Genomic DNA, 265106 nt, shown 5'->3' with positions numbered 1-265106 from the left:
AAATTGGTGACTAGACTGAGACAGGAGGATGACAAATTTGTTCCCCCAAAGTAGGGGAGGGAGTGCTGGAGATGTGCCTCAATGTGAAGGCCCCAGCACTGGGGGAAAACAGAGATCAATGAAGGATGAACACCAAGAGATGGGAGAATCCCAGAAGGCAGTGGAAGAAGTTTGCAAGTGGGAGATCGACTATATCAATATCACACGGGGGCAGTATATAGAGGCCAGGAGCCACCGACCTCAGCAAGAGAAGCCACCGATGACCCTGAGGATGAGGGTGCTTGTGGGGTGGCAAATGAAACCACATGAAGCAGTTTAAAGATAAAAAATGAAAGAACGCTATTAATTTTGGGGGGAGGGGGTCTATTCAAGACAGGGTTTCATTTTACTGCTCAGGCTGGCCTTAAAAACTTTGTAGCCATATTGACCTTAAACTCCCAGTGATCCTCCTGCCTCAGCCTCCTGAGTGCTGGGATTATACGGGTGCACCACCAAGCCTGGCTGATTATTCTTTTACAATGTTTCCCACACAGGACAGCAGAGAAGCAAGTGCTATCTGACAAGGGAAGTGGGTCAAAGGAGGGGTTTACTTTTAAGGTGAGAAAGATCCAGTAGAGGGAGAAATTCCTGTAGAGGGGGATGGCATTAGCCAGGGGCATGGATAGGACATCTGTAGTAACCAAGAAGGCAGGGCACATGGTGCAGCCGGTAGATAGGGGCAGGCAGTGGAATGGGTCTGTGGAGATTCTGCTTCTCAGTGAAGAGGGCATCAGCTGAGAGCGCGGGAGATCTGGTCCTCACAGACAGGGCACGGTGACGATGGAGAAGAGCTGAAGCTGCCGACCTTGTGGCTGGGGTGATGGGGTACAATGCTGGGAAAGGCAAGGAGCAGATTCCCCAGTGGAGCATCCCTAGTGGGGTGTGGCTCCACTGATATTTTGACCAGAGCCCTGGGCTATTGAGTTAGGACTTTTGGCGTCTAGAACCATGACAGAATAATTTCTGTGTTAAGCAGTTCAGTTTGCAAGTTGTTACAGCAGCCACAGGAAACAAATTGGTGACTATAGGAGGAAGAACAGAGCAGCAGAAGACTCTTTGCCCTATTGGATACCATGCACTTAGCACCCAGCCCAGTCTGCCATTGATTAATATTGAGCCCAATCTGTATTTGTGGAATGAGTGACCCAGCAGGAAGCTGGGCCTGGACTGCCCACTCCATGGATCCCTCCCCCCCCAGTCTGCACTCGAGCCTTCTCCACTCCCAGGCCAGGCAGCCTGAGAAGCATACCCAGCTTCCAGGTTTGTATTTCAGCTACAGTCATCCAAAGGAGTGCCAAGAGAGGGACTTGAGTTCTATTCCCTAAGTTTCTCAATTTGGCAAGTTCCTCCCGGGACAATGAACAAAGAAATGAAATCACAATGCTGTTGATGGGTTTCCATGACGAGCAACGGCAGAAAGATAACCCAACGGGAACCTGTCCAAAGAGTACCACTTCTGGGCTCCTTGCCATGTGCTCCTACATTTAGTGTTAGTCTGCAAACCACCTAGGACATGGGTACCACTGTTCCTTTCAGACAGGGAAGCTGAAGACTAGAGCAGGTCATTTGTTCTAAGGCACACAAAGGTCAGTGGCACAGCCAGCCCCCAGATCTGCCCGGAATGAAGGTGCTGTGCTTCTGAACACTGCACCAATCCGCCTTCATCCTCTGCCCTCACGGGAAGAGGGGATGTTCTGGGCCACACACTGACAACAACTGCAACATTCTCAGCCAAACTTTAAGAATATTTGAGTAAGAGGTCATAAGAGTGGTGTTTCTCTATTTCTTTATTAATGGGTCATGATACACAAAGACTTAATAAAAAGTTACATAAAAGGCTCAAGCATTATTGAGATGTTCAGGCATCACTCTCATTTCACAACGGCCACCTGTTAACACTGTAACAGAAAAGCTGGGCGCTCAAAGGCGCTCGATAATTCAAGTATCTTTCATTCTAAGTAAACCTCACATGGAATTTCCAACCCAATGCGTGCCAACGGGGAAGGCATACCTGTGGCTCTGTGTTTACCATAACACCTCTCAGGGGGCTCTGGAGGAAGGGGTCCCAGGTGTGAGTGGGCCACATCTCCTGGCTAAATGAGACAGGCCACACCAGGCCACATACTCTCCACAGCAGGCACCATGAGGTGGTGGGCAAAGTCCTCAGAGAAAATGTCCAGGTGTCCTCTGTGTGGCACAGGGCATGGGTGGTGGCGACAGCCCCAGTTGTGGAGCTCAGGATGGCTAGGATTACCTCTGAAGAGAAAAGGAGCCCTTTACGGAGGGTGTGAGAACAGTGGGAGTGGATCTGGGTGCTCACAATGGCAAATGGCGTGGGGCGAGGGGATTTCAGGAACAGTGCGCTCAGGGGATGGGAAGGGAATGTGGATGACAACACAGCCACAAGTCTCAGTGGACTCTCCAGTCAGGGAGTAGCGTGGCCAACCAGGTTTCCCAGACTGACCCTGCCAGGTGATGGACATCGGGTACACTACTCCAACCTGTCTGGATGCTTCCTCTGTGACATGAATCCATTTCTAAAAATGAGGTATTATCTACCCATTTTATCTATGAGGAACGGGAAGTCACAGAGGATGAAAGTTTACCATCAGCCCCAGTCAGAGGCTGCAGAAGACCCACGCTTACACAGTCTCTCCGTCAGGCACTGTGGAGTTAAGTGGTGGGCTGAATTCAGGAAAGATGGCCTGGTAGATGGGGCCAGATTTTCTGGCAGGGGGTGCGGGAGGCCAGGAGTGGGGGAACCCTTTTCTGGTTACCTTTATGGCTCAGGGCTTCATTCTAGGTCAGCTGATCTGCTTCCAGCAAGGCTTCCCCCACGCAGTGCTGCTGGCGTGGGCAGGAGACGTGTGTGTCCACAGTGGACAGAGGTGTGCCGCTGGCGGGCGGTGCCTGCTTGCCTTCTGGCAGTGGCCGCTGCCTTCTTTGCAGGGCAAAGCAAACCTAGTCCTCACAATTTCCTGCCTGGCCTCCTCCTTCATTTCCAGTCTTCTGCTGCCACTGAACTGCATGAGTGCCTGCTCTGGGCATGGCTCAGAAGAGCCTAACGATTGGGAAAAGCCTCATCCTTCTAGTGTTTAAAATACCCATTAATATTTATTACAGGATACTGGGAAACATCTGAAGTGCCTCATCTGAAATGCTCTCTTTTTTCCTTCCTTTTAGGAACAGAAAAAAGGGCTATTTTGACAAATAGTAAGTTTGACTAAGAGAAGTCCGAAGTTTCCTTCTGGAGCTCCTCGGTGGGGCCCTCCAACTGGTGATGCTGCAGGGTGAGGTGCCCAGAACTCTCTGAACTGGAGAAGGATCCGCGTGTCCTGGAATCCTGCCAGAGCCTCACTTTCCATGGGTTTCTCTGCATCAGTTTCTTTCTCCAGGCAGGATCCAGGCCACCTGCTGGGAATGTTCATTTACAGATACACATCTGGAAAGCAAGGTCCCTAGCCGTGCAACCTTGTCTACGACTCTCAAGTGCACCCTCCTGCTGTCCCCAAGCTCCCACCCTGGCTGGAAAAATTGTCTTTGTTTCCACCGGTAGCACCAGAGAGGGAGGTGCATTGTCAGGCAGCTGCAGGGGACTGTCCCTTGCAGAAACAGGGGTATGGGAGCAACATCACCAGCCCACCTTTGCTTTTTCCTCTGCTATTGTCAGGATCTTACCTTGGGGCTGGGGATTTAGCTCAGCGGCATAAGCACCTGCCTTGCAAGCAGGTGGTCGTGAGTTCAATCCCCAGTACCGGAAGAAAAAAAAAAGAAAAAAAACCAAAAGATCCAGGAGAGTGAGTGAGAAAAGTGTGTGCCAAAAGGCAACTAAGTCTGCAACACTGGAAGGCTTTGCTCGTTTCCTGGGCCATAGAGGTGGAGGTCAGCTGACTCAGAGAAATGGCTTTAGTCCTGGTGGTATTTTAGTGATAACAGGATGGAATCCTTTGGGGTACGATTCAGCATGAACTAAGCTTTCTGGATAGTGTCCACCTTAGCTTCCTCTGATGAGTCCCGTGTTTAATCAGAGGGGCACCAGGCAGCACCGGTGAAGGGGTGAAGCAGGAAAGGACAGATCTGAGACACTAGGAACTTACACAGCTGGGAAGACAGAACTGAACACTGAGAAATAAGTGGACGTTTTGCAAAGCCCATCTACTTACTTTAGCTTGTACACTTGAAGGTAATGAAAGCCTCTTTTAGAACTGACATACTCATGCCAGCCTTTCACTTCAGCAAATTAAAATTCTGTTTTCCAATATCTGCATCTTTAACCATAGCAACGCCTTGCACTTCTCTCTGGTTTCTAGGCGCGAGTAGGGCCTGTTTCTCTCCCACATCTGACCCACGGCCCAAAGCCTCCACCTACAGTCCCCACTAACTTCTGTTCTCTCAGTCTCTCTACTTCTAGTATTGGGTTGAGTTTGGCACTGCTGGAAAAACTCAGTCAAAAAGACAACAGCACGATTTCAGACATGTCATCAGAGAGGTCTGCCGAAGAGCTGGGACTTCACCAGGCAGTAGGCACAGAGCCCTTTAATAAAATAATCATCACTAAAATAATTTAAAAGTCTACAAAAGACATCTGAACCCAGACACTGTAGAATGGGTCACGGGGAGGAAGCTTGCTCATGGCTTGTTTGGTGCTCTGAACGTGGGTTAGCACTTCCACATCAAACCAACACTATGTAGTTAGAAGAAACAACACAGCCACCAAGAGGGGGAACTGGAGTGAATCAACACTTGAGGAGCCTGATGCTGCTTCTGTGTACAGGTGGCTTCCTTGTCTCTCTTAGGAGATACGGAAAAGCCAGTGCCCTCCCACAAAGCCAGACCCTGTCTGCTCCCTGCTCTCCCTCCCTCTCCCCTTTCCTGTGCCAAGTCCTCTGGCCAAGGGTCGTGGTTAGAAATGGTTTTCAGTGTAGTTAGGCAGTGGAGAGTTCCAAGGGCTGGTCGTGATCGCTGTGCTGGGGCCTCGGCTGTCACAGTATCGCACACTGGAGTTTGTGGGTGCCAGTGGCACGGTCTCCTCGCCATTTGGTTTTCTTCTTCTTCTTTTGGCTTTTTTCTGGAATCTGTTGCCTTTTAAACAACGAAGAGCAGAAAGACAAAGTTAGATTGGGCTTTGCTGTTCCTCCACCCCGTCCCCCTTAATCTGGGTGGCAGGTAGAGGGGACCAGAGTGGGAGCCTAGGGAATCTACTCTCCTAGCCACTGCAGGAAGGCCTGGAAGGACAGCACCTCAAGAGGGCAACCCTGCAGAGGGAGAGGAGGGGAAATCTAAATCACCCTACTGATGGGAATTTCTGAGGCTGTGTCTGTATTTACTAAATCATAAACTCATCAGAGTGTTGGCCTCTGTTTTTGTGTTTCATAGTTTAAGTAAAATGACAGACCAGGTGCAAAAGCTTCTTTTTACATTGTTCTTGTTAACTTTTCCTATATCAAAACCTGACCTTGGAACTACAGGTCCGTAACCAAGACATTCGCATATGGGAATGAATCCTAATGCAGGCAAAGGCCCAGAAGCAAATCATTTCGAGCATGCAGAATACCAGCACAACCACGGTGGAGGCTGCAATATTTCCGTGACACTGAAGAATAATGAGCAAATGAGGTGTGGAGCACATGTGTGGGGGGACTGAGATGGCAAAGGGGAAAACACTGTTCAAGTCCTGGGTTTGTCACTGGCACAGGGATAGTGTGCTCAAGGCATAGCATTTGAGAACCATGGGTTCTGCGGCTCATGTGCTGAAAAGCTGGGGAATAGGATAAAAAGGGTGGCAGGGAGGCTGTTTCCATCACCAGAATATGAGGTGGGCAGAGTCTGACCCGTGACTCTGCCAGGGCTCTTCGTCAGAGCTGCTGATGCCTGGCTCTGGGGTCAGTGTTGGTGCTTCAGGGAAACACCCTAGAGTGCTCTGAGCACAGGGCAGAGAGGAGGAGAGGGGCCTACTCTTTCCATGTTACAAGCACCGAAAGCTTCACAAGAGGAAAATCCTGAGGTGGGCAAGTTTTCCACCACCTTGTGCCCCTCTGGCGCTGCCCTGGGCAGAAATCATGTCTATTTATCCGGAGGGGTGTCTCCACTTAGGGGCCCAGCAACCTCACCCACAAACCCACACATGGCTAGGGTAGCTGCAAGGAGATGGAAAGTGCAGGGGAAAGAAATGGAAGGAAGTGTAATAAATGGTGAAAGAGGACTTGACCAGCTCAGGATGACAGCTGCACCCCTGCAGCCCTCCAGCCGCAGCCTGGCTGAGCCACTCTGTGGAGCCCTGTGCCAGGAGGGTGCAGTGCTCACCTGATGACTCTAACGAGGTCGTGGAAGGCCTTGTCCACGTTGAGAGGCGGGTCCTTGGCACTGGTTTCTATGTAAGGAATCTGGAAGGCAAAGCTCAGCTCTGTCAGAGTGGCACCGAGCTCCACGAAGCCCTGTTCCACCCCCACGGCCATGAGCTCTAGATACTCTGAGGAACCTACATGGTTTCACAGCCCCTGGCCCCCAGGAACCTCAAACCTCCTTTGGTGGCTTCTTTCTGCTCTTTAAGATTGGAAAGTTTTACTAATGGGTTTTTCAAATTCTCTCTTGTCCTCTAGTCACAGAGATATTTAACAGCTACCTAAAAATAGAATAAAATGATCTTTTTATATATCCAGAGACTAAAGATTGTTACTGAGATACACTTTGATTCATTTTTCTTGCCGAGGTCCATTTTTCTTATCCTCTTTCTGCCCCCTCTGGAGTAGACACACAGGGAAAGGTTTAGAGAGGCTGGACTGTGAGCATTCTGACCTGGGGTGACCCTGTCCAGTCTATGCCAGCCCCACCCATGATGCGCATGCCAGGGTCAGCTTTGGCTTGGCCTGTATGTGAGCTGGGAGCCCAGCCAGGTTTATACAAGAATAATGCTGAGGAATCACTGCATGGTCGGGGGGGGGGGGAGTTCATGTGGGCACTGTGGTTGACGTGACCCCCCAGGCCACATCCCATCCTGACTCTTTGGCTGCACTGGAGAAGGGTGACCAAGTTGTCATTTTAGAGGTGTGTACAGTACTAGAAAGCACTGTCCAGCACGTATAGTCAGTGATCCCTGGGGGAAGTAAGTCAGATTGTTCACACTGGTGTGGCTTCAAGCCCGGGGCTGATGGAGCTGACAGACACAAAGGGCACAGCTCCGGCCTTTGACATCTTCAGTGGACCAGCATTTGAGGTTCCAATAACCCTGAGAGGGAAATGCCTGGGGCTGCAGGCTGTGCCACTGTGGGCTACTTGGCTGCTTGGGCCTCAGCCACCCTGCCTAGCTGCAGCCTCATGTTAACCTGCAAGGTGAGAGCACATCCCTGTTCTGCAGTGGGGAGCCAGAGCTCTGCGACACACCAGCAGGGCCTCTGTGTCTAGTGTCTTAAACAGGTACAAGTTCCAGTGCCCAGCCTGGCTTCCCACGGACAGCCAGGGTTGTGGAGCTCAGCTCTGGGGCCTCTTCCAGCTGGGGACCGTGCCTAGAGCAGTAGGTATCTGTGTGGATCAAGACAATGTGCCACCCTGTGCACACCAGGGACCAGTAGGAAAGCACCTATAGTGTACCTGCAACCTGCATGGAGCCATCTGTGTCCTGTACTCCTGCCAGCTCGGTAAGCTCTGCTTCCAGCAGTCTCAGGCTACTGCTGCCTGTGTTTCCACCCCATGGCTCAGAAGGAGATGAGCTGTGTTATTGCCCAGGTACCCAGACACCGTCTACCTTTTTTTCTGGGGTTTCTGCTTCCACTAGTGAAGAAAAACTGATGTGCACTATCTTGGAACTTCTGCAGTTTATAAGCAACAGGACCTCACCTAAGGGAAACTCTAAATAGCACCACTAAACTCCACCAAAGGACCAGGAAATATCATCTTCTGCATTAGGCGGGAGGACGTATGTTGGATCGCTGAAGAGGAATGTATGTTGGAACGCCTCATGAGCAATAGCTAGATGTCACTGATAGCAGCATGCCAGATCACTTGGTCAAACAACAAATGAGGTGGCAGCATTTTATGTGGAGAGAACAGTATCAGGTAGAGTGATTAGAGACCTTTGCCCTGGTGAGGAGGTAGCACTTGCCAGCCATGAGTCCCCAGAGGCTCCTGTGTCTCTTTCCTTTTGATCTGCTGTCAGAGCAGTTCCTTACCCACCCAGAGCTTCTGAGATGGAAAACCCTCTGCACGCCCAAGGAGAAGCACTTAGCAAACCCTCCTCAGGTCTGAGGAGGGACCAGCTGTGATAAAGGAGCCCAAGAATGAAATGCAAATGGCACCTCAGACCCACCTCTGTTCAGGACAGCAGGTGCCCTGCACATTCCCACCACACCCGTTTCTGATCCCAACCTCTGAGGTCAGCTCCTGGATTGGCCCTGCCTTACTTGACTCATCCCTGCTGTGGGAGGGAGGCATTGTCTTCCCTCAGCTCCCAGATAGCCGCTCTGAGCCTCGGACATCACTGACCACTCAGTCCTTCCTGCTGATCCTTCTTGATCTCCCCACATCCACAACAGTGAAGCGTCCCTGTCCTCAACCCCAGGACTCCTTCCACACCTCCATTCTCCCATGCTCTCTTCTTCCCCCACCCCTTCATGGCTTAAAATTCCATCACCAGATGATGATTTCTGATCTTAACCTCCAGACTGGGCTGTCAGAATTCTGTCATGGCTCCTCCATTTGCCACCAACAGGGAATGAGACCCCAAACCAGCTTCCGGTCCCTCCCTACACATCTCCTCCTGCTGTCCTCCCCCACTCACTGACCCAGTGCCCGCTGGTCTGCTGACAGTGCTTATGCCAGCTGGAATCCACTGCTTCCTCCCACCCTCACGAGCACCACTCACGTGGACCCTGCAGCAGCCCCTACCTGTCTCTTCGTGCTCCATGTGCTCAGTCTTGCTCCCTGTGAACTGTTCCCCACCTGATCACCACAGAGGTGCTCAGATGTGGTCAGACCATGAGGCTGCTCCTCTGAACCCTCCAGCGTTTTCCCTCCTCATGCTAGTGAAAGCCCATAAGGCCTAAAGCCACCTCTCTGGCCTCACCTCCTCCTGCTCAACCCCTCCTGCTTGATGTGCTCAGCCTCCTTGCTGCTCTGCAAACTCCCAACTCAGGGCCTTTGCATGGATTATTCCCACTGATAACAATGATCTCTCCCAAGATATCTGCATGGCTCATTCCCTTAAGTTCTGGCTGCAACAGACCCTTCCAGAAGCTTCCTCTGCCCACGTCATTCAGAGAGCATCCCCCTGCCCTCCACATCCCTGTTCCCCTTCCCTGATTTGCTTCTTTCCATAGCTCATGTCACCTTTGGATGAAGTCTAATTAGCTTTATTTACTGTATGTCACCGTGAGGTAGGGATTAATTTTTCCCAGGGCCAATGAAATGAATGAACAAGTGGACAAACAGAAGGGAGAGACCTGCAGAATCGACAATAGCACGCTCCTTCCTCTGAGTGCAGAGTGAACTGCTGGGCAGGGGGCAGGGGCGGCCTGAAAGCAAACGTCCCAGCAGGTTGAGAAGCCTTGCATATAACCAACCAGGAGGCCAGGGACTGTGCCAGTGTGGTAGGGGGAGGTAGACACCCATTCAACATCAACCAGAGGGAGAGGGGATCACAATGAACTAGAAAAACTAAGATGTCTGCTGATGCTCACAACGTAGCCTGGGGCAACCCCAGTGTGATCACTTGTGAAAGGGGATAACTGTTCCTCCCACTGGTGTGTCTGTGAGGGGCAAATAACATGCACATGTGCTCCTCTGGCGTGATGCCCGGCACAGAGCAGGGTAGGGCACAGGGCAGGGCTCAGCGAGAGAGCTGACGCCTTAGACTCAAAGCCAGGTGCTGGCTCAGCTGTGGACAGAAGCCGTGTCCTCTCCAGAGTCTGGGCTGAGCCCGGGTGGATCAGGGCTCATCCCACAGCCTTCAGGGGCTCCTAATAACTGGAAAGATGTCTGTCTCTGTTTTGGAAATATCCCACCATCACACTTTACACACACACACACACACACACACACACACACACACACACACCTACATTGTGTTTGGTCGCCATTTCTTTTCCTTGCTCCCTCGTGATCTTCCTCAGGTGCATCAGATCAACCTTGTTGGCCACGAGGACCATTGGGAATGATTCCCTGGGAGGAAAAACAGCAACTGTGTGAAGCCATCCACCCCCTTGTCTGCTTATGGTGTGCAGCCACACTTACCGCATGCAGATAACACACAGCATAACACATGGAGAGGGGAGAGCCACGGGACACAGTGAAGAGCTAAAGGCTTGGACCAGAGGCCCACCCCCCTCACTCCATCCTCTGCTGTGCCAAACCGGCAGCGTTCAGCGACGATTCATGAAGGGCAGGGTCTGGTACAGCACAAGCACATGGTCAATGGCGGCAAAACAAGGCGCCCCACAAAGGAAGAGTGGGATCCAAAATTGAGATTCTGTGCCCAAATTAGCATCCAAATTGAATGAGAAGTCATCTCATGATGTCTGTGTAGGCACTGGATATTTTCACTAAAATGCAGTTTTATAGGTGAAGGATGGTATTATATTACTTTCCTTACCCTTCTTTGATTAGCAATGAAATTAAATATTTTCCCACAACTTGGTTATTTTATGCTCTCTTTCATATATTTGTATCTTTGCATCTCTTCAGGGGTATAGTTCACATTACTCTATTGAAGGGGTGTGTGTGTGTGTGTATGTGTGTGTCCCTTTACTGGTAAGGTTATTAACCCTTTTTCCTTTGGAGTAGATGTTAATTGAATTTTTTGGTCTTTGCTGGAATCTGTTCAAAGATTGCTGTTTTCCTGTTGGCTTGCCCTTTTATTTTCTTTACATTTCCTATTTGACAGCCAACCAACATTATGAGTTGCATTAAAACAAGCTCCAAACTATTTAACTGTTCTATACAATGCAAGAAAAGACAGCCCTCACAAACATCATTTGGCCAATAACCTATTATGGGGAGAAAGTTCATTTTTGTTTTGCACATAATATAATTTAGTTAGGTTGGAGTTAGAAAACAAAGATATCACCTACCATCGCTTGGCTGAGGGGACAGTTTATGGAGTTAGGCAGGAGATGGTCCCTTGGAGCCTTGGAAGCAGACTGCCACCAAAGGAAGAAACAGAGGCATGGGAGGAACCAACAGGGCTGGAGAATTGGGCTATGGGTTCCCCGCCCCAGCTTCCTGTTGGGGTCTCCGAGGCAGAGGTAGACCAGCGGTCCTGTGGGCCAGGAGTAGGAAGGCCCAGCCCACCGCTCTCACCTGTCCTTGACACGCAGGATGAGCTGGTGGAAGCGGTCCACATGCTCAAAGCTGGCTTTGTCAGTGACGGAGTAGACGATGAGGAAGCCGTCCCCCGTACGCATGTACTGCTCCCGCATGGCACTGAACTCCTCCTGCCCAGCCGTGTCCAGCACTGGGGAAGGAAAGGCCACTCAGGGGCTGCCTTGCACCAGCAGGGGCCTCCGAGGCCTTCAGACCCCAAGATGCTGCTGTCCTCATTGTGGCTGTGCCATTTCCCTGGGGATGCCATGTGAGGGCCCCTGTGGGGCTCGGCTCCTTCAGTGTACAGCTCAGCTTCGGCCTGGTGCTCACTATGCCTCAATTTTGAGTCACAGGCGAACCCTGAGGCCATGCTCGTAGTAGGTATTTACTCAGCCTACCCTGAGGCCATGCTCAGCTTTCACTAAGTCCCCAGAAATAGGCTCCCACCCATGCAGAGGCCTTCATAGCTGGGGATTCTTAGGGAAGTTACTAACTCTGAGCTCCATCTCCTCCTGTTAAATGGAAAGAATGCCTCCACCCTGTACCCTGAGGAAGTGCATGTTTGTAGAGGAGGCTGAGAGAGCCCTGAAGAGGTCATGTGGCTAGAAGGGGCCCTGGCCCCTGTATGGACAGACACTAGGTGAGCCAGAGGGAAGGCCTGGCCCTCAGCATTCAGGGTCCCTCAGCTCCTAGGCAAGAAAGGAGAACTGGGGCAGGGACCAGGGGCATCTAGGGGAAGGAGGCAAAGGTCCTTTCCTCCACACCACCGCCATCCCCAGGCCCCTGATGCTCTTTTCCTCCTGCTGGGATAAAGTGCTCACCCTGCTGGCCTCAGAGATCAGAGAGACAGCAGCCACAGCCAGGATCACCCTTCAGCAGTGCAGGGCTGCAGCTTCAGCCCCACCAAGCAGAAGCCTGACCCTGCGGCATGCTCCACACCCCTGCTGCCCATCTGGCCTCCCTTCCACCTTCTCAACTCACACCACTCTCTGACCAGACCCAACTGCTCCCTCTCCCTGGAGGCAGTGGAACCAGTAAGAGCCAGTGTGAAGCCAGACTACTGTGCTGAGTCCAGTTCACTCTTTCTGGGATGTGACCCTGGGCAGGCTCCCTTCTCTGTGCCTGCATTTCCTAAAATGAGGACAGCCATTTAAGTTAATATGCATAGTGCCCTCCGAACGGGGCTGGGAGCCCTGGAGCTGTACCTGCTGTGAGAAAGCTGCCACCCTCACTCAGAGCTTCTCTCTACCGTTGGCCTGGGACTCCTCCCTTTGACCACACTGCTGCCCACCCGCTCCTCTTGTCTCAGCGAATGCCGGTGCAGTATTTTGCTGGCTGATTCCCAGGAATCTCCCTGCTCTACACCAACCCTCTCAGACATGCTCCTTGCTGCCACATAACTGCCCCCTGTACCTCTGCCACTAGGCTGTTGGCTCCCAGAAGCAGGAACCTGGTCTGTGTGAGTCACCTATTTGGGCCTGAACCGAAAAGTACCCAAAGTGGACTTAAGTGAGTAAATTGCAAAGTCTAAGCAATTTTGTCCATTCATTTAACATCCGAGTGCCTTCTATGTGCCAGGAAGGGTCTAGGCCCTGTGGAGACAAGGTATAAGGCAGAATCCTTGCTCTTGCAGGACTTGTAATCTAGCAGAGAGACAGACAAATGAATGGCTGATTCAACTTCAGGCTGAGTAAATGCCTACTATGAAGAACAGGGCCAGTCAGCGGGTCACTGGCAGAAGCTGGCAGCATTTTAAACAGGGAAAGTAGGCATCTCTCAGGAGGTCACTGAGCAGCAACTAGACATGGAGAAGGGAGAGCCAGGTGACACAGGGAAGAGCACTCCAGTCAGAGAGGGGACACTAACAGCAAAGGGTCAGAGGTGCAGGTGACCCAGGTCAGGCCCGATGGGCTGAGGAGAAGCCCAGAGAATGACGGGAAGGTCAACAGAGGCTGCTACCCTGACTGAGGTTTACATCACCCTAAGCAAGATGGGCAACTGGAACCTGGGCAAAGAATGGCATAACCCAGAGGACAATGTGAAAAGCCCATTCTGGTTGCTGGAAAGAAAGCAGCCATGCGTGGAAGTGGGGGATCCAGTCAGGAAGTACGTGTAGTAATCCAGGGGAGACAAAATGGAGAACCGAAAGCCCGGGGAATCTGGGAGCAGTGACCAGATGCCAGCCAGGTTCTGAAATGGCCCTAAGAACGCTCCTGGGTCCTGGCCAGAAGAACTGACTGGACAAATGGGTCAGTGGGCTCAGATTTTTGACATGGCCTGCAGAGTTCAGCAGACCCTTCTATGGGACTTCAATTTAACACTTCAGTCAGTCTGAGAAGAAAAGAGGGGTGAGAGGTGGGGATGTTGAATGTCCACGGGTGGATGGTAAAGAATGCCATGGGGTCAGCTACCCAAGGACCCAGGACTCCACATCTCCTCAGACAGGTACGTTAGACAAACCTCGAGAGCGAGCTGCTCACACAGCCACATTGGTGCCCAGCCCTGCCCATTCTTCCACACTTTCAAAGGGCAAGTGATGCGGACCCAAGACATGAGAGCAGCTGTGGCCGTCTGTCTCACTCCCTGGGCCTCAGTGTCAAGTAGGAAATGAGAAGCAGACTCCAGGACCCTTGGTCCTTACGGCGCTGATATCCCAGAGTGCTTTCATCTGGATATATGAAGACAGGAGCCGTAGCAAGGTGGGGAGCACAACGGGGTGACAGAGAAACAGGAAGACTATAATTCAACCAGATGCCTCCTGGAGTCCCCCCACCCCAATAAATCACACTCAGAACTGTAATCAGTGAGACAGATGAAAATGGAATCAATCTGGCTGATGTGTGGATGAGACGGCCTGCATTCGATAGCAGAAGACTTTAAGGTAGGGTTGTAAGTAATATAGTTAAAGATGTTGAAGGTACATATAACTAAAACAAAACTAGACAATCTAAAGTCTAAGTTTTACAAACATGATCATTTTAAAATTTTAAAAGCCAGACGTGGTGGCACATGCCTGTAACCCCAGCACTCAGGAGGCTGAAGCAGGAGGATTGCTGCAAGTTGGAGGCCAGCCTGGATTACCAAAAAAAAAAAGCAGCTCAATAGGAAGTTGAGAGTAAAAATGGACCCTCTGGAAAGGAAAACGGTCATTTTTGACACTGACAGTCTTAGAAATATATAACCCATGTTTTCTAAAAGAATTATCGAAGGATGTACTTCAGCAAAGTAAAAAACAAATCCATGAAATAAGTGGTTTATGGGAACAGTAGTAAACAAAGAGAATAGCAAAACATGAGTTAAGTTTAAATAAATGTTGTACAATTTAAAGGTAATAGGTAACAACTTAGAACTAAAATCTATGAGGATCCATGTCTGAGGGAAGAGGCCAGGAAAAAGTTAAGTGAGTATGGGTTGGAGAATCTAAAAATTTAAAGTCTGAAATTCTCTGAAGTCTAAAACTTTTTATATGCCAACGTGACTGAAAACGTTTCGAATATTGGAATGTTTTGATTTTTGGAGTTTTGGATTATGGATGTTCAACTAGTAAAATCTATGTAAATATTCTAAAATCTGAAAAACTCTGATCTGGAACATTCCTGGTTGTAATATGATACCCCTATCTTGCTAATGGAAAAGCGGTACTCTGTCTGTACTGAAGTTTATACTTTATTTATTTATTTATTTTTAATTTTTAAAAAAATTTTTTATTACTTTATTTATTAATATTAAGAAGAAAAGGTAAAACAAATTTTCACAACAAAATAATGAAAAAGTAACAAATGTTAATAAATTACACAACATTATCTTTAGTCACTCAAGTACAAAATATGGGCATAAAAATTACTTCAATCAATATTAGCACAACCTTTCCTATTCAGTGAACTAAGTAACACTAATGGTATAACTAACTTGCACTTTTTTTCTTTTCCCTACTATCCTTTCTCTTTTCTCCTATCTTAGTTTCTTCTTTTTATTAAAGAGTTTCCTTCCATTTCACAGTGACTATTGTATATTTTGAACCTTATGGTTTCACATATGTCACTGTGGTGTGATGTTTTTCAATCATTCTGGGGAGATACACAGAAGGGGAATACCTGGGTTGAATATACTTTATTTGAGGAGAGACTAAAGATCTTGATTACAACCTGATACTGACAGAAAGTCCTGAGTGTATACGCACTTTTGTACCACAACCATTTGAAGAAGCAACAAAACACTGAACTTCCTAATCAATAAGGAGAGCAAGAAGAGAACAAAATGGGATCAATTCAACAAAGGGCAAGAATAAACCTGAGAAAACAAAAAAACCCCAGCAGAAAACGGAAACATTAAATAATCTGGAAGAAATAAATCTACTACTAAACACAATAAATGCAAGTGGGTTAAATTCACCTATTAAAAGTAGATACTAAATACTAAATCCATTTGTTAGCTAAAGGACAGAAAAGATGAAAAGTGAAGGATAAAAAAAGAATACACTAGCCTTGGGCTAACCAAACAAAAAAGCATCCACAAAGTAGAATTCAAGGCTAAATAATTAAACAGGAAAAAGACAGCATATTTATAACGGGAAAAGATACAAGCTTCAAGAAATGCTGAAGTCCAGTGTACCTTGACTTAGTACAACTGCCTCACATGGTTTATATGTTCTTTGGCCTATTAGCCTGTTTTTCAATCTGTATATATGTTAATTAACTTTATAATGTGTTAAATAAAAGTAGGGGGGTAAAGACAAGGGGAAAAAACTGAAATGTATTATGTACATGTAACAATTCTCTAGTGAATGTGATCATTATGTGCTAATCAATGTGTACTAATAATAGAAGTCAGAAAAAAGTGCTGAAGTCATGTGACCAAGGAATGTTATTTTAAGATATATGTATTTTTAAAGGTTGAGAGTAGCAGGCAGCTATGCTACTGAGACACTAAGAATCCACCTGTGTTCCCCATGCCTGATGTTATGAAGGTAGGAGGATTCTAGAGACAGAAAGCATTAGTCACTGTGGAGAGATGTGGAGGACTACCTGGATGACTGTCCTTAACACAGGGCAATTATCTCCATTTTGGCCAAACCTGGCCCTAGCTCCATGTACTAATATGTACAGGGCTAGTTAAGCTATTTCTTCTTCCCTTCAGTTGGCTCTAAGCGATGTAAACAGGGCCTGCTGAGATGCCCATGCATAATCTCTGAAACTAGGCGACAGATGACAGTTGCTGCTTCCCTGCCCTGTGACTTCCATGAAACCATGTTTGAGCCCGGTGGGATGCAGAGCCACCACTCCAGGGCTGTCACCTGGGTTCAAACCTCAAGATAAGAGGCTACGACTTCCCAAAGCAGAAAAGTTTACACATCAGAGCTGAAGCACTGCCATCTGAACATTCAATGCCACCTCAATTGTGTTATGCAGGTTGGCCTTTCTGCTTATCCTTCTGTCTGCATATTGCACAGGTGCTTTCAGGTCCCCTACATAGCCCAGCTCACAGGACTCACATATTGCCCACAATCCTCACAGTCACTCACCCACAAGCCACTCCCTTTTGCACGAATCAATAAAGTCCAGGGTAGGCCTTAGGTAGAGGCCTTTTTTTGTTAAACCTTCATCTGGGCCAGATCCCTTGGCTCCCCATAATTATAAATATGTATTAGTGTCTTTATTTTTGCCACTGGAAGGTGGCACTGGAAGTGGCAGATTGAAATTAACTCAATGGAGTTTCAATGTTTCCATGGGATTACAAATATAAATTTCCCAGACCATGATGACAAAGATGGGAAAGAAATCTCTAGAGAAAAGAGGTTTTCTGCCAGCATGCGCGCGTGTGCGTGTGTGTGTGTGTGTGTGTGTGTGTGTGTGTGTGTGTTTGTGTGTAGGAGAGAGAAAGAGGTTCTAGAGGTTATAGCAGTACTGCAGGGGAGGATTAAGAAGGGACTGCCCTTGGGTCTGGTGGATTTCAGAGGCCAAGCCCCACAGGCTAGCACAGGAGGAGGTCCCAGGAAGGCCGCTGCCAACCTGAAGAGGACACCAGCCGGGCCCTTGTGTGACTATCAAGGCAGTTCTTCCTCCTCCTCCTCCTCCTCCTCCTCTTCCTGCTCCTCCTCAGCCTCTTCCTTCTCCCGCTAGAGGACCACCAAGAACCAGCTGGGCTGAGTCTTGATTTCAAGCTGTCACTTCTACCCTGAAAGCCTGTCCAACCTGTCATGGTGGCACATAATTCGTATCAGAACTCTGGGAGGTGGGGCTGGGGATTTAGCTCAGCGGCATAAGTACCTGCCTTGCAAGCAGGGGGTCGTGAGTTGGATCCCGGTACCGGAAAAAAAAAAAAAAAAGAAAGGATAACAGAACTCTGGGAGGCTGAGGCAAGTTGGAATCCAGTTTAAGCAACTTAGTGAGTTAGCAAGACCCTGTCTCAAAATAAAAAATAATGAAGGTCTGAGGAAGTATCTCAGTGCAAAGGCTTGGGTTCAATTCCCAGTGCTGAAAAAGAAAAGGAGGGGAGGGAAGGGGAGGGGAGGGGAGGGGAGGGGAGGAAGGGTAGGAGAGAAGAGGGGAGGGAGCAAAGCAAAGCAAATCTGGCAGCTTGTTCTCCTCTCTTCAAAACATCCCAGTGTCTTTCACCTCAGGTTGTCCTCAGAAGTGGTCTCAGCTTCTGACCTCTATCCATGAATGCTTTCTATTTCCTGTGCCATCTCTTCCCCCATGTTTCTGCCTCTGGCTCAGCTCTGCATCATGTGGTATAGTCCCAAAGAGTAGGTGCCTGGCATTCACTTCCCTGGGCCTCCCAAAAGCTTTGGCACCTAATGAGGGCTCCAAAATGCAAGCAGCATGACGAGACAAATCACGTGCATGCTACAGGAAATAGCTGTGTTAAAGCAGCCTGCTCCAGCTTTAAGGGAAATCACTAAAATCTGCCTTTTTAATTTTCAGTGGACTTTTCAGGGTGAAACAAGGGTTCCAGAATATAAAATACATGAGATAATAATTCCTAGAGATAACATGCCATTAAGGAACATGCCAGAAATTTCTACCCACTTCTAATCCCAGCATCCACTGTAGAAAGGAAGAATGATCACATCCATTTATAGGACATTTAAGTGGGTAAGCCTGTGCACTTCCTAGGAATAAATTAGATTAAAATAATGTTGCCAAGTTGAGCACAGGTAGCGATGAGGACTCCTTCCTGCTTTAATCCTCACTCCTTTTCTGGGCAAGGATGTGTGGTAAGTGGAGTGGGCGGGCCTGGATGTCTGTACCATGCGATGTTCCCAAAGCGCGGGGGTTTTTTTTTGTTTTTGTTTTTGTTTTGACTTCCCTAAAGTGCTGTCAGGGTACAGAAAGCCAGGCGTCTTGGGACTCTCCACAGGAGGAGCTAAAAGCCCTCTAGAGGCGCCAGCGGCTCCCTGCAATGGAGGAAGAAGAGTCCCTCTGGCAGCAGCTCCAACCTGCTCAGCACAATGACTTAAGAACAACATGAGGGGCAAAACAGAGGCCATCAGCTCTGGCAATGCCAGATGGTTCTCAAGGCCAGATGGCTACAGCTGTGGGGAAAGCAGTGAGGAGGGCTTGGGATACGTTTTAATGAGTCCACAATCCCAATGTCAGTGTGCAAACTGCACATACGGAGGATGATGGGTCCTTGAGAAGGCAGGAATATCCCTGATACTCCAGTGTTCTCAGCCAGGAGAAGGAGGAGAAAGAAATGGCAGAGAGGGGAGGAGAACAAGAAGTTAACAAGAAGCTAAGACCTCCTGTGAGTCGGCACCATGCATGGGCTGACTGGGGGAGTCAGACACCAGCCCCTTTCGGAGCATGGACAGGGAGATAAGAAGAGCCAATGTTCCTCCCACCCCCACCCCTGCTGTGCCTATAAGCAACCGGCTGATCCATAGAAACACAGGCTGTAATGATGGCTAGTGAGGTAAAATACAATTTAATGCTTGCAGTGTTTAGTGTTTCACTGCATTTGTAGGCTGAAAGCCAGTAGTCTGATCATCTGTCCAGAGGACAACAATATGCAATGTAGCATCTGGGGGGAAATTAATGTCCTCCTGAAGGTAGTGGCCATTGTTAATTCCCTATTATCTTGTTTCTAAATCTTGTATCATTCTGTTTGGTTTGGTTTGGTTTGGTTTGATTCTGTTTTATCTTGTTTGATTTTGTTATATCCAATGCTATGGGCAACTATTTCAAAGATAACAAGACATAATTATGGTAGCCATTTTGGAGTTACTATCATTTTGTTCTGAAGTCCTGTATTGCATTTATTGTTTTGTTTTTATTGGTTCTATTTTGTTCTGTTTTGTTTGATTTTACTATGTCTGAAGGTATTGGCAGCTATTTTGAAAACAACAAGAAGCATTACGGTAAATATTGTTGATTTCCTATTATCTTGTTTTGAAATCCTGTGGCACTTACACTGTCTTGTTTTGATTGGCTTTATTGTTTTATTTTGCTTAGTTTTATTCTCTTTAAAATAAAAAAAAGAAAGAAAGAAAGAAATGGCAGAGAGAGCAACATGGCCTCGGGGCTGTAACCAGCACTGCAGAATAGACAGGTGCCTGAGGGTGCAGGGCCGGCAGTAGACAGAAACAGGGAGGCAGAGCCTTGGCTCCAACGCCATGAACACCTCCCAGCCACTGTGGGAGGCCAGCCCCTTACAATGGAGAAACTGAGGCAGGGCAAGGCCAGGAGCTGTTTGGGCACATGCTGCTAATGAGCGCAAATGCAGGACTGAACCCAGCCTATCCGAGTCCAGCCTTGTTCGGCTGCCTGGCAGCTGTGTCCCCAAGGCCTGAAGAAGAAAGAGTGAGGACGGAATACCTGACACTGGCAGAGCTGGAAGCTGAGGGTCTGGAGGCTGTGCTTCCTACACCCACCCCAGGGGGTTATGCCACACTCCAGTCCTCCATTCCTGCTGCAGGCTGGCCAAATGTGCCTGGAGAAGACTCCTGGCCATGTTGGTAGGGCTTTCTTTAAAGTCGTTGCACCAACTTCCAGGGCTTTTAGAACACTCAATGGCTCTCATACAGCCTTCTCCAGGCATCCTGTTTTCCCCAGGCAGTGACATAATCACTGCCCGGTCTCCTCCTCCAGGCCTCTGCTCTAAGCTGACCTGAAGCAGAGGCCCAGCAGGAAAGAATCTCCACAGGCTTCCTCCTCACATAAGCCCATCTTGGAGGCGCTGCTGGGAACTGCTGGTAAGAATATACAATGGCCTCCCAGAGTGGCTGGGAGGTATTTGCGGGGTTGGAAGCCAAGCCTCTAGCTTCGTGTTATTCTCTGTTGCAGCCACTTCGGAAAACAGCTTGGTAATTCCCCAAAATATTAAATATACCATTCTGCAATTCTGTGCCTAGGATACGCTCCAGAGATCTGAAAACGTAAATTTACACGAAAACTCACACATATATGTTCACGGTAATATTATTCATTGGAGTCAACAATTCTACTGCTCATTATCTGATGAAAGAATAACCAAAATGTGGTGTATCTGTGTTCTGGGATATCATTCACACACAAAAAGAAAGCTGTAACACTATAATATAAGCTTTGAAGACATTATGCTAAATGAAAAAAATCACAAAACACCAGACAAACCCATAAAAGCAGGGGTTAGTTGGTTCCGGGACTGACTGCTCATGGGCATGGGAATGGGCAATTTTTGGAGTGGTGATAAAAAAGTTCAGGAATTTAGACAGTGGTGATTCTAGTGATTACTGATTTGTGGATCCATCAGCAATTTGTGGTAGCACAACTTCTTAAACATTCTAAAATCTACCAAACTGAACATGTGACTATTACATATCATTATATATCTCGGTGGAAAAATTATGAGTGAAAGTGTCAACCTCCCTCCCTTCCCTGAATACTCGCCTGCCCTCTAATGATGGTGGATGACTGGCCCTGACTGTCGAAGACCATCCCTCTGGCTGGGCACTGGCTCCTATCTCTTGCAAGACACTGCTGCTATCGATGTCCCCTTGCTATTCAGCAGCAGCCTTTTCTCTCCCCATTGGTTTATTTTCATCAGTATTTAAACATGCTACGCTTTCTTTCATCTTAAATAAAATCATTAAAAACGAGAAACCTCACCCCATGATCTCACATCCTGTTTCTCTATTTTTCATAGCACTATTCCCTTCCTGTCCACCATTTTTTCCACTCTCTCTAATCCACTCTAAGGAGACTTTCATTCCCAACCACTCTACCAAACGGTGACCATGTCAAGTCACCAAAGATCTCTGCTTTACTAACCCAACAGGCGTCCTCCACCATCCCAGCACATGATGCGGCTGACGGTCCCCTCCTGTGTGGAGTGCCTCCTTCCCTTGCCCATGGATCTCACCCTCTCTGTTCTCCTGCTACCACAGAGGCTGGTTCTCTATACCCTCCTGTCCTCTGCCTCTAGGTCATGGCGGCAAACCTATGGCATATATGCCACAGTGGGCCGTGTTACTGAAAGCTCTGAAAGGTTCGCCGTCGCTGCTCTAGATGCTGGTGCCTCCTTCTCTAACCATTCCCTTCCTTGGCAATCTCTTGTCTGTGGCTTTCCTTGCCACCTCCCAGATTTGCCTCTCAGCCCACTTAAGTCCCCTGCTCCAGGCTCAGACATTCAGCTGTTTCCTTGACTTCTACTGGTATGCAGGAAAAGCAGCTCATGCTTATCTGCCCAAAATTAGACTTTTGATTTCCCCCAAGCTTACTTCTCACCAGTCTTCCTAATCTTGATAAACGTAACTCTTTTCTCCCAGTTGTACCAGACTCCCTCTTCCCCTACCCCCTCTCATACGCTCCAACACAAATCTTAGATTGCTTCCTTCAAAGTGTACCCAGAATCCACCTCTTCTTACCACTTCCTCCCCAGTGCCCTGGTCACAGCCTGTTCACTAGCTTGACTTTGCCCTGGTTCCCCTATGAACTGCTCTATATACCAGAGAGCCAGAGGAAGCTTTAAAATATCAGTCAGATCATGTCCCTCCTCTGCTCAAGACCCTCCATGCTTACTTTTCTTCAAGGCCACGTGAATTCGGCCCCATCCAGCCTGCCTTCCTGCCTCTAGCCAGCCTTCCCTTCATGTACTATGCCAACTTTCCCAGACAGGTCAGGCACACTTTGTCTCAGGGCCTTTGCACCCAATTTTCTCATGGACTGGAACTCTCTTCCCTGTGAACTCTGTCCCAGTGTCACCTTGTCAGAAAGACCTCCTTCACAGCCCTTATAACCTCTTGACACTGCATGTTTGTTCATCCTGTGGCCCTGCAATGTAACACAAGCTTCATGAAAGCAGTGTCCCCAGAGCCCGCAAGGGAGGCAGGTACTCAGCAGGCACTTAGAAGTATTTACTGAATGCATGAAACACCCCAGGTACAGAAGATTCGGGGTCCAATCCACACACCACAGCAGAGGGAGCCTAGACTGGGGGTTAAGCCTCACTCTTGGACTTCCCAGACACAGGAGCATGGATCAGTGGCCCTTAAACTGCACAGGTGATGGGCCCTATTCTTAAAAACACAAAGCCACTCTTGTAAATGTTAATACAAATCATATTTGAGCAGTTGCAGCAATCCTACATCTACTGGGGCTTACCATGTGCCATGTCCTTGTAAGGTGGCTTTTCCCCTCACTCATTCAGTAGGTAACAAATACCTAAAAGATATCAAGTCTAGGTTGGCATCCCAGATGCAATAGTGGGCAAAAGATAAAGTCCCTTTGTTCAAGAAGAGCCATTTTGTAACTTCCCTTTTCTTTGTGACAGCTACAAGGACGTATTCAATGTGGACATGGACACCCCCTCATCCTGGGCTGTAGGGTCATCATTCTAAGGCTGTCTCTGCCTAAAGGGAAGAAGAATACCTGGTCATCAGGCTGGACAGGCTAGCAGAGGCAACCCTAGATCCAGAGCTGGGAATATCACCCAACCTGAGGGCAAGGAGGTGAGACCTCAGACCAACCCAACAGGCTGGTATGCTCAGCCAAAACTGGTCACATGACCTCCAGGAATGGTCCCACATGAAGTCCCAAAGTTAGATCACAGCCTCATACTCTCTGAAGGCAAACGACCTGTCTGTCAGCAACAAACATGGACAAATTTAAAAGGAGCCCAGACTTTGGGGGCTGCCACACACACCTCCATCACTAAGACCAGCCTCATGAGCTCACCAGTGGCCAGGAGCTGACTGTGGGTCCTTCAGCTCCCATGTACACAGAAAAAGGATGAGTCTCCTGGCTCAGGCTCACAAGGAATACAGCTCTAATCAGCTGTGTGACTTAGAACATGTCATTTCACTTCTCAGAAGAGTCCCAGTCCTCTTGCCTGTGAGTCACACTAATCCAGGAACCACTAGACAGGTGCCAGGGCAGAAGGTATGCACTTCCCTGGAGAAGGGACTTGAGGGCACAGGTCTTCAGGAGCAGCAACTTACCAAAGGTACAGGTATGTCACTATTTTATCAACCATTTCAGCGGGACTGGTGTATACAGTGGCTCCGAGCAGGCTGTGGTCTTAGGAGCCCATGATCATCTCACTGATCTCAATCTAGCAGGATGAGATGAAGGATTAAAGACCTTACCATGGCATGTGGCCTTCAAAGAAAGTCTGGCCAGTAGTAACTGCTATCACTGCCCTGAGGGCCAACGGCAAGGAGATTTGGGAGCAGATCTGGACTCCCTGTGAAGAAAAGTGTTCTACGAATAGGCCCTGCCTATTTGTAGGTTCCAGCAGGTTCCAGGCTACTGGAAGCACTGGAAGCAAAGGCTGCAGCAGCCAGGAGAAACAGGAAGGCAGGAGCTGTAGGGCTCGGTACATCTTGGCAGGCCAGTGACTATGCTGCCTCCTCCAGGGACAGGAAAGTTCCCCCCACATCACTGCCTCCCAGAGATAGAGGGCAGGCAGAGGGACAAGTCTTTCCATTCTTCCTCGGGGACCCTGGGAAGAGCCCATTCTGAAGGTGGCTTAATGGTTGGCCCTAACAGTAGATGCCCACTGGGTAAAGTCTTTGGCTTAGAAAACAAGAGCTCAATAAATGTTCCACTTCCCCTCCCTGACTTCCAAAGTTCTCTCCTCCTGTCACCAGAAAAAATGTGGATTCAAGTGTTCGGGGAAAAGCCAGGTCCAGGCCCCTTGGAGAAGACAAGAGCACTTGTGTCTGAGGTTTTGGGCAGAAGCCAGGGTGGAAATGTCCCAGCTTCTGAGGCTGAAGAAGAGCCAGGCTTTTGCTCTTTGTGAAGACAGAATCCTTGCTGGGGAGATAGCTCAGAGACAGGACAGAGATGGGACAGAGAGGCTGTGGAGCTGCAGGTAAGAGCTCCTAGGTGAGAAGGGCTCTCCGGAGATTGAGTCCCCTGCTGTAGTCTGGGAATGGAGGACACATGCAGGTTCCAGAGGCTGGCTGGGAGCCAAGTGGGGGGAGGCTCAGAGATACCTGTTTTGATTCTAAGTGGGCAGAGAATTTGGCCAATGTCCTACTCTAGAAGCCCAAGGCTTAGGCCAAAGCAGGAGGCAGTATTACAGGATGGAGGACGTGCTTGGCAGGGTCAGGAACAGCCCAAGGGCTGGGGTTTCCACTAGCTAAGTGTGACTCTAGGCAAGGTACTTATTCATCAGCACCTCAGGCTCCTTGGGTGTAAAATGACACCATGGAGTTCAGCTGCCTTCCAGCTTTGACCCTCCAGAAAAAAAGAGGTGAACCAGAACTCTAAAGTGAGTTCGATCCCTAATACCAAAAAAAAAATAAGGATAAAAAAAAAAAAAACCCAAAGGGGTAAAAGCAGGAATTCAAAGAGACATTTGCATAGCCATGTATACAGCGGCACTATTTACAATGTGGGTATCCCCTTTTTGGGGGATAACCAAGAGTCCATCAGCATATAAATGAGTAACTGGTATGTGCTAAATATACATAGTGGAATACAGCGTCAACTTCACTATTATACCATATGCATCATATTATATAGAAGTAAATATGCTATTTATATACTATAGATGGAACATACTACTCAGCTTTAAAAAGCAAATCGAGCACATGGTACAACATGGGTGAAACTAGGAGATGCTATGCCATGTAAATAAGGTGGTCATAAAAGAACAGATACTGTATGATCACACTGAGCACTCAGATAAGGCATCCAGGTGGTCAAATTCGTGAGACAGAAAGGAGTTTAGTGGCTCCTGGGGCCTGAGTGGAGAGCGAGGCAGAGGGCAGCCCCTGGGCTGAGCACCGTTAGAAGGGATAGAAGTGGTGACCTCCAGTGAGGTAGGATGGCAGGGCTCTGGATGTTCATGGAAAGTCCTCGCCACCCCAGAATGGCAAAGCACTCTAGAAAAGGCTGGCCTCAGAAAGGCTCAGGGTTACACTCAAACCTCAACACAACAGGCTTTGGAGTAAAGCTCCCCACATACACAGCACTTTTTAAAAAGCCATACTAAACAGTTAGCTGAAAAATATTAAGTCTTTTTTTTTTTTAACCCCCCTCCCCAGTCTTCCCTTTCTTAACTAAAGACCTTACTAAGAAGAGAAGCGAGCTAGTCATGGCACTTACTGTGCACCTCTGAGGTCGGCCTGGGTGCACAGGGCTACAAATTAGGGCTGACTTGCATAGCAGATTAAAGGCTCTGAAAATCTGTGCTCCTGCAGTGAGGCTGTGGCCATGTTTCCCCCGCTCTGCTGACATTGCTATAAATGTTATCATGAAATCTAAAAATCACTCTTGAAAAAACACACATTTTCTTCCCCCAGAAACTATTATCCAAAGGGACTTAGAAAAAACTTAAAGAACTTTCATGGCTGCAAAGAGAAATAATATTGAGTTACAATTAGTACTAGGCGCAGTGTGACTCTCTTATATACATTATGCAATATTTTCTACAATGTTTACTGTAAACACAGAATGGTGTGCAAAAAACAGTGCCTTGGGAGGTAGGTGTGGTGGCACATATCTGTAATCCCAGCACTTTGGGAGGGTGAGGCAGGAAGACTGAAAGATTAAGTCCAGCCTGGGTAACTTAACAAGATTCTATCTAAAATTTTAAAAAGGTGACTAGGATTGTAGGTCAGTGGTACCACTGAGTCCCAGTATCATAAAAATGAGAACTCTGAGGACAATGCTTCAACAGAGCTGTACATTAAAGGTTCTTATAAATCCTGTAGTAAAGAGACTTGTTTACATTTATTTAACTCAGTGTATCCTGAACTGCAGTACAGATTTCAGTGGGTGATGAATGCAATTATTTTAGAAAGTACATAAGTGTATGTTTTTAATTTTAATAATTATATATATTTTATATGTCTGTATTTACATATATATATTTCTATGTTTATTTTAATGCCAATTAGAAAAAAGAAAATAATGTAGCTAGCACTCCAGACCTGTGACTGTCCACATACTGTTTGGATTTCCTCACTCATTTATTCATCCTACAAATATTTACTGAGGATCTGCTATGAGCCCAGCAGTACTCTAGATGCTAGGGATACTGTAGTAAATAAAATTAAGCATGTATGCTCATAAATTTATATTTTAATGGGGAGGGGTGGAAACTCAAACAAATATATAACACATTCAATAGTAAAAGAAATATAGAAGTTGAATTTAAAAAACAAAGTTGGGCAGGTTAGAAACGTCAAGGGTAGTGGGACACTAGTGTGGTTTGGCCTGGGATGACCTTGCAGATAAAAAGACATCTGAGTTGAAACCCAAACAAAGTAAGTATTTCTGCAGAAAGAATGTTCTAGCACAGAGAACACTACGTGTCAAGTCTATAAAGTGGGAACACATTGGTTCCTGGTGGAACTGATCAAAGTCCTACGCTTCAGACAAGCCTTCAAAGGTAGTGCTTTCTTAATTGAGGTATGATTCACATAGCACAATATTCACCCCTTAAAGTAGTGTATGTTCATGGGCTTGTATTTCTTTAAAGCATGATTTGGTTCTGTCTCTGGTCAAGCTGAAATGATAGGAATTAGACTTATCTACTCACCTGGAAAAAACAAAAAACAGATGAAATAACCATTTTCAAGATACCAGATGTCAAACAACAAAGAACAGTGATCCTTGAGATAGGATACAAAATCAATTAGGGCATCTATGCATCCATCTGGTCTTGAGAATTTCCAGGCTGCAGTGAAGGGAAGGGAAACTCAAAGACAACAGTATTTTACAATAATTAAAGGGCAAATTCATCCGGAAGCTATATAAGTCCTAAACATTTATGCACTTTAAATAATAGAGTGTCATAATGCATGAGACAAAAAACTGACAGAATCAAAAGGAAAAAGACAGGGAAATCTACATTTATCCTCTGAAATTTAAGTATGCTCTTTCTTAATAGTTGAAAGAACTAATGTTCAGAAAACCAATATAGATGTAGAAGATTTAGAAAACATTATCAGCCAATTTGATCTGACAGTCAACACTGCACCACCAATAGCAAAATACAAGTTCTTTCCACTCACACAGAACATTTACCAAAACTGAACACAGTTTGGATAAAAGAAGCCTCAATAAATTAAAAAGACTTCAAATAATACATGTAAGTTCCCTGACACACTTAGAAGGAAAATTTCAAAATACTTAGAAATGACACAATATATCTCTAACTGACCTGTGATTCAAAGACCAAATCCAAAGAGAAAGTAGAAAGAATATGAAACAGATGAAAACAAAACACAATATATTAAAATTTGTAAGGTGCAACTAAAAGAGTACAAGAGATTTATAGCACCAAAGGAGTGCCACGGAAAAGAAGAAATGTCTCAAATAAATGACATCAGCTTGTACTTTAAGAAATTAGAACAGAAAAGAGCAAATTAAACCAAAATAGGTAGACAAAAGGAAAGAATAAAGAGAGAAAAATCAATGCAACCAAGTGAAAAAAAAATCAATGGATGCAAAAGCTGGTTCTCAGAGAAAAATCAATAATAATTATAAATTTCTAACCAGTCCGATCAGGAAAAAAAAAGAAGATACAAATTGCAAATAATCAGGAATGAAAAAGGTGACATCACTAGATTCTATGGAGAATTTTGTAAACAACTTTATGCCAAGGCATATGATAACTGTGATGAACAAACTTTTGAAAGCCATAAACTATCAAAATTCACCGAAGAACAGATTATCCAAATAGTCCCATATCTATTAAGGAAATTTAATTTGTAGTTGAAAACATTCCCACAATAGGAAACAGGGAGGGACATCATTTGCAAAAAAGAAGGTTACCATGAGATAGAACAGCAGAGGGGATGAGAAAAGCACTAAGCTGTGTTTGTGCATACACCAGCTTTCCAGGATGAATGTAATCATTACATATTACAGACATGTACTAATAGAATCTAAATTAAAAAGAAAACCTTCCTACAAAGAAAATTCTGGGCCCAGATGGTCTGGTGAATTCTACTAAACATTCAGGGAAGAAACAATACCAATTTTACTGAATTGGGGGAATTTCTAACTTAATTCTATTCAGCATTACTATATCAAATGCAGGCAAAGATGTTTTAAGAAAAATACACACTAATTACCCCTCAAGAACATAGATATAAAAATTCTAAACAAAATTTTTAGCAAATCAGCCTACAATATTCTTAAAAAAAAAACTATACTATCAAATGGGGTTTTCTTCAGGACACAAAGTTGTATTAACATCAGAAAAAAAAAAAGAGCTTGGTATGGTAGAATATGCCTGTAATTCCAGCACGTGAGGCTGAGGAAGGAGGACAGCCCCAAGTTTGAGGCCAGTTTTAACTACACAGTGAACTCAAGGCCAGCCCGAATTATATAGCAAGACCCTATTTCAAAAAAAGAAAGAGAGAAAGCTCAGTGGTAGCACTTACCTAGCATGTGCAATATTCTGGGTTCACTCTCCCCAAAATAAGGCAGGATAAGGGAGGAGAATAGGAAAAGAAATTAATTTATTGTATTAATGAAACATAAAAGGAAAACCAGTATGATTATTTCAGTACAGACAAAAAAGGTATCTGACAAAATCCAACAGCCGTTCCTGATTAAAAGCTATGGGAAAACTAGGAATAGAAAGCAACTTATGCAATCTGATAAAGGGCATCTATAAAAAATCTACAGCTAACATTATACTCAATGCTTCTGCTTTAAGAGCAAAACAAGGATGCCCAGTCCCAGGACTTCTGTTCAGCAGTCAAGGAAATAAGGCAAGAAAAAGAAAATCCAGGTTAGAAAAGAAGTGGTAAAACTGCTTTTATCCCAGACCTAACCTAGTCAGAAAATCCAGTGGAATCTAAAAGAAGCCACTAGAGTAACCTGCAGTTATAAGATTAATATAGAACACTGATTATTTGTATACATAAGCAGCAAGCAAGGAAAAACTAAAATTAAAACTATAAAAATAATTTATAACAGCATCAATAAAGATATGGGTATAAATCTGACAACATGTGAAAGACCTACACACTCAAAGCTACAATAAAATTGATGAGAGAAGCCTTTAAAAACCTAAATAAATGGCAAGATATATAGTCCTGCATTCATGGGTTAAAAGGTTCAATAACGGTAATCCAAAATTTCAACTGGTTCAAAAATTCATATTGAAATACTCAAGACCTACATTAGTTTAAATGACTTTGAGAAAGAACAAAGCTGGAGGTTTAAGATTGTCTGATTTCAAGACTTAAAAGGCAGCAGTTATCAAGGCAGGGTGTTACTGGTGTTAGGATAAATAGATAAGAAACAGATTTCATTGGCAGTGGACTTTCACTAGAAGCACAGAAGCATCTCTGCAGGGCAAAGACAGTCTTTTCGACAAATAGTTCTGGAATCATTTCATGTCTGTTCATAGAAAAACGAATTTTGTTCTCTTTTCATGCCACATTTTTAAAAAGTCAACTCATGATAGATCATAAACCTAAATGTAAAACCATTAAACTTCTAGGCGAAATAAGAAAAAAAAAAAAAAAAAACTTGTCGTGATTGCTTTAAACAAAGATTTCTCAGACGCAACACCAAAAGTACAGTCCATAACAGAACAAACTGATCAACTGGACTTCATCAAAATTAAAAGGTCTGGCCTTTGAAAGAAAAACAAGCCACAGGCTGGAAAAAAACATTTGCAAAGCAGATATCTGATAGAAAATTTGTATCTCAGCAGTGTTCAAAGCTCCTTTCCCAGACCAACATCCTATGATTAATGAGTCTTTGTTTAAGAGAAAGACTCAGGGGATACAAAATAATAATCAGCAAAAATCTAGAGCAGTGATTTCTCACTTTACATTGCCCGGGTATGTTGGATGGATTGCCTCATCATCAGAATTTCTGAATCAGTAGAGACCTGAAAATTCACATTTCTAGTTAAGTTCCCTGCTTACAATACTTGAGAGATACAAATGTAAAACTAGAAACACAATGTGAGAGGCAAGATCCACCCCTCAAAAGGACCATTACCAAATAAACTATGCTTATAAAAAATAATTTGTTCTTCCCTTTATTAGCTAGAGACATCTGTAACTGCTCATCAGAGTCTCTGATCAAGCAATAACAAACATGACATCACTGAGTTCACATGGCTCTAGCCTTGTCTCTTTGTTGCACATACATTTTGGTTTTCACAAAGCTTTCCAAGCCCTCTATAAAGGCTTTCCCTATTTTAAACTCATATTGCCCCTCTGATGCCTTCCACATTTCCCCGCCCTCCCCTGAAATGTCCCATCCCACGCAGGGCTGCCCCTGGTCTCACCGTCCAAGATGGCCCACTGATTGTCAATCTCTGTATGTTTCAGGTAGGAGTCTTCAATGGTGGGGTCGTAGTCAGGCACAAAGATCTTCTGGAAAAACTGGATGGTGAGAGCACTCTTTCCCACACCCCCATCCCCCACCACCACCAGCTTGTAGGTGGGGAGGTTATCGCTGGGGACAGCGCTGGTTGCCATGGTTTCGGTAGCTCAGACCTAGGGAGGCAAGACACGGGGAATGAGGTCAGGGTTGTTCTGGGGCTTTTTTTCTTTCTCAGTTAGGGGAAAATGTTCATGGAGTTTCCTCCCTTCTTATAAAGAAACAAGTAGAAAAGTACCCTAAGGTAGAAAAGTTGGAAAATAAAGAAATGGGGAAAAAATTAAAAGGTATTACCCACCCAGAGACAGTCACTAGTCAAATGACTTCTTCCACCCCCATCTACTGAACACCAGCTGTGTGCTGGGCCTAGTCTTGGGAATATGGTACCACAGGTCTTCGACAAGGACGGCCAGGCTGCTGTGGCAATCAATGCATGCCTGTAATCCCAGCATTTAGGAGGCTGAGGCAGCCGATCACTGTGAGTTTAAGGCCAGCCTAGGCTACAAAGTGAGTTCAAAGCCAGCCTAAACCACATAGCAAAATCCAGCTTAAAAAAAGAAAAAGCCATGTCAATCTGGAACTATATAGTCATTTAATTCTGTCCTAGAACTACACAGGTAATCATGACGACTTTGATCAGAGCGGGGATGGCACAAAAGTTCACCTTTCATATCATCTCTTTCTCCTTTATAAAATTTTCTTAACAGAATAGAACCTGTTGGAAGTTCACACGCATCATGAGGAGCTGGTGCATGCAAATAACAAATAATAAGAATTATCTCTCCTCACCCTGTTCTCCCTCCCTAGATTTCTTTCCTGTTCCCATCTGCAAATGATCCATCTCCCTATTATCCATCCTTTTATTTTATACTTTTTGGTTCAATGTTGTTTTTAAAAAATGTTTTACTAATACATGTTTACAGTACATAATGACTCATCCATCATGGGGGGGTCAGTATATGCGTAACACATCTTAATTCTTTTTTCATCCCTTCCCCTCCTCGCCCTCCCCCTCTTGGTCTCCTTCCCTTTTGCAAAAGACCTATTATCTCTTATCAATTGGAATGCTTTGCTGAAAAGGGAAGGAGGTCTCAATGTAGAGTTCACCAAGGCCATGAAAGTTTAGCACACCTGAGCTCAGGGACTGAGGCTCCTCCAATCTCTAAATTCTGTGATTCTGGCTCCTTTCCCTCTGTCTGCTTGCCTTTCGTCATACACAGTCATGCTGGAATCTCACAGTATCTGATGCACCCTGTTTTCATTGGGGAGAAGGGAGGAATAGGTGGAAACTTCATTTTCATGGTATGGAACCTAGTTAAGGCAGTGCTTCACCAGGGTGATTCTGCCCCCAAGGATATCTGCAAAGTCTAGGATAATTTTGATGGTCAAAATAGAGTGGGTGTCACTGGTATCTAATGATGGATGCTACTAAACTCTTCGCAGTACTCAGGTCAGCCCCTCACCCAATAAAAAACTTCCACAGCTGGGAGACTTGGAGCTAAGGTAACTTGGAGATAGCAAGAAATGTGGGGCCAGGGTTGCAATGAACAACTGGGCCTTAACAGATAAGGGCTGACTGCAATAAGGTAATAGCAGAGAGGAGAAGGGTTGCCACTGAAAATAATGCCACAAAGGGACAAAGAAGAAAGGCAGGCAGGGGCCACGGGAGGAACACTTAGAAAAGCAGGAGGGAACCCAGCATCTGTCACAACGATAGAAGCCAGCAGTCTCCAGGAGGAGGAGGCTGACAGTACCAGATGTTACACACTGGTAGTGAGGGTGTCACCTAAAGAACAATTAAGGGCTGTGTCAGAGATCCAAGCTGCTCACTGTGAATCCTGCTGGGAGGATGTAAAATCTGCTGTTAGGGCATCTTGGGTAACAGAAAAATTGATCCTGGAAAGAAGAAACAAATGTTTAACCTCACCTCTTTGCACAATAAAAAACATCCCTTGCATGCTAGAAAGAGGAGAGTCACGATGTGTGGCAGAGGAATGGACAGTCTCACAGAGGGAAGGGAGGTAGAGTGGCCCGAGGGACAAAGGACTGGGGATCCTGTAAGCCACCCCTTCTTGGAAAAGCCACTGACCTCTCTAAGCCAGTTTCCTTTTCTATCAGCTTTAAGGGCTGGCTTGGGGGATATTTATAGTTATTTTCAGCTCTAGAAGAGCCTTCCATTCTAAGTTTTGACAGAAAGAGGGTGTGGTGGGTTAACTAATGGTCAGCTTGTAACATCCAACTGAACCGAATCAGCATGGTGGTGGGTGTGGAAGGCCCACTTGAGGATTGTTGCCAGCAGCATAAAAAGAGAACTGGAGGAGAAGAGGGTGTGCTGTGGATTCTTCTGGAGAAGCTTGCCATGCTGGTCTTCCTGATATAAATGCAGCTGTTCTCATCATTGGAGGAGCTCGGGTCCTCACTGTCACCGAGGATGGCTGTGGTTCTCTTTGGGGGAGCTCTGGTCCTTACCTTGAGTGTAGCTTCCTGGCTCCAATGCAGATCCCTCACCCCAATGGTGCAGCTTTCTAGCTTCCACCACTAACCTTCAGGTCTTCCCAGTGCAGATCCTTGATACAGACTTGCATGAACACTGTCGTGGCTCTAGACCTCCAGTCATGGAGGATATTGCCATGGGCTCTATGTCTTCAGCGGGACTTGTGCAGGACATTGCCATGGAATCCAGGCCCTCAGCTGGATTCTCTAGGCCTCCCGTGTGTGGATAGACCTCCTCACTCTTTTGCATTTGACTCTTTGGGTGAATATAAACTAATCCTATAAATTAAGTGTCCTGTATTAAATCCATTCCCTTGTAAACTCTGGCAGAGCGTTAGGCACCAACATGGGTTATGGGGCTGTGCTAATCTGTATGCGGCTGCAGGCCAGGGTTGCTGCCAAGTCTTTCAGTCACTGAGGTCTGATGTTGACATTTAGGACTTCCCCCAACGGGGAAGTCCACACTTGTATACACTGCTCTAGGCCGGGCCGAGAACACAGTTGCATGATTATGTAAGAATTGAAAATAGCCATAGCTTCTCTCTCAGCTCTAGATGTGTAGAATCCACTCAAAGGCGGTATTAGGGGACATGTACAAAATGAAAAAACTGCGTGGTGGGAATTATCTACATAATTTGAATATGATGCAGCCAATTAAAAAGGATGATATTCACTAGCCAATAAAAATTTTATAATACAAATGAAAATACACTAGGCTATAAAACAGCAAACACAGATCAGATGAACCTACTTTTGGGAATGTCTCCATATTTAGGGGCATATCCATGCATGAAGGGTTTGGGAAAGGTAGTTTTCTCAATTGTCAATTTTGTAAAATAGACATGTACAGTCACCTTCATCTGCACGTTCTACATCCACAGATGCAACCAACTATGGATTGAAAATGTTTTCAAATTGTGTTTACACAGAGTTTTTTCTTATCAGTACTCTCTAAACAATATAGTATGACTGTACAGCCCATTGTATCAGGTACATATGTAATGTAGAGATGACTTAGAAATATGGAGGGAATGTATTATATGCAAACACGATTTCATTTTATATAAGGGACTTGAGCATCTGCAAGTTTTGGTATCCACAGAAGTCCTGGAATCCCCCTTGGATACCACGGGACAGCTATGGTATATGTATACACTGGGAAGTTTGATAATATTTCAATGTTCCCCATAAAATAAAATATCCAAGCCACCTGAAAATGTTTGCTCTAATTTAAACTCTGTTAGGGCAGGACTCAATCAGGTGCTGTCTGCAGCCCCAGAACCTGGTTCGCACATCTCCCTACAAAGATTCAATGACTTATGGCTTTAACCCACTGAGCTCTCCCAGGGAGAATCCACAGCAGCGTGGCGGTGCAGAGGGTCCGGAGGGGAACCAGAGGGTGATGGCCCAGTGGGCCAGCTCCTCGCAGGTCAACAGAGCTCGGTGTCAGCTCCTCAGATGCTCCCTATTAACCTTTATTGTCCTTGCCTAGCATGGAGAAGGATGCTGGGCCAGGGTTAAGATGTGATTGCTGGTGAAACAGGCGGTTTTCAAAGCTTTATTTGAAAACTGCTGGTGGCCACATGAATAAAAACTACCAAGTGGGTGGGAAGGTATTAAGAAGTAAAATCCTTCCTGCTGGTTTTCTTCTTTGAAAGCAAACACGATAGTACACTAATAAATATAATAAAGGACATAAACTTAACCTCTGAGTCAGAGCTCAGGCCACCCACAGCAGAATCACCTGGGGACTTGAAAAAAAAATGCCCTCTGCCTGCCAAGGCTGCTGGAAGGAAACACTGGGCTGAGGGCCCCTCCTTTTTACAGAACCCCAGGACTTTTCCAGGACTTGTATGGAAACCTTGCAGCCCACAGGAAGTCAGATCTTGGGGTTCCCTCCCCACTTGGGGCATGTTTCTGAGACTCAGTGGAACAGGGTTAGACTCTGTAATCCACACACACGTCAGGTCAGGTCCTTGTCCTGAAAACCCTTTGAGTACTGCCCACTGCTAAAGAATGAAGAAGTCCAGACTCCTTCACTGGGCATTCAAGGCCTGTTACCAACTGTCCTTGTGACCTCTCCAGCCACACCCCTGCTACAGCCTTTCACACTCTGGCTGCCACCCCCGGCCAGCTGTGTTCTTGGCCAGCCGTGTTCTCGCCTGTGTGTCCCAGGCTCACAATGGGCCGCTTCTGTACACAGCCAGGACCTGCGGAGCGCACAGCTCTTCCTGGCTCAGGTCCAAGAGGTGCCTCCCTGGGCACCCTACGCCCTGAGGCCTGTGGTTCCTGCTTCAGGAGCCATCATCAGGTTTGAGATCTTCTCCCCAACTCCTGTGCAGAGGACAGAGGCTACAGCTTGCTCCTCCCCATCCCCGAGACTAGTACAGCACCAGCACAGGGCAGACGCTTGCTGAAGAAGCTACAGGCTCAACGCTGGTGTTTCTGAACAACCTACCAGAGTTGGCTCTTCCCACACAGGGGGAAGGGATGGCTCTGACCCAGGGGTTGGTACTGTCTGCAAGAGGTTAAGAGCAATCCCAGGACAGAACCCTTCCACAACCAAGTGTGAGCCCAGGAAGAAAGAATAGGTTTTCAGGGCAGAAGAATGAATCCAGGAAGCCTTTTCAGAAGGGCTGTAGGAATATATCTTTCTGGATGGGAATGTTTTCCATTTCCAGAAAAGGAGGGATATATTCCTCTAGCTAAATGAAGTGTTATAAATGGGGAGGGTAGTCAAGATGACAAAAGGCATGCATCACACTCCTACAAAATTCACTGATCTCATATGGTGCACAGAAAGAGCTTTCTGAGAGCAACACACAAGTCATGATGAAAGTCACCACAGGATAAAAAGTTGGTTGTTCCTTAAGGAGCAAACTGCTTATATTCACAATATCTACCTCCTTTCCAATATTCTCAACTAGAAGGCACCTTACAGACCATTCTAGAATACTGGCTCTAGAAATCAAGAATGGGCCCCTTTGAGGTGGGAGAGTGACATAATTGTAGACTTGGGTTCTTTTCAAAGTTTTCCCACGAATTTTGTACACTGGATGCTCTCCTACTGACCAGCTGAATGTTAGCAGAAGAGACACCTCTCCCTCCCCTTCTCTCCACGCGTGCCTGTGTTTCTGTCTCTCCCAGTTCTGCTCTGAGGCTCCATGACTCTGTGCTGCAGTGTCCGCCTCCTCCCACTCCCTCTCCTTCTCCTCCTCCCTCATTAGAAGCCCCTCTGCTATCTCAGTTCTGTTACAGCCAGATGACACAGGCCTGTGTGGGAAGGACACCCATCATTTGGAGCACTGTTTCCAGGGAAAACGGCTTTGAGGTTCCAGGCAGACTCCTCCAAGCAGAAACCAACTTTGAAACAGCAGCCACTTGACAGTGGAGACAGCTGACTGGTCTCCATGGCAACCATTCCAGCACCCCGCCCAGTCCACAGGCTGCACTAGCAACCTAAACCATTGCTCATACTGGAAACATCTTCCTAAAAGGCGGTATTGCCTCTTCAACAATTTTAATAATATGTGTGCAAAAACCTCAGGCATCTTTAAACTGACAAGTAAGCTTTTTTTGGTTGTCTGGTTTGCGTTCCATTTCTTTACCCACAGTCAGCACCATCTTGCATGGTTTGAAGTTGTGTTCTGAATGCCAGATTCGCCTCCCCGCACAGATCATAAGCTCCTTGGGGCTAGTGTCCTGTGTTCTCATTCTCTTGCCTCCCACAGGGCCCAATACCCAGGGGGCTTGGTGTCTATGCATTAACTGACTGATTCTGCCTCAGGACAGCCTTCCACTCACCCAAACTTTCCTGTATCCAGAAGCAGGGGAATGGTGGCCATCCTTCAGGAAGAGGCTGGCTCACACCCCAGCTGGGTGGGCTGGTGACCCCACTACATCTTTTTCACTCAGACTTGCAAGTTTAAAGCTTCAAAGTGAGGTGGCTGGGTCTGAGACCGTCTGGGAATAGTCTTGGCAAAATCCCAGCAATCTTCAGTAGGACAGCCCAGGAGGACAGCCCTCCACTCCAAAGCTAGGTAGTAGCCTTGTTCACTCCAGCCTCTGATACGAACTGCTGTGTGATCTGGGGCAAGTTCCTTAACTCCTGAGTGCCTTAGTTTCTTCATGTGTAAAGCAGGAGAATAGGACCAGGAGACTGTGTAAGACTCCAGTGACAGTAACTGCAGTGACAATCCCTGCTAGATCACAGTGATAACTCTCACAGTGATAACTCTAGGAGTTGGGCTCCCACACACCTTTCCATGTCTAGCCCAACTATGGACACCACAGCACAGGGGGCTATGGGAGGATCCTAAGCAGTACAGTAGTGGGCCCCAGGAGCCCCCCAAGTACCAGTGTCTAGAAGTTAACTATCCCTCACCAAATCTGACCCTTCTTCTTAGATTTCCAGGTTCTAGGGCTTCCATGGAGCGTGTTTCTAAAATTAATAACCCCAAACCACTGTATCTCGTTCCAGGTAAGCAACAGGCACACGTGACAGAAATGGCGTCCCCTGCAGATGTCTAGATGGCCACAGGTTCCATGGTCACTGTCAGCTATACTCAGCCCGGTATCTAAAGCTGTGTCTCACAGCCCTGGCTAGGGTCTACACTGTGTGGTAAGAGGTGTACAGCAGTACCAACCACCACGATTCAATGGACCTTCACTGTGGGCTGGTCAGATGCCAAAGACCATGCTTAGGCCTCTAACGCCATACTATGGCTAGTTCTTTTGTCAATCAATTGGCATATGGCTTTTAACTGTTATCATGATTTATGACCCTACAGGCATTCTTCATCCTTGTAGATCTAATTACAGGACCACAGACTGTTAACAGGCCAAATCAATGGGCAACCCAGAGGCCTTCTCAAAAAATGCTATAAATTTTATTGGTGGCTTGGTATTCACTGTTCTTTTGCCTATTTTGATACTAATTACTTTAAAGATACCCATCAGTTGAACTGAAAGTTCCCTAAAATACGACTAAATATGACTAAAAGAGAGGGCAATCTCTCTACTACTAATGGGGCTCTTGGGAGAAGGAATTCACATGCAGTGGAATCCATCCTGGGAAGCTAATCTCATCCCCAACATGTCTGGGTGTGCCCAGCTGTGGGGGATGAGGACACATTAGGGGGAGTGACCCAACCCATGTGGAGGAAATGGCTCCACATTCCAGGAGCTGCCCTTCCCTTCGGCACAATTCCCAGAAATGGGCAGCTTCCCCAGAGCTGCTGACCTGCAGGCTGTACGTAAATGGTGTGTGACCCAGGAGAGGGCCAAGGCCATTGGCATCCCTCTAGGGTCCATACTCCCCTCTCCAAGAGCCTCCCCCAGCCCTATGCTTCATATCTTTACCAAGTCAAGCCAACACTGCTATTCAATCCCTGGACTCCTCTAGGAAGCACTCAGTGAGTTCAGGTCACTCTAAAGACTTAACCATGCACCCAGCCATACATGCCATACTGTGCTACAAAGGCCTTAAACATCAAGTCTAGATGGGAAGTGTACGCCAATGGTGCTGCTCCTCCCAACCCCAGAGCCAAGGCAGACATCACTGACTGATCCTGAGTCTCCTCCTCGCTCAATCTTAGAATCCTCTCAGCACAGCACTTCCGGCAGCCAGAACCAAGTGACTGACACAGAGAAAAGTATTTGCATTCCAGATCTAACCCACTACCTTTCTGTACCATTTAGTTGTGATCCTTTTCCTTGGCAAGGGTGTGGGGCAGCGATGGTGAACCTTTTGGAGTGCCCAAACTGAAACCCCAAATCCTCTTACTTACCACAAAGTGTCAACACTGCAATTAAACCTGAAAGTGAGGTTTCAGTTTAGTAAAAACAGCTGTTATTTGGTGTGTGGTTTCTGGGGCAATGTGGCTCCAGGGTCAACAGACAGGGCTCTGTGTGTCCATGTGGCATGTGTGCCATAGGTTCGCCATCACTGGCCCAGGGGCTTCAGAAATAAGCTGCCTGGCTATCTTCTACACAGGACTTGTGCAAACCCCCTCGTGCTTGCCTGTTTTCCAGGCTCCTCTGCCAGGATCATACCTGACTGCTGCGAGCAGGGCAGAAAAGATCACCCAAAGATCCAGTGACCCAGCTAGAAGCCAATGCTTACAGAAAGCCAGGGGGCTCCTCCAACTTTGGCCCTACCACGCCTCAGGACCACGTGCTTCATATCGCACTGCCATGAACACCTGTGTCTTTCTCCACACAAGTGTCCCACATGATGGACCAGGCCTGGGCCTAGCGCTCTACCACCCAGCACTGAGTCTCTGAGTAGTGCGCATAAACTACAATACCCACCATGTTCAATAGTGGGCATGTTAAAAAATGGCAGGAATGCTTAACAGATGCATCAGTTGCTGTTGGAAGATTTCACCACTAATTAACTCATCTAATTCTCACAACACCCTTTCCAGGTAAGAGCTTCAATTATCCTCATTTTATAACTGAAAAAACCTGGGACACTTGGAAAATTAAAATAACTCTTCTAAGAGTACCCAGCTGGAAAGTGGCAGTGCCAGGACCTGAGACTGTCACATGGAGCATGTTTCCGTGGCTGCTATGGTGGTGGACATGTGCGTGCAGAGCCAAGCCCCAGCAGAGGCCACCAAGGCCATACTGCTGTTCCTGCAGGGGGAGCAGTCGGGCAGGGCAGAGTTTAGGAGGCACCCAGGGCAAATGCTGATCACTGAGAACAGACACGGTGCCACTTCAAACGTTGAATTAGTCAGATGAACAGGACACAGACCTGGTCCTTGCAGGAGCCCCAGCCCTACGGACAAGAAAAGAAGCTGGGGGCACCAGGCAGCTGATATCTTATTTTCTAGCCTCTTCATGTGGGACCCTCTCCATTGTACTGGTCACTGCCCCAGCCCATGTAGTGTCCCATAAATGAGCCACTCCTGGCCCAGCTTAGGGCTGCCCCTCACTTGGGGCTCCTTAGGAAAGAGCTCGTGCTCTGGAGTCAGATTACCTGTCACCACAGCAAGCAAGCAGAGGGGACAGTGGCAGATCAGCTTCACGGTGACAGGAGAGGCCAGCAAGGCTACATGGGACATGGCTCACTGTCTGGCACAGAGCAACTGGCCAGTGGTTACCATCATCAACATCCCCTTCAAAAGTTCATTCCAAGTTCAACAAAGCACTTCTGCTGCTGCTCCAAAACCCTTCCTGAGATCCTCGAGCTCCCTCCAACTAGTTAGTTTCAGAAAGACAGCTCAGTACAGCGCAGCCCTTCACACCCACTCCCTGCATGGCTTCAGTTCCCAATGCAGCCTTGAGGGGACACCTATGGGCCTGCCCGGGGTCCCCACTGCAGTCCCCAGGACAGCAACTTCCCAACTGCTTGCTGACTGGATGAATGATAGGACAGGAACCACGCCCCTTTCTATCTGTCCCCAAATACTCAGGAGGTGTTTGCTCGATACATATAGCATGTGAAAGATACCAAACTGCTACTGAACTCAGCACATAACAAAGTGTCTCCCTCCAGTCCTTATGTCCAAAAGTGTGCCCTAGGGTACAGGCAACTACTTTGAAGGCAATAAGATTCACTATGATGTCCATTCTGGTTTGACTATTATCTTCTTTTGATGTCCTGTAATGTCTCCAATGTTTAGGTTTTATTGGTCTTGTTCTGTACTGTTTTGTTCAATGTTATTATACCTAATGATATAGGCAATTCTTTTTAAGGAAGCAAGAGGCATTATGGTAACCATTGTTGATAACCTTGTATTCTGTTTTTACATCATGTGCTATGTCTATCCTTTGTTTTGACTGACTGCTTTGTTTTGTCATATTTGGTTTTACTCTCTTCCAAAAAAAAGTAATAAGAACTAAGGAGTAATAAAACCCAAAATGTGTAAATTTTGTTGTAAAAAAGAGAAGGAAAAAAAGGGCTTCAAAGGATACAACTGCAAGTGTGTTTAGGTGTGTTAAGATAGATGACCATATTACTAAGTTTTTGTTGGATCATTGAACACAACTGTTTGTAGTCTCACTGTTTGAATTGTCCACTTTCTATGCTTTAATCCTGTAACTTGAACAACTATTTCTAAGATGACAATATGTAATCTATTAACTAGTGATTTCTTACCATTTTTTTTTGAAATTCTGTATTACTTGTACCCTTATACTGTTTTGTTTTTCCTTTAAATAAAAAATAAAATAAAATATATTTGAAAGTTAAAAAAAAAAAAGTGTGCCCCATTAGAAATTCTAGCCCTCTGGGTGCTCTACAGTTGGCAGGGTAGAGCAACTTTTTTCTTAGAAAAAAGAAAGCAGAGAGGTCACAGGGCAGGAACCCAAAAAAGAGATTCAGAAGTGAGGCCACCATTCTCTAGTGACACACACCTGCTCCACTCCATAACACAGGCCTCTAGTCAGTGCCCCATAGCGTCCTCTAGGGACTATAGGACTTGGGGACCCTGAGATGAACAAGCCCTGCTGTAACCCTTGGGGCTCAAAGTGCGAGTTTGGAATCAGATAGGCAGACAGAGCCAAATAATGCAGGCGTCTAGGAGTGGGAGCATGTCACCGGGCCTGGGGGGACTGGGGAAAGCTTAGCAGAAGAGGTGTCTTAGTTTTCCTGTAGCTGAGAGAAAATACCTGACCAAGTTTGCAGAGGTTTCAGTCCATAATTGGTTGCTTCCAAGGCAGGGTGGAATGGCAGAGGAGCATCGCAGAAACATTTTATGGCAGAAGGCAGCAAAGCAAACAAGCAGGGGCCTTAGCAGCTTTTTTCTGCCCTTTTTATACTCTATCTAGGCTACTAGGATTAGGGCGGTACCAAACAAATCAATGGAGTAATTTAGTAATCACGCACTCTAAATCAAGCCACTCTAAAAAAGCCCCACCTATGACCACATGAGGTTTTGGAGGGAGGACATCTAGACACAAACTGTAACAAGAAGCAATGCCAGAATGGAGTCTTAGAGGCCAAGCAGGTATTGGCCAAGTGAAAAGGACAAGCATGTCCCAGATGAGGAACAGAAGCTACCAGGTATGAAGCACAGAAAACCAGAGAGGCCCCAAGTGCTACAAGTCCCGTGATGTAATTAAGTATGGGTGTGTATACAGATTCAGCCCAGGACAGAGGTCAGCAATGCGTCAGGGAGGCTCACTGTGTGTGTTGTGGGGTGGGGGGCGGGAGGAGTTGGCTCCCTGAATGCTGAGACATCTTCATCTCCGCATCCCTACAGTAACCACAGTGCAGGCCGTGCAGTGGCTGCTCAGGAAACTTTGGACAATGAAGGGATAAATGGCTGAGCCTCAGACCTCCCCTACTCACGGGTACATGGAGTGCCCCGCAGACTGCTGCAATACAGACCTGCTAGAGGGCTGCGGGGTCTACAGGGCCCACGCAACTCACCTGATGAACTCGCCATTAGCCAGTAGGAAATGTGGGCATGGGCCCAGGGAGATGGTGAGTTTCGCAGCTCAAACTCAAAGAGTCCTAGAGCTCAGAGGTCAGGAGAGAGGATGGGAAAGGGTTGGAGGGCTGGGAAGGAGCAGAGACAGGTGATGGCTGGCTGGGCCATAGGGATCCTGTGTAAAATGGGCTATTACCCCATTTTACCAGGGGGAGAGAGAGTCCGAGATGTTACAGCATTTGCCCAAAGGGACAGTTTAGTAAAGGGAGAAGCTGAGGTCTGGCACGCAGCCCCAACAAGCCACAAAACTAAAACTCTGTCCCAGTTGTTGCTCAGCCAGTCCACCCAGCTTGGTGGGTCTAAGGGCTCTCAGGACCCAGAGCGGCTGAAGGTCCATGCAACCTTCCCAACACATGTCTTGCCTGGCTCTGGGTCCCAACCCTCAGCAAGGACAGGGAAGGTGGGCAGGACCTCAATACAGAGGAGAGGAATAGGGGGCCCTGTGGTGCCAGGCTTTGTGGGGCCAGGGCTGTCACCAGGCTCACAGCTTCCATGGCTAGCAGCTGAGGGAAGAGAGGAAGAAGTGGCTCTATTTTGAAATCCTTGTTCTCAGTCCCTGGAGGTCTATTAATACTTTCCTAGTGCAGGGGCAGTCTCACCTGTAGCTGAGAACTGCTACAGCCTCCCATGGGAATCTGCATGTGACTAGGAAGGTCAGCTGGTAGTGACCCGAGGGAAGGACTGGCCTCTGGACACCCAGGATTCCCCACCCCAGGAGCCAACCCCTCCCGTCCTCACCCCACAACACACACAGGGCCCTCTGCTCACTGGGCCTCTCACCTCACGCTCCTCCTTGGGCTGCTCAGGCTCCTCTCTGCACAAACCAGATTCAGCCGGCACCTCTTGCCATGGCCAACCCAGGCCCTCACCCCAGGGTCCTCTCTCAGATTCCCAATCTCTTCCTTTTTTGTCCCTTTATTTCATCCCTTTATCTCAAATCTGAGACCAAGACCCAGTAACTCTGCTCATGTGGCCCCTCACTACAGTGGCTCCTGTCTGCCCTCTGCCTGGACCCCTTCGTTAGTATGGTCCCCCTTCCTGCTCCACCATTATCACCCCTCAATCACTGTTGAATACAAGGATCCTCCTGGAAAACTGCCTGTGGGAGTCACTGACAGGGCTTTCCAAGCCCTCCCCAAACCTGGCACCGTTTCCCCTGGACAGTGCTGCTCCTTAGGGATGGCGCCATGGTCACCAGGCTCTAGCCCCTGGCAAGGCACTGGCCCCTCAGGGCAGCATCTTCCACTGGGCTCCCTGTACTATGAAAACCCCTATGTGGAGCTGCTTCAGTTTCCCCCAGAGGGTTCTAAACTGAGCCCCAGAAGTGCTCCCTTCTGCCAGACCCTCCTCTACCTCCCTGAACTTCCTTCTTGGAGTCCTTTGCTCCTGCCTATGGTATACCAGGTGGCAGCCATTATTCCCCTTGACAGCTCAGGGACACCTTGCCAAGAAGGCCCCGTTAGCCCTCAAGAACCCTGAACGTCAGAGCTCTGTGGTTCTCCAGGGCCACACGTGTCATCTGAGGTCTGGCCACAGCGTTCCTAGCTGGCCACAGGGCTTCTCTGCCTCTTCTGGGGAGCATGTTCCTTCCTGTTCCCCTCAAATCCTGGAGCTGGATGTTGCTTCACTGTCAGAGTGGAGCAGAGCTTGAGGGTTGGACCTTGTCACCCTCGTCTCTGCCCCTCTCCCCTCAATTCTGCAGTTATCCATTATAACCAGAGTCTACCATAGGGTTACCAGAGAGGTTACATTTTTAACCAGAAGCCAGAAATTGGGAGTTTTATGTGAGAGTTCCAGAGTTTTAAAATACTGGCTAGCAATTTAAAAGTTTTAAACATGGCATAGCCACCTGACCTTCTGGAGCAAGTGTACATGCTCACATTGTCCGGGGATCTGGCTGCCCCAAGGCCGACTTTCCTCACTGTCTTGGTTTGGCCCACTTTTGGCTGCAAAGCAAAGGATGGAGACATGAGAGGAAGTAGAGCTGACCCTGAGGAGGGCAGTGGTGGCCTGAAAGGAAATTTCCAGAGCAATGTTCTCCAAGGGGAGGGGACACAGTGCCCCATAAGAGTCAGAGCTTGGGGAGGCAGAGGGCAAAAAGGCACATTCAGGAAGGCTTAGTGGCTTTGATTTGTTTGCATCATTTATATTCAAAATATGAAAACCATTAACAAAGAATGTGAATACTTTCATGTTTACCTGAGAAAGAGACAGGGTCTAAGTTCTTCCCTGAGGCAGGGCAGGGAGATCCAATCTCCATTTTTAAAAAGTAACCATTTTTGAAGAGTAATGCTGAGAGAAGATTGGGGCCAAATAAAAGAGAGACTTCCTGAAAACGAGTCAGGCATGGCAATGAGGAGGCCAGGGAGGTGTGGGATTTTCCTCTGCAAAGGCCTGTGGAGAGGGCTGCAGGAGGACTGGCAGCCTGGCTTGGGCATCCAACCAGGGCTGCAGGCAGGGTGGGATGACTTCTCGGGGACCTTTCCAGAACCAGCAATTCAAGCTCACTCAGCTGGAAAGGCAGGAAGCCACTTTCCACCGCTCTAAATGGCTGCTGTGTGTTTTTCTGCCCTCCTAACCAGCCTGGCCAAGACAGGCACTATGGCATGGAAGGACCAGGGCAGAGCAGGCAGACTGCTCTATTCCCGGGGAGGGCTCATACAAAGGGCAGTAATGGTTGAGGAAGGGGGGCCAATGTCCCACCCCTTTGCTTTCTACCTAAAGTGCTTTCATTAAAAAACCACCAATCAAAGCTTTGCCCCTCTGAGGCTGTATAATCGTGGACAAATTAAAAGCCTCTACACAAAACTACGGTTGGTGAAATAGCAGCAACCAGCTGGAGGTGGAAGCAGGCTGAGTCCTGTGGCCAGGACTGATAATTACAATGCCTGTTTATTACATCTTGACCACATGTTAAGCACCTTATACTCATCTTCCCCGGCCCACACTGTATCCTCAGCTGAGCTGAGATTACTGTTATGTTCTCCACAAGCATCCAGCTATTTGCCTTGACAGCACTTCACATGCTGGTAATTAATGCTTAGTTCTTTATGATGTAATGTGTCTTCTTAGTAGACTGTCAGAGTTCAGCACATGGCTAGCATAAGAAGGTGCTCGATCAATACTTTTTTATTTATGTCATCTCTAAGTCTCATGGCTACGCTGTAAAATGTTCCAGTGGGAATACACAAAACTCAACACCTGGGTTTGCTCTGGTCATTAGAATAGAAACCCTGACTTAAGAATTTGATCTGGTTAGTAATAATGACAATAATTACCCCATAGCTTCTGCAGGTCCCAACGATAAGCCTAGGATGCTTGGATAAGCACTTTAAGGCCCCTTACGGATATAAACGGGTGTCCACAGCTTAGTCTAAGACAGATGTTGTCATTGCTCTACAACCCAAAGTAATGAAATCTGGAGTTCTTTGAAGGTCTGGGTGAAAATGTCCAGGGCAGTTGGTCCCTGGGAAAGAGCATTAAATTAGCTTTGAGAAGAGCGATATCAGTCCCAGAGTGTGATCAAGCAAAGGGAGGAGCTCTGGCATCCACTGTCAGCTTCTTCTCTGTTCTAAGCCGCAGGAACCCCCTTTCTTCTAAGCCCTTGATGAAAGCCTGTTATATTCAACAGCAGGGACTTAGTGGGTCTTAGGGGCTGAGCCTCCTGTATACATGTGTGACACAGTGAATCCTTTGGAGTCCTAAAGAGGAAGAGGCACCGTCTGAGCAATTTTTTAAAAAAGCTAAATTATATCCTCAGGAACTTCTGCAAGGAAAGAATCCTTTGGGAAGGATTAGGAAACACTGGGGTGTTGGGGGTGCACCTTCCATTTCCGCACATGTGGGATGTGGGCCCGAGCCAGTATAACTGGACCAGAGAAGACAAGGGGATGGGGCAGCTGGGACATCTCCGTTTATGGAAATGGAAAAGGAGGCTCAAGAGGTGGGGTGTTCAAAGTCACACAGATGACAGAGTGGAGCAGAAACTGGAGGCAGGGCTCCCCCCCCCCGGAAGGGAGACCAAGAGTCCTTAATGCTGTCTTGGCTGTCAACTCTGAGCCCAGCTGGGTGGCCCCAGACCTCTGCCTGAGCAGCAAGTCTTGCCAGAAACCCTGCTTGAGGCAATGGGCACCCCTGCTTCATACACAGACCCCCCCCCAGCCCTCCGCCTAGCTTTCCTATTCACCCACACCAACCCTAAATAGAAAAGCCCCTGTGCAATGCTTCATTAGAATGGTTATTTTGTTGAAGTGCCAAGTGACCAGCTCCTGCCGCCACTTTCCATCCCTCCAGCCATCTCCAGTTGGAATCCAGAAATAAAACAAAGGCTTTGTTTCTGTATTTTGATTTCCTCCCTAAAATCTCAACCATGCAGGAAACACCCACCCAGTCCCAGATAAGTGGACTCAGGCCACTGTCCACTGAGGGTGGGTGGGGCTGGGGTCAGCAAGTGGAGCTGGAGGAGAGGCTGCAAGGCTGGTGGGACAGAGCGGCCTGGGACACCTGACCTCTGTCCAGCCTGACTTCCTCAGAAGGGAAAGGGCTTGGGTGTGAAGGAGCTGCCAGCCAAGGAACCTCAGCCTGCCTGAGGAATGTGGGTGTGAGGGATGGCTAAGTACATGTCTGTCACACAGGGCTTTGCACATACGCCCCCAAGGCTTTGGGACAGTGTCTCCACCCTTCTTCCCTCAGCTCCGGGTACAATAAAGCAGGCATTGAAAGAAGAGCATGAGAGAGGCTATTCTGGGCTGCGGGGCTGACTCCTGAGAGAACGGTAATGGCTAAGAAAGATGCGTTTGCCCTTCTTTGGGCCTCCATTTTCAGGGAAGTGAAAATATAAAGAATGGAGCTTGTGGGTTACCTACAAAGAGAGGTCTTCAGAAATTCTAAAGGATCAAAAGAGAAAAACACTAAATTAATATTAATTTTGCTTTTGAAATGAAAATAATACTCCGGGGAGAAGGCCACGACCTGTCCCAAATCACCAACTCCTAAAGGGTAAATGGGCCTCCCAAGTTCCAGGACTCAAGCAGTCTCCTAGGAGGTCCACTGCCTACAAATACTTTTAATCTCAGCACTTGTCATACTACGGATAGCTTCACATACAGTAAAAGTATAGTATGCTCTTTGTGAACCCAATTTTTTAATTAGAAAGCAGGTTTGAAAATCCATACACGTGACTGAATAATGATTTTGTAATGTATGTAACGGCTGTTATTGGTATCATTTCTACAGTGAGTCAGGCCCCAGGGAACAGGCACTTGTTCAGGGCTCAGCCCCCAGCCTTTGCTGACTTTTGTATCTCTATCAGAGGGAGATGGACTGGCTGTGTGACTCCTCGTTGGCAGCTCAGGGGCAGAAGACATTTCACCTCATCCTTAATAAAGAGAACTGAGGGACTCCCACAGGTCCCCAAGGAGTATTATGAAATTAGTTCAAACCTTGGCCCCCAATCATGACTCACAGAAAAAGGGTCTGTCAGGTAAGGACGGTATTCCCAACTGAATGTTTGATGCACGCACAGCTTTTAAAAAGCGGTGCTTTGCTCACTGTTCTAACTCAAGCCCAAGATACATGCAAAGAGAATCTCCCCAGGCTCCGGGGGACAAGCACAGGGTAGACAAAGAGACTGCAAAGAGTTGGGTGCCAACTGCCTCCACTTGTCACAGGCAGCTCCTACCTTCTCCAACTGGGAAGCTGCCTACCTCAGCTGCTCCTGCCCAGCAGAAAAGAGGACCTGTGCCTGGGGGCCTGGGACCTGTTCTAAAGGGGAAGAGACATGGGGGATTAGAAAGTGTCCTAGTAGACTTAGTCTCCTTCCTTCAAAGTAGTTTTATACTTTAGAATATAAAAAGAATTTTAAAAATACATTTTTAAAAAGATGTTTAAAATGGGTTACCTAACGAGCCATTGTCACTTAGATATAAAAAGAGAATCATGTCTTTGTCTTTTCGAAGTATACCTTCCATCTTTCATTTAAATTCCAGTTCCGTGGGAGCAGCTGTGACTAAACCACGCTCTGCAACCCACGGTGGCGAAGGCAGGTGTTGGTGAGGGTGGATGAACATCTTTGAAAAAGGTCAGAGCCAAAAATGCAAACTGGCCCCATTCCCCGGTGTGATCAGAAGCTGCACACAGAGCTTCTACCAGTAGCCTCGACGGAGCCCCAAGTGGTCTTTTCAGTGGATAAGCTGGGGACATGAAACCAAAACAGAAAGCCAATGTATGGACACTCAAGGTAAGGCAGAAAATGAGACTAATCCAGCCAGGCCAAATGATCGGGATCCATTCTTCAGTCCTGCTCTCCCACGATCAGGAAGAAGTCCAGACAAATTGGTTATAAACTGTTCATTCCCACTGGGGATACAGTTCAGCAGCACAGTGCCTCCTGGCAAGTGCACGAGTTCAAATTCTGGTACCAAAAAAAAAAAAAGAAAAGCAAAGCCTGCTCATCCTGGATAATGGGTGGACAATGTTTGCTATATTATCTTTATGTTTTTCTTTTTTGAAATTAAAAAAAACAGCATGTACCTGATCCAGGGGTTTCAGAGTTGACTACAAAATTAATGAATTAATTAGAGTTGAGGGAGATGACTGCCAGCCCTCTCTGCCTCTTTCGGCCAACTAGCCGTAGCCACGAGCATGTCTTCTGCCTCACCACCTCCTTGTGCAGAGGCTGGTCTGTCCCCTCTCCTTGGGAAGCCATGGTAGCATTGGGTATGTACAGTCAGATCCTGTACCATCCACACAGAAGTGCCACTGCCACATCTGGTCCTCCAGTTCTGGGAAGAAAGGTGTAGCCAAAGGATCATGTGCTTCACAGAGAACTCAGTCAGAATCATTCCTGCCTCTGCTTCTCTCCGGTGATGAATTTGGGGACCTGCTTAACATTCCAGAGCCTCAGTTTCCACATCCATAAAAGACTAACAGCATCCAGCAAAATGACTGTGAGGCTTAGGTATAATAAATATGAAGCATATATAACACAGGGCAAGCCATACTATCTTTCTTTTGTTGAAGGAAAGATGTATGAGTGGATGTGTGGATGGATGGATGGATAAATGGAAAGATGGTCAGACAGAGAAGCTATCTCTAAACTATACCATTTGAGGAACAGCTGGATAAAAGTAAGACCATCAAAGCCTGGTATGGGATGGGTCATGAGAAAGGAAAGAACTTTGTAAGGTTGAGACTCCACAAAAAGTGTTGACTGGCGAAAGGCACTAAACATCTTGTCTCTAGAAGTGTCCAGCAAAAGCCATAGCCCACCCTAGGAGCTGTCACAGGAGGGACTCCCCTGTTCAGAGTTTCCCAGTCTTTACTCAGAGTCACTTTCCCATTCTGGCCATATTTGTCTATTGCGTTAATGTTATTAGTTTAATCTTTACCTTAAAATCACTATATTCAAATGTTGGCAAGGCTGTGGGAAAAAGGAACACTTCTACATTGGTAGGAAGGTAAACTAGGTAGTATAACCACCATGAAAATCAGTATGGAGATTCCTCAAAAAACTAACAATATTGGACCCAGCTATACCTCTTCAGGATATCTTCCCAAAATAAAGGCATCATATTACAGTGACTTTATACACACACACACACACACACACACACACACACATATCAGCAAAACTCATAATAATTCCTAAAAGCAGTCTATTGTTCATCACATGAAAAGATACGGCAAATGTGGTATACAAATACATAATGCAGTACTACTCAGCCATAAAGAGGATAAATTTGAGTCTTTTGTAGGCAAACTGAAGCACCTTGAGACCTTGATTTTAAGTGTAGTAAATCAGACACAGGAGTTAAATATAGCGTAGTTTCTTTTATATATGAAACCAAAGTTTAAATAATTTAAGGAGTAAAATAAAAGATAGATGATAGGAAACAGGGAGATGGACTCTGAGATGGAAAAGACACCTGGGTACAGCAGAAAGGAGAAGGCAGAGAACAGTGAAGTAAAAATGAATAAGGTATGATTTCTGTGTGTACCAATTCCCCATAGTACATATAGCAAAAGTATACTAACAAAAATTAAAAGGAAAAAATTATCATATTAAGAAAAAGCATACTTTTAACTTAAAATTTTGCTTCGGTTTTAACCTGGGCAAAATATCTATTTAAAAAGCAGCTTTGATGTGATGCCTGTATTTTCTCAGTAATACCTATAAACCAGTATGTGACCATTGCAATGGAAGATGCGTCTGCATGTGAACTGCTTAAGGGGCCCTGCAGCAGGGAGGGCTCTCTGCTATTTGAGGGTGCTTGAGCAATGATAATGTTCTTCATTCTTGAGGTCCTTTCTGGTCTCCCAGCATATTTCATCTGTGTATTTCATCTAATCCCCATGACAACCCTGAGGGAAGAACAGAAAAGTCACAGATGGAGCCCAGCCCGAGCAGCACAGGCCCACCCGGGCCCTATACATGGTCACAGAAGGCCGGATTGAAGCTCCATACCCCGACACTCCATCCTGCCCTCCTCTGCTCCACCAGCACACGTGCACAGCCAGCTCCATTCTTGGTGTTTTCCCGATCTCACTAGCAGAACACCCTGTGTGGAAATTAGGCTCTCTACACAAACAACACGCTCTTCTCAGGCCCAGAATGTCACCTCATCCGCTGGTGATGACCCACACTGTCATCCGGCCATCTGGCCATCAGCAGGTACCATCTACTGAAGCTGTTAGAATATTAAAGGACAAGGGTTGCTGCACAGCTCCCATGAGAGAGATCCCTATAGAAAGCCACCTCGGGTCACAGTGGCCAGAGAAAAGCCCAGAGGCGGGAACCAGGTGGCCGAGGGCTAGGAGAGAGGGTCTCTGAGAATAGACGGCACCATCAAAAGCTGCCTAGATAAGAGATGGGGACCACAGATTACATGCCAGCAGCTGCCAAGGAGCCCAGCATGGCCTTAACCCCAGCCTCAACGCATCGGCTCGACCACCTGAAGTGTAAGTTGGTGGCAGTACTGTGTTCTTTGCCATAGCCCCACACAACAGGCTAGCAGTTTACTGCAACAGTAACCCTGTGCACTCCTGACACCTACCTCCAACTTCAGGCTGCCCTGAAGTGGCATGCTGGCCTGGCTGGGACACTGAGCAGGTCTTCAACAAACACCACTGAAGCAATGTGGCTCTAGACCAGGGATGGCCAACCTGAAATCCAGAGCTCGTTTTTTTAGAGATCCCCAAATTCTCTTGATATACACGCCTAACTTTGCACAACAAGCAGTTTTTCTGGATTTCTCATTGCTGTATGCAAAAGGCCAAGTCCAGATCATAAAAACCTTAATTCTGAACTCCAGGCCCTCAAACTTCTTAGTTACTTGTCCCATGGAAGAACTCAATGGAAGTTTACAATGACTCCAAAAGAGCTGTGAGGAACTTTGGGACATGTGGGCACTGCTTAACCTACTATATTCGAGTTTTGTTATTTGTACCCCAAAACATCCCCCACTGACTCTGCATCACAAGGCCCAGAGGCATTATCTATGACTATGAGGACAGGGCCTCCAAATTCACCAACAAAATTCCTCCCAATGCAGAATTCTCAGCTTAATCCCTAGACCAGGAGTTCTTTCCAGATGCCCCAGCTCACAGGGAGCTCACCTAGGTCCTTCTTTTTCTAATCTCTAGACAACAGTACAAGTACCTCATAGCTGGCTAATGCCTGCTTGGGCCTGGCAGCTACAGAGCCTCTGGAACTCAATGCATACCCTCTGACAGTTGAGAACATTCCAGCTTTGGACAAGAACCTGATCCCATTTAGTCATCTGAGTACTGTTTGAACAAACTCCATAAAGCTCACTACAAGGTATGTTTTTAATCACTGTGAGGGAAACACACACTAGGGTGGTTCATTAATTACATTGATTACAATGATTACACCAGATGTAAAACATACAACCAAGGCCGCATTTCCCTGAGAACTTGCTAGATTCAGAAGGCTGGTCAACATATGATTCTGACAAGTCACTCCAAGAACTCAATGGAGGCGAGCCTAGCAGTCTTTCCTGGTTCCAGGTAGTCCCTGAAGCTCAGGAACCAACCCCAGGAGTAAACGGACTTGTCACGTTCTCAGAAAGTAAGAAGTATCTATGGGTAGAGCTAATAATAAAGAGTTACACCTGTCACAAAAGTGTCTTCTGTAGCTTAAAGCATAAGAAGTAATAAACAGAAGCTGCTTTATGCAGAAGCAGGGCTGACAACCCTTGAAGATAATCACCTGCCCCATGGAGGGCTCTGACCACCCCTCTCCTCCACAGGGAAAAGTCAAGGTCACCTCTAGGGGCTTCAGTTTCCACCACAGCACTGGGCTTGCTCACCATTCCTCCCTCAAAGAAGCTGGCAACCTTGAAAATTACAATTTTCAGGCATCAAAGCCTCCCGCCCCGGCAGAGAAAGGCCAACTGCACCATAAACCACTGACAGAGACACTACCTGGCCAATGGGCAACGCGAACAAAGCCAAGGGTAAAAACTATGCCTCAAAACATTTTCAGCCCCAGTCATCCGGGACAGGCAATTTAAGGAAATTAGGAGGTTTACAAAAATGTTAGCAGTTCAAGTTTCTTTTCTGGAATAAGCAGCAGAAGAAATTCTACTGTCTCTGTGAAAGTGTTTTGCTCACTGCTAAGCCCTGACACATGTCAGTTATTAGCAACACACATAGCCACTACCTAGTACTTCAACCTGCCATGCATGTTTGCAGAGAATACTAAATTATCAACGCTTAACACAGGCTGCACCAGAGCCCAGGACCACCAGACCCTAGCACCACGGACCAGCATAGACATATGGCCCAAAGTATGGACTGAGATGCCATCCTGGGCAAGCTGCTGACCTTTCTGGCCTCAGTTCCCCCATCTGTATGCAAGGATAATAAAACCTTTCAGGAGGTGTCAAATGATGAGCAAGGGGTCCCTGTGAGCTTTGCTGTTTTTGTAGAAGCCTGGGGCCTCCAGGCTTCTAAATCAGATCTGCTTACTCCTGCTGCCAAGCAAACCTCTGTGGAGGTCACAGTGTGGAGTCTGCTCAGTCGTGCTGCCTGGTTCAAGACAGTGGGAGTCCTGGAGAAGCAAGAACCACTGTAGTCTAAGCAGGTTCCACACCAGTGGGGGCCCACGTGGGAGGAGAAGCGGTCTCAGAGCCAGGATCAAAGCCCCAGTGCTGTGGTCTTCATCCCCCTCTCCAGTCTGTATCTTGCTCCAGGCCAGCCCCCATCTCAGGTCTACCCAGGGTCTAACTGCGTGTCCAAGGGTCTGTGCTGCTGCCAGGCAACACCTCTCCTAGGAGGCCTTCCCTAACCTCCCTGGCAGGAGGACTGGCCCCAGAGTGCTCCCACAACCCTTGGGCTTCTTGGATCCCCCCCGCCCCACGACCACGCTGTCTGGTCACCTCTCCCGCGGGGCAGGGGCTGGCAATGTCATACGTGGTGGGCACCTGCCCTGTCAGGTCAATGTATGAGTCCAGGCCCCAGTAGTGACCAGAGCCCGAGCTCCCCAACCTCGGGGCGCAGTTAAAAGTGATTTGCAGGCGGGCTGGTTTTTATTATGCAGATGAATGACACACCCTCCCCCTCCCCCGGCCGAACCCTGCCCTCGTTAACGCCATTTTAAGGGGGAGAGAGCTCTCTCTCTGCCGCGAGCCCGCCGCCCACCTCCCCGCCGGCTCTCTGGGGCGGCCGCGGACCCCGGAGTGATTACCATGAAAGGGTCTCGGGTGGCCAGCGGGCTGGCAAGCTCTCCCGGCGGGGTCTCGGTTGCAGCCGATTTCCCGATCGCACACCGCCACGCAGGGAGCCCCAGGAGGGCAGAGTCGGCCCCGAGGCAGCCCGCGCGTGGAGAGCGCGGCGCGGAGCCGGGGGCGGCCACACCTCCGCCCGGAACAAAGCGGCGCGGGGCGGGGGCGGCGCGGCCCGGCCTCTTCCCCTCCGAGGCTGCCGCGCGCTGCACTCACCGCGCGCTCCGGTCCCGGCCGGCTCCGGCCCACGGGCCGCCTCCTCCACGCCCGTGCCCGCGGGGCCCGCGGCTGCCGGACGGACGGACGGACGGACGGACGGCCCCGCGCCAGCCACCCGCCGCCGCTCCCCGCCCCGCGCCGCCTTAAAGCGCCCGCGCAGCCCGCGCGCCCCGAGCGCCCGGCGCGCAGCGCATTCCTGCTATTGCCGCGGCGCTTGCTAAAAATAGAGCGCACGGCGTGCGCGGGGGGGCGCCCGACCCCGGCGCCGGGACTGCATGCCGACCCGGGGCGGCCGCGGGACCTCGGCCCACGCGTGCAGCGTGCCTGGCGCGTCACGGTCCTCGCTGCCGCGTCCCCCGGCCCGCGCACTTACGGGGATCCGATCACAACGCCGGGGAAAGTGGCGTTAAGGAGATTGTCGCGCGGGGATTCGCTCGGTCCTCTTTTAAACGCTTTGGCGCTGCAACCTTTAAATCTCAGCCGGGCCGGGCCAACTTCTGAACTTCGGACTAGGCGTTCTGGGCGACCTGGCCTCCACCATGACTGCAATACCGAGACGTGTTTTTCCTAGGTCCTGCCACCAGCGTCCTTTCTTTCTCTGGCCCTCCCGGCCAGGGCCCAAAGTTCATTTGGTTGGGTGCGAAGGGAACAAGCGACACTTGCGCACCATTGCATTGTTTCAGTTCCGCTAACTCCTCTCCATCCGTGTCATTTTCCTCCCATTAAAAAAAAAAAAAAAATCACACACCATAAATTTCCACCTTTACAGTGTGTTCAGCGGTTGAAAGTGTGTTCGTGAAGTTGTGCAACCATCACTGTGATCTAAGTCCTGAGCGTTTTAATCACCCTTCCAAAATAGTAGTCACTCCTCATTCTCCCTTCCCCCTAGCCTTGGAAACCACTAATCTACTTTGCAGTCTCCCTGGATTTGCCTATTCAGGACATTTCTATAAATGGATCTACACCACATGTGTCTTTTATAACTAGTTTCTTTCTGTAAGCACAATGTTTTCATGGTCCATGTGTGTTCTAGCAGGTAGCAGTATTTAGTCCTTTTCATGACTAAATAATATTCTGTTGTAGGTACATACAACATTTTGATTATGCATTAACCAGCTGATGAGTGTTTAGGTTTCCACTTTTAGGCTATGATGAATAAAATTGCCGTGAACATTCCTGTAGAAGTCTCTGTATAAGCATAAATTTTCATTTCTCTTGGATATGTCTCAGGGTGGAATCACTGGGTCTTCTGAGCAATTTTTTTTGGAAAAACAATTTGTTTTCCAGAGCAGCTGTACCCTTCTACATTCCCTCAGGCCATGTTTGAGGGATCCACAGTCTCACCATTCTCCCCAACACTTGTTACTGTGTGTCTTTTTTATTAGCACCATCCCAGTGGAGTGAAGTGGCATCCTGAGAATTTGGTTATCAATGTTATTTCTGAGAAATTTTGTGCATGTGTGTGTGGGTGTGTGCATGCATGTGTATGCACCTCGATAACTTGGAACCAGCTATACATCGGGAAACCATTCCCTTCCCATTCTGAGGGCTTTTCTCACTGCTTCAGACCAGAGGGGACCTCACAGCTCGGAGTCCTCCAGGCCGTGGTGAGGCTGCCGCTGGCATCCCATCCACAAGAACAGCCATAACATGAGAGTTGTTGTGGCTTTCCCATGTGCCCACTCCCGTCTGCTCCTCTCAAGGGCAAGTAGACCCCAGAAGACCAGACTGGAAGCAACCCATCTTGACAGCAGAGAGTAAAAGAACTGGCTGGAAAAGGGAGTCTGGGAAGGAAAGTTCACAGGTCAAGTCTCACCCTGGATCCCGCCATCTGCGTCACTTTCCATTAGGGCAAACCTGACCAAGGTGCATAGAAATCTTTGTTTGTCTGCCAACCTCTCGCTGGCTTTTTCTATCAAGAGACGCCCCTCCCGGGCCCTGTTGGTGCTATAGCCCAGAGCCCTCAGCAGAGCTAAGACAACATCTGTACAAGAGTCGAAAGCCATATGGATCCCACTTCCACATACAAATTTCAAATCCTAATCGATGTCATCTCAAAAATGGAGGTTACAAAAAAAAAAAAAAAATGGAAGTTACACAGCTAGTGGTCATATACAAGTACCTGGGGTTGTCCAAGAGGCCACCTCCTCTGCTCTTCAGGAGTAAAGCGTTGGCTTAATTGCTGGCAAACAGGAGCTTTAGAGAGATGGAGACTAGGGAGAAAAGCAAGGCGTGGGTTTGAGAGTTCAGTCAGTAAACACTGCCCAAATCCACTGAGTGTCTACACTGGGCCAGAAAACAACCTCCCAGCAAAGTGAGTGCCATCCAAAAGAATTACAGGGGGCTGTGGGAGCTCAGAGAAAGGACACCTGGACCAAGGTTGGGGAGAGGGCAGTGGGAGTGACAGTTGACCAAGGTCTGTAAAGACAAACAGCACTGTCTAGGGTAAGACAACCCTTCTATACTGAATGAGCTGAAGACTTCCCGAAAATCCCAGCAGATCTGCACACCTGATCAGAGGTATGTGAGGCGTGATAGAAGGCCAGACTCCTGCCCAAGAACCTAAGCAGGGACCAGGCTCAGCTTTCACGCTCCAAGGTCCAAGGCCAGCCACTGGACCAAGAGCCAATTCCTGGAATAGGGCAAAGGTGAGAGCTGCTGGGCTGCTGAGGAGAACCTCCCCGGTGAGTGACAAAACAAATGTGCTTCCTGCACTTCAGCATCCTGTACCTGCCTCTCTGCCCTGAGGCTTGCTGAATGTCTAATGGTCCAGTGGACAACTCAGAAGGATCTGGGGCCTCCAGGGATGGAAACCAGCCAGGTCACTGTGGCCCTACTTTCCTCTAACACTAGTTCCAGTATGTTCTCCAAGGGTAGAAATAGCTGTGGATTCCTGAGCATTCGTGAACGATGTGCCAGATGCTGGGCCTGGGAATGAGTCTACACACTCCCAGCTACCCAATGTTGAAGGCCGTGCGAGCCTTTCTGGTAAAGAGACCATGTGTCCAGTCCTGCACAGGGGAGGGCTGACCACAAAGCCTGTGCTCTCTTCACCATGCCAGTGGCCTTGGTGAGTAGCTCTGTTGTGTGTGTGTTTGGCTGGTGTTGGGAAGCAAGAAGATGGACAGGAAGGAGACCAGCACTTGGTTTACTTTCCTACTTACAGCGTCTTCAGGCTATGGTAAGAATCAGATGGTTCAGGGACTCATGGGTTGGGGAAGAGGAGATTTAGCTCAGCGGCATAAGGGCCAGCCTGGCAAATGTGAGGTTGTGAGTTTGATCCCTGGTACCAAAAAAAAAAAAAGAATCAGGTAGTGCAGTGACCTTGCAGCACCAGTAATCAATTATTAAAAGAAGCTGGTCCTAGCCCCATGCTGAGCTCTGTTCTGTGCCGTCGTATCCTATATAAATCTCTTCTTCTCCAAGTCATGAGATAGCATCAAGAGTTTCCTAACTCAGCCGCTCCTGATCCTCCTTACTAACATCTCTATACCAGCTACCTCCTTGGTCTCCTTGAGAGAAAGGCTTCACAAGGTTTTCTTTTCTCACATGGACACCCTCTGGCTCCCTGAAGGCCGAAGAACAACTTCTGACAAATCTTCTACCCACTTCACTTGCAACTTTCTCCAAAAGGTTGTGCACACTCAACTAATAAATTCGTTTCTAGTTATCACTGTTGGCTCTTCCTCCACTTAATCAAAAGACTGGTGGCCTTAAAATTTTGGGGGTTGCCAAACATAGGAAGAAGTAAGTTTTGTATTGCAAATCAGAACCCATGCACAGGTGAAACTAAAGTTTCATCAAACAATACTCACCTCTGTTATGTGATACCCTTTGGCCTATTCTATTCTGTGTTATTTAAAAATACTAGCAGACTTCTGGGAAAGGTAGGAGGCAGTAAATAGCAGCAAATTAACCTCTCTAAGATTCACAATCCAGACACTGGAAAATAACAATTTGGGGAAGGAAAAAAGAGACGTGAATCCCTGCAAACTAGCAAGGATCAGAAGGGGAAATTGGAGCACAATAAAAATGAAGAGAAAGATTACAACACAGAAAAAAGAGGGCAAAAACTACTTTTTCTCTGGCTCACGGTGAGAGACAGGAGGATCAAATCTGAAGAGATACACAAAGAATGCATGACTCCAGAGTCCTCCAGGGAGAAATGCACCAGGGGGATGGAGCAATGCGTACTGTGTGTTACAAAAATGGCGAGTGACTCCAGTCCAAGTGACACCAGTCCAACGCCCTGGAGAGGGTCCTTTGCCAGACACCATGTTAGGGAGGGACAACTGAATCTAGGGCTTGCATCAGCATGGGTTGGCTTCGTCTCAAGGTTCCCAAGTGCTGAAATCCCAGAGTGACTGTGTGAGGAACAACTACAGGAGACGTACAGGGTTAGGGAGCCATGGTTAGGCCAGCAAGAGACGCTCAGAGTGTTGTAGGCTGAACAACTCAGGCCCTAACTGCAAAACCAGAGACAAGGATCAGCCTGGACTTCTGTGAAGTTGAAAACACCAGAATGAGCACCCCACCCTGATCTCACTGCAAGCTTGCCGGGGTTATTTAGCACAGATCTGGGCTCTGTTTACCTTCTTTGTCGACAACAGAGACATGCCCTGGATTGGACACTACTACAAAGCTGTAGACTCCAGAAGATAACCACAGATTTAAAACTGCAGAGAAATCTCTCTTCTCTTCTTTTCTTTTTGGTGTTTTTTTCCCTTCTTTTTATTTTTTCATGAGTGTGAACATTGGTTTTAGTTTCTCTGTTCTGTTTTGATGTGGTTTTTTCCTTCTTTCTTTCCTTTCTGTCTTTTTCACCAGTTTCCCACAGTTTGGGAAACCTTCCTTTGTCCTTCAGTCTTGCTTTACTCTCCTTATATTCTTTCGTTTCTCTGGGGCTTCCTCTTACCTCTTTTAAACTTTTTCTTTGGCGGATAATATTGCTTTATCCATACTATGTATAATTTTCTGATTTTGTAATGTAAGTCTTGTATCTATGGTTAAAGGTGGCAAATTGGGGCTGGGGATTTAGCTCAGCGGTATAAGCGCCTGCCTTGCAAGCAGGCAGTCATGAGTTCGATCCCTGGTACCGATAAAAGCAAAAAAGATATGGTGGCAAATTAACAGTTCTGACAGTTCACCATTTTCTAGACTGTTCTTGATGCCACTGTTACTACTGATTGTACTACTTTAGCTGAGGTGACACAGTTGTTGTGATCAGTTGGTTTTCCTTACACTCAATACTGAGATTGTCTGGGGTCCATGAAAGATACTATAGTCCAGTACCAAAGAACTGGATGCTAGACTAAACAGGCAGGAATCTCTCTTTCCTAGTAAATTGAAGAGGCAGGATCTTAGGACAGACTCAAAAGCCAAAAGCCAGCTACACCTAGAAGATAGCTCTGAAAAGTAGTCATTCCCTAAAAAGGTCTTGATACTACTAATAAAGCTACTTGTCATAAGTGATTTAATAAACCTCAACACAGGAAATACATAAAAGACAGAAAGAATGAAGCCCATTATGGAGGCACAGACCTGTAATCCCGGCACTCGAGAGGCTGAAGCTCTTCAAGTTTGAGGCCAGACAGGCTACAAAGCGAGTTCAAGACCAGCCTGAACTACACAGTGAAACCCTGTCTCAACAAGACAAAAAACAAAACAAAACAATGAATGAATTAATGAATGAGAAAGAGAGAAAGAAAATGAGAAAACACAGAAGCAAAATGCAACCCTGGACCTCTAACTTGCCTAAGGCAAATCCAGGGGGCATTGTGGTGGAAGAAATCCAAAGCCACCCAGTTGAATTTTCTGAAATGGTTCCAGCAGAAGTAAAAAAGCAGACAGACTCTCCAAGAAAAAACAAATCAGAAATTATTACACAAATGACTAAAAAGATGATGACACTGGGCATGGTGGCACATGTTTGTAATCCCAGCACTCCGAAGGCTGCAGCAGGAGGATCGTTGCAAGTTCAAGACCAGCCTGGGCTACACAGTGAGCTCGTCTGGCCTGAACTGAGAGTGAGACCCTGTCTCAAAAAGAACAACAACAAAAAAAAGGATGATGACCGTAATGAAGGACAGGGTTAGAGTTAGTGAATCTAGAGTAGATACAGATAAGACATTTAAGGAGCTTTGGAAAGTGATGAAAACCGTGAATGGCCAACATAGGAAAAAATTGGATTTCATAAAACAGATTCAAACAGATATCCAGAGATTAGAAAGTATATGCAGCAGAATCAACCTATTTGAAGACAGAATATCAGATCTAGAAGACAGGGTTGCAGTTAGTGATCGTCAAATGAAAAACTTCTTAAAAATAGCAAGGTACCACAAAAAGTCAATTTAACAGCTGCCAGATGATATAAAGACAAATAACTAAACATAAATCACAGCCAATGAAAAATCAGAAGATAGTACAAAGGACATAAAAACCTCTTCACAGAAGTAGTAGCAGAAAAATTTCCAAGCATAGGAAAAGAATTTAATATATAGATAAGTGAGGTATATAGAACTCTAATAGTCATGATAATAATAATAAAAAATCTGTACCACCTCATATAATAATCAAGATCTTAGAAATTCAAGACAGGAACAGAATACTGAAAACTATTAGAGAAAAGAAACAAATTGCCTATAAAGGAAAATTCCTTAGAATCACATTGGACTTCTCAACCCAAATCCTCAAGTCAAAGAGAGCTTGGAGGGAAGTATTTCAAACCTTAAAAGAAAACAACCACCAACCTAGATTGATGTACCCCACAAAATTATCATTCACAATTGAAACCAACAACAAGAAAAAGTATGGCAAGGATAAGTCAATATCTATCAATTATCACCATCAATGTGACTGATCAAAATAAACAGATTGGCAGAATAGATCAAGAATCAATATCCAACAGGATGCTGCATATTAAAAACATGTTTAACTCAAAAAGAAATTCATAGGCTGAGAGGCAAAGGGTAGAAAACAACATTCCATGTGAAAGGAACCCAGAAAAAAAAAAAAAAGAGGTAGCTATTCTATTTGCAGATGAAATAGATTTCAAGCCAAGACTAATTAAGAGAAACAAAGACGATCACTAAATATTTATTAAGGGAACAACCCAAGAAGAAGAGATAATAATCATAAATAAATACACACCAAATACCAGCATACCCAACTATATAAAGCAAATATTAATGGATATGGAAAATCAGACTTGCAATAATACCACTGTAATGGACCTCAGTGCCCTACTATCACAAAGAAGCAGATGAACTAGACCAAAAAAACCCCCAAATCTAGTGAATATCTGAAGAGTGTTCCACCCCACAATAACAAAATACACATTTTTCTCAGCTGCACATGGGACATTCTCCAAAACAGACCACATACTAACTCATACTTAAAGTAAATGCAAATGAATTGAAGTTATCCCAGGCATATTACCAGATTATATCTTATTATAGATTATATATTATTATCAATATGGTGCAATGAAATTGGAAATCAATGGCAAAATAAACCACCAAACTACATCAAAACCTAGAAATTAAATAACATCCTCCTGAAAAAAATCAATGGCTCACAGATGAAATTAAAGAAGAAATTAGATGATCACTACAATAAAATGGTAATGCCAGTATGACATTCTAGAGCTGATGGGATGCAATGGAAGCAGTCCTAAGAGGGAAATTTAAAGTTGTGAGTTCCTACATCAGAAAAAAAGAGCAAACTCAAATAAATAATATAATGTTGAACTTCAAGCTTCAAGAAAAAGAAGAGCAAGTTAAATCCAAAGCATATACAAAGAAGGATATTATAAAGATCAAAGCAAAAAGTAATGCGCTTGAGACTAAGAAAACTGTACAAGGAATCAATGAATTGAAGAGTTGGTTTTTTGAAAGATTAAATAAAATAGACAAACCCTTAGGCAAACTTACCAAAAAGGAATGAAAAGTGAAATCACAACAGATCCTGCAGAAATCCAGAGTATCATCAATATGTACTCTAAGAACCTATACTCTAACAAGATAGAAAACTCAGAAAAAATGGACAGACTCATAGATGCACATGAATCACCAAAGCTGAATCAAGAAGATACAAAAATTCTAAATAACCCATTATCAGGCAATGAAATTGAAGAAGTAATTTAAAAAACCACCAGCAAGAAAAGCTTAGTTCCTGCCAGATTCACTGCTGAATGCTCTAAGAAATTTAGAGATCTAGTGCCACCACTTCTCAAACTCTTTAATGAAATCAAAAGGGAAGCAATATTTCCAAACTCATTCTTGGAAGCAAGCATTATACCGATACTGAAACCAGAGAAAGATTCAACTAAAAAACAGAACTACAAGCCAGTCTCCCTCAAGAAGATGCAAAAATCCTCAGTAAGATACTGGCAAAGAAAATGTAGCAAATCTTCAAGATTATACACTCTGACCAAGTAGCATCCATCCAAGAGATGTAGGAGTGGTTCAACAGATACAAATCAATAAATGCAATGTGCCATGTTAATAGAACTAAGGACAAAAACCACAAGATCATCTCAATAGGTATAGAAAAAGCATTTAACAACATCTAACACCTATTTATCATAAAAAGAGACTCTATAGAAAACTGGAATAGATGGTCTTTATCTCGTTATGTTAAAAGCCATCTGCAATAAACCAAGAACTGTACTAAATGGTCATATTAAATGGGCAAAAACTGAGAGCTTTCACTCTAAAATCAAGAACAACACAAGGATGTACATACCACTCTTGTTCAATACAGTTCTGGAACTATTAGCCAGAGCAATTAGACAAGAAAAATAAATAAAGGGCATAAGGACAAGAAAGGAAGAAATTAAGTTATTATTTGCAGATTATATGACATTCAAAAGACCCCCAAAACTCCACTAAAAGACTCCTAGATTTAATAAACAAATGCTCCAAAATGAATAGCATTCTGGTATACAAACTCAGACAAATTAGGGAACCAACACTTTTCACATTAGCGCCAAGAAAAATAAAATACTTAGGAATGGTTCTAATGAAAGAAGTAAAAGAACTTTACATTAAAGACTACAGTACTCTGAAGAAAGGAAATCAAAGAGGATATCAGAAAATGGAAAGATATTAATTGTTGTTGGCTAGGCAGAACCAACAGTGAAAATGGCTATATTTCCAAAACTGTCATATAGAGTTAATGTAATCCTGATCAAAATGCTGACAACATGCCTCATAGAACTAGAAAAAATGATCCTAAAATTCATTTGGAACCAGAAAAGACCTAGAATAGCAAAAGCAATTCTGATCAACAGAGGCAAGGAAAGGGGCATCACAGTCTGTGACTTGAAAGCTACTGTGATAAAAATAGCATGACGCTAGTAAACAAAAACAAAAACAAAAAAACAGAAGTAGGCATCAGTGGAAAAAAATAGGAGATGAAGAAACACCTCCAGACACACTTACCTACCTTATCTTTGACAAAGGGGCCAAAAACCTTCACTGGAATAAATGGTTTTGAATCACACAAGAAATATTAGAGTCAACAACTAAGATCACATCATATTAAAAAGCTTTTGCACAGCAAAAGAAATCACCAACAGAGTGAAGAGATAATCTGCAGAATGGAAAAAAAATTCAACCTGCTACTCCTCAGACAAAGGACTAATGTCTAATATACACAAAGAACTCAAAAAAATCAGAACCCCAACATTTAAAGGCTCAGTTCATAAGTGGACATCTGAAATGAATAGGCACTTCTCAGGTGAAGAAGTAGAATCAGCAAATAAATACATGAAAATAGGTTTTACATCACTGGCCATTTGAGAAATGCAAATTAGAATAGCACTCAGATTCCATCTCACTCTAGAAAGAATGGCTATCATCAAGAAATCAACCAATAAGCCAGGCGTGGTGGCTCACGTCTGGAATCCCAGCATCGGGAGGCTGAGGTGGGAGGATCATTGTGAGTTCGAGACCAGCCTGGGCTACAAAGTGAGCTCAAGGCCAGCCTGAACTGCATAGCGAGACCCGTCTTAAAAAAGACAAAAAAAAAAAAAAAAAAAAAAAAAAAAAAAAAAAAAGAAATAAAGAAAGAAAGAAAGGAAAGAAAAAGAAATCAACCAATAACAATAGTTTGAGGCTGTGAGGAAAGAGGAACCTGTCCTCACTGTGTTGGTGGGACTGTAAAATGGAAATAATTATGGAATCATTATGGAAACCAATAAATCGGAGTTTCAGTTTGACCCAGGAATTCCCCTTGTAGGTATGTTTATGAAAACAGTTAAAAGGATCACACCACAGCAATATATGCATGCCCATAAAGTTTTATAAAAGAAGAAGGGAAGAAGGATTGAATGGAAGTGATGGGAATGGGAAAAAAAGAATGGAGACATAGTAGGTACAGGTACAAATTCCCTACATTGAATGTGATTGATCATTAATGTATGTCAAAATAGCACCAATAAATTTAATTTAAAAATACCAGCAAGACCCACTAAATCAACTTTATACCTCATCATGGATTGTGACCTATAGTTTGAAAAGTACTGAAGACTATTTTGATCATCAAAGCTGCAGGTGCTTATGCCGCTGAGCTAAATCCCCAGCCCCCAACAGTAAGATTTTGAAACAGTTTCAAACACATGCTTTTTAATATGATGTGATCTCAGTTTGAAACACATGCAGCCCATTTGGTCTGTGACATTTGCTGAGTTCTGGGCTGAGTTTTGAGTTTTGAACTTCGAACTTGGATTTCCTCTGGCAGGTAGGATTCAATAGGTTATACAGATGAATGGTCCGATTGCAACAAAATAGGGTATTTAGCTCAATGGCATAAACGCCTGCCTGGTCGTGAGTGCTGTTCCCTGGTACCAAACAACAACGAAAACAAAACAGAACAAGTCTCTCCAGTTGTACCCGCCCCCCACTACCTGGGATCTTTGCCAGTTTGGGGCACTGGCTAATGGTCAAGCTTTGTCCAGAATGTGGACCTTTAGTGGAGGAAGGACGAACCAGCAAGCCCTTTAGTGACCATGGCATATTAAAATATTGGGAGCCTTAAACATGCAACCCATTTGGTCCATGACAATTGCTGAATTCTGGGCCTAAGAGTCCATCTAAAAACTCTGAGTGAAACTTTTCACAGTTCCAAAGGGCTTGGAGAACAAAGGTTTCCTATGAAGAAATGGCCTGCCTCAAGCCCAAAGCCAGTACCCACCCCAAGATTTTGATACTCTGAGGGGACAGAGTCTGGAAAGCTGGACCAGGAACCCCTGAAGAGCAGAGCTATGAAGACAGCATTTACTAAGTCTAAGAAAAGGTAAAACTAATCAGAATACTTATATCCTAGGGGAAGAGAGTGACAATACAAAAAAATGTCAGAAATATGTGTCTCGATCTGGGTAGTGATTATGTGGGTATATACTGGTAAAATTTATCAAGCTGTGCATTAATAGTGCACTTTATGCATTTCAGTTTGGGGGTGGGGAGAGAGAGAAAGAGAGAGAAAGAGAAGGAAATGCTTTAAAAATTCACCAGAACATAGTAGCACATACTAGTAATCCTAGTACTTGGGCACTTGGGAGGCTGAGGCAGGAGGATCACTATAAATTTGCATTCCACAGTGAGACCTTGACTAAAAAAACAAAAACAAAATAAAATGAAAAACCCCAAACCAAAAACCCTCAAGCCTGGCATGGTGGCTCACACCTATAATCTCAGCACTCTGAGAGGCTGAGCCAGGAGGATTGCAAATTCCAGCCTAGCTGGGACAATTCAACAACTCAGTGGAATTTTGTTAAAAAATAAAAACCAAACAAAACAACCAACAGCAACAACAACAAAAACAATGAGACTAACACAGTGAGGCCATTTATGGACTGCGGGGTGGGGAGAACAGGACCCACCAAGAAGCAAGCCCTCCCTGGGAATCAGCGCCATATGTGGGTCGGCACCGGGGAGGACAGCCAGACCCAAGCCTTTCCCTTTCAGTCAGTGCCATGTACAGACTGCCGGGGAGAGAACAAGGAGTCACCAGGAAGCAAGCCTCCCTCAAACCAGTGCCACGGACGGGTCACTAGAGGCAGGGGGACAGCCAGAGCCCAGCCCCTTCCAACACATGGGCTGGCAAACAAGAAGAGCCAATATGCCACCCCCACCCCTGTAAACCACTGGCTAATCCAGAGAAACACAGGCTGGCATGATAACCATGGAGGTGAAATGCAATTTGATGCTTCTGGTGCTCTGGAGTTTCCCTGACCTTGTAGGTCTAGGGCCAGTGGTCTGATCATCTATTCAGAGGAGAGTGGACCACGGTGTGACACCTGGGGAGGGGGGACTCTCCTTCTAACGGTGGTGACCATTGTTGATTCTCTATTGTCTTGTTTTGAAGTCCTGTGTTATTTTCATTGTTTTGTTGAGTTGGGTTTTATTCTGCTTTGTTTTTTTTGATTTTGTTGTGTCTGATGGCCTGGGAAGCTATTTCGGGGATGGCAGGATATATTATGGTAGCCATTTTGGATTTGCTATTGGCTTGTTTTGAAATCCTTTATTGCATTTATTGTCTTGTTTTTATTTCTATTCTGTACTGAATACTATATCTGAAGTTATCTGCAGCGGTTTTGAAGATGGCAAGAGACCTTATGGTAGCTATTGTTGATCTTGTATTGTTTTAAAGTCCTGTCTCATTTACACTGGTCTATTTTGATTGGTTTTGTTCTGTTTTATTTTCCTTGGCTTTATCCTTTTTAAAATTAAAAACAAGAATTTAAAAAATTAACACAGTGAGAAAAAGAGGGGGAAACAAAGCAATCTGCTAGCTTCCCTGGTAAACAGCCATGGCTCGAGCAAGTGGTGGCTCCCCCAGGGAGAGAACCATCCAGGCTCTCCTGAAATCTATGCCATATTGGAACTTAGGGCTCTGGGAAAGCCCTGGTAAGCAGCTGTGAGTCTCCCGGTGCACAGGCTGAGAATCAAACATCCCATCGCCACCCCCACCCCATTAGCAAATGGGAGCCAGAGGTCTGAGCATCTCTTGGGAGGATGACCACATGCAATATAGCAAATAGGGGGGATTTCCTTCTACCATCTCTCTGAAGGCAAATATTGTTATCACTGTTTTGCTTTGTTTTGATTAATTATCTTGCTCTATTCAATATTCTGTTTTGATGAGTTATATAATGTTCTGTATTTGGTTTGATTTTGCTGTACCTGATTGAAAGGACAACTATTGTAAAGATAATGAGATATACCATGGCACCTATTACTGTTATCCCAGTAACCCACCGTGGAGTTCTGTACCAATTTCATGCATTGTCTAGTTGGCTTTGTTCTGTTGTATTTTACAACCTTCAAAATAAAAAAACTGGGGGCTGGGGATTTAGCTCAGCGGCATAAGCACCTGCCTTGCAAGCAGGCAGTCGTGGGTTCGATCCCCAGTACCGATAAAAAGGAAAAAGACAAAAAAAAATTAAAAAATAAAAAAACTATAAAAAAAGATTAACACAGTGAAAAACATGGAGAAAAAGGTAAATAAAAATAGATGAAAGGAGAGAGAATGTCATCAGAGGAGTAAAATATTCAAAAATAAAAGTAAAAATAAAGTGAGTAGTATAAAACTTGAAATTATAATAACTGAAATCATGAACTCACTGCATAAATTTAATAGCAGATTGAATATAGCTAAGTAAATATGTTTTCAGTAGAGGGAGACTCTATGTTTTCCAATGCTGCAACTGTAAGCAAACCTTTGCTTCAGAAGATCTCTCTGTGTCTGTGTATCTGTCTCTCTCTGTCTCTCTGTCTCTGTCTCTCTGTCTCTATCTCTGTCTCTGTCTCTGTCTCTGTCTCTGTCTCTTTGTCTCTCTGTCTCTCTCCTGGCTATTCATTGTATAAATGCTTGTGAAAAGATAGGAACGAAGGCAATCACTACTTCTGCTTGCAAAATGTACAGAGCATGAAACTGACAGAGAAATGTCTGCTGGCAACAGGCGGGCCCTGGGATCTGGTTGCCAGACACCAGGCAGAGTGAACGGCTCTGTGCTACCTCCTCTAACTTCTCAGGAAGTTTGAATGGTGGACAGCACTGGCCTCATTAGTTCTAAGCACAGTAGCAACTGTAGAAAAAGGTTCACAAGAAGTTTCTGGGACAAGAACTCAGATCTGTGAGACCCCCCATGACTTCTATATCTTGAAGGAAAGGCCATGCCTACAGGAGGATGTCTTCCAAGATTCCTCAGCAACTCTACAACATGACTGAACTGAAAGAAACACTGGAGTGATACATTATATTTCCACACTGGAAGACTCTATATTAGTAAATTGTCAATTTTGGAGTCAGTCTTCAGAGTCAGTGCAATCATAATCAAATTTCCAACAGTATATTTTATAAATTATTAACATTTTAGATGTGAAACATATGAAAATCAAAAAATTAGAATAAAAAAAAATTAGAATAGTCAGAGAAATTTTGAAAACACAAAAACTATTTAGAGGACTTGGATTATTTGATTTTAAGGTGATTACTGTACAACTAGTAACCAAGCAGACTAGAACACTGAAAGAAACTCACACTTGTATGGTCAAAGCAATTCCATGAAGTAAAGATAAGTCTTTTCAACAACTGGTAGGTACTCACACAGCTAAAAATACTATGCGGGGAAATGACCTTGATCCCTAACTCATATTCCATACAAAAAGAAACTTGCAACAAACTGGATGTACTGAAACCACAGACTGCATAGCAACCGAGAGGAATGAAACTACTGACATGTGCAACAGATTGGATGACTGTCCAGGGGCATTACAAATTCCAAGGGAATTATGCTGAGTTAAAACGACCAATCTCAAGAGCACGTGGGGCCCAGGAAAAGAGAACCCAGCCCACTTTTCCCATGCGTCAGCAGAGGCCATGCTGGGTCTGAAAGGAACACATTAAGAAGCTAGTTCCATCTCCCAGTAAGCCGTGCAGACCAGGTGGGGCCCCAGAGGAGAGAAGTCAGATCACTTTTCCCATGAGCCATACTGTCCATGCGGGAGCCAGGAAGAGAGAAGTCAGTCGCTTTTCCCCTGAGCCAACCTGTGTACAGGCTGAGAATCAAGACCCCACCACCACCATCGCCAAGCAATGGGCTGGTTCAGAGGACAGGTTGAGTGGATAGTGACTGAGGTACAAAACAGCTAAATGCTTCTATTGTTTGATTAACTTTGCAGGACTGAGCATCTATTGCAAAGATGACAATATGCAATATAGCAACTATGGGGGATCTTCTTCTGTCTTGTTTTTGAAATCTAATATTGTTTTGTTTTATCCAGTGCTCTATTTTGATTGGTTTTACTTGTTTCGTTTTATTTGACTTTACTATGTTTGAGGGAATGGGCAACTATTGTGAATATAACAAGACATATTGTGTTAGCCATTGTTGATGACCTATTGCCCTATTTTGAAGTTCCGTACCACTTTCATTGCTTTGCTTTGATTGGCTTTATTCTGGCACTGGGATCGAACTCAGGACCTTGCACTGCAGGACTCAGGACTCAGGGATCAAACTCAGGACTTGCCAAGCAGGTACTTGTGCAGCTGAGCTAAACTGCCAGCAATTGGCTTTATTCTCTTTTATATTGTTGGATTTTATTCTCCTTAAATAAAAAAAAGACCAATCTCAAAGGTTACATTGTATATATCATTACATACATCCTTAATGTAACATTGTTAAATGACAATTTTTTTAATTTTTAAAATTGATTTTAAAGAAGATAAAACAGAATAAAACCAATCAAAACAAACCAGTATAAAAGGTGCAGGCCTAAATATATTACAAAATCAACAATGATTGCCATAATGCCTTTTGATGTCTTCAAAATAGCTGCGGATAACTTCAGACACAGTAAAAATCAAACAGAACAGAATAGAATAGAAACAATAAAAATAAAACAATGAATGCAATAAAAGAATTCCAGACAATCCAATAGTAAATCCAAAATTGCTACCAAATAAAACCCAACCCAACGAAACCATGGAAGCAATATAGGACTTCCAAAACAAGATCATAGGGAGTCAACAGTGGCTGCCACCCTCAGAAGGAGATGCCCCCTAGATGCCTCACTGAGTACCATTATCTTCTGAACCCGTGATCAGACCACTGGCCCTCGACCTGTAATGTTAGTGAAACACTAAAACACCACAGGCATCCAGTTGCATTTCACCTCCATAGCTATTATTACGTGTGTTTCTCTGGGTAAGCCGGTCACTTATGGGGAGGCTGTGGGATGATACTTCTTGTTTGCCAGCCTGTGTGCTGGAAGGGGCTGGGGTCTGGCTGTTCCAGTCCGGCAGAGGTCCCTGCTTGATGCTGGTTCCCAGCCTGGGTCTGCTCGCTGATCTGTCCTTTGTTCTTTCTATCTCTGATCCAAGAATTGCACTGACTCACAGGAAGAGACTAGGGTCTGGCTGTTCTAGTCTGGCGGGGGTCTGGGTGTGGCGCTGGTTCCCAGACTGGGCTTGCTTGCTGATTAAATGCAAAGTTTTACTAATGACATGATACATGTGGGGATACTTATCAAGGGCAGTGCAAGGGATCTCTGTATTCAGAATGATGACCATGGTTGTGGACAAGACCAACCTGTACAGGTGTTAAATTTTATAGGACTTACTGGATACATACACACAAATTAGTGCAATTAAAACTGGAGAAATCTGACTCAGAGGAGAAGACTCTATCAATGCCAATATCCTGGTGGTAATAATGTAGTTTTACTAAATATTACCACTGAAAGAATTGGAGCAGAATGTAGGAAGGATTTCTCTGTGCTGTTTCTTTCAACTATGTTAACTGTTACAATTATCTCAATAAACAGTGTCAGTTAGAAAATGAATATGAGCCAAGCATGGTGGTGCGCATCTGTAGTCCTAGCTATTCAGGTGGCTGAGGCAGGAGGATTACTTGAGCCTATGACTTGGAGACCACCCTATCAAAAGGAAGAGAGACAGAGAGGAGAGAGAGAGAGAGAGAGAGAGAGAGAGAGAGAGAGAGAGAGAGAGAGACAGAGAGAGAGACAGAGAGACAGAGACAGAGAGAGAGACAGAGAGACAGAGAGAGACAGAGAGAGAATTTGACATGGATCTTAATCCTGAAAGTAAAGTTAATTTTGTAATAATTCCATTTATCATAATTTTTCTTATGATTCCTATAATCCCTAGAGAAAAAAAATGGCATAGCTTCCTGATGCAGAGGTAGGTAAAGATTTCTTGGTATAAACAACATAATGAATGTACAGGAAAATTGATAAGTTATACTTCATAAAAAATTTAACACTTCTGGTCATTAAAGTCACTTTGATGACACTGAGCTGTCAGATGTGGGCAGATGAGAAGGCCTGTGTGTCTGACCTTATCTGTAAATATCCAGAAATTAAGGTCTAATGTACCCTGACTGAGGAAAATTAATCAACGGAATGCAAGGGGTGGGGTGGCCATTGCACCCAGCTAGGGAACTGCTACCCAGCAAAATTCCATACTTGAAAAACGACAAACCCTAGCCTTCCTGTCAAGAAACTCTGAAAGACTCAGAAAGATTACTCCTGAAACGTGGGAGTCATATGCCCATTTTGGAGATGAGGAAACTGAGGAACCCGCCATTGGTCACACAGGTTAGGTAGGTTCAGGATCTAGCTCAGGCAGTCTGGCTGCAACATGATGGATCTACTGCTTCTAGCACCTCCACAGAGCAAGGCGCAGGAGGTTGTGGAAAGAAGAAAACATTGTTTCTGGAAGCAGAGAGGAGGCAGGTTAGACAAAAATGTATTTATACGTTTTTATCCTCTGGGATGAAAAACTGGAAGTTATCTGGAGAAATGCATAGCCTGCTTTGGTTCATGGTTTGCTCTATAAGTGAGTAGACTTGTTTTACAGTCGTATCAGTTCTAAAATGTTTGATCAAGAACATTCTCCTGTTGTCTAATTCAGGTCTCAGAAGGGATTCTTTTGAGTAAAGTACCACCTTGTGGCAAAACATATGACTTGCAGGAGAAAGATTTAAAAAAAAAAAAAAATCTTTCAGCCTCTATACATTGCCCAGAACTGCTAACATTAGAAATTTTTGCATCAAAACAAGCAAACCAAATAAACAAAAATGCACATCCCTCAGAGCATGTCTAATTTTAAAAAGACACTTAGTTTTTGGACAAAGCAATCAAACCACTGACCCATGTCATTATATATGTGAAAGAAAGACGTATCATTAAGATTGTGAAAAAGGTGACTTTTCAAAGGTGACTCACCTGGAAGAACACTGACAAGAGTTCACATTTTTATATTGTCCAAACTGTGGACCTTGGGAAGTGAAGAGATTACTATTAATAACTAGGTGGGGCAACAGGTGTGTAGGGGGAGCTGCTCAGGGCTGGGTGGGGAGGAGGCATGCTGAAGTTTAGCCTGGCAAAGATGTGAATATACTTTGTAGTAGAGATTGTGTGGTAAGAAATCTAACCCTTTCAGAAGATATAAAATATCTCTTGTCTTTCTTTATGCTGGCAGGAAGAGTTTGGTATCTGATTTGAATTTTATTTCATGAACCTAGTTCAAAAGGAGATTCCAAACAGTTCGAGAGCTTGAGTATCCACTATTTTGGAGAGATGAATGTGGTATGCATCTGGCCAACTCAGTTTGTAATGCTGTATTTTGAGTGGCCATGGGAAATATTGTCCTCAAACAGAGTACTGTCACGGGAAAGAGTGCAAGAGAAAAAAGTAGCAGAAGTGAGAAAAATCAGGTGCTTAACAGGATCTGGTGAGGTGGGTGCTCAGTCCTGTGTTGCATTCCACTGCGCTTAGAGAGGGCAGCGCCACCGCAGACCAGAGCTGCCACCTAAGCTCGCTGGTGGATGCCTCAGCATCATGCTCTGTCCATGGCTTCCAGTTCCTCTCTTCACATTTACTCCTCAACAGAGGATTTCCTGACTTCTTTCCCCCACTGTGTCAATGAACTGAACCGCCCTGAGCACAATCATGTGCTGCCGGGAGATGAAGCGTTATGCAAATGTCAGTTCCATAGATCTGACTGATGTTGTTCAGTTCAGCTCTATCCTTGCTCATTTTCTGCCTGCTGGATCTGTCAGTTACTCTAACAGTGGCTGTTGAAATCTTCAGTTATAATGATTTTATTTGTGTGTGTGTAAAACTCTAATGATTTTCACCTGACATATTTTGATGCTTTGTTGTTAAGAGCAAACACATTACATATTGCTGTTGTCCTAGAGAACTGGCTTCTTTATATAATGCCACTTTATTTCTGACAAATTTCCTCCTGCAGTTGCTTTTTCTGAGTTAAAATAGCTACTTTTCCTTTCTTCTGTCTGGTGTTAACATGGCATAGCTCTCTCTATTCCTTTGCCTCTAATTTGCATCTATTTTAAAGTTTTATTTATTTATTTATAGACAGGGTCTTGCTATGTAGTTCAGGTTGGCCTTGAACTATGTATCCCAGCTTGGCCCTGAACTCATGGTGATCCTCCTGCCTCAGCTTCCTGAGTGCTGGGATTACAGGTATGTTCCACCATGCTCAACAAAAATGATTTATTACAGATAACACAAATTAGGCCTCATTTTTAAAATTCATACTAACAGTTTATCCTTTAATTGGTATGTTATATTTAAAGCGATTATAGATACACTCAGGTTAATGTTGGCTATGATTATGAACTGTATTGCATTTGTATTTGTTTCACTTGACTTTCATACTTAATTTTGAATTCATGATTTTGTAGGCTTTTAATCTTTCTCGGAGGTACTGGGGATTGAACCCAGAATCTTCACATTAAACTACACTCCCAGCCCTTTTTAAAAATTTTTAAATTTTGAGACTGGATCTTACTAAATCACTAACTTGTCCAGGCTCCAATTTAGGACGCTCCTGACTCAGCCTCAGGAGAGTTGGGATTAGTAGGCATGCACCAGCACGTCCAGTTTGTAGTTCTTGTTTTAAGCAAACCTTCAAAACCTATCTCCTGCTTGCACGCATCATGAAGTCTGTAGTAATGAAAGAAAATCTGTACATCAGCTCTGACGGGCAGGGTCGGAAGGATGCAGGATTCCGGAACTCACATGTCAGCATATACAAGGACAAAGTTTTTGATTCAAGGTCCAGACACTGACTTATGCTCCAGCCAATCAGAGCTTTCCCGCAGCCGAATCCTGCCGGCAGGGGGCGGGACCATTGGCTCCGAGCCTCCGCTAGAGGACAAGCCGGCTCCCCGAGTGGGCGTGGCCTCCGTGTCTACTGACTTTCCCGGCCCCTGGGCGGGGCGCCGCGTTGTCAAGGCGACCGTGGCCTGGGGTGCCGCATAGTCAGTTGGAGACCCCGCGCGCCGAGCCCTGTGGACCTGCTCGGAGTCCTTCGCAGTGGCTGTTTCCCCGTAGGACCTGGAAAAGGTACGGACGGCCGGGTCCTCTGTCGTTCCGTGTGTCCGAATGTCCTCGCAGGCGCTGTAATGGGTGCAGGCGGCTCCGCGCCAGTCCAGCCTGCGCGCGTCCCCGGCCCGGCCAGGCCCGGCCCGACCCGCGGGGGCAGCGGCTTCGGGACCCCGAGAGTATTTGTTTCACGTCGGTGCAGATTTCTGGCCTCTGAGACCGTAAAGTAGGGCGGTGGGAGGCTGCGTCCCGGAAAGGCAGAGCCCACGCTGATGGGAGCGCTTCTTTCTAGAGCCATGGGCAGCAAGAAGAAGGAGATCGCCTTGCAGGTGAGCCCAGGGGGCGCTAGCTTCCAGCCCCGGGCCGGGGGGAGGCGGCCCTCTAAATGTGACGTTCTGTTAGCAGTATGTGCCAGGATTCTTAAAGTCTTCTGTCTTAAAGTTAAAAAAATTACTTTAGACTATACTGATGACAAATGTGTGTGTGTGTGTGTGTGTGTGTGTGTGTGTGTGTGTGTGTGTGTGTGTTTGAGACAGGGTTTCACTATGCAGTTCAGGCTGGCCTTGAACTCACTGGTCGCCCAGGCTGGTCTCGAATTTGCACAGAACCTCCTGCCTCAGCCTTCAGAATACTGGGATTACAGGCTTGCACTACCACGCCCTGTCAGAAGTTTTTCCCGCTTAAACAACCGTAAGACCCAAGTATGGATTAAAACTACAAAATCAATAAAAGATGAACCATCATAATACCATGTGATTGTTACACTTTGAAACACAGTTGCAGCTTGCTTAGAGACTCTGAAACAAATTCTTTTGCGTTGGGACATTATCTGCAGCACTGCTCCGTGTAGACCCTGTTTTCCCACTTCTCTTTACACATCCACTTACTAGCAGAGTGTTTTGGGATATATTAGGTGGTGAGTGTTCGTTATATAAGAGTGCTTTATTTCATTTGCATCCAGGGCAGTGAATCTGTAAGCCACTGTCTGTTTTCCTTTTTTTCTGGGATCTGGACAATAAGTGCTTGCTGATGGTAAAGTCGTGATAAAAACAACAACAACAAAGCAGGCATGGGCTCTGGAATTGGGAAAGTGATTTTTTTTTATGAGATCATTTGCTGTGGAAAGAGGATGACTGGCATCACCTCCTTGCTTACATAGAGACATCTGCAGAACTGTCACCTCTCTATAAAGTAAATCTTTTGAAGGCAGTGCTTAGGTTCTTGCCAAACTAGGAATGCTGTCCTCTCTGGGCAAGTTTATTTGCGGTTCCTTCTGTGACTGAGGCAGAAATGGAGCGGCATCCAGGGATAATCTGATCAGAAGATGCCTCACATTCTCACTCATTCCCTACCAAATGTGAAAAAAAGTGAAGAGCAAATATTTCCCATACTTTTCTGCCCCTCCTCTGCTTCTAGGGGTGAGATTCTTCAACTGCAAAGAGTGCTGCCCAGATTGGTGTGGGTCACTCCATGGCAGGGGTGGGCCACAGAGAGTTGCTAGTGACGAAAGCTGAGCCTCTGGGTTGAATGTGAACTCTTCTGATCCCCCTACCATTTGCCTCAGGACTGTAGTTTTGGGTCCAAAATCGAGAATAACGTTAGTCCAACGCGCTTATATCATTTATGGTATCAAGAGGACTTCTCGTGTGTGTGTGTGTGTGTGTGTGTGTGTGTGTGTGTAGCCCCGCTGATTGAACCCAGGGCACTGTACCCTTGAGATATGATCCCATGCTCCAGAACTTTTGTTTTTATATTTAAAATTTAAAACACAGGCTCACTGAGTTGTCCAGGACTGCCTCAAATATTCCATGGTCTTCCTTCAGTCTCTTGAGTAGCTAGAATTACAGGCTTGTGCTAGCATGCCTAGCTGTTATTTTGATTTTTAAAAAATAGAAACCAAAAAAAAGTGAAGGATATACTTCTTTAAAAAGAGGACTTTTAGGGCCTTGGGGGTTAGCTCAGCGGCATAAGCACCTACCTTGCAAGCAGGCAGTTGTGAGTTTGATCCCTGGTACCGATAAAAAGTTAAAAAAAAAAAGAGCAAACAAAAAGAGGACTTTTAATAGAAGATCTGCAGGTATTATATGCTACCTGCCATTACTGTAGATAATATGTCTAATTTTTTTACAGGGACACAAACTTTAGCATAATTGTATTCATAAGAAGTTATCATTTTCAGGGTCTTCTGAGGTATTTAGTTGCAGAGTAGCTCCCCATGAAAATTTATTATTACAAAGGGAAAGAAAATACTTTTTTAGTAGAGGAGCCTGACAGACCATCCTGATACAGTGGTAGAAACATCAAAAATAGGCAGGTGGAAATTGGGTATCACCTGACTGGATGAAATGAGAACTTGCTCAGCTTCTCTAACACTTCAACCAAGATGCACCATATGAAGTCAGTTAGCAGGAAACAGACACAGTCCACTGAGGGACAGTCTACAGTGCATAATTGCAGATAGTTTTCAAGAGTGTTGAGGTAAAGAAAATGAAAGAAAGACTGAAGAATCACTCCAGACTAATTCTAGAGAGGTTTGACCAATACGTCTAGCACATGATTTTGCTTAGCTCCTTTGCCATTGAAGACGTTATTGAAACGACACGTAAAGCTTGAATGGTACCTCAGGATTAAATGGTAATATCCATGGCCTCCATTTTAATAATTGTATTGTGATTATGTAGGATGATTCATTCAGGGTGGGCAGGATATCAAGTGACAATGTACTTTCAAATAACTCAGATGGTACATTTAGGGGGATATCGCATGAAAATTTACTTTCAAATAACTCAGAAATACTGCCAAATGTTTTTTATGCTGTACTTGGAATTTAAAATCCAAACACTTCTTTAAATTGTACTTAAAATGCAAAGTTTCAAAGTAAAAATATGTTTTGTATGTAGTATACAGACATGTATACTATTAACAAGGATGGATAAGGCATTTCTCCTTGCCTTTCATGTTTAACACAGAACCGAATTATTTGTAGACAAGAGAAAAATGAATAGTAGTAGATTCAACTTTTAATTACATTTGATATTGAATGGAAACACAAACTGCAAAAGAAAACCTAAAGGGTGATACTGATTGTATATATTTTAAAGACAGCAATTTTGTATATTGTTTCTGGACAAAGAGCATCTAACATTATTTTTTAAATGCCTGAGAATCATTAAATGCCAATTACAAATCATTTTTTGGGCCAATGGTTTTTCCTTGGGAGGAAGAGAGGGAAGTAGAAAAGAAGACTGGGGAGAGGTGAGGTCAACTTAAAGTGTGTTTGCAAATATCTCAGAGAAAAAGAGAGGAATCTAGAGGAAATGCACTGCCTCAGTTTCCCACTTGTGCACTCATTAATACAGCCATTTATCCTCTTCGGCTCTAGGTCAACATCAGCACTCAGGAGCTTTGGGAAGAAATGCTCGGTACCAAAGGACTAACTGGTAATTTAAAATGAAATATTCTTTAGATACATTCTTTTCAAAGTTGTTTTATGATGTGATGAACACAAAGAGAAAGGCTTCGGCGAGCACCGTTTCCTGTAACTGGGAGCCTCATGAAATGAACCAGGTGACTTCTTTGTGTGTGTAGTAGTTTCCCCTCATCTGAGATTGCACTTCGCAGTTTCAGTTACCTGCTGTCAACCACAGTCCAAAAATATTAAGTTAGACAATTCTAGAGCTACATAAACCATAAGTTTTAAATCGCATGCCATTCTGAATAGCATGGTGAAATTTCATGAAGTCCATCTGGGACACGCATCATCCTTTGGTCCAGTGTGGCCATGCTTCCCATTAGTCACTCAGTAGTTATCAGATGAACTGTCTTGGTATGGACGTGCTCTATGAGGTTTGGTAGTATCCACAGTTTCAGACATCCACTGGGAGTGGTGGAACGTATCCTCTTGGGATACGGGGGGAATATCATATATTTATATCTGGCTTGAACATCATAAATTCAGTTCAGGAAATGAGTCAGTACTGTTAGATACCAGAGTTCGCTTGTTTTAGAGCTGATTGCCATACTCAGGATAGTTTTGTGGTCAGCCATAGAAACTTGTGATACAAAAAAAAAGGAGAATGTACTAGAAGGAAAATGGGGGTCTCCTCAAATTCACAGGATAGAGAACCAAGCTCCACAACTAGGAGGGAAACCCAATAGACGCTGTCCACAGCTTCCTCATCCCTTTCCTCTTTGTATGAGTTATATATTGCTGCATAACTGTGTATCCTAAAACTAATGGCTCCAAACAACAAACACGTAGTATCCCACAGTGGGTGAGGAATCCAGATGTAGCTTAGCTGGGTGACCACTGGGGCTCACGAGGGTGCAGGAAAGATGTCAGATGGAGGATTTCAAGGCTCCATTTGGGGGTAGGTTTGCTTCCTAAACTCATCTAGTGGCTGTTAGCCGACCTTAGAAGATCGATTTCCAGGTGTACTCATGTGGGTGTCTGAGGATTTAAGTTCTCACTGATTGTTGGTTGTTGATTTCTCTCCATTCCTCTTTTTTTTTTTAATCTTTTCAGACAGGGTCTCTCTATGCAGTTCAGGCTGGCCTCAAGCTCACTTTGTAGCCCAGGCTAGTCTCGAACTTGCAACGATCCTCCTGCCTCAGCCTCTCAAGTGCTGGGATTACAGGTGTGAGCCACCACACCCGGCTCCCATTCCTCTTTCATTGCAGCTACTGGTAACTGGTAACTGGTGGTAACTGGCTTGCTCTAGAGCAGGACTCAGAGTACATCAGATGAAAAAAGCCTTGTTGATCTAATCTCAAAGGCATTCCCTCCCTCTCCCATGTTTTTCGGGGTAGAGTCTCACTCTGTAGTCCAGCCTTGAGCTCACTGTGTAGTACAGATTGGCCCCAAATCATTCTCCTCCCAGCCCAGCCTGCCAAGAGCTGGAATTATCATTCCCTGCCACCATTCCTGGCTCTTTTCCCCTTTTTAACTGGGGATTGAACCCAGAAGCTTATGTATGTGAGGCAAGTGCTCTGTCACTGAGCTACATCCCAGCCTTTTAAAAACTTTTGAGACTTGCTCAGTTGCCCAGGCTGGCCTTGAACTTGTCATCCTCCTCCCTCAGCCTCCAGAATAAGTGGGATTATGGATGTGGGCCACTGTGACCAGCTTTTCCTAGATAACTGTCTGCTCATTTCTTCTCCCTATAAATAAGACTGTTCATATTGCTCCTATCCATTGGGGTCTCTAGTTCTCACCAAATGACTCTTCAGCATATAAGAGCTCTCCCTGTCTTGTGAATCCATCTGTCTTTCCAGCCCTTCCTACTGTTTCCTGAGGCATGTCCTGAGCTCTGACATCTCCCCTGAACATACAGTTTTCCCACTTCTTTGTATTATTGGTGGGTGCTGTGAACAGCACAGTCCATCACAACCCACAGATACCTTTCTCACTCCCAGGACCAGCTGTCCAGTAGCCTCCCTGCTTGACACCTTTCCCGAACTTCCGTGCGGTTCATTCTGCCTAGGGGCCCCTAGGGCTCTGTCAACCCCCATCCCTTGCACACCGTTTGGTGTGGCCCCTGTCAGTGTGGGTTCTGTCTTGCTCTGTTCTGGCCACTAATGCAACAGTTAGCTTTTTCATCTTGATCCTGTAGCAGACTCTCCCATGCCTGTGCTAAATCAGTGCTGGTCATATTGATCCTGTCCTGTGGGATGAGTATTGCCACACTCCCCTGCTTGAAGGATTGCAAACCCTTTTTAACTGTGTCCCCGTGACTTATCTGGACAACTAGAACACAATGCTGGGATAAGACAAACCATTACTTCTATTTCTTTAACAACAATGATGTTTTGAGAATCTGCCATGTTCCAGGCCACCCTTTTGAGCGCTGTGTGACAGTGGCTAACATCTCCTGTGCGTGGAGTCTGCTGAGCCTGCTCAGCATGGTTCTTGGACCTTTGCCGACCGAAGGAAGAAGGGCTCTTTTCAGCCCTTTTCACTAGGCAGGCTAGAGAAACACACTACCCACACTCACACCACGCACACACATGCACAGGATATATTGCCTCCCTCTTTCTAGAGCCGACACAAACTTGCTTCCAAAGCCAACCATTATCTGAGAACTCTTGCCATCTTCCGGCTCATTTTCATCTGCCTTCTAACATGCAAGTCTAAACAGGTTTGTACACACAAGTGCATATGTGGGTGCACACACACACACACACACACACACACACGTTCTTCATCTCTGCCATTCCTTCCAGGTGTCTTCTCTGTTCTGCTTCCTGTCTTTCAGAGTCAATCCCCTACTCCTTCCATAACCTTATGAAATGTACCTTCATCCCCCAGCCGAGGAGAACAAAAGGGTATGAGAAGCTGGTAGGAATGATAGGTGAACAACCAACACAAATACTGCAGAGGGATTTTAATGTATTTCTGCCTGACCCCTGCCCCCTTTTTTTAATCTTTGGGGCATGCATCTGCCTTTCTCCCTGGACATGTTTACAGGGTCTTAAGTCTTCCGAGATGCTTTCTTGGCTTGATCCCAAAACCCTTTTTGGTCTCCATCTGCATGACTATAGAGTGTTGAAATCCAAATTATCTGTCAGCTGTGAAAGTCCTGTTTCCAGAAAAGCTTTAACCTCTCCCTGGACAAAAAGGAAGTCCAAATTCTTCTCCTGCTCTCAGTCTCCTTTTGGGCATCTGGTTGCCTTTTATCATTGATTTTTTTGATTGGTATCCGAAACCCAGCTCATCTAGAATTGAGTTTATATCAGCCATCTCCATCCAGCTCACCCATTCTTTTGCTAGGCTCAGGGCGGGATTCTTTTCATGCACACTTGATTTCCATCCTGTGTTTCTACTTCCTTTTGAAGGTGTATATTCCTTCCTCCTTTCCTTTCTATCCTCACTGCCACCACTATCTGTCTTCTTCACTTCCCATAGCCAGCCTGGTCTCACTGACTGCAGAACTATGCTATCTGGCTGGACCAATCAATAATACTCCTGAGCTGGTGACTCTTGCTTCTTTCCAGGAGCAGGTGGAAAGAGAATGGGCTATGGGATCAGACAGACTTGGCTCAAAAACTTGGTTTTGCTGTACTGTGGTTTGAATTTGTCCCCTCCAAATGTTGAAAGCTAGAGGCCACTGTGATGGTATTATCTTCCTGTGACTATGCTACTCTGGCTGTTGAATAGAAATGCCACCTGTGTGGGCCAGACATAAACCCATGAATGGAAGGCCTTGTAGCAAACATCCCTTCTGTAAAGTATGGCCACCAATGAGTCACAATCTAGCACTGGCTGCTGCTTCATGATGGGCCAGGCAGGTCCTGTGTCTGGTGACAGATACACTGGCCTTCACAGCTTCCCCAGACTTCATGTTGCTAGATGAACCATCTTAAGGAAATGATCTTCTGTTGCACTTATTTCACTATATTTAGAATTCAGTACACTGAGTCCATAAGAAAATAAGAGAAGGCTGTGCTTCTGTGCTGCTTCATAATCAGATGACAAATCCCTTTCTCTAGTGAGTACCCCTGTAAACAGATGTCTCCTTGGGGGGATAGAACATGCAGGAATAAACCCCGCTTCTTGGCTCCATGCAGTCGTTGATGTCTACCAAGGCTGGTGTGGGCCCTGCAAACCCGTGGTGAGCCTCTTCAAGAAGATGAGGATCGAGTTGGGCCTGGACCTGCTCCATTTCGCATTAGTAAGATTCTTGGCATCAGTAGTACAACCCTGCAAAATGAAATGGAGAAACAGTAAGGAATGGGAAGCATGAACTGGCTTTTTCAGATTACTGAGAGGCATCAGTTACTGGTATTGTCAGGATGCCTTACAGTTTCTCCAGACGTAAAGAGAAATCACCTCCCCAGAGTCCTGCTGGCTTGGGCAGTTTCCTCACCCTGTGTAAAGGGAAGGAGTACATGTCACTTCAGTGCGTATGCTCCACCTTGGCTCATGAACACTGTTGACTCAAGTATCACTTTTGGAGCACAAAGTTTCAAGCTTTCCATTCTTTGCTTTAGAAAGGGGCACTTCCAGCAAACATTACTTGGATTAATGTGTGTCAGAGGTACTGCTGATACACAGCGTGAGTGTGAGGTTCAAAGGTAATAAAGGCGAGAGGCAACTTCACACTAAGCTTCCAAGAAGCTAGACTTCAAGGACTTGCACCTCCTGCCGGGAGCATCAGCTCCGGCACCTCTCAGAGTGAGCTGCACACAGCTTGCTGGGGGCTGCAGTGTCTCTAACAGTGGGTTTATCAGACAGTGAAGGCATCAGCCAAGGACCGCTCATGTCTGTCACTGCCAGTCCTGGCTCCAGGAGGATTTAGCTGGTGGACTTCCCTCAGATGGGAGCAGTCACTGTGGGAGCTGGGGGAACTCTTGCTTCCTCATCCCTTGGCTTTTCAAGGTGCTAGGCTGCCGAGAGTTCTTCACTAATGTGTTGACAAGAGAGCTCTGATTAGAGATCAAGTGTAGAAGGAGGAGCAAGAATGGGGCTGGGGATTTAGCTCAGCGGCATAAGCGCCTGCCTTGGAAGCAGGCAGTCGTGGGTTCGATCCCCGGTACCGATAAAAAGGAAAAAGACCAAAAAAAAAAAAAAAAAAAAAAAAAAAGAATGTGAGCTGGACTTTTGGGGAGGTCGGAGCTCCTGTGGCCTCACATCTACTGTACCCAAGTGTCTGCTAACAACCTGCTTTCTTTAGGCAGAGGCAGACTGCCTTGATGTCCTTGAAAAATACCGGGGGAAGTGTGAGCCCACCTTTCTGTTTTACGCAGTAAGTACACTACAGTTGCGGTCCACAGAATATTTGAACCCAGGCAACTGGGTTGACCAACTGGTTGGTCAAAAGTGTATCATAATTGTTTACTTGGTATGCCACTTCCTTCTTCCTTTAGGGCAGTGACTGTGTCTTTTTAAGCTTTGTAATACCCTTTACCTTCGCCTAGTAAGTGCTTTGTAATACCCTTTACCTTCACCTAGAAAGTGCTCGGTAGATATTTGCTAATTGAATACACCATATATAAATCACTTACCACTTTTGTATACTGTTCTTTCTTCAACTGTCAGTTGCTCTGAAGGAAGCTTTGAAGGAAGGCGCACAGAGTAAAAAGCACAGATCAGAAGGACAGAGGGAAATTAGGTTTAGTAGGGGAAGAGTTTAAGATAGGGTCTTGCTATGTAGTTCAGGCTGGCCTGGAACTTGTGGTGATTCTCCTGCCTCAGCTTCCTGAATGCTAGGATGACAGGTGTGTACCACCACACTTGGATCAAGAGAAAATCACTGTAGAACTAAGAGCAGACTCAAGGGCATCCTGGTGGGACTCCCCAGAAGCTGGCAGCAGAGGTGAACAACCCACATGGGAAGTAGATGGCTCAGACTGTGGGCAGGGAGGGTGGGTGATGGCTTTGACCTTCAAGAGATTTTTAAACACTCTGGCCGTCTCTTAAGAGAGGTTAACTACATGAGGAGGGGGTCATGTGATTTGTAATTCATTTCAGGGAGGACAGTTGGTGGCAGTGGTTAGGGGAGCAAATGCCCCTCTGCTGGAGAAGACCATCCTTGACCACCTGGAGGCTGAAAAGAAGGTGCTGGCTGAAGGCAGGGAGCGACAAGTGGTGAGTGGAGGCCCTTTCTACGAGCCACACACACGTGTGCTTGTGGTGGGAAGCCAGAGGTCCCTCCCACACTGCCCCAGGCTAACCTGCAGTTGTCAGTGGAAAGCTTCATAAATATGCCATGCTGGGTCTGTTCCTCACAGAGGGTTCAAGAGAGTATCGGAGGCCCACTGTGATATGTCTATAATCTGCTGAAGTTTTTAAAAAGTTGTCCCTTTCATCTAGATCCTTTCCATTTTTCTTTCTCCCACCACTGCAACTCTTAACAAACAGTAGGAAAAAAAAAATACCTCAGAAAGGAAAATAAATTCACAGAACTGAGTAGAGGTGTGTTAGTCAGCTTTCTGTTATTGTAACAAAGTTTCTGAGATAATCAACCTAAAAGTGGAAAGGTTTACTTTGTTTCACAGTTTTGCAAGGTCATTTGGACCCACTGTTTCTGGGCCTGTGAAAGGCAGTGCTCAGCGAAGCAGGTGTGTGTGGTAGAGGAAGCCACTCACCTCATGGATGCAGAGAAGCAACCACAGAGAGAGAGAGAAAAAAAACCCCGTCTCAAAACCCTGTCAATGGTGCATTTCCAGTTGCCTAAAACCTCCCATTAAATCCTTCCTCTAATAGTTTCCACCACCTTCTGATAATGTCAAGCTGAGGCCCAAGCCCTATGGGCGCCTGGGGGACACTTACCCAAACTCTAGGCAGTGGGTAGGAGGATACCTCCTCTGTCCCAAGGGGAGGTCTTTCCTGGTGACCCACGCACTCAACAGTCCTGAAGGTTTCACTTGTGACCGCAGACAATTCGTTTCTCTAATTTAGAAATCAAACTCTGTCATTACCATGAGAAACAGAGTCAGTATGGCTCGTAATTTTGAGCAGGTGTTTCCATAATAACGTGCACATTCTTCACAAGTAATTGGCTGCCTCTGAAAACTGAGACACCGTAGATAGAAGGAAGTAATTCAAGATGCTTTGTTTATTTGCCAAACACACCGGAGCACTGTTCAGTGTTCAGATGTTCATATTTAATTCCAAACAGCAAAGCCCTTTTATTATAAGGTAGAGTATAACCAAATCATCTCCCCCTCCAAAATAAAATACTAGCCATTTTTCCTCAAGTAAGAAAACGTGCAAATGGTCACGTTTTCATGTGCCTCCTTTGGGGACCATGATCTAAACCTCTCTTCTCTGTACTATACAACCTATTGGTAAATATTTATTGCACTTTTTTAGTCTTCTTATCAACTATGTATTCTTTACTTTTCCTTAATTTCTACATACACACTTGTCCAAAGAGTAGAATGTTTGTCAGGCATGGTGGTACACCCGTGTAATTCCAGCAGTCTGGTATGCTAAAGCAGGAGGATCTCAAGTTCAAGCCCAGTGTGGCAATTTGGTGACTTGGTGAAACCTTGTATCAAACAAACAAACCAACAACAACAACAACAACAAAACAAACAAACAAACAAACAAAAGCCTGGGGATTTAACTTGGTGTGAAAGTGTTAAGTTCAAGTCCCAGTACTCTTACACCCCCTCCAACTACTAGAAAAGATCTTGTAAAGTGTGTAAGAGTTCGATAATCTTGACATTCTTTTACTATTGCTTTATATTTTAACCTTTTTGTTTTTGTTGTTTCTCAGTGTTGTGAAGGTCTTGGTGATAATTTAAACTGGCTAACTACAACTCTGGTCATGACTGGTTTGTTCTAGATTAAAGATGAGGCTCTTTCCAGTGAAGAGGAATGCTTTTCTCATGAAAAAGATGATGGCAAAGATGAAGATGTTGGTGAGTACAGAACCAACAAGCAGGGCCAGAAGGCAAGGCAGATTCCAATTTGATATGTGTTTTAAATTTGAGTAATCTGGTTATTGAGCAATCAGAACACTGTGCGGCATACCGACCAGCAGATGTTTTGCCTCCCATTGCCTGAGTTCAAACATTCCATGTTGAATCTCCCTTCTGCTCTTTAACAGCATCCTGGGTATATTTCATATCTTTCTGATGATGTTCAAGTATAATAAGAAGGACTCTCGTGGCAGTCACCCAGCATCAGGAAAGCTCCTGGAGTCATGACACTAGTAGTATAAAGCAATGGTCATATTTTCTTAATCCTTTTCTGAACTGGGAAGCTGAAGCTTCTTTTAATGTTTCTTTATAAAATACCAGACAGCCTCCTCCCTGCAGCCCCACACGCCACACAAAGCACTTCATACCCTACTCCTTCCCTTATTCTGGGTAGCAATTTGCTGGATTGACACCTGTGGGCACAGCAGCCCTACCTGCATTTTCCCCTGGCCACAGCAACCTGGCCTGGAACGTGAAGACAGCTGAGGTGGCCAGGCTGCTGCTGGGGAGTTATCTCGTGGTGGTAACCGGAACACCAGGGGAACCAGATTAGGTCATGAGCTAAGCTGATAAAGAGAAGGAAGTTTTAAAATTGTTATTGCATGCAGTAGAAAGGCAGTCTTCCTATATGGATAGGAAGCATTTGAGCTGGTCTAACACAGAAGGAGACAGTTTAGGTAAAGGAAACCCTTAAGTGTGAAAAGAAAACTAATTGCAGGAGCAATCTGGTTTCTGCAGAAAACATTTGTTGCTTCCTTTTTGTGTTATATCCTCTTTCTTCCAGCCTCCATTTTCTTCCCAAATTAAGTCTCTGTAATGTAGGAAACCACAGTTTTCTTCCAGGTCATGTTTTTTCAGATTTTCAGAGTGGAAAACCTTCCTTAACTGTACGCATTGTTTGATTTCATTGTGACACAATCAATATAAAGCTGAGAAGCAGAAAATTGGGAGAATGTTGATTCTGGACGCCACCGAGGCCCCAGAGTATATGTGGGAATGCAATGGAGAGGGGTTCCTATGACCAGATCCCCCTGCAGCTCCCTGCAGGCCTGACACAGCCTGGGGCTCAGCAGTGGGCTTGCTCCTGGGGCCCCGCCCTCATTGCTCAGCTGACTGGATGGTAGACGCTGACCCAAGGGCAGCTAATCCATTGACCAGCCAATGACCTATGACTGATGCTTCTGCTCAGCACAACAAGCTGGGGCTGGGTATGCAGCTCAGTGGTGCAGAACTTGCCTAGCATGCACCCGGGGTTTGCCCCCAGCACTACAAACCATAAACGGAAAATCCTAAAATCAAAACAAAATGAGTAGGTCCATTTGGCCTGCTCTCAGGGACAGGACTGCAGCTGCAGTATGGTAGTATGTACTGGAGCTGAAGAGTCAAGGAAAGACAAGAGGAAGCAGAAGCAAGGTAGATACTGTATTTGAAGCAGCTAGAGGCTGAGTCAGATGAGATGGGCGGGAAGGGAGGAGGGTGCCTGGGCTGCCTGTGCTGCTTCCACCTGCCATTCAGTGATTCTCACTTCTGAGCTTCTGTTCCCAGAACCTGTTAGCACCCTCCCTACCCCTGGGTTCTCTGAGCCTATTTCCTTGCCTCGAAGCTAGGCTGAGGCTGAGCACTGGGGCAGCCTTATATTTTCCTGGAGTTTAGGTCTGTAGGGGCACAGCCAAGAAGCCCGGGAGGGAACATGGAAGCCAAGGCTATCTCTGCCTCCAAGACCGCTGCCTGCCAGCACTTCCCTACTTATTTCAGTGTCATCGAAGACTTGTACCCTGGCCGTCATTAAACCAGATGCAGTGGTCCATGGGAAGACTGATGAGATTATTATGAAGGTAAGAGAGGGAACATTTACCTGTATGACTGTCCTCAGGTCCTTTCTGGTGGCTAAACAGAGGTGACGCATCAAGCAGCAGTGTCCGGCAGGCGGTGGGGACAGGAGAGAATGCATCTAAAGAGTTGTAACTCAGTTCTGATCAAGTAAATTAAAATGGTAAATCTGACTGTGGCAGATAATGTGAGGTTCCCCACGGCTTTTAAAAATTGTTTCCCCTTTTAGTTAAATGTAAATTTTGGCTTGATTTACACTTCTGAAATACTTACGTATACTCTACAGATCCAGGAAGCTGGGTTTGACATTGTAACACATGAAGAGAGAACTCTGACAGAGGCAGAAGTGCGACATTTTTACCAACACAGAGCTGGACAGGTCTGTCCCTCTGCTTCCGGACATTCAACACTCATTTCTTTCTGTCCTCCAACATCATACTCACAGACTGATAGGAGTTTGGGAAGAGCTATTTATTACAAAGAACAAGAATGTGGACAGCAAGTGGGTCATGAATTTGCTCTCAGAACTATAGTCTATATCAGGTAAAGTTTAGTGGTTTCCAGTAAAAGATTTTGATTTTAAGTAATGAAATAACAATTTATTATCCTGGGCATAGTGGCTATAATCCCAGCTAGTCAGGAGGCTGAAGCAGGAAGACTATAACATTGAGACTAGCCTGGGCAACTGAGTGAGATCCCCCTGTCTCAAATGAAAAATGGAAGAGGAGGGGTGCACTGAAGATGTAGATCAGTAATCAAGCATTTGTCTGGCCTGTGTGAAGCCTTTGGTTCAATCCCCAGCACGCACCCCCACTAAGTCTCGACTGTATCCCACTTTTGGCTACCCCATGTCCATACATGATTTCCACATATATGGCCTTTTCAGTACTTCTGTATACTTGCTTATAATTAACTTACATTCAATCCCAACTGAGTCCACTTAAAGCCCCACCTTTCTGGGTTCTCATGGTGTGCTTGGTCACCACCAGCCCTGCCTGGGACAGACCACAGCAGGCAGATGGTCAGGTGGCGGCAGAGTCCTGTGGCATGCTGGCTGGTGGCAAGGCTGCTTACTAGCTTCTTCCCCTTCTGTGGGTAAGATGGCTTCCCTGACCCTCTTCAGGCCTCACCAGCTCCTACCTTGAGTCACCCTTTTCCTTCCCCGTGACTAGGAGGGCTTTGGAAAGCTGGTCCATCACATGTGCAGTGGGCCCAGCCATCTCCTGATCCTCACCAGAGCAGAAGACACTGAGGAAGTGATTACTGCCTGGCGAGACCTCATGGGACCCAGTGACCCCAATGTGGCCAGGAGAGAGCAGCCTGAAAGGTACTGTCACCAGTGGTGGTCCTTCCTTTCATCTGAAAACTTACACTCACTGGCACTGGACTGAGAGGTGTGGGTAACACAAAGGCTCTCTGATGGCCAGGAGATGTGGACATTCTCATGCTACAATCTGGTGCCCAGCCTGAGCATGCTGTTCACCATACTGCACTAGTTTGGTGTGGCCTGCTTCTTGGCCCTATGAGATACCCAGGTGTCATCAATGCCAAATCAGTGTGCTTTGGCCTTTGAACCTGTAAGACTCAGATGACAGGAAACTCAGAGGCCCAGAAACTGCAGCTATACCTTACAAGATGCCAAGAACGTTCATGTATTAAGCAGCTGGGCTAGAAAAAGAAGCTGGGACTAATCCTCAGCGAGCCCTTTATCAGCCTCTGTTCTCTCCTCTGTAAAACAGGGTATGAGCAGCCATCATAATAGGATAAAGGCAGTGAGAACAGTGCTGGACACTCAGAAGTCCTGACACATTGCTATTATCTTATGAGGTTACTGTGAGGATTAACACTGCTTAGTGCTGGCCCTTTATGTAGCACTGACAAAATGGCTGCTCCTGTGCTCACCCCTCTCCTCATGTGTGTTTAAGGCAGTCTCCCTTCTAGCTCCACAAAATGCAGTGAGAGCCTGTATGTAAAACACCTGGCCAGCAGTGCGCCTGATCACTGTCAGCTACTGCTATCATCTCTGCTGTTCTAGCTCTACAAAAAGAAAGCAGGTTCACAGAAATGCAGAGTGCTGATTGGTAGCTGACAGTCATGCTGTCAGAAAGCAAAACATTATTTTTCAAATGAAACAACTGTGTTTCTTTTCCATTTTGCCAATGTTCCCAGTCTTCGGGCTCAATATGGCACAGAAATGCCCTTTAATGCTGTCCATGGAAGCCAAGACAGAGAAGACGCCGACAGAGAGCTGGCACTGCTTTTTCCCAGCTTTAAGTTTTCAGATGAAGATACTGAAACCTCTCAGGGTAAGTTCTCAGAGGAATTTGTCACTATGTGCTTAAGTAGGTGTGCAGGTGACTGATAATTATTAGTTAGTAATTCAATCTAATAAAGTCCTGTTCTGAAATATGGGTCATCAAGTAACTTCAGTATCAATATTAAACTATTTTTTTGTTTTCATAGAGTAACAATATTGTTTCTTAATACCTCATTACATTTACTGATTATTTTGGAGTCACATTTTCATTGAAAAGACACTTTGTTTGCATTTTCATGTAGAAACTGCTGGGAAAATGTACGAAACTTTCTAAAGCCTACTTCAAAGCCGAGTGCCCTTTCATGTCTTCCATGCTCTACAGACCCCTGGTGGAGCCCCTACTGGGCTTGCAGAACAAGGGCTGCAAAGTAGATCCTGTTGGGGAGCCCACTGTGGCCCTCTGCTCCTCAGTCCACACTGGCATGGGTGATGAGAGCCCAGGATCTCCCCCTTCATGGGGAGCGTTCACAGCCTCTAGAGAGATGCACCAGACCCATTAGCACTTCCAAATCTGGGTGAGAACCCAAGGGATCCAGAGTACCTATGACAGTAAGAAGAGGAAGAACTGGGCTTCGCCTGTGCCATTCCTGCTGCTGAGTTACCTGAGGGGAGGCTGAAAGCCTGGGGTATGAGATGAACATCCGTGGAAAAACTAAAAGAGAGGTTTGGATCTTTGGGAGGAATGCCAGTGTGGATCTGAAATGGTAATAAACTTCATGTGGCTGGTTGGATCTTAACCAATGTCTGTGTAAATGTTTGCTATGCTCACAGTCTTAACAGCTGAAGACCAACCTTGTCAGAATTAAGTGGACAGAGGGCAAGATAAGGCAGGCAGGAGCTGGCTTGTACTGCCCCTTGCTGAACACTTGCTGTGGCCCAGGGAGGTAATTTTTCTCACTGCCAGCTAAGGAAGCAGCCTAGTGCACTAGAGCTTAGGAAGTCAGGAAATCCTAGCAAGTGTGGCTCAAGGAGACCTGAGTCCAGCCCAGTTCATGTCGTTCTTCAGTCATACACCTGCCAGGGTCAGCTGTCCTAGATCTAAACGCAGGGTACATTTCCCTTGTGCCCAGGGTCACAGGAGGCACACAGGTGTAACTTTGGGGTAAGTCCGGCAGCAGGATGAACTAGCTGGGAAGCATTAGGAGAATTGGGAGATCTAGAGCCTCTTTGGCCTCAGGTGGTAACAAAGAGGAAATAGTCTGAGTCCAGATGGCACCTCAGGAATAAGTGCCTATACGGCCTCCAGCAAGCACTGCAAGCACTGCTTTCAAGTGGCTTCACTGGGGTTTTGACCTTGTTTGGGGGAAAATGTACTCTCACTTACCTGGTGCTTTTCCTGCCAAGGAAAAGACCCTAAGGATGTGGGATTCAAGCTCCATAGACAAAGACAGTCCTGAGCAATCCTGGCACCACAGCTCAGCTAAATAGCTTCGGGAAAGTTACTTTCCACCACTCAGCTACATAGCTTTGGAGAAGTTACTTCCCTTTTGTGGGCTTCACTTTCTTCATCCGTGCAATGGAGATAATGGTGATAACCCTACACTAGTAAGTCCATAATAATCATCTTCCTCATAGATCTGTTGTGAAGACAAAAGGAGTCAGGGTGTAAAGCCCTTAACCTCCATTCTCTTGAGTCCTAGTCCCTAACGTACGCACGAGCTGTCCCCCCAGCTTGGGCCTCGGTGATAGAGTTGACTCTTCTTTCCCTGCTTCTTCGTGGATGGCGGGTGGGGCAGGAGGACTTGCCTCTGCTGTGTCTCCAAAGTCCTGCAGAACATCTGTCATCCCACAGGTGCTGAGGCTGAAGGAGCACCCCTGAGGACATGAAGTGAGATGCTGTGCTGTTCCTCTGAGCACATGACCCAGGCCAAGGCCACAAGGCCACAAGGCCATGCCATGAAATGTCTGAGCACTCATGACTGCATGGAAGGAACCTCACAACAGTAACTTTTTGTGCACCAGTGCTTTCTGGGTTTAGCTGTCTTTGGGGACAATGAAATAGCAGTACTTTCTTGCCTTATTAAACAGTATACAGAACAGAAAACTTTTTTTCCCTGGATTTTGCGCATTAGTTGCTATACTGTGCTGGGACATGGCATCATCTTCAGGGGATCCTGAGTCACACAGGGCACTGCCTCCTCAACAATAAACCTACTCTACTGATGAACAATTTTAGATGCTAACCTGATAGCTATGAACCTTTTAAAGAGTTCAGCAAGATGCGCTGTGACACTGCCAGCACACTGATGTGGGGGGCAGATATATAAACCAGCTTCCAGAACAGCCACCGAACCCTGCCAAATCTGATCTGCCCATCTGTGGCCCTCCACAAATCAGGACACACTGAAAAAGCAACATAAAGTTGTACATGGAACCAGGATTCATCTAATTTTCTTGATACTTCCTCCTCACTTCTTTCACTAAGGCCTAATTTTAGACCTAAAAGTTCTAAGTGTAGCTAGGCTGCCTACAACTTTCACTAGTCACCTGGCTTTGCCAGCTTTCCAAGGGACTTCCTTTGAGGAGCATATGATAAAAAATAACCAGGAAGTCCTGATAATGTTACCGCGCCCTGTCACTCTCTCTTGCCAGTTTGCTTTGTCTTACTGTAAGGTCACCAAACCCAGGCATACCCCGGCCTCTCTGAGGAAAAAGGCTGGTGTTCTTTCACACCATAAGGGAAATGCCAGCAATCTCTCATTGCTGGTTTTTTCTAGAGTGCACTCCTAGGACTTGAAGTTCCTTAAATGGTCAGTGGATTCCCAGAAGACAGCCCACCATGGAGGCACTGCATTTTCTGGCCTGAGATAGTGGGTAGCCCTACCATTAAAGCCACTGATATTTTTTGTGACCATCTGTCACCTCTGGATGGAGATGCCACCCACAGTGCTCACTCATCAGGATCTGCCCAGTGTCCTGTGTGAGTGTTCAGCAGGGCTGTAGGGAAGCAGAACCCACTGTTCCAGAACCCCAGGCTGTGTGGGCTCAAGGGGGACTTGCTTGATCTGTGCCCATATGAGCTAGAAAGTGACTTCGATGAGCATAACAGCTATACACTCAGGAGGCTTCTACACCACAGGTAGCTCTGAATGAGTAACTGGTGTGGGGAGTGGGGGTTACACTTAGCTAACAGCTACCAGAATCTCCCAAGCAGGAAGCTAAAGATCTTCCATCATGATGAGATAAGAGACAGAATGACTGAACCTCCAAAAGAGGAGGGGCTAAGCTGAGGGTGCCACGTATTGTCACTCATGAATCTTTAAACCTTTCCAGAAGTAGCTAGGAGGGTGTGGGCTGAAGAGGCACTATGTGACAGGGCCAAAGTGGGAGAATGGTGACATACGCCTTCCATTACTCAGGCTGCTCCAGGGTGTGGGTTTAGTACTGCAGGGCATCTCCCAAAGGTTAATGGCATAGGGGAGCGGTGCTGAGGGGACTCCTGAGAAGAGCTTACTGCCAGCTCACTGAGGACAGTCTCCTGGTGGAGGCCCTGGGCCTGGCTTTTCACACCAGAAGCTGCTTTGGGATGGGCCTGTTTGAGCAGTAAGGCCTCTGAGATCCTCGGTGTAGGTGCCTGATGGAGCAGGGCAGGCTGCCCCATGAGGTCATAAGGGGAGGCTTCACTCAAAGCGCTGGCTCTGGCCCTGGCCCTGCCTCAGAGGGCTGATGGCTTGGCAAAGCCAAAGCCCAGGAAAGGTAGCCCGGCAGTCAATCCCATGACCTTCCAGGGGGCTCCCTCAGCTTTCCCTAGCTAAGTCCTAGACTGAAACTTCCATCATGTGAGAAGCAAACACATGCCTCTGCTCAGTAATTAGGGAAGGTCAGCACCAGCTCATCCCAGGAGGCAAAGTGCCCTTTGCTGCTAACCTTCCCTGAGGACCTAGGGGAGGGCATGGCCTTTCCTCTCCTTGCTCAGTCCTCATGGTAGTTATGAGAATGGGGGCATGCCTGGGCTTCCCATCCTCTCAGGGCCTCTCAGAGCTTCCTTGCACTACAATTCCCTTCCTTACCAGCCATCTCGTTGTCCTCCCCTACCCCATCCTCTGGGGCAGGCATCCTTGGGTTTGTTTCCAGTGAGGGTTTGAGTTGGGAGATGCTGTGCACATTTCAGAGACAGAGAAAAGGCAGCACACAGCAATCGAGTGCATCTGTGTCTTTGCAGAGGGATGGCCACTGCTTGTGCACAGTGCAGAGGGTCCTCTTGCCAAAATGACCCAAGTCCAGCAGTGGTGGTGTGGCATACCTAAGGAAAGGAGGAAGGTGTAGATACAACATGGCAGGGCAAGGGGGCTATGTCTTGGTGATTGGGAATGGCCACTTAGCAAAGGTCTGCTGTCTTCAGGAGGCCAGGAGTGGGGGTCTTGATTGCTGCAGGTGTTTCTGGAAGTCCTAACTGCCCCAAGGTGCACTAGCTTCCAGCAAAGCGTTTTTAAAGCTACTTTTCAACCCTTTGTTCACGAAGAATCACAGGTTCCAGAAGACAGTACACACTATCTTCTAATGTTTCCTAATGTTCCAGACATTTGGAAAACAGACTCCTTTTTCGAAGTTGCCATGATTTTTCTTGGCTTTTATTAGCATGTGTTAAAATCATATCCAAACACTAAAAGAAGAACATGTACTGTTCTGAATAAAGTGCTTAAGGAAAAATGCAACTTAATAAACTGGACATTCTTTTCTAGTTCATAAATTCTGGGTTACAATCAGGGCACAAGAGGAGAAACAAAATGCAGTATTAGAGCAAGAAGCCATTAAGAACCTGGGTAGCAGACACAAGATCACGTCCCCTTCTTCCTACCTCCTTGCTGACTGAACACTGCACCTGTGGCAAGCAGCAAACAGGTCTGTTTTAATAAATACATTTCCCTTCATTCACTCAAATCACAAGTTAATTATCATAAAGCACTTTTTATTTGCCCACTGTGTTTAGTCACAGGCAAGATTCATTCAGAGTTGAAGTTTGAGCATGTTACCTCATTGGGTCCTCAGCTTTCTAATACTATTTGTGTTCAAGATTGTCTCAGCAGTCATTATTGGTTTCCATATATTTAACTGGTACTTTTAAATACCAACATTGGAGTGTTTTATGTTACAAATGCCAACCAAGAATATTTTTTCATTCCTAGAAATGATAATGGGTGGGCCTAACTAAGGCTTTATTTCCAATATGTTAGGTTTTCTTGAAACTTTGGCTCACATTAGCACTCTGCTATCTGCACAAAACCCATGTTCCTGTTATGTCAGATTTTAAAATCTGTGAAGTTCTGAAAAAATAACAACTTGGAAACTGCTTTGTTTGAATCTTGGGTGGCCATGTTGAGAATGGGAAACACTGCATCAAATACATTTTAAAAACATCATTTGCGATCAGTCAGATTTGAGTCTTCGGAGGAAGGTGTGGGATGGTGACAGAGCGGCTGCAATGTGAACAACCCATCAGGACTGGCTGGTGAGGGGGCGTGGGGTCCCCTTAGGGGCACACACTCACCGCAAGCTTCTGGATCAAAGGCCTTACATCCTGGCCTTGATGCCTCTGCTCTTCTAGCAAAGGGAAAAGGAAAGCTGGTTCTGCCTTTAAATAGTCAAGAGCAAGCTGTTGAGCCCAGCTAGAAGCTGAGCCAGAAGCAAGAGCAGATGCCAGGCCAAGGGCTGTAGAGGGCTAAGCAGTACTCTCTGTAAGAAGAAGTCATCTTCAGTCATCCTGGGAAGATTCCTTTCTCTCAACTTGAGTCATGCAGGAAAAGATCTTGGGTCTCATTTGACAAAAGCACACTATCTAGCATTCCTGAGCAGTTAGTACAAAATTTGCTGAGATAGCTAAGAGAGAGATAACTTTCTAAACTACCTTCTGTTCTTGCTTCTTTCTACAGATGTATCCATAGAACTCTAGTTTCACAGTGATATGCTGTTTCAGGAAGCACAAAGTGATCCGACTTTGTTTCCAGGAAGTGACAACCTACGTTTAGTTTGCGCATAAAATTCCACATCCAATTCTTTGCCAGATACTGCCACACCAATGACAGGATTTAGGACAGCTCGGTCCCGGTTCCTTTCAGGGGTGGCCAGCTGAAGTCCTGGCTGGGCTTTCACTATCAGTAGTTTAATTTTCCTTTGATGTTTTACAAAAACTATGGTGAGTCTGTCACCTCATTTCACTCCACTCCACCCTGTTCTTCTGACTTTGAAGCCTGAAGACTTATTAAAAGAGGCTGAGAAAAGGCTCTGTACCTGCGAATATTGATGGCAGTAAGATGCTAGCAGTAAGATGCTAGCTTACTACTATGCACAGCACCATGTATAATGCCTGGTATTCAGGCCAACTATAGCCAACTTTTTCTTTTTTTTTGTTTTTGTTTTTATAAAGAAAATCTATGTAAGTTGAGGTTCAGAAGTGCATATATTTTTTTTTACTTACAAATATTCATCTGACCAAAATTCAACATAACTTTTATGGAACACTAAACAACTGTTTTGTTTTTAAAATAACATTTCATTCAAACTGTATATAATTCAGTAAAGTTTTTTATACAGCAAGCAATGCTTAAACCCTGGAAAATCTGTAGAAAAGAGATTTTCACACAAGATAAGAAAAGAAAAATCTGAGGTATCCCTCATCCATACATCCACTCATTTTGACTCACATGTATACACACCCACGTGCGCACGCACACATACACACACTCATTCACTCTTACTCACAAAGTGGCTGCAGCATAGGCAAAAAATTGTAGGTCCAAAGGAAAATGATTGATTGTTCTAATAAAGAGTCCAGGTAGCTCAGAAAAAAAACCAAAACAAAACACAGTCCTCTGAGGAAATTACTACCTCAAAAAATGTTCTCAAGATGAATGAGATCTAAGCCTACTAAATTGCTTTTGCAAAACAGCTCCCTGCAGTCCAAGGTGACTTGTGCAAATAGAAGGAATCAAATGAGGCTAGTTCCTGTACTTTCTTAAACAAGGACGTGGGGTGCTCACATGCGCCCAGGCTTGCTCCCATCATGCCAGGTACTGCTGCAGTGCCGTCTTTGCCCTGAAATCATGAAACCACAAAGCTCCTGTTAGCCACCAGTTCAGAAATATAACTGAAGAAAAAAAAACCCAAAAAACTATGGCTCAACAAGGGTAGTTGAAGGGATCTAAGAAGGCAAGTTCTCAAGAGATGGGAATGAGCCTAGCTGGACACCTTAAGGATAGAGGGCTGCAGTCAGCAGACACTTCAAACCCATTCTGGCTATATTCTTCTCCTTGAGCTTCTCTTGGACAGCTGTTCTTATCCTTAAGCCTACTGTAGCTTGATGACAGTCTGTATTGTCCTATTTGCTGACATTCTATACTTACTTTTCCTTTGTCACTGGATATACTTGTGATGGATCTAGAATTCTTTGCTCTCTCTCTCTCTCTCTCTCTCTCTCTCTGGTATTGTCTTTTTTTTTGACAGTGTCTCGCTATGCAGTTCAGGCTGGCCTTGGGTTCACTTTGTAGCCCAGGCTGGTCTTGAACTTGCAACGATTCTCCTGGTCAGCCTCTTGAGTGCTGGGATTACAGGCATGTGCCACCATGCCCAGATTTTGCTTTCTCTTTCTGTAGGTTTTATTAGTGATGCACAGTAGTAGGGAAGGACATTAAGGGTTATGGATGCTAAGAAGGAAGAAAATCTGACCCAGGAAAAAGTATTGATGTGTTGACCAGAAAGCACACGGAAGGGGCCAAGAGCCCATGGGATGAGGCTGTGTCACGGTTCAAATGCCTCAGAACCATACAAGGTTACAATTTCGTTTTGTTCTTTTTATCACCTCTGATGACACCATCAGAGATCAATGTAGGACATGGATTGTTAAGTGGGAAAAAAGGTTAGAGCGAAGAGGAAAGGATAATATGAACAGCAACTTAACCCATTCCAATCCTTGTAAGAGTAGCCCCCCTTTGAGTTGGTCCTAAGAATGCAATTGTGAAATTATCAAGTTGGTGTTAGCAATGGTGTCCTCTTCTAAGTTATAAAAAAAAAAAAAGTAAAATTTTCAGTTACTGTCTGCTGATGAAAATAGTATCAAGTAAACTGATACGGTAGATTCAAGTGTTGGATTCAGGTGTGGTTTCTTATAATAAAGTAAACAGACATAATTTACAATTTTAAAGTGGTACATTAAAGAGTATTCTTGCAATTGTATATGACTGTATAAAGATGAAAATGTGTTTATTAGTCCAAATCATCTGAACAGAAAGTGCTATATCTGGGCAAGGTGGGTTCTATAAGGACATTTTCAGAAACAAGATTACAAATATGGTACATATACCCCTTAATAATCATCTAACTGCCTCTCAAAATCCATGAAGAACCTAAGAAGAGAGCTGGGATGGAGATGGGAGCCCCAGACTCCTGCAGACCAGAGGCCCAGTGAGCCTCTGATAGAGACTGCTGGATAGTAATAGCCCCTCCAACTGTAAAAGTGCTTGAAAGTCACAAAGACTTGAAAAATCACAAAGACTTGAAGACAAAAGGAACTTGAGAGATGTCTTTTTAGATGCCATAATACAAATGTTACCTAAGAGTGTTGACTAAAATCCTTATCACTCTTTGAAACTGCCAATTCAAATTTTGCTAGATCCTACTCAGATTATTTGATTATTTTGGGTCTAGAAACTATACCCCTACATCTCTCTATTATTATTATCTAAGGAGTCTTTCAGATGGATGGCTTTAGAAATAAGATCACCTTTTCTTAGGTGGTCTTAAAAATGGATGGTTCACACCTAACTGTTCTTTCCTCCCTCTTCTCTTTTCCTCCCCACACCTACCCAACTGCATGCTTGTGAGACATTTTTTTTAGCATTCCATTTTAAGGAGAGCTGTTTTCACTACTGTAGAGGTATCACAGAAACTTCTATCAACCAGAAGTGGCTGACACAGCCCATCATTTAAGCCCACAGCTGCAAAGGGGGAAGTAGAGGATCCGGCCCTAAAGTATAAGTTTAAATGCAGCCTGCAGAATGCACTGGCCTTCACTTGCTTCTGATATCACACTCATGTGACCATCGCCTGGGGCTCCAGTTATCAAGAACTTGTTTTCTGACTTACAGGACTGGAAGCTTCAGTGAAACTGAAGACCAGCCTGCTCTGTGTGCTCCACAGTCTGGAATAGCTGTTCTTTTGAGGAGCAGTTATAAGTACTGCTTCCCTTCAGCAGAGAAGACAGACAAGCTGGCAGCTGAGTCACAGTATGATGTATTTTGCGGGTACTGTGGGAACACAGAGGAAGTAGGTCAAGCAAGGCTTCTGGAAGAAGTGACAGTCTTTTCTTTTCTTTTTTTTGTCTTTTCCGTTTTTATCGGTACCAGGGATCGAACTCACTACTGCCTGCTTGCAAGGCAGGCGCTTATGCCGCTGAGCTAAATCCCCAGCCCCGTGACAGTCTTTTCTGAGATGTGAAGGATGAATGGCCAATTGTCTTTTCACTCTCCTCCCTTGCTTTCAGGACACCTATGTGTCTAGGTCTCTTCTTATTCTACTGGTTGTTCCTTCTGTCTTTTGCTCTTTCTCATCTTTTCCTAAATGTCAGGAATCTAGCACTTCTCTTTCCCTTCACTCTTACTCTTTGTTTGGTGACTTCAGCTAGCTCTATGGCTTTAAACACTTTCAAAATTTATATCTCCTATACCACTCTCCCCTAAAGTCAAGGGGTGTAACAAAATTGGCACATCCAAATAACACTACTTAATTGTCCCCCCTCTTCTGCTATGTTCCTCACCATCTTGATGAACTGCAATACCCTCAACCCAGTTGCTGAAACTTAGGTATTTTCCTTCCCTCTCTTTTTTTTAACATGCTACCTTGAGTTCATGGACAAGTTGTGATGGTTCTATCTTCAGATTAAATTCTGAACCTGATCACTTCTCAGTCTTCCACCATGGGCACCCTCATTATAAAGACCCACATTATTGCATGCCTTTTAACTGGTCCACCTGCCTTCATTACTGTCCTATATAGGTGATTCTGTATAGAACTATTAAAGTGATCTTTTAAAAACTCAAATCAGGTAATGCTTCCTCTGCTCAAAACTCTCTAATGCCTTCCTATTAAGCTCTGACTAAAAGCCCAAGTTGTTACTATAGTCTACCAGGTTCTTCATGTTCTGGCTCCTTCACCTATGACTATGCTCTTCCTCCACTTTCATTGGTTTTCTTGTATAGGTCTTCTCGCTGGGCATGCCAAGTTCACTTCTGACTCAGGTTTTTGAATTTAGCATGTCCTTTGCCAGGAATATTTTTCACCTAAATATCTGTTGTGGCTTAGATTTTTAAAAAAATGACCCATGAAAGTCACATGTGTTGGAAGATAACAGTATCAAGGCAGCAGTATACTCACCAGCAGATAAATCCACTAGTGAGTTCAGTAGCTAAATGTGCTCTTCGGTGGTGGGGCCTAGTTGGAGGTGGGTTGGTTCGTGGGGGCATGACCTGGGAGGGTATATTTCTCTTCCCAGCTTTTCCTTTTTCTCTCTGTTTCCTGGCTTCCACAGGATAAGCAGCAGTCTTTTCTTTTGGCCCATTCATTTCTGCCTTGAAACCTGCTGTCCATGGACTGAAACTGGGAGCTAAAATAAACCCTTCCTCCTTTAAGTTATGAATGTCAGGTATTGTGTCTCAGCAACTGGAAAATGACTAAAACCGGAACAAGAAAGGTAGGTCATGGTTGTACTTGACATACTTTGATTTATGGGAAGAGTTGGAAAGGTTTAGGGGATGCTCACTAAAGAACCTGTATGCTGAGCTTGACAAGCAATATGGGTCAGAGTTCAGAAGAGAATGCTGATCAAAATGCAGACAGGAAAGGCCAGGCTCCAGAAGTTTCGGTTGGAAAGTAGGACTCCACTGGCAGCTGTGCTAAAAACCACATGTGCTATGCCTGGCAGAAAATTTTGTCTTCATTTTGTCCATATCTTGAGACTTTGCAAGAGACCTGACATTAGGAACAGTAGGCTAATTTGGCAGAGGAAACTTCAAAGCAACCCAACATTCAAGTTGTGTATGGGTACTATGGGCCAGACCAAATGGCAGAGCTAAATCATTTGAAAAGTTGATAGCTTCATTGGAAAGGAAGTACCTGCAAATTTAGGGCCATGGAGACCATGGTTGCTGCAAATATTAACATTAAAAAAAGTCAAGCAATGCATCAAGGTAATAGGGAAGATAGTTTGATAGCATCTCAGAATGAGCAAGACCCCACTTATGTTGGAAAGTATTTAGCTTTCTGATTTTTACAGGAGCTCAGAGCTAAGAGTTTGTCTTGAGTCTCAGAGGAGATTTTGGACTTGGACTTTTCAGCACTGTTAAAGCCATTAAACACCTTGATGATTCTTAGAGACTCAAGGGTATAAAACTGTAAAACTCTGATTTGGAGAGGCCATCCACCTAAGGAATTGTTTTCCAACAATTCCTTGTTTCTGATTTACTGTGCTCAGCCATCCAGACACTCAAGGTCTTTATTGCTATGGCCCTAGGGCATGGCTACTGCGCAAGCTGGCAGCAAACCTTGGCATCATTCAGGTAGCGTTGATTTTTTCAAATGTGCAAAATGTAAGCGTTACAGGGTCAGAAGGCTTCCACCCAGATTTCAGAAGAAGTCCTGGGAAGGCCAGACATTGTGCCTCTGAGGGGGCACTGTGCCTCTATGTGAAGCTGTGAGTGTGAAAACAACAATACAGTGGAGACCCCAGAAGGTTGGAGATGGCAGGAACTTGGATCATCTGCTAAGGGAAGTCATAGACAGTGAGTACAGCCTCCCCAAGAAAAGATACGAGAGCTGCAAATGGCATTGCCTTAAGAGCACCCAAGCCCTTCGGAGTTCAGATTTTACCACAACTTGCTCTGTGTGGTGGACATGGAATTATAAGATTTAATTTTTGCTCTGCTTTTGGTCTTGGTTTGGGCCAATTTCTATTTCCTTATTTCTCTGTTTTATAACAGGAATGTTTACCCTATGCCACTGTATGTTGGAAGTATTTAACTTTTTTGATTTTTACAGGTGCTTACAGCTAAGAGTTTTCCTTGAGTCTCAGGGAAGATTTTGGACTTGGACTTTTCAACACTGCTAAAGCTGTTAAAAGACTTTGGTGATTCTCAGAGATGAACTAAATGAATTTTTACATAATAATCTAAACATAAGTCTTTTGGAGGCCAGGGACAGAATATTATGGCTTAGATTAGAAAATGTCTCTCAAAAGCCTCAAGTATTTGGAGGGTTACTGGATCATGGCAGTGCTATACTCATCAGTAGACTGACTCACTGGTGGGTTAAGTAGCTAGAGAAGTAGGACCTGGTTGGAGGCAGGTTTCTGGGGACATGTGATGGAGGACTAAGGGTGCTTCCCTCCCTTAGTCCTCCCTTTTCACGCTGTTCCTGGCTGCTATGGGATAAGCACTGTCCTCTGACCCAGCCCTTTTCACTATGCATTTCTCGCTTGGAGTTTGCTGAAACCACAAGCTAAAATAAACCTGTTCTCTTGTAAGTTGTGGATATTGGGTAACTGTGCCTCAGCAAAGGAAAAATAACTAAGACAACATCTGTCTAGTAGACTCCTTCATTTCCTATCCAGGTCTCTGATCAGTCACGTCGTTAGAGAAATCTTTATTGACTAACCCATATGGAAAAAAAAATCTTTATGTACATTTCCTTACTTCGCTCTATTTTTCTTCATAATATTTAATATTGTGTTACATATTCATTTGCTTATTGTTTGTCTTTTGTACTAGGATAAAAATTCCATGAAAGCAAGGACTTCACTAGGTTTGTTCACCATTATATCTCCAATACCTAAAACAGTGAGGGTAGGTAATTAAATAGGGCACGTATTAAAGAAAAAAATCTGATGAATGAATGGTGACTTGGAAGGGACGGCTGGGATGGTAAATCATGTGGAACAGAATATGCAAATACCTCAAGATGTGATACTTAACCAGGCAGGTACAGCTGCAGTACAAAGCTAATACTGGGGTGAGGGACAGAAAAAAGGGTTGAAGAATGAGAACATCAGAGCCAGATCCTAAAATGCTGAGTCTGGAATGAAAGACTTGATGTATCTTGCTGTGTTATTAAACAATGAAGTAATTTCTAGGAACAGCGATATGAAGGCTGTTCTAAGAGTATATACAACTAAAAAGAGCATTTTCTATTATTCTGAGTTTATCTAGGTCTCTGATTATAACTCCTGTCCCTCCCATGACATGTAAGCTCTTTGAGAATGGGGACTGCTTAGTGATTTCTACTATATCCCCAGCAGCAGGGCCAGGCTCGTACAAGGCAGGGCTCAGTTAAGTTTTCAACTAATCAAATGTTTTTGATATTGATCTTTCTGCTTTTCAAAAAGACACATTCATTGCTATTCTAATGATCAAAAGAAGGCATCTGGATCCTCTGCAGATATCCACTATGACGGTCCAGACACATGCTAATTCAGAGTAAGAGGAGACTTTAATAATATGGTAATTGTTAGTTTACATCTCGCTCAAATGACACAGTTGGCTCACAGGATACTAAAAATGAAATCCAAGAATTTAAAAGATTCTAGAAGGCTGGCTATGTGAATTAGTAAGGAATTTAAACCATTTCATAAAAGAATCCAAGCCCAAAGCAAGGCTCTTTCACATTGATACTCACTTGTCACAAAGGTTTGTATCTGGTGACTGACTGAGTTTGTGTAGAATATCTACGATGCCCATGTCTCGTAATTTATCCTGACGTTCTTGTGAACCTAAAAAATTAAAGCTACCTGGTTACAAGGAACGTGAGGTAGACAGGTATTCTCTTGGCCCTCCTTTCTACAGTCCATCCTTAATTCTGTTGCTAGACTCATTTATGTATCATTTATGCATGTCCTAGAGGGTCAAAATCGTCAGCCTAATATAAAGCCCTCTGTTACCAGGCCCAACCTTTGTCACTTCTTTCAGAACATACATCTATGGCCAGGTCAGACTTTTCTCTTTTGCAGATGTCCTATTTCCCCCCTACTGTCTCTTGCTGTCTTTCCTCCAAGCACTTCTTGCTGCCTCTTGGTCAGCACAAGTGGCAGTTTCAATTTCTTACTGCTCTGTTCTCCTAATAAGACACAGACCTCGAAACTTGGCTTTGTGTCTCTGGCACACAGATTCTACTTGATATTCAGAGCAATGGGTTGAATCTAGTATCACCTCCTTCTCCTTTGTTCTGGACACAAACATCAAGTACAGTCATTCCTCTGGGAGTTTTTCTTCCCCACTAAAGACCCTATAGTGATCATCCATGCACCACTCTCTCTAGACCCAGTGAACCAAAAATCCCAAGGTAGTTCACAGTCCAAGGTGATTTTAATACAACTAGTCCAATGCTGACTGCAAGGTGGGGACTCAGTCCAGGTGATGTGAGATAATCACAGTGATTCTCAAACTAAAATTTGTTCACAGGGTGGTAGGGATGGTTAGTCCAATGACGGGACCTCTGCCCAGGAACTCAGGCTGAATGCCTTGCTTGTGTGAGACTGTCTTCCCATAATTTTCTCAGGACAAATCTCACCAATCTCTTACCTTCCTCTTCATTCCATATGAGGTTTGATACACAAAACATAGCGGCAAGCTGCAGTTTGACATGTGAGTGACCCTATCAACGCAGAAAAGGAATAAAAATCAAAACAGAGGTAATCTCATTTCAGACCCCCACCCTGGTAATGTATCACAGGTAATTCTAATAGCCTTCAAATATGAAACAGTACCCACAAAGTCATGTCTTAAGAGGCCAGGAAGTTAACATTAGTAAGTGTGAAGGCTGGGATAAAAACAACAGGAATGAGCAGGGCAGCAGATCTAGCAGATTTTAGGATTGCAAGCCTTGCCAAAAGATACTCAAATATCAATTTTAAAAACCCATTTAGCAAAATACCTTTAAGGTCATAGATGTAGTATGTAACTTATGGTTTAATCAATGCACATGGAAACAATGGCATGTGACAATTCTATGCTTTAGACTTTAGGCTATGCTTTCAGGTCACTTGTAGCCAACTGGATGTTCATTTGGTAAACTACTGATTATTTTATTTAATGTGATCCAATAATTCCTTTGAGAAAGAAAGTGAAGATATGGTCAAGGAGTTCTATAATAATTAGTCTTTCGCACACAACCAGTTTATAAATGATTTACTCTCTTGACTTTAATTGCTAAAATTAAGAGTTATACAACACATTCAGTTTCTGGGATAATACTTTACTTCTATAAGCATATCCCCCAGAACTAGACCAAATCTCTACTTGATATACCAAATATTGTACGTATCAAATGTCACAAATGACTGAGCAAGGTCCTAGTCTTTTAAAACATAATTCTGGTTTATTTTTCTTTAATCATTTCCGATTAAGTAGGTTCATTTATCCATATATAGTACTTTTTCCTAAAAAGAGGACTGAATAGTAAAGCAATCCCTGCTAGTCAATTAAAAGAACACTTGCTAGTATATTCAAATAATTTACATGCTCAATAGTTTCTCTGTTTTGGAAACAGGCTCTCACTCTGTAGTTCAGGATGGTCTCAAATTTGTGATCCCCTTCTCAGCTTTCTGAGTGTTGGGATTACAGGAATATGCCACAATGTCCAATTTCAAGTTACTTTTGGTAGAGATAGACTTATCTCTACCAAAAAGATACAAAGGAATGGATGTGGCTTCCTTCATTAGAATTCTATAGTTAGTGATTCTTCAACCTGCCAACAGTTTTAAAGGGATGTAAAATTTGGGCTCTATTAAGACAAAATAGAATAAAACTTATCATCTGCTCTCAGCCTCACGCCATAAGTGAGTAAAGAGAATAAAGAAGAATACATAACCTTGTATATACAATAAGAAGTAGTTACAATGCAGTCTATTCATCACTCACTTGATGGAGGTGGAGGGGAGGGAACTTAATTTAGATAGAGTACACAGAGGTCATTATTTGTTTGAAAGAAATAGGATTTAAACAGACTTAAAGAACAGAAAGTTACCAGATACACAAAAATCAAAGGATCAGAGGTTCCAAGAAGGAAAAAGTTCTCAAAACAGATCTGATGTTAAAAGGAGCTATATGTTCGGAGAAGGTGGTATGACCAAATTGTGGGTCCATATAGGACAGAGTAGGGACTCTGGATTTCATTCTGGGTTCAAAGGAAGCCTCTGAAGAATTCAGAGGAGGTACAAGATCTGATTTACATTTTTAGAAGATCATTTAATTTCAGAAGATCACTCTGGCTTAAGGACTGACCTAATAGTGCAGAAGTATTACTATACAGTCACAATACCATGGCTTGGACCAAGGAAGGGAACAGTAGAAATGGAAAGAAGTAAACAGATTCAAGAGTAGTTTTGGATGGAAGGGCTCGAGGGCTCATTGATAAATTGATGAATATGGGAAGAGGAGCAAAAAAAATCAAGAGAGACTCAATCAAGTTTCAGCAATGGGGTAGATGGAATTATATTGAACAGGAAATAAGACATTTAAATTTATGGATACATAAGAGTTCATTTAAAAACACCAGCTCAAGACCTATCAGAGAGCCACGTAAAGATACTAAGACAGGAGGATATATGGGTCTCTCTAAAGAAAGACACACGCTAGGTTCAAACATCTGAAAATTATCAGCATAGTTATAAAAGTATAAACCACTGGGTGGATAAGATTCCCTTAAGGAAGTGGTTCTCAAGTCTACCTAAGAATATCACTTTTTTTTTTTGGAGGGCAGGTGAGTAACCAGGGATCAAACTCGTGACCTCGTGCTTACTAAGCAGGCGCTTATGCCACTGAGCTAAATCCCGCAGCCAAAGAATACCACTTTTTAAAAATCCTTTTAAAGAATTAAAAAAAAAAAAATCCTAATGGCCAGGCTACAATCCAGACCTATTATATGTTTTGGGAGGGAGAGGACAAGACTATAGTTTTTGGAAGTTCTCTTAACAGGTTTTACTATGAGAACAAGGTTGTGAACCAGGATCTCAGGACAACATGCATTAAATGACAGGGGTAAATAAGGAATTATGATGCCACGAAAGCCAAAAATGGGAATGTTTCCAGGAAGCAATGGTCAAATGCATTGAAGTCAACTGTAAGTGGAGTAACCTGAGGAGACAAATGTGCCCTTTGGATTTGGTATCATGTACATCACTGGCGAGCCCAACTAGAGCAGTTTCAACTGAGGAATGGCGATAAAGTAGGCTAAAGAGCAATCTTAGAAGCAACAAGGAGACAGCATGTCCAGAAGATGCTTTCTAAGAAATCTGACCTTGAACATCAGCAGAGAAACAGCTGTACCTCAATGAGAATGGGAGGTTAATGAGAACTTGTGTGTTTTGTTTTCAGTGGTACTGGGGGAGTTTCTTGCATGTTAGGCAATTGCTGTACTACTTGTAGGGAAACTTTTAAAAGACAAAAGATACTGTGTGGATCTGGAACTAGAAAGACAGGAAATTCCTTGTTGAAGCAGTACCCTTTCACTGAACAAATATTTATTGAGCATATACTGAGGGCCAGGCACTACACAAGGTAATGGATAAAAAACTGCATAAGCTGGCATAGTTCCTACTCTTACAGAGCTTACACTTTGGTAGAGATACTTTGTAGGTCCATAAAGACGTAACACTATAATTGAGCTAAGTGCTCTGAAAGAAGGAAATAATCTATATAACAATTAAAAATAGCCAAAAGAGGTAAGAGTTCATAGAGGAAGCATCAGTTCAGCTGCGATCTGAAGGGTGAGGAGGACGGGGGAGATAAGTGTTCCAGCCAGAGGTGCTGACATGTGTGGCCTGTGGCAAGACAGAGCATGGTCTCATTGAAGAACTGAAAGAGACTAGTGTAGTGAACAAAAAGGAAGAGAGGAACAAGATGAGTTGGGATATGGATGGCTTAGTTCATATGGATTTGACAGGCATCATAAGGACATGGATTTGATTCAAGAGAGACAGCCATTGAAGGATTTTAACTTTTATTCTTTTTAAAAAAACAAAAAGCTGAGATTGTCACTAAAGTGATAAGGGAGTAAAGAGGTTAAATTTAAAGAATGAACAGGGGATAAAACCTCTTCTCGGGAAGAATGAGGGCTGCAACTTACTAGAGAATCACTGAAGGGTACTATGCAGGGCTGAGTGCCTATCTTGGTTTTGTGACGTGAACTACTCAGCTTGGTTCTGTGCCTTCCTCCACGATTGCTGACTTTGAGGGGGCAGGTGGAGAAGGCAGGGTGGTGTTGGAAGGGAAGAAGGGTCACTTTATGATGAGAATTCTGCTTCGAGATTATGACAAAGTAAAAAGAGAAGTGCCTGGTACCCAGATTTTGACAATGGGTAGTTTTTGGCAATGACATGATACACAGCATGGCCACAGCAATAGGTGGCAGGTTGTATTTGGAAGCAAGGAACTAAGGTGCCTGTGTAAGAGGGAGGCAATCAGCAGAAAACTAGGATAGGGAGGGGGATGCTAGGTGGAAATGTTATCAATGGCCTAAGCTTCATGTATTTTTCTTCTTTCATTTTCTTCACAATGGAAAAAGTTTCTTAAATCTATATGGAGTAGTTTAGTCTTTTTAAAATTTCCGCTCAATCTGTTTTAAGACAACAGTTGCCACGGTCCCTGTCTTCTAACGCAGCAGAGGACAAAGGCTTACCATGTAGTACTTGATTTTCTGCAGAATGTCGTCATTGGTCATAATAAGTTCTTTTGCTGTTGTTCCATCTGCTATGTTGGCTAGGATACACAGTGTCTGGAAGAGAATGAAGAGCCCAGCAATCAAGAAGGCTTTAAGATCCCCAGAGCCTGGGCAACTTCTCACTTGAAGGTACATGGATTCTCACAGGTCTCATTAGTGATGTTCTATTTCTCACCTCCTGACACTGCCATCAGTAACCACAGCCAATCAAAGTCTACCTTGGACAAAAGAGAACCTCCCAGCTTCTTGCTGAGCATTAACCAGGTAAAGCAGTGGTGTTGTATAGCTCTTACCAGCACAAAAATAAAAAATAAAATGCAATTTTACTGTTTTCTTTTTTTTTTGAAAATTTCATTTCTAAGGGAAGCTCTTGTGAGTAACCCATAAGATTCTTCAAAGATGCAGTGTCTGGTAGAAATTTCATAGGTACTACAGACTCCCTTCCCTTCCCTAGGCTCTACTGCTACTTGCTCCTAGGCTCATGACCTTCTGGGTGAAGGCCTACCCTGCCCACCAGTTACTGGCATGTGTAACAGGACTGCTTGACTTTGTGCAACCCTCTTAGAGGAACAGAAAAGGATGCGAGATGTGTACAGGAGTTCCGTTCAGGCTGCACTGCTAGTGAGAGTAGAGGGAGCCTGTGTCAGCTGGCAAGATGGCATATGTTGAGAACAGTTACTACGATGGGGATGGGAGTTTCTCCTCAGAGGAAGAAACTCTTCTTGTTAGCTGCTTCATTTTCACAGCTAGACAAGCAGGTGGCAAGGACAAAAGTAAAGGTGACAAGACTGTGGTAGGGTAACGCTGAATTTAGCAGTGATAGACCAAACCAATGCCAGAATTCACAATTCAACAAAAATTTACTGAGTATCTGTCATGGACCTGCCCGCTGCTGGCCATCAGGGTGACATTCCCTGAAGTCATTACATAGGCAACTATGTTTCCCTGTATTGTGACTAAAATAAAAACAGAGAACCAAAAAAGCTTGAAGTTAAAAAGTACTTGCTGGTTATTGGAAGGATCAGGGTAGGTTTCTTGAGGAGCCAAACCCGAGTCCTGAGGCACAGTTAGCAAACACTCAAAGATAGGAATGAGAGGTGGGGATAAGATATAGATTCAAATATTTCTCCAACTATTTTTTAAAAAAATAGGGTCTTGCTATGTTGTCCAGGCTGGCCTTGAACTGACAATTCTCCTGCCTTAGCCTCCTGAGTAGCTGGGATTAGGTGTGTGCCACTAACCCTATTCTGTGGTACACTTCAGCTAACTGAAAGCTGTTTTCTTTCTTTATTTTTTTTGGTACCAGGGATTGAACTCATGATCTTGTGCTTACCAGGCAAGTGCTGGAGCTGCTGAGCTAAAGCCTCAGCCCCTGAAGTTGTTTTCTTACTATGGACCAAATCCTCAAATATCCTATAGGCTAATAGTTTCATTTCTCCAAGATTACCACACTTAAAAATGAGTTTAGCAAAATAACTGGATACAAAACGAATACTCTAAAATTATTTGTATACTAGTAAGGTGAACATTTTGCTGAAAATAAATATAGGCAAAATACTGTTTAAATACTTTTAAGAAATTATCTTTTTTTTTGGTACTGGGGATCAAACTTACAACCTCATGCATGCCAGGAAGGTGCTCGTGCTGCTGAGCTAAATCCCCAGCCCAAAATACTGTTTAAAATAGCATCAAACACATGACATATATCAGGGTAACTTTGGAAAAAAGAAATGTAAGATTTACCAAAATCTACAAAACAGTACTATAGGGAATTAAGGATGAACTAAATATCCATCAAGATATTTATGGATTGGGAAATTCAATACTGTTAAGATACCACTTCTTCTAGAATTGATCTAGTTTTTAAAAAAAATTATGAAAAAATAAAACAAAATTCTTTAATAGAGATATACTGTGTATCACTGTCTTATAAGATATAAACCAAAAGGATTCTTATTAAAAAAGAAACAGATAACACAAAACTTTCTTTTCAATGACCTAAGATAAACTGGTAATATAAATGAAACAATTAGCATATATATTGAAATAGTTCTGAAAAACGAAATCTGTAACTTGGGGAAGTATTTGAACATTTCTCTATTTCCTATTTATCTTTTTTATTTTACTTGTTTATTTTGAGGTTCTCACTATGTAGTCCAGGCTGGCCTTCAACTCACTATTGTAACCCCGGCTGGCCTCAGACTAGTGATGATTCTCCTGCCTCAGCTTCCTGAGTGCTGGGATTACATGCATGCACTACCATGCCCAGCCTGTTATATATTTTGTGTTTCTCATATATGAGAAACCATGTGACATTTGAGTTTGTGTGCCTTATTTCCTTTATATTATGTTCTTAAGTTACATCTCTCAAATTCATCTATTTGATATTATCTCAATCAAAATAAAATTCCAGTTGGTCTTTTGGGGGAGAAATTTGATAGAAAGCAATTATACATTGTTAAGTAAACTTTTACTTGTTTGATGTAATTTCTATTTTACAAATGTATAGAATGTTACGACAACCAGTCACATTCAGCATACAGAGCAGTTCTACCACATCCTCTCTCCCCAGTTTTCCTGTGCTTACCCATATAGTCCAAACCCTTCTCCCTCCTTTCATCCTTTGGTACCTGTGATTTGTTCTCTGTTTCTATGATTCTCTCTTACGGACTGTCGTATCAATGGAATTGTACAGCATGCTACTTTTCAAATCTGGCATCTTTCATGTAGTATAATTCACTTAAGAGTCATTTCTGTTGTTGAATCTATTAACAGTTTTTTCCTCTTTATTATTGACTGGTATTCCATAGTTTATTCATTCACTTGGTATGTTTTCTAGGATTTATTCTAAAAGATGTATAGTGGTATTTTATTATTTGTCTGTTCAATTTTTTTTTGCTCAGTTTTTTATTTGGTTATTTTATTCTTGTTTCAAGAGTTCTTTATATATTCAAGACACAGGTCACTGTCTCCACTATATCCACAAGATATGAGTCATAATTACTAGTGGTTGACTTTCCATTTACACTCCATACAGTATAGGTTTTAAATTTTTTTTCTTTTTTTTAGGTTTTAAATTTTAATGAAGATCAGTTTATGTCTTCTGGATGGTGTTTTTACTGTCATATCTAAGAACCCTTTGTCTAATCTCAAAGATTTTCTCCTATATTTTTTTCACAAGTTTTATAATTTTACCTTTTATGTTAGGCCTATGAATAAATTTTTTTCTAAAATTTAACTCATATCTTATGAGTTAAAGTTTTTTTTTTTTTTTTTTTTTTTTTTAAGCAATTGAGTCAGCACCATCTGTGGACCATTTTTCTCCATTAATTGCCTTAGCATCTTTACTGGTAATGAAGTGGCAATATATGTGTTGGTCAATTTCTGGACTCTCCAATCTATTCTGTTGATCTACATGTGCTTTTTGATAACAGACTACTTGATTATCACAATAAGCCTTAAATTAGATATTTTAAACATTTTAAGTTTTTTACATCCTTCTTTCTGGACCATCTCCAAAATCTATATGCAATAGTACAATCCATGTTCTGCAAAAATACACTATTGCTACTGGTCTTTTCTTTTGCCCTTGTCTGAATTTTGCCTGGCCTTTCTATCTTGCTTTACTTTTCAAGATAGCAGAATTCCATCCAGGTGAGCAGTCTTCATAGACAAAATTCATTCTGATGCTCTCCAATAGTTTCTTTTGAGCAATGTATATATGTATGTTTGTAGGTATGTATTGTTGAGTCTCAGTAAGAATGTCATTTCATCTCATTTCAGTGATGCTTAAGAAGTTACATTTTTTGTGTTAAATGTTTGTCCATCATAACATTATTTAATTTTAAAAAGAAATAAATTACCACTTAAAACCATTTTGTCAAACCTACCACCTTTTCTGCTCATAAATTCCAAACAACCTCCTAAGTTCTACCAGCCTTACTTCCTAGACTGTCCTTCATAAACCAGCAGAACTACTCTAGCTCAGGAATAAACGACAAAAAGCATGGGCCCTGGAGTTAGACTTTCTGGGTCCAACTTAATGAGCTTGGGCAAATTTCACAGAGATACATACATATGAAGAGCTCAACGAATTTTGAAAATAAATACATTAATTAGATGATACCTATGTTAGGAAATTGAAGACACTGTTAATTCAGATTCTGGCTTAAAACCTTAACCTTGAAGGTGACTTTTAAGGGGAGGGGAAATATATATACATATATATACACATACACATATAAAAATATACACATACACACATATATATAAACTAGTAGGTATTTAGATATAAAATATATATTTTTCAGACCACCCATAATAAATCCCAGAAAATACAGAAAAGTGATTCCTAACCGGTCTCCTGATAATGCAGTTTCGGTACTTTCATGCCAGCTGTGAGCTCGCCCTTCTAAAATTCAACAGAAAATAGGGCTTGGGGTAGCAACTAAGAAAAGAAGATGCCTAAAGTAAAGAAACTAAATCTGACTCCAGGACGAGCAATAATCTTATCAGGAAGCTGCAGGAGTTTAAATTCAGAGAAGGACAGAAGCAATGATGCTAGAATAAAGCATCAACTCCATTAAAGGATGCTGCTCCTATAGAGACAAGAACAGGGAATTCAGTGTGTAGAAAGGGTGAAACTATGTTTTCCTGTACTCCAAGGAAAAGAATTACTGGAAAAAGAAGGAACGGAGGAGGATCTTATTGTCTTTAAGGCATATTCCATCTGAGCCCTGTCTTCTGCATATTTAAGTATTTCAGAACACTACTGGGATCTACTTTTATATTCATATTCAGCATATACTCTTTTAAAAAAAGAAACACATACCTGCTCTTTAACCTCAATGTTATGCTCTCCTTCCAGAATAAGGGTGACAGCCTGCATGATCTGCTTTCCATGTGTACTCATTATTTTATCTATATGCTGGAAAACAATGGGAAATCCACATTATTTTCTGAGAAACAAAGCATCACACAAAGAATGCTTCTAAAAGCCAAACAATATAATACATAACTGTAATATACCACAGCAAATAGAACTAGATGCCAAAGAACAGTGTTCATTATATTTTGAAGGTGCATTCTGCCTTCAAATGTATGTATTTTTAATGACCTGACCATGAAAAGCATATAGAGTTGGTCTAACAGAATATAGAGCTAAAATCATGGAAGATCTTAAACCTATAGATATTTTAGAAAAAGGTAGCACAAAAAATGGATCTCGGGGGAAAAAAACCTTACAGACATAGAAAATATAGTACAAGTTTATGAACATTGTTTTGAGGCATAAACATAGAAAGATGACTTCAAAAACAAATAAAACACAGAGAAGGAGGCCATCTATGTTTCTTCATCACCCTGAAGGACACAGAGAAAACACCATGAGCGATTATACCAGCAAGGCTCCGGCTCTCTTACTCTGACACATACCAACTGTTTTGCCCATTGACATCTACAGAGTTCTATAAATGTGGGTGGGGCAGAATTGTCTTTGGAATGACACTGAGAATAAATCTCTAAAGAGAAATAAGAATAGGCCTCAGAGTTTAGTGACTGAGGCAGAGAAAATCCATCCCGGCCAGAAAACCAGGTTAAGAATAAAGTAACAAAGGCAGACACCTATTTAGCACCAAGGGAGGAAAGGGAGATGACAAGCAGTGCAAGGTGGTGGCAGCAGTGCACACAGTGAAGCAGTTCCTGACATGCCTACGAAAGGACAAGTCTAGACAGCAACTCCTTGCTTCTTCGGGAAGAAACAGCATTTGAATCATACTTATAAGCAGATGTTGATAGGAGCAGAGAGAGACAACAATGTTGGCTAATTCATAGGCAAAGTTGGCTAATTGGGAAGCCTAGTGATTTTACTTACAGGCCGAGTAGAGAGGAGATTTCTAAGAAGTCCCAATGTCTTCATCAGCACATTCAAATCTGAATCTGATAATAACCGGAATAGCTGTTCAGTACTCAAGCTTCGTAAAATATCTGCTTTTATTTTTTGTTCAGCCTGAAATGCCATATTCTGAAAGGATTAAAGAAGTTGCAAGAATCAACTTTATCAAATTATATTTTAATAGTAACTGAAAAATTCCAAAGTACAGAGTATGCAGAAAACCCTTAACTAGGAGTCATACTATTTTTCTTATTCCTGCTCATCACATATGTATCTGTGAATCAAGAACAGGGTAACTGACACTCCTAAGTATAATTTTGAGAAAAATGATTGCTTTTAACATGGATTTTGAAATTTTTATTTCTTAGATAAATACAAATTTCTTACTTCTTTTTTCTTTTTGGTACTGGGGATAGAAAACATGGAGTGCCGGGTTCCATACCCAGGATGTTTGATTTCTTTATTTTGAGACAGGATCTTGATATACTACCCAATCTGGCCTTCAACTTGCAATCCTCTTGCCTCAGCCTTTAAGTTGGATTTACACATGTGTGTGACCATATCTAGCCTTTTATTATTCTGTTTATGGTTACTGAGCTGACTTCTCTGCATTTTACTAATTATTAATGATTATAAAGTGTTGTGTATTTTGAGAATGATCTCAGAGCACTCACTTATTATAGATGAAAATAAGCAGTGCTTTGTTAGCTCTACTGACATGTAAACTGTGTTCACAACACTATGTTAGGTTTGGGGATAGCTGGGGTGTATCACACAGGCAATGGTCTGGAGGCAGGAAGTATATATTCCCTGACTACCAGTAAGCCCTGATGCCCAGCAGCTACTTTTTTTCAATTTTCTCAAATTCACATTACGTATGAGCGCTCCTTAATTCCAAGCTTTGACAACATATCTGAAGGAGAAAAGAAGCAAATTCCAAATAACAACTAATAAGTCAAGTTTGACATAAAAATTTCCTGTACAATAGAGACTTACATGTGATTACTGCTCTCTAGGAACTTATTGTAAGAAACTGAGACAAATCAAGTTATAGATCAAGTTACCAATGAAACAAGCCAGTATAGCAGAGAAAAGAGTACTCCCTAGGCATTAAGAGACCCAGGCTAAAAGGGATCACAAGGTTTTAAACTCTATGAACACAGAACATAGGTACTACTAATACAGAGACTGATATGAATAAGATAGTTTATATGGATTTAAAGAATAGGATGATTAAGTTCAATTTCCAGCATTAACACTGTGTATGTTAGGGAGCTCCTGAGGGTTATTGAAATGACAGATATGAGGAATACGTAACAGTTATATCTGGATTTCAAAGTAACTTCTTCTACTAGGAAAAATTACTGACACTGAAGTGTAAACAGAACTGGAAACTGAGAACTGAAACTTGGGAAGAATATCTCCTAAAAATAGGTGAGAAGGAGGCTAGGTACAAAGTGAGTGAAACCAACCAACCAACCAGCCAACTCAAGTCCCTGAAAAGTTTCAAGAAGAGCTAAAAGCTGTACAAAGTTGAGTAGAAAAATAATCATGAAACTACTGGACTTGGTGCTTATTTCCATTCCAAAGTTCAAGTTCCATTCCAAAAATATAGTAAATAAAGCATGAAATACAGAAAAGCGTACAGGCTTAGTCCAGCTTCTTTCATTTACTGGCTGTGGGGCATTATCCTCTTGAGTCCTTGGTTCCTATTCTAAGGTAGATGGATCCACTACAGTGTGAAATAAGAATTAGAGGTAAAAAAATACATAACACACCTAGCTTAGTGTCTGATACACAATAAAACTGTAACTACTATGGTTATGTTTCTAAAAAGGCCATTGTAGGAGCACTCCTTTTATAATTTAATATCTTCAATAATCTTAAAGAAAAGCTGTTCTCTGATCTCATAAATTTAGTCTAATATTATAAATTATATCTAAGAGATTTAAGTATTTATTTACCTGGCAAGTCATTTAATCAATCTGTAAAAAATGGTAAGTATGTAAAGCAATATACATGTTAAGTGGCTCAATCCTACACTGAGATATATCTTAAAACATGTTGCACACCATAAACATACAATTTTTACTTGTCAATTAAAAAATAATTGTTTTGTGCCACTATTTGTAAAATTGATAAGAATACTCCCTAATTTATTTAAAAAAGTTGCCCTGCAGTGCTTTGTAAAATAGGGAGCTTTTTATATATATCCATGATAAGAAAAAATTTGTTGCTCTAAAACCAGCAAAGTGAAATTTCAACAACTGTTCGCTTTAAGTAACAATAACAACAACAAGAAGAAGAGAAGAGGGGGGAGGAGGAGGAGGAGGAAGAGAACGGAGGCATAGCCCTCTTGCTCACAAGAGGTGTTAATTCTGCTAACAGATAAACCTGAAAGCTGAATAGTAAGTCTTCCAAGCCTTCAATCATTAGAAAACTGGGCCTTAATAGTCAGATTTTTAAAAAAGAAAATTCTAGATATTTCAAATAACACAGTCTACAGTTCTATCTGTGAAAATAGCTCTAATCTCTTTGTAAATTATGACATAAAAAAAGGTAACACACCATTAAAGCCCAAATTCCATTCACTCTTAAGGCAGGATTTTCACTTTGGGTTAATCCACAAAGCAGCTCTACGGCTCCTGATTCTAAAATTGGCTGTGGAAAAAGAAAAGAAAAATTTTAAAAAACGGATTTGCAAACTGTGTATATGCCCTAGCACCCTATTTTTTTTTCCTTCTCTATTTTAACACAATTTCAAGCAACTTTCATAAAGCAAGAGTAATATAGGCACTAAAGTCACTTTGAGTAGGGCAAGAACAATCTTTCTCCACAAAAAAACTCAAAAAGCTCTTTTCCTTGTTCTTTTAGTTCTGAAAGAATCTGGGAAAACCTTAGTTATCTGAACATTTCACCCATGCTCTCAGAATCTAGTTTTCTACCCTCATTTTCACTGTCCTGAGACTGTAACTCCCTGTTTCATTTATGTACATGTCTTGTATGCTGCTTATAAAATGTGACGAGGAAGCAACGTGGCTGGTGTAAGTGGAGAAATATAATATACTTAGATAACCATATCATCCTCCTTCCAAATTGTCAGTTTCATTCCAGACATGTTGCAGATTTCATCTCTGAGGAGTACTTTCAGGACTACTACTTATCCATTACATAAGCAAAACAGACTTATACTTTTGTGGTCATGCCATATGTCACATCTAAAATACCATGCGCTACCTTGACCACTTATTATACTTGGGATACTATGAGAGTAGGCAGTATGTAGGAAATTCTAACTTAAGAGGATTAAGATTTTTCTGTTATTAATGAATGTTCAAAGGCCACCTATCAAGTGAATTTTAGAAACACTTTAAGGAATACAGGTCTATATAACTAGAAAAAGGATAGTGCCTCTCATCGTGATACTTTTTGGGGGTAATATTCCCCTACTTGCACAGCTAGTGATATTTTTAATATTTTGTCATAATGGCTAAGCATTGGCCTCATTCTATATACCTATATCCACATTATTTATTTATCCCACCATTTTGAAAATAGTGTATAAATTATGCCTTTTCCCTTAATACTCTAATGTGTATTTCTTAAGAACAAGGATGTTCGCTTAAGTCACATTTTAACTATCGACTTCACAAAAGTTGATATTAAAATCAAACAATACCTTTTTTAATCTATTATCCCTATTCCAGTTCTGTCAAGTGGCCCCCAAAACTTCCTCCCTTCCAGATCAGAATTTCGATTTTCATTTATTTATTTACTTAGGTGCTACTACACAAGCTCTCTACCACTAAGCTATGTCCTTCTCTCTTACTACCCACTTTCTCCGTTTTTGAGACCGGGCTTTACTAAGTTGCTCAGGCTGGCTTGAACTTGCTATCTTCCTGCCTCAGCCACTATAGTAGCTGGGATTATCCACCACTGTGCCGTGGTTTGGTTTACTTTTAATATTAAATCAATTATTTTAATGATTCTTTGCCTGAACTCAACTACTTTATTTTGTAATTACATGTTAAATATGCTGAAAGTATTTCTAGGCAATCTAAGAACTCTTTCTAGATGATAAATGGTGTCAGATTGGCTGTAACAGATTCTAATCAGGTTAAGAAACTATTATGAATCGCAGGAGAACAGATTAGAAAATCTACTGTATACTGCCTCTTTCTTTAGAATAATTGCCAGTTTCTTTCCTTTGGTTCTGAGAATTTGCACTAACTATCTCTGAATTATTATGCTATCAATTTGTCTTTCTCGTTTCAACAAAGTCTGCAGGTGGTACACAGAAAATAAACTCTACCAAAATGCAACTAGTAAGTGCCCCAAAACAAGTTCATAATTGTACCCCAACCGTACCCCTGCTGCAGGGGCTGAATCCAGGACCTCATGTATACTGTTAAGAGAGATATAATAACACAGTAAAACTAACTTTGTAAGGTTTCCCTCTTCTTTTATTAATTTTAGTTTTGTCCATTAAAAAAATACAAGGTCAAATAATTTAAAAAATGCAGAAGAGAAAAAAAAAAAAAATCCCTGCATTCAATCCTTCCTCTGACAACCAACACTAAAAGATTATTTTTTGGTGCCAGCAGTTATGTCCTTGAAATGGCTCATAACCCTGATTTATAAAATTAAATATTTTTAGCAAATATACTGTAGTTTGAATATAGATTATTGTGTAATTTTTTTCTGATATTTATAATTTCAAGTAGTTTAGACTGATGATAAGCTGTTATTTATTTAATGTATGCATGCTTCAGTATTGGAGAATGAACCCTAGGCCTTTACAGTGAACTGTATTTCCAGTCCATTTTTTATTTTGACATAGGATCTTGCTAAATTACCCAGGTTCGGCTCCAATTTGTGACCCTCCTGAAAGGTAGGATTATAGGTGTATATAACATGTTCAGTTTATTTATTATTTTTGAGACAGGGTCACTCTATGTTACCCAGAGTTGTCTCAAACTCCTAAGCTAAGGCTCAGGGGATCTTCCTGTTCAGAAATTGGAGTAGCTAGGATTACAGTCATGTGTCACAATGATGAAGCTGAATATGCTAGGTCAAAAAAGGGAAAATAATCATATTTAAAAATGATTTGCCCCTTTTCCTAAATCAAATAATTCAAAGGTAGTTTTTGAACCTAAATCATAAATTTCAATGTTAACTGCTGTAAAAAAGGTATCTAAACTCTAACTAGACTGGGCAACACCTTGGAAGAAAAAAATCAATACTAACCTCTTTGCTTGGAGAAAATTCAAGAAGCAGATTACATAACATGGATGATGCTACTACTAGGATTTCATCTGGTGCATTTTGTAAAACCTATGGAATAAAAAAAAAGATATCATTAAGTTTTAGAATCATGGAAGTGAGACATATCACTGAATACTAAGTAAAAATAAAAATAAGGAGAGCTGGGCAACTCAGCAAGACCTGTCTCAAAATAAAAACTGAAAAAATACTGGGGCTGTAGCTTAGTAGCAGATCAAGTGCCAAGGCCTGGGTCCAATACTCAGTACCACACACACACACATATGCACGCACATGCATACCCCACCTTTCAATTTAATTTCTCATACTGGAGAGATACAACATGTAAAATACAACATGGAATTCAGAAGGTGACATCTATCACCAACCAAACAAAATTCCATCACAATAGGAACAACAACAAAAAAAAACTCCCACAAGATTTTAATTAAAATTGAATGGCTGTTCATTTGTGGTCTGCTAACCAATAGCTTAAAATATGGAAATACAAAAGAGAAAAACAAGCAGATATATAAATAACCGCTTAACTATGAGAAGTCTAAAAGAATCTGAAACGAATCATTAGTTTATTTCTGAACTTTTAATACTATACTTTAAATGTGCCACAAAGTCATAGCTTGAAAATAATTATATGCACATGTACCCAAGTGCACAAAATTCTAAAGTGTTCATCAAACCTTCTTGTAAGAGAATTAGAAAACATATGTTGTTCTATTTCTGATTTGTATGACAATGGGGTTTTGAGCTGTGCAATCTCAGAAAATGACTAGTTGCAAAGGGATTTATTTTAGGAAGCAGAAGAGCAATTTTAAAAAAATCTTAAATGGATAATCAATAAATCAAGATTAAGCTGCCTATGAAAAAGGTAAATCTGAGAATAAGATTGTAAGTATATGAACAATATAAGAGCACATCATTTAACTGAGAAGAGCTTTCAAAAATGTAGGAATTGGGCTGGGGCTATAGCTCAGTGACACAGTACCTGTCTGGCAAGTGTCAGGTTGTTACTTCAATTCCCAATACCAAATAAATAAATCAATACAAACAAACAAACAAACAAACAAAAAATCATCTCAAAAATTCAGGAATGCCAAATCTGATTCTGAGGTACAAAAGTACTGTGGGTCTGAAATGGACTTTTGTGTGTGAGAACTGGCACATTCCTTGAACCAACGCCTTCCAACTGTGGAAAGGCATCAATGCTGCTGCTGCAGAAAGGGTTGTGAATGAATAATCTTTCTGAGTTTGGACACTCTTAATGAGCTTCAGGACACAAAAGGATAACAAGGAAGACGAAATATTCAGAAGGGCAACATATGTCCAACAGCGTGAAATTCAGGGAGGAGTGTCAATGAATGGAAGTAGATCAAACACCGTACTCCTAAGTGAAATAAATCAGACTCCTGTATAAACATCATATTGTCTTCGTAGTATAAAAAATGGAAAGAGCAAATAAGATCCAAAATGTACAATAAATATTGTCAAAGTGAAAGAGGAAGAAACTGCTGAACAGGAAAGAATAACTGGAATGGGGGAAAGGAGAAAAGAACAAAGGGAAAAGATTTTATATATATATATATATATATATAAAATTATATTACTAATCTCTACTAGTTCATCAAAAAGAATGGTTTGTGCTTCGATCAGTTTTTCATGCCTTTATCTTGTAACCTGAGCAACTACTTTGAAGACAATAATATGCAATATATTAACCATTGTTAACATTATTTTGTTTTGAAATTCTATACCATCATTTTTATTCTTTTCTCTTTTTAAAATTAAAAAAATACCATAGCAAAAATCAGACATATTCCTAGACTAGGGGAGTGCTGCTGGCTAGCTCAGCTCACAAAGGCTCTGTGGCAAGATGACCTGACCTTCTTACCTTCATTAAAGGTTTCCACACAGCATGATCCTGGAAACTGGTTCGTAGTTGCTGCACAGATCTGGATAAACTGTGCAAACATCTACAAAGAATAATTGAAATTAGTGTTCCAAGAATCCCAAACTTATTTTTCAAACAAACCGCTTGGCTTTTCACTATTATTAATGTACACTCCAAGTATATCTAAGAGTAGACAGCAAGTCAATTACATGGTGACATCTCCTAGGCTTTGGAGGCCAGGTTCTCTGTGAGACAATGTTATACACTGTTTGAATTCACCTGAACATACTTTCCATTAACATTCATATTCTGCACTTATTCAATGAAGGACTGGAAAGGAAGTAGGTTAAACACACAGCAAAGGATGTTTATTCAGACCATTTAAAGCTCATACCTGACGGCAGCTAAGCGCACCTTGACACTAGACTCAGACAAGCCAGTCACAATTCGGTCCATCATATTTTCAGTCTCAATGATCTGGAGAAAAAGGTTAATGCTGCATAAATAACAACACAAAGGTGATAAACTTTATTGCTTGTAAATGTAAGTCTGTTAACGCCCATTAAACGCTTAACACTGCTTTTGGCAAAAGTTTTCACGTCTGGGACAATCATTTTGTAGTAAGGTAGGCAGCTCATCAGAAAGGTAAGAATAGCACACTAAGGACAAGCCAGGCTGACAGGTAGTATGGGGCAGATTATGTTTATTTTTAAAGATACCTAGAACGAAAGTTATATGGCATGAACATTCCAGAGTTGTTGCATACACAATCTTGGGGTCAGGGGACGGTATACACGAAGCCCTAGTAGGTAGGTTCTTGCCAGAGTGAGATTCTAGAAAAATCAGTCCACACTTGAAATGTCATGAAGAAATAAAATCTGATTTTGTGACAGTCATTCTGTGGCTACGTTCCTATTAACAGGATTGAAATGAAGTTAAATATTTATAAAGGTAACCATCTTTCACTAGTACATGCCACAGGTAATCATAACAATCATGAAGTTTTATTTTTTTAACTTAAAAATAAGACAACTTGCAGTTTTCCTTCCTAAAGCAAAGTACAGATTCAAAATAAATGGTGCACAGAGGAAGTTTAAGTTTAATCTGTGAAAGCCTATGGAAAAACAGCTTTCTATTAAAGTACTATTGTAATCACAAAAATATTAACAGACACAATGAGTTTTTGTTGAGTTTGATGTGCCAGGCATTGTGCTAAGCATATCTCATTATTTGATTTAACTTATTCTTTCACAAGTACTATTAAAATCATTCCCATTGACTGTTTAGGAAATTGCGCATTACAGGGAACACAGAATTTTAGTAAGACCACAGAGCTGGCCCCAGGCATGCAACTCCAGAATTGATATGCTTTGCCACACTTGTAATACTGACATGGTGAGAGGACTAGCTGTATGCTTGTCAGGTGTTCCTAAAATGGGCAACTGACTAATGAGACCTGTTATTTCTGCCGGCAGAATACCTAGACTAAAGGATCTTAACCCTGATCACACTGAACAATCCCCTAGAGAGCTTCAAAAGTCTTTATGTCTACCACACTAGTGTCCATGCACTTATATTTTTAAAAAGTCTAGTATGTACCCAAAGCTGAAGATCACTGATTTAGAGTAAAATGAAAGGACTCAGAAGCCAGACTTCATGAGAGGGTGAAAAATCTCAGGATGTTCAAAGCCAAATAGGAAGAGTGCAGATAATCTAGTCGAAATGAGCAGTGACCAGAAAAAAGAATATTATTAAGAACTGGGAACCACACTGAGCTGTAGGTTAGGAATCATAATTTTCATGTAATGTCTTACAGCTTCCAAAGTGGCCAAGAATATGTACAGTCATACTTTGGTACTTGATTGCTATGAAATTTGTCAAATTTGGTACTCAACATTTTGATGTGAAAATTTTGTCCCAGTACTCATTTGATACTTGGCATGTAAGTGAGAACTTAGCAGGGTGAAGTGCCTCATAATGGCCATCCTTTCCAGCCAAAAAATTTCGTTTGATAGTCATTGTTCTGAGTACTTATTGAGACTGCTGGAACCAATTAATGACAAGTACCAAGGTACCACTGTACACTGACTGACCCCAAGCTTACCTTTTTGTACACCGTTCTGTCTTCACTGTCACTTCTCCCTTTCTCCATCTATCTACTCTTTTTGGTCCTCCTCTAACTTCCCACCAACATGGGAGCATGACTATTCTCTGTGTCTATCCCATCTCAGCCACATCTTACAGTTGGTCCACTAATCTTGCTCTTAGCTCAAAGAGATTCCTGTATTTTCAGTAGTGTCTACCTCCCACTTCAAATTCTTCTAGACCCCTCTGCTGCACCCACTTTAAATTCACAGGTTTTTTTTCCCCTGGGACACAAGACGTGTCAATATTCCCCCCCCACACACATACTTTTTTTTGAGATGGTCTTGGTATATTGTCCAGACTGGTCTTAACTTGGTGTTCAAGTGATCCTCCTGCCGCAGCCTCCCAAGTAGCTAAGACTACAAACCTACTACAGGACTGTGCCACGATGCTTAGTGCAACATCCTACTCCCTAGGATGATTTAAATGTCTCTATTCTTCTTCTTTCCCCTTGCTATGCAAGTACTTCAAGCTCAGGGTCCTTCTACCAACTGGGTGTGGTAGTGCATGTCTCTAATCCCAGCATTCTAGAAGCTGAGGCAGGACAATGGAAAGCTCCAGCCCAGGCAACTCAGCAATTTACTCTGCTTCAGAATTTTAAAAATAAAATGGGTAGTGATACAAGTCAATGTGAAGGTCCTGGGTTCACACACACACTGTGTGTGTGTAGAAGCCACCACGACTCACAGGACACCTCTTCACTCCTCATACACCTTTCTCTGCCCACCCTACTGTGTTATGTCCATCAACCTACTTCATTTCTCATTTCCATCCCTACTTACAAGAAGTACTTACACTTTGACCTCTCACAGCTTTCCTCTCTACTTCTCATTCTTAAATGGACATGTGGTCCAGTCTGTCCATCTCCTACTCTATGTATGTGACAACATTGGGACTTCAATTCCAGTTTAGTATGGGTAACTCCTAACCTTAAATCCTACCCTAGAATTCTTTCCTCTAATTCCATATTTCCAATCATCTAATAAATACAACACTACAGATATTCAGTGGAACTTTTGATTGTTTCATACTGTTTATCCCCCCCACCAACCTTGCTAAACCTGATTGTTTCTTGGTTTTTTTGTCTTTCTCCCTCTGCTCATGGTGTTATCATTCTCCCAGCTACCCAGGTACTAATTTTGCATTAATTTTGCCTCAAATTCTTCTCTCTTAAGACCTAATTTCTTTCACAGTACCTCTTATGTTCATCACCATTCTCACTTCATTAGTTAGGACTATATTACTCTTTTCTTAGGAATCAGAATAATATTTTCCAAATTAATCTTCCATGCGGCAGCAATATGAAAGATTGAGAGGCTGACTAGTTCCTTTAATCAAGAAAAAGTCATTGTTCTTGAAACAGGCAAACCTAACTAAATCAATAATTTTCAGGATTAGAAAATCTAAGGGGGCAACGGTCTCAGGCAGTTGGGTGTGGTAGTCCCCTGGATACAATTATATTATCAGGGAATAAGATGGGGGGTTGTGGGGAGAAGATGAATGGGATACACGATTACTCTTCAACAAGAACTAACACTATTAGCATGGCCTTCTGGTGCTTAGGAAACCTGAGTACAGACAAAACCTGAAAGAGGCTTTTGGTTAACAACTGCTAGTCACATTTACCCAAAGATATAAATCTACCAAGGGACAGGGCCAAAGTAGTACTTGTGCAGACATTTAATCAAGTACAACTCAATACAATCACAGTTCACAAATCCCTGAAACTAATCCTAAAATTCCTAATTCTATACAAAAGACGGAGCAGATAACTCTATGGGTTAGAGTCCAGACTCTGGCCCCTTCCCAAAATTAGTACGGCTGATAAAGAGCCTGGAAGATGGAATAAGGTACTGATCTAAAAATAAAACAAGTGGGTACCAACCTAGTGGATAAAGTAGTAGAATGGAATACTACCAGCAACTCCCTTGATTCTCTGGACCTTCAGTAAAATGGGAGGAGAAAGCAATGTTTATTTCTCATCTTTTGTAACCAGCAAGTGAACAAAAACCAATCTGGGAAAAATTATCATGTTGCCAGAAACTGAAGTTTTATTATCCATTAAGAAATAGCCATTAATAACCTTCCCAGTGAATATTCAGGCTCAGATTAGGGAGCCAATACAGTGTAGTTTGTATTTTCTTTTTACATTTTCTAGGGGTGAATGGTACCTGATTCTTTGAAGTGTGGGTACTAGGTGGCTGGTAAACTTCTTCCATGTCATAAAGCAGTAGGGCTTCCGGGAGGTATCTGCCCATTGCGTACATGTTGACCTGCCTTCCTTCCCTCTTTTTCTATGCCTTTTTTGGGGGGGTGGGGTTCTAGTGATTAAACCCAAGGCTTTTGTACTGAGCTTTATCCCTAGGCCTCTTCTGTTATTTTCAGACAGGTTCTCTTAAGTCATAAACTGTCTAGACTGTGCTCAAACTTGAGATCCTCCTGCCTCAGTCTCTAACTGTGGTGACATGACAGGCCATGCCACTGTATTTAGCTCACAAATTGACTTTTCCTAGGCAACAGCCTATCAAAATGTCCATAGTAAGAGGTACAGAAATTCTTCTAGTCTTTGGTAGGGTTCTACAAAGCATACTATCTGAATATTTAGATACCTTCTCCATTAAGATTACCAGTCTGGCCCAGTGTGGTGGTGCACACCTGTAACAGCACTTGGCAGGCTGCGGCAGGAAAACCACTGCTATCTCAAGGCCAGCCTGGGCTACATAGTGAGTTCAAGGTCAGTCTGAAATACACAGCAAGACCCTGTCTCAAAATACCAAAAAAAGATTACCAGTCAGTAAGAGGGCTAAAAATATAAAATTAGAATGGAAACCAAGGATTCCAATTCAAAAGGGTATCCAGAGAGGCCACAGGAACGAGTGATGCAATCTCACCAAGTTTCACAGCCTTGAGGGCATTTAGGTCAATTGTATATGGAGAAAAGCAGTATTATCATAAATAAACTGACCAAAATGAGGATAAAAATGTGATTACACAACAGGGAAAGGTCTAGAGATTTAGAGAAAAAATTTTTCTGCTTAGCAGGAAAGGAGGTAGTAGTGGCTACTCTTGTTGTCTCTTGACACATGATGCTCTAAAGGAGCACCATTACGGCTTTTTAGACCTGGGGCTGGAAAGTTAAAGAGCTATAATACATGTTCTCTATGGTGCCTTTTAATGATCCTGGAACCATGCTCCAAAGCCTTGATATGATACAGGGTGCCAAGTCCTAGTACCCTGCAACAGCATCTTAGGTCCTACAAGAATTACTGGGCAATGCCAGTGAATCTGGAAGTTGTTCTGCCTTAATGATTCTTATTTCAAGATTCCTCAGTCACAGCAAATACACACTGTGGCACAGCTGGCTGGATCTGCTACTAAAAGAGGGGGCGGGCAGACGCTGGCAGACACAGTACCCTCTGTTACACAGACACTGTGCCTGACTAGAAAGGAAACTGATCCACTGAACTATCAGAGTAGAGGAGGCCACTTTTCTTTTTCTGCTCTTCTAGGGGTCTGGGCTATGAAATTAACTTAATCACAGAACTAAATCACTACACATCCTTCCTGATGCCCTATGAGGAGGGATCAGTCTACAGGTCATAGGGAAAAAGCAGAACCCAGATAATACTAAAGCACACGTGAAAATGTCAGTAATTTGAAAATGGCCTTCAGATACAAGGGAATTTTCCTGCCCTCCAAGGACTCCACTAGAACCATAACTTACTTATGATCAGAACATAAATCGTTCTCCCCTCAAGGCAGAGATAGTCTTCAAAAACCTAGACACAACTATTCTTCCACGATGCCCAAGCATGAAGCATTCTCTAAGTACTAGAAAAAAACTTTAGCTTAGACTTGGGACTACATTCAAATCAGGCCAAGCAAAACTGAAAGCGAACTTAGGTCAATTTCCAGAGGTGTCAGTGAACTCAGACAATTCAGAGGGGTAGGTTTGAGGTCAAAAGAGGGACAGTGAAGTGGTCATTCCTTTAACATCAATTATTTATGCCAATATGCATAACCGTCAGGCAAATACAATTTAACTTCAAATGGGCTTGTGTAAAATGTTTCCAGAAAAAGTTCAAATGAAGTATGTGCAATAAAAGACCTGACCAGAAAGAGTAAGGACCCAGAATTGAACAGTGAAAGTCAGCAGAGGCAGACTTTAGTAGATAAATTATCAGTCCCAGAAAGTCTAGTTAAAGCAGGAAAAACTAAGCAGACAAGCAGGGTGCAGTAAAAGGAAATCAGGAAGGATCCGTAATAGAGATTGGGCCTGTTGGGTATAGATGACAGTGTTTTGTCTTCTAAGTGTCAACACGAATGATTCACACCATGGGTCACTTAATTTTAAGGTCTAACTCCTTTTTCTTTTTTTAAGAGATAAGCACTATGAACATGAAATCTCATATTAGTGCAGTCAAGTGGCTGATTTCAGAAATGGAGCAGACTAAGAAGGAAAAAGAAGGGTTACAAGATAAAAGTAGAAGCTCGAGTGCAATAGACATATACAACCAGCTTAGCTGGGAAGATTCATAGAATCAGCAAAGGCTGGGAAGAGAGCCAGTGCTAAAAACTGAAAACCATTTTTTAGTAAGTAATCATGTAATTTAAGATGATCACAGAATACTTAAGGACATGTGCTATAAATCATGGAGATTCTTGATCACCTAAAATTTATGATTCCAGAGTACATCTCTACAACATATCTCCTTACTTAGGGGAACAAAACTAGCAAAAAAGTTCTCCAACAGTACATAGACTTCTTTGAATCCAGCAAGGGAAGCTGTAGTGTTTGTTCTTAAACAGGGTCAATAAGGAAACCATTTCTCTTACATTCTTCTGTATAGCATTAATGGTAGCAGATAAAACTATCATAAAGTGTCAGTTCTGTTAATTTTTGAGTTGATTAATGTTAAAATCTGAAGACATCCTAGAAATAGTCTTATTCAATTTCATGTAATCACCAGTACTGGGTTAGTTAAACTGTGGCAAATTTGGAGCTCTTTCGGATTTTTATTTCTCCTGTTAAATCTTTTCTATTCACTGTATTGTAAGGATGAGATTTTTGCTAGTCTTAATTAAACTGAGATCTGCTTTTGAAAAAGGGGGAAAAAAGAGAAGAACTCTAAGTGGTTAGTGCTGTAGAAACCACAGATTATATATAATATCCTAGGACAATAAAGATTTACACATTCTAGTAGGCAAAAGAGGTCACAATGATCCAAGTATACTGACAGGAGGAAAAAAGATACTTCAGAGAGCCTTTAAGAAAAAAAAATAACAAGTCTATGATTCAGGTTTAATTTGGGGTATAAACAACGAAGTCAAAAAAGATGTCAGACAATGAAGAAAACATAAACCAAGAAACCACAAAACTGAGTTCCAGTGACTTGTCAATTTTCCTTATGATTTGATCTCTATTTTAGAATTAAACCCTAGCCAACAGATAGTAGCTAAAGGGAACTCATATTCTCCTGTCCTCCGGATACAAGCTTCATCCATCTGTTCTGGAGAACTACAGGCTTTTTCAAAGACAGTTATGTAATATCTTTGCCAGAATTTCAAGGACTTTCTGTACTTTCTTCTAGCACCTTGCTAAAAGGCATGGCGGACTCTTGTTTTTGTTTTTATTTTTTTAAACCAGAAATTCTTTTTCTAAAAGATCACTGATATTAAGTACTTCCCTCTCTTGCTCTCCTGTTGATATTCCACCCGCATATTCACACCAAATTTCTCAAACTCATGGTGTCAGGTCCGCAGAACAATGTCTGAGATCTCCTCTCAGCCTGAGAACTGAATTCAGTCAACATCTGGTCTCTTCTGTGCTGGCCTAGGAGCTAGAGTATTATCATGTGGCTTTAGAGCAAGAGAACAGAGAGGTGGATTCTTATGGCAGGCCCATTCTTGAGCTTCTATATTTCATTTTGCTTTTAACTCTCTTTAAGCAATATTTGACTGTCTTAACTTCCTTTCCTTTTAGTGAGGGCTGGGAACTGAACCCAGAGCCCTGTACATTTAGGCAAGTGTCCTACCCCTCTGCTACATCTCTACCACCTTTTTAAGACCAACTCTTACCAAATTTCCCAGGCTGATTTGAAACTTGTAATCTTCCTGCATCAGCCTCTCAAGTAGCTGGGATTCCTAGTATGTACCCAGCCCTCTTAACAGCTGAAAAAGTCAGTTGTAGTCAATGTTCAAAAGACACCTTCATGTAAGCGCTTGCCTGGCAAATGTGAGGTCATGAGTCCAATCCCTGGTACTAAATAGATAAATAAAAAACCAGGGATTTAGCTCAGTAGAGTAAGCGCTTGCCTGGAAAGCACGAGGTCATGAGTTCAATCCCCAGGACAAAATAAATAAATAATTAAATAAACTAATAATTTAAAGACAACACAAAGAAACTTCCGATCTTTTCTATACTGTGGGGAAAAGTGGGGGCTCTTTCAACTTAACTTTTCCTTTTTCTAAAACTAAAATTATAAACATTTACATTGTATAACACAAATATAAATATACATTAAGACATCTATAATTTCTTCTCTGCAATTTTTAAGTTTACAGTTCTATCAAATATTTTTTAAAAAGCAGAATATATTTACTGAGAGAGAAAACCTTCTGTTCCAGAAAGAGACAGAAGGGGTCCTAAGTGGACTGTCAAAGACTCTGCCTTTTCTAGAGATTTTATTAGACCAAAACCAAAAGGTGAGGTGGGTCTAAATTGGGAAAAATGGGAACTCACATGGTGGGCATGAGGTGGGACAGAACTATGGTCAGCCAATAAGATAACTGCTCAGGTTAAATTGATTAAATCAGGATCAAACGGGGAAGTGAGTCACGTAGCAAGTGGGTTAAATTAATTTTTCATTAAGTTCAATTAGAGGTTAATGAGCTATCATATTCTTTTAACATGTTAATGAAATCATTATATTACAATTCCAACGATAGAATTAAAACATCTGTCTTGTTTGCCATCTCCTATTGTACAGTTTCAGGAACTGTAACACAATGGCCCTGGCTCAGCCTATCTTTCTGTATTCACAGTCACACACTTCACAGTGTTTATTATCCTCTAAGGTGGCTGGCTAAATTTTTAGGTTCAGACATACACAACTGACTTAATAAATGTAAGTTTAACACCTATAATATTCCAGGTACTGTCCTTATGTAGCCTATATCACAGTGACAGACATGACAGTTTGACAAAGGAGCCACCATTAAAAGAAGATTCAAGGACCTCCAAATATTGCCTCAAGTTTAAATCTATTTAAGGAGGCTGCCCATAGAACAAAATGCTAAAATACTATCTCTATATGACATCATTAATTTGGGATATTTCCTCTTTAGAATAATAACTTACAACCCAATCACATCTAGATACCACTCTTAGAAAAACACTTAAAATTGATACAAAAAAAGGCATAGATATGGAGCTTCCTCATTGTATAGGCCAAAATCTGTGAAATGGTTCTAATATGCGGGAAGTAGAAAGGCAAGAAAGAGTTCAAGTAAACTTTAATATGAGATAGATATTTTAAGACATTCATAGTAATCTATTTGAAGTATAGACATATCTTAATCATATCTGAGTATATCAATCACAGTCAAATTGACTTTCACTACAAACAAGACTTTTAAACACACATGAACACTGGAATCACTATACACATTTAGTCTCATCTCCCTAACTATGTTATACTATGAGCACTCACAAGGTATACACCAGTCCTGTTTTGTTCCTAGGCATCCAAGAGGTGTATTACAAACATACGATAATAAAAGGACAGATGAAGTATCTCATTACCTAATCAGTACCAAACCCTGTGAGAAGTGACGTGCTCTCAATCTGATGCACTGTGGCTTGCAAGTTCAAACTATTCAGCTACATATGAAGTTCTCCCAACTCATAGCACTTTGCTTTTTACATATTTCATACCAATCATGCACTTCTCTATGAAATTTCTTACCATTCTATGTCAGAATTTAGATTCAGTAATGGTATTTAATGTTATATAAGTAATGTATTTACTAGGAGAATAAGCTTTGGAGTCAGAGAGACTAGGACAGGATGTAGATCTATCACTTACTAGCAGGTAGCCTTGGTCAAAGTGCATGTTTCCTGGTCTGCAACAGCTATCTCACAGGGCAGTCTGAGGTTTAAGAGAGATAACGTGTTAATGCTCAAAACAGGGCTCAGCACATAGTGAGTGCTCAATAAATAGTGGTTACTACGTTTATGTTGAATAGCTTCGGATAGATTATGCCTTGATTTAAGTATGTATGGAATTGTATTTTTTTCATGTCCCATTGCACCTAACATATAGCTCTGTAACTGGCAAAACCTTAACAAATGTCTTACTAAATGGACTGGATCTTTATTTTTCTCTTAGATACAGCATCTTATTCAAGCAACTTTCTAACCAATACACAGAATCCTGTATCATTTCTTATCATAACTGAGTACCACAGTTTTTAATCCAGTTTGTCTGGAATCTGTCTGTCACACGGCATAATCATTCAAACAAAGGAATCAGCACACAGGGAAACAATTCTGTGATAATGTCATATTGTCCACACTTGTTAATGCTTTTCTTCAGAAAGCCACACAACTGGTCGCCTGCTGCTTCCTCTCATGGATGTGGTGGGGTCTAATTTCTTTCTATAGTCCAGCAGAGAGGCAAACAAAACTGTAGTTTTTCACCAAACTGACCTTCAATGCTTTCTATCTACTATGTGGTGTTAAGTACAAGGTGCAAATTTTCTACATAAAGTCCAGACAGCAAGTATTTCAGGCTGTAAGGACCACATGATTCTGTCACAACTATGCAACCTGCACTGGCAGTGCAAAACAGTCACAGGCAACACAGAAACCAAAGAATATGGCTGTACAGGAACAAATCTGAATTTATTTTTTGCTTGCCAGGCATTATTGTCTCTTTGGCTTTTCTACTTCCATTTAAAAATGCAACAACGATTCTTTTATTGCAGGCTACAGAATTACATAGGTAATGAGTACTCACAGAGTATAAAACTTACAGACACCTGTGCTAAGTATTTTAATAATAGAAAAGTACAGCAATGGTCTTGATTCTTCACCACAGACTCAAGTTTTTCAAGGGCTCATACTGTAAAAATATTTAATTATTCAAGCATTTCATTCATTCCAAGGAAATGTTCTTAAAAATCCAATTGTATCATTCATTGTATTAGCTTTACAAATTTAAAGATCACATATAAGTCATTTCTTGGTTTATAAGACAACTGTGTCTTTTAACTATATTATAAATAAAATAATAAACTTCATACTTTAAAAAATTGTCAATGGCTTAAGCAACTAAACAGCAAAAATACATAACCATTTTACATCTGTTTAATAAAACTGAGATTAAAAATTTGTTATTTATAAATACCTCTATTACGTATAATAGCATTATCACTCCAGGTTTGCTTCTTTCAGTATGCTGACGGCCAACGATCTCAACACTTAGGCAAATGGCAAACCTGGTCCTGTCATAGTTCTTTTTAAAAATACTTACCAGCATGAATGAATGTTGCGGGATTCATTTAAAATTCTTTGGTAGGTCAGCTTTAAGAAGATAACTAACAATTTAGCCATAAAGATCAAGTTAAGGAATTATTAATTCTAAATGAGCTTGTTGCTTTTCAGTGGCAAAGTTCAGTTCTAACAAGGGCTAATTCTATAGAAAACCTGCAAAATGTTCAAGGTTGTTTGTTTCAAGTGCAGGCTAAAACTCAGAAATAACTTCTTACATCTGCCTGATTTTATGAAAGAGACAAATACAGAATTTTCATCCTATTCCTTTAGAATTTTCAAACTTTGTAAAATATTGAAAACATAAATTCAAGGTACATTGTGCTGTTAACGAGATCAACTAGTATTAAAACCAAGTTGTAACAAACGATAAAAATGTTCAGTTAATGCTTAGTAAGACTTTTAAATAGCAGAAAGCTGTTACAAAAACTGATCCAAACTCACAAATACATTATAAAGCATTAAAAATACAGAAAAAAACTTTATATTTGCTCAAAATGTGAATATATTTTGGGCTTCAGTTTCATAGAAATGATGACCTTTTGAAGAAATTATGTTCAAGACAACCATGGAGGGTAATACACACATAACTGAAGTTAGAATTTGGCCTTTTTATATTATATATTCTATTTAATACCGGTAAAACAAATAAGATCACACTTGGTAATTTGGGGGCATGGTATGGCAATTAAGCTTTAAATATCAGTATTTTTAAAAAAACATTGTCACTAAAAAGAGGTACTCCAGAAAAGAATATTATTTTTGAAATGTAACTATTCTCTCACTGAAAGAATAACAATTTTGGAAATTTATAACAGAAAATCACTTTCTTCATTGTACACCTTTCTTAATTATACTTCCAATGTTGCTCACCTTTATTCCCAATACACTAAACACAGTATTTCTTTTATTTTTCCAATGAAATCATTTAAAATGTTGTACTAAGTGCTTCCTTTGATCAAACACCCATTATGTGGCAGACTTCATGCCAAAAATTAGAACTATGTTATATCTCATCTTACAGTGACCTTGAAGTTATAACTTACTTTGCTAAGAAAAAGAGAGTAGAACAAAAAGTGTTACTATTCTTTGCTATCTTTTCTTAGTTTCTTCTGCCAATACATCATTTTTTAAAAAGTAGTTCAGTTTAAGAAAAACAAAAACAAGAAATGGGAATAGTGGTGGCACCTATAGCCCCAGATCATTAAAAGGCTGAGCCAAGAGGATTGACTGTACCTAGGAATTTGAGACCAGTCTGGGCTGAAGTGAGACATTTTCTCAAAAAAAATATTCCATCCTTTTCCCACATGTATGAGGTAAACCCACTATGACTGTATGGCTCTTCTTTCCACAAAGGACAAAAATTTAAGATTTTGCTTTTGGCTATTGAAAATGTAAATAAAAAGCATGTAGGAAGCACTAAAAATGACCGCCTAGAGCTATTAAATTTCAAATTGACTCAAAGATAGCCCTGCAGATATTAACATGTATATTTTAACTCATTTTAAACACTTCTTTGAGCCCTCAGCAAACTCTGAATGGTCATTTCTTCTTTTCCCTGACTTACTCAGATCTTATAATAAATGTTGAGTTGGAAGGTTTCTTAATGGCTCTTTCACCTCCCCTCTCTGCCTTCTACCCCTTTTCCACCCACTGGACAATGTAATTCAATCAGTCTATGTAGAATTGAATTAAATTATTGACCTCTTTAAAAACTAGAAGTTTATTAAGCAGGAAGATGTTTTATGAATTTTCAATAATATTTCACAGAATGAGATGAATCCTAAAAAGATTAATTTCTATAAACAAAAGCACATTTTTATCCATAGAAAATACAGGCAAGATTCACTCTTATGAACCCTATAAATTATTTAAATCAAATGAGAAAGGGAAAAAAGTTCCTATATTGTCTAACTAAGAAATGGTCAAAATTATTTTGAAATTAAATTACGCTCCCTTTGAGCTATATTCAAATGAGAAGGTACGCTTTCAAGATTGCCTGTCTATTGAAAAACGGGAATTTTCTCCATTTTTTTCTATGTTAAATATAGTGAAATTCTGGACTGGGAATTAAGTTCAGTAGCACAAGCACCTGCCAGGCATGTGCAAGATTGCGAGTTTGATCCCCAGTACCAAAAAAAAAAAAAAAAAAAAAAAAAAGTGAAATTTCATCTGCATGACCAGATATATATTTTTCCCCTGTTTAAAATTTTCTCTTTTTATATAAAGAATTGCTAGTGAGATTAAAAAAGAGGATCATATATAATCTGATAATGGACACTGAATAATGCAATATGGTTCACTCATCCAATTGTTTGTTTTTTCATCCATTCTTCAAATATTTATTGTCAACTATGCAGTGTTGTAGATGCTGAGAATATAGTAATGAACAAAACATAAAAATCCCTGCTCTCATGGAGCTTACATTCTAGTTCTTCAAGATTCCTCAAGCTAAAATATCAAGTATCAGAAAGAAAGCTTTTTTCAGGCCTGTTACATGCCCTAGGAGAGCAAAAGCTACAACAAATACTTCATCTAAAACTTGAAATATGTATTTCTATCAAAATAAAAGCATCCTAGTTATCAGTTCATTAACTGCCTAGTATTTCAACTTATATTATTATCAATTTTCTTCAATTATCCTTTCTTCTATATCTGAAAAACTCTATTAGTTCCTTAAGGAGAGTAAAAGAGAAATCATACTTTTTCAATTTCCAATCTAATTAATGATCACGAAGTACCAATCTATCAATCTTTGTAAGAGCAAAGGCTTCAAAATTGTAGGATTGTTTGTTACTGGCACCTCTCTATTAACCATTTGCTAGTATGCGAGTGTGTGAAACAGTTATTACCTATATTCTTGGCATTGTGACTTCTCCTTTTTAGTGTCCCATGACCTGGATTTCTACTTTCTAATCAGCACTAGTATGAGGTAAATAAAAGTTACCATTGGAAACTAGACTTCCCTTGACACAGAGGAGAGCTAACATTTATTTGGCATTGCTGTTAGTGCAGTTACTGCTATCATGTTCTGAACCCTTTTATTGAGCTCTTAATTCCTGCTATGCTCTTACTTGCCCTAACTGCAATCCACTGAGAACCAGGATTAACTATCACAGGTAATCTGAGTTCTTCTAAGTGGTCAAGCTACCGCTGTTGCCAAGCTCAGTGGTCTTCCATCTTGGATTTCTTCTCCCTCTTCACGTCTCAGCCAATAGTAATGCTTCTCACTCTTACCTGCAGAACTCTGCAGCACCACCCTCTTTTTACTCTTCTGATAGGACATCAGAAAGTTAGGAAATTTGCAAGTATGCCTTGGAGTAAAGGATGTAAAGCTAGTAATTACAACACCAATTTTCCCACATAGGATACAGACAGATTCAGGGATATTAAAGGAAGTATCACTCTGTGTATGAGTTCTGCATTTTTATTTCTATATCTATTCAACAAATATTGATTTAGGTTCCAGGAACAGCTGGTTCCTTTTCATGGAATTATACCAATACTGCTCCAAACTAAAGATGATAAATGTCTAATTTAGAAGTCACATTCAGTCTTCACCTGTTCTAATTTTACCTGGTTCAAGAAAAAGATAGCAAGAAATGAAAACACATAAGAGGCCTTTACAAGTCCTTAGAATATTAATATAAAATTCCATGAAAGGCTGGTGTCCTTCTCCTTTATTGGTATGTACACCTCCAATTATCTCTTTGTTTCTGGTTTTTCTTCTTTGTTCTGCTTCCTTTAACAGGCCATAACAGGCATGGAATTCATATGATTTACCAAATTATGTTCCCATTTTCAACATAAAAAGTAGACCAACTAAATATTTCATCTTTTTCTAGTGAAATAAAAAATTTTTTTGGTTCTGTTTTTATTTTTTGATGGTGGCTAAGGTAGGGCGGGGTCTATAGTCCTTAAAATTTCTTTTAGATTAATTTAGTTAACTGACATTTCATTTGGGCAAGCATAAATACTATCTTAAAAAATAAAACAATAATAAACACTATACTTTAAGAATCTATACCAAAAAGGCATACAAAATTCATAAGGCATATTATAAGAGAAATATTTCATGGAGAAAGTAAATTTAAAATCTAACCAAATAATTATTTTTCAAAAAATGTAATAGAAATACATGCATTCAAAAGAAAAGTTATATATCATTTTATATACTAATGGTAAGGTGTTTTCAAACTTAAAATCAGTCTCCAGGCAGATTTTATCACAAAATTATATTTTCCATTTTACAACTTCTCTTTTCAGTAGATACTATTAATTGTAAATTAATTAAACATATCATTTCCAAAAAGTTAAGTATCACCCTAAATAAACTATATAATCCCCATCACATGAGAATATCACAGTTTTTTACCACACAAAAACTATAATAATTATAACTTAGTCTTTATTTATAATCTTTCTACAGAAATAATCAGGAGATACCCTTACCAGGAAATTATACATATTATGAATACAAATTTTAATAGACTACTGACTAGACTGTTAGGTTGCAAGTATTTCTAGAACATGATATCACAAGTTAAGTCATTAATTCCAAAACAATAGTTTATTAACAAAAAAAGTACAAAGAAGTACAAATAGACATCCTATTTCCTCCATTATGATCTGTCTCTCTTCCTTATAGTTCATGACATGGTCATGTGAAGCTGTAAGGATGGTCAAATACTTTTGTTTCCAACAGGACTTAATAATCATCCAAAAACAAACCATTGCATTTAAGTTATAAAAGCCCTTCCCTTGTAATATACTGTATATCTACAGTGCACAAAATAGAACAGTTTCAATTTCCATAAATCATGTTTAGACATAGGGAATACTGCATCACTATTACTGTATGTTTGTCTCGGAGTAGCAATTGATGGGTTAAAGTTTAGAGGTCTTGAAAATGATTTTTACAGGTAAGTACAAAAAACACTTCAAAAGAGATCAAAAATTTGTTGGCTGAACCAGGTTGAGATACATGGAAAATATTCAGTTTATTAGTTGTGCTTTTTGCACTGATTTTAAATCAAAGCTCATCATGGATGTAATCTTATTGCTAATTCAGTGTCTTCAAGGATAGTTCTTTGTCAGCTTCTTTCAACAGACCTGAAGTCTTCTCTGAGCCATGGTAAATGCCAATATTCTGTGATTTCTCTCTTAGTGGTCTTTAAAATACCATTAGGGATGGCGAGATACAGTAAACTGCTATGTTCAATAAATAAGGCTCCTAAAGACAAATATGTGGTTTTCCTCACTGACAGTTTTGAATGTCTTGTGTAGACTATTAGATTACAAGTGTTTTTGAGTAGTAAGCTTCAGCCTTTGGCTTTTAGAGGGAGCCAAGTCAGAACCCTATACTTCTTACATAGAATTATTCTTATAAAGAACAGGAGTTCAGTGTTTAGACTAGACTGTAGCATTATAAGGGTGCTATACCAATGACACATTTTTGAAGAGCTAGAAAATTCAGATGACCACTCACTAAACATAAAATCATCATTCCACAAAGATTTTATTCACATTAAACTTGCACAGTAGCAAAAAAATAAAATTAAATTAAAAAAATTTTAAAAACATAAAACTAAGCCACATATCAAAGAACAACGTACAATAAAGATTTAACTTCTCAATGGCATTGGAAGGTTATTTCCATAAATAACATTTACAATTCTAGTGTTAGGTCTTTCAAAGTGTCTGAAGCTTCACAGTGCTAAAATTGATTTTTATCAGAACACATGCAAAAATGTGCAACATAATCCATATTAATGACACACAAAAAAAGCAGGTCAGTTATTTGTCATTCCAGCATGGCCATGCCATTCTATGTTCTAAAAACAACCCCCCAAATCCAGGTCCCATTCATTCTTCAATTATGCCTTTTGTCACTCTGCTTTATTATATTCAAACAGTCACTGTTAGTGCTCTTCACCACGACTTTCAGGTTGATGTCACTCCCTGCCTGCTGGCTGTCAGGACTGGGGGACGCCCCTCTCCCAGACTCACCTTCTTCCGGATGTCTTCATCATTTGCTCCAAGAGAAGCATAGAGCTTAAATGCAGCCTGGCGGAGTTCATGAGCATGTTTTAAGTCATGATCAAGCTATAGAAGAATCAAAAAGAAAAGTTACATTTTCAATTAAAAAAACAGTATGAAGAAAAGATCTGTTAACAACTACTAACACATTAATTTTGCTATTGAATTTTCTAGTTATTTTTTGTGCTCTTCTCATGTAACTCTGGGATCTTCCTGTGTCTGAGTTAGCATGACCTGAAAGCAGTCTGCCTCTAAGAGGAAATTCCACAAGATTTGACAATGAGATAGTAAAAGCCTTCGTGAATGTCTTGGTCCCTAAAAATGCAATGTTATCACACAGTAGTTTTAGTGGCTCTGGTGTTTGCTTGCAGCTACTTTTTGAAATGTTCCCCTCAAAAAGGTGGCAAACTGAGAGAGGCCTTTCTGGCCCAAGCAGCAGTCGATAGTTAAATTGAATGCTCTTCCACTGATGCTTTCAGGAGGTTTTTCTAAATAAAGAGCATTGGCCTAATTTCAGCATTTAAGAAGCTTATGGGAACAGAACTGTTTTGTGAAAACTCTGAATAAGCAATATTCTATGGTAACTGTTACTATCTATTAAGATTGTCTAACATTTATGTTCAGGGCACTTTTTCTGTTGTGGTTCTGGATTTTTAGAGATTACTGTAAGGCAATTAATAGTATCTTTCAACATACATACATGGTTAAGTTATCAACTCTAACATAAATCTGATTTATCCACAAACTACCATGAAAATAAACAGAGGCTTGTCTTCAAGTACTTTTAATGACTATAATTTAATGATTATAATATAAATTGATATACTATCAATAATATAATTTAAATTAAAAGCCATAACTTACTCATCCAAATGAGTACCATTTTGTTTTTCAAAGGAGTTACCCTAGAAAGATTAACATTATTCCATGTTGTAGGTAATGTTCAAAACATTCTAAGACCTTCTTTTGAAATTTCCTAAAGAACTGGCACATGAGCCAGAAAAACCTGACAGTTACATAACTTCAACAACTAAAGAGTTTTAACGTAACTATCACTGAGTGTGGTTTGTGAAGACAGGACAATCTAGCTGGATAATATTATTTAGTGTAAGAAAAACTCCACAAAATACAAAGTAGAATATAAAAATTCATTTAGGGCAGCTCTATGGGAATTCTTAAAGAGTAGTTCCAAAAATGTTTTGATCAAAACTAGGTACTGTGAGATGTTGGGAGCAGCTTTACAGCATATTATACTTATTTTTGGTTAACTTCCAAAGTAACCACAAAGTCCTAACTACATTCTAGCCATAATTTATGCATTATAATACTGACTTGGACCAATACAGGAAAAAAAAAATCACACATTTATTAATAGATGAGGCTTTTTACTTATGTACTTTTTAACTAAAACCCCTTGGATAATCTACCACCAAAATTAAAGATGATAAAACTTACTCAAATCTGGCAACAGGAGGTCATTCAAGAAAATTATTATTTTGGTTTTACTATGGTAAAAATGAAATGGAAAAACAGCAAGGATGATCTCTTAAATTCTAGTTAAATAAGGTATACATTCATATGCTAGCAGTTCTTAAAACTGTTTCCTCAACTCTGTTGTATAGCAAAACATTCTCTACCCTGTCAAGGAAGTAAACTCGAGAGTGTTTATGAGGCTCTGGTTAGGGTTTCTCTATCACATGTATTAAGCAAACAATACTACTGAAGGAAGTAGTACTGAAGGTATATAACTCTAAAATGAAAAGTAATACATATTACTAATACAAATATCAATGTTATTTTCTGCCCTTCCTAAGACAGAGAAAAGATCATTCTTAATAGTTTATTTATAATATTAAGTGCTAAATGAATTGCTGCCTGCTAAATAAGGTTTAGGAAATTCAGAAGCACGAGGGAGATCAAGAAAATGATCCAGTGAAACCACCAGCATCAAAAAAGGTCAATCACGAAACAGTACTGAGTACCCACTAATTAAGAAGCAATGCTCTACCACAACCTCCTTAAGTAAACTTCCTCTCCAGAATCTCTCATGTTTACAGAAATGAACATGGAAACAAGATGAGAAACAACAAGCGAAAGCAGTATCTGTCAATTCTAAGGAACTTCTATTTTCAAAAAAAATCTGCATTGTTTGGTGGTCTCAAACTAGTAAATGGTGCATTGGTCTTCTCTAGCAGGCTCAAATCACAGTATAAAACTGAAAAATGGAAAAAAGAAAATGGGAAAATATAGGGGGAAAAAAGCCACAGAAGATTGTAGTGGATTGTAGAAAATGAAATCATGCTTGACCTAAAGCACAAAAATATAGCAACTGACATGACTCTCTGATTCTGAACAGAATTAGGTGATGCTGACATAACTGGCAATAGCCAGTTTAGACACCCCACTACTTTGGGGTTTACTTGGGATACAGGGATGCAACTCTCTTTTTTTCTGCTTATATGCTTAATAAAATATTTCCTGAAAATAAATATTAAACAAATTGGTTTTAAAAATTCACAAGCATTATTATCTATGTTAACAAAAACAAAAGATTCTTTTATTTAAAAGGTCTCCAACCTGTAATTATCAATTGTTTCAAAATCATTAGCAGTAAGAAAAATTTCTTAAAATTCTCTTTTCAGCTGCTAAAAAGTAAGAGAGAACATACCCTTTTTATATCAGTGATGGCACTCACTGAGCTGGGATACTTGAAATAGTCAGCAAGCATGGCAATGAGGTGATCAGTAATGCTAGCAATTCTCTGTAGCTCAACATCTGGCTCAATCAGATATGCGAGTGTTTCAGCTCCTTCAACTCTCTCCTCTAGTAATCGTTCCTTACTGCACATCCGAACCAAACAAGGCAATGTCTGAAAGGTAGGGAGATGAATTACTTGCTTTTTGTTAAGGTAAAACCTTATGAAGAGGATATAGTGATGAATCAACTCAATGTTCTGTACTGGAAGTCCTGTTTGTGATTAAAGTATTTCCTGAGATTTTTTAAAACACAACCAAATTAATAGAGGCTCTAAAAAGTTTTGTGATAAGACCTGAAGTTTTGTTGAAAATCTTATAAAACACATTTAGGAATTGCTAATCAATCATATCTGATGGTTTTGCATCTGCATATTTATTTACCTAAAAGAAATCTAGTACTTTAATCAGGTATGACTGCTTTAGAAAAAGTGCTATCCTTTCCTTAATGAATAGATGGTTGAAAGAACTTTTATTTTCTGTTTTGAGGATTAATATCTAGAGTTGCAAAAACAAAGTATAACTTTAAAAATTCAGTGATCTTACCTTTTTCAAGAGTCCAACAACTCTCCTAAAATGTGAGTGAAATACATCTATCACAGTTGTTAGGTTTTCTCAAGAACTTGCTGGAATGATTGTGGTATCCACTAGTTCAATATTATTTCTGAGGTCCTTCAGAAATCTTGGCTATGGTCTTGGTAATTTATCTATATTAGGCTCTCAATAAAAACATTGCATGTATTACTATTTCTAGGGGTGATAAATCCAATTTAAAGGATAATGTTAAAGCAGAAATCAAAATGTTTAGAGTTATAGAAAGCCTTCTTCAACTACTACATCAAGTATGTTCAGCAGTTTTATAAATTTCTATTATGTTGAGAATTTAGCACTTTATCATTCACTATTGATTTCGTATTAGGCTTTATATTCAATTCTAGATTTCAGAAGGGAACACTAACACTTTTCCTAACAATACTGTTACTAATATTTATTGATACCATAAATTCATGAAGTTTTGAATTTAATGTTTGTAAGTACTACATGAAGATACTCCTACTAATGAAACAAGGTTACAAGAAATAAATAAACCAATGAATTGTATATCAGTCCTCAGCATCCTAATGCAGAGCTCTTTATTTATGAGACCCTTAGATCTTATGAAGTAAATCAACCCTCTTCATGGAAAACTAACACACAATAGTCTTAATATGCTTTTACCCTTGGACAGTGATAATCTGAGAATTCACTCAAGAAATGATACCACGATCAGTTTAATTACCTGCTTTGTTCTTTATAGCAAATAAAATATTTAATATACTGCTACTCAAAGTCATTGTGAGATAGATGAGCAGGAATTACTGCCTCTATTTTCACAATCAGTAGTCTGAGGCAGGAACAAAAGAATAAAGGACACCAAGCCAGTCAGTAGTGAGGGTACTAAAAGCAGAATTTAGTTCTTAGGACTTTCAGGGATGATCTCTTGTCCAGGTTTTCTTAAGTTCAGATGTGTATTTGTTACACTACAATGATGATTATTGTTTTAATATGTTACTTGTTGTCTCATTAAACTTTTTATTGCTGTGAGGATGACATGAAGCCTTTATCTGTAAAACTGGCAAACTGTGTACAAGATTGTGCAGTGAATGGAATGAAAAATCAAAGATTAAAATATATTTTCCATCTCACCTGAATCTTACATTCTTTTATAATGTCCTCATTCTTCTAATTACCAGCAAAAGAAAAAATTGTGATAAGGAAATAAGTATTTCACTTTGATGCTTCAAATATATCTAAAACTAATTTTTAAAAACTACATGGTATCTTACTGAAAAGAATAGTATTTTAATATTATTTTGTGTTATACACACAACTATAAAGATAAATGTATAAAAATAAATAGTAATGCCAATATTCATATCAACGTATGTATCACTATATAATTTTCGTGTTTTTCAGAAAATTAATTAGCTTACCTTTAATACAATGCAGTTGTCATCTGTCCGAATTGCTCCAGCTCTACACATGTAAGTTAAACTGGAATAAAATGATGGAAAGTAAGTTTGTGTGCAAGATTTAAGGTTTCAAAAGAAAAATTATTTGCCTTAAAATTTTGTGGCAAGAACAACAACAACAACAAAATCAAGTACAGTCCTACCATTTATTTTGAGGGAGATTTTGATATTCCCTTATCTGAAATTTAGTCATATAAGCAGAATGCCAAATATTAGTAAAATTTTTCTAAATATATTGTATAGGGCCAAAATCTGTCTGGCTATTATTGTTGTGATGCTTTTTATGACTTAAAAAAAAAAAAAACTATATCACCTTACTCACAAAGGCAAAGGTTCAGTTTTGAATTTAAGACAAAAATCAAGCAAACAAAAACGCTAAAACATAAAATATAATTCATGATCCAGGAGTGCTTCATTGAAAATTCCCAGTTCTCTACTAGAGAGCCACAATTAGAACCCTGAACAATAGGTGCTCAGTGCATCTGTTAATGTACTGATAATGAAACTGCAATTCTCACTCCGTATTTCTCTATCTTTGCATTTTCCTGCCTTACTACTTAACATAATACATGTTGGTTACATTTGATCTAATTTTATTTAACCAAAATATGAGGAGAGTAACTTGTAGATGGAATAATTTTCTGTAGTCACAGATGTTATATCAGAGTTCCTGTTCTGCATACTGTAATAAAATAAAAAACTCACATCCATTTAATATAACACAAGAAAGTCACATGACTTTCAAATTTCAAAATCTCAAAGCAAAATGAAGGCTGGAAATGAGCAAACTGAACTGTCCAAAAAATACTCTATATTAAAAAGAAATACTCTGTATTTGATAAAACACTATTTCTTCCCACAACATTTGGACTTTTACCATTTTGCTGATGTGAGCTGCATTTCAATAGGCTTATCCCTCTGTAACATCTTCACAAATATCTGTGGTAACAATTCTCCATCAACCAAAACTAGACATAAAACAAACAACAAAGATTAAAGAAATTCTTCAAATCTACAAAGTTCAAAAATTAAATCATGTAAGGTGCCACTGAAAGTTCCAGCTTACCATTTACCAGGGTCATCGATACCTGGGGGTTTTCAAAAGCTAAAACAGAGAAGCATTTCAGGGCTTGCATTCGAACCTATAAAAATAAATGAACATATCAAACACAGATTATTTTTCAAATATGATCTTAATGTCTCAGAATCTAAATTCTTCCTGTGAAGAAATAATATTTAATATTGCTTAAAAAACTAAGTGAAATAGAGTGTAGTGTAGCACTTGCTTAGCATACATGAGGCCTTGAGTTCAAACTTCACCACTCCAGGAAAACAAAACACACAAACAAAACAACTGGAAGAGAATCTCAAAGGAACAACAAAAATACCTGTATATCTGAAGAGTAGAGTAAAAGTTAATTATAAAAAGTTTAAATAAATATTGAAGCAATGAAAAAGATAAACCAGTAAGGAAGAAATAGTAATTAAAATTAAGATAAATTCTTATTCAAATTTAAAAGAACATTAGTTAAAAAATAAAATAAAAGAACATTAAATAAGATATAATTTTTATAAGACAAGAGAATTTAGTAACAATTACCACGTTCCTTTCAAGTGGGACATTTCTTATTCCCTAACTATAAAGCAGAGAACTGAAGGGAAAATGAAAAGGCACTCTTGGAAACGTGTGTGGGCTAGAGAATACAGGCAGAGAGAGCGGGGGAAATGATGATAAAATAAACGTTTAAGAAGGACTAATTTGAATTTTAAAATATCATAAATTGTGCTACTATTTTTTAAAACTACATTACTGGCCTGTAAGAGTACAAGGACCCCATCTCTTGATCACATGCAGTATGTTTTACTATTTGCAGGAGTCCTAAGACAGCGGTCACTTCCAATTTCTGCATTTAGTTTTCATTAGATGATTTCATCCTTATTTCTGAGACTAAGTCTATACATAACTTCTTATGAAGCTGGCAAGCATTCACAGGGAATGCAAAGAAACCTGTCCCTCATCTGGACAGTGCTCTCCAGTTCTAGTACGTCCCCATAGGTGGAACACAAAACAGGTTAATGACACGGGTAATGAAGCAAAGAGTAATATGATCAATTGCCCCTTCCACAATCTTCAAGTTTTAACAGTATTTAAGTCTAGTGCAGAAAGGACTAGAAATGGAAGAAAATGGGAGTAAATTAATGAAGCTTAAGAATGACAAAGTGACGGGACAATCAACAGCTGTTTCTTAACATGCAAGCACTAACTGATTTCAGCCTCTGCATAGTACAGGGCAGAGGTAGTAGTTCTAGCATGTACTCTCTTTTCCTGCCTCTGGTTAGTTTCAATCTGTCTACATTCCCATTCCTATTTTTGTGAGTACTTCACCAAGACTAAACTTCAGATATCTGAGGTAGGAAAAACAGACATACTAGCAGGTCTCACCTGAAATAAAGCTACAGACCAAAAGAGCAAGTGACTGCATCCCCATTCTGCTATAACTAGCTCTAATATTTGCTAAAACTTGGTAGTTAGGTAATAATCAATACCCAAAGTCTAAGTCTGAAAACTGTTGACTTTTTAACTCAAAATACAAAATAGAATACATTTTAAATGTTGTTGTATATGTGGGTTATATGGTATGAGTTTGAGTCACTCTAGGTAAAAAAGGCTTCAGATAAGAAATCTATAATCCTTCCTCATACAGCCAACCACTGATATTTGAAAGCATCACCTCAAGTAGCAGCTTAGGCACTGAAACCTAACCAGGAAAGACTTGAAATACAGTTACTGGTGAAAATCAATAGCACAACCATATCCTGAAAAAGAAATAGAGATAGAAAGGCAACTTTTCTTTTTTCTCAGTAAAAACATTTATAGGTAGCATAAACCCTATAACATTTCACCAATAAAATACTGCCGATCACAATACCCATACTTATCAAAGAAGCAATAAAATATTTGGGTCTCTTTCTATATACCAAAAACAAGTTAAAAACTTAGCCATATTTTAACATCTTACTTTGTAGGATAGTGAGGTTAGGAGGTGAGCAATATTCTGAACTGCACCATGGTTAAATAAAATTGTTTGATGATCTGGCCCCTGTAAGAAAAGAAATAATAATACATTAAGAAAATTATAATTCATTTTAATAAAACCATACCCACTTAAATGTAGAAAGCTAGATGAACTACAGAATAACCTTTGCTTGCAAAATTCTATTCCAAAAAGCAAGGAAAACAACATTTTTAATCCTACAAGGGACTGCCATATGTGCCTCACCCCAGTTTTACAACTGCTACCTCTTTGCCTCCCCCAAGTAAGGAAGGGAATAGAAAAGTTACCCTAGAACAGGCCTTTCCAATTATTATACAGTATACCACAGCCAATAAAGTTATTGTGAATTCTGCATTTCATGTGCATACTATTTCCCAATGCCTAAGGAAGGAGTGACACCATCATTCTTACAACTCAGGACTGATGACTACTCAGGGAAAATTCTAAAATTAATTGCAAGGAACCTAATCTACCACATATCACAAAGGATTTCAGTAATGTACTATCAGGAAGAAACATAATTCTCCATAGCTGAGAAGTAAATGTGTCTTGGGTTCTCTATTTCTCATCTGTCTATTTAAAATGATTCTCTTGTACAGTAGAAAGATAAAGACATAGGAAGTGAAGGTATTTTATTGTTCACCAACTCTGTTTTCTATCCTTTGATTCTTAACAAGTTTCTCTTTTGCCTTTCTTCAAATCAAGCTACACGTATCTACTAGTTAGTGTGGCAGTAGCTACTGGGTGGAAAGACATAAACACTTGTGGTCTTAAACTCCCCAAAATAAGTCTCAGAAACCTGAGTGACTAACTGCTTAAGAGCTGGCAACAAATTAGAAGTGAGAATTTCAATAAATATTATTAGTAGCCTATTTTTGTTCCTTAATAAGTCTACCTAAGTATGTAAGATTATCTTCGAAAGGACACATAAATAAGACACATCTCTTAAGAGCATCTAAGATGTTACATTATAGCAAACATTTACTCTGGTTCTTACTTTACAGCAGTGTGAAAAGATCTGACAGATATACTCCTGGGTATAGCGGGACCTGCTAAGCAGCGCCATGAGGTGCGGTATCACTGTGGCATCCTGGAGTGAAAGAAAAGGAGAGAATGAGTACAAGAAACTGAGACACTGGTGGGGATTTGGCTCAGCAGCATAAGCGCCTGTCTGGTAAGCACTGAGTCATGAGTTCGATCCTTGGTACCAAAAAAAAAAAAAAAAAAAGAAAGAAAGAAAGAAACTGAGACACTGTGCATCCATTTGACAATGTGTTTCCACAAGGAGGTACACAGATCTAAATGGTATTACATCAGAGAATGGAGCAGAACAAAAGCAACGTGGCCACTGAAATTGTCTAAGTAAAGAATAAGAAAAGGGACTTCCATGAAATATAAGGACAGGAAACTGAATCTTTCCCATAAAAAGCCTATATTCTCAAAATACAACAATCTCTACTTTTTAAAGATTTTATTTAAAAAAGTAATACTGAAATTCATAACACAATAATAGGAGAAGAACAATAATACATTGGATACTGTCATTGTCAAAGCAGTTACTCAGTGTACAAGATATGGGCATAAAAAATTCTCCAATCAATATAGCATGAATCTTCCTTTTTAATGAATTATCAAAATGTAACAATATCATTTAAACAAGATTCCAAAAAAATATAACAATTTCATTTCAATCAGATCTGAAACAAAAATGTGAAATGATTAATAAGATACACAACAGCTCATAAGCAAGAATTACTACATAAAACCTTGACAATTTTCATCTTGAGATGTTATAATAAGATCAGTAACTACTACAATCTTTTATAAAAATGACCTTACTTAGGTATTTCCAATCTGCACAATACAATTTACATGATTAGCAACTTCTCACATAAAGTCCACTATTTGCCTACTGCTCAGACTTAGATGGTGGCATAGGAAAGAAAAGAATCAACCTGCCCTGCTTCAGGGTTCTCCAAGAATTCCTTATAAATGCCAAAGAAATTACATACTGAAAGAGAATTGGGCCTGAAGCACAGATGGAAAAGGTTCTAATCAAAGCTGTTGCAAGTGTTGGAACTATGCTTCTCAAGTAGAAATGTACTGTAAATTTCCAAAGGATGTTCTTCATTTATACATTCTGATTCTGTGGGTCTAACAGTCTGTATCCTAACTGGCTCCACAAAAAAGCTTATTATTCTGGTCCACATTTCAAGACTCTCACAAATGATAACAGAGACAAGTAGTAAAAGAATGCCCAAGAGCTAGACACTTGCTTAGCAAGCATGAGGTTCAAGGTTCAGACCTAGCAGGTACACTCATATACGCATATACATACATGGGATGGGACACCCAAAATGTATAAAACTTAAGTAGGAAAATAAAAAGCTATTGATTCTCTAAAAGTGGAGCCTTTTCCCCATTTGTCAGTATTGTCTTCTGTGTTGTCACAAGGAGTTTTAAAAAAAAATTCTAAACTCAGAAAACCTCAAAGTTAAATACTAAATAATAAGAGAGAAAATGAGAACATCAAGTAGGGGAAGGGGAAACAGATTCCACTGACAGAAAACTTGGAAGCAAGAAGCAGCAGAGACTTTATTAGTCTCTGAAAGTACTTCTAACTCCTTCCCTCTGTTGTTCTCTTTATTCCCAATTTTCCACAGTTTCAACATAACTCATCTTGTTATGGGTTATGTTGCTCCCTGTCAACTGTGTTTATATATCTGCAGTTTACAGACGACTGAGCAAGGCAAACAGTTACATAAACTGAGTATGGTTGTATACCTTGGTAATCCCAGCACTCTGGAAGGCTGAGGCAAGAGGATTGTAAATTTGAGCCCAGTCGGTGTAGCTTAGTGAGACCCTGACTCAAAAATTAAAAAAAAAAAAAAAAGACTGGGGAAGCAAGTCAAGTGAGAAGGTACTGGGTTCAAACCCCCAATACCAGAAAACAAAAACAAGTAACAAACAAAAAAAATCCAAAAACCTCAAGTTATATAATTGCCCAAAGTTACTCATCTGATGAACAGAATTTGAAACTAGAAATCCTACCCTCTTCTAACTAGACTGCCTTGGTCTCTATTTAGTGCTTGACTTAATACTTACAACTCGTGAGTTACAAAGTTATACAGTCAATTATACTGAAAGACTTTTATCCCTTCATCTAACACTTTTAGGCTTTTTAAATTGTCTCTGAGGTATAAAATCTGAGGTATCAAATGAAGACATTTCATAATTTATCTCACTGCATAAATTTAACCTCCCTGGGTCTTAATTGTTCTCATGTAAAGTAGTTATGTTGGCCTAAACTGGCTTTTTCCAAACTATGCACCATGATTCATTAGTGAGACATGAATCAGTTTAGAGAGTGATGAAGGAGCTCAAACTGCTGGCTAGCATCAGTTACTCCACCTATTATCCCTAGGCTGCAGTGGGTGAGAAATTCTTAAGAGTGCAGCAGACAAATGACTGGTTTAACTCTTTGTAAAGATGAATACGATTTAAGGGAAAGAGACTGATACTAGTAAAGTCCATCTCTGTGGAATGCTTTGAGTAGAAGGCACTCCACAAACCTGAAGTAAAAGTTCATGGGTTCTACACCAGACTACTGATGAGAAAATCTAGACGCAAGATCCAGCAATCTGTATTTAATAAACCCTCCAAGTAATTTTGGGACATGCTCAATTGACAACTACTACAGCAAACAATTTATGGATTTATGAGGCATGACTTTTTGAAGAATGTCACACAAAACTCTACATATCAAATTACAATGGGTCATAATTTAGACAATTATTACTGTGTAAAGTGATCCACAAATCTCATTTACAAGCCATATGTATCACTGAAGACAGAAGAGTATGTGTCTAATGGAGAAAGGATGGACCATAAAGTCACGACATCCTCACTCTCCACACTTGCTTTGCCTATGCCTCTTTTCGCTTATATGCTTGAAATACTTTATTCTTGCCAAGATCTCAAGATTTGTATGTATTCAATTTGACAACTGTTTCTTCAAGTAAGCTCAGAGTAACTATTGGCCTCTTTTTTTTAAAAATGAGAAACAAAACAGAAAGTAGAAGGCGTCACATTTGTGTAACTGCTATGATATTTGTTTCAGGATCCAAACATATAAACAAGTTCACATGTGTAAGACAAAGCAATGGAAAATATATTTGTCACTGAGGATCGTAGGTAAGTTGTTTCAAAAATATTGGTCTAGATAATTTTCATTAAGAGTCTTATCAATAGATTAAAAGATCCCTTCATAATCCCTGAGGCTTTGAAAACCATCAACTCCAAACATCTCTGGGTTCTCTTTCATAGGTATTCTCTGATTCTAGCTGGCAAGTAAGCCTTCTAGAAACTGGTTCTGCCCCCACCTCTTTAGCTGGAAAAATCATGACCTCCCCATAGAGATCATTCTGCCTACCGTACTGTAAATCTTATACAGATCCTTCCCAGAATGGCCTCTTCTGCTCCATTTCGGTGAATCTCACCTATTCATGTAAGATCCAGGTTAAATTCTACCTTCTCTACAATACCTACTCTTTTGGATTTAAACCCAAACTGAGTGGCATAAAATATATTCTCTTAATTTGTCACAGAGATAAAATGGGCTCTTTTTCTTTTTAACAACTGATAAATTGTTTAAGGTCTGAAACTATTGCTTATTTACAAAGCCTAAAACATTTGATATTTTTAAAGGAAAAATTCAAATACTTCTTGAGATTTTTCTACATATCACAATTAGGAGTTTGGAAAGGCTAAGCCAATTAGGAGTAGGCTATTAAAGAAATATAATTAACGACTCAGCAACATCCAAAACTCACTGTATACAGTAGCTCCTCTGGAGTGACAGGACTGGTAAAGATAGTACGAAGGCATCGGAGACAAGCTTCAATGAACTTCAGGTCTGGGGACAGTAGTCCTATTAACGGAAATTACATGACATTTCAACCAGAATTTAAAGCTCTAAAAACTAACTTTAATCTTTACTGATGCAAAAATGGTTTCCTACATACCTTGCAGTAAGGCAGGAATAATATGGCAGTCCAATAAAGACTTGACATTATTTTCAGTACCCATAGCAAGACTTCCCAGTACCACTGCACATTCAGTTTTTAGCTCAGTGCTTGACGTTTCTTGCTGAAGCAAATACAACAATCTAAAAGGAAGGAACTTGATAAACAAAGAGACTAAAACATAAAACCAAATTAATGTGACTAGTGTGTTAACAGAAGGCTCCAGTATATTCTACAAACTAGAAACATGATTGATTGAGATTTTCTTCATCCTTCTGAGTAATGGTTATTTATTTATATCACCTACTAATTCAGTAAAGAAACATCTGGAAAAAGTCCAAAAGAGATTTTCGTTTTGAGCAAAGGACTATCATAATAATCTCAAACTGTAGGTATGAAAGTTGTGTCGGTGAGGTCTCTGTTGAAACTGTAATCCACATTATCTGCTATTTCCTCGGGGAGCAGAATATGAAGACTCCCAATATCAGGTACTATTGCATATTAAATTTAAGCTAGAATTGGGTCCTGAATAGAGCTGTGGTGATGAGACAATAGAGGACTAGCCTAAATTATAGAATACTCAGTTCTTATGCAGCTCTTCAGGCAAGGAAAGCTTTCTTCTCTGTCTACATCTTTATTTGCAAAATGAGAAAATCTTCCCATTTCCACTACAGCCCAGCCTGCTAAACAAGTGGTCTTTAAACTCTAACCCTTTACCACTTATGACCATTTCCCTTATGTTCTAACACTCTACACTCCCTAAAACACAAGTCCCCTAAGAAAGGCTGCTAAGAGCTTTGTGACTACTAAAGGATATATTTGAAGTTGTTAATGTTAAAAATATTGAAATCATTAACTCTGTATCAAAAGAAAAAAAACAAAATTCCAAAGTCTACATAAAAACTTACAATAACTGTATATAAAACTTAGTTTGTGTAGCAAAGGAGGCAAAGAGAAGTTATATAACTATTATTGCCTGCCAAAATGAAGCTCATTAGGTCATCAGAAGAACAAATCAAACTTCCTATGTTAACTTAAAAAATAGAAAATTCTTAAAATCAGGAAAAAAAATCAAGGTTTTTTCACTTTAAATTCAAAAAGGTCTTGAGACTCTTAATAAATTACCCACCCACACAAAAACTGCAAGGGCTCTAAGGAGATGGGAAAAAGTATCATTACTTGGGTATTCAACAAACACTTGCATTATAAGGCAATGATCTTCTGAAAAGTGAATATTCACTTTTCATTCCATTTTCTGGTATTTTATATATACATTTTTTCTTAGAGATGTACTTCAAAACATTTCCTTTTTAAAAAATGATTCATTTTAAAAATAGAGAAGGTAATATTAAAAAGGGGAATCTTACTATTACAGATAAGAAATACATGTGAAACTTAGCTTAAAAGGCAGAAAAAAGTGTTTGATACCAAACATACCTTGGAACAGCTCCTAAAACAATGAGGTTGGCTTTCTGTTTGTTGTTTCCAATGACAGCATTTTTCATGTCTCTGAATTCAGAGGAAGAAAAAAAGGTGCGGTGTTGAGACATCACAAATATCAAAGCTCAACTTATTCCACTTTGTCATACTACATCCTGGATTGGCATGTACAGATATTACTGACAAAGTCATAGCACTGATCCCTTTCCACCTGGCGGGCTAAAGAGAGGGGACAGAGACAGGTGACAAGTAACTGTAGAAGCCATAAAACAGGAGAGTATGTACAAAGTAGGAGATGCCTTGAGTAATGACAGACACTTCAATAAAGACAAAATTGAGTTCTTCTAGAAAGGGGGAGCCAGTCCTTTGAATATGAAAGAATTCGGGCTACCTTCAGTGCTCAAGGTCTGGGAGAGGGGAGTATAAACACCCGTTCATGAAACTTATCTGACCTTGTATTAGAGATCACTTTGTTCACTTTCCCCCACTTTTTTGGACTTTGTTTAGACTATTATTCCATTTTCTCAGTTTTATTGCCTTATTAGTTGTACCATGTTGGGTTTTGTTCCTTTTTTTAATGGATGCTTTAGAACTTTCAATATATCATTTATTAAACTCTTTACGTGATATTATCCCATTTCATATGGGCTTCAAGAGCCTTGCAACTATACTTTTATTTCCCATTCTTTGTTCTACTACTGTCATAAACTGTATTTTTAAACTGCTTAGAAACAACATAGTATATTTTACTATTTTAAGTAGTCATCTTTTAAGGAGATTGATAAAAAATTATTAAAATTATTCATATTTCTTACAGACAGCATTCACTAGTCTTTTTTTTATTCTAGCTACATTTCACCAGGAATAGTATTCCACAATAATAGTTTTACCAATGACCAAGGAGTTCACAAATTCGTGATTGGTTTTAGAGCACAGGTGAGTAAAAAATAACTCAAAACTAAAAAACAGGTTAAAACTAACAAATATGAATGAAATGTTTTAAAAATATTCTCTTTTATTTGTCAGGACTGTTCTCTTCATACAGAACACTATAACACTATATGCTTCTATACAATAGTGGTCCTCAAAATGGGAAAGAGGACATTTGCCACCCCCAAAAGGTATTTCACAAGTCTGGGGAAATGTCTGGAAATTTCTGACCACAAGATTACAAATAAAAAGCTCTTTTTGAATAACATGCTTTTAAAATACTTGAATCTTTCAGTACTTTTTTTTTTTTAACAAGATCTCACTATGTAGCTCAGGCTAGTTTTAAACTCATTATTTTGGTGATCCTCATGCTTCTGCCTTCCAAGTGCTAGGATTACAGGCAGATGCCACCATGCCCAGCTGAATTTTTCAGTACTATACTTACCTTACAAATAAAACAGACACACTTTTTATCAAAAATTAATTATTTTGGAAAATCAGATCACCAATTCAGTGGCACTCACTGTATTTGAGTCATCCATACCACACATCCATGATCAGTGCATACTTCATTAAGTGTTGTCCTGTAGTTAGCTCTAAATATTTATATTGCAATGTAATAACTTATATTTTTATTTTTTGTATTATAAGGAAAGGCATTATTTTTGAAATTTTATGTTACACTATTAATTTCAGAATAGTATCAGAATATTTACAAAATATTTGAAACAGAAAGTCTGAGAATATTAAGATCATTGTTAGATAGTACTAAAGTTTTTTTAGCTCACCCATTTTTTTTCTATCCCAATGAAAGTCCCCTAAATATCTATTAAGCATTTGAGTTTCCTTCTTTTCAAATAGCAGAGATCTATGATACATAGTAAATTTTTTTTGGCCAATCTTAAAAGTTACAATTCTAAGAAAATTGCATTATTTATGAAATAAGATCTTGTAGAAAGTAAAGGGAAAATGACTCAAAAAAAAATCAACAAGTAAGTATATATTTCCATCACCAAACATATTCATTGGCATTTAATACCTGGTAATGGAGTAGCAGTACAGTTCACTGGTAGAGCACCTGCCTAACGATACAAAACCTTGGGTATGATCCTCAGCATCATAAAGAAAAGTATTAATTCTTTCCCATAATTATCACCTGCCATTTATTACAGAAAAAAAAAAGCATTAAGAACTAGGAAAGTGTTAAAAATGGATTGTTCCCACAAGCTTTTGAATGGCATCAGACACTGAAACTGTCTGCTTTTTTCTTTCATTAGCTCTGTAAGACTGTATCTTATAGAACCTGATTTATCCCTCTTGGAAAACTACTTCTCAAATCTACTATTTGGTTAAGATAAGTAACAACGTTTCATTATGAGTCTAAATTGAATGAAGTTTACTTAAGTTTTTACCAAGTTCTGATACATGATTAAAATACAGCAGTTATAAGAAACCACATCTAGGTTCCTGCCTGGTTATGAATGTCTATTATCTTCTTATGGGCTTACTATCAATTCATTAGCTCAGAGATTTTAATCTAGCAGCTAGCCATGTATTTTCATTCTCTTTCCTTCTCTTGTATCCTTGTCTACATTACATACAGCACATTTGCTTACCCAGCAAAATATGTTTAGCATATTTTGTGTCATGTGTTATTCTGGGTATTCTACCGTATTCATGACTTCAAAACCTAATATTTTCCCAGTTTCCTCTCCATTATTCCTACACTAAGCAGAAATGAGGTTTATGTGCGCCCCTGCATAACTTTATGAATATATGCCAAACATTCAAAGTAAATATTTTTACAGACAAAAGCAAAAACTCCTCCAAAACCAATTTTCAGTTTCTTTTTGTCGTCCCTCACCCTGGCCCCTTTCCACACAACAGACTAGCACTGAAACACATCCCAGGCCCTGTAGTCTTCTTCCAACAGTTTACAAAAAGCATGAAGGAGGCATCTGGTGGCCACAGAATAAATACAGACTACAGAAAACACAACTAATACAATTGAGTAATGTCAAAGGAAAAGTAATTTTGGCTTTGTTTGTAATAGTAAACATACCTATGCTAGAAGGGGAAAAGAGATGACAAGGCTCAGTGAATAAGCTCTACTCAGTGGTTACAAACAGAGATGCCAGCAGATCCTCACTAAAAAGTGTTAAAATGAGATGATAATCACCACTTTTCCCCCTTTTTAACAATGTGGTCTAGCTGTCTATCTCTTATCATTTTCTTATCCCCTTCCTTAGATCTTCCCTTGGCTAACTTTTCCAGGAAGTCCAGTACTCTGGGTCTGGCTGAAGTGTCCCTGCTAGAAGCCCTTTACCATAACAAACTCATTTGATTAGAATAAAAAGTCCACTCTTTTTTATAGGGAGCAAGGTAAACCTGCCCTGGAAAAAGCAGAGAAGTTACTATCACTATTTAGCGATTCTAGAAAGTATATCACATAGGAATTTTTTGGGGGGGTGGGTCTTTTCGAGACAGGGTCTCACTATACAGGCTGGCCTGTACCAAGCTGGCCTTGAGCTCACTTTGTAGCCCGGAGTGTTCTTGAATTTGCAGCACTCCTGCCTCACACTGCCGTGTGCTGGGATTACAGCATACATCACCACACCTAGCTAGAAATAAGTACTTTTGTAAAATATAAACTCAACTATCATCTAAGATGTGACCAAAATAAAACAACCAAAGATTGATATAATATCCTAATGATTACAAAGCATTCCATATCCACTTCTTCATTTCATTTTCACAACCTTGAGTAATATTAATTTCATCTTACAGATGAGGAAGACACAACTCAGGTTTGGTGCTTTTTTCAGAATGGCATACTCTATTAAATAAAAAACTAATCATCTCAACCCGTGTATCTTATGCCAAATGATTTTTCTGTTACCTCCAGCAATTTGGCATTTACAACTGACAGTAAAGAAAAATAATTTAGTAAATTAATTTCTTCCTTTTACATTTTTATAAAAATAAAAAAATTTCAATCAAACATCCTTTTGCCAAGAGGTCAAAGGAATATAATCTGTCCCCTATCAAATTTTAATGTTGAGAATGTTCTACTTCAAACTCGACAGTTTCTGAGCACAGCGCTGACCAAGCTTATGAAACATACAAAATCATCACAGGGATGTCTGATCTGAAGAGCTTACAATCTCTCTGGAGAGAAAATAATACAAGATAAGGCAATGCTGTATGATAAACTTTTTAACTGCTATAAAGAAGCAGATAAATTTAACAGATTACATTGTTTGAGCTAATAGCAGCAACTATGTAAAATCTTAGAAAATGGTCAGTACTTAGATAAAAGGACAGGGAGAACAAAATTTAAAAGTCATTTAGAGAAGATCATTTTGAAAATGAGTATGGCACATTTCTAGGGTGGTACAAAAAGCCTAGACTGAAAAAAGAAAGTTCTCTTTAGGGTAGCATGACACAAAATTAGAAAAGTAATAGGGAAAAGAGACAAACTAAGAACAATTATGTTTTTGATCACAGAAGTGGCACAGAGGAAACAATGCCTGAGGAAGTAAACTAAATGTGGAACAGACTGGCATGCTTTAGTACTACAATCAAGAGAGGCAACCTAACTGACTGGTGTGTCTCCTTTATGGTCCAAAACCCGTGTACTTATTATCATCACAGTACTTACTAACCAAACTGTCGGTCAGATCAGCAGTGGTGAACCATGGCATGTGGGCTAACTGTTATCAAGGAAAGTTCTAAAAGATTCACCATCACTGGCTTAGATTATTTCTGTAGTTATCTGATGTGTTCATTAGACTTGGATCCTCCAGAACAATGACTATATTATGCATTCTTTCAAACCTTCATACTAGCGCAATGGCTGGCATTTTCTAGGCACTCAATTGAAGAACTAACACACATAGGTATTTGATTATATGAAAGTAATTACAGTAGCAGAACTGGAATTATTAATACAAAGGATATTTTGAGGAAGCAGATAAGATAGATTTCATAGGTACAGGAAACATATGTGACATGTCATGAATGTCTAGTTTGTGCCTGGATACAGACATACCAGGAAACTTAGAAAAACAAAATCCCTCTGCAAGGCAAAGACCTAGCTTGACTTCAACAGACTGTGTTGCCTTTGAGGATGAAATAAGAAAATTCAGTAGAAAGGCAAAAAAGGAAGTCTTGAGGATAACCCACTTTTGGGGAATGACAGATGCCAGTATTAAGATGTTCCAAACATGAATGTGTGAAATAACAATTTCAGCTAAAATGTAGATGGAATCTTAAATTTTTGTGCTTAATAAATGGACTTAAGAGGCACCCCCTTTTTATAGAGGTTAAATGTTCTACTTCATTTTCTTACTTTGTTCTGAAAGAGATTAATGAAAGAAACGGGACTCTTTTTTTTTTTTTTTTTGGGTACCAGGGATTGAACCCACAACTCATGCTTACCAGGCAAGCACTTGAACCACTGAGCTAAATCCCCAGCCCCAGGGGCTCAAATATTAAAACAACATGTACAGCACCTACCACAGCACATGTGTAAATTAGAGCATTATCAAGGTGGTTAATACTAAGAGAGAAATTAAACACTAAATTTTTCTATTAAAAGAGTAGCAAATGCTTTTAAAAGGTGCTACAGAAACAGTTTCAGTCAATCAGGTATATATTTATTTGTCAAAAATAACTAATTTTAATAGAAAGCTTTTTAGCATATAAAAACAAAACTATCTTTAAATATTGAAGACCTAAAGCTCAACTGTATCACTTTCATTCTGAACCAGAATTACTTTTTACTTATACTATCTATAATCATTTTCACCTTATAAAGCAGCCAAACATATTGGATACTGAAAACTACAGTTTTGAGTATAAGGTGTGACTTACTTATGAACATTCACTGTGCATAAAGAAATTTTACCTGTACAGTAGGAGAAAACATACACTTGTGGATAGCTAACAAAAAAGCAACACAGTAAACAACTCGTGAAATTATTTGAATGCTGAGAATTACAAATGTACTATTCTGCCCCTGTAATTATTATTATGCTATTTTTGGAGACTGAAACATCAAAACATCCAAGGATAATAAGTTTTCTGTTTCCAAACACGGTTAAAAATGAAATACATAAATTAATATTCCAATTAAAGCATATTAATATTCACATTATTGTTTGCATGTCAAATTAACAATTGAGCATATGCAAATTGCCATTGTAAAAAGAGTTAGACAATGATCTATTACTCAAACTAATTTTTACATAATTCAGCAAGTAAATATTTTATAGGAAATTATATCAAGTTATCAGGCATTTATAATATACTACATTTAAACTGAAGATCCAAGAATTTACAGCAACCTAAGTTTAATTTTTATAAGTAAATTACTGATATTTTTAGAATATATGTAGTTTCAGATGAAATTGACTTACATAAAATTATTTAAAATTCTAATCTTTCTGTATAGCACCTGATTGTTTTGTTTTTTGAAACAAGACCTCATTATGTAGTTGAGGCTGACTTGAATTCACTATGTAACCCAGGGTGGTCTCCAGCTCATGGTGATCCTTTTGTCTTTGTCTCTCAAGTGCTGGATTACAAGTATATACCACTATGCCTGGCTATTCTATATAGCACTTTATAGCTTAACAAGTGAATATATAATTTTTAAAATTAAATAATGGCTCAGAAATAAGGACACTTATTGTATTCAACTCTTTATTGTACAAATATATGATTACAAATCACCTTGTTTTCCAAAAGAGTATAATTTAATAAGAGCACTGTAATAAATGCCTAAATATTTTTAGCATGTTAGTATTTTAAGTATATTTAAATAGTCCAAAGAACATCAAAAATGTGTTACAGTATTACAGAATCACATGGCAGCAAGCAAGCTGTTTATACATATGAAAGACACATGCACACAAATTTACAGCTATTTTTGATGCTGAAAGTTAATATAATACATACACACATATAAACAGCTTATTTGTATGCCAAAGACTGTCAGCTTGATCTAATAAATTCTGAATAATCTTGTCACCCTTTTAAATCATAATTCTTTAAACTGTTTCAAAGGCAGCTTAGGATTACTTCATTACATCTGGTAATAAAGTTGTCTTTGTACATACTCATCCATAATGCTTTTAAAAATAACTGATTAAATCTATTAGGGAATTTTAAAGTTTTTTTAAGGATAGTAATTTAAAATTATACTTAAACCTAACTTTTTATCTTAAAACTTCTCAAAAAACCAAATACTTCATTTTATGGGAACTCATCTTCAGTTCATGCTTGAAGACAGAACTGTTAACAATCTATTGAAACCAGAAGCACTTCATTTTCTAGAATCAGAAAACTGAATAATCCATTACCAAAATAAATTCATTTTATTAGCACATTAAAATACTTCATGACACATTTCAGAATGATTCCTGGTGAAAGCCACACAATTCAAAAGCATCTACAAACTTAAGCAAAGAATTCTAGTCTAACTCTAATTCTATTCAACTTTAAAACTATAAAAACAATCATAGCTTTTGTTTTTCATCATAGGGGTATCGATAGGGCTACACAAGAATGCCAATATATGGCCACATAGGAATATCTGTTGATCTTTTCATTGCAAATCACTATGTAAAAACAGATCAAAAGTTCCAGTTTAGAAATATTTCAGCACACACAAACATACACAGCATTTAAGCAGCTTTAACTCAGAATTTATGAAAACATTTGAAAAGCTATTGTTCTTTGCCAGGGGTTTAGTTCAGCAGCCTAAGCACCTGCCTGGCAAGCATAAGTTTGATTCTCTAGTACAAAAAAAAAAGCTATTGTTCTTCCAGTGTGACACTTAACATGGTTGAACCAATACAATAACCTCGCTAAAAAATGCAGGCAATTGTTTTCAAAGCAACACACAGAATCCACACATGAGAATTTGCAATGTAGGGTAGTTCACCTGACATCCATACTGATTGTGTCTTACAGCTGCAAAGACAACAGTGTATGACTTACACAAATGACCTATCCTCTTCGTATTTTACTTCATACCTAGTGGACTGACCATGTATATGAAAATTTGTTCTGTTGGAGAAAAGGACCTGACTTTACATTCAAATCTTGGATATAATAGTATCATTCAAGTTTATGCTAAATACTGCACAACAAACAAAAAAGATTAACTCCCCATTCTTCAATTAAAAATTATGCAGTTTCTGATACTACTATGACTTTTCAGGAAGAGTATATTCATTGACTAGATGCGGCAGTCTTTTGTGATTTGAGTTACCTACAAAAAAGTGCGTTTTTTAAAAGTTTCTTATATGGGTAGGGTATCACTTTAACTCGGTTGAGTAGATTAGTTATGGACTATGATATAAATTTAATTCTCACTTTTAATTTTTTTACTTTGTTTTTTCCTGTTAGTATATTGTGTATGTTCACAATCTGTACTGACAGAAATCAAATGCTGGCTTGCAAACAAAGGTGTAACTATTGTCAATTTTTTTATGTTGCTCTAATTACAAATTTTGGATTTAAAGCTAATTATTTCAGCTTGTCTTTTCTCTCCCTAAAATTAGTGCACTACCTTTGGTTGTTTACACTCTGTGGCCACCTCCCTTCCACCTATCTATTTTGTCCCAATAATTGTCTCTGTGTGACTCAATGGTTGCATGAGTACAAAATGGGAATGTGTACATAAAGGGAAGACTAGGTAACTCTCCTTCCTAAATATCATTTTGATTCCCTTTAGAATTCATTTTTCATTCTACAGTTAATTTTCATCTGCAATTAATTTTCAGACAGTGATGCAGTTCAAAAAAGGAATTAAGTGTGCTAATTCCGTAGCATTATGATATAAAATCTAGCAGTACTATTATTCACTGTTCAGAGTGATATTAGTCTAGTCTCTTATGTTCAATTTCAGCAGATTTAAAGATAAGGACAGCTACTACAAAGAGAATGAGAGACATTATGGCAGTCATTATTGACTTCCTCAATGTCAGGTCTTGCAGACCTAAAAAGCCTTCATCATCCTGTTATAATTAGATTAGCTCTATAATGTTCAGTATGTATTCAAAGTGTGTGAAGATGGGGACAACTATTTGGAAGAAAACTAAAGACAGTAAGATAGACAGTGAAGATCTCCAGTGGACTTGCTTTGAAATCTGTGTTTCTTAAAATTGTTTATTATTGGTTTTGTTAAGTTTAATCTTACCCTTTATAATAAAAAAAATAAGTGTATAGGATTGATAACCATATTACTGTTTTTGTTGAACAGAACTGGTTGCAGTCTCACTGTTTGAAACCCCACTTTATATGCTCCACTTTTGTATCTTGAATAAATATTCGTAAGAGGACAATATGTAAATATCAACTAGTGATTTCTTACTGCTTATTCTTTCTTTGAAAGTACATATTATTTCAACCCATTTTCTGTTTTGCTTAGTCTTTCTTTAAATAAAATTTTTAAAAAAGAACAAAGGGAGGGAAAGGTGGAAACTACTGTCAATTTCTTATTATCTTGAACTCTTGCATTGTTTACACAATTTTATTAGGTTTGGCTTTGTTCTGTCTTTTGTTAGATTTTATTCTTTCAGATGATAAGGGCAGCTATTTTGAATATAATGGGAAATATGGTAATCATGGTTTCCTATTATTGTTTTGAAGTCTTATTTTTTCATTCATTGGTCTGGTTTTATTTTGTTTTGTTTGATTTTATTATTTGAGATGGTATGAATGCTATTTTGTAGAAAACAAGACATTATGGTAGCTATTGTTGATTTACTATCATCTTGTTTTGAAGTCCAACCATGCTTTTGTTCTTCTGTTTTGATTCTATCCTGTTGTGTTATTTGATTTCATTGTGTGTGATGTTATTGATAAATTTTTTGAGGAAAATGAGGTTTTATAGCAGCCACTGTTCATTTCCTGTTATTTAGTTTTGAAGTCCTGTAACGCTTTCATTCTTTTGAATGTTTTTTCACTATATTGTTATATTTGATATTATTGTGTGTGAAGGTAGGCTCAATTGTTTCAAAGAAAAAAAGAGACATTATGTTAGCTACCGTTGATGTCCAGTTGTTTTGTTGTGAAGTGCTGTGTTGCTTGCATTTTCCTGTTCTGATTTGCTTTGTTTCACTGTTTTCTTTCGTTCTCTTTAAAATAAAAAAAATTAAAAAAAAAAAAGAATTAAGTCAGAAAACAAATTTTTTTTTGTCTTTTGAGACAAGGTCTTGCTATGCAGATTAGGCTGGCCTTGAGCTTACTTTATAACCCAGGTTGGTCTCGAACTCACAATGATCCTCTTGCTTCAGTCTCCTAAGTGCAGGGATTACAAGTGTGTGCCACATTTGGCTTAGAAAATAAATATTTCTATCTAGAAAAAAAGGAAGCTTATAATCAAACTACATAAACCACCATAAGTCCAGCTCTAATCTGAGAGAAAGTGAAAAACTGCTGGGTGATCTGTTCCTTTCAAATATGAACAGATTTTAGAGTTATATAAGCAGCAATCAAAATTCCTGGAGCAGAGACCGAGGAGTTAGCTCAGTAGCTCAAGCATTTGCCTATAAGTGTGAAGACGAGTGTTCGATCCCCAGTACAAAAAAAAAATTTACTGGGGCATTATCATTTGTATTCTCTTGACTGAGTCAAGAATTCTCAGTCTCTAGGCTCCTCTCTCTGTTTCAGTTCAAACTGTTTTGAAATTTTATTTGAATTTTTCCTTTCATCCTTTGAAAAGAATCACCTTACATTTGAGGTTACTTTATACTAGAGCTAATACCAAGTAACTACTTATTGCCAACTAGTGGGCATAACATACTCATTTTTTTAAACTTAATTCTCATAAAGACACAGGAAGAGGAACAGTAACTCCCTCTTTACAGATGATGAAATGAAGGCTTAAGAAAAGCAAGTAATCTAAGTGCACAACAAGGAAAGGATCCTGACAAGAAATACCACAACCAAGGACTGAACCTACTGTAGTCTGACTGCAAACCCATGTACCTTTTACTTTACCCACTTTTCACACAAAACTTTGTCTAGGTGACATTTGTCTGAGATTTGATAACTTTTCCAAAGGTACACAGGCCATCAAACTACACCTCTTAGTTGCTTTGTTATAATTTAATCTTTCTCAAGGTTCTTTTATCTTCTGTGTGTCAGTGTATGCGTGTGTCGGGGGGTTACGGGGTTACTGGAGTTAAACATGGTGCATCACACATTCTAGGCAAGCACTCTACTACTGAGCTACATCCCCAGTTCATTTTATTTTTTAAGACAGATTCTCACTAAATTGCCCATGTTGGTCTGGAATTTGCAATTCTCCTCCTTCAATCTCCCAAGTAGCTAGGATTATAGATGTGCACAACTTTTAAAAAGCTGTCATCTTCTCTGGTAACTTAAAAATTTCTCAAAATGGCCAGAAATGCTTAAGTTAGCTATTTACATCAGATAGAATTCAAGACACAAGTTTGACATAAAATCTTTCATTTATTGAACACTTACATCTGATGTTTTCAACTAAACTATTATTGAAGAGTTCTGTGTGATATTTAGAATTATCTATAACAGAGCTGTCTGGCTGTGTCTTAGATGTATCTAAGGAGAGGAATTAAACCTATCCCCTCAACTAATTTCTGTGTACAGTAAAGTCAGTACTGATTTCCACTTTTCCTGGTAATAATCGAGCTAGTCTTAAAAAGAACTGATTAAATTATCATTAAAATTTTCCAGTTACGTGGTCAAAGACAAAAGGTAAAACAATGAGAAAACATGAAATATCATGTCCTGTTGTTTCTGTAAATTGAGAAGATGCAAAGATAAAGTATCAAATACTTCAGGAAGGTCCCAACCAGCTCCTTACTTTCTCTCCCAAGTTTCTGAATAGCCCTAGGTATTTATCTTGCCTCTCTTTACAAATTCCTATCTCCCAGGCATCCTTCAATAACACCTTTTTCGTGGTGGGATGAATTTTTTAATATGAATTGCCATTAAAAAAAAAAAAAAAACTACTTCACAAACAAAGCACCCTAATAGTTGACATGGCTGAGCAAGATTTAAACCAAAGGTACTATTTGGCTGATAAAACTAACACGTTAAACAGAAAGAGGCTCACTCATTTGTGTCTCACTCTCACTGCTATCTCAACTGTCTTTTATGTTAACCCATTTTGTACCCATCCTTTGAACATAGTTCAGGATGTAAGGGTGCTAGGTATTTCCCAAATTCATCAGGAGCCTTATACTAGACCTTATTCCCTTAGAACTAATGTGTTAAGAGCATACACTGAACTTTGAAAGGAGAAAGAATTCACCTCTCAATCACCTCAAGTTTCATCCCAGCTGTCCCGCTTCCTTTTTTGGTTTTGTTTTAGCAGTACTGGGGATTGAACCCAGGGTCTCACTCACGCTCTAGACAAGTGCTCTACCACTGAGCTGTACCACACAGCCCTTTTTATTTTGCTAAATGTCCTAGGCTGTCTTGGAATCCTAATGCCTTGGCCTCCTGTGTAGCAGAGATTACAGGCATGCACCACAGTGGCAGGCCTGTTTCACTTTATTTCTTTAAAGTACAATCACAGCTAGTATGTTGCTTATCACTGTTTTCTCTCATTACACCTGAGGGAATCTTGGAGAAAAGGAGAGTATTTAGATTACTAAGAGTTTATTTAAATTTTCTAATGACTACTTTCTAAATTCCGATATTTAAAACATCACTAGGGGACTGAATGACAGTTTGTAAGAAAGAAAAAACAAAGCAAAACAAAATCTATTAACCTATTTACTCACTACTTTCCAATTATAAAAGATTGATTTTATTCTCTTGCTTTTGTGACTGTTAAAGAGGCAAAATCATTTTCTAAAGTCTTTTTAAAGTAAAACAAGTACCCATTCAAAAAATAAAGCTAATCATATCGGTTTATAACAGATGACTCTTTACAGTAAAATATTAAATAAAAGTTATGAATGCCAAGCAGTCTTTTTGAAAAGAAGCCAATTTAAGAAAAACAGTTATAACCCTGTATTTTCAAAATAATATTTGGCAGATTAAAACATGAAAACAAACAAGACTTTTTGATAGACTCTTAAATACATACTACTTACATGACACCTTGTAGAACTTTCTGGGGATCAGGGTCAAATAGCCTGTCAACATAGTGGCGACTGCTAGCTGTTACTTCCTAGAAAGTGGGGGAAAAATTATGACATCTGAAGCCATGCAAATCATAAATTCATAGCATCACCCACAACATCAAACAACTATATAATCTAACTTAAGGAAGATGTATTAAGAGTCCTATAAAACACTATTTGCCTTTTTACTCTATGGGACATGTAAGTGATTTTTTTCTAAGTGTCAAAGTAATTGAAAACCACAGTGTTCAGCTCAAGTTGCTGAACATCAATTAAAAAATTAAAAAAATAAAGTCCACAGGGTACTACAAATTTTTGGAAATGAAATGGCAAAAAAATTTGAGAATCAATATAATTATACTCTCCTTTAAAAGATTTATAGGGAAAAATATTAACTAGATTTTTGTAAATCATTCTGGGAAAGCTTGTAACATATAAAGAGTAGTTTAGAAAAGAAAGAAGACATCCAGTGCTCAGTAAAAACAACTGGACAGTGGGACCTTTTAGTAAGCCTTGCAAGTTTTGTCAAGAAAAAAAAAGTCTGGGCATATGTGCTAAGAAACAAGCTACATTTCTTCATAACTGCTGAATGTCACCTATGTATGTGAAACAGACTTCATTCATAACTGCTGAATGTCACCTATGTATGTGAAACAGCCTGGAATGCTACTTTTGCTTAGAACACACTAAAGGAGAGAAAATCTGGTTTTCAGCCAAAGGAAAGGACCAAGACTTCATGGTAGTCTAAGTGTAAGAGGAAGTCAGAATTATAGAAAGGAGCTTCATGGCTAGGAGGAGGATATGAACAAAAACACATTAATGAAGTTTCATACTTTCTTGGAAAGAAAATGATTTAGAACCAGGGTGGTCTATAGGTCCAACAGAACTGATTAAGGCTGAACTGGGTAAACGTAGAGGGTAAAGGACACTTACCTCCTTTTGTACTAAGAAGTTTACTTTATATGCTATTTCTTACACTATTTTGGCAAGTAGTATTTTTTACACTTAATTTTCAGTACTTAAAATCATAAATTATTATTAGGGAACAATAAATTATTATAGGGAACAAGAAATAACTTTTCAGCTTAGTCCAAACCCAAATCAGTAAAATACTAATTCCCATGACACAGCACCAGCTTTAACTTCTAAGTCACCAATAATAAATCTGAAGAACTGTACAAACTACTTTTTTGACTGCTATCAAAATGTGATGGATATTTTCATACTCTCAACTTCCTACCAACACACCCTCATAAGAAACTAAAATACTCCTTTGCTTTTGATATGAACTCCATCTACAAAGATCAAACAGTCAAAGCAAACAAGTGAAAATGATGAAAATTATTGTGCCCATGGTGGGCACTGTCAAAGCAACTAATGGGACCTGTTTTCCTCAAAATAACACAATCAAAGTGAGACTCTTAATCATCATCTGTCCCATTCTCTTGGTTTACACATAAGGTTTCTTATGATCTTCATTCCCTGTAGCACAACATCTTTTGTCTCCCAATATGGTTAAAAAAAACAAAAAGTGGTTCATTATACTTGGGTTTTAACACATATGCCTTGACATTCTGCATATATACCTAGCATATTTATTTTTTTGTATAGCTATACGGAAAAAAATTTTTTTCAGTGATACTAGGGATTGAATCTAGAGCCTTTACACTGGACTACATCCTCAGCCCGTTTTTTATTTTTAGACATGGTCTAAGTTGCCCATGCTGGGCTCAAACTTGCCATCCACCTGTCTCAGCCTCTCACAATACTGAAATTATAGATGCGCACCACATGCCTGCCTGGGACAATTTTTCTATTGCACTGCTTTCCTCTACAGATCTCAGCCCACTTCTCCTTTCTTTTCTTTTAGAATGCAGTTCGGGAATGTAGAAACTAAAGACAGAAGGCAATCAGTACAGACCTTAAATAGGCTGGACAGAGAAAGCACCTTTCACAATGGTGACATCTGAGTAAAAGCCAAAGATGAAGGAGACATCACGCAGCAGTTTAGGGACACAGCTTCCCAGGCAAAGCAAATAACAAATGCAGAGGCTTTGAAATGGGATCTCTTTCATAATTAAAAAACAGGAGATCATTATAGCTGCAGCAGAATGAGCAAAGAAGAAAGTAAGAGATGAGATCAAAGAACAATATCCAGAGAGTAAAGAATTATGCGATCCAGTATAATAACCATTAGCCTCAAATGGTTTTTTTAACATTTGAAATGTGGCTAGAAATTGAATTTTGTTTAGTTTTTTTAAAAAACTTGAACTTCATGAGCTTTTGGTAATATAGCTACTAGAAAACTTAAAATGACATACATAGCTCTGTATTATTTTTACACTAAACAGCCCTGGTATAGAGCCTTGTAGGTAATTTTAAGGACTCTAATTTTTAAAGCCAGGTGTAGTGACAACCTGTAATCCCAGCACTTTGGTGGCTGAAGCAGGAGTTACTGCTCAGAGTTCAGGTCAGCCTGGACTACACAATGAGTTTAAGGCCAGCCTAAAACACACAGTGAGAGACTGTCTAACGAAAGAGAGAGAGGGAGGGAGGGAGGAAAGGAGGGGGAGAGGCACAGGAAGAGGCACAGGGAGAGGGGGGAAGGAGGGAAAGGAAAGGAAGGAAACAAAAAGAAAAGGACAGGAATTTTTTTTGGTACCAAGAATCAAACACAAAACCTTGCACTTAGCAGACAGACACTGTTCTGCTGAGCTATGTCCCCGGCCCTGGAATTTGATTTTTATAGCATGAGTTGGGAAACAATAAGAGGAATTTGGGGAAAAAAAGAAAAGAATGATACAATTTAATGATTTGACCTATATTTCTAAAGGATAACTCTGGGTTTAATTTTAGGAATACACAAATATGTAGACAAAGATAAGGGGATACACGACAGAAATAGATCAGATTTATTTCGGTTACCAGACATTGTTTTACTTCAGACATGCAGAGATGATTGAGCTCTAAAGACTAGGCTGAACATCATAGAGGTAACAAGACTAATTCAAATTCCAGATAAATACGGAAGTCTGGAATGACTGTCAGATTGGAAATGATGTCAGACAGGATGTAGGGTATCACAAAAAGAGAGAAGCCAGGGTCACACTAATGTTTTTGTCTGAGCACTTAAATATCTGAGTTGCCAGTTAATTAGAGGAAGATTATGGGAGGTGCAGATTTAAGTGGGATATCAAAAATTCAACTTTGGACATGTTAGGACTAAGAATACTAGTAAACATCCCAGTAACAAAGCCAAGCTGGCTGTGGACATGTTAAACCTAGAGTTCAGGAAAAATTTGTGGGCTGGATCTAAGTCAGAAAAGTGTCAGCTTATAAACAGGATTAGTTCACTAACAGAGTGACCCTGGATAGAGTAAGGTCTGACGTATGCTCCTGAGCCAGAGTAGTGGGCAGAAATTCAGGAAGTCAAATGTGGGAGTGCTTCAAGGAGAAAGTGACCAACTATGTCAAATTCTAGTGATTCTAGTATAAGATAATGACTAAGACTTGATCACTGGATTTAGGAACTTAAGGACATCAATGATGTTTACAGTAGTATGGTAGGGTTAACGCTTGGTAGGAGGGAATTAAAGACAGACTGGAAAATAGGAACTAGAGAAAAAATACAGACAATTCTGTCAAGGAATTTCATAGGAAAGGAGAGGTGGAGGGAAAGTACAGTCAAAAGAGATTTCATTTTTTGAGATACAGTAAGTCGGTACCTCTTATACATTGATGGAAATGTCGTAGTAAAGAAGAAAAACTGACACTAAATGAGTAGAAAAATATCCAAAACAATGTTCATGAATAATTGAGGAGGGATAGGATTTAATGATGAAGAAGGAAATGGAAAGTATGAACACTAAAAGAAGTCAACTAAGTGGATATGCTAGTAAGACCTTGTGAAGTTTTCTTTTGATTGCGTCTATGTATTTTCTAAGAGTAAAAGTAAGAGAAGTTGCAGTGGTCTAAAGAATGAAAAGGAAGCCAGGCATGGTGGTGCATGTCTGCAATCCCAGCACTCAGAAAGCTGAGGCAGGAGGATCTTTGCAAGTTTAAGACCAGCCTGGCCTACAAAGTGAGCTCAAGGCCAGCCTGAACTGCATAATGAGACCGTGTCTCAGCAAAAGAAAAGAAAAGAAAAGAAATAACACACTAATGAGGCTGGGGAAATGTACCAATACCTCTAAGGAACACCAAAAATTCTCTTAAAGTTTGTAATTATGAATTAAAATGAGAACAATCAATAGGACTATTTTTCTCCAGTTACATTTAAAGGCACAGATGCAGGTACAAGTAAGAGATCTGGATTTAACCAGAGTTAGAATTTTACTAGGCAAGGATGAAAAAGCTAGAGGGAGAGGTTAAATGAATTTAGAGTATATGCAAGGATGTGATTGATTATAACAATGTATCTAACGAAAAAGTAGTAGAACAGACAGTAGCTAATGCAAGGACTGAAGGACTGCTGGTACTAGAGTCGGAAGAGTGGTTTGACAAGTGTTGGCTAGAATGCTTGACGCTGAGGTTATTAACCTGAGTTATAGTTTAGTCTTGCTGAGTTATAGCTTAGTCTTGGTAAGGTCAAAGTCTAGGAAATGACCATAGGAGCAAGTATCTCAAGGTAAGATAGAGTACACAATTACTGGAGAGGTTTAGAATTTTAGAAAATTACTTACATAGATAATGAAGTTTCTATAAATCATTATTAATGTAGTATTACAAAGTATTACATGAATTAAAAGCTAAAGCCATAAAGAAGGAAATAATCAAGGATCCTATAGACGACTGCAACAAGGTATAATCTAGTGAAATTCATAGGGGGTTTTCAGGAAGCAAAGAACATCTCTATCCTACCTTATCAGAGAGATATGAGGTATAGAAGAGGAAAAGGAGGCATTAGCTGAGAAACCTGGAGAAGAAAGCTTGGAAAAGAATATCTCTGAACAAAAATTCTAGACTTATCATAAACCCTAAAAGATGAAAGCACATGGAAGGCCAGTGAATGGAACAGAGAAAGGCAAGAGATCTGATGGAGTAGACAGCTATGTGGGCACAAGAAATAACCCTGAAGTCCTGGGCGTAGAGTTAAGGTAAAGGAGATAATGAGCTTAATGCTAATGACCAAGTCAGAGAAGGGGAGAGGAAATAGAATGGTGGGGAGTGTATGTGTGTGGGTATGGAGAACAGGGGATTATAGATTATTTGTTCATTCTTATCAACAACAGTGTGATTTACAGTTTGACCTAGCATTTATTCTTTACTGAAGAAATATTAAAAGTACTAGAATTCCTTCTTGTCTCCTGCAGATGGTGAAAAACCAAGGGCTTAGGAGGGTTTTTGATGTTCTGTCCTTTCAAGATGTGACCTGACACTTACTTCAAAACCTTAATGCTCTTTTGAGTTATTTTCTTTAGCATCCAGTAGCTATAAAGGATTTATATACATGGTGATTCCTCCACTCTCTTAACAAAATGAGAATGTGCCAAGTGGTCAGCAGACTTCAGGAAGGGTACAGATTATGCCTATGAAGGACAGAAAGTTAACCAGAGTCAGAACTACACCTGCACCTTTTGGCAAAGGGATTCAAACAACTGAGTCAGCAAGCTCTCTGGCTCTGAACTCATTTCCCATACTCAAAACTACTGTAAAACCATCATTGAGAGAGCCTGAAACAAATTTCTTTTTTTAGGAAAACAAAAACAGCAAAAAGTAAGGAGTTGCATTCCATCTCAGAGAAGTATTATATAGAAACGATTTCACTTTTATTAGGGTTTCTGAAAGGCAGCCTCTAAGATGGCTCCCAACGACCTTTATCTGTTATTCATACCCTTGGGCAGTTCTTTTTCTTGAGAAAGGACTGGGACAGAATGTGGTAGAGGTGATAGGCTGTCATTTCAGAAACTTCAGAGTCCTCCCCACTATGCCTCCCTTTCTCTCTGAACAAAGCTACTGATATAGTTATGTGCTGCCCTGTGGAGAGGCCAGCATAGAATGAAACTAAATGCTGCCAACTGTCATGTGAATCAGAGTGGAATGAGACTGTTCAGGAAGTAGCCTTAAGATGAGTCTGTGGCTCCTGCTAATCCCCTGACTGAAGCTTCAGTCAGAGGCAACACACCTGTATTCCTATCTTACAGCAAGTCAGATAATAGATGTTATTTAAGGAGCTAAGCTTCAGAGCAATTTTTAAATAGCAATAGATAACTAACAGTTTTTTTAAATTATCATCCAAACAAAGATAATGTTTTAAGGGCATCATTAATGACTGTCATAAACCAAGAGTGCTGCAGACAAACTGAACTGTATGATCACCCTATCTTTTATTTACCTCTGGTAGGCAGCATAAAAGAAAAGAGGAAAAACTAATAGAAAGCTCATGAAACTAGTCAGATGTCCCCAAATGGCAAACCAGAACAGGCTCTTATTGCCCCTCTGAATAAACCACCAGTGTGAATTTAAATCATTGCCTTTTTTGGGGGAAACATCTTTAGGAAGTCCTAGATGTGCCAGGAATAGCACTTAACTAAAAAATAAGGAGAAATAGGGGTTCAACTCAAATTTGAGGGTGAAACTATAAGTTTACTCAACAATAAAGAATGGATGTTTAGAAGACTAGTAAGAAAATACCAACTTATTTTGTTAAAGTCTTGTTCTATGTATGTTTTTAAACATATTTTTTATTTCTAACATAGGCATCACATAGAAAGAATAAATGATTTGCATTTGAAGACTTGGGTTTGAATCTTAGTTTTACCAATGAAGAACTGTGGGCAAAAATAAAATCTTAAACCAGACATGGTGGTGCATACCTGTAATCCCAGCTACTCAGGAAGCTAAAGCAGGAGGATCGGGAGTTCCAGACTAGCCTGGGCCACTTTGCGAGGCCTTGTCTCAACATGAGAAGGGCTAGGATGTAGCTCAGTGGTAGTATGCTTGCCTAGAATGTATGAAGCCCTGGGCTCAACTCCCAGTACTGCAAAAGTAAGTAAATAAAAAAATTAACAATTGAGGCTGTTTCTTCAAGTATAAAGTGATGATGTTATCATGTAGGTCAGAGTAGGGTTCCAATAAGATAACATGTGAACTGTGAAAGTATCCTATTAATTTTAAAAGAATTATATTTTTGTACAATTGTTTGATAAGTACACTAATGCCCCCTCAGTTGTTTTTATTAATGGTTAAAACTTATTCAAAGATACCTGTTCTCACTTAATAGCAGCTCACTCTCGAGAACAAGCTAAACAATAAAACAGATGTGGTTAGCGTGCTACAATTTAAAAACATTTTCACACCTAGTTTCTCATTCAACCGATCTTTAGAAATCAAGCCCACATTTCAAGCCCAATAAGGAATTCTGAAACCATACAAAAATCAATGTTTAAGTAGTGATTAACAATAAAAATTAAAATGGCAATTAGCCCACAAACTATTAAAACTACTGATAATGTTTATCACTTACCACTGTCAAATAATATCTTGGTTGAGGCAAAAATGGAAGAAATACAAACACAAAAATAGGATGTTTAACTCTATAAATAAAGATTGAGTTTAAAACCTATTTCAGGCTAAAATTTCGCTAAGAGTCTTTAAAGTGTTGGGAATAAAAAGGCAAGATACAGTCCTTGACTCCCTTGACTGTGCAGAGCACAAAAAAGAAACAGACATCTAAGAAAGCTAAAGATGGAACAAGTGATAATTGTGATCATTTAAGTAAATACAAAAAGTAAAGCACTGCAGATAAAATTAACTGACATAAGTGGTGGGATAGAAGTTAACTAGTAACGGTAAGTTTCATAACCATTAAGTATAAACATAAAAATAACACAAAATAAAAAGTTGATGACAGAATTAACTGATGCTAGTGGCAGGATGCAAGATAACTGGTAAGACCAGGCAGTTAGAATGACTAACCTGAAAGACAAGTATTAACTAAAAAGAAAGGAAAAAGGGTAAGAAGGACTCTGGGTAGAAAGCACAACACACAGGTACAGTACAAAAGAGAGTTAGTTACAAGGCAAGAAGGTATTTTTTGAAAGAAAACACAATTTAGTATTACGATGATATAGAACACATTTGGAAATAACAAAGCAACACTGACACAGCATTCTTTAATTCAGTTAACAAAGATAAAACCACCATACAGGCATTATTAGAGGCATTGAGCAAAGACCAAAAAAGAGTCTACCTCTGCAGAGCTTACATTTTTGCAAAGTGAGATTTTTTTAAAAAGTGGTATATACAATTTTAAAAAGGAATACAGCATAATATAGGGTTTATACACAATGTAAGAAAAATGTTTACCATAAATACACTGTCACAAGTTAGCAGGAATGAGGAGTAAGAAAAGAAAAAGAAGGTACACTAAAAGAAAAACTTCACTCAGAAAACTCCACATAGTTCTAAACAGAGACAATACTATTCCTGAGGATATAGTTTGTAAATGTGTGGAAGTGATTTTGTCTTTCACAACAAATGGTGCTATCAATATCTAATGGGCAAGGCTTCATGTGCTGGGACAAGAAGCCCACAATCCACAACTTTTCATTATCCAATCATGTACAGGCTTTAACAAAACAAACAAATATATATATATATATATATATATATATATATATATATATGTTTTATATATATATAAAATTTACTTGGGCCAAGGATCTAATTCCATTCAACATATAAACACAAAATGAGTTTTGTATCATTTTAATGTACAATTTTCCAAGAATGCAGCTCCTGTATGAAGAAAAAGCTATACTTCATCTTGTTAGGAACTTTATTTAGCCATTTCAGAAAGTCACCTAAAAAAACTATTATTTTATTGTATTTAAGCATTACAAAATGCTTTTATTAGTCTGCAGTATGGCTGTCACATTCATAGCCAAACTATGCACATTTGCAAATATATCACTATTTTTTTTATTTTCTGCTATACTACCTGAGTACACATTAAATAATATCATAAATTAGTTTTCTTTCTTTCTTATCATAGCATATTATGCCAACATTTAAAATGTTACATGTGAGAAGAGTTAATTTACATGTGAATTTCACTTCAGGATAGTCAAGGCATGGCAAAATATCTATTATAAGCAGACAGTTTGAATCTGAGAGGGCTTGGAATTGCTCAACAAAATGGCTCTTAATGAGCCAGTCTAATGGGAGCCCCAGGATCCATTTCCTACCCAAAACCCTCCCTTTTGCACTATGGTAACTTTCTAAAGTACCAAACAAAGGCATCACTCAGATCAGTCACAAATTTTCAATTATTCATCTTAAAGTCTGGGGACACTTACTGTGTTTGCACGTCTTCCTAGAGAGATTTAGAACTGCCACAATTCAGAATATCAGAAACCAATACTATGAATACAGCATTTCATTAAACTTAACAAGAAAAAGGACACTACTATCAACAAAGACAAACATTATTCTGGCAGGCAGCTACTGTGCCTTTTCTTTGTATCCAAAATTCCTACTTGTCTCTAAAAGGAGTAAAAACAGGAAGAAAAAAAAAAGTACTACTTAAAACCTGAGATTTTGGTGGGAGTTTTTTTATTTATTTTGGTTTTTGTTTGCTCTCTTCATTCTGGTAAACTTCTGGCCCCATTAGCACGCAACCAGATCTCTCATACTACTTTCACAACTATTTGTACCCTCACAAGTTTTTCTCACAGGATCAACACTGTGGTAGTTTCTAGGTTTACACAGCATCTTCACTCTCTAAAGCCAAGATTAATCAAAGTCATGCTTTTCTGTAGCCTCAAGTAACTATAGAAAATTTCTAAAGTATCACTTCACAGTCCAGCTGGGTTTTACTGGTGCAGTATATAACACTTAAGGTAACTAGGAGTCCCAGAATGCAATGTGCTTTAATTTCACGAACAGCATCATAAAAATGCTAAACCTGTAATTTCATTTTATCTATTATAACAGAGGGGACCATAACCTGTCAATAAAGACTGAAATCCAGACTGCATACATTAGGAGAATTTATTAGAAATAAGTCAATGTTCATAAAATTTAAAATTCTAAAACATAAGGCAATGCACGTTTTTATTTTTAAAAAGCAGGAATTTGTAGATCTGACTTTGACAAACAAAACATGACAATGAGCAAGTATCTCCAGTCAACTGTTCTTATTAAAAAATGGCAAAGATAAACTAAGATTATCTGAAGGGCCTGGTGCCATGGCTGTCATCCCAGCACTTGAAACTCAGTCTGGGAAATTTAGCAAGACTTTATCTACAAAAAAAAAAAAAAAAAAAAAAAAAAAGTGGCGTGGGGGGGGGGTTTACAGATACAACTTAGTGAGAGGATTCTGAATTCAATCACCAGTCCCATATAAATAAACAAATAAATAAATCTGAAGGTTTTTTCTAGGAAAAGAATCTATAATTTTATAGTCAAACAACGAGAAAATTTTCTTTCATAGTAGAAAAGCCAGAGCACAATGAGATTAAAAGTAATATGAAAGGAGGCCTTTACTTTTACTGCAACGAATTTCTAAAGAGATAATATATTCTGATAGCCCTTGTGCACTATTAACAATCGCTACCAACATGGTTTGGGGGTCATAAGCACCAGAAACAATGTAGCACTCATTCTTTTCAAGTACTATGATTGTGTTTTTTTAAAGTATGGTACAAATTATAAACAGCTATGTACATCTAGATGATCTTTAAAGTTTCTTCTATTAAAAATTCTATTTACTTATTCTTCAATGTGGAGGAGAACATCTGAACTAAAGAGCAAAAAGAAATATCTCCAAATACAATGAGTGAGCAAAGGACCAGTGGTACAAAATATCATAATCTGGAAGTCCAAAGGAGAACTATTTCTGGAGAGCACGTATGGAGTACAAGGTGGTGGGGAGTTTTACAAAGACTGAGATATTCTTTGGGTTGGTGAGGTGCATTCAAATGCCTTCAAAGACAAAATGGCTTAGGAAAACCACTAAGATTCATGTAAATGCCTATTTTCAGTCCTGACATAACAAAATAAGGTCACTTAGAAAAAGGTGTGATACTGTCCTGAACTACAATAATACTTTTATGGTATTATCAATATTGCAATTATGTATTAACCTAAGAGACCTGTGACCTATTTTTTATGGTAACCTCAAAAGCAACATTGTCTAGCCAGGCCAGCTAACTCCCAATAAAAAGTGTCTTTCTTGTTGCAGATTTAAGAAGCAAGTAATACCTCTGCCTTTGGAGCTATCCATGGTGCTTGACACTGACTTGGCCATCTTTTCCAATAGTTGGTGCATTGGCTTTTCTATTATACAAACCCCAGGCTCTACCTGATCTATGACCCACACTGTGGCCTGTGACAATCACAGCAATATTATGGGCCACTTCTGATCTCTGTCTTTTCTACTTGGCCTGTCCCCAGAACCACAAAAGGTTTATTATTTCATACCTAGGACCTCCAGCTAACCTATGGTAGCTCCCCACCCTACGTCCATTATGCCATCTGCTTATACAAAGCTCTTTCTGTGGATACAATACACTTTATGAAACATCACTGGCATTCTCTGGAAAAAAAAAAAACCTGAAGTTCTTCAGAACCAAGACCCACACATGACAGTCTATGTAAGTTTTAAAACTTTACTGTTATAATCTTTGCCATTCCAAAATGCTTTAAAATGACCTGCAGTTTTGCTGTTGTTTTGGTAACTGACACTGGGACAAGTAAAATTAATTCAGGGCTAATGTGTGGTACCAGGTATTTTTAATATAAAGGATAACCCTGTCTCATTACTCCCCTTCCTTTCCCAGTATTTATATTATGAATATATCAGAGAATACATGTATTTATATTTTATGGAATGAGGCCAAACTTTTTCTTCATCAAAATGACCGGGATTGGGGGTAGGGGATGATCCTACAAAACTGCTCTCAAATGAAATACATTCACGGCCCATCTAAATAGTACCAAGGCTCACAGCACCACAATTGAGTGAAGGCAACATCCACAAGATAGAACTTTGTTTTGTCAAGTAATACATGTACTTTTATCCAGAAGTAAACATGGTAGATGAAACCACAAAGCAAGTTACAAATCAGAAATCAAAAAGATGTAACTCAGAATCATGGAAATTCCTAGCCCATGGCACTTAATACTTAATGAGAATACAGGTAACAGGAAGGCTAGCTATCCAGGTAAAACGCGAAGATGCTACACTAATGTGTTTCTGATTCTTCACAGATTGATTTCTGAGCATTTGTGTCTGAATTCAGGTAGCAATCTTTCAAGACATGTAAGATGTCCTGAAGCATACTATGAGCATCCCCTTCACACAGTGCCATAAAAGATTAAGAGGTTCTTATTTACTAAGGCCACCTTCTGACAAATATGTGCTTAACTGGTGCTTTGCAACTAAAGGAAAACTAGAAAATGTTTTTCTAATTATTGTCAGTTGCCCACATAAGAGAGTAAATCAATATGCAATCACAGACAAGGCCAACAAAATGCTTACAACTGCAAAGAACAGAACAAAATCAAAGACTATCTGGACTTAGAATAACCCAAATAGTTTCAATAGCAGCTTGCTTAAAAAGGTACAATGGTACTGGGAAAAGAAGGTAAAGAAAGCATTAAGATCAACAAGTGTGTGAGCTGCCTATACTAGTCTACAATACGATTCAAAAGCATTTTACTACTTAGGCTTTCTCAAACCATCATAGTGACCAGTGTAAAGTACAATTTTCTTCTTAATTATCTTTCATGCATGATATTGTTTATTGTGTTAAGTCTAACGTACTCATTTTTTAAAAATACAGGCCCAAGGATTCTTCACCAAGCCCAAGTCTATGGACTTTTTCCTTTTCTCAAAGTTTTAGGTTTTACTATAAAAGCAGTAATTTGGTTTGAGTTATCTTTTGTATAAGGAATGAATTCTAGATCAAAAAATTTTTAGGGGAGTGGAGTAATATGAACTGAAACCAGGAACTTGCTCTAAAACTGAATTATACCTCAAACTCCAAGGTTTATTTTTAAGGGGATGAGATCTGGAGGAAATACTTGCAAACACTTATTTGATGAAACTCATATCTGAAACACACAAAGAACTTTCAGAGTTTAACAAATAAAAAAGTAAACAGTTCAGTTAGAAAACAGGCAAAAAGACATGAAAACACATTTCACCAGAGAATGTATGTATAGTAAACATGTAATTAAAAGATTTTCAACATTACAAATTAGAGAAATAAACATAAATTAAAATCACAATGAGATATCACTATATATTAGAACAGCTAAACTAAAAATTAAGATCAATATTAAATGCTGGCAAGGATGAAGCAAAATTGGACCTCTCATACATTACTGGTAAGAGTATTAGCTGGAAAAGTTTGTTAGCTTCCTTTAAAACCAAACACACATTTGCCATCTGACCCAGGAACTGCAACTCCTAAGCATTTATCTCAGACATATCAAATCATGCCTACACTATAGACTGTTTGCAGGAGGTGATAATAGCCCAAACTGGAAACAAACTAGCACATCCATACCATGGGATATTACTTACCAAGAACAAGGAAAAAACTATCGATATATGTAACAACTTGGATGGATCTCAGAAACATTATTCTGACTGGCAAGATCCAATCTCAAAAAGTCACACACTATATGATTTCATTTATTACATTACAGAAAATGACAAAATTATAAAGGTGAAGAACAGATTAGTAGTTTCCAGGGATTATGGACAGAGCTAGGGGTTGGGGAGTCAGGTCACTGTGATTATAAAGAGAGAGCACGAAAGAGATCCTTGCAGTGAAGAAGGAGTTAGATCCATATCCTGACAGCACTAGTGGTTACAGGAATATATACTTGTGATAAAATGATACAAAAATATGTACATGGTTGCATCAATTTCTTGTTTCTGATACTGTACTATAATTATATATGAAACAACCAATGAGGAAACCTAAGTAAAGTACACAAGGGACCTCCCTATACTACTTTTTAACTTTCTAAGGAAAAATAAAAGTACTTTTTTTTTTTTTTGTCTTTTTCATTTTTATCAGTACCGGGGATCGAACTCATGACCGCCTGCTTGCAAGGCAGGTGCTTATGTCACTGAGCTAAATCCCCAGCATAAAAGTATTTTAAAATTCAAGCAACATTAAACAATCCAAAAGTTGGTAAAACACGGGGGAAATTTCTAAATATGTTGAAAAGGGTGAGGTTGTAATGCTACATGCAAACCAAAGAGGAACAAAGATGGTCATGATGCTATCTAAAACAGAGATCTGAACAATTTGTACAACTCCCAAAACAGTTTGGCCTGTGGGGTTTAGCTCAGCAGCACAAGCGCCTGCCAAAACAGACAGTTTGATCAAGTGTTTACTGAGTACCCAGTATATGCAAGATACTGTGTTACAAGTAATAAGGGGGCTAAAAGCAAGAAAGGTCAAGTACCTATCGCTGAATTAATTTATTCTCTAAGAAGACAAGGTAAAATAATTATGGAAGGGCTTGGGGCCTATGCATAAGCAGTTCCCTTTGCCTAGAACATTCTGACATTTTTTTGTCCTGTTAGTTCTTACACATCCTTAAACTTTCAGTTCAATATCACTTCTTCAGGGAAACTCTAGCTCTTCTCATTTTAGTTTTATTATGTGTCTGAACGGCAGTCTGCATTTTTTTTCATTCATAATATTAATCAATCATAAACACTTATGTGATTATTTGATACCTATTTTCCTCATTACGCTGAAATCTCCAAAAGGATATAAACAAGCTTATGTAGTTCACCACTGTATTCTCAAACCAAATGACAGTTCAAAATATATTACATAAATAAACCCATGTAAGGCTATAATTCTCATTTACAAAAAAGCAGACAGTAAACTAGAGTTTGGAAGAACTCAATTATGAATTTGGAACAGAGAGAAGTCAGTTTAAATGGGAAAGAAGATTCATGTAGATCCTCTATATTCATGTAGAGAATAAAGCATCTTAACTCTGAAGCTAAAAATGAACTTTAGCCCTTCAATAGGAATCCACTGAAGTATTGAAAGACAAGAACGGCTCTTCATGTGTTCTTTAGAAAAATTAATGTGGAAGTAGATTTGAACTGAGAAAGACACTAGAGGCAATGAAAATAATTAAAAGCAGATATGGTGGCACACACCTGTAGTTCCACTTATAGTACTCAAGAGGCTAAAGAAGGAGAATCACTTGAGGAACACAGTGAAAGTTCACCTCAAAATAAATAAACAAAAAGATGCTGTTGATAATTCAGGCACAAAAACAGTAAGATCCAGAATAAGAGCGGCTATAGGACTAAAAAGATGTAAGAAATATAAGAATAAAGAATGGTAATAAAGAGCTTAACAACTGATTAGATATGGAAGCATAAAAAGTGGAAGAGTCAAAGATGATTCAGGAGGTACAAGACAGTACAACAGTATTGTTAACAGAAACTGGGAAGTCATGACTATATCCTCTTTGGAAAAGATACTTTTTTTGGAAATAATAGGTGATAGTCACACTATTTAATATATAAGACTGGACGTAGAGGAAAATTCAAGACAGGAAATGTAGATATGTGAATTGAACAGTTAGTGTTATGAAAGTAAATAAGGTTTTAAGAGAGAAGGTATAACGGGTCTTAGATGGGATTATTTAAAATAATTCGGTTTCCCACTTACATTTGTAAAACTCTACAGCATATATATAGTACCCAGTGATCTGGTGAAACAAACTCTGAGATCAGAATTGTATAAAGAATTATGTTCCTGAACTAAGATAACATTGTAATTCAGACTATGAGTTCCTTGACAGCATTTCTGATATCATCTTTGCACTGCCTAAACTACATAAAATAGGACTTCGTATGAGTCTGGTGCACAATAAGTCCCTTTTTAAAGAAATCAACCATTCAATATAATTTCTGATTAATATAAAAAGTGGTGTTCTACGTAGTAGCTGGAAAGGTACAAGGTTCACTTCAGACGAGTAAAACTTTGTGAGTTCAGACAGTTTAAATCATTTGTCAAATCCCTGATTTCCCAAGGCTCAAGACTGAAGAATTCACCAGCTAGACTTTGCAACGTGAAAACAAACAAACAAACAAACAAACAAAAAAAGGACCCAGTAAGAGTAGGACCAAAACATATTTTTAAGTAGCAGTAGAAACACTCTTCGAATGGTTTTTACTTGATTATTATTTTTTCATTAGGTAATTCAGGCTGGTCTTGAACTCACGGTGAGCCTCCTGCCTTAGCCTTCCCAGTGGGCGTACACAGGTATGCGCCACCACGCCTGGCTTCACTGTTTCCTTAATAAGAAAAAAAATTGCTAGGGAAGTGAAACAGATGAAAAATTTCAATCTTATATATCCTAGGCAAGTGAATAATGTACAAAAAGTAAAGAAGCTTCAGATGAGCTGAAGTCTAAGTGACATAACTGAAAGAGAGCTGTGAACAGTCGAGACACATACAAATGCAACTGGCCTGATCTCACACAGCCCTTATCAGTATTACAGTCAAGATGGTATAACAGGATAATCTGCTTCAATACTTGGGTGAATGGTATTTCTCTAGCTACGTTTAGAAAATAAGAAAAAGGACGGCTAAAATGGACCAGGGGACTGGTCCTTATTCATGACCTCTCCAAATTATTACTTTACTATCCACTAAGTCTTTTCAAGGCTGCAGTCGGCCACATGGCTCTAACCTTGAATCAAGCAACATTCTACATGTTTTCTGAAAGCTGAGAACATTTGTAGAAGTCAGGGAAAAGAAATCGGTTACGGTTTCATGACTCGAAGAACTTGAATGTTATCTGTAATTCAACATCTCTCTCGGAAAGACTGGCTTCCACATATCTAAAAGATGGTAAATTAGTCGTTGCCTGATTATTTCCAACTACCAAACGAACCATTTGGTAAACTGATTATTCTCTGTGCTGGACAGTTAAAAGTCGTAAAACCCTTCGAAGTTACTTCTCAGTAACTTTCATTGCTGATTCTATTTCTTCAAGGGAAACACAATAATACAAACGTCGTCGTGGTAGTTTAACGACAGCCACAACAACAACCAGGTATAACTTGTTGGCATAGCAATACGTTCCCTTCTCTCACAAAGTTGAACCCCCGGCCTTTCTTCCGTGTTTTATTTCCTTTAAAGAAAAAAAAAAAAAAAAAAAAAAAAAGGAAAATCAGGCATAGGGAAAGGGAACATACTTCCTTAGACTCAGCCACCACCTTGTGGGCAGAACGAAGAAAACGGGTTTAAATAATCACATACGCTAGGAAGAGTTGCAGCTGGTATAAGATCCCATTGCCAAGAAGCAAGCACACTAGCCGACTGCCAGGTGCTAGGACGCGAAGACGCACAGACCTGGCTAGGCAGTGCTGAGACCGTGGGAGCCAAGGAGCTTGCACCTCTTCTTGCCAAACCCCGGGAGCCGGGTGGAAGCTCGTTCCCAGACCGGCGGCAAGTCTAGAAGCCTCTCGGGACGGAGCGCTCGGCCCCGGAGAAGCGTTAACGCTGAAAGCAGCTCCAGTGAAACGCTTGGCCAAGCCCAAGCCCAAGCCCAAAGCCAATCCGCGCCGCCCGGCCAAGTGCCCGAAGCCCAACCACCCCGCCTGGTGGACGCGGTCCTGGAAGCCGCACCGCCGGGAGCTCCCGCAGTTGGAGGCGTCTCTGACTCCGCCAGGTCGTCGGTCCCGCCGCCCACCCTCCCTCACTCCCCGGCCCAAGTCTGCGCAGGAAGCCACCGAGGAGGTGGTGCCCAGGAGCCGCGCCGCGCGGGGAGAAGGCTACGGGCCGGGTAAGGCTTCCCCGGAGGGCAGCAGCCGCGGCAGGTCACTCACCGAGAGGACGCTCATGCGGATTGGGGTCTCCAACAGACACGCCATCTTGAGCCTTCCCACCCGGCTAGTGCCGGAGCCGGCGCGGGGGCCGGCACTTTCGACAGCTCACTATTGGGCCAACAGTAGGAGGCTCTGCAGAAAGTCAGGCAGTTAAACGAGAACCGACCATGTTCTGGACGCCGCTCAAGTACGAGAAGAAGACGCACAAGGGCGAGCAAAGGGGAACCGTGCCAGGCGCCTCCTTACGAATCGACCTCTCAGAAACGGCAGCTACTGTCAGCCTGGGTCGGAGGTGGGCGCGGGCAGCGGTTTCCGCATGCGCAAAGCTCTGCCGGCCCCACCTGCCGCTCCTGGGAGGCGGAGCCTCGCTCGGTATCTGCGAGCTTGCAGACTGATAAATTGCAGTTCACGCGTTCTTGTGTTCTTATTCTCAAAAGCTAGTATGTGGAGCCACCGACACAGTTTGAAGTTCACTTTCACTTTATTGTCTCATCCTCGGTACACCAAACTGCATTTTATTGGTGGAGAAACTGTGATCTAAAGCCAGGTTTTCTGCCTCCATTAAGAGTGATTGTTTCACTACTCAGCGCAGAAATGTGACCTGCTTTAGTGTTGTGTACTCAGTCCTTTCATTCTGGTTTAGCGTTTAAAGAAAAAAAAAAGTATTTTAGAGCCAGAACGCCCTTGAGTTTCAACCTTCTGTTTCACTTATTAGTGGCAGTATGTTGGACAGGTTATTTGACCTCCTTATGTTTCAATTTTCTCATCTAAAAAATAGCTGTATGAGAATGGGGGAGCCCATAAACCTAAAACACTTAAAATATGCCGGAAGCAGAAAAAATAACACGGCGTGTGTTGGCTCTTTCCCAGCCTCTGAGTCAAATGGGAAAAAATGGGTCAAATATTAAGATAGTTAAGTGAAGCCAAATAAAATTATGCTTCCTCATATACTTTCTGATCAATTCAAATCTTCTTCTCTTGTATGTATGTGTGTATGTACAACGATGCTCTTGACTTTGTTGGACAGATTTTATTTTCCCTTGCTTGCAATCAGCAAGAATTTCACAGCATAGTAGCAATGAATAGTAACATAAACTTGTCTTCCTTGGGTTTCTTATGTCACTAATTCCTTTTGCCCTGCACTAGAACAGTATTCTTCCAATTGCTCTCCTGACACATGTCTCTCCACTTTGTTTCTCACTACTTTTCCATCCTTGTATTGTACTTGGCTTCTAAATTCATGTCCGTATTCATCACCCTTATCTATGGATCTGTTTGCCTTACGAGGCTGTGTTAAGTTTCTGGAAGCGAATTTTATTGCAGAAAATCATGCTGCCATAACACTGTTTTGCAACACTTCAGTAATATCCATGCTACCTACACAGTGTTTGCCAGTCTACACCCAGGTATTCATTGGATATTTTTTAAGCCATTTCAAATCGTTTAAAAATTTTAGCCTCATCCTACTCCATGATCAAATCTGTGTGAAATCAAATTTATTGTGGTCCTTATTTTTGCTTTAGTACATATTAACATTAAAAAGTTAAGTGTTCGTGTATGTAATACTTAAAATCATGTCTTATCCTGCATACCAAACCAGACAGAGCATAGCTCCTACACATAGCATGTGAAGGTATTGAATTTCATTTTACCATTGAGTTCTATGATGCAGTCATAATATGATCAACATTCCATTAAGTTAAGCAATACATCCTCCAGGAAACACCTCCTCCAAGTGTGCATTACATGACTCTCATCTGTGTCTTCATATATTGCTTCTTTCTTGCCCCTTTTTAGCAACTTGAAAAATACATTGTAATTATAGAAGACTTTGATAACTGTTTACTTGTCTCATGGTATACACTTCAGGAACGCACTAAGCATTTTATCTGTATCTCAATAGCCAATATAGTCATTTATTAAATGTTTGTTGTGTAGATTTGTGGATTAGTTTGAGCCTGAAACAAAGATGTGAAGGCAGATAGTTTATTTGAGAAGTGTTTCCAGGGAACAGACTTAATAGGTTAGAGAGAGAAAGAAAGAAAAAAAAGTCGAAATAAGTGTCCATTATTGAGGGCATGGTTTATTGCTTAAGCACCTTTGAGAAATAGAGTACCATCTTGTATTGTTCTTGAGGGAGGGATGTTTGTCCATCACTCCCATCCTTTGGTTGAAGATTTCACAAAGGCTAGCTCTCTGCAGCAGACAGTGCTTCCTTCAGCTTGCATACAAAGGCAGTCTTTAGGTTAGCTCCTGCGGTGGGATACAGGCAGCATAAATGTGAACTCACAGAGAATTGTCATACAGCTGTGACTGAACTTTTGTGGCTGTGGGGAGGAAATGCGACTTGAGGTCTCCAATAACTCTGCTATTCAGGCTTTCCTCTTTTATTCCACAAGGCTGACATGACCATTTTACAAGAAGGAAGCCCTAAATAGCAAACCTCTAAGCTTGGGGATCAGAAATCTTGTTTCTAGTCCAACTTTTGCTGTTACATGACTCTAGGTACACTTTACATTTAAGAATAGAAATTGAGGTATAATAAGTTTTATTTCTGCCTCTGTGTAACAACAACAAAACAGGTAAATTCAGCACTGGACTGAGAACAGAGAAACACCCACGTTGACTTCCTTCCAAACAAAGATTAAACTTGTCTGAGAGCAGAATTAATTCCTGGAAAAAAAGAGACAAAATGTGAATTTAATGAAGAAAATGTAGAAATACAGAACAGGAAGTAGCCAATAAAAATCTGAAAATTATCTATATATGGCTACAAAGAATTGCTCCAAATGAGTAACAAAATCCTTATTTTTAGATGTAGAAATATATATATATATGCAAAAAAATAGGAAAGCTTAGAGTATAGCAGGATAGATATAAAACCAAAACCTGAGTGGTTCCAGAAAGGACTTAGGATAATAGATTTAAGAACAGGTAAACTTCTTTAAATAAATAAAGAGAAAATGGACTAACAGGGGCACAGAAGAGATACGGTACAGTTTAATAGGAACTAACTGCAGGTGTACTAGTGTATAACACTGAACTGCAGTTTCAAAGAAAAATGGAGACACGTTTTCTGCTCTCAGACAGGAATAGAAATGAGACTGAGAAAGAGTCAAGTATTCTTAAAGTTTGTTGGGGATTAAGAAGCTGACTCATTTGAACATAGTTTCTCTCATTCCAATGTCCTATCCAGAGCTCCTGGAAATATCATAAATAGGACTGTTGAGAATTTACCTAAATAATTAAGCAAATAAGACAAGTCTACAAGGGTTTTGCAGCAGGAAATAATGCACCTGAAACCATCAAATGAATAAGGAGTAATATGCATGCATATCGTTGTCTTAGTTACTTTTTTGTTGAGACAAAATATCCAACACCCAATGTTAAAGGAAGAAAAGTTTATTTTGATTCACAGTTTGTAGAGGTTCAATTCCAAAGTTAGCTGGCTCCTTGGCAGGGTGGCATGGAAGAGAGGCATTGCAGAAAAGAAACATGGCGTGGGAATGCATGAAGAAGTTTGCAAAACAACAAAGTAGCAAAGTAGTAGAAGGCTTAGCAGCCTGCTTTTCCCTTTTTATCCCTTCTAAGCTACCTGCACTTTGGGCAGTGCCACTCATATCCAGGGTGAATCCTCTCATTGTCAATGCACAGAACAGCAACCAGGGCACTAATTTAGTAATCACATACTCTTAATCCCAGCATCACATGTCCTAGATTCAGTCACTTCTAAAAAGCCCTACCCATAACTACATGAAGCTTTGGAGGGGGCACAGCTAGACACATAACATTCTGCCCCTGGCCCCAGAAAGACTCATGTGCATCTCTTTTCCCAAAAGGCATTTAGTTCATCTCTAAGACTTGCCAACGTCCTAACAGTTTGCTGAAAAGTTCAAGTCTAGTGTCTCCTTTGAGATTTCAGGCAAACTTTCAGCTGCAAATCCCTGTACAAATGAAAAGAAATGTAAACTCTTCTAACATACAATGGCACAAAATAAATATTACCATTCCAAAAGGTACAAGTGGGAAGCAATGAGCTCAAAACAAATCCAAAATCCAGCAGGGCAAACATTAAATCCTGTAGGTCTATGTCCATTATCTGAGGCAATCGGTGGCAAGATGTAAACGCCAAATGGCTTGCATAAATTTGCCCCTATAGCATGGCTGATGGTTGTAGCTCTCATGGATTTTCTCTTAGGCTGGCTTTGCTCACTCATTACAGCTTTCCTCAGGTGATCTGCATTTCTGGCTGCCCCAGTCTTCTGGGGTTTTCACTGCATGTTCAGCTTCACAGAATTTTACCTACCACCCTCTCAGGGTACACTGCATGGCCACTGACACCTGTTTTGAAATCTGAGTGGAAGTCTTTCTAACCCTACAACTCTTGCATGCTGCATGCACCTAAATTCTGCACCATGTGAATGATGGCAGCATTTGTTGCCAACTAGAGAAGTAGTCAGGCTTTCTCCTTTCTTGGCTGTATAAATCAAGTCCCTTAATTGCTGAGCACTATTAACAAAATGTAGAGCAAATTCTCTAGGCTGCTGCCATTCTGGAACATAGTACCCTGGGGCTCTCCTCTCAAACCAAAATCTTTCACTTTTAAAATTTTGAGAATGCAAAACCCTGGGTCTTGCTTGTTCTTGTGATGTCCTCAGGCCATCTTTTCTATTGTCCTGTTCCTTTTCAACAACCAAGTTTTCTACTGCTCTATCTTTACTGTCGACAGCTTTCCTGGAGTATTCTTTCTGGTCAAACTCAACATTTTAAATCATTCTTCTTGGCTCTTTGTTCTTAATTCTCAATGTAATATGGCTAAAAGTCTCCAACAGTAGTCATGCCACCACCTCACATTAGACTGCCTTGAAATGTCTTCCGCAAGATTGATTAATGCACCACACTTCATCTTAGTCTCAGGCAGAGTCTCTGGAAAAGAGCAAAATGCAGACATATTCTATGCTAAACATAGCACCCATGATTGGAGTTCAACAACCAATGCAGTTCTTTGCAGGAGAAACCTCCTGATCCTGGTCTCTACTTTCTAGTCTTCTGAGCTCTGACTAGAATTGCCCGTCAAGTCAAGCTTAAAATATTCCAGGGATATGTCTTTATCCAGCATCTCCAAACCTTTCCAAACCCTTCCCACAAGCCAGTTCCAGAAGCTCCTGAGCCACGGTGTCAGTCACAGTCACAGGAATGACCACCAAAATCTATCTTAGTTACTTATTTTTCTCATTTTTGAGACAAAATACCCAATACTCAAAGTTAAAGGGAAAAGGCTTATTTTCGCTCACAGTTTATAGTGATTTTTAGTCCCAAAGTTGGTTGGCTCCAAGGCAAGGTGGCATAGCATGGGGGCAATGTAGAGGAGAAGCAGTCTACAGTCTGGCAGGGTGGGCGGAAGCCTGCAAAGCAGCACAGTAGTGAATCAGCAGAAACCCAGCAGCATGCCGGTCCCTTTTTCCCTCCCAGGTTACCTGCCCTTTGGGTAGCTCCATCCATGCCCAGGGCGAGCCTTTCCATTATCCACACCCAGAAACATGTCAAAGCAATCAATGCACTAATTTAGTAATCACATACTCTTAATCCCAGCATCACACACCCTAGATCAACCACCTTTGTAAAGCCCCATCTGTGAACTCAAGAAGCTTCTGTGGTGGAGGGGGGACAGGGGATGCATCTAGACACAACCGTAAAACAATCATCCATTAAGCATAAGTAGGGAAAGGTTTTAAAAATTCCTATTAGAAACCACAGTAAAATTTTTGAAAATTCCCATTGGAAACTGAGTTACTGCTAAAGTAAAATTCCAGCTTGCAAATGAACATGGAAAAGATGATGAAATTTATTTATCACTTTACAATCATGAGTTATAATTGTTCCAGGCAAATCATTAATGGATGCTAAAAATAATTGAAAACATGATGAGAAACAGGATATTTATACAATGTTGAAGATGCTTCTTCATGAGATACTAATGATAGGAAATCAATTTATTTTTAAAATTCAGTTTATTGGTATATTTTAGGTATAATAATGATCACATTTATCATAGGGATTGTACCTGTACATAATATATCTTGATTATTTTCCCCCATTCCCCTACCCTCCCTTCAACCCTTCTTCTCTCCTTCTTTATAAAAGCTTAGTTTCCATTTTTTCCTGGGAATCACTTTATTCAAGTCGCTATAAGTATCCCAGTAATGGGATTGGTATCATGATGTGATACACTGAGGAAAAAACATTTCTCCACAAATGCATGTATATAATTATGAGGAAATATCAGATAAACTCTAATTGAAGGACACACTACAAAGTAACACATTTATACCTTTAAAGGTCTCATGAAAAACAAAGAACAACTGAGGAATTTTTCTAGATTGCTCCCCCTTGCCCTGGGCATACTCACTGGTGAGGCTTGCAAGTCGATTACAGTTCAACTCTCTCCCCCGTAGTTTTCCATGAAATTTATTGCTTTCGTTATTATTTTTTCAGCACTTTAGTATATGAACAATCTTTGGAAATAAAGGGCATCATTCTATTTCTAGCATCCTGTTTTTAGTAGTGGTATGTTCTTTGAAATGTGATGGTACACTCTGAAAGCTACCACATGAAAAGACTTACTGTTAAATATTGATCATCACATACGTTTGTGTTACATTAGGGTTAGAGACAAGTTCTGTTTATAAATCACTCCAAAAACAGAAAACTGTTTTATTTTTGGAGAAACTTCAACAGAACAGAAGAGCCTTCTCTCTGAGTCAAGACTCACTGCATGGGAGGAGCAGTTCACACCTGTAGGTAGATACATGGTGACCGCTGGCAACCCAGATGATGTCCTCCGTGGAGAGACATCAAAGTGCAGGGTAGCAGTGGACTGTACTGACTGGTGAGTGGTGCCGATTTGGCTGTCCAGCGGGAGAGGGTGGTTGACTGGGAGCTATCTTAGAGAGGGGCCTACTGAACTCAGAACTCAGAAAAACAGCCAGCTCCATTTAGTGGCTCCAGGCTAGTCTGAGCCTGAAGAAGGTGTGCTGATTGCCGCAGGCTGAACAGATCTGGTGCCAGCCTCATGGCCAGAAACCAGCCTGATTCCAGGGAAATAAAAGTGCAAGCTTGCTGTGATCATCCACTGCCTGCCATGAAGCTACTGCTGGCTTTCTGGGATAAACCAACATGGATCTGGACTCTGTCTCCACACTTTGTCTACTAGTGAAAGCAGAGAGAAACTTGAACTGAACATTTTTCCATTTCTTCCTTTGTTTTCTGTCTTTTCTTTTTTTCTTCATTGTTTGGTCTTGCTTTTAATGAGTGTGAATGTGGTTTCTAGTTTTTTGGTGTGGTTGTTGTGCTCTATTCTTCCTTTTAATCCGACCTTCTGTCTTTCCCTCATTTCTTCTGTACCAGTTTCCTAAAATTTGGAAAATGATTCTCCTTTATCTGCTGGTCTTGCTTCTAATCTCTTCCTCTTCTTCTATTCCTCTACTTTTCCCCTAGCCCCTTTACAATTTTCTGCTCTTAGAGTAAAATTGGCACATTGAGGATTTATTTACTGCATACAATTTCTGGTTTGTTTCAGATCTTGTTGTATAACCATAACTTTAGTTCATATGGTACATATGGCAAATTCATGTAACCAATTTGTATTTTTCTATGCTGTGTGTGATTCTGTTGTTACTGTTCACTTTATTGTGATTGCCAAAGTGACACAATTGTTTTAACCAGTTGTTCTGTCTGGTATATCAGGACAGAGATTGCCTAAGAGTTACAGAAAATACTGTGGGGCAGTACCAAAGAAACGGGCTGGACCAAGTAGTCAGCAACTTATCATACCCAATATTTCAAGGAGGTAGGATCTTGCAACAGACCCAAAAGCCAGATTTGCAACAGACTTGCAACCCAAACACCAGCTAAGCCTGGAAGACATCTTTGGGAAGTAGTCATTTCCTAAGGATTCTAGATACTAACAAGAAAGTTCCTCACCATAGGCAGTTTACAAGCACCAACCCAGGAATTAAACTTTAAAAAAACCAGAAAACTAGAAGACACTTAAACGAGATGCAAGCCCAGACATCCAGCTCACCAAAGGCGAGCCCAGGGAGCAATAAGGTGGGACGATCCCAAAAGCCATCTGGTTGGCCTCTTGAAAGTGGTAACAACAAAGCAAATAAATTAGGCACTAGAAAAAAAATCAAATCAGAAATAACTTCTCAGATAACTACAGAGATGGTGACCACAATGAAAAATCATGCTTAGTGACTAAATAAAATCAACAAACCCTTAGCCACATATGTTTTCACACTGAAAACCAGGCAGCCTTGATTCAGCCTTAAAGAGTATGTTTATGTAAAATTTAGTGAATGCCAATAGCAAGCTGTACTTCATTTTTTCCTAAACTATACATGGATTAAAGGAGGCTAAAATGATATGGTAATTGAATAAAACTTGTGAGATAGGATTGAATCTTTTTTTTTTTTTGTACCAGGGATCGAACTCACTACTTCGTGCTTGTCAGGAAGGCACTTATGCCACTGAGCTAAATCTCCAGTCCAGGATTGAATCTTGGACTAGGAAAACATTTTATTGTCTTTTGTTACAAAGGTTACCAGTGGGAAAGTTGGTAAAATTTAAATAAAGCTCATAGTTGAGGAATCACTCATACACTTGCATTGATAATTATACTGTTTTTAATACACAGTGAAGAATTCAAGTGTAAAAATTGAGTCTTTAATTAAGCAATTATTTTTCCTTTAATAATGAAACAGGAGCTCAGAGACCTGAAGAAGAAACAGTATAGCCAAGGATCCCAGAAACTCATTGATTTGGATGTGTATGTATACAAGTATACTTATCTTTATATGCCTAATATATATCCATATATAATGTATATATATATATATATCTCCAAAGATAATATATATACACACATATACATATATATAATTATGCAACACACATACAGTATTTACTATGTACCATGTACTGATACCAGGAGAAGGAGTACAGTTATGAGCGAGCAGAATGGATATAGTCCCTGTTTTTACAAAACCTTCCAGCAATAAGTGAAAACAGACAAGTGTACAAGAGGTTAGAAGACAAAGTGGTAAATGACATGGTGGGACCTAAGGGAGCACACAGAAAGGAAGTCCTTACGGAAAAGTCCTTATGAAATATAAACAGTGGCAAAGTCCTGAGTGTAACTCCATGAAGAGTTTAGCTTAACTATAGATGTCTGTCCAATCATAGAGTTAATGGTTTGCTAGGTAAGGAGGTGCATACGTATAATTTCAGCACTTGGGAGGCTGTGGCAGGAGGATCACTGTAAGTTTGAGGCCAATAGTGACTATCAAGTGAGTTCAAGGACTGCCCAAACTGCATAGTGAAAACTTGTTTCAAAAAGATGACAAAAAAAAAATCCCACAAACAACAGCAACAAAAAACCCACTATGTCTAGAAATGTGAACACTGGCAAATCTTCCAAAATCATTGCTAGGACAAGAGCTGCCATCCTTGATAGGAGCAAAAAGGCACTCACTGTAGAATCAGCTGTTCTTCAAAAAGTTATGTACTACCCAAGAGGGAGACACCAATTTCCTTCTAATACAAGGGTAAACACGTTAGGTATTTTGTGAGGTGGAAAAGCAAAGGTAACAAAGTAAATCTGATCTTTTTACCATTTACCACATAGAGACAATTTAAAAGTCATAAAAACTATTAGCAAGAGATAAGACTTGTTTATGTTGTTGTTTCGTATATTTTCTAGTGAAATCAGAAAGTCCAATGAAGTATTTCACAAATTAAGCTTCAGAGGTCAGAGACACCACAGGATTTTTCTATTCATCTGTGATGTTTGCCTCACTTTATAATTTCAGGCTTACAGTTTTAGCACGAGACAGACTTTCTCCTTAACTTTCTTATAGAGTGTGCTGTCATCAGGTGGTAAAGTTCTAGAATCATTTAGTTCAACAGCGAGATACTTAGCAGAAGGACGAATGCTCTCTAACATTTACTTACAAATTAACTTTAAAATTCAGCACCCGGATATCTACATAGCTCACTTTTGTTTTGAGATGGGGTCTTATTATGTAATTCAGGCTGGCCTTGAATTCTCAGTGATCTTCCTGTCTCAGCCTCCCAAGTACTGAGATTACAGGTGTGTTCAACCACATCCAGCTGCTCACTTCTTTCTTTGCAGTTTTTTGTTTGATTTGTCACCTCATCAGGAAAACCTGCCTAAACTACTTTACTATTCTTGAGATGTCGTACAACATTCTCTGTCTTTTTAATATATTATAAATCATCCATCTTTTAGTTTTATTCTTTCCTGAGACATTTAGTTTTCATTCAACTCTTATTGTGGTTGAAATTTGCAGTCATTTTTTTCTAGATGGACTCATGGTATTATCTCCTTAGAGATATTTTCATGTCTGGCAACATTTGCTCTTTGCCTTTTATGTGGATGTCTCTTGGCCATACACCATGCAGGAAAACAACCCACATCTAAGTATGTCAAGCAATCGTATTGCAAATTATTGAAAGGACTAATCTTGAAAACAAGGAGTATTTTACATGAGAAGCAGCAAGAAGATCATTATTACTGAAGGATTTGAGGATACTGGAGTATCACTGCAAAGAGCCAGGCTTAGCTACTGCACCGCAATTGACAGAGCCAGAAAAGAAATTAAACAACTTTGTATCTTTCTTCTGCCTTCCAAGTGTCTCCCAATTGTAAAATGTAATCCAGACCTTCACTGGCAAAAGAATCCAATAAACGTAATTTCTTAGCTCCTACTGCAATACAGGTATATATGTAGAATTCAAGATATGTGCATTTTGGAGTAAGTTGCAGAAATGATATTTTCATAACTGAATATTTTAGTGTTTCCTAAATCAAGGAGTTTATTCCTACAACTCCACTAAAGTTGTAAAAGTGGGAAATTAATGCCGATACAGTATTATTTGATAGACTTTATTTAGATTTCATCAATTATATGGTATCACATTCAATTAACATTAATCTTCAGTCTCCTGAATTTTTAACTTTCTCAGTTTGTCCTTCTATTCATAACTCTCATGTAAATTTTTAAAAGATGTGTTACTTATTTTGCAAAATGTCTCTTGCTTTTAATTTGCTGTTTTTTCAAGGTTACTTTCAGATGTCAAAAGACAAAATTATAACTAATTTAAAGATCTTTGTTGGCATATATTGTGATTCTAAAACTTGACAACAAATTGTTCTATGAAGTAAAGTGGATAACTCAGAGAGCCGAGAGAGGAAGTGTGTGCATCATAGATGGAAAAGGGCCAAGGACAGCACAAACACGGAATGCAAAGTAGAACGATGATTTCAAAGTCATTGTCCTCTTTAAGGTTGAAACATGGTACTTTATTAAGTCTTAGTAAAAGCAAAACTATTTCGGAGGGAGGTTTAACTGTTATGTCTCATTCTCTTTATTTCTTGGGTCAGTTAAACAATGTAATTTTGGCTTGGTGACACACAACTCTGAAGGATTCTGTTTTGGTTTGGTTTGTGGGGCCTATTGCAGGTGCTCAATTCAAACCAATGATCTCCATGAATTTCCCTTAGGACAGGCTATGTTATTTTGACAGGAATATCACAAGGAAACAACTATGTATCATACATGCAGATTTCTGAATTTCTAATGAAGTCAACTTTGATAACTGTTATTGTGGTGCTATATATATATATATATATGCACACACACATACATACATATAATACAGAACTGATTTTATTTATTTTTATTAGTTCATGTTTGCATTACCCAATAGTTGCATTCATCATGGTAATTGTTATACATACATATCACATCTTTTGGGAGAGAATTACTGGGGATCGAACTCACGTCCTTGCGCAAGCCAGGCATTTGTGCCACTGAGCTAAATCCCCGTTCCTTTCCTTACTCCTCCTCCCAACATCTAGTTACCTTCTTGTTTGTTAAACATTTATTTACCTATTTTCTATTATCTGTTTTTTACTTTATTCTTCATATATATTTTGACTTATATATCAGTAACTATGTGGCATTTAACCTTCTTGTCTGATTTATTTCATATTACATTACAGTCTCAAAATATGTCCAGTGACTCAAATTGATGATTTCAATGTGCTGATTTCTCTTACAGCAGAGTAGTATTCCATTGTGCATAAATACCACATTTTCTTTATCCATTCATTTGTGATGGATATAGAGGCTGCTTCCAAGATTTAGCTATTACTATTTGTCACTATTTGCTATCTTGGTGATAAGCATTCTTTCTAGGGAAAGACAGAATCTGAGTGTTTTAATTTGCATTTCTCTGAGGGCCAGCTATATTGAACATTTTTAAATGTATTTACTGCCCATTTTTCCTGTTCTGAGAAGTGTCTATTCATTTCAGTTGCCCATTTTTTGATTGCGTTTTTTAGTTTGAAGGGTCTAATTTCTTTGAATCTTTTATGCATATTCTAGATATGAGTCCCCTGTTTGGGGAGTAGCTGACCAACAATTTTATCCATTTTTTAGGTTGTCTACCTCTTGGTTATTTCCTTTGCTGGGCAGAATCTTCTGACTTGTTGATTCTTGATGTTATTGCATATGCATTTGGAGTTCTATTGAGAAAGTCCTTACCTATGCTTATGACTTCAAGGGTTTTACTTGTTTTGTCTTCCAGTAGGGTATTTCTGTTCTCACATTTATATCTTTGATTCATTTTGATTTTAGTTTAGTGCATGGTGGGAGAAGGATTATAGGTTCAATCTTGTGCATGTGAATAGTCAGTTTCCCAGCACCACTTATTAAATAAGCTTTCCTCAGTATATGTTTTTTGGCCCCTTTACCAAAGATCAGATGACTAACATGTTTTCTTTGCATTCTATCATCTGTTACATTGATCTACATGTCTGTTTTTGCACCAGTACCATGCTGTTTTAATCACTGTAGCTTTGTAATATAACTGAAAATCTGGGATTATAATATTTTCAGTTTTGCTTTATTGCCAAGTATTTCTGTTTATTCTGGGTTTCTCTGATTCCGTATGAATTTTAGGATTGTTTTCTGTAGTTTTGTGAGAAACATTGGTATTTTTATTGGAATTGAATTAATCTATATGTCAGTTTTGGAAGTATGGCCATTTTTACAATATTGGTTCTGCATATCCAGGAACATTGTATTTTTTGATGTCTCTTTGATCACCTTCTTCAGCATGTTCAAGCTTTTATTATAGAAGTCTTTCACACCCTTAGTTAATTTCTAAGTATTTAATTTTTCTTGATATTTCTTGATGGGTTCATTATTAGTAATATAAATGGTATTGATTTTGTATCCTACATTGACAAATTTGCTTGTTAATTCTAGGACTCTCTGGCAGTGTTCTTTTGGGTCTTCTACATAAAAGATTGTATCATTTGAAAGTAATGATAATTTGACTTCTTTCTTCCCTATTATCTATTCCTTTTGTTTCTTTCTCTTGTCTGAAGCTCTGGCTAATGTTTTAAGAACTATATTAAACAGTATTGGTGATAGTAAACACCCTTATCTTGTTTCTGATTTTAGAGGGAAGACTTTCAGCTTTCTTGATTTGGTATGATGTTGGCAATTAGTTTGTCATAAAGAACTTTATATAGGATTGAGATAAAGTCTTTCTTTTTTTGTCTTTCTTTTAGACAGGGTCTTGCTATGTAGTTCAGACTCATCTTGAAGTCACCATATAGGGTAGGCTGGCCTCAAACTCACAGTGTTCCTCCTGTATCAGCCTCCCAAGTGCTGAGATTACAGATATGTTCCACCATGCCAAACCCAGGCCCTTCTATAACTATTTTCTTTAGAGTTTTTTTTTTTAAAAATCATGAACAGGTGTTGAATTTTGTCAAAGTTTTTTCTGAATGTAGTAAGATAATCATATGATTTTTATTCTTGCTTCTGTTTATGTGGTATATTACATTTTTTGATCTGCATATGTAGAACCATCTTTGTATACCTGGGGTATACCCTACTGGGAAACAATATAGGATCTTTATGATGAATTTTTGCATTCTATTTGCCAGTATCTTTGAGAGTTTTTGCATCTCTGTTCCCTAAAGAGATTTGACCCCTAGTTTTTCTTTTTTGTTCCTGGTTTTGGAGTCAGAAACTAGCTAGCTTCCAGAAATGAATTTGGAAGTACTCCTTCCATTTCAGTTCCATTAAAGAGTTTAAGGAGACTTGGCATTGTATCTTCCCTGAAGGTCTTGAATTCAGCAGTGAATCTATCAGGTCCTGGATTTTTCTTAGTTGGCAGGTTTTTTATATTACCACCTCAATTGCATTGCCTTTTACTGGATTGTTCACATTTAATTTTGGTTCATAGATGGTAGGAATCTTTCCATTCCTTTAAGGTGTTTCAATTAGTTGCAGTACAATTTTTCATCATAGTTACTAATGATCATGCATTTCGGAATGTCTGTCATGATTTAGCATTTCTTATTTCTAATTGCATTGATGTGGGTCTGTCTTTTTCTTTCTATGATAAAAATGGCTAAGGGTTTGTCAATTTTGATTTTCCTTTCAAATATTCAGCTCTTTGACTCACTGATCTTTATTTTTAAATTAGTTTTAATTTTGTTAATTTCTGTTCTGATATTCATGATTTCCTTCATGATACTAGGTTTGGATATAGAGAGTTTTTGTTTTTGTCGGACCTTGAGGTGCATTATTAATAATTTATTTGGGTTCACTCTGCTTTTATAATGTGGGCATTCACAGTAATAAATTTCTCTCACAGTAATAAATTTTATAATGTGGGCATTTTCATTGTGTCCCACAAATTCAGGCTGTTGTGATGATATTATTGTTTGATTCTAGGAACTGTTCTTTGATTTTTTTTTTTTGCATGTTTGGGGAGCAGGTATTGTGTCATTTCTTGGTATTTGTAAAATTTCCGTGGTTTATTTTGCAATTTATTTTTAGTTTCAATATACTGTGAACTGATAGCATACATTGAATGATTTTTATTCTCTTGTGATCATTTAAGAAAGCTTTATGGGCTAGTATGTGGTCTGTTTTAGAGAAAGTTCAATGAACTTCTGAGAATATATGTTTAAAGAATACTCCATAACTATCTACTAAGTCCATTTGTTTGTGAGTATGATTCAGCTCTGATATGCTTTTGTTAACCTTTTTGTTTAGTTGATCATTTTTTGAAAGTAGGGTATTCAGATCACCTATTATGATAGTTTCAGTGTTAATTTGATCATTCATTTTCAGTACTGTTGGTTTTATGAGGTTGAGTGCACTGGCATTTGGTGCACATTTATTTACAATTATTATTTCTTCCTGTTGAATTTTTCCCTTAACTAATATGCAGTGACATTCCTTGCTTCTTCAGATCAGTTTTAGCTTGAATTTTACTTTATCTTAGAATAGAATTGCTATACTTGCTTGTTGGGGTTCTGGGGTCCTTATATATGGAATACTTTCTATTCTTTGGTTTTTAGTCTATGATTCTCTTGAATGCAACAAACTATAGGGTTTTGTTTTGTGATTCAGTCTGCCAATCTGTGTCTTAAATGGGGATTTGAGACATTTGCATTGAGAATCATTACTAAAAAGTACTGACTGAATTATTCTTGCCATTGTATTCTTTTTCTGTTGCTGACTAATTCCTTTATGTTTTTAATTTTATTTAAAGAAAAAAAAAAACCAAACAGAAAAAGGGTAGAAATAATACAGAATCTCAAAAAAATCAACAGTAAGAAATCACTAGTTGATAAATTACATTTGTTTTCTTAGAAATAATCATTCAAAGCACACAAAGTGGACATTTAAACAGCAAGTTTGAAAACAGTTCTTTTCAATGGTCCAACAAAAACTCAGTAATATGGTTATCAATCCTACACATTTAAACCTACATGCAGTTATATCCTTTAGAGCACTTTTTCTTCTCTTTTTACTGTAATTCCACATTTAGGATTTTATTACTCCTACATTTCTCATTACTTTTTATACTAAACATACAATGTGATATTTATAAATATAATTATTATTTATTTCACTAATGAGGATAGTCTCAAGTTGTCTCCATTTGCCTATGAAGGCCTCAAGATCATTCTTTATATAGCTGACTAATATTCCATTGTATAAAAATACCACATCTTTTTCATCCACTTTGCAGTTGATGGGCATCTTCGTTGTTTCCAAGATGTAGCTATTACAAATTGTGCTAACATAGGTGCACATATATCATTGTGATATGACCTTTTCTGTTTTTCTAGGAAAGTACCCAGGAGGGGAATAGCTGGATTGAATGGAACTTCCGATCCTAGTCTTCTGAGAATTCTCCATAGTGATTTCCATAGTGGCTGCACCAATCTACACTCCCACCAACAGTGGAGCACTGTTCCTTTTTCCCTGCAGCCTCACCAACATTTGTTATCAGTTATTTTCTTGATGGCAGCCATTCTTTCTGGAATGAGAGGAAATCTCAGTGCTGTTTTAATTTGCATTTCTCAAATGACCAGTGATGGTGAACATTTCTTCATGTATTTATTTGCCATTTATATATCTTCTCTGAGAACTGTGTGTTCATCTCAAATGCCTAATTTGGAGAGGGCTTTGAATTTGGGGGGCTTGATGTTTTTCAATTCTTTATTATGTTCTGGATACAAGTTCTTTGTCTGAGGGGTTGTGGGCTAAAATTCTTTCCCATTCTGTGGGTTTTCTTTTCACTCTGTTGGTGATTTCTTTTGAAGTGCAGAAACTTTTCAATAATATGACATCCCAGTTGTTGATTCTTTGAAGTGTTTCCCATGCAGTTTACATTTTGTTCATGAATTCTCTGCCAACCCCTATATCTCCAAGATTTCTACCTACCTTGTCTTCCAGTAGATTTAGTGTTTTTGTTTTAATATTTAAATTTTGATGCATTTAGACTTAAGGTTTGTGCATGTTGATAAGCATGGATGTAGTTTCAGTCTTCAGCATGTGGAGAGCCAATTTTTCCATCACCATTTATTAAAGAGGCTATCCTTCTTCCAGTGAACATGTTTAGCCCCTTTGTCGAGTATAAGGTAGCTGAGTGTCTTTGTAGTTGTATTTTCATCTTCTAATCTGTTCCATTGATAATTAGGTCTATTTCTTTGCCAGTATCATGCTGATTTTATCACTGTGGCTTTGTAGAATAGTTTCAAGTCAGGAACTGAGATGCCTCCTGCCTTACCTTTGGTGCCCAGAATTGCCTTTGCTATTCCAGGTTTCTTCTGTTTCCAAATGAATTTTAGAAGTGTGTTCTCTAGATCTATGAAGTATGTTAATGATATTTTTAATTGGGATTGTGTTAAATCTGTGTAAATTTTGGGAGTATGGCCATTTTCACAATGTTGGTTCTTCCTAGCCAAGATCAAGGAATATCCTTCCATTTTCTAATACCCTCTTCAATCTCCTTTTTTTAGCGCGCATAATTTTTAGCATAGAGATCTTTTACATTCTCAGGTTGATTTCTAAGTATTTCATTTTTTTAGATGCTATTGTGAAGGGTGATATTTCCATAATTTCTCTCTCGGTGAGTTTTTTGTTTGTGTACAAGAATCTTATTTTTGAGCATTGATTTAGTATCTAGCTACACTGATGAATTTGTTTATTACTTCTAGTAGTCTTTTAATGGAGCTTTTTGGGTTTTCTATATAGAGTACCATGTCACACGCAAATAGTGATAATTTAACCTCTTCCTTTTCTATCTTTATTCCCTTTATTTCTCTGTCTTGTCTGATTGCCCTGGCTAGTGTTTCCAGAACTACATTGAATAGGAGTGGTGATAGTGGACATCCTTGTCTTGTTCCTGATTTTAAAGTGAAAGCTTTCAGTTTTTGTCCATTTAGTATAATGTTGCCTGTTGGTTTATCTTAGATGGCCTTTATGAGACTGAGGTAGATACCATGTATTCTGAGTTTCTGAAGAGTTTTTATCATGGACATGTGTTGGACTTTATCCAAAGCTTTTTCTGCATCTATTGAGATGACCATGTAGTTTTTGTTTTTGGCTCTGTTGATGTTGTGTATTACATTTATTGATTTGCATGTGTTAAACCATCCCTGTATTCCTAGAATAAATCCCACTTGGTCATGATGTATATAATCTTCTTGATGATTTAATGCATTCTATTTGCCAGCATTTTATTGAGAACCTTTGCATCAATGTTCATTAGTGAGATTGGCCTATAGCTCTCCTTTTTGGTTGGGTCTTTCTCTGCTTTTGGTATGAGAGTAATACTTGCCTCCAGGAATGACTTAGGAGGGATTGCTTCCTTTTCAATTTCACTGAAGAGTTTAAGGAGTATTGGCATCAAATCTTCTCTAAATTTCTTGTAGAATTCAGCCATAAATGCAGCAGGATCTGGGCCTTTCTTTGTTGGTAAGTTTTTAATTACATTTTCAATTTCAATAGCTGATATTGGTTTATTCAAAATTGCTATCTCTTCTTTGCTGAGCTTTGGTAGTTCATATGTTTCTAGAAATCTGTCTGTGCCTCTCTGCCTCTGTGTTGTCCACTCTATGTGAATAGAAATTTTCAAATAGGTATTCATGATCTTTTGAATTTCCATGGGATCTGTAGTAATTTCCCCCTTTTCAATCATAATTGTGTGAGTTTCAGTTTTTTATTTATAGCTAGAGGTTTGTCAATTTTGTTTATTCTCTCAAAAAACCAGCTTTTGGATTCGTTAATTCTTTGTATTTTTTTTTTTTTTAGTTTCAATTGCATTGAGTTCTGCTCTAATCTTTCCAATTTCCTCTCTTCTATGAGCTTTGGGTTTAACTTGCTCTTCTTTTTTCTAGAAGCTTGAGATGAAGCATTAGGTTGTTCATTTGTGCTCACTCTGTTTTTGATATGACAATTTATTGCTATATATTTCCCTCTTAAGACTGCTTTCATTGCATCCCACAGATTACAGTATGTTTTTTTCCACATTTTTGTTTAATTGTAGGTATTACTTTATTTCTTCTTTAATTTCATCTGTAGCCCACTGGTTGTTCAAAAGAGTGTTATTTAATTTCCATGTGTTTATGGAGGTTTTGCAATTTTTTGCCGTTAATTTCCAATTTCAGTGTGCTATGGTCAGATATTACACATAAGATAATTTCAGTACTTTTGCAGTTAAGAATGTTTTATAGGATATTATATGGTGCGTTTTGGAGAATGTCCCATGTGCAGCTGAGAAGAGTGTGTATTCTGATGTGGTTGGGTGGAACACTCTGTAAACATCTAAGTCCAATTGCTCGCGGGTATGATTCAGTTCTATTATTTCCTTGCTGATTTTTTGGCTAATTGATCTAGCTCTTTGTGACAATGGGCTATTGAGGTCCCCTATTAAAATTGTGTTCTTGTGTATTTGGTTTTTCATGTCTATTAGTATCTGTCTTATATAGTTGAGTGCTCCTATATTTGGGGCATATATATTTATAATTGTTAGTTCTTCCTCTTGAATTTTTCCACTAATTAGTATGTAATGACCTTCTTTATCTCTTTTAATCATTTTAGGTTTGAAGTTCATGTTGTCTGTAAATAGAATAGTTACCCCTGCTTTTTTCTGGGTTCCTGTTGCATGGAATACTGTTTTCTGTCCTTTGACTTTTAATGTATGAGTTTCTTTTTGGGTTAGATGTGTTTCTTGTATAGAGCATATTGTGGGGTCATGTTTCTTGATCCATTCTGTCAACCTATTTCTTTTGAGAGGTGAATTGAGGCCACTTACATTTATGGATATCACTGATATGTACTGGCTCAACTTTGCTACCTTATGTTCCAGTTGTTTGCTTTCGTTTTTCCCAATTGTTTAATTGCTTGTCCTACCTGGTGGTTTCTTTCTGTTGTTGCTCTGGGGATTGTGGTCATTTTTATCTCTATCTAGTATGTCTTTCAATACTCTTTCTACGGTTGGTTTGGTGGACATGAATTTCTTCAGTTGTTCTTTGTCATGGAAATATCTTTGTTTCTCTATTAAATTTGAATGAAAGTTTTTCTGGGTACATCAGTCTGGGTTGAAAGTTGTTTTCTTTCAGGGCTTGCGATACCTCACTCCAAGCTTGTCTTGACTTGAGGGTTTGTGCTGAAGAGTCTGCTGTGGTTCTAATGGGCTTTCCTTGATAGGTGAGTTGTGTCTTTTCTCTAACAGCATTTAGTATTCTGTTTTTATGTTGTATGTCTGAGATCTTAATTATTATATGTCTGGGTGTAGATTTATGTTAGTTGTGACTGTTTGGTGTTCTATGTGCCTCACTTATCTGCATATCAGATTTTTCCCCCACGTTTGGGAAATTCTTTGCTATTACTTTTGTGATATTTTAGTTATGTCATTTTCATTGACTCCTGCACCTTCAGTGATGCCTATTAATCTTATATTGTTACTCTTATCATCATCTTGAAGCTGCTGGATTGTCATTTCATGCTACTTTGTTATTTTTAAAAGTTCGGTCTTTTCATGATCACTAATTACAATCCTGTCTTCAAAGTCTGAAACTCTATCCTCAGTTTCATTTAAATGGTTTTGCCAGCTTTGAGTAGAAATTTTTGTTTCTTGGGTGTCTCCTTGAGTTTGTTTCATGAATCTTCTTGTTTTCTATATTGTTCATTTAAGGTTTCAATCAGTTTCCCATGCTCCTGTACTTTTTTCGCTATTTCTTCTTTAGCTGAGCTCAGCAACTCCTTTACTAAGGTTGTTATTTCTATCTTTATATGGGAGAGTACTTCTAATTTGATTTCCTCTATAGCCTCATGGAGTTGGTTTTTTATTTCACTAGCTATGTTTTCAGAGATTGTTGGTGTGTTACTTTTGAAGTCCTCTATTTCAATGTTTCCTGTACTTGCCCCTGGTGGGCTAGATGTTTGAGACGGCATTTTACTTTTTCATTTTACCATTTTCCCCTTTCGAGTTAATATTTGGTCCTTTAGTCCCACTAGTATTAACTGTTGGTAGTGTATATCTTGGAGTCCTAACATAAGGTTGATGTTTGTCCAATTCCTGGGTCTCACATTGAATAGGTGAGCCAGTCACCTGAGTTCTCACTGCAGGGCCTGTTGGGTGAGTCCTATATTCTTCCTGGGCTGACAAGCCTAATTGTATTGATGTATATCAACTTTCAGTTCCTGGTTATTCCAGGTCACCAAATCTCCCTGTTGAAAGGATTTTGTGCCCTGGATGGGAAGCTGCAGCAGTGGGAAGCTGGAAGGCGGAATGAAAAGGCTCTATCTTTTGGTCATCTTGCCCATCCGTAAGCAATTTACCTGTGGTGCGAAATGAATTCCAATGGGCTACCTGTGCATCAATAATGCCCCTTAGGCTCCACCCCAAACCTAAGCTACATGTATACCCCCACTCCACGTGTCGGGCAGAGAGAATGCCGGACCCTGGAGGTCATGGAGTCTCTCTCCACATTCTTAAAATAAAGGCCACTTTTATTTCATACTTCTTATCTTTTTAGCCACACCAAAAATTCTATCAGAAACTTCCCAGTCTGAGTCCCCTGCTATTCACGGACCATACTGCATATTGGATTAATTCCTCACTTCTCAACATGGGGGAGCTGCTAAACTTGTCGCTCCTGGTTTGTAAACAACACTGGCCTAATTTACCACAGGTGAGCAAACTCCCGAGATTACTCAGCACTGGGCCAGGCCCCACATGGGCTTTCTTCCCATTCCCTGGACTCAGTGGCACTCTCACATCCTCAGGCAGCTCTGAGGTAGAGCCTTTACTGTAAGATCCCATGTCCCTTAGAGCTCTGAGGTAGAGCCTTTACTTTAAGCTCTCAAGTCCCTTAGAGCCCTGAGGCAGAGCTGTTACTGTAATCCAAGGGAAATGCACTAGTGCCTTTTGAGGACGACTGAAAAACATGAGTTTTGGAACCAGTTACTGATTACCATCAGTCTAAGAGGTTAGGTGACGACCTGACCTGCCTTAGGTCATGGTCTGTAGGCTCACCTGACTGTGACTCCATGGGCTGGGCCCCATACTGGATTTTCTTATCTTGGGGACCACTTCCTGTTCCCTCCAAAACCATACTTATTTATAGCTTACCACACTGATGACAAGTTTGCAAAAACTCTCCATCTTTGGGCCTTTGTTTTGAGAATGTGTCCTTCTCTCTCTCTGCCACTCCAGGATCCCTCCTCCTCCCCACACTTAGGAGATAACGTCTTTCTTTACAGCCTTTCCCCTGTATCTCACACACCAAACTCCGCAGCTTTCTCAGCGTCCTCCTTTCCTCCCGCTTCACCCATTTCTCAGTCCCTCCCCATGCCATGCTCCAACCCGCCTTTCCCGCCAGGATGGGGGAGTTGTGCCTGGACAGCATTGGGCTGCACCCTGGCAATGCTCTGTCCCACCCTGTGCACTCCACACATCTCCCAAGCGGTCCCAGCCCCCAGCACCCAAGCGCAAGCGTTGCTCTGAGTGGCAGAGCGGAAAAAGACAACCGGACACTGTGGGAAAAAAAGGGGGCCAATTCTTATTTTAAGAGATCTCTAATTGGTTTACAAAAGGGTTCACACCAGCCTTATTTAATATAGTTCAAATTGGGCCAAATATATTTGAGTGCACTCTGATTTTACAAGATATACCTGTTGTTTGTTCAGTCCGTTTACAGATTGTCTGTCCATGTTTGTCCATTTGCCTGCTCTGTGAACAGCTGTTCCTTTTTGTTTGAGCTCAACATTTTTTCCCTTTTACATTCTCAAACCATTTAATTAAGGTTTATTTGAATTATAGATTTAAAAACATGCTTCCACCTAGTTTGCCAGCTGCTCAAAATGTTGCTAAAACTGGTTAAACCTGGTTAAATAAACTGGGGTGAAAAGACAATAGACAAAACTTTAAGTGATAAACGGGGAAGTGGCCACCTGGTAATTTTACCAGCCTTGTTTATCAGTTAAAGCCTTCAATAATCTCCATAGCCTTATGTGAGATACCTCAACTAAAGTTCATATGACTAAGACAATTCATTATGGCTGATCTGAAGGTATATTCATGCTTTCAAATATAAAATTGGGATTGTTTCTGCTGTCTTTTTTTTGTGTTTCAGCCAAGAGATACAAATCAGACCAACATGAATAAACCAATTAAATAATAATTTTCAAACAAAAATTTATGTAATGTATGATGACAAATGTTTTCTTTCAGATCCAGACATGCGCTTAGAGATGTTTCACAAATTTCTTCCAAGTTCAAATGTTAAAACACTCATGGTTGATAGTCATTTAATGTTTTATGTTAAGCTTACTGCCTATATTGTACTGTACTGTTATCAATCTTCTAGATGTTAAACAACTCAAACTAAGAGATAATTATAAATTCCTTTTGCTGGGATCCACTAAATCTTTTCCAGAAAAAAGGTTATATGATGCATACAAAACAACAAGACCAACACTTGGGCAGAGGCCAGGCTTGAGCCTTTCCCAGCCTGTCCACCTGCCCCAGCTCTGCCCTCTGCCGAGCCATAATTAACTGTACTCAACTGGCATTAAATGATTAATTTAATTAATTAAATCAGCTACACTAAATGTAGCTGATTTCTCTCTGAAATAAAAAGATAAATAAAACAGGCCAACCTCCAAAAAGCAGATGGCATTTGACATTTTAACAGCATAAAGAGATACTTATATATGACAAATAAAGGACATGTCAGTTCCTTAAATTCCCTGGACCTTATCCTCCTTATAGGAAGCCATTACTGAAGTTAAAATCATAAATATCCTGGGGCTGGGGATTTAGCTCAGCAGCATAAGCACCTGCTTTGCAAGCAGGCAGTTGAGAATTCGATCCTCGGTACCAATAAAAAGGAAAAAGACCAAAAAAATCATAAATACCCTGTTGATTGTATTATTTGACTCCTGCATACTTAATTAATTCTACAGATACCTTCCACTGTGGTCAGATCCCAAGACAAAAGGCTAAACTTGGCCCTCAAACCGCACAGGGAGACCTTCTTAATATGGCTTTTCATGTTTTCAACAACAGAGATAAAAAATAACAATCTGATCTTTCAGCAGTGACATTTGGAGCTCTGAGATAGGTAAACCGACACAAGGTGGAGCTGCCTGAGCCCCTCCTGGACCATGCCTCGAATGCAGCAGAAGGACATTGGCCAAGAGAGTGCCCTATCCTGGTGTTCCTTCGGAGTGTTACCCCAGGGCTACTGGACTGTCCTAGCCACCAGAGAGTGGGTAAGCCATCCTAACTTCTAGCCCTCACAGGAAATGCCAACACTGCCAGATTCATGGCTGACAGATCTGCTTGGACTTGCTACTGAAGACTGACGGGGATTGGGGTCCACAGCCCCCATTAAGATGTCCTTCTCAGAATCCCAAGTCCCATTAGAGGTCTACAGTAAGACATTCTCTATACTTGTGGACATAGAGGCCATGTATAACGTTCTTCCTCAGTTTTCAGGCTGCTATATTAAGTCCTCAATCTCTATAGGGGGTATTGATGGCCAACCTATGCAGCCTATACAGAAAGGGCTTATTTTATGCAGGTTCCAGACTGCTTCTTCTCTGGTCGATCCCATAGCTTGAGATACCTCCAATCCCACCTGCACTGCCCATGCCATGCCTATTATTAATTTGTCTCAGGGATCCTTCAGTTTTTCCTTGTGTTCCCCAATATCCCATAGCTCCTAAACATTTACAGGGACTTAAACCCATAATTAAGCGCCTTTTAGACAATGGTTCTCTTAAACCTACCCATTTACCCTATGATACTTCTATTCTCCTGGTACTCAAGCCTGATGGGTCTTACCTTCTAATACAAGACTTTAAGATACTCAATAATGCTATTACCCCAGTCCACCCAGTGGTGCCAAACTCTTCTACCATGCTCTCATACCCTTCCCTCCACCTCTTACTTTACAGTCTTAATCTTAAAAATGCCTTTTTATTCCTTTGTATTTATGCAGACTGACCCAGACACTCTGAGGTCTCAACAGCTTACACCTATTATCTCTAGTAAAACCTCTCCTCAGGGATACATAGCACCCTCTTCCTTTCCATTCACCAATTTCTCAGATACAACCCTGGTCAAGACTGACAGATAAATTTTATCTTCTCACCTTTGTTTATACTTTTTCAGGATACATAAAAGCCTTTCCCACAACCAGGGAGACTGCTGATATACTTACTAAAGTCCTGTTACAGCAAATCATCCCAAGGACTACAACCAAGGTGGAGTGGCCCATACCTTCTTGGCAACCTCAACAGCGGTCAAAGTTGCTAGACTGCCTTCCTGGTTTCACATGACTCAGGCTAAGTGGTGCCCTTCCAGCCCTAAATCTAACCATCCTTTTGCGCACTCATCTCCACCTCACCAAGGCCTCACAGCCACAACTCTCAGGCTGTCATGTTTTGTTATCCAATTTGGTTCCTAATTTCTTATCCTTTTCACAGCAGGACTCTCAACAGTATTTCCTAAAGATTCCCACATCATGCATACCAGACACAAGTCTTACCTACCTACCCTCTTAACTTTTACCCTTTCAGATGGGGAAATAATCACCTCTCATAACCCCACACTTATTTTTCAGAATTCTACCTCACCATGGCAATGATTCTACCTCAACATAGTCCTGATAAAATGACATATTGAAATCAAAGGCACCTTTTCTTCTACCTCACCTGGGTCCTTAAATATGATTGTGCCATGCCTCCTCTTAACAACTTGTCTCTTTGTTTTTCCAGTCTAAAAATGCGGGCATTCACCAGTGATAAAGTTGTCCTGGTTAAATCACCTGGCACCAGCTTCTACATGGGCATCAACCGTCATCCCGTTGACACTCCTAGACCCAGTATAGCGCCCCCTTACAGCAGTAAGTAGTATAAGAAAGAAAAAACTCTGCCCTTTTTTCTAATAATCAAAAGACAGGAATGAAAGGATTTTGTGCCCTGGATGGGAAGCTGCAGCAGTGGGAGGCTGGGAGGCGGAACCAAGAGGCTCTATCTTGAAGTCATCTTCCCCACCCCTAAGCAATTTACCTGTGGTGCGAAATGAATTCCAATGGGCTATCTATGCATCAGTAATGTCCCTTAGGCTCCACTGCCCCCACTCCACGTGTGGGACAGAGAGAATGCCAGACCCTGGAGGTCATGGAGTCTCTCTCCCCATTCTTAAAATAAAGGCCACTTTTATTTCATACTTATTTTTTTAGCCACGCCGAAAATTCTATCATCTGTCTATAGTGTTTGTGTTAGCTGAGGCCCTAATGTGTCCCTATTGTGTGCCTGTGTGTCTCATAAGCCTTTTTGATTTTCTCCAAATTGGAGGAGTCCTTATTGGCACACTCCTCACCCTGCCTGGTATTTTCTGTGTACAGGAAGGAGTTACCCACACTGTTGCCAGACTCACCAAGGTCTTACTAGTTGGAGGGTGCTTTACTAATGGCCCTATTTATCCACTGTACACCTCTATTTTAGGGGCATACAAACCACACTGATTGGAGCCTGCTGACATCTTCTGTTTGGGTGACGCAGTTACTGAATCTCCCTTTAAGCTAGCACAGTTAATTGGCTATAGTCCAAGGTTCTGGGAGAAAGAGTGGGCACTGAAGATCAATAGCAATATTAGGTCCAGGAGGTAGGGAGTGTCCCCAAGGGCAGAAGATATCCTGGGTCTGGGTTTTTGCTGGACGTGGGCCACAGTCCCAGGGCAGCCTGGCGTTCCTTAGTGCTGACTGGAGTCGTGCAGGAACTGTGTGACAGCGTGGGTCAAGGTCTGAGGGCAGCATGCATTCCCTGGGGCCAGCGGGAATTGGCAGGAAGTAGGTGGCTGCAGGGGCCAAGGTTGCAGGGCAGCGTGCGTTCCCCAGGGCGCGCAGGAAGCCCGTGGTGGTGGCCAAGGTCCCAGGGCGATGTTCCTCGGTGTGGGCTGGAGTCACGCCTATTTCCTGGTTTTGAGCAATGTTTCAAAGCTTCTTTGGTGCACTGGGAATCACCTGGCCCATTTTTGGTAGACTGCTGGCAACTGCTTGCGGGGTGTGGGCCAGTTGGGCCGGAGGATACCTCCTGTGTGTCTTAGAGTGATTTCAGATGCAGGGCGTGGTCTTACTGCCTGGGAGCGAAATTCTAAGATTTCCCCTTACAGTGGACTTCAACCTGTTCAGGGTCAGGGCCTGGGCGAGTCCTTTTTTTCTCTTTTTATTTAACTATTTACCTTGCTATATGTATTCATTGCATTTGACTGGCTTTGATAGTTTCATTGCCTCTTTCTAGGATATTCTTGGGTAATTTTTGGATTGTTGGTTTGATGTTTGTGAATGACTTGAGGTGTTTTTTTCTTTTCATGAAATGTCCTTATTTCTGCATCAATTTTGAATTATAGTTTTCCAGGAAGTCTGAGTGGGAAGTTATTTTCTTTTAGTGCTTAAAACAATTCACTCTGAGCTCTCCTGGCCTTTACATTTTGTGTTGAAAAGTCTGCTGTTATAAATGAATTTTTGCTTTTCTGTGATAGTTTTTAATATCCTGTCTTTGTGTTGGACTTCTGGGATTCTGACTTTGATGTGTCATGGGAGCTTTTAAAATCATAGTTAGTTGGTATCTGTAAGCCTTCTTTGCCAGTATGTTGAGTTCTTTCCCCATGCTTGAAAAGTTTTCTACTATTATTTCTGTAAATAGATTTTTAAAATTTTTGTGTTTTAAAAATTTGTCATGAAGTAGTATTGGATTACTTTAGTTAGTGTCATCTAGTAGTTATTGGATGAATTTTCTTGCTCTTATCATTTTGAACATGTTCCTGCCAGCTCAAACCAGTAGTGGTACATGAATTATTGTCTCATTGGGTGACTTGAAACACTTGTGGTTAGCTATTTAACATCAGATGATGAAACTCAAATTAGAGTCATCTGGCAGTGAGACATACAAACTATAGCCCCATCATGAACTTGTTAAAGTTTCTCTGAGTATATCTCCATGTAGCTCCCTTTTGTCCTTGATTTGTGAGATGCTAGCCTCACGTCGGTCATTTCTACTTATTTATATATTCAATAAAATTCTATGTTTCCAGGGTTTCTTTTTGGCACCTTTTCATAGACTCTCTTTCTTGGGTAAATTTATCATTCACATTTTGTACAGTTTTGATTGGCTCTTCTAATTTTGTATTTGTTTCTTTTATAACAACATTGGTTACTTTGTTTGTTCTGTCACCTTTTGAGTTGTGTCATCTTGAGCTTGTCAAATTTCTTGCTTCCTTATTAGTTATTTCATGAATCTTAGTTTTTTTTTTAAATTTCCTTTCCATCAGTGCCCCTTGGATATCCTTTTAGAGGGTTTAGAGTCTTTAGAGGCATTGTGTGCGTGTGTGTGTGTGTGTGTGTGTGAGTGTGCATACTGAGGTTTGAAGTAAAACAGTGTGAAGAGACTTTCTTATTGGCATGACGATCTCTTTAGATAGGTTCTATTTTCCAATGATGTGGTCTTGGCTTTATTTGTCAAGCAGTACTATTTACCATTTCAACCTACTCAATTTAATCAGATTGAACCCTGTCACCATATTGTAAGCAGAGAATTTTTGTTGGTTATAACAGCATCAACAGACCAGACCATATGTTAATCATAAATTTTAAAACTTCTTGTTATAATTTTGCCCCTTATAGTCTGTGCTAATGATAGCAAACCTATGGCACATGTAACTCAGCTGGCTGTTTATTAACGTTGAAAGCTCTAAAAGGTTTGCTATCACTGGCCTATATATACAGTTTTCAAGAGTCTGTGATGTAGGGAAAAAAGGGAAGGGGGGAGGAAAGCAAAGAGGAGAATAAGTTAACAGGAGAAGAGGGAGATAAGAGAAGTATTAACAGGTTAAAAATGAGGGGGTCAAACATTATTAAAGTTTTTTATAGTCAGAGTAAGGGGTTAGTATTGAGGGAATTTAAGAGAATATTTGTGGGAATGGGAGGAGGGGTGCAGGGAGAGGAAGTGACAGAAGCTATGAGGTTATCAGAACCTGTTAATATATTTGTGGTTAGTTTTATTTGAGTCCGGTAGGCACAGTTCTATTAAGGGTTACCCTGAAATGACCATGACTGGTACCATTCAAGTTAAATGCTGGTCTGTTCTTATAATTTTTGTATTTGTAGTTGAGATATATATCTATATCTATATCTATATCTATCTATCTATCTATCTATCTATATATAAATTATATGAAAGAAAGATGAGAAAAAAGCAAGGGAAGGCTAGGTGATAGGTACAATAAGAGCAAAGAGAATAAAATAGGGAGGCAAGGTCAAAAAAACAAAAAGAAAGGAGAATAAAGGCTGAGAGAGTGCAGAATAAAGGAAAAAATTGAAAAAGAAAAACATAAAAATTATTGACATAGAAGCAAGAATTGAAGATAAAAGAGGTACCTCCTCCCCTCCCTGAGAATTCAGAACAGATTCAGAAACAAGAACCTGCCCACCCCCACATGGCTGCTATACTATGGCCAGAGTACTATCTACACAAGTTCCCTTCTGAGGTAATTGTGGCCCTCTTGCAGGCAGCCAAGGCAGTTTTCCCCCATTGCAGACCACTTAGTAGCAGGCCATGGAACACCCCCTGCGCCCCACCCTCCATCTCCCTTCCTGGCCATGACCCATGCTTTCAGTGGGGTTAATTGCTGCCTTATTTCTCTGTCTTGAGCTTTAATCATCTCAATTAATTTGGGCAGGGGCAAATGTGAAACAGCTTGGCCGCCCAGGCTCTCCATCGACTTCTGCCAACGACTTATTGCTCTCACTCCCCTTGCTATGAGACAAACCCTGCACTCCTCCCATATTTTTCTCTGGTGGCTTTCTGCCCTGTGTATCTCCAGAAGATCTCTGCCCCATTAACCCTCTCTGTTCCTTTGGGCTCAGGTCACCAACCATCCCTGACTCAAGAGCTTTACCTTCTAACCTACTAGATCTGGAGCAGTCCTAGAGCTTGGCAGAGAGTCCTTTTATTCCCAGCATGAGATAGCGGGTGGTGGTTAGCATATCCTCCTGATTTAAACATTCCAGTCTTTGGGAAAGCAACAGGAGAGTGCCCACTTTGGGTTGACTTTGTTCAGTCTCTCTCCCATCCCGTCTCCACGGAAGTGATCTGTGGGTCTTTGTCAGCAAGTTTGGTGCCACTCAACTTTGTGGTCTTCAGCTTCTGTCTCTGCCTAGTGTGGATGCTTTTCTCTTGTGTCAGCATGGGTCAGTTAGCATTAAGATGCCACCAAGATGCAGGTTTCCCTGATGTTTGGGAGGATGTCACAGTAGTGAAGGTTCTTCTGTGTTGCCACCCCTCCTTTTCTCTGTTCCCTGGGTCCCCACCCACTGTTTACTCTCATGATGGTTTCCTCTTTCAGATGGGAGCCTAGGCCAGGAGTGTGACCTCTGTAGAGTTGGCTCCTTTCTTCACTCCCCCAAAAGTCTAGGTGATTTCTAATTCTGGCCTTTCTTCTAGATTAATTACTCAGCCTTCTACGTAAATAGGACATCTTCTGTTTTCCTGTCATGTACTTATCTTTTTGAATATATACTGCAGATGCTTCTCAAATTATGGTGTGGTTATATCCCAATAAACGCATCATAATTTGAAAATATGCTAAGTCCAAAATACATTTAGCATATCTCATCTACTGAACATCATAGCTTAGTATAGTTTATTTGTTCTTATGATTGCCTGGTTGCCTGGGAGTTGTAGGTTGCTGTTGTAGCCCACATCCTGAAATAGGACTACACTAGCCTGGAAAAACCAAAACTATAAAATTAAATGAAATATAGTTTCTGATGAATGCATATTGTTTTCACATCATTGTCAAGTCAAAAAAAAAAATCATTGTCAAACTGTCCTAAATCAAGGACTATTTGTAGTAGTTCCTACTTTGTTCAATAGGCTACAGTTTCTTAAATATGATTATGTATTTTGATTCTGAAATTGTTCCATACTTGGCCAGTAAAAACACCTTCAAGCTGCATGTGTTTGGGATCCTCAGATTCTTTAAGCACAACAAGATGATTCCGGCTCATTTGTTTTACTTACTCTAATATCAACTATTTCAACAGGGGGTGACCTGATTTCTTTTAGAGGACAGCAGCATTCGGAATCTTGTTTATACCTCAGAAGGAATTTTTATTGCTTTTATTAATTCTCAAGTTGACCCTGTACTTCTAGGCTCAAGTAATCCTCCTGTGCAGCATCCCAGACAGGGACTCTAGGTGTGTACCACTATGCCTGGCCAATTTTCCTATCTATGTATCTATTGATGGATATATTTAATTCATTGATGAATCCACAGCGAAATGTGCTGTTAGGAGGTGGGATGTGGCTGGACATGACTAGGGAGGGTATACCTTCCTTCCCTATTTCTCCTTCTCTCTGGTGCCTGATCACCATGATGTGAGCAGCTTTCTTCTGCCAGATCCTTCCACTATGCTCTTCCTGCCTTGAAGCTAGACAACTACAGATTGAAACCTCTAAAAACTGAGTCCAAACAAACCTCTCCTCCTTTAAGTTGTGGGTGTTGAGTATTGTGTCCCAGCAACGAGAAAGTGAGTAAGACACTTCTCAGGAGTGCCACTTGGCAACCACATCTTTTGGATGTGGTCCTTTGAGGGTTATGATCCAAACTGTAACTAGGCTGACCTTGGGACCTTGCTCACATTAACCATGACCTCTGTTCCTGAGCCACACCCGCCAAAGAAACTTTAAGTAACCCTTTTGCTTGGTCTCAATTTGGATAATGTTATTTATAGCATGTTTCTGTATACATGCTTTTTTTTCAAACTTGCTCTTTGATGCCTATTCATAGAACAATCCTTAATAGTATCTAGATTGTTTGCTCATCTTTCTCAAAACAATGCTCTTGTTTCTCTCATTCAGAATGGGAAGGGATAAAAGTATTATTTATGTTGATTCCCTCAGGATTTGAGAAAATCAGTGTAAGAATTCTCAAGTTAGTTGAGTGACAAGTATCACCTTTGGAATTGGGGCTTCAATTGGGAATAGTGATAGGAATTTATCTTTCTTGTAAATTTGAAAGAAATTGGCCGCAGGGTCCTATAGAAACAATGCCTTTATATTTAATCTTTGACAACTGTTGGATTGTCTTGTTATTTTGTTTACATGTCCTGTTTGATTTTGTATGAACTGTCGGGTCTCTGGTTTTTTTTTGAGTATTTTAAACCTAGGTTTTAAAAATGTGCAGAAATAGACATATCCTCTGTATTGCCTTGATTAGATTATTATTTTTTTTTTTGGTGGTGGGGTTAGACAGGGTCTCACTTACCTAGTCCGGGCAGGCCTCAAGATCACTGCCTCAGCCTCCCGAGTGCAGGGGTTACAGGCAGGCGCCACCACGCCCAGCAGATTATGTATTCTTATGATTATGTATTCAAAAAATACATAGGGGTGTTTATATTTTTCTTGTTTCTATCTTGGCCACTCCTTCAATGATCAGTTTGGTACTTTTCTGCCATAGTTCACTGAACGTGCATTCTAGTTAGACAAACTATGCTTCTTAGTCTCTTACTAAAAAACAAAAATCTACTAAAAACTCACAGGAGATGGTTTTTAAATTCCCATTAAGTATAAAAAATTTTGTTCACTTTTAGGCAACTGTCCGCTTGGGAACCAGTCACTCGTTCTTGCTCACTTGTTTAAACTCTGTCGATCTGAGCTCCTGCTTCTGCGGATTTTAGTCTGTTCTTTCGTTCGTACCCCTGATCATCCAGAATGCAGGGCGAAACGTAGGTGTCTGGCGCGGGCGGCGGCCGTGCCCTTCCGCCCTCTCTCGCGCGAGATTTGAAACCGGAAGTTACTTGCAGCGGCGGCCTCCGGGAGCCGCACTGTTAATGTTGGCGGGAGCGCAGCGGGTAGTCCCGAGTGCCTAGCATTTGGGCCTGGAACGCCCGGAGTGACGGGCAGAGCCGGCAGAATGCGGGTGGCGGTGGCCGGCTGCTGCCATGGCGAGCTGGACAAGATCTACGAGACGCTGGCGCTGGCGGAGCGGCGCGGTGCAGGCCCGGTGGACCTTCTTCTGTGCTGCGGCGACTTCCAGGCGGTGCGCAACGAGGCCGACCTGCGCTGCATGGCCGTGCCGCCCAAGTACCGCCACATGCAGACTTTCTACAGGTGAGCGGCGCCGCTGGGCCTCGGACCCCGCCGTGCGAGGCGTGACCAGCCGGCAGTGGGCACAGGCGCTCGCGTGGGTTCGAATCTCGTGCTGCCACTGTCTGTCTCCTTTAGTTCCCTTCGTTGTTCTCTGTTTCTAGGACCTGGCGCTTGGGAAATGTCACTTTCGTTCTTCTGTACATTTGTCTGTTGTATTCCGCAGGGATCGCGGCCAGGGGTGATAACGTGGAGGAAGAAGCTGACAGGTTTATATAATCTACCTTGTACTTGATAGGACTCTGGGGTTCATTTTAATAATCCAGGAGTTTTTACTGTTCTTGCTATGTGCTACATCCTTTTCTAGAAGCGGAGGTTGTATCCGTGAAATCGACGAACTTCTTGACCTTATTGAAGAATACTGACTTGAAACCCAAGGTTTTACTCTTATTCTTAAGGACTAGGACGGATAATGAAATCTCTTAGAAGGCTTTTCTAAAGCTTATACACTGTTTTTGATGAGCTCAGTTTTTTCCTTAGGACTTTGTTTTGCTTTTCTACCGTGCTTAATTTGTTAAGTAACAACTTTACTCTTTGTTCTAGGTATTACTCTGGAGAGAAAAAGGCTCCAGTTCTCACGATCTTCATCGGGGGAAACCACGAGGCCTCAAATCACTTGCAAGAGTTACCCTATGGTGGCTGGGTGGCACCGAACATTTACTATTTAGGTACATGTTTGTGTGTAATTTTAGGGTTTGAGAAGAGGATTTGTATTAGGGCTGCAGTGTCTTGAGATGTGTAGTATTTGGGGATTGTCATTAATTTTAATAACCATGAAATTTTAGTTGAAATGGTTAATTATTAAACAGTTAATCATGAAGATCTGTTGTTGCTTCACCTAATGTTTTAAGCAATGGCTAGTATGACAGCAAAAGCCTTAGGCACTATTTGTAGTCCTTTTTTCTATTCTTTTCTTACAGAATTAAAAAAACCCAAACCTTATAATGAAAATTGTTAACTATGCACCAAAAGCCTGCAGTTTCTACTTTTCATTTTTGATTGAACACCTAATAATTTCACCCTTTCATAATACTGTAGTTCTCAAAAGACACCAATCAGTAATGAAAACACTACATAATTGAAGTCATAATTTCATCATTGGAAAATGATAATTTAAAAAATTATCTAAAAAATAAAGTATTAAAACTAAACGTAATTATGTTTGTAAATCTTTTTTTTTTTTGTCTTTTTCCTTTTTATTGGTACCGGGGATCGAACTCATGGCTGCCTGCTTGCAAGGCAGGCGCTTATGCCACTGAGCTAAATCCCCAGCCCCTTATGTTTGTAAATCTAAATACAGATTATAGGAAATGCAGAGAGTAAAGCAACATTTTAAATGACACCAAAGGAGTCCAATCAGCTAAATCTAGAATTCAGGAAATGCTACACGGAGAATAGCATAATGAATCTCTGTACCTGTTAAATAATATTCTGCTATCTTTGTTTTCAACCTATATTTTTTGTGGGAGATGAGTGGAGTATTAAAGCAAATCCCAGGCATTAGACTGCTTCCTCTGTAAATACTTGAGAATATTTTTTTAAGTGATAGGAATTTTAAAGTACCACAATGTATCATTATACCTAACTGAAGTAACAGTATAGTAACAGTATAGTAAATCCTTGTTACCAGTTGCCTCATTCATGCTCAGATTTCTCTACTTAGCCTAAAGCAGTCTTGTTTTACAATTGGTTTGGTCAAATAGGACCTAAACAAGAGCCACACATTTTATTTGGTTTTCATTTAAACTATAATGGCCTGCCTCTCTTTCTCTATCTCTGTGCCTTTCCCTCACCTCCTTTTTTTTTTTTTTGGATTCCATTTATTTGTTGAAGAAAGTGAGAAAAGTATTCTTCCTTTTTTTGGGGGGGGGTACTGGGACTTGAACTCAGGACCTCATGCTAGCCAGGTCAGAACTGTGTTACTGAGCTATGCCCCTGGCCTGGGAAAACTTTCTGTAGCATTTTGTACATTCTGGATATATGATTGAATTTCTTTGGTGTCATTTAAAATGTTGCTTTACTGTCTTTATTTTCTATAATCTGTATTTAGATTTAAAGTTTTAGGTTTAGTTTCATTTTAATACCTTATTTTGTAAATACCTAATTTCTAAATACCTAATTTTCTAAATTATCATTTTTCCAATGATGAAGTTACGACTTCAAAAATGTAACATTTTCATTATTGATTTTGATACTTCTGGAGAACTGCAGTATTATGAAAGGGTGAAATTGTTAGGTGATCAAGGTAGAAACTTCAGGCTTTTTATCTTTCCATCTGTTGATTTAGTTTATAATGTGTAACTTCATCATAGGACAGTCCCCTCTCTCTATCCCTATCATACTAGTTTCCCTTTCAGCACCCTACCTCATTTATCCTTTCCAGAACTGACTTGTTTTCTTGGTGATCTGCTTCCAGGCCTCTTCTCACTGGCCTTGTATATTACTTGGTACGTGTCTGACATTAACTATGTGGAAAGAGTAATCTTATCATGACACTTACTGTTAAATAATTTTAGGAGTACATGAAGTTCCAGGCCTTTAAATGGTTTATTCTATACTAAGATCACTTGTATCTGTAGTGATTTTATTCAATTATATAATTTTTCAGGTTTGGCTGGTGTAGTAAAATACCGAGGCGTAAGGATTGGCGGAATTTCTGGTATCTTTAAATCTCATGACTATCGAAAAGGTATTATTTTTGGAATTGTTTTTAACTTTCAGAACTTGCATAATTTCTAAAACATAAACATGTTTAGCTTGACATGGTCATTGGATTTCTTCTGAGAATGATTTTATTCATTATAAAACTTTATATATATGAAAATATAGACAATGCTATATGACATGTCTTTACTATCTAGTTTTATCAGGTCTTGGTGTTTTTAATTCTTTTTCTTTTTTATTGGTACCGGGGATTGAACTCATGACCGCCTGCTTGCAAGGCAGGTTCTTATGCCGCTGAGCTAAATCCCCAGCCCGGTGTTTTTAATTCTAATGTTTAAGAAATAAAGTAGTACAGATGCAATTCATGTTCATTTCTTATGTGTCCCCTCATCCCATTCCTCATTTTTCTCTTCTTTCTCCTTGCCAGTCAGTTGATGGTCTCAATTTGATGTTTGTTATTCGCTTGATTGGTTTGTAGTATTACTATACATGCAAGAGTTTTAATCAATGCATTGTATAGTTGATTTTAAACTTTGTGTAAATGTTTTTGGGATACGTGTTGATACATGTAACACTAATCTGGGTGCACCTCAGCCTCCTGAGCACCGCAATTACAGGCGTGTGCCATCGTGCCCAGCTTAAACTGTTCATTTTTAACTACCATATCATTGTAAGTAAAGCACAGTGTGCTTCATTTCACTGTATCTGAATAAGTTATTCCTTTGTTTTTGTTTCTTTGGTTTTTTGAGGCAAAATCTCACTATGTAGTTCAGGCTGGCCTTGAATTCACTTACATAGCCCAGGATGGCCTCAAACTTGAGGCAATCCTCCTGCTTCTGCCTCCCAAGTACTGGGTTTACGGATGTGCCACCACACCTGGCTGTTACTTGATTTTTAGAGGTAGAGGAAAAGCTTAGGTTTGTATTGATTTCACAAATTAAATTGGCAGCTGAAATTTAAATCTTTAATATATCTGACATATAACAGATCTGTTTCTTCTCTGACTCTAAACTGTTGGCATGGATGAATTGGAACCTCTTTTGGGAAGACAATTAGTAATACAGGTTATTTCTCTTTAAGGTCATTTTGAATGTCCTCCTTACAATTCATCTACAATAAGGAGTATATATCATGTGAGAAATATTGAAGTCTATAAATTAAAACAGGTATGTAAAGTACATTACATCCAAATTCAAAACAATTTAAAAGTAATCATAAAATGTTTCAATTATAGTGCTTTATTACTTCTGAAAACAGTATTCAGTATTTCTAAAATTTGGGATTTTGAGTTGCTTTTAGAAGGCTCACAGAGGAAGTTTTTTATTTTTAATGGTTGAGTTTATTTTTTTAATGGTTTAGAATTAAAATGTGAAACATTTAATTCATGATTTCAAATATAAGGTTAAGGAATATGTATTGAAATAAAATAGTTTACTAAAAAATACCTAATGATATTATATAATGAAAATAACTAATGTGAAAGATGATAAAAGATACCAGAAAATTGTGAAGGTGGTTTTGAAACATAGGCTTAATTGGAGAGTAGGAAAAACTAGGGGTTTTTTTCTTTTTCTTTTCTTTCTTTTTTTCCGGGGGGAACCCACTACGTGACTGATAGCCTTAATTTTCACACGTGGTATTTTGTGTAATCTTCAGGCAAATCCTATGAGGTAGGTCTTACTCTAACTTTCTTAAGGATAAGAAGCCAAGGCTCAGCCAGGTTAGGGACCTGCTTAAGGCCTCCCTGTGTGTGTGTGCTGTTCGTGCCATCCTTCTAGCCTCTTTAGACTGTGAAGGATGCTTGTGGGGCTTTGCTTTATATGCTCTTCATATAGGTCCCTTGGGGTGGTTTCCCCATTTATCTATCTAAAGCTTACCAGTCCCGAAAGATCTAATTTAGATACCACTTTGCAACCACAACTTTTCTAGTTTAGAGTTACTACCCAAGTCTGAATTTTTATTGAACTTGTTGCCCAGTAGGTTATTTAGGGGTTAGTCATATCTGTCTTACATTTTTTATGATCTTGAATGGTTATTTAAGTTTTAGTTTTTCAAGTATTTGCTTCAAATTACTTGAAAGTACTGTGGATATGTGTGGCATATGTTTTGTGACCTCTCTGAAGACACCAGCCTCTTCAAGTACATGTATCAAAAAGAGAGTTTTTAGTGTGTACTATGTGAATACATTAGATTTTTTTTTCCTTTCTTCTGTTTTTTTTTTTGTTGTTGTTGTTTGTTCTGGGAATTGAACATGCCAGGCAAGCAGTCTTCTCACTGAGCTTCCTCTACATCCCTCTACTATTTTTTTTATTAAATCTTTGGATTTACTGTATCATTTGCTTTAGAGGTCTCATGAAATCTGGTGCCTCTGAATCTTCAAAATAGTAATTCTTTTATCAATGGGAAAAGACTGATGGCGATTATATAGTTTAGAAATCCAGTGCTCCAGGCCTGCCAATTGGCCGTCTAGTCAAAATATGTTTCTGCTGCTCTGCCTGGCAACAGAAAGTAGGGTGATTTCTGAGGAAGTGAAAAAGTTCTTCTCTTTGCCTATGTGAATAAGTAGCCTAATTCTTTTATGGCTTCCTTAAAGTGTTGTTAGAATGAACTACACAGAAATCCAGATATCTAAGTGCTCATGAAATTAGTGGGTGATAGAGAGAGGGAGAGAAATTTTTAATATCTTTTTAAGAGTTTTCTTTCCATTCTTTTTCTGTTTTTAAAGCTGAAGCAGCCTATAGATATATTTTTATCTCACGATTGGCCAAGAAGCATATATCATTATGGAAATAAGAAACAACTTCTTAAGACCAAATCGTTTTTCCGACACGAAGTGGAAAATAACACGTTGGGAAGTCCTGCAGCCTCAGAACTTTTAGAGCACCTAAAACCTACTTACTGGTTTTCTGCACACCTTCATGTGAAATTTGCAGCCTTGATGCAGCACCAGGTAGAAAACTTTTTATTTTTTTCCTTTAACAAATACTTAACCAAATAGGTGTGAATATGGCACTGCTGGCACTGTTACAAAATTAGAGGGAGAAAAAAAATAACTTAACTCTTGTGCTTAACTCAGTACCCAGTGTGGGGAAGAAATGAATAAGAAGTTACAAAACAGTATAAATTTGGTATCAAAGACTAAGAGGTGTGGGAGCAACTAAGCCACATTGAGGTAGGATGGCGATGGGGTGGAGATGAGGAGGTTAGAGAAAGTTTCTAAAAGAATTGATGACTGAGCTGAGTCTTCAAGTGCTACAAAGAAATAGATTCTAAGAGTATTTTAATACGAGGAACCAACCTGTGCAAAGACTGAAGGGTTGAGAGCATGGTGCACTTGGGGGACCATAGCTAGTTTTTGTGGCTGGGAATGTAGCTTTATGCAAGGGTGTTGGGTTCGATCTTGAGTACTCTTAAAAAAAAAAAAAAAAAAAAAAAAAAAAAAAAAAAAAGAAAGAAAGAAAGAAAGCAAATACTGAGTTGACAAAGTTAGAGATTTTTTTTTTTCTTGAAATCTATACAATTTCTGAGTTGTGTTTTTCAGAGTGTTTTTTTTTTCTTTTCTTTTCTTTTTACCTCCTTATGCTAGGGATTAAGCCCAGGGCCTTCATACAGCTACATCTCAGCTATGATTATCTAGTCTATCTGATCTATTTGTCTATTTATTTAAATTTTGAGAAAGGGTCTCATTGAGTTATACAGGCTGGTCTCCAAACTTTTATCCTCTTGCCTTAGCTTTCCAGAGTGCTGGGATCATAGGCATACACCACCAGGCCCAGCTTCTGAGTCTTTAATGTGTAATAGGCACTGTGTTTTTCAGGAATGAAATGTGATGTGTAGTGTTTGCTTCTCAAAGTTACTTGATCAAATACTTTTGCACATTAGAGTGTACTTTAACAATGTTCTTCGTAGTTTTGTCTGAAAGTAGTTGAATACCCTCCTTTTTGTAGGGTTACTTTCACTCCCTAGTTTTACAGGGAGAAGGGCAGAGGTTATTCCTTTTGGGCCCGTGCTACTCAGTGATCACACTCATTTTAAGTCCGAGTCACTTGTTTATATCAGTCACCTTTTGTATTATAGGGTCCTCTTTCTTGGGTCTTAGTGCTCATGCCATGCTTAGATTTTTATTGAAGCATCTGACTTAGTACTTTTTCCCAAACTCTGTCTTCTGTTGTCAGTCTCAGGATGTGCATCTCTGCATTAATGATGTGTCTGATCCTTCTTATTGGTTCCTCAACCTCCTGTGTTTTTGCCAATGTTTTGTTTCAGCCACTTCACCAGTCTCTGTGCCTTCTGCCCTCCTCAGCCTCACCAGACAGCACTGATTCTTGGCCACCCTCAGTAGGATGTGCCATAGCTTGTTTGTTTGTCTTTTTTTTCCTGCTGTTTTCAGTGAGTCACTTTTTTCGTTTTGCAGTGCTAAAGATTGAACCTAGGGCCTCGTGCATGTTAGGCGAGTGTTGCATTCCTAGCACCAGGGAGTTACTTTGTGTTGCTTTTAGTATGACCTTCATGTTTGTGATTTCTCCCTCATATTTCAAGACTAGCTTTATTGGACTGTAATATACATACCATAAAATGAGTGTGTTTTATGTATATATGTCAGTGATTTTCAGTAAATTTTCAGTCTCACATGTATAATAACCTAGCATTAGAACATAGCTGCTTTCAAAAGAATCTTCGTACCTGTTTGTAGTCAGTCCTTTTTTCCACCCTATGCAGCCACTGGTTTGCATCTCTAGATTTGCCTGTTTAGACTAGGTCATATAAATGGAGTTATATATAGTGTTTTACATTTGGTTTCTGTCACTTCCTAGTTTTAAAGTTATTCATACTATAGCAGAATCTGTATTTCATTCCTTTTTAGTGCCCAGCAGTAAGAGTCATTCCTTTGACACGTGTTTCTTTTCTATGTATGAGTTACCTGTAATGTTTTAACATCTCAAATCATGATTTATATCGCCTAGGCCATGGAAAAAGGGCAGACAGCCAAAGCAACCAAATTTTTAGCCTTGGACAAATGCTTACCACATAGAGACTTCCTTCAGGTAAAAAGGAAATGAAGTAATTTTGCAACATGATTTTATTTTTCCAGTAATTTTTAAAAAGTATTTTAATTTTTCTTTGAGACTTTGTATTGTTTGTGATTTATGTATTCTGAGAATTCTTTGAGATATTTAAGCTTATATTAATGCATTTAAAGTTAATTTGCTTGACTTGAAATTATTTAAATTAACTTGAAATTCTTTTTACTAAGTTATATTAAAATTCTTAGATGCTTAAAGTATATATGTGTTACCTGAAATTATTGGTTTCTTCCTGTAGGTTTTAGAAATAGAACATGACTCCAGTGCTCCTGATTACTTGGAGTATGATGTTGAGTGGCTCACTATTCTCAGGGCTACTGATGATCTTATTAATGTGACTGGGAACCTATGGAATATGCCTGAAAATAATGGCCTGCATGCAAGGTAAGTCAGGTATCTTTAGAACTTGCCTTCTCTGATATGTGTACTATTTTGTCTTTCCTATCTTTTGTGTTCTGTTTTGGTGTTCTTAAGGATTTTGGTCTGCAGAAAGGAGGAGGGGCCAGAGTGGCAGTGGGGAAACTTCTTACTGATGATCTGACACATCCAGTCATGCAGAGCCATTGCTTAGGGTCTACAGCCTGGGGATGACTGTCCGACTGGCTGGCTTCAGTCTCTGGCCCTAGCAGGCACTGGCTGTGAAGGCTCAGCTTTGTTTTTATTTGAGGGTTATTGTTGAGTAACTGTCAGGACAATTCAAGGTTGATTGAGAATACAATAAAAAAATTAAAAAATTCCAGTTTTCCTCCCAAGTGAGAAAGAAATGGACTATTGAGCATGAATTCAAATAAGTTTGTAAATGAATAAATGTGTGAAAAAAACTAATTTTGTGAAGATTTAATTCACACATTAGAATCATGATCTTGTTTTGAGATAAGAGTTAATGATATTTTTTTCTTAAGAGTTTTTATTTCCAGGTAGTCCTTTGCTAAATTAACTGTAATTCTACTGTGTGGCATTTAGATGCATGCTTCCTTTTTTATTTTTGTGCCTGGAGTGTGTAGTTGGTTTCCTCGTTTATTCTTGAGGCTGATAAAATGTAATAATAGTTGTTTTGTCTTTATAGGTGGGATTATAGTGCAACAGAAGAAGCTATGAAGGAAGTACTGGAAAAGTTGAATAATGACCTTAGGGTTCCGTGTAACTTTAGTGTAACTGCTGCTTGTTATGACCCTTGCAAGCCTCAGATGCAGGTAGAGCTGGTTCATAGGATCAATCCTCAGACTACTGAATTTTGTGCTCAACTTGGCGTCACAGACATTAATATCAGGCTTCAGAAGGCCAAGCAAGAACATCATTTGTGTGGTGAATATGAAGAGCAGGATGATGTGGAGAGTAATGACTCTGGGGAAGAGCCAAGTGAGTATAACACAGACACTTCTGCTTGGTCCTCTATTAATCCAGATGAAATAATGTTAGACGAAGAAGAGGAAGCTGAAGATAGCATTGCACACAGTGATGTGAATACCCCATCTGTTGAACCTTCTTCCTATCAAGATTCTGACTTTTCCACAAGCTTTTCTGATGTCAGGATCTTGCCAAGTTCCATGATTGTATCTTCCGATGATATACCAGATTCACCGACTGGTAGAGAGGGGAAAGTTGATGAGACTGTGGAGTTGGGGGATGGAAAGGACTTAACTGAGGTGCCATTGAAGAGGCTGAGCGAAGAACATGAACCTGAACAAAGAAAGAAGATTAAGAGGAGGAATCAAGCCATCTATGCTGCAGCAGCTGATGAGGATAATGATGCGGCATAAGACAGTTTACATGTGCTGGTATCATAATGTAGGTGATTTTTGAGACCCTATTTTTAGAGTTAGATTTTTGATTCAAGATTTAACTTTGTAATAATGAAGTGGCAAGAGTATTTTAGCTAGATAATGACTTTTTCTAGAGATTTTGTATGTTTCGGGTAAAAACATTAAAATTTTATATATTTACTTCGTGACTACCTTTTTTTGAAGACATTCACTTCCAGTTTTTCAGCAAACACTGCACATATTTGTGCTGAGCACTTTTCTCTAAGATAGGACTAGAAAGATGAATAAGACAGGAATGCTTAAGGCACTGGAAATATTAAATTATAAATATTTTGATGTATAAAATATGGCATATTTATATTTTACTCTACAAAGTTGCATCAGTAATGTATATATACGTATGTGTGCTTTCTTTGCGTTATAATTTTTCCTTGGTCAGTTTTTAATGTCTGTCAAATATAAATTGAAATCGAAGATATCAGTATTTCAGGAAATAAATTATTGTCAATGCTAACCAGTGGTAAGCATAAAATCTCACACTCAATACTGAAACTATAACCATTGACTCTTGGATATGTTTTAATTTTTACATAAGTGTATTGTCTATGTACAGATCATTTTTGGCACAGTTGGTATTATTTACCAACAAGAGCTCAGTTGCTGTCCTTCACGCTGCATGATGGATTGCTGGTATTAAACTAGTTTTAACGAGCCGTGTGGCAAAATCACTTTTCTGTCTCTAGTTAAAATGCCTGGGCCACCAGAGGAGACTGTTGCCTTGGACTTTGAATCAGGAATAATGGGACCTAGTTTTATTCTGGTGTTGCTAGACATGGTGCCATAGACCTGTAACCCCAGCATTTCGGAGCCTTAGGAGGCATGTGAGTTCAAGGCAGCTTGTAGTACCTAATGAGTTCAAGGCTAGTCTGAAGTACACAATGGGACTCTGTCCCCAAAAAAACAAAACCAAAAATTATTGTAGCGCCTCACCATCCTGAAGTCCAAATCCTGGAAGCAATTTAGGAAAATGGTAGTTGGCATTCCTCAGTTAGCATTTGACTTGAAAAAGGTGTAGCACAGTAATGGCAAATCTTTCAGAACTTCTAATGATACACACAGCCTGCTATGGCACTCATGCTATGTGTTCGTACTCCTAGTCCAAGACTATGGGGCTTTTATCTATAGATTCTTTTTTTTTTTTGAGTTGAATATTTGTTTTAATTCTTATTTGCATATAATATTTAAAGCTGTGAATTTCTCCCAATTGCTGATTTGAGTTCTGTAATTCTGATGTATAGTGTAATTTTCCCAGAAAACAACTTTCAGTGATATAAGAGCACACAGAATTTATCAATATAATATGCCTAAGGCACTGGAAATATGAAATCATCTCTCAGAAATTCTTACAGAGAAAAGCAGAAAGTAGGTATAAAACAAATGTTAGAATTAATAAACGTTCTCAAAAACTAACAAAACCACAAAGCTTACCTAAGCAAGAAATTAGACAAAATTCTGTATAGCTTGGTATAAATTTGATAAATGGACTGAAAATGAGTTACTGGTGTTCACCCAGCTAAGACTGGAGGGTTAAACAAAATTTCATTTAAGCAGAAAAAAATATCAGTTATCCCATTAAAAAGCACTCACAGCAGATGGTTTTAGGGGAAAATGCTACCCTTTCTAAAGGCCAGACAGTCCTAATGGTATGTAAACTTCCAAAATACATAAAAATGATGGAAATCTTTGGTTTCTGTGAAACAAATATAACATTGATGCCAAATTAAAACAGATAAACCATAAATCAATCTCATGTATGACTATTGATACAAAAGCGTTAAGTTAGCATATTGTAAGATGTTTTGGCATGACCAACACAGTGCTGTTCCATGTTAGAAGTCTGTTCATATCATCAATGTATTAATCTAAGGATATGTGATTTCCATAAATAATGAAAAGACTTCAAATTCAATACCCACTTAAGATTCTGTTAAAAAAAAAAGATCAGATCTAGCATCTTGCTTAAGAAAACACTAAATAATTCTGTCAAAGCTAGTTACACAAGTAATGCTACCTACTACCTTCATTATATTTCACATTTGTCTTGGAAAGAACAAAATCAGGTGGTATAGTGAGGGGAATCAGAATTGCAAAGGAAGAGTGACCTATATACAGGTAATGTGATAATTTAGCTGAAAAAGCTACTCGAAAAAGTAGTAAGATACAGAATTAATGTACAGACCAGTAGTTTTCACAAAGTTATAAATAATATGTACATGAAAAATGGAGCAACTTAAGAAATGTGCAAAAGCTATAGAGAGGAAAACAAAATACAGCTGAAAAATATTAAGACTAGAAAATCATCTTTTATTCTTGGCTATAGAGAGGAAAACAAAATACAGCTGAAAAATATTAAGACTAGAAAAGCATCTTTTATTCTTGGATAGATTTAACTTTTTTTATTAGTGCATGTTTTATTAGTGCACAATGTTTACTACATTCCTTGTGAGAAGTTGGCACAGGTACATAACGACATCTTAATTCCTTTTTCATCTCCTTACTCTTCCCTCCTCTTCCCATCTTTTGAATCCTTTCTTGTATTCTTTGTACACGTTTGCTGTACGTAGTGTTTGCATTTCTGTGGGGAGTTGGTATAGGTCTATAACACATCTCAATTCACTTTTTCATCCCCTTTCTCTGCCCTTTCCCGCAATCTCTTGATCCCTTTTCCCTTCAAGAAAGATGTATCTCTGCTTCCTTTTTCTACATTTTACTTTGCTCTTTATACTTTGGGTTTCTCACATAAGAGAAGCCACTTAATATTTAAACTTGTGTGTCTGATTTATTTCACTTAGCATATGCTCAAGCCTTCATACCTTCATACCGCGTTACATCTTTAGCCCCTGTCTTATTTTTCATTTGAGACAGATCTTGCTAGATTGCTCAGGCTGGACTTAAACTTGCCATTGTCCTTGCTAAGCCTCTTAGAGTGGTTACAATGTGGGTGTGTACCACCACACTCCTTGTTAAAGATTTTGATTTGTCCCAATTTACTATGTAATTGTTTACTGTTTCTTAAGTTGTTTCATTTCAATAAAAATATTCCTCCTCCCCATTTTTCTTTTGCTTTTCTGAAATTAAACTGATTTTAGTGTTCATAATGGAGAATTGCAAGAGATAGGAAACCCGCCCCCCCAGAAGAGTAATAGAAATATAATGGCTCTATCAGAGATGAAAGCATACTATAAAGTTTTCATTATTAAAAGGAGATGATGTTGGTACATGCATGGACAGATCAGTGGAACCAAAAAACCAGAAGTAGTGCTGTTGTGTATTGCTCAGAAAAGAGATGAGGTTTGAAATACGGTTGGTTATATGCATATTCATTTGGGAAGAAATAAACATGGCTTTGTACTTTACATACCGAAAAAGTTGATTAGAACTCTTTAAGTGTAAAGGATGAAACACCAGATAAAATCTTGGGTAAATTTCCTTACAACCTGAAACTGAGGGACACTTGAAACTACTTTAAAATCCATACACAGTGAAAGACCAACAATACATTTGAATTATATATAATAATAGCTTTTAAATGGCAAATACACTGTAAACAAAGCTAAGTGATAAACTGGAACAATGTATTTGCAGCTTCTATCACAGACAAAAGGCTTATCTTTGCAAAATATAAACCCTTTCTATAAACCTAATCCCATTTCTAGGAATTGATCCTAAAGATGCATCGCCACAATTAAAACATAAACACAAAATTATTTATTATAGCATTATTTGTAATAGCAAAAGAGTGGAAATAAGTGTTCTTTGGGAGAGGATTCATTAAACAAACAGCCAATGGGATAATCCATAGCTCTGATCAAAAGAAACAGAAAAACTTGTACAAAAATGTTCATAGCAGATTTATTTATGCTAACTAAAAATAGAAGCAAATGTCCATCAAATGCCTGTATGGGCATAATGTAGCATAATCATATGATAGAATGTTACTGAGCATTAAAAGGGAATGAAGTGCCTGCAAGCGCAAGGTCATGAGTTGAATCCCTGGTATCCAAAAATAAATAAACAAAAATAAAAAAGGAATGAGGAACTGATACAATTTGGGTGAATCTTGAAATCATTATAAGAAGCTTGACACCAAAAAAAAAAAAAAAAAAAAGACAACAACAAAAAAGAAAAGAAAACCTATGTTTTGTATGATTCCATTCACATGAAATGTTGAAAATAAACAAATTTATAGAGACAATAGATTGTTTTTAGAGAGAGTTTTGACGGATATATGAACTTAGGTTGCATATTTTTTTCCTTCAGGACTTGGAATATTTCTCCCCACTCCCTTCTTGACTTAAGAGTTTGTGTTGATAAATCTGCTGTTATTTTGATAGATTTCCCGTTATAGGTAACCTGCATCCTTTCTCTGGCTGCTTTTAATATTCTGTTTTTTTGGTGGATTTCTGGGATCTCGATTATTATATGCCTAGGCGTAGATCTGTTTTGGTTGTAGGTAGCTGGCGTTCTGTATGCTTCTTTTATCTGGATATCATTTCTTTTTGCTATACATGGGAAATTTTGCTTTAATATCTGTGTGAATATTTTTTGTATTTCATTTTTGGATGTTCCTGCTTCCTCACTCACATTCTTTATTCTTAGGTTATGTATCTTTTTATCATCTTCCAGTTTTAGAATTGCTTCTTTCTGGTTCCTTGTTATTTTTAAGAGGCTTTTTCTTTCACGTTCATAAGCCCTAAATCTCTCTTCAAGTTTCAGAAGGTTGTCTTTAGTTTCTGTCAAGGCATTTTGCCAATATTCAATGGAGTTCTTAGTTTCCTGATATTCTCTTTGGATCTGTTTCATGTATTCTAAGTTATGCTTAAATTCTTCTTCAGATGCTTCTCTTTCTTTTCTGATTTCCTCAGTTCTTCCATCTGTGTTCTCTTGGGCGGGGCTTGTCATTTCTTTAATTAATCTCTTTATATCTTGCCTCACTTGGATCAGGAGTACATCTTTAAATTCCTCTATGAGATCATGTAAGTACTTTTTAATTTCGGCTGATGCTGTGTCGAGTAGAGGATGGTTACTGTGCTTGTTCTCTTCAGTGTTTAGTTCTCTTGGGTTTAATTTCTCCTGTTGAACAGCTGGAGATTTTTTTAAATTTTTATCTCTTGTCATGTTTCTGGTTTCTTTTAGACTGTCCTGGAGTTCTCTGGCCCTCTCCGAATTGCTTAGGGCCTTTCAGAAGCGTGCTGGCTTGAGTTTTTGCTGTCCTCCCCAATTTGCTGTTATCTGGGGTAGGCTGGGATGTAGGGGCAGTACAGTCTAGTCTCTAGCCTCTGTGTCAGTTAGTTCATAAATTAGGCTGTACTTTCTGGTTGTCACTGAGTTGTGACTATTTTGTATCTGCTTATTGGGCCCCAAGCAGAGGCTTGGTTTAGCCCCAGTAGCTCCTGCCAGTTCTCTTTGAATCAGAAGCAGCTGAGTAATGGCACAGGATTCTGCCCAGGTCCCAGCCTTTCTCTTCCAAACCTCTCTGTGATAGGAGCACCAGAAAAGCAGATCTGCCCAAAACCAAGATGGCTCCCACTAAGTTCTCTGTGTGGAGCTGAAGCCAGCAAGTAATCAGGCTCTGCCAGGACTCAAGATGTCTTCCACCAGCCCTCCCTACAACTTGTGACTATTTTAAACCCCAGTTAATTGTACACTTTAAAAAAAAGAACATGGAACTTACGAACTGAGATGAAGTGAGTGCTGAGTTATATGAAGTGAAAAAAATACAGAAAAAGTGTGTGTTTGTTTGTTTTGTGTGTAAGGGAAAATTTCCTTGTTTTTATTAGTTTTGAGTTTGTAAACCATTTCCATGTCTCAAAAGTCAACACTATATTTTAAAAGGTAAATCCTTAATGTTTTGTCTCCATTCTGAATCCCTTTATCCTGTTTATCATTAGTGTTTAGATTATTCTAATATTTAAAATGGTTATATCTCAGATTAACCTTGAAAATGATGGGCAAAACTTGTAGTTTGTAGAGGTTATTTATAGTTGGTCTGCTTGCCTCCATTTCTATTTCTAGTAGTAATACTGCATGTTGTCGTTATTGTATTAATGATTAGAAGATAAATCAACTCTTGCAATGGTGTCCAGACTTCACCTGTTAAATTGTACAAATTGGATGCATCTTTCTTGAAATATTAATTAGAGATAAAGTGATGAAAATGGATAGTTCTCTTCAGTTCCAATGGCCATACTTACACAAAACCACTGAGTGATTTCTACTATCCTGTACTATCAGATTTGTTCTTTACTTAGCTCTTTTTTTGGTCTTTTTCATTTTTCATTTTTTATTGGTACCAGGGCTCAAACTAACGACTGCCTGCTTGCAAGGCAGGCGCTTATGCCACTGAGCTAAATCCCCAGCCCCACTTAGCTCGTTTTTTTTAAAAAAAGAAATCCTTGCAGAAATCAATGCAATAGAGACTAAGAAAACAATCCAAAGAATCAACGAATCAGAGTTGGTTCTTTGAAAGAATAAGTAAAATCGATAAGCCCCTAGCCAACCTTATTTAAAAAAAGAAAAAGATCAAATTCATGCAATAAGAAATGAAAAAGGTGAAATCACTACAGACTCTACAGAAATACAGAAGATCATCAACACCTATTTCGAAAACCTCTACTCTCAAAGGTTTGATAACACAGAAGAAATAGTCAGATTCCTAGAAACATATGAAGTACCAAAGCTAGGTCAAGAGGATGTAAAACTGCTGAATAACCCAATATCTATTAATGAAATTGAAAATTAATGAAGTCCTTACCTACAAATAAGAGCCCAGGTCCAGATGGATTTACTGTACAATTCTATAAGAAATATAAAGAAGACCTATATGCCGACAATCCTCAAACTATTCAATGAAATTGAAAGGGAAGCAATCCTTCCTAAGTCATTCCTGGAAGCAAATATTACTCTAGTAACAAAACCTGAGAAAGACCCAACTAAAAAAGAGAACTACAGACCAATCTCCCTAATGAACACAGATGCAAAAATCCTCAATAAAATATTGGCAAATAGGATGCACCAAATCATCAAGAAGATTATACACCATGACCAAGTGGGATTCATCCCAGGAATGCAGGGATGGTTCAACATACGTAAATCAATAAATGTAATCCACTATATCAATAAAGCCAAAAGTAAGAATCACATGATCATTTCCAAAGATGCAGAAAAAGCCTTCTAAGGTCCAACATTCATTCATGATAAGAACTTTACAGAAAATTGGAATAGATGGTCTTTACCTCAATATTATAAAGGCCATTTATGACAAACCAACATCATACTAAATGGCCAAAAATTGAAAGCCTTTACGTTAAAATCAGGCACAAGACAAGGATGTTCTTTATCACCACTCCTATTTAATATAGTACTGGAAATACTAGCCAGAGCAATTAGACAAGAGAGAGAAATAAAAGGGGTAAAGATAGGAAAAGAAGAAGTTAAATTATTATTGTTTACAGATGACAAGATACTCTACATAGAAGACCCCCTAAACTCCATTGAAAGACTCTTAGCTATAATAAATAAACTCAGTAATGTAGCTGGATACAAAATCAATACTCAGAAATCAATAGCATTCCTATACACTAACAACAAAATTACAGAGAGGGAAATAGAAACCACACTCTTTATACTAGTAAGCAAAAAAATGAAATATTTAGGAATTACTCTTATGAAAGAAGTGAAAGACCTATACAGGGAAAATTATAATACTAATACACTGAAAAAAGAAATTGAAGATGATCTCAGAAAATGGAAAGTCATCCCTTGCTCATGGATAGGAAGAACAAACATTGTGAAAATGGCCATTCTCCCAAAACTGTTATACAGATTCAATGCAATCCCAATAAAAATACCATCAACATACCTTATAGATCTAGAGAAATCACTCCTAAAATTCATCTGGAACCAGAAGAGACCTAGAATAGCAAAGCCAATTCTAAGCAGCAAAGGCAAGGCAGGAGGCATCACAATCCCTGACTTGAAGTTATACTACAAAGCAACCGTAGTAAAATCAACATGGTACTGGAATAAAAACAGAGCTGAAGATCAATGGAATAGATTAGAAGATACAACCACAACTACAAACACACTCAACCACCTTATCTTTGATAAAGGACCCAAGCAGGTTCACTGGAAAAACGACAGTCTCTTTAATAAATGGTGTCAGAAAAACTGGCTCTCCATTTGCTGAAAACTAAAACTAGACCCATGCCTATCACCATGTACTAAATTAAAATCTAAATGGATCAAAGATCTGAATATTAAAACAGAATCACTAAGTCTATTGGAAGACAAATTGGGTAGAAACCTTGAAGACATAGGGCTAAGTAGAGAATTCATGAACAGGACTCAAACCGCACGGGAAATACTTTGCATAATCAATAACTGGGACCACCTCTTATTAAAAAGTTTCTGCATGTCAAAAAAAAAATCTCCAGCATAGTGAAAAGAAAACCCACAAACTGGGAAAAGATCTTAGTGAACTCCCCCTCAGACAAGGGACTTTTTTCTAAAACATATAAAGAATTAAAAAAACTGAGACCCCCAAAATTCAAAGATCCAATCCAAAAATGGGCATCTGAGATGAATTGCACTTCTCAGATGAAGAAATACAAATGGCAAATACATGAAAAAATGTTCATCATCATCGGTCATTAGAGAAATGCAAATTAAAACCACACTGAGATTCCATCTCACTCCTGAAAGAATGACCAGGATCAAGAAAACCAACAACAACAAATGCTGGAGAGGCTGTGGGGAAAAAGGAACTCTCCTACACTGTTGATGGGAGTGTAGACTGGTACAACCTTTGTGGAGGTCAGTCTGGAGATTTCTCAAAAAGCTGGGATTGGAAGTCCCATTTGTTCCAGCTATTCCACTTCTAGGCATATTCCCAGAAGAACTGAAAGCATCATACCACAGTGACAATGTGCACCTATGTTTATAGCAGCACAATTTGTAATCGCCAGATCTTGGAAACAACCCAAATGTCCATCAACTGAGGAATGGATAAGAAAGTTGTGATATTTTTATACAACGGAGTACTACTTAGCTATAAAGGATCACACTGAGATATTTATATATAAATGGACACAGCTTGAGACCATACTCATAAGTGAAATAAATCAATCTCACATGTGTGAATACTGAATAGTTTCCCTAAAGTAAGTAATGATTCAAATATATAAAAATATGTGGTAATCATGATTCCCCATTATGTGGCCTTGAAGCCTTATAAAGTTTTCACTTATTAATTGGAATGGCTTTATTCTGGGCTGCTTGATATTATTGCCTGTGATGAAATGAACAGCTATTTTGAAGAAAATAAGTCACCATAATAGCTAGTGCTGATTTACTATCATCTTGTTTTGAAGCCCCACCAAACTATGGCTCTTCTGTCTCCATTGGTTTTATCATGAGGTATGTTGCTGGATTTTATTATATGTGATAGTATAAACAAAAATTGTTATAGGCAAAGAGATAATATAGAAACCATTGTTCGTTTTCCGTTAGCTGGTTCTAAATCCCCTACAATGCTTTCATCCGCTTGAATGGTTTTACACTGACTTGATATGTTTGAAGCTATAATATATGAAGTTATATTCAAATATTTCAAGGAAAAAGACATTATGGTAACTACTATTAAGTCGGGTTATTTGGTGGTGAAGCACTAGGTTGCTGAAACTGTCATGCTTTGACCTGTATTGTTATGTTGTTATGTCCTCTTTTGTCTCAATCTCTCCCTTATTCATTAAAAAATTATTTAGTTATTTTTTATGATTTTTTAATTAAGGGGAAAAATAAAAATTAGCAGGATATATTATAGTAACTTTTTTGATTTCCTATTAACTTGATTTGAAGTCCTGTAATACTCCCACTATCTTGTTTTGACTGATTAGACTCTGTTCCATTCTGTATGATAGTATCAAGTTTGAGGGTATAGGCAACTACTTTGAAGGCAATAAGATTCACTCTGATGCCCATTCTTGTTTGACTATTATCTTCTTTGGAAGTCCTGTAATGTTTCCAATGTTTAGGTTTTATTGGTTTTGTTCTCTACTGTTTTGTTCAACTTTATAATACCTAATGAGATAGACAATTCTTTTTAAGGAAGCAAGAGGCATTATGGTAACCATTGTTGATAACCTTGTATTCTGTTTTTACATCATGTGCTATGTCTATCCTTTGTTTTGACTGACTGCTTTGTTTTGTCATATTTGGTTTTATTCTCTTCCAAAAAAAAGTAATAAGAACTATGGGAGTAATAAAACCCAAAATGTGTAAATTTTGTTGTAAAAAGGAGAGGGAAAAAAAAGTGCTCTAAAGGATACAACTGCAAGTGTGTTTAGGTGTGTAAGATAGATGACCATATTACTAAGTTTTTGTTGGATCATTGAACACAATTGTTTGCAATCTCACTGTTTGAATGTCCACTTTGTATGCTTTGATCCTGTGACTTGAGCAACTATCTCTAAGATGGTAATGTGTAATCTATTAACTGGTGATTTCTTACTGTTTTTTTTTTTGTAGTTCTGTATTACTTGTACCCTTACACCGCTTTGTTTTGTTTTGTTTTTTCTCTTTTTCCTTTTAAATAAAATTAAAAAAAAGAAATCCTTTCATCTTCTAATTTCCAATCCTCATTTTGTTAATCCCTTCCAGCAAAATCTCTTCTTTGATTAACCATTGTGAATTTTGGCCCCTCCATCCAAAATGCTCTGATTCATACATATATTCCTGAGTGCTGATAAGCTTTCAGGTGGAGTAGGGAAAAAAATAAAGATAAAGAAAAAAGGCTTTCACTTGTTATGGTTTCCTTCTGTCCTTTATTAGCATAAGGGACTCATTTATTAGTATAACAATATTTATTGAGTTATGGGCAGGGACTCTACCAGTAATACCAAGAGGAGAAAAACTAAGTATAGCTCATGACTTCATGGGGCTTATAGTACAATGATTGAAATTAATATCAATAAAATAATCACTACCAATAAACTTAATTATAAATTGAAAAATATTGCATAAAATCACTATTAATTTTTTTGTGCTAACCTGAACTTCTATGCTATTCTAAATGGAGCACATATTCTATTTGTTATTGTGTCTAATAAGACTTTTTTTGTATATTTGATTAATTTCAAATTAATAACTTCCTTAGGTTTATTCTGGTTGGTGGCTGCATAGTGCTATCTTCACAGTTATTGTCATATTATGTTTTGGAATTTTCCCATATTCATCTTGTTCTACACATATCTTATGAAAAAGGTATAGGTAAATTACTGTTTTCTATCCCATTAAATAAATTATTCTATTTTATAAAAATTAAAATAATCACTAGTAATTGTGAAATTTGAACTATAGTCAATCAGAAGAGTATAATTATAAGTAAATTAAATTTGATTCACAGGTATTGTTTAATTTTCTATAGAATATCATGGTCAAAGTATAATGTAAAAGCAAATGAAATAAAAAAGTTAAGAGTTTGAAAGGAGAAATCATTATCTGCAGACCATCTATGTATATATCATGTATATAGAATGGACAAAAACAAAGCTCCTTATAAATAAAAGATGTCATTTTTTAGCTACCAAAAGAAATTTAAAAATTAATGGCATTTTTTCTACAACAGGAATTACCACTAAGAAAAAATGATAGAGAACAAAAAAAACAATGGAATTTCTGAAAGTTAATTGATCAAAAATGCATGTGATTTTAATAAATTATCTTATTAGAGATTAGTATTTACATAAATGAGAAAATAGCGCATAGTTCTGGATATGATAGCTTAACCTAAAGACATCAGTTATTGTTGAATCAACTACTGCCAGTTACCCCAGTTCCTACTACCCCAGTTGCTCCCCTTACCACTACTAGTAGTTACTAGGAGAAAGTATTGACCCTATTCTGGTAACCTACAAGTCTGGAATAGTAAATTTTAATGTAAATTGTAGAAGTAAAATTACAAATGAGATCCAAAGCAAATTCCTAAGAATAAGTGTAGGTACAAGAAAGAACACTGCAAAATATGGTAAAATATTACCATTACCCGTATTATTAATAAGTAAAATGTGGAGAGAAAAGAGTAGGGGAAAGTAGACAGGATCCCAAAGTATTTTAGTTGCTTCTCTTTGTTCACTTTGAACTTCTCTACTTACTGACTGGCTGAATCCAAATTGGGGAATTCTTGACGGTTTTCTGCGTTTACATTACAAATCACATTACACTTCTAAACTGTCATCATAGGTCTGTGTTGTTGCTTATACAGTCACACAATTCAGAATTTCACTACTACAAGGCATGTACAATATGTCACTCAGTTCTTTGTTTATAATCAACCAACATTATCTGTTGATTTTTTTCTTTTTCTCTTTTTGAGGAAGACATGGTACCTAATACATTCCTTTACTTGGATTTTTTTCCACTTAACAACATATCTTGGAGCTGATTCCCTCTCCCCCTACTCCTCCCCCCCTCCGCCTCCTCCTCCTCCTCCTCCTTCTCCCCCTCCCCCCTTCATTGGTTGATTTGTTTTTTGTGTTTTTGAGACAGGACCTTGCTACATAGTTCAGGCTGAGCTTCAACTCATTACATAGCCTAGCCTGGACTTGAACTAATGCAATTCTCCTGCCTCAGATTCCTGAATGTTGAGATTACAGGTGTGTGCCATCATGCCTGGCATCCTGTTTTTGTTTTTTATGAGTGAATTATTTTTTCATTATTTTGGATGTGTGTTATTAATGAAGTCCGTACTGAGGGACATTAGCTTGTTTCTAATTCTTTGATTAAAACAATGAAAATGAGTGTACTGCATATGTCATTTCACTCAGGTGTCACTAGATCAGCAGGATAAATTTATGGTAATAGAATTGTTGATCACAGGCTATATTGACTTATAATTTTGGTAAGTGTAGCTAAACTGCTATCTGCAGAAATACAAATTTGTATTCCAGTAATGTGTGACGCCTTTTCCAACATGATACACAGATGATCTTTGACTTAAAATGGGTTAACATACACAGTACACAAGGTTACCCAAATTCTACAGGGTACTGTGTTGCTAAGCTGTGATTTAGGTTAGGAATATACAACATATTTTCAAGTTATGATATTTTCAGCTTACAATGGGCATTTTAGGATGTTGCTCCATTATAAATTGAGGACAGTTTTTATTATTAGACTTTACAAGTTTTGCTTCTGAGAGATAAAAAACAAATTATCTTGAGTAGTTTTCAAAAACTTACTCGTGAAGTTGACTGTCTTCATATATTTAAATATATTTGTATTTTTTCACTGTACTTGACCTGATTATAAGTTTTTCCTAGTTTCCTACTAGATCAAAACTTAATTTCTTACTGATTTGTAGGAGATTTAATAAAATAGGGAATTTATAATTTTGCTTGTTTATAGTTTCTGACTTTTTTCATTTTTAAAATTTTAATTTCTACAGTATACAAAATGTAGGTTACATATATAACCTGTGTAGTAATATCTCCACCTATCTAATATTTATCTATATATCAATCATCTCTTTCTCTTAAAGAATCTATAGAGTATTTGAGCCTTTTATGAAATAAAATTGTAAAATGAATAATGCAGAATCAGAATTCCCTGCAAAATAAATGTGTGGTTTAATAAGTGATTACAAGGCAAACACCCCTGTAAGTACTACTCAGGTTGCATGTTATCCAGCTAGCTAGAACTTTACCATTTATCCCAGAAGTCTGCATGTGTCCCAATCCTGGTATCAACACTCTCCCTTCTTCTCATGATCCTGTCTTTTATAGTAATCACTTTCTTATGTTTCTTTATAATTTTTACCCACACACAATCCTAGTTTAGTCTTGCCTATTTAAAATATCTTAGTATCTTAATTTTCCTCTCTTTCTCTGTCTCTCTACCTCCTTTTCTATATTTGGTACTGGAGATTGAACCAAGGGCCTTTGCACTGTGTTGCAGACCACTATGAAGCAACTCTGAGCAGGATTTAAAATTAACTAATTGGCCTTCTATGTTTATCTGTGAGTTTGTCCTAGGCCTAGGCCCCTTGCCTGGCGACTAAAGCTGATTTATAGTAAGTGAACCTCTATGAAGCACTGGCTGAGGCTGAGGCCTGTGAGGCCAGAGATACCTCAAAGGGTAAGATAAGGCCACAACTGCAGACACTTGGCTCAAACATCAATTAAGTAGATAGAAAATGCAGTTGCAGGAATTACTCCTACTGTCTCACTTCTACCATGTCTTCCTGGTAAGCCAGTTCTACTGAATTGACTTGATTCATTACTTAGAGACATCCTTGAAGTGACTCCCAAGGTCCTGCTCATTGCCTGCACTTTCCTCAGCTTTCCTGCCCTTTCTTGTTGGATCTAATAAAAATGGTCAGTCCAGAGAAGTCTTTGTCTGAGACCTCAGAGTCTCGAGCTTAGCTAAAGGTTTTTGACCCTCCTGGAGCCCTAAAATCATACCACTTGTCTCATTTTATTTAAGCCTTTGCCATGCACTCATTTGGGAGATCAGGGATTTAGATCAGCACCTGATAGCACTGAGCTATATCTCCATTCCTTTTAAATTTTTATTTTGAGAAAAGATCTCATGAAGTTGCCAAGTTGCCCAGAATCAGGCTAGGGTTGAACTCATGATCCTCCTGGTTCAACCTCCCAGAGAACTGAAATTACAGGTGAGTGTTATTATATCTGGCTAGAGCCTAGCACTTTTGATGTAAAGGTTTCCCATAGCCTGAATTTTGTTCTTTGTGCAGTTCAACACATTTCCATATACTCTGTATATCCTGCAAATTAGCAGATGAAGCAAGATGCTTTCTTGGGTTTAGGTATTATCCCTTTGGAAAGACCATAGGTGGTGCCATATTCCTTCAGCAGGAGGTATTTAATGTCTGGTTTTCTCTTGTTTTGTGATTAACAGCTGGTGATGCCCAATCTCTATTCATTAATTTATTAGAAGTTCCAAAAAATATTTTACCTCAGTAATCTAGTTTTTATTTGTTAGTTGAAGCATTTTATATACATTGAAATATTTTTTTTGTCTTTTTCCTTTTTATTGGTACTGGGGATCGAACTCACGACTGCCTGCTTGCAAGGCAGGTGCTTATGCCGCTGAGCTAAATCCCCAGCCCCCAACATTGAAATATTTATATGTCAATACTATCTTTATAGCTACTAACCAATAGTGTAATAGAAAATAAGTTAGATATTTGGGTCTTATATTAGCCTATTTTAAAAATAATGAGTTGGGTTACCATAATCCAAAGCTGATCAATTTTTTTTAAACGATTATTGTGCATCTATGATTTTAATATATTGGGAGACTTCAGTCAACTGTGATTATACATTTTAAAGCTGAGTATCTTATTTTTTTGTTCAGCAGAAGCCCCTCAAGTTGATTCCAGGATAATTTGGCATGGCCCTAGTAGATTTCTTGCTATCCGGTATGAAAATGCATTTCAGATTCATATCAGACTTTTCTCACAACAGACTGGCATGGACCATTTTCTCTAAAACCCCTTTGTTTCCTCTTAGACATATTTCACAACAACAGTCTAGCAGGGTACAAGGATGCCTAACTGTTATTGGATTAGAAATTGTTTCTGGCTTCTTTGATGGACAGAGTATGAAATATATATATATACATATGTGTATGTGCACACACCCAAAATACTCCAAATTCATACTGGTACTTCCAGTTCAAATTCAGGACTTCAGAGCATTTTACTTAAACCTCTTATCAAAATTCCTATTGTCCACACTAGAAATCCTGATTTTCAAGAACCTAGAAAATAACAGAATTAGAATACCTTATAATCACTCATTTACTTTAATCCACATAAGTTTCAGAATAAGAAGTAATTTTTTGCCCATTTTCTTCTCGTTTTGCTTTTTGGGGCCGGGGATTTAGCTCAGCGGCATAAGCACCTGCTTTGCAAGCAGGCGATGGTCGTGAATTTGATCCCTGGTACTGATAAAAAGATTTTTTAAAAAAAGTAAGATCTACCTCATTTTGCTTTTTTGGTTATTGATATAATAATAATTTCAATCTCACTGTTTGAATGTCCACCTTATATGCTTTAATTTTGCAACTTGAACAACTATTTCTAAGATGACAATATGTAATCTATTAACTAGTGATTTCCTACTGTTTATTTTTTCTGAAATTCTGTATAACTTGTACGCTTTTTCTGTTTTATTCTTTTTCTCCTTAAATAAAATTTTAAAAAAATGTAAAAAAAAATTTAAGTCATGTTCCTTTTTCTGTACTTTTCTTTCATATTTTTGTTTCCCACCACATTTCTTCCTTTTGTGGCTTTTTTTTGTTAGTACATATTTGTAGTACATAATGTTTACATTCCTTTCTTATCATCTTGTCCTTCTCTCCTACCTCCTTTCATCTATTTCTTGATCCCTTTCCCTTCCTTTCTTTTTTCTTCTCTTATAAATGTTAATATCATACAGTATCATAATATAATAATTTTACATATTTTCTGGGGATACCATTCTACATTTCAATAAATGTGTGTGGGTGACCATAGTAATGAACATATTTATCATCTGAAACATTATTTCTTTGTGTCAGAACATTTGAGATCACTGCAAAAGCTACTTTCAGTTATACAATTGTGAATGTTGTCAACCATAGTTACAATACTTTTATACAGACCATTAGAAGTTATCTCTTTGACTTAACCTCACTGTTGTACACATTAACCATCTTCTCTCTATGATCCTACCACCCACCTTTTTCAACAATGCTAGTAATCTGATAACTGAGGTTTTTGAAGTCATTTATTACTTTCATCTAGTTTCATTTATTTGTATTTTTTATGCCTTGCTTTCTTAAACCAGTGAACTGAAGTAACTGCATTTCCCATTATAGTTACATATTTACTACTTTTATTTGATTTTCACCTTATAATCTGTAGCTGAATAGTGAGGCACACATATTTACAATTGTTATATTACTCAGAGATTGAAACTTTTATGAGTGTAGATTTTGCTCCAACTCTAAAACAATTGTTTGCCCTATAATCAACTCTTAATATTCTATTTTATTTAATTTCTCCCATAAAATATACATTTTCATGTTTCTCTCTTAAATATATGTATATCATGGTATTTGACATTTGCATCTCATTATGAGCACTTGGAAGATGTAAACAGGGCATCACCAGGCTGTGAGACAATCTCTAGTCATAGCAACGGTACTATGGGTGTTGCTCAAGTCATTCTAACTCTGCATTTCCAAGGATAAGTATTTTAGCATTGTTTCTGCCATCTGTGGCCATTTTTCCTGCTGATACAGCAGCTCCAAAGGAATAGGGGAATTCAGAAAAAGATGCAGCCTTTCAACACCTACCATAGGTTAAGACACATAAAGAAGCTAGTGGAATTTGAAAAGTTCAAGTATAGGAGCAGAACAGTAAACCAGTGGAAGAGGAGAGAAAACTCAGAGACAGATGCACAACTATGTGAGGATATACTTGTAGATAAGGCTTGCTATGTAGTAGCATTGACATAGCAACCCAATAAGAATGGATGAACTCGGGTTGGAGATTTAGCTCAGCGGCATAAGTGCCTGCCTTGCAAGCAGGCAGTCGTGAGTTTGATCCCTGGTACCGGTAAAAAGGAAAAAGACAAAATAAATAAATAAACAAATAAATAAATATATAAAAGAATGGATGAACTGTTTTGTAGATGACATTGTGAAAACTAGTTCGATATAGAAGCAAAAAGAAAAACCAATACTCATATATTTCAATGACTCTAGATGAATAAAATTAATATGAACTATGAAATTACAAAGAAGAAGTCAAAGAAAGTAAAAAATAGATATCTTTGTAACTAAAGAGTGAGGAAAGCCTTCTTCAAAAAGATCCCCAAAGCACAAATTAATCAAGAAAATAATTCTTACTTATTACATCAGAAAAGAAATATCTGTTAAATGGAAGATACCAAAGACAAATTAAACCAGATGACATTTTGGGAAGAGATAGTTGCAGGGTTTAAAACCAGCATAGGATTAATATCTAGACTCTGTTGTGGGTTTAGGATAAGAAAGCAAAAGTTCTCAACAGAAATGAGGCAGAGAAGATTGGATGATAGGAACAGCTATTTTGGAGAAAATGACATCTTAATAGGTAATACTGATTTAGTATCATCTTGTTTTGAAGTCTCATCTAGCTTTTGTTCTTCTGTCTCCAATGGTCTAAATAGGTTGTATCTTACTGGATTTTATTATGTACGATAGTATAAGCAAAAACCTTTTAAAGACAAGGAGATTATACAGAAACCATTGTCCATTTTCTGTTAGTCGATTCTAAATACCCTGTAATGCTGTCATTCTCTTAAATGGTTTTACATTGTTTTGATATATTTAATGCTACAGTATACGAAGTTGTACTCAAGGATTTCAATGAAAGAGACAATATGGTAACTACTTTTATGTCAGGATTATCTGGTGGTGAAACACTATTCTGCTTAAATGGTTATGTTTTGATCTGCGCTGTTTTGCTGTTATGCCCTCTTTTATCTCAATCTCCACTCCATTATTTACTTTTTTATTTTTATCCTATTAATTAAGGGAAAAATAAATAAAAATAGCAGGATATATTATAGTAACTCACTTTGACTTTCCATTATCTCGATTTAAAGCCCTGTATTACTCTCACCATCTTGTTTTTGACTGATGTTCCCCTATTCTGTTTTGCTGGATAGTATCAGGTTCGAAAGTTTAGGCAACAGCTGTGAAGAAAATGAGATTCATTATGACACCCATTCTCATTGACTTTTATCTACTTTTGAAGACCTACAATGTCTCCAATGTTTTGGTTTTGTCGGTTTTGTTCTTTACTGTTTTGTTCAATTTTATTATAACTAATGATATAGGCAATTCTATTAGAGATAGCGGGAGGCATTATGGTAACTATCGTTGATCACCTTGTATTATGTTTTTACATTATCTATTATGTCCACCCTTTTGATTTGACCGACTCTGTTCTGTTATGTCACATTTGGTTTTACTCTCTTCCAAAAAAGTAATAAGAACCATGGGAGCAATAAAACCCAAAATGAGTAATAGTCATTGTACAAAAGAGAGGAAAAGAAAGTGCTCTAAACTATATAACTACATGTATATTTAAGTGTATAAGATAGAAAATGATATCACTGAGTTTTATTGGATCAATGAACAGAACTGTTTGCAGTATCATTGTTGGAATGTCCACTTTACAAGCTTTAATTTTGTGACTTGAACAATTATTTCTAAGATGACAATATGTAATCCATTAACTAGTGATTTCCTACTGTTTATTTATTTATTTTTTGGTAAATCTGTATAACTTGTACCCTTTCTCTGCTTTTTTTTCTCCTTAAATAAAATTAAAAAAAAAAGAAAGCAAAAGCTCAACAGAACATGAGCAACAAAAAATGTACAAAAAGGCAATTATAAGAAAAGGAAAACAAATGGATCTGGCTTACTGTTCTGTTTCTATACTAGTATATGAAGATGTGCTTAAACTCATAAGTTATCAGATAAATGCAAATTAAACAATGAGACATCTCATAGAAACACTGGTATTTTACTAACATCTAGCAAGTGGTCACCACCCCAGAACTCATATGATATGCACATGAATGGAATTTCTATTATAGCCATGATAAAGCACAGGTATTAGCCCAACAGCTCAACAGCCAACTGTCATTTACCAACACCAGTCTGACTGCTGCTGCCTCTGAATGTCCAACTCGTCAACAACAGAGTTGAAAAACATTAAATCCTTGATATGGTATTATTTCTTAAGGAGATTAAACAGTTTTTTGTGGTCAAGTATGGCTGACCACATTAGGTCCTTTGTTACAAGGTATTATCAGGGTTCTTCAGAGAAATAGAACTAGTGTGGTATATACAGAGACATATCAGGAGATTTATTATGAGAATTGGCTTACACAGGAGATCAAGAAGTCCCACAATCTCTGTCTGCAAGAACAAGGAAGGCCAGTGGTATAATTAAGCCCACGTTCACAGGCCTGAGAACCATATGGAAGTAGATCTGTTTTTGAGTCTAAATGCCCAAGAACTCTGATGGTCATGGGCATAAGATGGATATCCCATCTTGTTGTGTAGATTCCCTATAAGAAACATCTACCTATGAATGAGAGGGAGCCAGACAAATAACTTAGACAAATCTAGTTTGGCAAGTGAATGAATGTATTAGAGCTTACCTTCAGAGCAGCAGATGACTTGTGTGGGCTGCGGTATCACCAAAATTATCATTTACCCTGTGCTAGGCTACTGGTTTTATAGAACGCTAATTAAAACAGCAAAAGCAAGAGCAAGAGCAAGAAGGATCCTTGGGAGAAATGTGTATCCCATTCCCATCCCAGCCTTACCAGGAAATTGTTGGTCTCAGCAAGCATCATGTGGCTATGGTGGTAGATGACCTTGTGGTACAGTCTGGCACAGAGCCTCAAGATGGACTACTTGGTGGGGACCAAATGAAGATGGAATTACTTTGATTATGGTTCAAAGGACAATTCATACTACACTCCATCCATTTTGGCTTGTATTGTCTTTCCACTTGCTCTTCTGTGATCTCCCTGAGCCTTGAAGAGGGTGTTTCCTTAGGTTAGAGCTGAACACTGTGTTGTAATTCCACAGCAAGTGTATAGACTGCAGTGGCAGACATTCATTCATAGAACGATACAAAAAGCAATGAAGAGAACATGTCCCCAATAACCAGGAAACGAGCCCAGCTAATGTGTAAAGAGATCATAGAGACATCATAAATACTGTCTCCAACTGGTTTAAAGCATCTGTGGTATTAACTTTATTATCTAAAATCTTTACAGTAGATCTAAACCCTTGAACCTTGTGAGGAAAGATATATCTTGCAGGTGTTTTTCTAAATCTGAAAGACACCCATGGGTTAACATGATATCATCTGTGTAATGAAAGATTTTTATAGCGTGTGGGCAAGATAACAAGTCAGGGCCCTGGGTCACCATTCATGGTACTTGGAAGATTCGCTGTTCCCATTCCAGGTGAAATGCTGCCTGGGCCTGGATTCAGCAGCCAAGGAATACTAAACAAAGCACTTGCCAGAGCAGAGAAAGCAAAACAAGGTCTCATAAGCCCATCCCCTGTACCCGTAATGTTCTATCTTCATGTCTACCCACAGCTCCACTTGTGGGAGCTGTCAGGAATTAGACTGTACTCTGTCTCAGCGTCCACTAGGGGCCTTGTGAGAATAGGTAGAACTCTTGAAGACAGTAGTATAGGCAAAGACATGATGAACAAAACCCCTATCACAAAGAACCAGCAACTGGGGTCTCATCTTGTTAAAAAAGCTTCTACACACCAAGAGAAAACACCAACAGAGGGAAGAGACAACTCACATTAGTGTGGGGAAAAAAATTTACCAGCTGTTCCTCAGATAAAGGACTAATATCCAGAATAAATGAAGAGCTCAAAAAAAGTCAGACACTCCCCAATTTAAAGATCCAATCCAAAAACACTGGCAGTGAGTAGAGAGGCCATTTGCAGACTGCTGGAAAAAAAAATAAGAAGTCATCAAGAAGCAAGTCCTTCCTGTGAATCAGTACCACAACTGGGCTGCTGGGGGGTGAGGTGGGGGGGACAGTCAGATGCCTGCCCCTTCCAGTGCATGGGCTGGAAAACAAGACGAGTCAACACACCCACCCTGCCATGAGTGACCGGCTGATCCAGAGAAACACAGGCTGTGATGATATTTGTTGAGATAAAGTGCAATTTAATGCTTATGGTGTTTAGTGTTTCACTGACTTTGCAGGTCTAAGGCTGGTAGTCTGATCATCTATTCAGACAATGACAATATGCAATGTAGCATCTATGGGGGATCTCCTGGAGGTGGTGGCCCTCATTAGTTTCCTATTGTCTTGTTTTGAACTCCTGTACCATTTTCATTGTTTTGTTGGGTTGGGTTTTATTCTGTTTTGTTTTGTTTGATTTTATTATATCTGATGACCTGGGCAGCTATTTAGAAGGTAACATGATATATGGTAGCCATTTTGGATTTACTATTATCTTGTTTTGAAGTCGTTTAGTGCATTAATTGTTTGATTTTTATTGGTGCTATTCTCTTCTGTTTTGTTTTATTTTTACTACGTCTGAAGGTAACTGCAGCTATTTTGGAAACAATGAGAGGCATATAGTAACGACTGCTGATTCCTATTGTTTTGAAGTACTGTGTCACTTATATTGGTTTGTTTTGATTGGCTTTATTCTGTTTCATTTTGCTTGATTTTATTCTCTTTAAAATAAAAATTAGAAAAATGAATAGACATTTCTCAGATGAAGAAGTAGAAATGGCAAATAAATATATGAAAAAATATTCAACATCACTCATCACTTGATAGTTTCAAATTAGTTTGTTTTAATTTGAAACTCTTAAGTGATATGTAATAAATAATGCCCTCTCCAAGGCTCTGGGAGATCACGCAATATATATATATATATATAATATATGTTTTATTGATTATATAATATATAGATTATATTGACTATATTGATTATATGTTATATAATATATAGTATATATTGATTATATTGAATATGTATTTTGATTATATATATAATCAATAACTTTTTGAACAAAAAGTGCTCAATTGTGTTAATTCTGTTCTGGTCATTTTATGAAGAGCTTTAAATTCAGACTAAATCATTTCTAGAGCACAAAAGAAGGGTGTATGTGTTGTGCCCTTAGCATCCCCTGTTGAAAAAGCAGAGAGGACCTCATGAGCTGGAAACCTCCTCAGCCACTCCCCTGACAGGAGGATGAGGTTGGGGGTTGCCCACAGGTAAGGGCACAACAAAAACAAGAGGCCTCATGTTGAGCAGCAAATATGTTATGAATAGTGATTTTTCCTCTATTTTCTCTTTTCTTTTTCAGTGCGTTTGTTATTTATATAGGAATGTTATTTATTTTCTTTGAGACAAGGTCTCATTATATAGTACAGGCTGGTCCTGAACTCACAGTGATTATCCGGTCTCAGCCTTCCGAGTACTGGGATTATGCTATTGATTTTTGAATGTTGACTTCCCATGCTGCTACACTGCCAAATTTGGTCATTATTTCTAGGAGTCTTTTGTGCAGTTTTTGACACTTCTATCTAGAGTGTCATGATATCAACAAATAATGATAATGTAATTTCTTCTTTTCATATCCTTCTTCCTTTTATTTTTTTCTGTTATCTAATTCACCTAGATAATGATCCCAGAACTATATTGAATAAGAGTGATGATAGTGGACATCCTTGTCTTGTTCCTGATTTTAAAGTAAATCTTTCAGTTTTTGACCATTTAGCATGATGTTGGCTGTTGACCTGTGATAGATATCTTTTATCTGATTGAGATGAAGAGCTTAAATCCATATTATATCCATAATAAACACTCCATAGAGTGTTTATTATGAATGGGTGTTGGAATTTGTCAAATACTTTTTCTGCATTGTTTGAGGTAGCTATGTGGTTTGTGACCTTGTTTCTATTACTGTGGTGTATTACATTTATTGATTTGTGTATGTTGAACTTCCCTGCACCCCTGGGATGAATCCTATTTGGTCATGGTGTATAATCATCCTGATGATTTGCTACATTATTTTTGCCAGTACCTTATTGAGTATTTTTGTATATGTACATTAGGGAGATTGGCTTGTAATTCTCTTTTTTGGTTAAATCCTTCTCTGGTTTTGGTATCAGATGCTTGCTTCCAGAAGCAAACTAGGGAGTATTGCTTCTCTCTGTTTCATTACAGATTTTGAGAAGTGGCGGTATTGGGTCTTTTCTAAATTTTTTTTTTTTGTGGAATTCAGCAATGAATCCATTAGGATCTAAGATTTTCTTTATTGATAAATTTTTAATCATATCTTTAATTTCATAATCACACCCAACAGAAAAGGTAGAGCAGGACTCAGTGTTCACTAACCAATTGCAAGTGTGCAGACACACTGAATCTTAGGAGTGACTCAATAGCCCTCACCACATCAGGTGGATTCCATTATTGTAGACCTTGGAAAGAAATCGCTCATTGAAAATCACAGAGAAATTCTTTTGGAATCATTTCCCTTTCCCTTCACTTTTTTTGGGTGTGGCTTTTCTTTTCTGTTTTTAAATTTCTTTTTTTTTTCTTTTTTGGTCTCTATTTTCTTTACTTTTTTGTTTATTTTTTTCTGTTACTTTAATCTAATTGTATTAATTTTCTTTCACACCTTAATAGTATCCTTTAGCTAACTCACTTTTATCTTTTTCTCATCTTTCTTTTATTTTTCAAATTTTCTTTCTTTCATTCCCTCTTCCCCATTCCTTCCATCTTTACTATCCTCACTATTAATCTTACTGATCTTTAGGTATTTTAGCTGACTGTTTTATTGGTCAATTCTTTTCTATTATTAATATTGATATAGTTATTGCACTTAGTAGATAGTTATTATATATCAATACTTGGATTACCTTTGTGTCTGTATTATAATTACAGATTTTCTTTCTATTAAGGCTGGTACAGTATGTTTTTATTAGTTCTTATGATGTGTCACTATTTATTTTGTCTTTAACTCTCATTGTTGCTGATTTCTTTTCTATTGCCAGGTATAATTGTTGGCACAGTTGTTGCTAGTAATTGATTTTTACTGTTTGTCAGTATCTGATTTGTCTTTATGTCATAAAAAAACTCTGTGTTTCTTTCCAGAGAACTGGGTGCTGGGCTGATTACACTGCATTCTTTTGATCCTTAATGGAAGTGGTCAGACTGTGAGGCAGAGGCAAAGAGCTATCATTAGCAATGCCCAGAATGTGTCATTGGAAAGCAGACACTAATTAAAGAGACCTCTATGCTGCCAACAAAGTCTTTCTACTACAATTGATGCATACACCTCATTATACCGACACACACACACACACACACACACACACACACACACACACCCCACAACACAAACAGCAGACACATGAAAAAACAGTAACAAAATACCTCTAAAAACTTTCAGCTTGTCTACCACTGATCTATGGAGCATGGATGGTCTTACTACTTTTTTGTGACTGAGACTATTTGGCTGTGTCTAGAAGTCCCTCCCAGCAAAGCCTCTTGGGCTCTGCGGTGTGGCTTTTCTCAGAGGTGGCTGGATCTAGAATATGTGATGCTGAGATTAAGGGTATGTGATTATTAAATAGTCCATTGATTGGTTTGACAGCCACCCTAAGCCTAGATAGAATACAAAAGGGGCAGAGATAAGCTGTTTTGGGGGTTTGCTCACTTTTTCTGTCTTCTGGTTGCCATGAACCATTTCTCCTCTGCGATGAACTCTGCCATGCCACTGTAGCTTGGAGTCAGCCAAATATGAACTGAAAGTTCTACAAATTATAAGATAAATAAACCTTTACTCTTTTAACTTTCTGTGTTTGGTGTTTTGTCTTAGCAATAAGAAAAATAACTAAGACACAGACACAATAGCTGGCACTCATAAATCTAAAGAGGAAAGATATATTTTGATTCACCGTTTGTATAAGTTTCTGTCCCTTGTCATCTGGTTCCAGGGCAGGGTGGCATGGCAGACAGGTATGACAGAAGAGCTTTTATAGCATTGCAGGAAAGCAGAGAGAATATGTGTGGGCAGGTGGAAATCAAGGGAAGAGATAGAACCAGGCCATGTCCCGTGACCCATTTCTTATGACCAGATTCTACCTTCTAAGAGCAAATCAGCTACACGCCCCTATAATACAATCACCTCACAAAAGTCTCACCTAGCAGCACTTGAGTCTTTAGGTACTATCACCACTCTTGTTTAATATAGTACTCAAAACTTTAGCCAGAGCAATTGAGCAAGAGAAAGAAACATGGAATGTATAACATGTATAACATGGAATGTATAACATATACAAACATGTATAGAAAAAAATCAGGTTATTGTTATTTTCAGATTACATGTTATTTTACATAGAAGACTAAAAAAATCCACCAAAATTCTTTTAGAACTAACAAACAAATTCAATAATACAGCAAGATGGAAAAATCACACAAAAGTTAACAGTGTTCCTATATAACATAAAGAACCCACTTAAAAAGAAGTTATGAAAACAATCCCATTCATTGTAGTTTCAAGAAAAAAATAAATAGTTCAGATGAATGTAATGAAGGAAGTGAAAGCCTTTATAGCAGAAACTATGGTACTCTAAAAATGGAGATTAAGAGGACACCAGAAAATTGAAAGACATCTCCTGTTCCTGGGTAGGCACAACCAATATAGTCAAAATGGCCATACTTCCAAAATGATTATACAGATTTAATGCAATCAAAATACCAACAGCATTCCTCACAGAGTTAGAGAAAAAGCACTCCTAAGTAATAAGAGCAAAACAGGAAGCATCACAATCCTGGATTTCAAGGTATATTACAAAGCTACAGTAGTAAAAGCAGCATGGTACTGACATAAGAACAAATATGTGAATCAGTGGAACAATACAAGGGATGCAGGGACAGCCTCAGGCACAGTGAGAGATTTGATTTTTGAAAAGAGGCCAAAAACAGATGCAGGAGGAAACATAGCTTCTTTAACAAATCATGCTGAGAAACTGGTTATCTACATGCAGAAGGTCGAATCTAGACTCATATTCTTATCATGTACTAAAATAAAATTAAAATGGATCAAAAATCTAAATATTAAAGCAGAAGCACTTAATCTACTGAAAAATTAGATAGGTAAAACTCTAGAGTATGTAAGTATAGTCAAGGACTTTCTTAATAGAACACCTTTTATACATGAAACAACATCAAGAGAACCAATAAGTGGGATCACATCAAATTAAAAAGCTTTTGCACAGTAAAGGAAACAACCAATAGAGTGAAGAGACGTCTTAAAATATGGGAACAAATTTTTTGCCAGCTACTTTCCAGATAGAAGACTAATATCTGGAGTATTAAAAAAAGCTAAAAAATTACAACCCTCAAAATAAAAACCCAATAAAAATGGGCAAGTGAAACGAGTAAACACTTCTTAGAAGTACTGATGACCAGTAAATACATGAAAAAATGTTTAATATCACTGGCTAATAAAGAAATGCAAATTAAAACAACATTGGGATTCCATTTTTTCCTAGAAAGAATGGTTACCATCAAGAAAGCAAATAAAAGCAAATGCTGGTGAGATTTCAGGGAAAAAAAAACCTTCTACATTGTTGATGAAAATATGAACTAGTACAACCACTATGGAAATCAGTATAAAGAATCATCAAAAAACTAAAACTAGAAATTTCATTTGACATAGCTATTCCTTTTTTAGGTATCTTCCTGAAAGAATTAAAGACATCATATTACATGGTTTACCCATGTGTGACCTTCATGTATATCAACAGATAAATGTATAAAGAAAATATACTATTTATTCACAATGGAGTACTACTCTGTCATAAAGATAAACTTGAGTCATGGTTGGAAAATGAATACACTTTGAGATCATAATGTTAAGTGAAATAAATCAGACACACAGCTTAAATATTGTAAGGTGAGCCAAATTAAAGAGCCAAATAAAACATAGGTAATAAAAAACAGGGAGACAGATCTTTCTGTAAAGGGAAGGGGACCAAGAGATGGAGAGATGAAGAAAAAGAGAAGGACCAGGGGATATAAAAAGAATTAAAATTTATACTCTCCACAATGAATCATTATATACTGCAAACTCTCCACAATGGATCATTATATCTTGCAAACATGTACTAATAAAATAAAAATTAAAATATACTATTGTAAAAATATCTCACAGACATCAGTGAGCAAACTCAGCCTGGGGACCAGTGCCATGAACAGACTCCCTCCAGACTAGAACAGCCATTTACCAGCCCCTTCCAAAAACTACCATCCCACAAGACCCCTTCCCCTTGCCCCGTAAAAGCAACCAGTTTATCAGAGAAACAGGCTGTGATGAGAGCTATGGAGGTGAAGTGCAATTGGATGGCTGTGGTGCTAATGTTGCAGATCTAGGGCCAGTCATCTGATCATAGGTTCAGAGGATAGTGGTACACAGTGTGACACCTAGGGGAATCTCCTTCTGAGGGTTGCAGCCATTGTTGATTCCCTGTGGTCTTGTTTTGGAAGTCCTGTATCACTTCCATTGTTTCATTGGGTTGGGTTTTGTTTGATTATGTCAAATTCGATGGTAGAAGCAGCTGTTTCAAAGATAACAAGATATATTATGGTAGCAATTTTGGATTTACTATTGGCTTGTTTTGAAGCCCTTTATTGCATTCATTGTTTGGTTTTTATTGTTTCTATTCTGTTCTGTTCTGTTTGATTTTTGCTGTGTCTGAACTTATCTGCAGCTATTTGAAGACATCAAAAGGCATTATGGTAACTATTGTTCATTTTTGTAGTGTTCTTAGGCCTATACTTCTTACACTGGTGTGTTTTGATTGGCTTTATTCTGTTTTATCTTCTTTTTTAAAATTAAAAATTCACTCACAAGCAAATAAGAAAACAAACAGTTTCCTGCTTCCCCAGCTACTGTAGCATCACCTGCCCTTCCTTGACAGTCTTCTATTCTTTACCTCCACGTGGACTTCTGCTGGTGGACAATAGGAACCAATTTATCAGACAGGTGTTACCCTCATACTGCTGGAGGTTATGCAGTCTGCCACAGAGGCTGATGAATTTTAACCTTTCTGCCTCTATGATCTTTGAGTTGATTTTTAAAAAAATTTTTTTTTATTTAAAGGAAAAAAAGAAAAAAAACCCAAAACAATATAAGGGTACAAGTAATACAGAATTACAAAAAAAGGTAAGAAATCACTAGTTAATAGGTTACATATTGTCATCTTAGAAAGAGTTGTTCAAGTTACAGGATTAAAGCATACGAAGTGGACATTCAAACAGTGAGATTGCAAACAATTGTGTTCAATGATTCAACAAAAACTTAGTAATATGGTCATCTATCTTACACACCTAAACATACTTGCAGTTGTATCCTTTAAAGAACTTTTTTTCCCTCTCTTTTTTACAACAAAATTTACACATTTTGGGTTTTATTACTCCCATAGTTCTTATTACTTTTTTTTTGGAAGAGAATAAAACCAAATATGACAAAACAAAGCAGTCAGTCAAAACAAAGGATAGAAATAGCACATGATGTAAAAACAGAATACAAGGTTATCAACAATGGTTACCGTAATGCCTCTTGCTTCCTTAAAAAGAATTGTCTATCTCATTAGGTATTATAAAGTTGAACAAAACAGTAGAGAACAAAACCAATAAAACCTAAACATTGGAAACATTACAGGACTTCCAAAGAAGATAATAGTCAAACAAGAATGGGCATCATAGTGAATCTTATTGCCTTCAAAGTAATTGCCTATACACTCAAACGATACTATCAAACAGAACATAACAGAGTCTAATCAGTCAAAACAAGATAGTGGGAGTAATACAGGACTTCAAATCAAGTTAATAGTAAATTGAAAAAGTTACTATAGTATTACCCTGCTAATTTTTTGATATTTTCCCTTAATTAAAAAATAATTGAAAAACAAATAATTTTTTAATGAATAAGGGGGAGATTGAGATAAAAGAGGACATAACAACATAACAATACAGGTCAAAGCATGACAATTTCAGCAACCTAGTGCTTCACCACCAAATAACCCAACTTAATAGTAATTACCATAGTATCTTTCCTTGAAGTATTTGAATATAACTTTGTATACTATAGCATCAAACATATCAAGATGGTGTGAAACCATTTAAGTGGATGAAAGTATTACAGGGTATTTAGAACCAGCCAACGGAAAACAAACAATGGTTTCTATGTTATCTCTTTGCCTATTAAGATTTTTGTTTATACTATCAGATATAATAAAATCCAGTAAGATAAACATGATAAAACCAATGGAGACAGAAGAGCAACATTTTTGGTGGGACTTCCAAACAAGATGATATTAAATCAGCACTAGCTATTATGATGTCTTGTTTTGTTCAGAATAGCTGTTCATTTCATCACAGGCAATAATATCAAGCAGCCCAGAATAAAGCCTTTCCAATTAATGAGTGAAAACTTTATAAGGCTTCAAAGCTGCATAATGGGGAATCACGATTACCACATACTTTTATATACGTGAGTCATTTCTTACACTAGGGAAACTATTCGGTATTCATACATGTAAGTTTGATTTGTTTCACTTATGAGTATGGTCTCAAGCTGCATCCATTTATATATAAATATCTCAATGTGATCCTTATTTATAGCTGAGTAGTAATCCATTGTATAAAAATATCATAACTTTTTTATCCATTCCTCAGTTGATGGACACTTGGGTTGTTTCCAAGATCTGGTGATTACAAATTGTGCTGCTATAAACATGGGTGCACATATATCACTGTGGTATGATGCTTTCAGTTCTTCTGGGAATATGCCTAGAAGTGGAATAGCTGGAACAAATGGAACTTCCAATCCCAACTTTTTGAGAAATCTCCAGACTGACCTCCACAAAGGTTGTACCAGTCTACACTCCCACCAACAGTGTAGGAGAGTTCCTTTTTCCCCACAGCTTCTCCAGCATTTGTTGTTGTTGGTTTTCTTGATCCTAGCCATTCTTTCAGGAGTGAGATGGAATCTCAGTGTGGTTTTAATTTGCATTTCTCTAATGACCAATGATGATGAACATTTTTTCATGTATTTATTTGCCATTTGCATTTCTTCATCTGAGAAGTGTGTATTCATCTCAGATGCCCATTTTTGGATTGGATCTTTGAATTTTGGGTGTCTGATTTTTAAAAATTCTTTATATGTTACAGACAGAAGTCCATTGTCTGAGGGAGAGTTCACTAAATTTTTTTCCCAGTTTGTGGGTTTTCTTTTCACTATGCTGGAGATCTTTTTGACATGCAGAAACTTTTTAATAGGAGGTGGTGCCAGTTATTGATCATGGAAAGTATATTCTGTGCGGTTTGAGTCCTGTTCATGAATTCTCTACCTACCCCTATGTCTTCAAGGTTTTTACCCAATTTGTCTTCCAATAGATTTAGTGTTTCTGTTTTAATATTCAGATCTTTGACCCATTTAGATTTTAATTTAATACATGGTGATAGGCATGGGTCTAGTTTTAGTTTTCAGCAAATGGAGAGCCAGTTTTTCCAACACCATTTATTAAAGAGACTGTCGTTCTTTCAGTGAACCTGCTTGGGTCCTTTATCAAAGATAAGGTGGTTGAGTGTGTTTGTAGTTGTGTTTGTATCTTCTAATCTATTCCATTGATCTTCAGCTCTGTTTTTATTCCAGTACCATGTTGATTTTACTACTGTTGCTTTGTAGTATAACTTCAAGTCAGGGATCGTGATGCCTCCTGCCTTGCTTTAGTTGCTTAGAACTGTCTTAGCTATTCTATGTCTCTTCTGGTTCCAGATGAATTTTAGGAGTGATTTCTATAGATCTATGAGGTTGAAGGTATTTTTATTGGGATTGCATTGAATCTGTATAAGAGTTTCGGGAGAATGGCCATTTTCACAATATTTATTCTTCCTATCCCTGAGTAAGGGATGACTTTCGAATTTCTGAGATCATCTTCAATTTCTTTTTTCAGTGTATTATAATTTTCCCTGTATAGATCTTTCACTTCTTTCATAAAAGTAATTCTTAAATATTTCATTTTTTTGGTTGCTAGTGTGAAGGGTATGGCTTTTCTTATTTCTCTCAGTGACTTTGTTGTTAGTGTATAGGAATGTTACTGATTTTTGAGCATTGATTTTGTATCCAGCTACATTACTGAATTTATTTACTATATCTAAGAGTCATTCAATGGAGGTTAGGGGATCTTCTATGTAGAGTATCATGTCATCTGTAAACAATAATAGTTTAACTTCTTCTTTTCCTATCTTTACCCCTTTTATTTCTCTCTCTTGTCTAATTGCTCTGGCTAGTATTTCCAGTACTATATTAAATAAGGGTGGTGATAAGGGACACCCTTGTCTTATGCCTGATTTGAAAGTAAAGGCCTTCAATTTTTGGCCATTTGGTATGATACTGGTTATTGGTTTGTCATAGATGGCCTTAATTGTATTGAGGTAAAGACCATCTATTCCAATTTTCTGTAAAGTTCTTATCATGAATGAATGTTGGGCCTTATCAAAAGCTTTTTCTGCATCTATAGAAATGATCATGTGATTCTTACTTTTGGCTTTATTGATATAGTGGATTACATTTATTGATTTACGTATGCTGAACCATCCCTGCATTCCTGGGATGAATCCCACTTGGTCATGGTGTATAATCTTCTTGATGATTTGGTGCATCCTATTTGCCAATATTTTATTGAGGATTTTTGCATCTGTGTTCATTAGGGAGATTGGTCTGTAGTTCTCTTTTTTAGTTGGGTCTTTCTCAGGTTTTGGTACTAGAGTAATATTTGCTTCCAGGAATGACTTAGGAAGGACTGTTTCCCTTTCAATTTCATTGAAGAGTTTGAGGAGTGTCAGCATTAGGTCTTCTTTGTATTTCTTGTAGAATTCTGTAGTGAATCTGTCTGGGCCCGGGCTCTTCTTTGTAGGTAAGGACTTAATTAAATTTTCAATTTCATTAATAGATATTGGGTTATTCAGCAGTTTTACATCTTCTTGACCTAGCTTTGGTACTTCATATATTTCTAGGAATCTGTCTAGTTCTTCTCTGTTATGAAACCAGTGAGAGTAGAGGTTTTCGAAATAGGTGTTGATGATCTTTTGTATTTCTATAGAGTGTGTAGTGGTTTCACCTTTTTCATTTCTTATTCCTTGAATTTGAGCTTTTTCTTCCCTTTTTAAAATAAGGTTGGCTAGGGGCTTATCAATTTTATTTATTCTTTCAAAAAACCAACTCTTTGATTCATTGATTCTTTGGATTGTTTTCTTAGTCTCTAGTGCATTGATTTCTGCTCTGATTTTTATAATTTCCTCTCTTCTTTTGGATTTGGGCTTGACTTGCTCTTCTTTTTCTAGCTGTTTAAGGTGTAGCATCAGGTTATTTATTTGTATTCGTTCTGTTTTCCTGATGTGGGAACTCAGTGCAATGAATTTTCCTCTGAGGACGGCTTTCATTGCATCCCACAGATTCCAGCAAGTTGTATTTGTATTTGTATTTTCTTGTAGATATTGTTTAATTTCTTCTTTAATTTCCCCTGTGACCCACTGATTACTCAAGAGTGTGTTATTCAGTTTCCATGTGTTTGTGGGGTTTTTGCAGTATCTTTTAATTTCTAAATTAATTAGAAATTGATTTCTAATTTCAAAGCTCTGCGATCCCATAACATGCAAGGGATAATTTCAACTCTTTTGCATTTATTTAAATATATTCTGTGAGCTAATATAAGGTCTGTTTTAGGGAGACCCATGTACTGCTGAGAAGAGTGTGTATTCTGATGTTGTTGGATGGAACACACTGTATGTGTCTATCAAACCCATTTGTTCACAGGTGTGATTCAGTTCTGTTATTTCTTTGCTCATTTTCTGTCTGGTTGATCTGTCCCTTGGTGTCAATGGTGTGTTAAGGTCTTCTGTTACAATTGTGTTACTGATAATTTGATTTTTCATTTCTGTTAATAGTTGTTTTATATAACTGGGTGCTCTGGAGTTTGTTGCATGTATATTTAAGATAGTTATCTCTTCCTCTCGGAGTTTTCCCTAACGAATATGTAGTGACCTTCTTTGTCCTTTCTGATCATTGTTGATTTAAAGTTCACGTTGTCTGCAAACAGAATGGCTACTCCTGCTTTTTTTTTTTTTTTTTTTTGGATTCCTGTTGCTTAAAGTATTGTTTTCCATCCTTTGACTTTCAGTCTGTGAGTATCCTTCTGGGTTAGATGGGTTTCCTGTAAACAGCAAATGGCTGGATTTTGTTTCTTGACCCACTGTGCTAGTCTGTTTCTTTTGATTGGTGCATTGAGACCATTTACATTAATGGTTATAACTGTTATATGTTGGTTTATTGTTGACATGTTATCTTTCTGCTGTTGCATTTTTATCTTTCTGTTCTGTTTAATTATCTGCTTTGCTTAGTGTTTTTTTCCTTTGTGTATCTAAACTGTCTTTCAATATTTTTTGCAGGGTTGACTTGGTTATCATGAAGTTCTTCAGCTGTTCTTTGTCATGGAAGTACCTTATTTCACCATCCATTTTGAATGATAGTTTTGCAGGGTACATCATTTGCAGGGAAATCATTTTCATTTAGGATCTGGAATACTTCACTCCATGCTCTTCTTGACTTTATTGTTTGTGCTGAGAAGTCTGCTGTGATTCTGATATGATTTCCTTTATAAGTGATCTGTCTTTTCTCTCTGACAGCTTTTAATAATCTATTTTTGTGTTGGATTTCTGGGATGGTGATTATTATATGTATAATATATAATATTATACATATGGGTGTAGTTTTATTTTGGTTACGACTATTTGGAGTTCTATATGCTTCACTGAACCTGATGTCCATTTTTGATCTTATGCTTGGGAAATTTTCACCTATTACTTCTCTAAATATTCTCTTGACATCCTTTATGTTGTCCCCTTCTTTTTCATTAATCCCTATCAATCTTTTTTTTTTTTTTTGTCTTTTTCTTTTTTATCGGTACCGGGCATCAAACTGTCTCTATCAATCTTTTTTTTTAATTTAAGGAGAAAAAGGAAAAAAAAAAGCAGAAAAAGGGTACAAGTTATACAGAATTTCAGAAAAAAAATAAACAGTAGGAAATCACTAGTTAATGGATTACATATTGTCATCTTAGAAATACTTGTTCAAGTTACAAGATTAAAGCATATAAAGTGGACATTCAAACAGCGAGACTGCAAACAGTTCTGTTCAATGATCCAACAAAACTCAGTAATATCATTGTGTATCTTATACACTTAAATTTACATGCAGTTATACCATTTAGAATACTTTCTTTTCCTCTCTTTTATACAATGAGTATTACACATTTTGGGTTTTTTTTGCTCCCACAGTTCTTACTGCTTTTTTTGGAAGAGTGTAAAGCCAAATGTGACTTAACAGAACAGAATCGGTTAAATCAAAAGGGTGGACATAATAGATAATGTAAAAACATAATACAAGGTGATCAACAATGGTTACCATAATGCCTCCTGCTATCTCAAATAGAATTGCCTATATCATAAGTTACAATAAAATTGAACAAAACAATAAAGAACGAAACCAACAAAACCAAAACATTGGAGACATTACAGGTCTTCAAAAGCAGATAATAGTCAACCAGTATGGGCGTCAGAATGAAATCCACTATCTTCACAGCTGTTGCCTAAACTTTCGAACCTGGTACTATCAAGCAAATCAAGTTAATAGAATATCAAAATGGGTTACTATAATATATCCTGCTTTTTTAAAATTTATTTTTCCTTTAAAGGATAAAAATAAAAAAGTAAATAATAAAATGGAGATTGAGATAAAAGAAGGCATAACATCTAAACAGTGCAGATCAATACATAACCATTTAAGCAAATTAGTGTTTCACCACAAGATAATCCTGACATAAAAGTAGTTACCATATTGTCTCTTTCCTTGAGATCTTTGAGTATAACTTTGTATACTGTAGCATCAAATATATCAACACAATGTATAACCATTCAAGAGAATGACAGTATTACAGGGTATTTAGAATCAACTAACAGATAATGAACTATGGTTTCTGTATAATCTCCTTGTCTATAAAAGTTTTTGTTTATACTATCATATATAATAAAATCCAATAAGATACAACATGTTAAGACCTATGGAGACAGAAAAACAAAAGCTTGATGGGACTTCAAATTAAGATGATACCAAATCAGCACTACCTATTATGATGTCGTTTTCTCCAAGATAGCTGTTCCTATCATCCAATTTTCTCTGCCTCCTTTCTCTTGAGCTCTTTTTTTGTCAGTTGTCAGCTTGTCTTCTTCATTTTGTTTTCTGCTCCATTCATTGTGGCCTCTCTGCCACTATTTCTGGATTCTTCATATTTTTCTTTTTTAGAATATCCTGCAGTATTCTCTGTAGAGTTGAATTGGTGGTTCCATATTCCCCTAGTTCCTCTTTATCCTGAAAGCACCTTATTTTTCCATCAATTTCCAGGGATAGTTGTGCAGGATATCTCAATCTTGGCTGGAGGTTATTATCTTTCGAAGCTTGAATTATTTCCCCCCATGCTCTTTGTGATTTGATGGTTTGTGCCAAGAAGTCTGCTGTAATTCTGATGGGTGTTCCCTTGTAAGTGATTTGTTTCTTGTCTCTGACAGCTTTTAATGTTCTGTTCTTATATTGGATTTCTGGAATTTTGATTATTATATGCCTGGGTGTAGCTCTATTTAGGTTGTAGGTAGCTGGAGTCCTGTATGCCTCACATATCTGAGCGTCTTTACCATTTGCTAAATTAGGGAAATTCTCTTGGATTATTTCTGTGAATAGCTTTTGTAGTCCATTTGTTTGTGTCCCCACTTCTTCTCTTATGTTCTTAATTCTTACATTATAGATCCTCTTATCATCTTCCAGTTTTTGTATTGTTGCTGTTTGTTTTTTATTATTTTTAAGAAGTTTTTCATTTCATGCTCCCATATTACAAATCTGCCCTCCAGTTCAGATAATCTGTCCTTAGTTTCTTTCAAGCTGTTATGCCAGTTTTTGATAGAGTTTTTAGTTTCCTGGTAATCTCTTTGAACCTGCTTCACGTATTCTACGTGTTCTCTATTTTCTCCATCAAATAATTTTCTCCTCTTTTTCTGTTC

The 265106-nt window shown here is 39.6% G+C and overlaps 4 protein-coding genes across 26 annotated transcripts; 2 read left to right on the top strand and 2 right to left on the bottom strand.

Moving 5' to 3' along the window:
* Positions 1 to 1808: 1808 nt before the first annotated feature.
* Positions 1809 to 55580, bottom strand: Mras (muscle RAS oncogene homolog). 8 transcript variants are annotated; one of them, XM_063249066.1, is made up of 7 exons: positions 55021 to 55146; positions 32253 to 32373; positions 31027 to 31237; positions 11329 to 11482; positions 10092 to 10191; positions 6343 to 6422; positions 1809 to 5121 (listed from the first exon to the last, which is right to left on the bottom strand). In XM_063249066.1, exons 3-7 carry the CDS (start codon positions 31217 to 31219, stop codon positions 5022 to 5024), a joined length of 627 nt encoding a protein of 208 aa, XP_063105136.1. In that variant the 5' UTR covers positions 31220 to 31237; positions 32253 to 32373; positions 55021 to 55146; the 3' UTR covers positions 1809 to 5021. The 8 variants fall into 8 exon arrangements, with proteins under 8 accessions (XP_063105136.1, XP_005006761.1, XP_003476792.1 ...); XM_005006704.4 differs by lacking the exon at positions 55021 to 55146 and adding an exon at positions 54768 to 54935; XM_003476744.5 differs by lacking the exons at positions 32253 to 32373; positions 55021 to 55146 and adding an exon at positions 55397 to 55580.
* A 19678-nt stretch (positions 55581 to 75258) lies between these two features.
* On the top strand, positions 75259 to 93022 carry Nme9 (NME/NM23 family member 9). Of its 11 annotated transcripts, none has more exons than XM_023560079.2 (12): positions 75285 to 75425; positions 75697 to 75733; positions 78787 to 78844; positions 82971 to 83074; positions 84077 to 84148; positions 84874 to 84990; positions 86696 to 86771; positions 88587 to 88666; positions 88948 to 89040; positions 89834 to 89988; positions 90831 to 90967; positions 92771 to 93022. In XM_023560079.2, exons 2-12 carry the CDS (start codon positions 75701 to 75703, stop codon positions 92803 to 92805), a joined length of 960 nt encoding a protein of 319 aa, XP_023415847.1. In that variant the 5' UTR covers positions 75285 to 75425; positions 75697 to 75700; the 3' UTR covers positions 92806 to 93022. The 11 variants fall into 11 exon arrangements, 10 of the variants coding, with proteins under 10 accessions (XP_003476560.3, XP_013015168.1, XP_023415847.1 ...); XM_023560078.2 differs by having other exon boundaries at positions 82893 to 83074; XM_063249061.1 differs by lacking the exon at positions 92771 to 93022 and adding an exon at positions 91221 to 91715 and having other exon boundaries at positions 75302 to 75425; positions 75607 to 75733; positions 82893 to 83074.
* Positions 93023 to 95517: 2495 nt separating this feature from the next.
* Armc8 (armadillo repeat containing 8) lies at positions 95518 to 185951 on the bottom strand. Of its 6 annotated transcripts, none has more exons than XM_063249055.1 (23): positions 185652 to 185951; positions 167789 to 167865; positions 154755 to 154826; positions 153318 to 153460; positions 153126 to 153223; positions 149291 to 149383; positions 148258 to 148338; positions 146304 to 146379; positions 146115 to 146205; positions 145199 to 145259; positions 143141 to 143341; positions 140443 to 140538; positions 123130 to 123212; positions 122736 to 122817; positions 120815 to 120901; positions 118136 to 118228; positions 115547 to 115696; positions 114506 to 114601; positions 109633 to 109728; positions 105537 to 105609; positions 104635 to 104728; positions 100057 to 100217; positions 95518 to 98010 (listed from the first exon to the last, which is right to left on the bottom strand). In XM_063249055.1, the coding sequence occupies exons 1-22, from the start codon at positions 185694 to 185696 to the stop codon at positions 100070 to 100072; spliced, it is 2136 nt and encodes a 711-aa protein (XP_063105125.1). In that variant the 5' UTR covers positions 185697 to 185951; the 3' UTR covers positions 95518 to 98010; positions 100057 to 100069. The 6 variants fall into 6 exon arrangements, with proteins under 6 accessions (XP_063105125.1, XP_063105128.1, XP_063105126.1 ...); XM_063249058.1 differs by lacking the exon at positions 185652 to 185951 and adding an exon at positions 185176 to 185541; XM_063249056.1 differs by lacking the exon at positions 185652 to 185951 and adding an exon at positions 174634 to 174785.
* A 32478-nt stretch (positions 185952 to 218429) lies between these two features.
* On the top strand, positions 218430 to 231408 carry Dbr1 (debranching RNA lariats 1). Its single transcript, XM_063249054.1, has 8 exons — positions 218430 to 218749; positions 219329 to 219453; positions 221394 to 221474; positions 222530 to 222615; positions 224175 to 224399; positions 226414 to 226494; positions 226772 to 226917; positions 227600 to 231408. Exons 1-8 carry the CDS (start codon positions 218553 to 218555, stop codon positions 228291 to 228293), a joined length of 1635 nt encoding a protein of 544 aa, XP_063105124.1. The 5' UTR covers positions 218430 to 218552; the 3' UTR covers positions 228294 to 231408.
* The last annotated feature ends 33698 nt before the right edge of the window (positions 231409 to 265106 follow it).

The sequence above is a fragment of the Cavia porcellus genome, unplaced genomic scaffold, assembly GCF_034190915.1.
Source record: "Cavia porcellus strain 051 isolate PalLab524CR breed Dunkin Hartley unplaced genomic scaffold, mCavPor4.1 scaffold_5, whole genome shotgun sequence".
NCBI lineage: Eukaryota > Metazoa > Chordata > Mammalia > Rodentia > Caviidae > Cavia > Cavia porcellus.
This window is presented reverse-complemented; position numbering and strand designations above follow the sequence as displayed.

Bases quoted from the DNA above. Each gene is read 5' to 3' on its own strand.
- Mras (XM_003476744.5), bottom strand. From the start codon at position 31,219: ATGGCAACCAGCGCTGTCCCCAGCGATAACCTCCCCACCTACAAGCTG. The intron at 6,423-10,091 runs GTAGGTGTGTGT...TTTGCCTTCCAG, and splicing joins AAATGGCGACCAAACACAAT to ATTCCTTACATAGAAACCAG. The intron at 5,122-6,342 runs GTGAGCACTGCA...GTTGTTTAAAAG, and splicing joins GACCTCGTTAGAGTCATCAG to GCAACAGATTCCAGAAAAAA.
- Nme9 (XM_063249060.1), top strand. From the start codon at position 75,677: ATGGGAGCGCTTCTTTCTAGAGCCATGGGCAGCAAGAAGAAGGAGATC. The intron at 89,041-89,833 runs GTCTGTCCCTCT...CCCCGTGACTAG, and splicing joins ACCAACACAGAGCTGGACAG to GAGGGCTTTGGAAAGCTGGT. The intron at 90,968-92,770 runs GTAAGTTCTCAG...GTCATCCCACAG, and splicing joins AGATACTGAAACCTCTCAGG to GTGCTGAGGCTGAAGGAGCA.
- Dbr1 (XM_063249054.1), top strand. From the start codon at position 218,553: ATGCGGGTGGCGGTGGCCGGCTGCTGCCATGGCGAGCTGGACAAGATC. The intron at 221,475-222,529 runs GTATTATTTTTG...TTTCTCTTTAAG, and splicing joins ATCTCATGACTATCGAAAAG to GTCATTTTGAATGTCCTCCT. The intron at 226,918-227,599 runs GTAAGTCAGGTA...TTGTCTTTATAG, and splicing joins AATAATGGCCTGCATGCAAG to GTGGGATTATAGTGCAACAG.
- Armc8 (XM_063249055.1), bottom strand. From the start codon at position 185,696: ATGGCGTGTCTGTTGGAGACCCCAATCCGCATGAGCGTCCTCTCG. The intron at 153,461-154,754 runs GTATGTTTGGTA...CCTTCCTTTTAG, and splicing joins GTTTTAGGAGCTGTTCCAAG to ATTGTTGTATTTGCTTCAGC. The intron at 123,213-140,442 runs GTGAGTCTGGGA...CTTTTTCTCCAG, and splicing joins ATGAAGACATCCGGAAGAAG to ATCATTGAGACTGAAAATAT.